A 288,358-nucleotide genomic window follows, 5' to 3' on the forward strand; every position below is an offset into this window, starting at 1 on the left:
TGGGTACACGACATTATGCATTTGTCAAAACCCAAAGAATGGAAAACACGAGAGTGAACCCTAATGCAAATTACGGGCTTTAGTTGGAAAAAAAAAATTTACTTCAACTGCCCTCAGTTCACAGATGAAGACTCTGAGGCCCAGAAAGATCGACAGACTTGCCCAAAGTTACACAGAAAATTAAGGGCCCCAGCTATAGTCTCTTATTATCAATAAAGGTCAAAGAGAAGGCTGTTTGTTTATTTAATTCAGCCCTGTTAATACTTGAGTTGGGCTACCATTAAAGACCTTTGAGGCTTTCTGACCATGTGAGATATTAAACAAAATAAGGGTACAAAGAATTAAGAATTCAGCTTAAGTTTTGATACTTCCATTTTAAATACAAGTATGAGTAAAAGGCTAAGAAACTAGAGCTGCGGGCATGGCACCTTAAGAAGGCAGAAAGCATGGGTGAGCCTGGTGGTGGGGATTGAGGAGGGCACGTACTGCACCGAGCACTGGCTGTGGTGCATAAACAATGAATCTTGGAACACTGAAAAAAATAAAATTTAAAAAAAAAAGAAGAAGAAGAAGAAGGCAGAAGGCCCTTCTTTGGGAAGGCAGAAGAATGAACACTTGAGCTCTAACTTGGTATTTATGCTCTATTGTTTGTTACCTGCCCCCCCACCCCAAAAATCTGTCATGAGAAAAAAGCTACTGCTTTTTTTTCTGAATACCCGTCTTTTGGGGGGGAAGGCATAGAGCACTGTAAAGAAGAACATGAGTTTTGTCAGGAGGCAGACAGGCAAGGTTTCCACTTCCAGCTCTGCCATTTACTAGTTTAGGTGTTTTGAGGCAAGTTATTTAAATTCTCTGGGCCTCTGCTTGCTTATCTGTGAAAATGGGGATAATAACATCTACTTCATAGAGTTACTGGAAAGAAAATCCATATAAATCACCTGGCATAATACAGGCACAGAGTAAACACACTGAATATTAACTACCGATAACAGCAACTATAACTATTAGATTTTACATACATGTGAATGTGTATTAAGCATGTCTTAAAAAAAAGTTTTTAGGATAAGATAGGACACAGGAAAACAAATATACAAACAGAAGAAATGGTGCCGCACACTTAAATGCATTACATACATTATTTTATGCAGTCTTCTTAACAAGTCTATGAAGTAGAGAGTCAGCCAGTGGGTCAAGGATTTGAAGAGCATCTACCATGTGTGAATCACTGTTTGAGACACTGAGAGTATAGCAGTAAACAAGACAGGGTCCTTCACAGAGAAGAATACAAAATAAAACAGATAAATATGTTCAAGTGGATAACTGAATTGCTGTGATGAAGATTAAAAAGGGTATTAGGTGGTCTGCTTTAGCTAGAATGGTCAGGGAAAACATCTCTGAAGATACGGATTTTGAGATAAGTCTAAACCAGTGAGGAAGAGAGTCATTTAAAAATCTTAGGTAAGAGCATTCTGAGTAGAGAAAACAGCATATGCAAGGATCTCAAATTTGGTATATTCAAAGATCAGAAATGGATAACAACGTGTTCTGTCTTTTATAGATAAAGAAAATGGGTCTTTAGAAAGATTAGCAATGTGTATAAGGTAAATGGCAGAGGCAAGAATTTAAATGTCTAGCTTCAAGCCAATGGTCTCATGGAATTGTTATGCTGCTTCTCCCCAAAGTTAGCAAAACATCTCAATCTGTTCTCAGCTACGGAAAAATTCTGCTTCCCAATCTTCTGAACGTATTTATGAAAATTTACCAACGGAAAGCAGTTCTTCTAAATTCAATAACATGTTTACTTTATTTGTTGTATCAAAAATAAGGCAGACAATGGGGCACCTGGATGGCTCAGTTGTTGAGCATCTGCCTTTGGCTCAGGTCATGATCCCAGGGTCCTGGGATCGAGCCCCACATCGGGCTCCCTGCTCTGTGGGAAGCCTGCTTCTTCCTCTCCCACTCCCTCTGCTTGTGTTACCTCTCTCACTGTGTCTCTCTCTGTCAAATAAATAAATAAATAAATAAATAAATAAAATCTTAAAAAAAAAAGCAGACAATATGAAACTAAGACTCTAAACAGTGTAAAACTGTATCATATTAAAGAAAATTTTATGTGAGTATTAATTATATTTCCCTGAACTATACATTCTTTAAATGTTTCATGTCATATAGATATATTCAACATATCTATATGATATGAAACATATCTATATGATATGAAACATGGTATTTTCAGTAATTTTTATAATAAAGCTGGACATGGAGGTCTTGCTAAGAAATAGAATCTTTTATGCTGCTATTTTATGAAAAAAAATCGCTGTATTTTTACTTTTTATAACTTTTCCCAATTAAGAAGCTTAAAACACAAAATATTATTAAAAATAAATTTTAAATTTGAAAAAAATGAAATATAATGCAAGGATCTCGTTATAAAATTTTAGAGAATGCTGGCAATAGTAAGATTATACAAAATAACACTCTTCAGTTCAACTACAAAGCACTTTTATAAACATTTCATTAATCTCAATCGAACTGAATGACAAATATTACTTTACATAAAGATGCTTATTTATTTGAGAGAGAGAGCAAGCATGGTGGATGGTGGGGGACAGATGGGGCAGAGGGACAGGCAAAGAGAGAATCTTAAGCAGGCTCCATACCCAGTGTGGAGTCCGATGCAGGGCTCGATCTCATGACCCTGAGATCATAACTTGAGCTGAAATCAAGAGTTGTATGCTCAACTGACCGAACCACCCAGGCGCCCCCAAAGATGACTATTTTAAAAGATACAATTTCTTGAGTACCAATATATGCCAGATGCAAATCTAAACACTTTATATACATTATCTCATTAAATCTACACAATAGTCATTGGGAAGTAGGTAATTATCCTCCTTGTACACATAAGAAAGCTAAGGCTATCTCATGTCTGACATCCAAGATTAGGGAGGTTAAATAAAATTGGCCAAATTCATACACCTAGCAAAACGCAGACTTGGGATTCAAATCCAAGACTGTGGGGTTCTGAGGTCCACGTTCTTCTATTTGAATATATAGCTATACTTCTCAACAAGTTAAGATTTCATGTGCAAAAGTTGTTCCAAAGCAGTACTAGGTACTGTTCACTTGCATGACTTGTAAGTCCTTCAAACAAGATATTAACATGTGCAAACCTGGACTCAGTATCTTCCCATCCCAAGGCTGGTATTTCTAGTATATTCCCTACTCTGATTAATGGAAGGAGTTAGTCTTCACCATCTGGAGAGTAGTCAACCCAGGACTTTTTTTTTTAACTCCCATATGCAAACAGTCATTAAATTCTATTGATTCTACGTCCTAAACACCATCCTTTCTTCATTATCTCTCATATAAACCTTCAGCTACTACTCTATCTCTATGGCTCACTGTTCAGCCAAGCTTCTTCAAAGAGTGGGCTATATTCTACATAGACTTTATGCTTCTTTTTTATTTATTTTAAATATTTTATTTATTTATTTGACTGACAGAGATCACAAGTAGGCAGAGAGGCAGGCAGAGAGGGGGAAGCAGGCTCCCCGCTGAGCAGAGAGCCCGATGTGGGGCTCAATATCAGAACCCTGACATCATGACCTGAGCTGAAGGCAGAGGCTTAGCCCACTGAGCCACCCAGGTGCCCCTAGACTTTATGCTTCTTAAGGGCAATTCTGAACAGGAGTTTTTTAAGTATGCTGCTATATACTGATCGCCAATCAGAGTTGTCTGTAGTAGGTTTTCAATAAATGCTGAATAAATGAATGCAAATGTCTGGCTTCCATCCCTCCATCCCCCTGTGAGTGCACTGAAAAAGGTCACTGATGAATTTCTGATAGGAAAACTGCACTGTCTTCTTTGGAAAATAAAACCCAGATCTTCTGAGGTTGACAATGAAAGAAAAATCTCCACATGCATAAGGGAAACTTACTGAGTTCTTACTGTCCTCCATATTTGAGTTCCCCTTGGAGATCTTATTAGCACTGTCCCTCCCCACCCTTTCACTGGGAGAGTGTTGTTCCCTCTACAGTGCTCTTTCCTAGTTAGATCTATGATCATATGACTTCTTTCTGTATTTTGATATAGTAAATAAAAAGTTATAAAATTTAAATACGACTTTACTAAAAGCTAGAGAATTAAAAAAAAAAAAAAAGAGCACAGATAATAAAAGGAAACCAGGTAGCAAATCTTCTTCAAGTTTTCTCTCTGGGGCTTTGAGGCCTCATTCTATCCTAGTTACTGATCTATTTTTCAACTGGTTAGCACTATTTTAGCACCCACCACTTAAGAATCCACGCCTATCATATCCCCTCCTTAAAGACTAAATCTAGGAAAGCCCAGAGAGATCCAGAGTTACCCATGCCCACTTACTTAAATTCTTTTAACTGAGTTTTAGTTTCCTGAGCTGGAACGTACATTTGGTACAAGCCAAACAAGAGAAATGCCAGCCCTTTAGGAGAGACCCTCCTATCCTCAGGGAGCAGCATGGTTTTACCCTAGAGGCCATCCCAAGTCAATCAATCTTTATCTCAACACAGCATAGTAATTCAATATTAATATGGTAATATATACCAGATGGATATATTATACTGTAACGGGGCTACTAGTTGTCAACCCACCTAGAAACTTCATCTTTCTAGACTTGTCGGTAGCACTGTGCATACTGACGAATATTCCTTCTGAAATTTTCAAATCTCTTAGTTACCCATCTCCTGGTTTCCTGGTTATTTTCTTCTTTTCTAGTTAGTTTCAGACTAGCCTGGCTGATTTCTTATTCTGCATTCTCTCCACAGCCAAGTATGTTCACTTGCATGGTTATAGTATAATGCTAACACAGTGGTTAAGTTTTGGGTCAATTCTATGATTTTTGTAGCTATGTAAGCATAAAATAATTTGTATGCAAAGTGTAAACAGAGTGCCTGAAACACAGTAAGCACTTAGATATGATAGCTTAAAAGCAAAATAAAACAAAATATTCCAAAAGACTTATAGTTTCCAAATGTATATCTCTAGCTCAGATGTTGTTGCTGAGCTAAGACCAATGTACCTCCATATGAGATGTGGGGCCCAGGAAAACTTGGGAATAAGATTACTCTCTGAGGGCTGAACTATAAATCAGTATATATTGGACCAAAGCAGATATATGAAAGTTAGCTTATAGAGTCAGAGACTAGGCTACAATGCAAATGTTTTAACAGGGATGCCTGAGTGGCTCAGTCCGTTGAGCGTCTGCCTTCAGCTCAGGTCATGATTCCAGGGTCCTAGAACTGAGTCCTGCACTGGGCTCCTTGCTCAGCAGGGAGCCTGCTTCTCCCTCTGCCTGCCACTCCCCCTGCTCGTGTTTGCTCGCTCTCTCTGACAAAATAAAATCTTAAAAAAATAAATGTTTTAACATATGTAACAATGTTTCTATTAAAAAGAAGAGTCTGGAATGGAAAAAGAGAAAAGGCAACTCAGAGAAGAAAAAAATGGAGGTAATTAAAGCTCTACGATGGAGGTTCTCATAGCTAAATGCTATTAAGTGACCATAACACATATCTAACTTCCTTTGTTCTGATTCCAAGTTCTAAGCAATCTGATGATTTTTCATGTAATTTTCTTACAGAGAAAACTCCTTGGTCAGAGAATCTATATGCATTCTACTTGGCAAATATATCAAAGTATACTAATAAACTGGTATCCTGATAAATCCGTCAGTCACACACACACCCTGTCACACATACACAATCTCCATATCAGGTTCCGCGATGGGGAGTCTGCCCCTCCCCCAGGACCTGTGCACATACGCACTCTCTCTCTCAAATATATAAACAAAATCTTTTTTAAAAAAGAGGCAAATTTTCTAAAGTGTTTTCACTATAATAAAGTACCTGCTACCAATTGTCTTGTTTTTGTTAACTATATGTAAATATACAATACCTTTGAAAGTTCTGTGACATTGTATTTTTCTTCCATTTACCCATCAAATATGTACTAAGTTCATACTAGATGCCAAGCACTGCACTCAGAGCTGCAGAGGATGAGCAAAAATCAGCACAGCTGCTGCTCTTCTTGCTTAAAGTTTAGAAGCAAACACACACTGGGGTACGTGGATGGCTCAGTCTGTCAAGCATCTGACTCTTGATTTTGGTGCAGTCATGATCTCATCAGGATCATGAGATCAAGCCCCATGCTGGGCTCCACACTGGGTATGGAGTCCGCTTGGGATTCATTCTCTCTCTCTCTCCCCTCTACCCACCTTTGCCCTTCCCCTACACCCCTGCACGCTCTCTCTCCCAAGTAATAAATTTTTAAAAAGAAGCAGGCACACTTTCATAACATTATCACAGACTATTATAAAACTACATTTGTAGCTCATTAGCAAGTAGAGACATGGTAAAATAAGAGTATATTTTTAATAGTGACATTTAATCAGATCAGGGAAACTAAGAAAGTGGTATTTGAGCTAAGATCTATAGGAAGGAGAGTCAAAGACAGGCTAAAAAAGTCTGGACAAAGAAAACAATACAAAGGTACTACATCTGTACTCACTGTCTCCAGTTTTTCTCCCATTCTCTCTTAAATAAAATGACCATCTGACTTTTATACCAAAAAAGTATACCAAGTATACCAAAACTGCTCTCAAGATCCTCAATGACCTCCATATTACTAAATACAGTGGTCAGTTATCAATTCTTACCTCACTTGGTCCAGAGCAGCACTTCATGTACTGAGAACTCCTTCCTCTTTAACCACTTTCACTTGGTTTTTAGGATACCACACTCTGTGGGTTTTCCTCTACGTTCACCGGCTGCTCCTGAATAGTCCCCTTCGCAGATGACCCCAGATCAACCAAACTCTAAGGAGTGCCTCTTTTTATGATACCAATTATTCTCAGGCTTTAACTGCTATTAAAGCACTACTATGAAATCCAATTATTCTATCCACAGCCAGGTCTTTCAGCTCATCTCTATACACACTTACCCAACTTGCCAATTCCACACTTCTACTTGAATATCTTAGAGACATCTCAAACTTTACATGGCCAAACAAAACTCTTGATTTCCACCTCCTTACCTCCATACACAAATCTGGAGACTTTCCCACAACATTAAATTCCTTACTTCCTGTTGTTCAGTCTAAAAACTTTGGAGTTATCTTTGACTCCTATACTCTTTTTTTTTTTTTAATTGTTTAAAAAAGATTTTATTTATTTATTTGAGAGAGAATGAGTGAGAGAGAGCATGAGAGAGGAGAAGGCCAGAGGGAGAAGCAGACTCCCCAAGGAGCTAGGAGCCCGGTGCGGGACTCGATCCTGGAACTCAGGGATCATGACCTGAGCCAAAGGCAGTCGCTCAACCAACTGAGCCACCCAGGCACCCTGACTCCTATACTCTTATACCTCATACCCAATCTATCAGTAAAACTTGTTGGCTAAACTATCCTAATAGATCCAGACTGTGGACCTCTTCCCGCTGCCTCCACTGTTAGCAGCCTGGTCCAAGCTACCACTATCATCTCTAACCTGGAGTATTACTTTAGCTTCCTTACTAGTGTCTCTGCTCCTACACTTGCTTCCCCCTGGTCTATGCTCAACACAATTTCAAAGAAGTAATCATTTTAAAAAGCACAAATGCAACTGATCTGCTCAAAGCCCTCCAATGGCTTCCTCCTTCAATGAAAAGGTCAAAGTCCTTTCAATTACCTATGTGACGACCTTTCTCTGTCCTCATGTTATTCTCCTCCCTTGCACTCATTGTGCTTGAGCCACATTGCTATTTCTTTGCTCCTGCCCACTGGCCTTCGTATGAACTGTTCTCTTCACAGCAATGTTCCTCCTCCAAGTATCTGCACAGCTTATTCCTCCTCCTACTTCAGATCCCTTCAAATGTCCCCTTCTCGGACCACCTTATTTAAGAGTGAACCTTGCCCCCCCAATCTGGCACTTCCTAGTACCCTTCCTGGTTGGCTCTTTTTTTCTCTCCACCACATTTGCCTTCATTTACCACATATATTACATACTTATTGTTGATCTCCCCTTAATAGATGCAAGCTCTTATGAGAGTAGAGACTTTTGAACAGTTGACCTTTGAACACTGTGGGGGTTAGGAATGCCAACTCCCCATCAGGAAGTAAAAAAGTCCCACAACTTTTAATCCAAGTAACTTTTGATGCCTCCGCTAAACTTAACTACTAAAAGCCTACTGTTGACCAGAAGCTTTATGGATAATATACATGATTGATTAACACATATTCTGTATTTGTACTATATACTGTATACTTAAAATAAGGTAAGCTACAGAAAATGCTATTATGAATGCCATAAGAAAAATAGATTTACACTACTGTACTGTATTTATAAAAAAAAAAAAAAAGAACATGTAAGTGGACCTCTGCTGTTCAAACCCATGTTGTTCAAGTGTCAATGTATATTGTGCTCAATGATGTGTGATTTTCCCATTACATAGCAGATACTTAAAAAATGTTTGTTGAGTGTATAAATGGATGAAGGGAATATGAGAACCAGTGACTGAAGAAAGATCTGTATGGCTGAAGCAGAGATAGATGAAGAGTAAGTAGTAGGTATAATATTAGGTGAGGCTGGAGAGGTGGAAAGGGACAAAATGATACTATGCTTTACAAAGAAGTTTTGCCTAAGAATAGTGAGATAGCAATCAATGATTTTAAGTGAAAAGTCTAGTCAAATTTGCATTTCAAAAAGATCATTGTGACTCCAGTGTGGAGAACCAATGGAGAAAGGCCAGAGTGAACTATCCCTATTGCAACGATCTAGGCAACACATTATGGCAGTTTGGAAAAGACTGTGCTTGTGCAGACGGTGGGAAAAGGATGGATTTGGAGGATATTTGGGAGATGAGATTGAAAGGACTTGGTAATAATTGGCTATAGAGGCATGAAGGACAGGAAGAAATTAATAATGTGTAGTTTTCAAATTTTCACAAGTGGATGGTAGGATCATTAACTGAAATAGGAAACACTGAAAAAGAATCAGACTCATTAAAGATAACCATCCATTTGGTTTTAGGCATGTTGAACTTGAAGGCTTCTGAGGTATCAAACAAGAAATATCAAGGAAATGGGTATATGAAAACTGGAAATGTAAAGGAGGATAGAGCTATACATTTAAAAGTCATAGGTGGTAGTGAAACCATGGATATGGAAGGGATCATATTCAATTATGTGATAAGGGGACCGAGATTTGAGAAACTACCCTACTCTTTGTGCACTGGCCAAAGGAGGACGAGCCCAAAAAAAGACAAAAAAAAAAAAAAAAAAAAAGAATGCCGTTTTGATTTTTTGAAGTCATATTCATAAGAAGTTCACATTTAAAAAAAAATTCTGATTTAAATCAGTAGCAGAATTTAAACCAGTAGCATAGAATATAAATCATACCCAAGGCTTTCCAAATTACATCAATTCATCGAAACTTATCTGTTCAAGGACAGGTCACTTTCAGAAACTACCTGGAAAATTCACAGTACTTGTCTCCTCACAGCTACAGAATACATCAGTAGATAAAAAGTCATCCCTCCCCAAATATGGGTGATTTGGCTTATTTTGGTTTCCTGAAAGTTTCATATCTCTCTCAATTCTAGGCTTCACCCTATGCTGTCCCTTTAGCCCTCACCCTATGCTGTCGCTTTAGCCCTCTTTCCCCAGGATGAAGATTTCCCTGGCTTTCCAGGATTAACCTAGTGATCTTTCTAGCCATTCCAGATAGCCAAATATCATATTGTACTAAAACTGTGCATTTAACCATTAGATTATGTAACTAGATAGGGACTGTCTTTTCCACTGTTGTATACTCAGTACCTCACAGGGCTAAATTTTTATCTTTTTCATTTTTTAATTTATTTTTTAAAAGTTTTTATTTAAGTAATTTCTATATCCAGCATGGGGCTGGAACTCACCCCCCGGGGATCAAAAGTTGCATGCTCTTTGGACTGAGCCACCCAAGCGCCCCAGGGCTCAATTTTTAGAAATACATCTATTCCGCAATGTGAAGAATTAAAATCTAATTTGGTTCTCAGTCCACTGACTACCTTGACTTTTCTCAAGAGGAATGACTTTTCAAAACCAAACAGTAGTTTTTAAACAAATGAACCTTCTAAATGTACTAAGTTTTGGAAATTTGTATAGGTCTTTTTTCATGCAGTATCCCTGCAAACATTCATTATCTAGGAATACTGGGGGTTCTCTTCCCCGTAGTCTCATACAAAATGGATTTGAAACCTCGCTTTCAAAGCCCTGCCTGGGATTTCATTCTACTGAGCGCATAAAACACAGAACACCCCTATGAAATGGCTAACAAAAGCGCAATGCACAGGGATACCTAATCGATTCCTCGAGAGCGACTCCACCTCAAAGGGCTAAGCGGAAGCCGCAGCAAGACGCACCGGTTTCTACAGCATCCCTCTTGCCCGGCCTTTTGCTGCTCTCTAAGCGGCTTGGGGTCGCGATCATTCCTCGCGCCTTCATATGCCCTCGGCCTTGGGCACCCGGACTACTCCTTCCCAGGCAGATTACTGGACACTACCCCTGGACTAAGGAGGACAGCTCTAGATAGCTTGGTCTCCAAAATACCTGAGGAAATGGGAGAAGGAAAAAATCCTGTCAAAGAAAAATTGGCAGCCAACCTACAGTGCTCACCAAATCGACGCTCTCAACCTCCTTCCGCGCTAACCGTTGGCTCGAAGGCCACTACAAGCGACGTCGCAGTGGCTCCTGGGGACTGTAGTTTCTATCGCCGACAGAACGCGTCGGTACATAAAAACTACATTTCCCAGAAGTCAATGCGAGGACGCCCTGCCTTCTTAAATCTCGGATTTGGCGTAATAATGAGACTGTCACTATTTTCAGGCTAATTTTAAATTTCGATTCATTTCTTCCAGATGTGTGTTTACGCCCTCTTTCTTTGCCGTGCTTGTCTTGTCTATAATGGTTTCAGTGTACTTCAACTCCTTACTTTTCTCTCCCCTTCTCCCGCCGGGAGAATCCCAACGTCAGAGGACGAAAAACGCCACCGACGCAAAAATGCCCCTTAGGCGCATGCTCCCTGCTCGCATCACGCATGCGCAGCAGCCGGCAGCAGTTGGCGGTCGCTTGCGGACTTGGGGTCTGGAGGTAGCCGGCTGGAGGGCGGGGCTTTTTCCAATGGCTTTGCCTCCGCGGGTAGTGTCTGCTTGGCCGGGGAAGAGGGCGCTGGGGCAGGGGCGGCTCCTGGGTTATGCCGGGCGGAGAAAGGGGAGGGGCTGGGGGTGAGGACCCCACCTCCCCTCCCTGCTCCCGCCCTCTGGGCCGAGCCCCACCGATGGGGCTGGGCGAAGGGGCGGGCTCTGCGCCTCCCGCCTGGCTTCTCGGCCAGCTTCGCGGCCCGGCCCCGCTTTTGGGGATTGCGGCCCAGCCCTGTGACCATCAGGTTTAGTGGGCGGTGGGCGAGGACCCAGGTATAGGAAAAGAAAAGGCGTCTGCTCGGGGATCCGGAATCTTGGGGCAGGAGACACTTTCCTCCAACGCTGCAGCCGGGACAGCGGCTGCCAGAGGCGGTCGCCACCAACGAGCGACTGGGTCTCCGGCCGCGGCAGCCAGTGAGCAAGGGTTTGGCGAGATTTCCCCACCAGCTCCCGGCGGCAGCTGAGGGGTAGGGAGGAGCTGCAGGGGGCGGGGACTGGTGCCGGAGGAGGGGCGGGGTGGGAATGCTCCTGAGAACCCGGTGGCTGCCCAGACAAAAAATCCCGAATGGCTGGAGCGCCTTCAACTGTTACCAGCCTTTTTGGGCAGAGCACGGATTTGACAGCTCCACAACGTGAGGATATCCGCTGACCCCGCGAGACGGAGGAGAGCACTTCCCCGGGACTGCCTGTCCAGCAGAGCCAGCGCTGTAGGGTTTCAACTTTCCAACTTTTTTTAGTCTCTGACAAGAAGACTGCCCCTTCATGTAGGAGAGGGTGAGTTCTGTCTCGCAGATTGGTTGAAAGCAATATAAAAGACACTTCTGGTTCCAGATGTCTCCCAGACATTTGTGTTTTCATGACGATTCGATTTCTCTGATTTTATTCTTACATTTCTCGTTTTAAAAATACAAAGTGCTTTTGGGGACATGCTGAAGGGTAACTGAAGACGGCAAAGAAAAAAATCTCCAGTTGTCATGGCTGAAGGGGAGAATGAAGTGAGATGGGATGGACTGTGCAGTAGAGATTCAACTACTAGAGAGACAGCACTGGAAAACATTAAGCAAACCATTTTGAGAAAAACCGAGTATCTTCGTTCGGTGAAAGAGACACCTCTTCGTCCATCAGACGGGCTTTCAAATGCTGTTTCTTTGGATGGGTTGAATAAACTTCTTGCTCATCTGCTGATGCTTTCTAAGAGATGTCCCTTTAAAGATGTAAGAGAGAAAACTGAATTTATTTTGAAGAGCGTCCAGGTAAGAAAACATTGTAATTACAACCGTCAATCTCCATGTAGTACAGTGCAGTTTTACCTGCAGTTATTCACGTTGTATTTGCTGCTAGGTGGTTTTGTGAACCCATTACAAATTCATTCTACAGCTTAAATTTAGAGTGGCTTGGAAGACGTTGAATCTGGAGCCAAAACTGTACAAGTGGAACTAAAATAAAAGCAGTTTTCAAATATAAGTAAACAAGAATTGTCCTTCTAGAGAGTTTGAGCAGAAACTGTATTTCTCCCAGAAAAATACGAGAAAGTTACAGTTAATTGCAAGTAAAGACTTGCTTTTCCTTATATTCATTTTTATATATTGTTAGGAAGTATAGCCAGTATACTTTTCACATTGTTACAAACAATATTCTGTGTGGAAAGTTTCTTCATTTAAAAGCCTCTCAAATGATAAAGGATATTAAATGTTTCTTCACTTGTTCAAGATAATTGGTGAACAATTTTCTCATGTTCTTTGAAGCAAAACAAAAAATCAGGGTCTGTTCTCCAAAAACCTTTTTAAAAAAAAAATGAATTACATAAAATAATAAAAGCCTCTATTATAAAGAAGCTAACATCTTCAGATTAAAAAGTTGAATCCAGGTTGAGTGAATGGTAGAAACATTCATGGTAAATTATTCAATTAGTTTTCTCTGTGTTTGCCTCAATTGTTTGATTTTTTCTTTTTCACATACGTACCTACTTAAGTTTCAGTGTAACAGATGAAAAATATTAGTTTTCCTCCTGTTTTGTATGTGATCAATTTCTCCTGTTTTATTGGAAGATTTATTAGAAGGGTTTTGTTTGGACTTGTTTGTTTAGAGAAAGGTTGTTTTTAGATCCTAAGAATGGTCAGTAACACTATGCTGGTCAGTCTAAATTACTCAATCCATGTGTTGTTCAAAGTCATTTATGAGAAGTTCTTAAAACTTATAGTTTACTTGGATACACACACACGAATATGTAAGCTAAGATTAATAGTTTTTCTATTTTGGTTAGTTTAAAGCAACAGAAAAATAATCATGTCCATAAAATGAAGACTCTTTTCAAGATCTTGGGATAGTTCTTCTCACAAACAGTTTGGGAACAGTTGTTACAATTCATTTATCCAGAGTTATCAGAGAGGAATTTTCTAGATACCTGAAGTTTACCCTTTAAAGCCTTGAAAGTTATTTCTCTCTTTCTTAGACTGTAGTGTCTAGAACAACCATTTTTTTCCACAATGGGATCATCATTATGCGCATCAAGTACTATTGTTTAGCTGAGGGTGGAATGTATGGGACTACATGGTCCATATTTTTGGAATTTTTGTGTTCAGTTTTTAATAGTTTTTCTGTTTCTCCTCTTACTGTCAGTATACTTCACTTTGTTCTCTTCCTGAATCTTTAATTTTGCTGCTTATTTATATTCAAATGGGAAAGCAGATAACCAATTTAGTTAATAATTGTACTGAAAACAGAAGTAATTAGGCTCTGGGGAGCGCAGGGTCAAAGGACTGTGATATATTGGTAAGTAAATGGATACTGGAGTCAGACCTGGGCTCAAATTCTCCTCCTTTATTAACATACCTCATAACCTTGGACAAGTTAAGTTACTTGATCTCTCTGAGTTTGGATTCCGACATCTATGAAATGGGAATAATAACATAGAGCTGTTGTGAGAATTAAAGATATAAAGTGCCCCAGTATAAAATGAATGCTTCTCTCCTTTTTCATAAGTGAAAGACCTGGACTTTGTGATATATATTTTAAGATTCATTCATCCTGGAAAAAAATTAAAGAGTCTCCTCCACTCTGCAGGTTTTCCATAGATTTATACTCTTCTTGCATCTCTGCATCTACTGCACTTAATTCTTGCTACTGTTGTAACAGGCACTCTACTTATATTGTGCTGTCTTCACATGTTTATGTCTGTCCCCTTCAGGAGGGCCGTTAAGTTCTCAAGAGTATTGGCTGGGACCTGGAAGCTATTAAATATCCAATGGATGAACAAATTTATATTTGGCTTCTTTTTATTTCTTATCAGCCTGAATAAAGTCACCAGATTAGGGAGTTTCCATCCCCAATCATTCATGCATGCCTTCATACAACAAATGTTTATTGAACCCCTGGTGAATGCCATTCTAAGAACTAAGAACCAGTGGTGAACAGTTTTGATATTTTACTGGAGAGACAGACCATAAAGAAATAAACAAACAATGTAATTTCAGATAGTAAGGGATGACTTCGAGAAGAGATGAAACTTAAGCAGAGATTTGACAGATGAATAGATATAATCCAGGCAAAAATGATATTTGTGAGGGGGACATTCCACACATAGGGAACAGTTGTGTGAAGACCGACCTCATGGCAAGAGAGAGCAGATGAGTTCTAGGAATGGAAAGTAACACAATGTGTTTGGAGCATGTTTTTGAAGGGAGAATGAAAACGTAAGCACATTCTCTGTCGGATCTGGCTCCAATACTTTATTAGCTCTGCAATGTTGAATAAGTTGCATAATTTGTCCTTGACTCAGTTTCCTCATCTGCAAAATTAAGATGATGCTCACAATGAGAATAAAATGAAACAGTGCTTCCAAAACATAGCACAGTGCCATAGCACATAAGAAATGCTCAGTAATATTAGGAATTCTTAATATCTTTAGGCAGGAGTTGGATAAACACAATCTTGTAGGGCAAGTTTAGAGTGGTAGACTTTATCCTAGTAACAATTGGAATCCACTAAGGGGCTTTGAGCAAGATGGGGACATGATCCACGGTGTATTCCAAGGATTACTTTTGGAGCAATATAGAGAATAAATTTCGGGGGTCAGGAGTGGATGTGCAACATCAGTTAGGAGTTATTCCACTAGTCCAAAGCAAAAATTATGATGAAGTAGGACATAGTGGGAACAAGTGGGAAACAGTGAATGGGTCTGGGAGATTCCTGAGAATTAGAAGCCACAGGATATAGTATTGAAATGGATACAGGAGATGGGGAATATAACAAAATCAAGGATGCTCTCCAGTTTCTGGCTTGAACTACTTGGTGAATAGTTCAGCCATTTCCTGAGACAAAAGAGTGGTAAAGGATCAGTTTAGGAGGGGTGGTGAGTTCTGTTTTAGACATGTTGAGATTAAGTTGCCTATGATACATCTGATTAGAAAAAGTTCCTGAAGGGATTTCTGCCTCTGCTACTATGGTTGTAGTTCTGCCATTGTTAATCTGTCACTTCTCCAGACTTAGTCCATCCTCCAAGTTGATGTATCATAACTTCAGAGTCATTTATCTGAAATGAAATCTGATCATGTTACTCTCCTATCTAAAATCCTTGAGGATAGAATTTAAACTTCTTAAGATGTCACATAAGGTCCCCTGTCATCTGGCTTCCATATACTGCTCCAACCTCACATGAGAAACCAAATAATAAAATACAGTGCTCCATAATGCTTTCTGTTATTCATTGGTAAAGCAGCAGAAGCTGAACTGAATTTGCAATTCCTGTAGCTGCTCCTGCTCTTAATTGCTATAAATCAGTTCAGACGACCATAGTCAGGAAGAGAGTTGGTGGGGAAGGGATAGGATGGATTCAACTCAAAATGGCTAAACCTGTAAAAAATTGGCACCTTGGGAGAGAGCATTCTCTGTATTCCTGTTCTCAATTTATTGATTTCACATCAACATATTCAAATCTGTAGAACACATTTTTGAGAACCGTTCTGTGAGAGGCGCTGGTCTGGGAGATCAATAAGACTTGTTCCCTGCTTTTGAGGAAGGTCTTCTATTCTCATAGTAGGCTTTATTTATGCTGCGTTTGTTGTTGTTCTTAACCCCATAATACCTTTTCAATGTGTGATTTTCTAAACTAAGGAACAGGTGTAATAACACTGGCCGGATACATTAGTATAGTCTACTGGTGAACTGTAGTCTTTGATGCACATAATAAAGGGAGGAATGTAAGTGTGTAAATATTCATCAAAAGATTATGAGTGTTCAAAACAGCCAAGTAGTTTTCTAAGAATGGTCATTTGATCATTTTCATTTCTGTACTATGAAAAAGGAAAAGTGTTCAATTTTCTTGTAAACATGCCAGCAAGTAACACTATCTGAAAGTAATTTGACTTTAGAAAATTTAGAACAAGTAACAAAGATATATACTTTGTTACTTGAGGTGGAGGAGGCTTTCATTTAGTGAAGCAATTGTTACCCCCCAAGGAGATAATGACACTTTAGCTCTTGGGTAAGATGCACATTTCGGTTGTTAAGGGTTGCAGTTGAGGAGTATCCATTTGATATCAAATTTGGGTAATATATAGTTTGTACATTTAACAATAAGAAATTTATTACTTAGTATAATAAATCTTGAGGTTGGGTAATTCCAAGCATCGTTGATTGATTCATTATCAAACTACATTACCTGTTTGCCTTCTATCTTTCTGCTTTCCTTCTCTCAGCATAGGAAGTGTTGTCTCTACTTGTGGCAAGGTTACCTCAGCAGTTCCAAGCTCCATATGCAGTCGTGACCGATCTACAGTTAAGAGTTTCTTCTCTTGTGTCTATCAGGGAAGAAAAGCTTTTCTAGCCTCCATCAGACTTCCCGTCAGTTTTTATTAACTAGGGTTGGGTCACATGCCCTTTTCTAAGCTAGTCATTGGCAAGGAAATTGCGCGTTTCTGGTTTTGGTTTGGGCTAATCTGCATTCATCCCCTAACAGCCAGGACACCCCCATCACTTGAACAAAAAAATTTCTGGGGGCGCCTGGGTGGCTCAGTGGGTTAAGCCTCTGCCTTTGGCTCGGGTCATGATCTCAGGGTCCTGGGATCAAGCCCCGGGTGGGGCGCTCTGCTCGGCGGGGGGCCTGCTTCTCCCTTCTCTCTGCCTGCCTCTCTGTCTACTTGTGATGTCTCTCTCTGTCAAATAAATAAATAAAAATTAAAAAAAAAATTTCTGTTGGTGAGGAAGAAGGGGGATGCAAGGTAGTCAAGTTTAGTCAGAGGCCTTATTAGAACTGATCTAATATCTCACTAGATAAAGTATTGCTTTGGTCTAGTTTTATTTTACTTTTATTTTATTTTATTTATTTATTTGACAGACAGAGATCACAAGCAGGCAGAGAGAGGAAGGGAAGCAGGCTCCCTGCTGAGCAGAGAGCCTGATGTAGAGCCCGATGTAGGGCTCCATCCCAGGACCTGAGCTGAAGGTAGAGGCTTTAACCCACTGAGCCAGCCAGGCACCCCTGGTCTAGTTATAATTTAGATTCTATTAGATTAGAAGCATAACGATATAAAATGTAACATGAGATTAGGAACATTCTAGAAGCAGATTTGGGCTTTTAAACTGATTGTTTTGTTTTGATTTCCTTTTTACTGCTATGTCTAGTCAAAGCCAAAAATTTAAGGTGGTGCATCTCAAATAATTCACTGCTACTTTCAGCCACAGCAATATGAGTCTTCTTTCAGTTTTACACTAAGTTTCTCTCTTCCATATCTACTATTTTCTGGCCTTTCTTATTTTATTAATATACTGAGAACTCAGTCCCTTTCCTTCAGAAAGCTTCCTGGCTTACTTCTCTATGCAGTTCTCCTCTCATTCCTACCTTTGACCACTTTCTTTAGCAGCTTTTGATCTCAGTGGGGAATGCTATTTACCCTCAGGTTGTCTGTGTTTCTTTGAATGGAGAATGTGAAGAAACTGAAGGCAGCTATTAACTTTTTTTCTAAATGGTTTGCAGACAAAGAGCTTATCTTTTTTTTTTTTTTTTTGCCCATGGGTTTACAGGATGAATCCTATCTGCGCTATCTACCCTCAGTGTCCTCTTTATAATATATAAATACATCCTCTCCTCTTCCCTTTGTTCTGACTTTTGAGAAAAGACTGAAACTAGCAAGGAAACAAGGATGCCCCCCCCTTTTTTTTAAGTTTTCAGATTTCAAATATTCCTGTTACAGTGCCCCAGATGGTCTCTAGCATGGAAAAAAAAGAAAGAAAGAAAGAAACAAACAAACAAACAAAAACCTGGATGATTAATTTAAAAATGGTTTTTTTTTTTTTATAAGCATGTTATTTAACTTATAAATGGGATGTAGTGTTTTGCAGAAAAATGGGATGTTAAACACTTGCTTATTAGATTTCAGTTTAAGGTCATGGGTTGCTCATTCCATCATGAAGGACCCTCTGAAACAATGGTTTAGCATAATTAGAATTATTTTCTCATCTTTAACACTTTGTGCCCTTAAAGTGCTCTACAGATCATTCATGGAGTAAAAGAACGAGAAAATAGGTGTGGGGGTGCTGTTCTCTTTTGGAGTTATGTTCATTTTCTTTTTAGTGACCTCTAGAAATTTGCAGAATATCTTTTAACCATTTGAATAGAAAATAAATTAATAACTCAAGCAGCCAATTTAAGGATTTGTTTCAGCTGACCTGACCAGAAAGTAGACATGGAATCTTGCATATAATAAAGAGTTATCAGTCACTTAAAACTTTGATATAGAAGGGCCTGTTTGGTATTTTGTCTTAATCATAAAGGATTTTCATATTTGAGAAGAGGCAGTGTTTATGTGGAAGCAAATTAACATGGACTGGAGGAGCCATAGAAATGGGGAAATCTTTAGAACTTGGGGAAGGACAAGGGAGATGCTGGGGGAGGAGAGCAGTACCTAAAATACATAGTAGGATGGAAGTACAACAAGCAAGGTTTGCCACCAGTTTTAATCTCTTCTTTGTCACAGTTTCTCAAATCAGTCTATTTTTGTCATACCATATGGTAAAATACTTGCTTTTTTTAATGGAAGTCAATGGAAAATAGGTCTTACTTTGACACAACTTTTCTAGACTACATTTATTACATTGAGACCTTTGATGACCTTGATAAAATTACCAAGTACTTTAATTATGTAGGCACAGTGTACTCAGGGGCGTCTGAGAGTCCCTCAGAATATTTGATGATGGTATTGTGTGGGGGCATTGGGCAGACTGGAAATTGAAATATGAAAAACTCAGCTAAATAGGCATACTATAGAAACATCCCATGCTTTGCTTTTTTTTTCCTTTTGGTTACTACTCCACATTAAACTAGTGCTGATAAAGATACATTTTTCATAATGTTTGTGTGTTTTTTTTTTTAAGATTTTTATTTATTTATTATTTGACACAGAGAGATATCACAAGTAGGCAGAGAAGCAGGCAGAGAGAGCGTGGGAAGCAGGCTCTCCACTGAGCAGAGAGCCCAATGTGGGACTCCATCCCAAGGACCCTGAGATCATGACCCGAGCCAAAGGCAGAGGCCCAACCCACTGAGCCACGCAGGCTTCTTGTTTGTGTATTTTTTTTTAAGATTTTATTTATTTATTTGACAGAGACCACAGTAGGCAGAGAGGCAGGCAGAGAGAGAGAGGAGGAAGCAGGCTCCCTACGAGCAGAGAACCCGACGTGGGGCTCCATCCCAGGACCCCGAGATCATGACCCGAGCGGAAGGCAGAGGCTTTAACCCACTGAGCCACCTATGCGACCCTTGTTTGTATATTTTAAAAATCTTTTAAAAGATGTTTGTTTTTTGGGACACCTGGGTGGCTCAGTGGGTTAAGCATCTGCCTTCAGCTCAGAAATCAACTTTCATATATAAATATTCATTAAATAAGAATATTCATTTAATAGTATAAATAGTATTCATTTAGTGTTTTAACTTTAAAATTGTTTAAATTCTATGTGTAATATTCAGTAGAGTCTAGTTAGAATCTTAGTTTACCCCACTAAAAGTGAGCATTTACTGTTTTGATACTTAAGCGTTTGACAAGCATTGCACACTCATCTTAAATTTTACATGATTTCATTTTCTAGCAAGTTGGCAGGTGTTAGCTTTCTATAATTATAACTGAGTATTTTTTCAAATGCTATTCATAGCCTAAACACAGCAAGATATTCTTCCAATCATGTGATAAAGGCCAAGCCTTGCAAAATAGTGGTAGAGTGATATGTTCAATGGTACTGAAGGACATATTTAAGAGCAGACTTTCAAAAGTAAAAAGTGATTTAAAAGATAAGGGAGACAGGTTTTCTCACAAAACAAGGTCTCTCAAAGTTGTGTAGTGATTACACCTCACCAAATTAAGGGGTGTCTGCTGTTTCATCTAACAAGTAATGTGTGCACTGGAAAACTTAAATTATAAAATATAAACTGTATTGATTCAGTTTTGTTGATGACAGAAGTTCTGAGTAGGAGAAATAATTGAATTTTTTTTTTTGAGACAGTGTAGATTTTTACCATTGAACCTAGTGAATTATTTCTTCTCATTTCATTTATTAGGTATTTGTTGTGTACTTTCTATATGCCCAACACTGTGCTTATCTATCTTTTGACGTGGCAGAGGAGAGGCTGTTTCACTTAGTTTTAATAATGATTCTGATTTTAAAAATTTCTTAATTTATTTTGTTTTCTAACTATTCGAGGTATACAGTCTCACATTGACTAGAGGTATTACTTCAGAGTAATTTAAAGATCTTACTGGGAAAAAAATAAAGATCTTACTGGATTTTCTTTACCAGCCATTTGCTCGTGAGTAAATTAACCTCAGTAGTCTCCATTTCCTCTCTGTGAATTTACATTATTGTCTACCTTGTGATTTGATTATAAAAGAGATCATATTGGCAAAGCATTTTGTAACTTTCAGTATTCTGCAACCTAAAATTTATTTATGAGTAAACTCTTTGAGACTACTTGCCTATAAAATGAGGGTAACAATAATACCAAACTCAGGGTAGAACATGTAAAGCAATTAGAAATACATAGTATTCAATAAATATTAGCGATGATGTTGATGATGATAAGCTTGATCTTAGGTGGTTTAATGAGTCGAACTCCAAACTGGCATTACTTCAGGATTTTTTTGGACATCTTACACTTTGCATTGTATCCACATATATTAACACTCCTAGTTGTCTTCTGTACATTGAATTTTCATATATAAGCTGATTAGTGCTGATGTCCAACTTCAGCAGAGGGTGCTTTAAACCAGCTACTGCCCCCAGGTAGGTGTTTGGCTCCCCCAGAGGTTTGCTGTAGTGGTGATGGCAAATTTGTAGCATCCATCCCCTCCTGGGAGTCTAACACCATTCTGCTATGTTAGGATGGCACCAGCCGGAACGAGTTGCAGGCAGGCCGCTGCATGTGTCATCCAGGTGGCCATGTGGAGGTCCATGGCCAAGGCCTTTGCTTTAGTATTTGGATAGGATTAGAGTATAATTGTCAAGATCATGGGCTTTGGAGTTAGTCAGACCTGGCTTTAATTCTTACTCTGCCAAACTCTGTGACCTTGGGCAAATTACATAACCTCCTTAAACCTCAGTTCCCTCACAGAGTTGAAAGGATTAAATGAGGTAACATGTGCAACGCTTACTGGAATCCAGTAAGCACTCAGTGAGTGTTAACTATTAATATTCTGTTCCGCCCCCACGGTGTGATAGAAAAAAGATGGGAAATTGAGCCACTGGCACAATATGCTTTTTAGGGTACCCCAGGTTCCTGAGCAGCTGGGAAAATTTTCACCCATTTCCCAGGTTCCCTGGCCTAGAGGATAGCACCCTAGAGTTAAAAAACACCTCTTGGAAGTAAATTAAGGATTTTATATATACTGTTTTAGCTTTCTGGGAACTCGATTCCTCCCTTGATATCATGTTAGTCTATTATTCCACTTGTGAGCATTTGACTTTCAAATACATCTCCAGGGACACATAATGTAGGAAAAGCAAATCATGGCTTGTATGTCAGTGTTGTCAGGAAGCAACTGAATCTTCAGGCAAGTTACCTGCTGCAGAGAGTGTTAGCCTTGCAGGTCTGCTGAGGAGATTGGAGCTGCACTATCAGTGTTCCTGCTCAGCTACCCACAGTGGGATCCTGACATATTCAGCTGAAAGTCCCCAAAACAGTCCTTTCATTCTTGCCAGGTAACTGACCCAGCTTAGACAGTTTGATATGATTAAAACAAAGTAACTAATCAAAGATTCTTGGCCGAAAAGATACCCCAAGAAAGGTAACAGGGCTTGAAGAGATTTTGTACCATGTTAGATTTCTTGAATTTGCTTGGTTGTGTGTGGCATGTGTTCTGCCATGCCTGTCCCCCTTAAAATCTGTTGTGGCATTGGAACCAAGTTACCTTAAGTCATCTGCAGCAATCTTTTAATCTTTCTAGTTTGGCAGAATGTAAACTTTTCGATGTAGTAAGATTAGGCATTCTTTATGGGAAGCCTAGTTCTTAGCCCTCTACATACAAACGTTCATACACACACATATATATATATTTTTTTTTCATTCAGTTTTCACAACAAAATTTTAAGAGTAGGTATTTTGTCCCTATTTTATCATGAGGAAAAATCAGGGCCCAGATAGGTTAAATAACTTGTCCAAGGTATCGTAGCTAGTAAGAGAGCCAGGTTTCATACCCAGCCATTGAGACTCCTCAGAGACCACCCTTTTCACCATTATACTGCTCTTTTTGAATAAAAATTTAATATAAGTCTCCTAGCAGTGAAAATATTTATTACTTTTTGTTCCAAATTAATTTTCCTTCAGGATGAAATGTATAACTTCGGTGTTTCTAGGAAAAACACTGAAGTAAATTGCATATCCAAATTCTTATTTAAACCCTGGCCCATCTTGAAAATTGCATTTGGAACCTGATTAATTTCACATTTCATTGTACATAATTTTTATTATGTCATCGTTATAAATTTCAGCTGATTACAGGCAGACTCTGGACTGTGATCTTGGAAATACAGGGTATGAAAGGTTTATTTTTACATTAAGAGATTACCAAGTAAGATGATTTCTTTAGTGAACTGTCTAAAAGAAAATTTGGTATATTTCCATGAGTAATAGACTCAAGGTTAGCTTTGAATGTTAAAAGAGCATTCTCCTAGCTAGTCCATTGTTGCCATGACAGTGCTGGCAGTGTGAGTGTTGTAGTAACTCCTTGCAATGATCTTATTTTAGACCCTAACGTTTGCAGTGTCGAACATCCCCTTCCCTGCCCCATAAGTAACTCTAGTGGAAAAGTACTGGTTTTTTAACTGGCTTCTGGCTTTGTAGCTGAAAGACTGCACTATTGTGGGCTTAAAAAAAAATAGTGTAGGAGTGTTGAGTATTTTTCCTGTGGATTGTGAATGTTTGAAATTTCCCAAAATATGGTATTGCATTACATGTCATAACAGCAAGTTGTTTACAGCTAAAAAGAAAGGGGCCTCAATTGTCTTTTTAGAAATCAAGCCCAGATTGTATCACTACTTTGAGCTCATATAGAAATCATTTTTCTGTTTGTATGTCTCCCATGCATACTTTAAAGTTCTTGGGTTCTTTTATTCCGTTATTGTGGAAAATTGTTACTAGAACCATGAAGGATTGTGTTTAAATAATGTAGAAAAGTACTTTTTCCTTATCCTTTCCACAGTTCAACATTTATCTGATCAAAATGGAACATCTTAATCTTGATTGTTTAAATTGTGAAATAAATTATATGATTTTAAGAAATTACTCAATTTGAACTGTGTACTTAAATTAACATAATTGTTGAGATGTTTTTAACTTTGTTGTCTATATGTTGCAGGTTAAATTAAAAAAATTTTTTTTTTAAATTTTGGTTTATCTGAAGTTTTTTTTTTAAGATTTTATTTATTTATTTTAGAGAGAGAGAGAGAGAGAGCATGCACAAGACAAGCAGGGAGAGCTACAGGCAAAGGGAGAGGGAGAATCAGGGTACCTGCTGAGCAGGAAGCCAGATGTGGGGTTCAATCCTAGGACCCTGGGATCATGACTTGAGTGGAAGGCAGACTCTTAACCAACTGAGCCACAATTACAATTGAGCCAGTTGCAAATTTCATCATAACTATATGGCTAAGCACACAATATTTTCAAATTCATAATAGTGCCTGCCATTTTGCATAATTTTGTATACCACTTGTTAGGTCAGAGTTTTGATACCTGTGGCATGTGCCTTAAAAAATCTAGTATAGCATGATGAATCAAAATGATTTTGACAATGAATCTTGTCAAAGAAGATGGAAAATCTTAATACTATACTTCCTTTATTAGTAACAGCTACTAACAAATAATTCCATTTGCTTTTTCTTAAATGCTCCATTAAAAGTTTAGTTCATCTTCTTTACACGCTGAAGATTTAAACAAACCTTGCATAGTTGGGCCTGTACTGAGTACTGGAAAATGGATACAAGGCAAACTCTTTTTTTCCTTTCTTCAGTTTAACATATAAAAGTAATGTTCTAAAGAAAAGTTTGACCCCAAACTAGAGTTGTGTTTGGCTTTTGCAATACATAGTATTTTAATCTTGATTTTATTTTTTTATTATTTCCTTTTGCACATTAGATTATTATCTCTTTAGTGGTAATTATTAAGATTAGGGGTGTCTAATTCCAATCTATACTAGTTTTTAATGGATGCTTCTTTGAATTTGGGAGTTGATGTGTTATAAAATGTGAAGAGTCAAACCTTGAAATAAATATTTTGTTATTTTAGTACATGTTTATCAAATGCTTTTCATTGGTTGGAATGAAACTAAATTATAGTTGGTGGCTTTTCCTTTGTTAAAATACTTAATGACAGGGTTACTGTTTTTTCTCCTGAACCCCACAGCACCTCTAGCTGGCCTCCCTCTCCACCTAAGGCTGAAATGAGTCTATTTTTTAAAGTAAGAATTCATTTTGAATTTTTCTTTGTGTTTGACACTGTTCTGGCACTGTGGGGGATATAAAAAGCAGTAGAAGACACCCACTGCCCTTGAGAATTTTGCGATGATGCAGAGAAAAAAAAATAAGAGCAAATCAAGACTGACTAAAAATTTTAAATTTTATGATAGCATGCTGACAAAAGTGCAATTGTTGTTAAAGGAATCTGTACATAATGGCTCCACATCTAGGAAATCATTTGAAAAATTTATGTATGATGATAATCACTGCAATGCTGTTTAATAAGTAAATGTATTACCTATATGTATTTTTATGTAAGTGGGTGATAATTTGAATGCCCAATAATTAAATAATAAATTATAATACATATTTATAAAGGGCTGTATACAGTTATTGAAAATTCTTTTAAAACATATTAGAAAAGACAAGACTATGTATTTAAGTGAAAAATAAATTTTTTAAATAGTGCCAAATATATATTTTTGATAGAAAGGGGAGATACGTATGTACCACATGCATTAGAAGCACCAAATGCATTACGTGCACCAAAATATTAACTGTTGTTCTCTTTTAGAGCGGGATTATTGGAAATTTTAGTTTTCCTTTTATAGTAATTATTAATAAATGGTTGATTTTATTGAGTGCTTATTAATGTGCCAAGCATTGTTATAAGCATTTTATATACAATATGTGCAAAATTTCAGGTGGATTATAGGTTTTGAGGAGGACATCTTCCCCAAACAAATATACAAATATATAAATACAAATGCACCCACTCGTTATAAGATTAGAATAGGTTTCTGATTTATTTAGCCAAGGAAACAGGAACTTCTCAAAATCTAGGCTTTCTCGTTAAGAAGAAGCACTTTCAGTCTTCCTGGATACTACTTTCCTTGGCCCCCAGGCCTAAGGGGTACAACCGCTAAAGACATTCTCTGGGTCACACAAGATTTACAAAATTCAATTTTTGCTATACTGTTGCCTTTTTATATTTGAGGTTTATATCCACATTCCGGAAGAATTGATACAAACTGTGCACTTTCTTTAAAGGCCCATCTCCCTTCATTACCTAATTTTATACCTACAATGCTCTGAGGTGAACCTTATATAACTCAAGTGGTGAAAACTGGGAGGGTAGGAGGCATGTCTGATTCCTAAGAATCTATGTTCTTAAACATTCATCTGTTTTCGTACATCTGGTTTTTTTTTTTTTTTGGTTTTGTTTTGTTTTGTTTTTTGCAATGAGCATGTATTACTTTTATATTGAAAAATGACTTAAAATAAGGGCAGAAAAATTAGATGATACATAGAGTGTTGCATTAACCCAGAGTGAGGAAAGACCAGGATGGGTTAGGATAACAAAGAAAGCTTAATGGAGCATATAAATTTTACTGTAATAATTAACTTTTCTCCTCAACTCATCTGTTTACACAAGTATACAATCCTATCTCCAGCATGCCCAAACCAAACCTCTGATGACTGGCTGGAAATAATTAATGCTCTGTTGTACTTTCCTGCAGACTAAGTTTTGGCCTCATTTTTTGCTTCCTTTTGTGGCCCCCTTTTATTTTCTTTCTGCCATCCGTCAGTGCCTGTATGAACATGTAACTATGACTTTTGTCAAAGCTCCTTTTCACTACAGTATTTGGCGTTAAAATAGTTCCAGCTCTGCAGTTTCCACATGGTAATACCATCAGAATTTAAAGAGTGAAATGTCCAAAAGAAGTTTTAAAAAATTACATTAATTATTTTAAAAAACTAACTGAAGGGAAGTAGAATTAGGATCTTGAATCTTGTCTGAGGAATTAACCTGATGGCATAAACCAGGGCTGACAGTTACCCAGGATGCCTTGGCACCGTAATATTTGTTCAATACTGACGTATTTTCATACCAGTTGGTAAATGGTGAATAGAAATTAATAATATCTTATATTTTATCTTAGAATCCACACAGGCACTCAGATTCCAGGATGGTCTGGTCACTGAAGCTAGGAAGTTTCCTCATATGTCCTATTATTCATGCTGCCGAAGGTACAGAAGCCCTTGGGTGGGAGAGAGACCAGGCAGGTGAACTAAGGAGAACCTAATCTGTAAATCCACAAAAGGAGCACCTAGTTGTGCCAAGAAGAAAAGCAGGGTCCAGGCCTTGATGGTAACTGGGGAGACTGCCGCAAGCATGGGGGCAAAACTCAGGGTATGGTTCACAAGGGTGGGCTTGAGCAGCTTTTTTGGTTTAACAATTGAATTAGTTATCCATTGCTTCCTAACAAATTTGGTGGCTTAAAAACAGTACACATTTATTATCTCACAATTTGTGTGAGTTGAGAATCTGGCTTAGCTAGGACCTCTGCTTCACAATCTCCCATGAGGCTGTTATTAAGGTGTTAGCCAGAGCCATGGTCTCAGCTGAAGGCTTAAATGCACAAGGATGTACTTCCAAACTCATTAAGTCAGCTGACCGATTCAATTCTTGGAGGGCTTTTAGACTGAGAGCTTCAGTTTCTTACAGCCAGTTGATGGGAGACTGCTTTCAGTTCCGTGCCATGTGGATTTCTCCATTTGCTTCTTCATGAAAAGCATCTGAGAAGTGCCAGAGAGAAAGAGAGCCTCACACCACAAGCCTGGACATGGCTGTCCTTCCCCAGGTCTTGCTCCTTCCCCAGCTGGGGCCCGCCCACCTCCTCTAGCAGCTTCTTGATTTTCTTCTTTCATCCCCCCTGACCCCCATGACTTTTCTGCCCCCACCCCCATTATTCCTGCTCAACCTTAGGAAATTCCCTACTTCCCATTCTGTACTAAAAGTAAAACAGCATTGGGTCTTAAAGGTGGGAAGTGGCAAACATCTTTCTTTTCATCATTCAGTGACTATCTAATGAGCTGTGAATCACATCTCAGCTGTGTCTATGATTTGAGAGGAAAAGGAATTAGAAATAAACCCCAATTCGCTAATGAATAATGAATGAGATTAAACATAATTGCAAACCCAAATTTTTATTCAAATCTCCCAAACTCAAATTGGTATACTTTACTGTCAATTTAATGGTATCTGAGAGGGAACAGATAAAATAATTTCTTTTTTCATTTTATAAGCTTCAACTCCTTAAGGAGTTTGGCTATTGCAGAACCAGAACAAAATGATTACATAATTGATAGCCGTTTAAAAAAATCTTTACTGGAGCGCCTGGGTGGCTCAGTGGGTTAAAGCCTCTGCCTTCAGCTCAGGTCATGATCCCAGAGTCCTGGGATTGAGCCCCACATTGGGCTCTCTGCTTAGCAGGGAGCCTGCTTCCCAATCTCTCTCTCTCTGCCTGCCTCTCTGCCTACTTGTGATCTCTGTCTGTTAAATAAATAAAAAAAATCTTAAAAAAAAAAATTTTTTTTACTCCACTGAATACAATGTTTATTTGAGGCTACGGCTTTTCAATTGTACAGAAAGCTCTTTGTTTTAGTTTTTAAAAATCATTTCTCATTTTCTCATATTTGTTTTTAATTTCTTGGCCAAATATTTGATTAAAATTAAAATATTTTCCTATATGTATTTAAAATCTAGGAGATAGGAGTGCCTGGGTGGCTCAGTGGGTTAAAGCCTCTGCCTTCGGCTCAGGTCATGATCCCAGGGCCCTGGGATCGAGCCCCGCATTGGGCTCTCCGTTCAGTGGGGAGCCTGCTTCCCTTCCTCTCTGCCTGCCTCTCTTCCTAATTGTGATCTGTCAAATAAATAAATAAAATCTTTTTAAAAAAAATCTAGGAGATGTGTGTGTGTGTGTGTGTGTGTGTGTGTGCATCCTATATGTACTTATATATATATAAAATCTACAGATGGTAACTGGTTATCTTTAGGCCTTGGTTTATGCTTTAATACATTTTTCCAAAATTTTATAATGGGTACTTCTGTTTCTTCTAATAAAAACCAAAAACGCATCTCATTAAAGAGAAAGTAAGTTCAACAACACCACTTTCTATTCATAGGAGAATAACCTTCATGGTGGTAAGTAGAGCTTCAGTACACTCTGAGTAGTTTCTTCTAATGTGGCATATACTAACTTTAAAAGTTACAATTCTTTAATTGCCTTTAGAATTACCTTTCTTTCAAAGACTTTGTCTGTTAATAAAGCAGACTTCTTTTTTCTTAATGGATTTTGCATTTATGGGTTTTTTTCCTCTGCCTGTATCAAGCTGGATGAAAATTTACTCCAGATTTTCAGTTTATATATTATAGTTTTTATGAACACTAGATGGCACTCTTGCTCAACTGAAAACTAGTTTATTACTCTTATTTTGGTGCTATGGGCTTTAGGCGAAGAATTGGGTGTGCAGCTTAAGCAAGCTTATATTTCCATTTTGTTTTAAAGGAGGGAGTTTGGAGAGAAAGAGGAAGTTTCCAAGTTTAAATAGCTGAGCTTAACTGGTTTAGTTTTTCCATCACTGCAGAAATCACCATATTAATAATTATAATCTCAGTCATTCCACAAATATTTATTGAACACCTACTATCATTAAGCACTCTTCTGGGCTCTATGTACACTAGTGAGAAAAAAAGCTAAGAATTTACCTTCATAGAGCTTACATTCTAGTGCTCGGATTTCTTTCTCCCATACTTGCATTCACTCATTACTACAGTCATTTAATGAGAGGAATGCTGAAGCACAGAGTGGTTATCTAAATTTGTCACTGTTCCTTTGGCTTGTCTACACGGTGGAGGTGGGATTCAAACTTGGGCGTTTGGTCTCCAGGGTTTGGTCTGTTACTCTCCAGACTATACTGCCTTTCAAAACTAGAGAATATTTTATTACTGATTTTGTTAAGTGCAAATAATATAAATTTGCCTTTTTAATTATAATTGTTTCTAGATCTATTCAAATGTTATTACCATTTTTTATTGAAAAAATACTGACTAAATAAGATGCTGTTTTTTAAATTGAAGTATAATTAACAGTGTTACTAGTTTTGGATGTAAAATACCTATTTTTTTTTTAAGATTTTATTTATTTATTTGACAGACAGAGATCACAAGCAGGCAGAGAGAGAGGAGAAAGCAGGCTCCCCGCAGAGCAGAGAGCCCGATGTGGGGCTCGATCCCAGGACCCTGGGATCATGACCCGAGCCAAAGGCAGAGGTTTTAACCCACTGAGCCACCCAGGCGCCCCGTAAAATACCTATTTTTTAATGATTCTGTAGTCAACTATCAAAGTCTTAGCTCTCTTACAAGGTAATGTAGATCAAGTCACAAACACAGGTGGCCTTGTTTAAGTATATATTTAAGCATCCTTATAGTCCTGTTTACTTTAAGCTCCTTGTATTAGCCATGTAATAATTTAGCTATGTGTTATTAATGAGAGCTCTACCAGATTGTAATTTAATTACGTTGGGGTAATATGTATCAAAAATTACTCTTGGGGTGCCTGGGTGGCACAGTCAGTTAAGCTTCCAGCTCTTGATTTGGACTCAGGTCATCTCAGGGTCCTGAGACGGAGCCTTCTGCCGGTCTCCATGCTTAGTGCAGAAGTGTGCTTGAGCGCCTGTTCTCTCCCTCCCTCTCTCAAATAAATAAATCTTAAAAAAAAAAAAAGAAGTTACTATTTTACTTGCCTGCTTGCTCCACCATGTTGTTTTATTTTTAAAAATTTGTTTTGTTTTGTATTTTAGTAGTATTTTTTTTAAAGTAATACGCTATGAAATTTAAAAATGATACAGAACTTTAAATAATTTCTTAGTAGTCTAGGGATGCATTTCATGATTTTGGGGAGGAAAGGATAAATGTACCTTCTCTTAAAAAAGAAAAAGCTTTACGTGGCTTAGGATAACTTACAATTATACTTGTATTTCTCAGGGGCCAGAGTTGTATCAAACAACATTCTTGTTGTAAGCCACTGAGTATAGAAGAAAATCAGCCACCATAGAATAAAAATATTGGTGACTAATTTATACACAGGTAATCCATAAATAAAACTTGCCTTTAGAGAAGCTGAAATAAGTAGTTCTTAATAGCTAGCTAGGCCCTTATTCTTTTTTGCTATAGAACTGTTTTAGATAACAAAACTATGTGTTTGATATGCTAATAATTAAACTGTCTTTTAATTAAATGAAATAATTAGTTTTAAAAAAATCATTCTTGTTCACCAGGGAGTAGAAGGAAGCTTTCAGAGCAGAGATTTATTTTGGAAGATGCAACAATTTAAGGTTTCTCAAATTGGAAGATTGGGCTTTTTCTAGGAGCCTGTGTGTCCCTTAATTGAATGCAGAATTGTATAGTGTAATGAACATTTTTCTCAGGACAGATCCCAAGTTTTATCAGATTATCAAAGAGATTGTAACTCCAAAAGATTAAGAACTACTAAACTAGAGTGACCGACTGCATATTAAACTCACCTTCTTTAAACTTTAGAGAAAAGTTTAAGTGATCAAAATTCAGGGGTTTTAAACCAGCAGAGGGAAAATCTTACCGATTCAATATTGGCTTATCCCTCTTGGTCTGCTGATCCTCTTGTGGATGTGTCTGGTGGTATTGGTACTTGAATTATTTGTGAGGTTTGTCATAAACTGGCAGCCTAGAGCTTAAAAGTTTGAGTCTTAGCATAATACTCTCTAGTACCATTCACATCATTGAAGATGGTAAGATTTCATTTTTGACAGCTGAGTAATATTCATATATATGTATACGTAACTATTGTATGATTTCACTCATATGTGGAATAAGAAACAAAGCAGAGGATCATAGGGGAAGGGAGGGAAAAATAAAATAAGACAAAATCAGAGAGGGAGACAAACCATAAGAGACTCTTAACTCTAGGAAATGGGTAGGATGGGGTAACTGGATGACATTAAGGAGGGCGCTTGATGTAATGAGCACTGGGTGTATATGCAGCTGATGAATCACTAAACTCCACCTCTGAAATTAAAAGAAAAAAAAAAAAAGTTCAAGTCTTGCTTCAAGAATTGTAGAACACAAGGAGCCCAGCTGAGCATGGTAGAGCCAGGCCTCATGTAACACAGTGAGAAATACATATGCAAGCCACAGATTTGTAGGTTGTGTTTTTCCTCAGCAGAAGCTAATTAATACAGAAATTAATACAGTAATAGCCAGACTGCCAGGGTCCATATCCTGGTTCTGCCCAGCTGTCTAACCTTGGACAAGTTACTTAGCGTCTCTAAGCTTCAGTTTTATCATCTGCAAAATAAGATACTAGCAGTTCCTATCACTGAGATAACAATGCCTTGATCTCTTTAAGGTGCTTAACACAGTTGCCTGCCTTAGTACTTAATGCAGCAAAACAAAAAAATCTAAATCTGTCCTTGTGTATGCCTCTGTTGTTTAAAATAACACCTCTTCTTTCTAGCTCCTCATCTTGATGTATTTTTCCTTCTTAGTCTCAAACACTACCTGACATTTATTTTCTTGTTGATTCTGTCTACCCTAGTAGGTTGTAAGCTCCACGAAGATGGACATGTTTTCTTGTTCACTACTGGGCTCTTTAGACCAACGGTAGCACATACAAACAGGTGTCCAGTAATTATTTGTTGAATGAATGAATAAAGGTTAGTTATTATCATGACTTGGTGATTTCTATCTATCTACCTTCCCTCCCATTTGCCTGGACCAACTGCAGTTTCTTTTTAAGTGATGTGGGTAGTCCAGAAAGAACGGTCTCCTTCCCTAACTGGGTTAGTTGAAATCACAACTTAAAAGGAATGTTAATCTCCTATAGGCTCTCTCCACTCAAGGTAGGGCCTATAGACCAGCAGCATCTGTATCACCTAGGAGGTTGTTAGAAATGCAAAATCTCGGGCCTCACCCCAGTCCTAAATCTGACTTGAATCCCCCAGGTGACTATAACGAACATTATAGTTTGAGAAGCACCATATTGACCATCTTAAGGATTTTGGATTTTATCCTAACAGTAATGGAAAACCACTAAAATATCTTTTTTTTTTAATTTTATTTTTTATAAACATATAATATATTTTTATCCCCAGGGATACAGGTCTGTGAATCGCCAGGTTTACACACTTCACAGCACTCACCATAGCACATACCCTCCCCAATGTCCATAACCCCCCCCCCCCCCAACCCCCCTCCCCCCATCAACCCTCAGCAAAGAAGACATCCAGATGGCCAACAGACACATGAAAAAGTGCTCCATATCACTCGGCATCAGGGAAATACAAATCAAAACCACAATGAAATATCACCTCACACCAGTCAGAATGGCTAAAATTAACAAGTCAGGAAATGACAGATGCTGGCGAGGATGCGGAGAAAGGGGAACCCTCCTACACTGTTGGTGGGAATGCAAGCTGGTGCAACCACTCTGGAAAACAGCATGGAGGTTCCTCAAAATGTTGAAAATAGAATTACCCTATGACCCAGCAATCGCACTGCTGGGTATTTACCCTAAAGATACAAACGTAGTGATCCGAAGGGGCACGTGCACCCGAATGTTTATAGCAGCAATGTCTACAATAGCCAAACTATGGAAAGAACCTAGATGTCCATCAACAGACGAATGGATAAAGAAGATGTGGTATATATACACAATGGAATACTATGCAGCCATCAAAAGAAATGAAATCTTGCCATTTGCGACGACGTGGATGGAACTAGAGGGTATCATGCTTAGCGAAATAAGTCAATCGGAGAAAGACAACTATCATATGATCTCCCTGATATGAGGGAGAGGAGATGCAACATGGGGGGTTAAGGGGGTAGGAGAAGAGTAAATGAAACAAGATGGGATTGGGAGGGAGACAAACCATAAGTGACTCTTAATCTCAGGAAAACCACTAAAATATCTTAGGTTGGAGATTACATTATCAGATTTTGTGATTTTAAATGATTACTCTTGAGTCAGAAACAGTGGTTGTTTCTGGGAAAGGAAGCCTTTTGGGTGGGGACGGGAATGGGACTGAGGCTTTTTGCCGTGTACGTTCTCCCAGGCCCACCCTGACATGGTGGGCCCTGGCCAGTGTATGTATGGCCTCTCCACCCGGTCCTCCCAGCCCAGCCCCACTCCCAGACCTATACCATGAAGGATGGACACCCTGGCCTCACATCAGAACTGTGCACTTCCCACATACAGCTACCACTTGCCCACTCCCTAGGTGTTAGGGGTATGCCGATGGGACCTTTGTTAGGCTATAGGGAGGACAACCCATGTACAGGCCCTGAGAGTGGGTTTAGCCTGTTTGAGCAGAGACTCCCAAGGTTCAAGTGGACTTTCTCCAACTGGAGGGGTGCAGGTGGAAGAGGCCTATGGTGAGCTCTCTAAAGTGCTTGGACCCCATGGTCTGGATCTTAGCAATGTAATCCCTTCTCGTACCTTCTGTTTTCAAATCACATGAATATATTTTGTTCAGTGTGAATGTATTACCTACATAAAAAATAAATGGAACATTAGATTATAATAAAAAAATCACATTGGCACCTCGTGGGAATGGATAGGGGAGGTACAACAATGGAAGCATAAAGACCAATTAAAAGGATATTGCACTGTTTCAGCAATAATTGATATGATGCTTGGTCTAGCATAAAAATGTAGTTTCAACTAGTTTTTCATTTAAGTATTTCACTGCTATGTTGTTTAGATTACATAAGCTATTATTCTTTTATCTTAAAAGAGTGTGTGAGGATTAAGCTTTCTGGCCTTATATATTTCAAAGTGTTTTTACTTTGCCCTCACATTTCATTATAGTTCAGTAGAATTCTAGGCTAGAATCATTTTCTCTCAGAACTGTGAAGACCTTGTTTCACTATTTTTTTTGCATCCAGTGTTTATACTGAGAAATCTTATACCAGTCTGGGTCTCATTCTTTTTTTATGAAACCTATTTTTGTTTGTTTGTTTTACCTCTCTGGAAGCCTTGTTTTTCTTTTCTCTCTCTCTTTTTTAAAAATATATTGAACAGCTTAAAGAATAATACAGCTAAATACCACATACCTTTCACCTAGATTCACATACTAACATTTTGCCATAATAGCTTTCTCTAATTTTCTTCTCTTCTTTTGCTGAACCTCTTGAAAGTTACAAACATATCACCCCCTAAATATTTTATCATGTATCTCCTAGGAGTAAGGACATTCTTGGAGCTTAAGATGTTTTTATTTATCCTTGGAATTTTGAAATTTTATTGTGAATTTTAGAGTATGTGTCTCTCCCCACGTACCTTTTATTATTAATCCTGTGCACTTGGACACTTTCAGTACAAAGATATGAATCTCAAATTATTCTTTTATTTCTTTTCTTCCACTGTCTCTGTTATATCTGTCCTTTTTGATCTCTTGTTAATGTTAGACTTCCATCTAACCTTTTGTCTTTTCATTCTAAACCTTGGAGAGTTCCCTGAATTTATCTTCCAGATTGTAAATTTGCTCTTCAGCCTGGCTCTTTTATTCAGTACATCTATTAACAGGTTTATTCAACAGTCATGCTTCTAATTTTCAAAAACTGTTTCTTCTCTTACTGTTCCTTTCTCAGAATAACCAGTTCTTATTTAATGAGTATTTTATTCTCTGTAATCTCTCTGAAGATGGCAATATAATTTTTAATTAGTTTCTTTTCCTCCCTGCTTAGTCAGCCAGGATCCTGGCAGGAAATGGTTGGCACATTCAAATGGGATGCCTGAGGTGTGGGTAGAGTTAAGGGAACCAGAATGGGATCATAAGCATTTTGGACTAGTAACAGCTGCAAACCTCAAGGGACAAGGGTTGGGAGTAGTTACTGGAACCCTGTGAGTTACAGCCAAAGAAGAAAGCTGCCTGCCCAACCGGATCTATGGCCTTCAGTAGAGGAGCATACCCATTGGTAGCCCTCAGCCTGGCAGGGAGGAAAGTAGGATAATGAGTATCTTGACCTTCTTTCCCCGCCCTTCAATTTGTTAGTGTCTCCCATTGGAATAACCTAATTATAAGCCAGATGGCAAGGGAACCCCAACAATACAATCCCTGGAGGTGAGCATTCTGAAGCATGCAATGAGGTATAGTAGGTCAGAGAGATGATCGATAGAAACAAATATAAAATATCTAGCATACCTGTATTTAGAATACATCTTAATGGGTGGATGGGGGTTGTGAAAAGAGTATCACTTGGGGCCGATTAGAATGCAGCTGCAAAAATAAATTGCTCTGGTGAATAGTCAAGATTAGAGCAGTTGTTGGGGGGGCAGGATTTTTCATGACTTAAGTACTGAGGAACAAGGGAAGGAGAAGTCTGGAGAGAGGGAGGAGAAGATAGGGATATAGCCATTGGAATGACGGTCTGCCAATGAAATGGATCCCTTTGAAGTATTTACATTCATTCTTGTTTTTGTTTTTGTTTTGGAGGAGAATCATATTTATAACATCCAGCTTTAGAGGATTATTCTATATATATTGTAATTCCTTTACTTCCAAAGTGCCCATAAAGGACTTCTCCGCTCCACGGCTACATAGTAGTGGTGCTTTGGGGAATGATGGTGGAGTGGTCATTGTGCAGGGAGAGTGCCATGAGAGCTTAGGGAAATGGGTTACAGTGGGAGACCCTGCAGTAAAGGTAAAACAATCCTTTGTGCCTAGATAGGCTGAATCTCTGTGGATGGGAGGGGGAGGATATGATGAGTGGGGAGACATTGTTGTTCAAGTTACTTTGTTGAATCATAAGGGCTGCAGGACAGTGGAACATCCAGACTGTAGGTTCTTGGGTTTATATTATCTTTCATTCATCAGAAAAGGAACTAAATTAAGTGGTGTTAGAATGAAGGGTTAAAAAGAGTGTATTTTTTAAAAACTGTCTAAGGAAACATAGATTTTGTTAATATTGCAATAGAAATCAATAAGTATACTAGATATTCTCTATTTGTTTCTCCAAATGTCTAAGGAGGTAATGAGATGATGAAAGATCTTTACATTTTTTTCCCCACATCTGAATATTTCTTTTGTGTTCGGGCATCTTTTTGCTACTTCAGGTGTGTTTTATGTTTGCTATACTGGAGCATCTTCCTTGACACTTACCAAGCAAATCAGTTTTTGTCCACACAGATTCTCTAAAACATTTAACACTGTACTTCTCTATTGTAATGCATCCCTTTTGGGAGCAGTATTATTTCTTTACCTTTTGAAAATAGTGTTCATTTATATCTGTTGATTATTGAAGTAGTTTAGTTGTTTCCACCATTTTAGGTGTCTTTGTGGACCCCTTGCAGCATTCCTTCCTCTTTCTGGTTTTAATACTTGTTCATTAGAATTAAGTTAACCAATTTAGGGTTGTATGATGTCCTTAACTTTGTCTTGTTAGGTTTTTGGTTTTTCATTGATTCTGTTAGTTCAGTTATTCTGTGGTAGATTTCCTAAGAATAATCATTTATCTCATACTTTATATCATCAACTTCCTAGAAATCCCATTAACTTTTTTTTTCTAAAATTAAATAACTATTTGTTAAATTTATTGGATTTCCACTCTGCTACTAGGTTATGTAATCTGTTTGCTATCATGTAGTCTTCAGAGTCTCCTCCAAGATGAGTTCCTTTTCTTCGTTTCATATTACACATTACTGAAAATAGAAGACTATCTACTTGACTTCTTTGGCTTCATCTTATTTTTATTAAGGTCAAATGCCATCAGATAATCTTAGTGCTATGATACATGTCCAGTGCTCAGTTGCTCAAATTGATCAAATTTTCCTAAGGGAAATAGAGTAGGCCCACGTGTGATACCTACCTTCTTTCTTTTTCATCCTATCCTAAAGGGATTCACATGCCTCCCTTACCCTCACTACAGTGGAAAAAGAGAAATAGTAGACCTCCCAACCATCCCCCCACCCCACCCCCTGCCAAAAAAGAAAACCCCTTAGTGACTTTAATCTGTGCTTCCTAAGCATCTTGGGCTATAGCATGTTTCTTGGGAGAAAGAGATATTGATAGAAAGTGTTGCACTATGTATTTTTGTTACTAGTTTATGGATATATTATTAAACCAAAAATCAAGATACAAATCAAACAAAGGATTCTTACTACCTGTCAATATGATTATTAGTTGGAGAGAATTTAAATGCAAAACCAGGATTTAGAGTATTATATTAGTTTTATAGTTTTATATTCCACTAAATGTATAGTAGTAATCCTTCTATCCATCCTAAATATGCCTCTTTCAGAATTTTAGGGCGATATCATTTTTAGCTACTTCCGGCTCTTCTTATCGTAATTAGACTAAGTTAATCTTTTAAAATTTAGACTAAATTTAATCTTTGTAAAAAAAAAACCATTCAATATATTGGTTTTAGACTATAATTATAGATAGTAATTTGTATTATAGATAAAAGGCATTACTATATTTTAAAGAAAATTTATTCTTGTGTTTTGTATTTTTCTATCTTTAATAAATGGGTGGTATTTTGTGACACCAAAAATATTGCTGTATTAATATCACTCTGTCCACAAATGTCTGAAAGACAAATGTGTGATCCAGAGCCTTTTCAACACCTGAGTACACATGTATTTTATTTTTTTGGCTTGCAGTCTTGTCCCTGTTAAGCCCAATAATCTTGGGGGTTATTTTTTGTCATTTTTTAGTCTTCTGGTCATCTCATTCTACCTTTGAAGCTATTTCAGAAAGAATGACTCTGCTTCAGAGTTTCCTCCTCATGTCTCCACGATCAAATGGAAAGGAGTGTGTGAGAGGGAAATTAAAAAGATTTTTAAAAACTAAATGAGTTTATATTTGTTATTTAGAACACAGTAGATTATTATTTCTTCTAAAATTGAATAATAAAAAGAAATAGATCCGTTAACTGACTGAGCCACCCAGGCTCCCCTAAAAAAGAAACTGATCCCTGAAAATTGAATGAGTACCTGGAGATAGGAAAAGGAGAAACTAAATAACATTCTTAAAAGCTGAAAAGGGTCATAATAAATAATAACTGCATTAAGAGAAAATAGTGTTTTTTTATAAAGCTGTAAGAACACAGCAATGATAATGATTCCTAAATATCCCTATACTTAAAATAGAAGCTTATGAAAGTTAAGGTAATAGATGTGAAAATAAACAATGGAAAAGGGAATAAAAAGAGTTAAGGAGCTATTAAATTTGGTGACTGAAAGAGAGATACTGAAAATAAGTGTAAAATGGTAAGCTTGAAGATTAGAAGATTAGTCCAATAGCCAGAGAAGTAGTTGGGGTTATAGGGTAAAAAACTACCCTAGTTATTTCAGATGTCTTATTCTGATAGCACAATTTCTTATGTGGAATAAATTGTATGTCGCACTTGATGAAAAAAGTTAGGGCACCCAGATGTATGATTGGTAACTATTTCCTTATTTTTAAACTATCATCATCTATTTGGTAATCTGAAGATTTACATGCTGATAGATGGGTGTAGAAAGTGTAAAAAAGAGGGCTGTTTGTTGGATTTTTTGTGGGTTGTTTTTTTTTTTGCCTCTGTTACATATGTAGAGATTGCTCACATGTTACCACGTTATCACCACACAGACTTTGCCAAAGTGTATTGTCAATGAAGTAGACTTGTTTACACTTCATACGCTCTCTCTGGGTTTTTTCTTTTTTTCTTTCTAACATTTGATATTCTCTAAACTGGTTTAAAAAAACCAATCTGAGGGGCGCCTGGGTGGCTCAGTTGGTTGGGCAACTGCCTTCGGCTCGGGTCATGATTCTGGAGTCCCGGGATCGAGTCCCACATCGGGCTCCCTGCTCAGCAGGGAGTCTGCTTCTCCCACTGACCTCTCTCCTCTCATCCTCTCTCTCATGCTCTCTCTCATGTTCTCTCTCTCTCAAATAATTAAATAAAATCTTTAAAAAAAAAACCAACTGATTTTTTTTAATTTTATATTTAACTTTAATTTAATTAACATATACTGTGTTATTAGTTTCAGAGGTAGAATTCATCAGTTGCATACAGCACTCAGTGCTCATTACTTGAAGTGCTCCCCATAATGCCCATCACCCAGTCACCTCATCCCTCCATTTACCTCCCCTCCAGCAACCCTCAGTTTGTTCTTTGCAGTTAAGTCTCTCTTATGGTTTGTCTTCCTGTTTTCCTCTTATTTTATCTTTCCTTTCCATTCCCTGTGTTCACCTATTTTGTTTCTTGTATTCCATATGAGTGAAATCATATGGTATTTCTCTTTCTCTGACTGATTTATTTCACTTAGCATAAGACCCTCTAGTTCCACATGCATCATTGCAAATGGCAAGATTTCAATTCTTTTTGATGGTTGAGTAATATTCCATTGTATATATTTATAAAAAACTGATTATGATCCATGTTTTGATTTGGTAATTGATTATGCCTTGTGGCTTTCAGATCTTGCCTTTTGTTTTTAACTACATATTATCCTTAAATTATTTTATATTTTGCTGTCAGTACATCATGGGGCAGAGTATTATCTATGTAGATGAACCTGTGATGCTTGGGGGGTCAAGTATACTACCTCTCATTACAGCCTGATAGGTGGCCTGAGTCACCTTCAGGTTTATTGACTCTGATCTAATTCTGCGGTCATCTATAAGCCATATTATGTCATCTTGGCATATAATTCAAGAACATAAAGGTATAGCTGTTTGAGGATTTGGAATGATCATAGCCTATACGAAAAATGGTTTGGGGGTTGGTGCAAACCTTAAAGTTGGCAGGTATAAAGGCAGTTTAGTGACAAAGCTAAATAATAGTTCACCAAGATTCTAAGATTTTTTTTATCATGATTTTCCCATTTGTTGTTAATTTCCATGTGATTTCAGTTACTTCTTATACATGACTCAATTGTCTTCTGTTTATTTTAGCTGTGATATGAGTAAAGTAAAAGGCTGAAAGTTGGGATGAAACAGAGGAAAACCTAAATTTTTTAGATTTTCAAAGGTTTTTTTCCTCTTTAAAAGTGTCACTCTTTATATATATATATATGTATATATATGTATATATATAAATATTCTGTTCTCATTTATTTTTAGATACCAAATGACTTGTGAAAGGCTTTTTTCCCCCTCCTTTATTAACTTCACAATATAAGATGGAAATATTTTATGCAAATGGTAAAGCTTCCCTGTTGAGGATTTAATAAACTGGGTGGAAAGATAATCAGATTAGATAATGTAACAGAAGGGGTGCCTGGCTGGCTCAGTCAGAAGAGGGTTCGGGGGTCTCTGGGTGGCTCAGTGAGTTAAAGCCTCTGCCTTCGGCTCAGGTAATGATCCCAGGGTTCTGGACTCGAGCCCCGCATCGGCATCGGGCTCTCTGCTCAGCAGGAGCCTGCTTCCCTTCTTCTCTCTCTGCCTGCCTGTCTGCCTACTTGTGATCTCTGTCTGTCAAAAAATAAATAAAATCTTTAAAAAAAAAAAAAGAAGAAGAAGAAGAGGATTCGACTCTTGGTCCTTGGGGTCATGAGTTGAAGCCCCATACTGGGTGTAGAGCTTACTTAAATAAAACTTAAAAAGAAGAAGAAGGTGATGATGATGATGTAACAGAAGACCCACCTGATACAGAGTAAATCAGCAAAGGTACACCAGAAAAATGCAAAGAAAAAGCAGTAGTGGTCATTGTGTTAATCTCAGAAAAAAACCTCAGGATTCAAGAATTTGGCAAATGTCATGATAGTGAGTTTCCGCTAAAGTTGTGCAATTCCTTGCCAGTAGTCCCCCAAACTTTCTCTTGATTGCTCTCATCTTCTTCATGAACATTTCTGTATCAGCTTCATCCTCTCCCATTACATCATTGTCATTGAACTACATACTAGGTACGGCCCATGGGGAATTCAGGGCACATTGTTGGTCTGTTACTTCAGGTAGCCTTCTGGCCTTCTGCTACCCTTTGCTTTCTCTCTTTTCTGCATTCTCTGCCCTTCCTTTCCCCTACCCAGACTCCACCGCCCGCCCACCCCCACCAACCCCTGTAACTTGTTTCTTTTTAAACAGTAACTCTTGAGAGTATCCTAGCAGTCATCTTCTCTATCTCATATAAATGTGTATGACCTTGCCACTGCAGCTGACAGACACATTCCTGTCCCCCATCTTCAGGCCAGAAGCCCACTCAGCCCCTAAGGGCAGTGGGGAACTGGGACAGTGACCGAGCGCCCAAGGGCAGTTTCTGTTTGCAGAAAGGTTTTATTGCCCATTCACTGGGCACAATTTCAGATGTCTTTTTTCCCCCCGACACCAACTGCGAAGTACATTTCAGAGTTTACAGATGGGGGACATCTCTAGCAATTGTATATTTTATGTTTAAATTAATGTTGCAATATGGCTGTTCTTCTGTGTCTCTGTCTCACACACACAACTTTAATATCTTTTATCATTTCCAATGGTGTTTTAGGCAAGGACAAAATTCTATACATGATTTCACATAATTTGTCATTCAGACTGGGACATTTGTTATGAGAAGACAGATTGCCAGCCAGGTCAGCAGGAGTAAGCCAGGATGAATAGTCTCCCTTCCCATAAGGCCCTGCATGGTCTGGTTCCTACTGACCTCTGGGCCTCATCTTGCAATGTACTCTTCCTTGCACCGTATGGCCCAAGGTCATGGGCTGACTACGGTTTGTTTTTCCAGTGTACTGTGCTTCTGAGTGCTTACTGTCACTAGAAAGCCTCTATACGTGCTTTTTCCTCTCCCTGGAAAGAGCTTCTCCTCTCTCTGTTTCACCTGATAAACTCCTCCTACTCATCTTTCACCATGTCCCTCACTGGTAACTTCCTCAGATAAGCAGCCTCAGACCTTCCTGACTAGCTCCATTCTCTCTTACTCCTCAGAGCACCATACTTATATTGCTTTTGGTTAGTTCTTGGATTAACATCTGTCTTCCACTTGGGTAAAATTTCCCATAGGTAGAGACCACGTCAGATTTCCTCATCATTTATTTCTACATCCCTCAGTAGGCACCTAGTAGAAGCTAAATAAATAAAATACCTGTTAGATTGATTACTTTAAAAGAAGAAGATGAAGATCAAGTTTACTGCATAACCCAGAATATTTAGGTGAAATCAATTCGGATGTGTTCCATTTAATTGTATTGTTTAAATAATACATTTATATTTATAATTGAAAGTTCAAAATTTTAAATTTTTCTACTTTTATGTTATAAATAAGTTCAAAGCTCACTAAATTTGTTGAAAAAAATTTTTTGTTTTCAATTATTTAGGTTCAATCTGTGGAATCAGATGTTCACAAGTATCTATATTAGTTCATTGTTCTTCTTTCTTAAACTTTAGAAGAGACTTGTTGCTTTAAGATTATGCACATTTAAAAATCAGATATACATCTGAGTTATAAGTAGTACATGTAAATTATTTCTAAGCATTGAATGCATTTTTATTTTTTTATTTTTATTTTTTAAAAATTTTTATTTATTTATTTGACAGGCAAAGATCACAAGTAGGCAGAGAGGCAGGCAGAGAGAGAGGTGGAAGCAGGCTCCCTGCTGAGCAGAGAGCCCAATGTGGGGCTTGATCCCAGGACCCTGGGATCATGACCTGAGCCGAAGGCAGAGGCTTTAACCCACTGAGCCACCCAGGTGCCCTTAATCACAAATTAAATCAAGACTCGTACACATTTATTGAATTAACCATTTGTAGTATTTGACTTGAAGTCATTCTATTCTGATGAAAAGATTAGGAGGGAAAGTTAGAGTATAGTATATACTTGCCTTCTTGAGACATTGAAAAAGAAAAGTAAAAACCTGTGATTATTCCTGATTCTCTTGGTTACTTGTCTTAGGGGAAAAATTGCTACCTTCTAATACTAAATTTTTCAGAAGCTTACTAGTGGCTCAATGACATAATCAATACTGATTGATTAAATGATCTCATTTAATTATAATTTAAATATCAAATTATTCTGTATAGTTAAAGTAGAATGGAACATTCTACAGATGCTGTACTCATTTTAATCATTAATGGCCTACTTTTTCTGACCCAAAAAGGTAAAGAAGGGAGGGAATTGTCTCTGCCTTTAAGGAATTTTCCCTTTAAAAGAGATTAGTTCACTGTCATTGCTATTTATTTTCGCATGATGCTTTTCTAATATCTTTATAAAACTCCACAGTACTGAACTAATCCATAAAAAAGGCAGATTATATCTTTTCCCATTGGAAAGATGATTTGGCAATTAGAAATTGTAAAGTTTTATAAACAGACTCCTTAAAAGATGGGCTCTCTGAATCAGAAATACATACACAAAGCATTAGTTTAAAATGCTGTTAAGGGGCGCCTGGGTGGCTCAGTGGGTTAAGCCGCTGCCTTCGGCTCAGGTCATGATCTCAGGGTCCTGGGATCGAGCCCCGCATCGGGCTCTCTGCTCAGCAGGGAGCCTGCTTCCTCCTCTCTCTCTACCTGCCTCTCTGCCTGCTTGTGATCTCTCTCTGTCAAATAAATAAATAAAATCTTTAAAAAAAAAAAAAATGCTGTTAAAACTTTTTTTTTAAGATTTTATTTATTTGAGAGGGAGAGAGAGAGAGAATGAGAGGAGAGAGGTCAGCAGGAGAAGCAGACTGCTTGCTGAGCAGGGAACCCCATGTGGGACTCCATCCCAGGACTCCAGGATCATGACCTGAGCCATCCAGGCACCCCCCCCTTTTTTTTTCCAAGATTTTGTGTTACAACATTTCTTATGATACTTCTCTTAAAAGTCCCCTGTTAAGTAAGTGTTTTAGAATTTATTTTGGGAAAACAATAACAAATTATCATTTGTTAATGTTTCATTTAATGGTGTGGCTTTCTCCACAGATGAGCTGCTTATTCCTTAATATAAATGTATATGCGTGTTCTTGTTATTGTTTATGAATGTACAGTGCTCAGCAGAGGCCTAGATTTGGTGCTTTCTGGCTGAGAACTGAGGGAGTGATTTGTAGAAAGGCAAAGTAGGTCAAAGAGTACCATGGTGTAGCAAAGGGGAAGTCCCTGCGCTGACTCACATTGTCCTGCCTCTGGTGGAGTTCACTTTCATTGTTATGGTCTCGGCCTGTCTTCCTGTGAATGGAAGACATACTCAAATTACAGAAAAATCTCAGGAATATTATCACAAGTCATTTTTTAGAACAATATGTTATTGTCAGTTATTGGGAGGGTTGGTGGGGCAGCGAAAGGAAGATAAAAATTAGAACTGAAGTTAGTTCTAAATTCCGCAGATCAAAAGCAAAAACAATACATAAATATGACAGCTTCTCTAAGTATAAGGAGTGCTGTGTGGGTCTCTGCGAGACGGGATCTAGTATTTTAAATTTTGCCTGCCTGTTCTGCTTTTTTATATGTAGCTGTTGTGCAGGTGACCATGTTTTAGAATCAAGGACGTGTTCCAGGTTTATCAGTCCATGTCGTATTCGTTCTGAATATATGCAATTGAATAAACTTTAAAAGCCAATCTCCCGATCATTGGAATATCAACTCTCACATTTCTGCAAAATGCCATTTGTGCCTGCTTGATTATGACTAAGCTACCATTAGAATCTAGGAGTATGCTCCAGCTGCCTTCAAAGATCCTAGAATGTTTTTTACATCTCAAAGCATTTTTGCAGTTTTACTAAAATTAAATTTTAAGAAATGAGTTCCTTGGGTTGGTTACATGCTAAGGTGTTATTATCTACTAGTTTTATATATTTGAAGTTACATAATTCTGGAAAACTCTATCTTAATGTTTTTCAAATATAGTATGTGTGGTATCTCGGTTCATACTATCTCTTAGAGCAGAAGGTTTACTTTTTGGCTAAACTTCCTCTTGTAGGTCCTCCCCGTCCTTACCTTTTTCTAAGGGCAAGAGACCCATGAGAAAACTAAACCTTTGAGAGCTCAGAGTTGCTGAAGTTACTTTCTGTTCTTACATTTGCCAAGAGTTGCTGACAACTTAAAAGCTATCATATGAGTGAATACCAGTTACCCAGATTGTTTGATGATTTTGGACAAGCGTAGATCAGGATTTCCTGTAATTTTTCTTCCTCTTCTGGGGCTGTGTTGCCTCTATCTCTGAGCAATGTACACTTGGAATGAAAAAACAAAGCAAGGTCACTGGATCTAAATTACTTTTACTTCTTTGCCAAATGAAACTTTCCTTCTGTTATATGTTACAGTTCTGGCATCTTTTGGCATCTAGAGAGAGGTTTGCAGTTAAGAGGAGGGGGGGATTGTAGGAGACATTTTTTTTGGAACTGAAGCTCACTTTTTCTGTATTTCATTCAGGGTAGAGACAACCAGTTCCTGCTCTTTGACTGAAACATGATCCAAGAATCCATATGATAAAGTAGAGTGTCATCAAGATACCCATTTCCCTATAGATTATATAAACCAGTTCACAATCCATTCCTGAATTCTCTGTGTTTTGTAGTATAGCCAAATGCATTTTTTCAAAGGACACTCAAAGGGAAACATCTTTTAAGAAGTAGGTTTTCTACCAAAAGAATTGTAATTGTTTCCTGAGTGCAAGGGATAATCTGAGCCCTCGCCTTTCAATACTGGAAATGCCTGCAGGACAGCCTGGGTATTTTTTCTGCATCAGGAAATGAACAACTGGGTTCTAGAAGATAGGAGAAGTATGAACTTCAGAGCAGCGGCAGATCTTTGAGTAAAAGGAACCTTCCTTTGGAAACTGAAATTGGGTTTTGGGAATTGAGTATGTCAGTTAGGAATCTGTTTGGCTGCAAATACCAGAAAACTTCGCTATGGGACTTAAACAGAAAGAAGTTTCCCTTGACAAGAAATCTTAATGTTAGGAGTAAAGAATTGGTGCTCGGCTCTATCAGTAACAACCTCTTCCATCCTTAGAATGTGGTTCTCATCCTGGGGGTGGTTACCAGATGGCTGTTGTACCTTAAGACATCACTGTATTTGTTATCTGTTGCTGCATAACAAATTATCCCAAAACATATTAGCTTAAAATGACAAACATTTATGATCTCACATAGTTTCTGAGGGTTGAGAATTGAGACTCACATGACTGTTTGGCAGGAGTCCAACTGAGGACCACCACATCTCACCACATGGATATCTTTTCAGGACTGCTCATGACCTTGGCAGTGTGCCTTTCCCAGGGCAGATGTCAGGGGATGGGGAGCTGTTAGTCTTTTATAACCTAGTCTTGGAGGTACGATATCCTCACTTTTGCCATGTTCTGTTGGTCACACAAACTGATACAGTTTGGGAGAGAACTACACAAAGGTGTGACTAATAGTAGGCAGGGATCCTAGAGCCATCTTGGAGGTTGCTTACTACACATCACAAATATGTTCTGTTGGTAAGAAGGAAAGAAAAGAGGCAGTGCTAACAGACTTCTCTTTGTGTCTCATTGGCCAGAGCTGTGTTAATACGATCTCTCAATTGAGAGGGAGGCAGGGAAATGAAGTGTTTAGTTTCTAGAGCCTCTGTTGTGGAGACAGGCAGGGAGAAGAAGGTGGGAAATGGACTTTGGGCAGGACTGATAAGGTCCATTGTATGCCACTACCAGGGCATTTGATGACTGTAACTACTTTTAGTTTGCCTGTTTTTCCTATTCTTAGAGTTAAGAGTACCTTTCTAGGAGAAGATTTTTTTTTTTTTTTTAAGATTTTATTTATTTGTCAGAGAGAGAGCGAGGCAGACAGAGTGGCAGGCAAAGACAGAGAGAGAAGCAGGCTCCCTGCCGAGCAAGGAGCCCAATGTGGGACTCCATCCGAGGACGCTGGGATCATGACCTGAGCTGAAGGCAACCGCTTAACCAACTGAGCCACCCAGGCATCCCTCTAGGAGAAAATTTAATCAATAAAAGTATGTATAAGAGGAGCCCTGAAAAAATTTTTTAAAGTTTATGGTATAGTGATTCCTCTAGTTGTTACAGGATAAAGCTCTTACTGGTGACTACCTACCAGAAAATATCTGAAGTTTACTTATTTATGAATCATAATGTAGTTTATTATGAGGACATTTTAGGTTATTTTGCCCCTCTGTATTCTGTTATATTTGTTTGCACAAAATATTCTGACAGTAAAAATTCAGAAACTTGAAACTATGCCCAATGTCTATATTTTCAGACCTAAAAAGATAAATTTTTCTCTACAACCAACATTTATTGTCTACTATATATCCTGTGCAGCTAATTAGTAACTTAAAAAATTTTGGGAAAATTTGAAAAAATCTTTTCCAGGCACAGTCTCACTTGGTGATCGTTCCTTTTCTGATGATTACTAAATTTTTGAGAATTGTATTATTATTTGGAATGACCATATTTGTTCCCATATATTTTTTCAGTAGGTATTACACTTAAAATTTTTTTTTATTTTTTAAAATATATTTACTTTTTATTGAAGTATAATTAACACAGTGGCACACTATCTTCAGGTATATAACACAATGATTCAACAATTCCATATTGCTCAGTATTCATCATGATAAGTGTATTCTTAATCCCCTTTATTTCACCCATTCCCCCCCCCACTTCCTCTTTGGTGATTACCCATTTGTTCTCTGTGTTTATTAGTCTGATTTTTTTGGTCTCTTTTTTCCTTTGTTCATTTATCTTGTTTCTTAAATTGTACATATGCATGAAATCATATAGTATTTGTCTCTGATTTATTTCACTTAGCATTATACCCTTTAGTTCTATCCATGTTGTTGCAAATGGCAAGATTTCATTCTTTTTTGTGGCTGAGTAATATTCTAGTGTGTGCGTGTGTGTGTGTGTGTGTGTGTGTGTGTGTCCCACATCTTTATCCATTTATCTATGGATAGACACTTGGGTTGCTTCCATTATTATTGTAAATAATGCTACAATAAACAGAAGGGTGCATATATCTTTTTGAATTGTGTTTTCATTTTCTTTGGTTAAATACCCACTAGTGGAATTACTGGATCATGTGGTACTTCTATTTTTAATTTTTTGAGGAACATTCATACTGTTTTCCATAGTTGCTGTACCAGTTTGCATCCCCCCCACCAGTAGTACCCAAGTGTTCCTTTTTCTCCACATCCTCACCAACATTTGTTATGTCTTGTCTTTTGATTTCAGCTATTCTGACAGGTGTGAGATGGTATCTTATTGCGGTTTTGATTTGCATTTCCCTGATGATGAGTGATGTTGAGCATCTTTCCCCATGTCTCTTGGCCTTTTGTATGTCTTCTTTGAAAAAAATGTCTATCAAGTCCTCTGCTCATTTTTTTTTTTTAAAGGGAATTTGTTCCATAAATGTGCTGGAACAGCTCTTATACTTCTTGGGGAAAATAAAAAAGTTACCTCACCCTAACAGATATAACGGCCAACATGCCCAGTGTGGAGCCCATGCGGGGCTTGAACTCATGATCCTGAGATTGAGACCTGAGCTGAGATAAAGTGTAGGACACTCAACTGATTGAGCCATCAAGGTGCCCCTCTTCTGTTTATTTTTTTAATTAACTATTTATTTATTTACTTGGAGGGAGAGTGAGGGGAAGAGCAGAGGGAGAGAGAGAGATTTTTTAAAATTTAATTTCGTTTTTTCAGTGTTCCAAGATTCATTGTTTATGCACCACACCCATTGCTCCACGCAATACATGCCCTCCTTAATACCCACCACCAGGCTCACCCATACCTCCACCACCCTCCCCTCCAAAACCCTCAGTTTCTTTCTCAGAATTCACAGTCTTTCATGAGGTCATCCTTCGTATTCCCCTCCGATTTCCCCCAATTCACTTTTCCTTTCCTTCTCCTAATGTCTCCATGTTATTCCTTATGCTCCACAAGTAAGTGAAACCATATGATAATTGACTCTCTCTGCTTGACTTACTTCACTCAGCAGAATCTCCTCTAGTCCCATCCATGTTGATACAAAAGTTGGGTAGTCATCCTTTCCAATGGAGGCATAATATTCCATTGTATATATGGACCATACCTTCTTTATCCATTCCTCTGTTGAAGGGCATCTTGGCTCTTTCCCCAGTTTGGTGATTGTGGCCATTGCTACTATGCACATTGGGGTGCATATGGCCCTTCTTTTCACTACATCTGTATCTTTGGGGTAAATACCGAATAGTGCAATTGCAGGGTCATAGGGTAGCTGCATTTTTAATTTCTTAAGGAATCTCACACTGTTTTCTAAAGTGGCCGGACCAACTTGCATTACCACCAAGAGTGTAAGAGCATTCACGCATGAGAGAGAATCTTAAGCAGGCTCCACACCCAGCACAGAGCCCAAAGCATGGCTGTTTCACAACCCTGAGATCATGACCTGAGCTGAAATCAAGAGTTGGACACAACCTACTGACTGCCCAGGCACCCCTCCTCTGTTCATTTTTTATTGGATTATTTGGGGGTTTTGGTGTCGAATTATACAAGTTTTATACATGTTTTGGATACTAATGCCTTGTTGGATATATCATTTGCAAATCTTCTCCCATTCAGTACATTGCCTTGTTTTGTTGGTGGTTTCCTTTGCTGTGCAAAAGCTTTTTATTTTGGTGCAGTCCAAGTTGTTTAATTTTGCTTTTGTTTCCATTGCCTAAGGAGACCTGTCTAGAAAAATGTTGCTACATCTGATGTCAAAGAAATTATTGCTCATGTTTTCGTCTAGGAGTTGTATGGCTTCAGGCCTCAAATTTAGGTCTTTGAACCATTTTGAGTTTATTTTTGTCAGTGATGTAAGAAAGTGGTCTAGTTTCATTCTTTCGTTTCTTATTGTCCAATTTTCCCCATACTATTTGTTGCAGAAACTGTCTTTTCTCTATTTTATATTCTTGCCTTCTTTCTTATAGATTAATTGACCATTAGTGACTATGACCATTAATTGACCAATAAACCACTGGACTTATTTCTGCGTTCTCTATTCTCTTCCATGGCTCTATGTGTCTTTGTGCCAGTACCATACTTTTTAAATTACTGTAGCTTTGTAGCATACCTTCAGATCTGGAATTTGATACCTCTAGCTTTGTTCTTCTTTCTCAAGATTGCTTTGGCTACTCAGGGTCTTTTGTGGTTCCATACAAACTTTAGTATTATTTGTTCTAATTCTGTCGAAAATGTTGTTGGTATTTTGATAGGAATTGCATTAAATCTGTAGAGTGTTTTGGGTAATATGGGTATTTTAACAATATTGATGCCTCCAATATTAATATATAATTAATACATTTTTAAAGTAAGATTTACGCCCAACGTGGGTCTTGAACTCATGACCCAAAGATCAAGAGTCATATGCTCTACTGACTCAGCCAGCCAGGCACTCCCATAGTCCATACATTTTAATGTAAGTTAAGTACATTTTTGAAAAATACCATATAACTTAAAAACATGAATCTGAAGGTTTGGAGAGGACGGGAGAAGGACTTGGATGCACAGAGTAAATTAAAGGGAAATTATTATCCCTCTCTTTCCCCAGAGATCAGGTAGGAAGGGGGTTTCTCTCTGCAGAAAAGGAAGAGGAAGGGGCACCAGATAGCCAATGGCAAGTAGGAGTGAGGATTGGTACCCAAAGCATCAAAAACATTCCGTTGGGAAAGGGGGTTTGTTCTGTAAATGTGCTGGAACAGCTATTCTAGTTCTTGGGGAAAATAAAGAAGTTTAAACTTACCTCACACTGACAAATGTAACTGCTATTTAATTTGACCTCCAGTTAGGGAGGGTCCTTTAAAGCATAAAGAGAAGGGGAAGAAACTTTTACTAGAAAAGATAGTTTTAATTGTGTAAAAATTAAATAATCAAAAATACTATAAAATTAAAATACAAATTGGAAACAAAAGTTGAATCGTATGAAAAAAGTTAATATTCTTAATGTATTAAAAGCTCTTAAAATCAATAAGAAAAATCAAAAGACAAAAATAAATAGGTTATAAGTAAACAAAGTTGCCACCAAATCTGCGAGAAGGTCAAATTCATAATAGTAGAAGAAAATTTTAAAAGTTATTTTTTTCTTGTTACATTGGGAATTTTTTAAGAGTGATAATCTCCATGTAGGTCAGGATATACTGCATGTAAATTGATGTAAAATTATTATTCTTTCAAATCATTTTATTCAGTAATTCCACTTAGAACAAAAATAGCACTTCTTTATAATAGAGCTTTAACAGAGTGCTTTAATTGTATTTTTAAAGGATTACAAAAATCAGATATAAAAAATCTTTTAAAACTTGTGTATGTTTGAACTTTGTTCTCTATTAAATTGAGAAAATTAATAAACTTATTCCTTCCTACCTCTCAATTTCTGTTTTTTAGTCAAATTATTGTTTTATATTCTTAATACTTACAACATTTAAATTCTATTCCAGGAACAAAATTCCCAGAGTTAGTCTTAGTTCTGTATTTAGGTGAATTTGTGGTTCATCATTGGTATAAATAATTAACAAAAATTAAATTGAGAATAACTTAGAACTATGTTGAGAGAGTTTTAATCAGGACACCGCTGCCCCCCAAAAAACCCTAAGACAAAAGAATAGGGACATCTTGCTGATCACATTAAAAATAGAAAAACCGACAAGGGAAAATTGGGGCAAGAGATAATCCCAAAATAAAGATGAAAATTACTAAAACTGTACAAAGTAATTTTGCCAATAAAAGAAAAGCAAAGGAAATTTTCTCATCACATTTGAGAAAATTAGACATGGTAAAAATAATGGCCAGAAAGACAATTCACAGTGGCAGAGTCTAAAATTGATCACATTTGATATGGAGGATAAAATTTGATAGAGATAAAACATGAGAGATGACTTAAGTTTTCATTGTAAGATTTATGGACAAAGAATTTATTTCAGTGAAAGTAACAAGAAAACCAAAAATTGAAAATAAAATTAGTAGTTATTACTCTACTATATAATTGATCATAGAATTCAGTTGCTTCAGAAAATACATTCTAGATGAAATTCATTATTATTGCCATAATCAATAATAACTCAGAAATATGGAAGTCAAACATTCTGAATCTGTAGGACTCAAAGGATTGCATAAATGCATATGGCAACTGATCTGCATGTTAACAGAGATTATTGAAGATTTATTATCCAAGGGTCAAATCCATTGTAAAGAACAGTTTCGGGGTGCCTGGGTGGTTTGTCTGTTTAAGCTTTCCAACTTTTGATTTCAGCTCAGGTCATGATCTCAGGGTCATGGGATCAAGTCCCACGTTGGGCTCTATGTTCAGTGGGGAGTCTGCCTGAGATTCTGTCTCTCTCTCTCCCCTCCTCCCACTTGCACTGGCTCTCTCAAATAAATAAATAAGTAACAATGTCTATGGGACATACAATCTTGTTATATTAAGATGGTTGGCATATAGGAAGGATATTTTAAGATGCTATCTCAGAAATATCTTTTACCATAAACTTCCCCTCCCCTCCCCTCTCACTTCCTGATTAATAGCTGATTAATAGCCCAGGTTTTTCCAGCTTATCCTTTTTTTTTGTTTTGTTTTTTAAATTTATTTGATAGAGATTACAAGTAGGCAGAGGGGCAGGTAGAGAGAGAAAGAGGAGGAAGCAGGCTCCCTGCCGAGCAGAGAGCCCGATGCGGAACTCGATCCCAGGACCCTGAGATCATGACCTGAGCCGAAGGCAGAGGCTTAACCCACTGAGCCACCCAGGCATCCCCCAGCTTCTTCTTAATAGTACTTGTACTGTTTCCATTTTCATAACTCTGTGATATCATTCATGTACTACTACCACATTCATGTACATTCATGTACTACTACTATATCTGAAATTGATGTCAACTTTTCCTGCTTCTAGCTCATCCTTGGGGCCAGCCATCACATTCCTCTGTATTAAATATCAGCTGATGAAATATCAGTCACACCTGTTACAACCTGGCCCAAAGCCATTTTCTAGTACTCTCCCTTTATAGGATCCTCTTCTCTTTTCAATTTATTTGTTGAGTTTATTTTATTTTGAGTTTATTTTAAAATGTATTTAAAAGCCACCATTTTTGTTTTTGAAGTATTGCAACAGGTTCCAGAAAATATTTTCAAACTGAGCAAATATTCATCCTTCTGTACCTTCATTCCAACCTTTGAATTTTCTTCCCCTTAAATTTTTGAATTTCAAATAAAAGCAGTAAAAGAAACTTGTGCCTTTTCATTACATTTAGGATTGAAGTCAACATCCTTAACCTTAATGTGGTCCATGAGGGCTTTTACTGCCTGGGTCCTGCCTATTTTTCTAGTCTCATCTCTGTATTTCCCCTTAACTCTGTGTTCCTGCTTAGTTCACTGGCTTTGTTACTGTTTTTGTTCCCTCTTCGATTCACCACAGTGTCCTCCTCTATCTCAGAGCTTTTCTCATGCCTCTCCTTCTGCAAGGAATGTTCTCTCCCCTTTCCTCCCTTCCCGATGCTATATTAACATTAACTAATCCCTTATATCTCAGTATAAATGTTAATTATGCTAGGAAGTGGGATGTGCCACATATAATATGACTTCATACCCTGCTGCCTTGTCTACGTTATCCTCCCAGGTCATTATTTATTGGCAATATAATCTTAAATAATTTTACTTCCTTCTGAGCCTCTATTTCTTTATCTGTAAAATGGGGAAAAATCATTAGATTTTCATAAGATAACTGTGATCATTAAATGAGAAAGTGAAGTAAGCTGTATAAAGTACCCAACACAATGCCTGACTCTCATTTGGATTAAGTACTCAATAAACGTCAGACAAAATTACTTCCAAGCCACCTCCTACCCCCAATTCCCTAATAGACACACACACACATAGTCTAGATGAACTTCTTTTATTATATAGAGACATATAACCATACACTTTTACTCCTAACATTTTCAACTTACCACAGTTGTGATTTTAAGTTAATTTGTTGATTGGTCAGTTAATGTCTGTCTCCCTTCATTAGATTGTAAACCAATAACAAATATTTGATGAGTGGATGAACAAATGAATAAATTAGAAACATACCCTGTCTCTCTTCAAAACAGCATACATGATGTTAATGTTTCCTATAGAATAGTCTTTCCTTAAGACTATCCTAAAGCTTTTTAATCACAGGCTTCTAAATGTTTAAGCCTCCAAATCACAAATTCAATACCAATGACTAGGGGATAACTTAATACCAATACCTTTATATAAAACTGATTTGTGAACTAAAAATTGTTTTCAGTGTTCCAGAGTGTTTGAATATAACATGTTAAAAGTATTAAATAAAGAAGATCCTTGCTTTCGATAACATTGGAAAAGGCTTACACTAAAAATGTAAGTGTACAGTGAAGGCTAGATAGACTATTATAAGTATTTTTTTATCTCAACTGTGTAAAAATATGCATGAGAAAAAACTAGAAGTACATCATTAACAGTAGCTTTCTCTGAGTGGTAGAATTATGATCAATTAAAATTGATATGTTTATAAAGATATAGGAATAGATAATTTTGTTTTCTCACAGCAAAACTTAGTTTTCTATTAACAAAAATTATCTTTAAAACTTCCTTACATGCTTCTGAAACTTACAGGGGATACTTTTCATTCATTGATTTATTCAGCAAGTATTTACTGAGCCATTGCTAAGTCCCAAGCACTATTCTGGGCCAAGGGAGTGAAGCAAAAATCCCTGTCTTTGCAGAATTTCCATTCTGAGATACCACGGCTATCTGTGTGACTTTGGTTTGAAACTCCTCTTCTACATCTTTCCTCAAAACTATTGATGTCACTTTAGTTATTCATTTTTACCTTCTATTCAATTACAGAAAAAAAGAAAACCAGATTACCAGGCTCTGCAATTTTACAATTCTTTTAATGTTTTTCATACCTAGAATCCTATCTTTAACATAATAGTCCCATGTAAAGGTGATAAGCGGGATCCAATTTAAACTTTCTATAAAGGGTTACATTTTTTTCTTTCAAAGAATCAATTCACATAGTATTACTCAGTACACAATGTTGCAGCTTATCCAAACTCCCTTAATGTTAAAAAATATATATATCAGCTGATTTGTTACATTATCACTACAGTTGGCACCATTATAGTCTGACTCAGTTCAAATGTTCAGGAAATAAACAAAGAACTTTTAAGTCTTTCTAATTCTCTTTGGAACTTTATGGAATCCTGCTATTTTGTAAAACCAACTTTAAAGCTACTGATACAAAAGAATTTTTAAGCTGTGAAACTAATTTCTGAAATGAGTTCTTTTGTGTCTGAATAGGTTTCCTATTTATTCCAGAAGTTAGTTTATAAATCAGTTATTTAGGACTCAACTTTTATTTTTATGAATAAGCAGTATTAATACTTGGTGATTAGCTTTCAGGATCAGCTCCCCCCCAAAAAAATATTCAGCCCATTCTTACTAGAAGTTACACTACTTGCACAATTTTTACCATAAGAAACTACTGCTTGTAGTAATATTCCTATAGAAATGTGTATTTTAAATATCTCATATCCCAATAGAAGCTTGGTGTTTTTTCTTTTTGCCTTCTCATTCTAGACTGGGATTCAGAGACTGGAAAGAAGGTATGGAAAGGAAGGGATGCTAGTAATGAGTAATTATTTGTTGGCACTAGTATTTTATTAATTCTGTGTGCTTACTAAGAGAAGGTGGCTTTCTTGGAAAGTTGCACTTCTGTGGTCAAACTGGAAAACAGAACATTTGCCCTCAGGCTTTGAAAAGTTGGTTAATATGGATGGTGGGAGGGAACTTACGCTGCTTGCCCGTTTGTACAGATAGGTTATTTGAAAGTTGGAGACTGCTGTGTTGTTTCTCTTAGGAAGTTAATTTCATCCATTTTCTAGACTATTCCAAGTAATTTTATTCCTTTTGCAATACTTTTTATATATTCAAGGTCTACTTTTAATATTTGTCTTTTTCCTTCGCCACATGGTAAATCAGTAACTCACTATAAATTGAAATATGGGTTTTTTTTTTTTTTTTTTCCAGTTACTAAAAAAAGTTCCATATGTCTTTTCTAGGCTTGGAATGGGTTTACTGCTACATAATTGGTGCTATTGCAGACAGACACCACCTCAGCTGATAGCACAGTTGGGTCAATCCTTAAGGAGCTCCCTGTTGGGCTGATTATTGCTCTGTTTGGGGACACATTTAGATTTGAAGTTACTCCCTTCCACAGGCTGTCTCTATCATGGGATTAGAGCACAGCTGTTACAGACCACAAAACCTATTGAAAATTGGAAGAGTGGTTAAGTCAGATACATGATCACCAGTTTGGCTTTTCACTAAATTGGCCAATATTTTTGCTTCAAATACAGTTTTAAAAATCAGTTGTGCCTGTATTTACCACCTTTCTTTTATTCATGTTTTTGTTTGCTGTATTTTCTAATGTTTCTAATGTTTTCTAATGTATTTCTAACATTTCTAATGTATTTAACATTTTCTAATGTTTCTAATGTATTTTCTAATCTAATTGTTTTATTTATGAATCTTCATTTTAAAATTTCTCTTAAAGCTATTACCTAGGTTTCAAATCAAAGTCAGATATGTAGTTTTATTTACTTCCTCTTCTCGGGGTATTTATGTTTGTTTTGACATTTGATTCATATGATGCAATTTTCTTTTTGAAAAAAATTTTTAAAGTTCTATATAAGTTAACTTCCTTTCAGTTCTATGGTATTAAAATATGTTAATATAATATATAATTTACTTCACTATGATTGTGTGATATATCAACATATACTGTTACATAATATATTAACATAAATAATATCTGCTCTCTTCCTTTTTTAATACCACCTTTTCCTACTCTGATGGCCAAGATGTTTTCCAAGTCTTGCAGACATTATGTTTATCATTCATTCACATATATACATCTAGATGTATATATATATGAACGACCTCATTCATATATACAGATGCATCTGTATATATGAATGAGGTCGTTCATATATATATACATCTAGATGTATATATATGAATACATATATATGAACATATACACACATTTCACAAATGTTTGTTGACAGCCAGCTTTGTGCAAAGAAATGTGCTAAGCAAAAGGGATACAGATACAAATAGCTTTATTTCCTTGATAGTCACTGCATTTTAACAGGAGGCCTTGAGAAGTAGTTCTACCACTTTGGTGACTAAACCCAGTGGAACAATACTGATGGTACCAATCTCAAGTTAAATAGGCAAAGTCATGGAGGAAGGTTTCAGGAAGGTGGATCCTCAGCTCATTCCTCTGTGGTAAACTGCCTACACTACCTATAAGCAGAGCCATTTGGGGGTGGTTCATTTATGAAGAACATTTTTCTTGCCACTGTTTCAGTGAATGTTAATCAAAGCCAAAATATTACACTAGATTTTTAAAATCTTTTTAATGTTAACACTTTCTACCTCTTGTGTTCTAGTGTGTGAATTATTGAATGTTTAGACATTGATCTTTCTTTTAGAACAAAAGATGGGATACATTTTTTTCAATCCATACAGATTCAAACGTAAATTCTTATTTTCATTGAGTTCTTCCATATCATGCCTCATGTTGTTTATTTAAGAGACAGTTCTTTTTTTTTATTTAATTTTTTTTCAGTGTTCCAAGATTCATTGTTTATGCACCACACCCAGTGCTCCATGCAGTATGTGCCCTCCTTAATACCCACCACCAGGCTCATCCAACCCCCGCTCCAAAAACCCTCAGTTTGTTTCTTACAGTCCACAGTCTCTCATGGTTTATCTCCCCCTCTGATTCCCCCCAACTCACGTCTCCTCTCCTTCTCCCAGTGTCCTCCATGTTATTCCTTATGCTCCATAAGTAAGTGAAACCATATGATTATTCACTCTCTCAGCTTGACTTACTTCACTCAGCATAATCTCCTCTAGTTCCAACCATGTTGATACAAAAGTTGGGTATTCATCCTTTCCAATGGAGGCATAATATTCCATTATATATATGGACGATATCTTCTTTATCCATTCGTCTCTTGAAGGGCATCTTGGCTCTTTCCACAGTTTGGTGACTATGGCCATTGCTGCTATGAACATTGGGGTACAGATGGCCCTTCTTTTCACTACGTCTGTATCTTTGGGGTAAATACCCAGTAGTGCAATTGCAGGGTCATAGGGTAGCTCTATTTTTTTTTAATTTTTTATTTTTCAGCGTAACAGTATTCATTATTTTTGCACCACACCCAGTGCTCCATGCAATCCGTGCCCTCTCCAATACCCACCACCTGGATCCCCCAACCTCCCACCCCCCGTCCCTTCAAAACCCTCAGATTGTTTTTCAGAGTCCATAGTCTCTCATGGTTCACCTCCCCTTCCAATTTCCCTCAACTCCCTTCTCCTCTCCATCTCCCCTTGTCCTCCATGCTATTTGTTATGCTCCACAAATAAGTGAAACCATATGATAATTGACTTTCTCTGCTTGACTTATTTCACTCGCATAATCTCTTCCAGTCCTGTCCGTGTTGCTACAAAAGTTGGGTATTCATCCTTTCTGATGGAGGCATAATACTCCATAGTGTATATGAAAATACAGAAAGGGAAATTAGAGAATCGATTCCATTTCTATAGCACCAAGAACCATAAGATACCTGGGAATAAACCTAACCAAAGAGGTAAAGGAACTGTACTCAAGGAACTACAGAACACTCATGAAAGAAATTGAAGAAGACACAAAAAGATGGAAGACCATTCCATGCTCTTGGATCGGAAGAATAAACATTGTTAAAATATCTATACTGCCTAGGGTAGCTCTATTTTTAATTTCTTAAGGAACCTCACCCTGTTTTCCAAAGTGGCTGCACCAACTTGCATTCCCACCAACAGTGTAAGAGGGTTCCCCTTTCTCCACATCCTCTCCAACACTTGTTGTTTACTATCTTGTTCATTTTAGCCATTCTAACTGGTGTAAGGTGGTATCTCAGTGTGGTTTTGATCTGAATCTCTGTTTTCTTTGGAGAAGTGTCTGTTCATGTCTTCTGACCATTGTTTGACATGATTATCTGTTTTTTGTGTGTTGAGTTTGAGGAGTTCTTTATAGATCTTGGATATCAGCCCTTTGTCTGTAGTGTCATTTGCGAATATCTTCTCCCATTTCGTGGGTTGCCTCTTTGTTTTGTGGACTGTTTCCTTTGCTGTGCAGAAGCTTTTGATCTTGAAGACGTCCCAAAAGTTCATTTCTTATTTACACCATGTACTGGGGAAAGAGATAAGACAAGGGTCTCACTCTCCAGGAGCTCATAGGCAGAGAGGGAGAGAGAGGTAAACAGACCTTTGTAATGTCTGGCAATAAGTCCTCTGAAGGAAGGTTCTGCTGAGGACTTTGAATGGTTGGAAATAAGGCAACACAGGAAGTGAATGATCAAGAAATACTGTAGAAGAATAAAAGCCTCAAATGGCTCCTGAAGCCTAACTGGGAAGTAGCCAGTTAAAGAGGTGGAAGACAAGGTGCTCTAGTCAGAGAGATTAGCATGTATGATAGCACAAAATCATGAGAGTTACCATGTTTGAGAAACTGTAAGTTAAACACACTATGATTTGGAGAGGTAGTCAGAGACCAGATCCAGCTGGGAATTGTATGCCATGTAAAGAATCTGGATTTTATTTTGAAAGTTGAGGGATGTCTGTGAACGATTGGAATATCATAGATCTGCAATTAAGAAAGATTGCTCCAGGGTGAAGGTGGCATGGACAAGGAGACAGAAAAGAGGCTGCTCTTACAGCAGAGACATAGGAGAGACATAGACAAGGATCCCTCTGATGGGGTTGGGGTTGAGGGTAAGGAACTAGAGTTCACAGTTTTTAGGTTGTGGAATATTCAGAACTTGGCAAGAGATTAGTAAAGGAGACATTGAAGCCTAGATAAGGACTTGCAGGTTTCTGCAACTGGATAATTGGATGTATGATGAGACCTACATGGAGAGAATATAAGAAGTACTGTATAGGCATGAAGGCAGAAAGCTGATGAGTTTGGCTTTTATGTGTTAGATTTGAGATGGCTGTGAGATAACAAGGTGAAATATATTGGGTAGCTGGATAAATGGGTCTCAAATTCTGGAGAAAAGCCTGAAATGTAATTATAGCCTTGATCAGCATTCATTATTGAAGTTATGTAAGAATGAGATCACAAGGGAGAAGATATTACAATAAGAAGAAGGCTGAGGATAGATAAAACACTGGAGAATATCTATTTATAAGAAAACTGCAGAGGAAGAAGAAGAATAAAGGAGAGTGATACTGAGTGGCCAGAAATAGTGGATGAAACCTGAAAGAGGATATTATCCCAGATACTGACAGAAGAGAGACTTCAGAAAAGAATTGGTCAGCATTGTCAATTGTGGAAGAAATGAAGTAATGTAAGACCTTTATGGTATAAGTTCCTGGGATGGAAGTAAAAAGAAGAAAGCAACGGGGCAGTGTCTGATAGACTTAAGAAGAGGAAAACCCCAAAAGAACCAACAGATACTCATTGGAAAATACAGCAGGCCAGTTGGCAAACACTAGCTGAAACTGGAAAGAATTTTGTGCATCCCAAAGATAGGTAAGCACAAAAGGTTCACCATAAGAGGAACCGAATAAGCTGGAGTGGTATAGCTTTTATGAACTCTTAAAACTGACCTTTGTGAGACATCTTTCTAGGACATGGTCCTCTGGTGCTGGGAGTGGAAATAAGCAGAATAGGGGCACCAGAGATGAAAGAAAAAGAAAGTCTGTGGCAGAGAAGAATGCAGCCCCCTAAAATTGCAGAAAGCAAACTGCTATAGTTTTGAATACTGCACAAAAACAACAGAAAATGCAATTCTGTGAAGTTAAAAAAATCTCTGCTGTCCCTATCTCATTCAAACAGTTCAAGAAAGCTAATTTCACATAAAAATGAACAATACACAGTTATAATAAGAAACAAGAGGAAAGGAGTTGAGTAATATCTACAGAAAATGAAAACATGCTTATAAGTCAAATACTGTAACTTACTATTTCAAAACAAGTTAAAAAGACATTAAGAAATGATATCACAAGTGAAAGAACAACAAAAACCAGAATCAGAGAAATTCAGATGTGAGATAACATAACTCAGCAAGGGATTGGAAGTAAAAGAAAAAGCCCTTCAACAGATGAATGGATAGAGAAGCCGTGGTCCATGTACACACTAGAATATTACTCAACCACCTGGAAGGATGAATATCCAACTTTTACATCAATATGGATGGAACTGGAGGAGATTATGCTAAGTGAAGTAAGTCAAGCAGAGAAAGTCAATTATCATGTGGTTTCACTTATTTATGGAACGTAAGGAATAGCATGGGCGACATTCAGAGAAGAAAGGGAAAAATGAAGGGGAGGGGGGAATCGGAGGGGGAGATGAATCATGAGAGACTGTGAACTCCAGGAAACAAACTGAAGGTTTCGGGGCGGGTGAAGGGGATCGGTGACCCCAGTGATGGGTATTAAGGAGGGCACAGATTGCATGGAGTACTAGGTGTCACACGCAACCAATGAATCATGGAACGCTACATCAAAAACTAATGATGTACTACTATATGGTGACTAGCATAACATAATAAAAGAAAGAAAAAATCATTACAAAAAATGGATTAAACTAGAAGGAACACGAGTCCAGATAATACCATAAGAGAAATTGAAGGTGGAAAAGAAGAAAACTTTAAAAATTGAAGTAAATGGCAAAAAATTTTTAAACAATTTGTGAGAAGTGACATATTAAGGATAGGCAGAGAAGATCCAACATTCAGATAATAGAATAGAAGTCAATGAAGAAAAAAATAGAGCAAGTAAACAGAATGTTTACTAAGAACTACAACTCAAGAAAACTTCTCGGCAATTAAAAGAAAAACTACGTTGAAAGAATATAATGTGTGCCTAAGAATATAGACTCAGAACAGCCATTACCGAGACACAGTAATACTAACAAGGGAAAATTAGATTTGCATTAGACTTTTTGATAACAATACCAGAAGAAAATAGAGCTATATATTTAAGATACTCCCAAGAAAGTGTGAACCAAGAATTTTCTAACTTTCAAGTATAAACAATGAACTTACTCATATGTATGAGGTCAGAGAATTTATTTCCTAAGAATACATCCTATAGAATCTACTTAAGAATGAGTTTTTGACTACCAAAATGACTAGAGAAACATCAACTAGTGTGTTTTTTGCTACTAGGGTGTCATTTATTGATCTTGGGACCTTTTAGAAGACAAAGCAAGAAAATATATGTTATACTATATACATATATAGTATATATACTATATATATGTATATGTATATATACACATAAGGAAACATATGTATATACTAACCAATGTATATGCACGTACTTATAAATATATGTAACCATCTCTCTCTTTGTTAAGCTAAGCATGACTGTAATGATGTCTCTAACTCTCATCCATTACGACATGGATCATTCTAGATCCCCACCCTGAGTTATCTGTAAAATTACCACTCAAGAGTGAGAACAGTGGATGGCTCATACCATACGCAACCGTTTACTTAATTATTTAATTTTAGCATAAATGTACAGCAGTTTGGGATTGTTAACCCATACTCCTGTGAGAAACAACTTTATCAATAAGAGCACAGTTCTTTTTTTTTTTTTTGAGATTCTATTTATTTATTTGACGGAGCACAAGGAAGGGGAGCAGCAGGTAGAGGGACAGGGAGAAGCAGGCTCCCCATGGAGCAAGGAGCCCAATGTGGGACTTGATCCCAGGACTCTGGGATCATAACCCAAGCTGAAGGCAGACGCCTAACCAACTGAGTTACCAGGGTGTCCTGAAAGCACAGTTTTTTGTTTTTTTAGTGTTCAATTAGCTGACATATATCATTAGTTTTTGATGTAGTGTTCAATAATTATTAGTTGCATTTGAGGGCACAGTTCTTAATATGTTCTTAATATATATATATTATATATATCTTAATATATATATATAACTAATATATATATTAGTTATATATATATATTAGTTCTAATATAAGATATATAAGATATATATATAAAATCTTATATTAGTTCTAATCTTATATTAGATATATAATATTTATCAAAGATATTCTATATCTTATATTACTTCTAATATATATATTAGTTGCATTTGAGGGCACAGTTCTTTTTTTTTTTTTAAAGATTTTATTTATTTTTTTGACAGATCACAAGTAGGCAGAGAGGCAGGCACAGAGAGAGGAAGGGAAGCAGGCTCCCCGCTGAGGAGAGAGCCCGATGCGGGGCTCGATCCCAGGACCCTGGGATCATGACCTGAGCCGAAGGCAGGGGCTTTAACCCACTGAGCCACCCAGGCGGAGGGCACAGTTCTTAATATGCAGTTCCTTTTGCTTTCATCTTGTAGATTTTACTTGTCTTTGTTTTTGTTTCTTTTAAGATTTTATTTATTTATTTGAGAGAGCACAAGCTGGGGGGTAGGGTGTGAAGGGCAGTAGGAGATGGAGAAGCAGACTCTCTGCTGACCAGGAAGCCTGTTGTGGGGCTCTATCCCAGGACTGTGGGATCATGACTTGAGCTGAAGGCAGGCGCTTAACCAGCTGAGCCACCAGGTGCCCCAGACTCATTTTCGAAGTTACTTAGGTCAGCACATTTTTTCCTCCATCCCATCAGTAAAGTTATTTCATACATTTGTGATTCAGTTGAATTCTCTTTTCACAGTCTGCATTGCTTCTTGGGATCCCCCTGTCTTCTAAATGATTTTTTTTTTTTAACTTGTGTTCCGTTTTATTTTTGTGCTCTAAAATTCTTTTGGTTTTCACAAATGTGTAATATCATCTATCTATTGTTTCAGTATTGTACAGGATAATTTCACTGCCTAATAAATTCTCTGTACTTAACCTAATCAATCTTCCCTTCTTTCTCCAAATGTCTGGCAATCATGGATCTTTTTACTGTCTCTATAGTTTTGCTTTTTCTAGAATGTCATATAATTAGAATCATATAGTAGGTAGCCATTTCATACAGGTTCTTTTCATTTGGCATTTCACATTTAAGTTTTATCCATGCCCTTCTTTGGGTTGATAGCTTCTTTTTATCACTTAATATTCCATTGATGGTTGTATCACAACTTGTTTATTCCTTCATCTATTGAAGGACATTTTGGTTGCTTCTGGTGCTTGGCAGTTAAGGATAAAGCTGCCATAAACAATCATGTGCATGTTTTCAAATCAGTTGTGTAAAAGCATATGAACATGATTACTGGATTGTATGGTAAGATTTGGTAAAAATTTAGCTGTGTAAGTTTTTAGGAATCTGTCTTCCAAAGTAGTTGTACCATTTGCGTTCCCACCAGCAATAAATGAGAGTTCCTGTTTCTACATCCTCACCAGCATTTATTTGGTATTGTCAATTTTTAAAATTTTTAAAATTTTAAAGTTTTAGTCATTCTAATAGTTGTATGATGGTGCTTTATTTTTATTTTAATTTGTAATTCCCTAATGACAGTATTTTTTCACATGCTTTTTGCCATGTCTCTATTTTCCTGAGCAAGGTATATGTTTAAGTATTTTGTCCACTTTTTAATTGGGTTGTTGTTTCCTTATTGTTGAATGTTAAAAGTTTTTTTTTTTAATTTAGATACAGCTCTTTTATCAAATATGTGATTTGCAAATATGTTCTCCCATTCTGTGGCTTGTCTTTTCATTTCTTAAGTTTCTGCCACAAAACAGAAGGGGTTCTAATTTTAATAAAGACCAGCTTACCAGGTTTTTGTAATGCATTATGCTTTTGGTGTTGTATCTAAAAAGTCACCAAATCAGAAGTCAATCTAGATCTTCTCTGTTTTGTTACAAAATTTTTTTATGGCTTTGTGTGTTATATTTAGGTTTGTGATCCTAAGTAAAAATTATTTTGAGTTAATTTTTGTGAGAGGTGTAAGGTCTATGTCTAAGTTCTTTTTTTTTTCTTTTTTCTTTTCTTTTTGTATATTCATTTCCAGTTGTTCCAGCATCATTTGTTGAAAAGATTATCCTTTCCTCATTTAATTACCTTTGATCCTTTGTCAGTCAGTAATCACTGGACTATATTTGTATGAGTCTGTTTCGGGGCTCTCTGCTCTGTTCCATTGAGATACATGTCTATTCTTTTACTAATACCATGCTGTCTTATTTACTGTAGCTTTACAGTAAGTCTTGAAATTGGTAGTGTGTCTGTTCTTCACCATTCATGTGGCTATTCTAGGTCTTTTGCCTTTTTATATAAACTTTAGAATCTATTGATATCTACAAAATAGATATCTTATTGGCATTACATTGAACCTGTACATCAAGATGAAAAGAATTGACATGTTAGTGGTATTGAATCTTCTAATCCATGAGCATGGAGTAGTTCTACATTTATTTAGATCTTCCTTGTTTTTTCATCAGTTTAGTATTTTAGTATTTTAGGCGTATAGATCCTGTACGTATTTTGTTAGAGTTATATCTAAGTATTTTCTATTTTTTTCTGTACTGGTGTAATTTTTTTTAATTTCAAATTTCAGTAGGTTATTGCTGGCATATAGAAGAGCAGTTGACTTTTGTATGTTAACCTTATGTCCTACAACCTTGCTGAACTCCCTTATTTAGTTCTAAAAGGACTTTTCTTTTGTGGATTTTTTTTCTAGATTCCTTATGATTTTCTGTATAGACAATTGTGACATCTACAAATAAGGATGGTTTTATTTTTTTCCTTTCTGATCTTTATGCCTTTTATTTCTTTTTCTTATATTATTACATTGACTAGAACTTCCAGTGCTATGCTGCGTCAGAGTGATGAGAGTAGACATCCTTGCCTTGTTCACAGTCTAAGGGAAAAACATTCAGTTTTTCACCGCTAAGTATAAAATCAGCTATAGGTTTCTTATAGATGTTCTTTTTTAAATTGAGGAAATTCCCCTGTGTTGCAACTTTTCTGATAATTTTTTTTATTATAAATTAGGGTGGAATTTACTCAAATGCTTTTTCTACATTAACTGATAATATGATCATGTGATTTTTCTTCTTTAGTCTGTTAAATATGATGGACTCGTTGATATTATTTCAGACATTGAACCACCTTTACATTTCTGGAGTAAGTACCACTAAGTCATGGTGTATAATGCTATTAAAATATTGCTGAATTTTGGGAAGGGGGCCAAGATGGCGGAGGAGTAGGGGACCCTATTTCAACTGGTTTCCTGAATTGAGCTGGATATCTACCAGACTACCCTGAACACCCACGAAATCAGCCTGAGATGTAAGAAGATATATCAGGATCTATACCAACAGGATATCTCCAGCAGCTGGTTTTGAGGTTTGAAGCGGGGAGTCGCCATAAGCGCTGGCACCAGATAGGTGGAATAACACAGGAGCACAAAGGCATCTTGCCCTGGGGACCAGGCAAGACTCGCAGACCGGTAGCAACCGGTAGCCACAGGGCAGCCCAGGAGCTGCAGGGGCATGTGTGCAAACTGGGGGCAGTTGGCAATTTTAGAAGCACAAAGGGCAGAGATGTGCCTGGACCTGGAAGCGAGGGCTGGGAGTGCTGCTGTGAGGTGCACAACTCAGGACGCTGGGGTTTTTAGCAGCACAGACAAAAATGGAATCAGTGTGGCCTGGGGGACTTTCTGGAGAATAGACTGCAATCTCGTGTTCTGAAACAGAGGATTGGATACAGTCAGTTTTGCTCTGACTCTCGGAAAAGACATAGAAAGCCGCCAGGGAAAACCGCCAGGGAACAGAAGCCCCCCAAAACCGGTTTTCACTGAGCCCATCCCCCCCTACAGGGGGGTAGGACAACTCTACCCAAATAGGTTTGCCTGAGCAACAGTGCGACAGGCCCCTCCCCCAGAAGACAGGCTGAAAGAACAAGAGACTGACAACACTAAGGTCTGTATAAAACAGGTGCATCTTGCTTGGGGTTTGGTCAATAGTTTAGACTCTGTTTCTTCAACCACCTCTCGCCAGAATGACTAGGAGGAGGAACCCCCAACCAAGAAAGAATTAAGAGACTGTGACCTCTACCACAGAACTAATGGATATGGATATAAGCAAGATGTTGAAAATAGACTTCAGGGTAACAGTTATGCAAACAATACCTAGGTTGGAGAAAATCATTAATTCCAAGATAGATTCTCTAAGGGCAGAAGTGAGAGCTGATCTGGTAGAACTTAAAAATGCTATCAATGAGATCCAAGCTAATATTGATACTCTATCAGCTAGGGTAAATGCAGAACGAATTAGTGATCTGGGAGACAAACTGATAGAAAAGAAGGATCAGGAGGAGGCCTGGAACAAACAGCTTAGAATCCATGAAAACAGAATTAGAGAACTAAATGACACCATGAAACGTTCCAATGTCAGAATTATTGAGATCCCTGAAGGGGGAGAGAGAGAGAGAGAGAGAGAGAGAGAGAGAGAGAGAGGACTAGAAGATATATTTAAGCAAATCCTAGCTGAGAACTTCCCTAATCTGGGGAATGAACAAGTATTCATGTCCCAGAGGCAGAGAGGACACCCCCCAAGATCAAGGAGAGCAGACTGACTGCCAGGCATGTAAGAGTGAAACTTGTGAGTCTTAAAACTAGGAAAAACCTCTTAAGGGCAGCTGAGGGAAGAGATTCCTTACATACAGAGGGAGGAACATCAGCATAATGTCAGACCTGTCCACAGAAATCTGGCAAGCCAGAAGGGGCTGGCAAGACATATTCAGGGTACTAAATGAGAAAAACATGCAGCCAAGAATACTTCATCCAACAAGGCTGTCATTTTGAATGGATTAAGGGATTAAGAGCTTCCAGGACCAGCAGAGACTAAAAGAATATGTGATGACTAAGCTGGCCCTGCAAGAAATATTAAGGGGGGCTTCTATAAAAGGAGAAATTCCCAAGAGTGATATAGAACTGAAATATACAGAGACAGTCTATAGAAACAAGGGCCTCACAGGCAACATGATGACAGTAAAATTATATCTTTCAATAATCATTCTCAATGTGAATGGCCTAATGCTCCCATAAAAAGGCACAGGGTTAAAATGTCTATGCTGCCCAGAGCAATCTATACTTTCAATGCCATTCTGATCAAAATGCCATCAGCATTTTCCAAAGTGCTGGAGCAAACAATCCTAAAATCTGTATGGAACCAGAAAAAACCCTAAATCGCCTAGAAAATGTTGAAAAAGAAAAACAAAACTGGGGGCATCACGTTGCCTGCTTTCAAGCTGTATTATAAAGCTGTGATCACCAAGACAGCATGGTACTGGTATTAAAACAGACACATAGACCAATGGAACAGAGTAGAGATCCCAGATATGGAACCTCAACTTTATGGTCAAATAATCTTTGACAAAGCAGGAAAAAAAATCCAATGGAAAAAAAAAGACAGTCTCTTCAATAAATGGTGCTGGGGAAATTGGACAGCTATATACAGAAGAATGAAACTTGACCATTCTCTTACACCATACACAAAGATAAAGTCAAAATGGATGAAAGACCTCAGTATGAGACAGGAATCCATCCTAGAGGTGAACATCAGACACAGCAACTTCTTTCAAGACACGTCTCCAAACGCAAAGGAAACAAAAGTGAAAATGAACTTTTGGGACTTCTTCAAGATCCAGAGCTTCTGCACAGCAAAGGAAACAGTCCACAAAACAATGAGGCAACCCACAAAATGGGAGAAGATATTCGCAAATGACACTACAGACAAAGGGCTGATATCCAAGATCTATAAAGAACTTCTCAAATTCAACATCCAAAAAACAATTCAAAAAACGGGCAGAAGGCATGAACGCTTTTCCAAAGAAGACATACAAATGGCTAACAGACACATGAAAAAATGTTCATAATTTTTACTCAACTCTTTGTTGAGTAAAACAAAGGGAGATTCAAATCAAAACCACGTTGAGATACCACCTTACACCAGTTAGAATAGCCAAAATTAACAAGACAGTAAACAACAAGTGTTGGAAAGGATGTGGAGAAAGGGGAACCCTCTTACACTATTGGTGGGAATGAAAGTTGGTACAGCAACTTTGAAAAACAGTGTAGAGTTTCCTCGAAAAATTAAAAATAGAGCTACCCTATAACCTGGCAATTGCACTACTGGGTATTTACCCCAAAGACACAGATGTAGTGAAAAGAAGGGCCATATGCACCCCAGTGTTCATGCAGAAATGTCCACAAGAGCCAAACTGTGAAAAGAGCAGAGCTGCTTTTCAACAGACAAATGGTTAAAGAAGATGTGGTCCACATACACAATGGAATATTACTTAGCCATCAGAAATGATGAATACCCAACTTTTACACCAACATGGATGGGACTGGAGATTATGCTAAGTGAAATAAGTCAAGCAAAGAAAGTCAATAATCATATGGTTTCACTTACTTGTGGAACATAAGGAATAGCATGGAGGACATTAGGAGAAAGGAGGGAAAAAATAAGGAAAAATGAAGGTGGAGATGAACCATGAGAGACTATGGACCCTGAGAAACAAACTGAGCAATTTAGAGGGGAGAGGTTGAATAGGTTGGGTTGGCCCAATAATGGGTATTAAGGAGGAAATGTATTGCATGGAGCACTGGGTGTTATACACAACAATGAATCTTGGAACACTACATCAAAAACTAATGACATATTGTATGGTGGCTAACATAACATAACATAAATAAGAATTATGTTGCATCCAGAGGGAAACAAAAACCAACAAAAAAGAAAAAATAAAATTTTCAAGTTTATTTTTGTAAATAAATAAGTGAAATATTACTGAATTTTATTTGCATATTTTCTTAAGGATTTTTGCATTCATATTCATGAGGGTTGTACTTTTTTTTTTTTTTTGTATTGTCTTTGTATGGTTTTGGTTTTTAATACTAGCTTTATAAGATGAATTGGGGCTCAGTCTCAGAACCCTGAGATCATAATCTGAGCTAAAATCAAGAGTTGGACACTTAACCAACTGACCTACCCAGGTGCCCCCATCCTCTTTTCTTTTCTGGAAGAGGCTGTGTAAAATTGGCATTCTTTTTGTTGTTAAGGTGGTTCTTACTAAGATGATTTTTTCCAGCTTTATTGATGGTTTATTTATAGTTGACATATAACATTGTATAAATTCAAGGCATAGAGTGATGATTAGATACCTAGATAGTGAAGTGTTTACCACAACAAGTTAACACATCTTTAACCTCACATAATTATCATTTTTTGTTGTTTTGATTAGACTGTTTAAAATCTATTGTCATAGGCACTTTTGCATACAGCACAATATTGCTAACTGTAGTCACCATGGTATACATTACATATCCAGAACTTACTTAAAACTAGAATTTAGTACCCTTTGACCAGTATCTCTCTATTTCCCCTGCCCCTTTCCCCTGGCAAATACCATTCTATGAATTTGGCTTTCTTTAGATTCCACATATAAGTGATATCACACAGTATTTGTTTCTCTGTCTGACTTCTCTCTTTTTCTTTCTGTATTTAAAGTATGAAAACACAATGTTATATTACTTTCAGGTGTACAACATAGTGATTTATATACTCTATACTCCCAAGTGTAACTACCACTGGTGTTAATTTTTTAAATGTTTAATAGAGTTCCAGTAACTTGGATAATTAGCACTTGGAAATTTGCTTTTTAGACGTTTTTAAAAATCATAAGTTCAATTTCCTTAATGGTTATGGGCCTGTTTACATGATCTATTTCATAGTAGGTTCGTTGTGGTAAATAAACTTGATCCATTTCATCTAAATTGTCAAACTTGTAAGTGTTCAGAGTACTCCCTTATTATTTGGTCTCTACAGGTTCTTTAATGATAATCTCCTATTTCATTCCTGATATGGTAATTTGTGTCTTCTCTCATTTGCTCACTCACTCACTCACTTGCTCGTCTGTCAGTCTTGCTAGAGATTTTTCAGTTTTTTTTTTCTTTTCAAAGGACCAGCACTTTGTGTCATTCACTTTTCTCTATTGTTTTTCTGTTTATAGTTTCATTTAATTTTGTTTTTGTCTTTATTCCCTTCTTCCCTTCCTTCTGCTTGCTTCTCAGTTTATATTGCTCTTCTTTCTGTAGGTTCTTGAGGCAGGAACTGAAACTATTTACTTGAAAATTTCTTCTTTCCTAATGTATACATATTGTGTTATAAATGCCTCTCTCACCATTGTTTTAGCTATGGCCCAAAATTTTGATATGTTGTATTTTCTTTTTTTTTCAGTTCAATGCATTTTAAAATTTTCCCTTGATACTTTTTCTTTTACCATGAATTATGTATGTGTGCTATTTAGTTTCCAAGTTTCCATTTTTCTGTTATCTTTATATTATTTATTTCTAGTTTGATTTTATTGTGATCAGAGGACACAGTTTGTATTATTTCAGTTCTTTTAGATTTGTTGGATTTTGCTTTATAGCCGTGATGTGATCAATTTTGGTTTATATCCCTTGGCATGTGAAAAGAATGTGTATTCTGTTGGTGGAGTGTCTGTTAAGTGTTGATTAGATCCTGTTGGTTGGTGGCATTGTTAAGTTTGTTATCTACATCTTTCCTAATTTCTGTCCAGTTCTATCAGTTGTTGAGAGAAGGATTTTGGTTTCCAACTATAATTATAGATTTGGATTTGTCTGTTTTTCCTTTCAGTTCTATCAAGTTTTGCTTCATATATTTCTCATCTCTCTTTGGTAAATGCTCATTTAAGGTTACTATATCTTTTCAGTGGACTGATCTTTTTTATTGTGACATAATGTTCATCTCTCTTTCTCTCTCTCTCTCTTGTAAATTTTTTTGCTCTGACATCTATGCTATCTGCTGTTAATATAGCCATTTCTCTCTTTACAAAAAATACACATAAAATTGGCCATCTTGAACATTTTTAACTGTATAGTTTGGTGGCATTAAGTACGTTAACATTGTTGGGCTACCATCACCACCATCCATCTTCAGAACTTCTTGATTTATTTTGGTTAATGCTTGCATGATATATATTTTTCTGTCCTCTACTTTCAACCTGCTTATATGATATTTGAAGTGTCTTGTAGGCAGCATATGCCTATATATTTCAAAATCCTCTATTTTCTAATTGCTATAATGGACCATTTATATTTAATATAATTATTGGTATGTTAGGGCTTGCCTTTGCCATTTTATTTTTTTTTTTTGTTTCCTCTTTGTTCTCTTTATCCATTTTTATTTCCTTTTTACTGTCTCTCTTTCTTTTTTTAAAGATTTATATATTTTAGAGAGAGCACATGGCAGAGGAGGGGCAGAGGAAGAGAGTCTTAAACAGACTCCATGCTTGGAGTCCCGTGCAGGGTTCATTCTCACAACCCTGAGATCATGACCTGAGCCAAACCCACGAGTCAGTTACCTAACCCAATGTGGCACCAGGTGCCCCCCTTTTTACTGCCTTTCTGTCGGTTATTTGAATTATTGTAGGATTCCATTTTTATTTCTTTATAGGGTTTTTTTAAAGTATCTCTTTGCAAAAATCTCTTAGTGTTTGTTCTATGTACTATATTATATATCCGTAACTTACCACAGTCTACTGACTAGCTTGAAGTGTAAAAACTATCTCCCTGTATGTTTCTCTGCTCTCACCTATTTATTATTGCCTTCAGTATTCCCTCAGTGTCCATTTAGTGCCACATTGGACAGTGGTATAATTTTTGCATCAAGTGATCCAACATAATTTAGAAAACTTCAGAAGAAAGAAAGCCTGCTGATACAACCATATTTTTTCTGACTGTGTTCTTTCTTCTCCCCTGATAGTCCAGGGGTCTTTATTATTATTTTTGTTTAAGAACTTCCTTTATTCTTCCATTGTTAACAGATTCTTTTTGTTTTTCTTTATCTGAGAATGCCTTGGTTTTCCCTTTCATTCTTTAAATATTTTTTTTAAAGATTTTATTTATTCACTTGACAGAGAGAGAGATCACAAGTAGGCGGAGAGGCAGGCAGAGAGAGAGAGGGGAAAGCAGGACCCCCTGCTGATCAGAGAGCCCAATGCAGGGCCCGATCCCAGGACCCCAAGACCATGACCCAAGCGGAAAGCCGAGGCCCAACCCACTGAGCCACCCAGGCACCCTTCCCCCTTCATTTTTGATGGATTATCTCACTGGATATAGAATTCTAGGTTGATAGTTCTTTTCTTTCAGCACTTGAGAATTGTACAGCTTCTTTCTGGTTTCAGATGAGAAATCTGTACTTCAGATTTTCTCTGTAAGTAAAGTGTCATTTCTTTTACTTCAAGAGTTTTTTCAAGAGTTTTTTTCTTTGTTTTTATTTTTTGGAAGTGACTATGATTTGTCTTCGTGTTGGATTTAATCCGGTTTGGAGTTCACTTGGCTTCTTTAATTTCTAGGTTTACATCTTTTGCCAAACTTAGTAAGTTTTCAGCCATTATTTCTTCAAACACTTTTTCATTCCTACCATCTTAGCTCTTTTGAGATTCCAGTGATACAAATGTTAGATTCTTGTTATGGACCCACAGGTTTTTGAGGCTCTGTTTTTTGTCAGTCTGTTTTCTTTGTTGTTTAGATTGGATAATTTCTGTCATTCTGTCTTCTGGTTCATGGATTCTTTTCTTTACTACATTTTGCTGTTCAGTTCATCCATTGAGTTTGCATTTCAATTATTATATTTTTTAGTCCTAAAATTTCCCTTTAGTTTTTCTTTATAACTTTTATTTCTTTGCTGCAACTCTATATTTTATCACTTGTTTCAAGTGTTTTGTAATTGCTTAAGAATTTTTATGATGACTGCTTTAAAACTATTCTAACATCTCTGTCATCTGAATGTTGGCGTCTGTTAATTGCCTTTTTTTCCCACTCAGTTTAATATCTTCATGGTTCTTGGTATGAAAAATAATTTTCTACTAAAATCTGTATACTTGGGGTATTATGTTAATGACACTCTGAACTTAAATACTGTTTTAGGTTTTTTTTGTTTTTTTTTTTTAAAGATTTTACTTATCTATTTATTTGACAGAGAGAAACACAGCACAAGAGGGAACACAAGCAGGGTCAGTGGGAGAGGGAGAAGCAGGCCTCCAGCTGAGCAGGGAGCCTGATTCGGGGCTTAATCCCAGGACCTGGGGATCATGACCTGAGCCAAAGGCAAATGCTTAATGACTGAGCCACCGAGGTGTCCCTGTTTTAGTTTGTTTTATCTAACATTTCTCCAGTAGGGGAAAGAGCGGGCACTGCTTCCTTTGCATGGTATAGATAGAAATCCAGGGTCTCTGCTTCTCCATCAATACCCAAGCAGAGGGATAAGGGAAACTCCTTGTTAACTTCTGGGAAGAGGTGCAAGTTCCAGCTCTCCACCAGGCCTCCAACAATGCCTTTCTGGCTGGAAAGAGTAGGAATGCCTTGTTACCACTCCTGTGGCATAATAAGGTAGAGGTAACCTCATTACCACTGAGCTATGTTAAGAGTCCTCACGTTCCTCCAGACCTCCTCTGACCCTATCCTAGAAAAGAAGAAGGACTTGTCATTTCTTGTGGTGTGAGTGGGTGTATTTACCTATCTGAGCATTCATATATTCATCATCAGTATTTTAAATGGTTTGCATAAGCTCTTGAGCATAAGGATATTAAATGCATGGAAAATTACCTGCTGAATTATATTAATTTGATTTATACCCTAGATCTGTTGCCTTTTTCTTACTGCTATTATTTAAAAATCATTTTTATATGCTGTGTTGGAATATTTTGCTATGGAACTTTAAAACATTTCAAGAAGTATGACATGGTTTGAGATCCTGGGTTTCTTAGCTACACAATTCTAAACTGATCATTAATACATTATTAAAATATATTGTTCACATTTTGACTATGGGTCCTATCATTTTCCTATGACATGAGGAATTTTTGTAACTGCACTTTGATTCTATGTTCTGGAAACTTCTAGCACTTATTTATTGCCCTCAAAAATCCCTCCTTTGGCTCAGTGGTTACATGTTAGTGGCACAAGTGTTTATACAGGTGATCTCTGAGTTGTTTTTGGAAAGAAGAAATGGTAAAATGTCATCTATTTTTATGTTCCAACTTAAAATGATGTACACTCCACAAACTGAAGATATATTATTTAAAAATTATGCTAGTTTGTCATATCGGTGGTTAATATTTCATTTGTTTTTAAGAAGTTAAAATCAAGGAAGTGATACCAAGGACTCCTGTTTTAATTTAATCATTATAACAAAACAACTGATGTAATTTGCTGGAGTTTCCCCAAGAGTCCTTGGACAAATGTTTACACAAAGAACAAGGTGGCATGACTAAATTGATAAATTCATAATAACTTTTGTTTATTTAACAACTAAGCTGACAGAGAAATCAAAAGCCTAAACGTTGAATGCAACCCTTTCATCCTTTTTCAATCCCCATCACTGCCTTAAAAACCTTCAGTCTGATACTCTAGTGCTTAATTAATTAAAGAAGTATATTTAAATATAACGAAAAGGGATATCCTATAAACGAGAGGAGACCGGCCAAACTGAATTATTTCTTCTGTGGAAAAAAAAGGGGGAAGTTGTTTTGTTGTTATTGTTGCTTAAATAACTTTCATTAGTGCTATAGTTGAGGACTAGCAATTCGAATAGTAATCTCTAATCCCATGACTGAAGGTTTCATGCTAAAGATAATACTTGGTATCAATAGGCCACATGTTTCCAGGTAGTTGTTTTCCCAGTCATGGTTCCTGAGCGAGTTCAGCCATCCACATTCTCTCATAGTCCTCCATTTGCACTGATGGTACATACACACATTTGTGAAAGCCCAGCCACAGCTGTGCTGCAGTGTGTGGCCATGAAATAATACCCCTCAACTGTATTTCCTCCTCTCCCATCCCTGCTTCCTTTTCACACTGGAACCCGCAAGAATTCACTTGACGGACGTATTTTCTGCATGAACAAGACTATAGTTAGGGAAAAAAATACATCAAGGAGATTTTGGAAAAACTGAACGTGTAGCCAAAACATCTCTTAATAGAAACTTAGTTTGGAAATGTATGAACATACTTGTTCCCATTAGTAGCCACTTTATTTTGCTCTAATGGGTCAAACCAGTTTAGAATCTGTAAGTATAAATTGTCTTTATATAATTTGGTGTCTGAGGATTTTTAATACTGAACCTAGGACTACTATGCCCCTTCCACTCGAGGTGCTTCAGCAGTGCTTATCAAGAGAAACAGAGCTAGTACTCGCTGACAGTACTGAATAAGAAGAGTTATAAGAGGGATCTGTGATTTGCAATTTGACGTTCTTGCCTCCAAGTTACTATAAATTGGACCTCCTCTTGAACTGAAATAAAATGTAAGGATGACGCTTTGACACTAATAGTTACTATTTGCAAAAGTGAAGGGAAATTACAGTAAACTCTGTTACCTGTCATGTTTGAGAAGATAGGAGGTTATGATTAATAAGCTATTGTGACTTAAAGGTTTTATGCAGCATATGCATATCTATACTCTAAACAAATTTCTAAATTTTATCTTTGTATTTTTAAATTTGTAAATGTTAATCTTTGGCCATTGTTTTTCCCCACTCCCACTATGGAATCCTTCCTTGCTCTCAGAGAATATTCCTTTTCCTTTTGCCCTAAGATGCCATCAAAACCTACTTTTTAATAAAGTTTTTATTTTAATCACCCAGTGCTCATTGCAGATGTACTCAATCACCCATCACCTATTTCACCCATTCCCCCATCCACCGCCCATCTGGTAACCATCAGTTTGTTCTTTATAGTCAAGAATCTGTTTCTTGATTTGTCTCCCTTTTTTTCCTCTTTGCTTGTTTGTTTTGTTTCTTAAATTTCACTTATGAGTGAAATCATATGGTATTCATCTTTCTCTGACTGACTACTTATTTCACTTAGTGTAATACTCTCTAGCTCCAGCCTTGTCATTGCAAATGGCAAGATTTCATTCTGTTTTATGGCTGAATAATACTCCATTGTGTGTGTATATATACATGTAACATAGGTACACACACACACATATATATACACATATAAAGAAGATGTGTATATATATCCATTTTATTCATTCATCAATTGATGGACACTGGGCTGCTTCCATAGTTCATCTATTATCCATTATAGATAAAGTTGCTGTAAACATAGGGGTGCATGTATCCCTTTGAATTAGTGTTTTCATATTCTTTGAGTAAATAGCCAGTACAATGATTCCTGGATTGTAGGGTAGTTCTATTTTAACTTCCTGAGGAGCCTCCATAGTTTTCCAGAGTGGCTGCACCATTTGCATTCCCAGCAACAGTGAGAGAGGGTTCCCCTTTCTCTACTTCCTCACTAGCAGCTGGTGTTTCTTGTGTTGTTGGTTTTAGCCATTCTGATGGGTATGAGGTGATACCTCACTGTAGTTTTGATTTACATTTCCCTGATGATAAGTGATAATGAGCATCTTTTCATGTCTTTTGGCCATCTGGATGTCTTTGGAGAAATGTCTGTTCATCTTTTCTGCCTGTTTTTAAATTGGATTATTTGGTTTTGGGGTTTTGAGTTTTATAAAAGTTCTTTATTTTGGATATAACCTCTGTTGGATATGTCACTTGCAAATATCCTCTTCCATTCAGTAGGTTGCCTTTTAGTTTTGTTGATTGTTTCCTTTGCTGTACAGAAGTTTTATTTTGATGAAGTCCCAGTAGATTATTTTTGCTTTTGTTCAATTTCCTTCATCAATGTTTTATTGTTTTCAGAGTATAGGTCTTTCACCTCTTTGATTAGGTTTATTCCTAGGTATTTTATTATTTTTGGTGTAATTATAAATGGGATTATTTTCTTAGTTTCTCTTTCTGCTGCTTCATTATTGGTATGTAGAAATGCAATAGATTTCTGTGGATTGATTTTATATCCTGCAACTTTACTGAATTTATGTATCAGTTCTAGCAGGGTTTTTTTTTTTTTTGATGAAATCTTGTGGGTTTCCTATACATAGTATAATGTCATCTGCAAATAGTGAAAGTTTTAGTTCTTTCTTACCAATTTGGATGCCTTTTATTTCCCTCTATTGTCTAATTGCTGTGGCTAGGTCTTCTAGTACTCTTGTTGAATAAAAGTGATAGAGTAGACATCTTTTTCTTGTTCCTGACCTTAGGGGAAAGGGCTCTCAATTTTTCCCCATTGAGGATGATGTTAACTGTAGGCTTTTCATAGATGGCCTTTATTATGTTGACTCTGTTCCCTGTAAACATACTTTGTTAAGGGTTTTTATCATGAGTGGATGTTGTACTTTGTCAAATGCTTTTTCTGCATCTATTGAAATAATCATATGGTTGTTATCCTTTTTCATTGATATGATATACCACATTGATTTGCAAACATTGAACCATACTTGCAGCCCAGGAATAAATCCCACTTGATCATGGTGAATGACTTTTTAAATGTAATGTTGGATTGGGTTTGCTAGTATTTTATTGAGGATTTTTGGATCTATGTTCATTAGAGATATTGGCATGTAGTTCTCTTCTTTTGTGATGTCTTTACCTGGTTTTGGTATCAAGGTGATACTGGCCTCATAGAATGAATTTGGGGATTTTCCTTCCTTTTGTGTTTTCTGAAATAGTTTGAGAAGAATGGGTATTAACTCTTCTTTAAATGTTTGGTAGAATTTCCCTCTGAAGTCATTTGGCCATGGACTTTTGTTTGTTGGGAATTTTTTGAATACTTGTTCAATTTATTTGCTGGTAATCAGTCTGTTCAAATTTTCTCTTTCTTCCTGTTTAAGTTTCGAAAGATTATATATATTTCTAGGAATTAATCCATTTCCTCTAGATTGTCCAATTTGTTGACATAGTTTTTCATAATAATTTAGAGAACTAAATGACACCATGAAACGTTCCAATGTCAGAATTATTGAGATCCCTGAAGGGGGAGAGAGAGAGAGAGAGAGAGAGAGAGAGAGAGAGAGAGAGAGAGAGGACTAGAAGATATATTTAAGCAAATCCTAGCTGAGAACTTCCCTAATCTGGGGAATGAACAAGTATTCATGTCCCAGAGGCAGAGAGGACACCCCCCAAGATCAAGGAGAGCAGACTGACTGCCAGGCATGTAAGAGTGAAACTTGTGAGTCTTAAAACTAGGAAAAACCTCTTAAGGGCAGCTGAGGGAAGAGATTCCTTACATACAGAGGGAGGAACATCAGCATAATGTCAGACCTGTCCACAGAAATCTGGCAAGCCAGAAGGGGCTGGCAAGACATATTCAGGGTACTAAATGAGAAAAACATGCAGCCAAGAATACTTCATCCAACAAGGCTGTCATTTTGAATGGATTAAGGGATTAAGAGCTTCCAGGACCAGCAGAGACTAAAAGAATATGTGATGACTAAGCTGGCCCTGCAAGAAATATTAAGGGGGGCTTCTATAAAAGGAGAAATTCCCAAGAGTGATATAGAACTGAAATATACAGAGACAGTCTATAGAAACAAGGGCCTCACAGGCAACATGATGACAGTAAAATTATATCTTTCAATAATCATTCTCAATGTGAATGGCCTAATGCTCCCATAAAAAGGCACAGGGTTAAAATGTCTATGCTGCCCAGAGCAATCTATACTTTCAATGCCATTCTGATCAAAATGCCATCAGCATTTTCCAAAGTGCTGGAGCAAACAATCCTAAAATCTGTATGGAACCAGAAAAAACCCTAAATCGCCTAGAAAATGTTGAAAAAGAAAAACAAAACTGGGGGCATCACGTTGCCTGCTTTCAAGCTGTATTATAAAGCTGTGATCACCAAGACAGCATGGTACTGGTATTAAAACAGACACATAGACCAATGGAACAGAGTAGAGATCCCAGATATGGAACCTCAACTTTATGGTCAAATAATCTTTGACAAAGCAGGAAAAAAAATCCAATGGAAAAAAAAAGACAGTCTCTTCAATAAATGGTGCTGGGGAAATTGGACAGCTATATACAGAAGAATGAAACTTGACCATTCTCTTACACCATACACAAAGATAAAGTCAAAATGGATGAAAGACCTCAGTATGAGACAGGAATCCATCCTAGAGGTGAACATCAGACACAGCAACTTCTTTCAAGACACGTCTCCAAACGCAAAGGAAACAAAAGTGAAAATGAACTTTTGGGACTTCTTCAAGATCCAGAGCTTCTGCACAGCAAAGGAAACAGTCCACAAAACAATGAGGCAACCCACAAAATGGGAGAAGATATTCGCAAATGACACTACAGACAAAGGGCTGATATCCAAGATCTATAAAGAACTTCTCAAATTCAACATCCAAAAAACAATTCAAAAAACGGGCAGAAGGCATGAACGCTTTTCCAAAGAAGACATACAAATGGCTAACAGACACATGAAAAAATGTTCATAATTTTTACTCAACTCTTTGTTGAGTAAAACAAAGGGAGATTCAAATCAAAACCACGTTGAGATACCACCTTACACCAGTTAGAATAGCCAAAATTAACAAGACAGTAAACAACAAGTGTTGGAAAGGATGTGGAGAAAGGGGAACCCTCTTACACTATTGGTGGGAATGAAAGTTGGTACAGCAACTTTGAAAAACAGTGTAGAGTTTCCTCGAAAAATTAAAAATAGAGCTACCCTATAACCTGGCAATTGCACTACTGGGTATTTACCCCAAAGACACAGATGTAGTGAAAAGAAGGGCCATATGCACCCCAGTGTTCATGCAGAAATGTCCACAAGAGCCAAACTGTGAAAAGAGCAGAGCTGCTTTTCAACAGACAAATGGTTAAAGAAGATGTGGTCCACATACACAATGGAATATTACTTAGCCATCAGAAATGATGAATACCCAACTTTTACACCAACATGGATGGGACTGGAGATTATGCTAAGTGAAATAAGTCAAGCAAAGAAAGTCAATAATCATATGGTTTCACTTACTTGTGGAACATAAGGAATAGCATGGAGGACATTAGGAGAAAGGAGGGAAAAAATAAGGAAAAATGAAGGTGGAGATGAACCATGAGAGACTATGGACCCTGAGAAACAAACTGAGCAATTTAGAGGGGAGAGGTTGAATAGGTTGGGTTGGCCCAATAATGGGTATTAAGGAGGAAATGTATTGCATGGAGCACTGGGTGTTATACACAACAATGAATCTTGGAACACTACATCAAAAACTAATGACATATTGTATGGTGGCTAACATAACATAACATAAATAAGAATTATGTTGCATCCAGAGGGAAACAAAAACCAACAAAAAAGAAAAAATAAAATTTTCAAGTTTATTTTTGTAAATAAATAAGTGAAATATTACTGAATTTTATTTGCATATTTTCTTAAGGATTTTTGCATTCATATTCATGAGGGTTGTACTTTTTTTTTTTTTTTGTATTGTCTTTGTATGGTTTTGGTTTTTAATACTAGCTTTATAAGATGAATTGGGGCTCAGTCTCAGAACCCTGAGATCATAATCTGAGCTAAAATCAAGAGTTGGACACTTAACCAACTGACCTACCCAGGTGCCCCCATCCTCTTTTCTTTTCTGGAAGAGGCTGTGTAAAATTGGCATTCTTTTTGTTGTTAAGGTGGTTCTTACTAAGATGATTTTTTCCAGCTTTATTGATGGTTTATTTATAGTTGACATATAACATTGTATAAATTCAAGGCATAGAGTGATGATTAGATACCTAGATAGTGAAGTGTTTACCACAACAAGTTAACACATCTTTAACCTCACATAATTATCATTTTTTGTTGTTTTGATTAGACTGTTTAAAATCTATTGTCATAGGCACTTTTGCATACAGCACAATATTGCTAACTGTAGTCACCATGGTATACATTACATATCCAGAACTTACTTAAAACTAGAATTTAGTACCCTTTGACCAGTATCTCTCTATTTCCCCTGCCCCTTTCCCCTGGCAAATACCATTCTATGAATTTGGCTTTCTTTAGATTCCACATATAAGTGATATCACACAGTATTTGTTTCTCTGTCTGACTTCTCTCTTTTTCTTTCTGTATTTAAAGTATGAAAACACAATGTTATATTACTTTCAGGTGTACAACATAGTGATTTATATACTCTATACTCCCAAGTGTAACTACCACTGGTGTTAATTTTTTAAATGTTTAATAGAGTTCCAGTAACTTGGATAATTAGCACTTGGAAATTTGCTTTTTAGACGTTTTTAAAAATCATAAGTTCAATTTCCTTAATGGTTATGGGCCTGTTTACATGATCTATTTCATAGTAGGTTCGTTGTGGTAAATAAACTTGATCCATTTCATCTAAATTGTCAAACTTGTAAGTGTTCAGAGTACTCCCTTATTATTTGGTCTCTACAGGTTCTTTAATGATAATCTCCTATTTCATTCCTGATATGGTAATTTGTGTCTTCTCTCATTTGCTCACTCACTCACTCACTTGCTCGTCTGTCAGTCTTGCTAGAGATTTTTCAGTTTTTTTTTTCTTTTCAAAGGACCAGCACTTTGTGTCATTCACTTTTCTCTATTGTTTTTCTGTTTATAGTTTCATTTAATTTTGTTTTTGTCTTTATTCCCTTCTTCCCTTCCTTCTGCTTGCTTCTCAGTTTATATTGCTCTTCTTTCTGTAGGTTCTTGAGGCAGGAACTGAAACTATTTACTTGAAAATTTCTTCTTTCCTAATGTATACATATTGTGTTATAAATGCCTCTCTCACCATTGTTTTAGCTATGGCCCAAAATTTTGATATGTTGTATTTTCTTTTTTTTTCAGTTCAATGCATTTTAAAATTTTCCCTTGATACTTTTTCTTTTACCATGAATTATGTATGTGTGCTATTTAGTTTCCAAGTTTCCATTTTTCTGTTATCTTTATATTATTTATTTCTAGTTTGATTTTATTGTGATCAGAGGACACAGTTTGTATTATTTCAGTTCTTTTAGATTTGTTGGATTTTGCTTTATAGCCGTGATGTGATCAATTTTGGTTTATATCCCTTGGCATGTGAAAAGAATGTGTATTCTGTTGGTGGAGTGTCTGTTAAGTGTTGATTAGATCCTGTTGGTTGGTGGCATTGTTAAGTTTGTTATCTACATCTTTCCTAATTTCTGTCCAGTTCTATCAGTTGTTGAGAGAAGGATTTTGGTTTCCAACTATAATTATAGATTTGGATTTGTCTGTTTTTCCTTTCAGTTCTATCAAGTTTTGCTTCATATATTTCTCATCTCTCTTTGGTAAATGCTCATTTAAGGTTACTATATCTTTTCAGTGGACTGATCTTTTTTATTGTGACATAATGTTCATCTCTCTTTCTCTCTCTCTCTCTTGTAAATTTTTTTGCTCTGACATCTATGCTATCTGCTGTTAATATAGCCATTTCTCTCTTTACAAAAAATACACATAAAATTGGCCATCTTGAACATTTTTAACTGTATAGTTTGGTGGCATTAAGTACGTTAACATTGTTGGGCTACCATCACCACCATCCATCTTCAGAACTTCTTGATTTATTTTGGTTAATGCTTGCATGATATATATTTTTCTGTCCTCTACTTTCAACCTGCTTATATGATATTTGAAGTGTCTTGTAGGCAGCATATGCCTATATATTTCAAAATCCTCTATTTTCTAATTGCTATAATGGACCATTTATATTTAATATAATTATTGGTATGTTAGGGCTTGCCTTTGCCATTTTATTTTTTTTTTTTGTTTCCTCTTTGTTCTCTTTATCCATTTTTATTTCCTTTTTACTGTCTCTCTTTCTTTTTTTAAAGATTTATATATTTTAGAGAGAGCACATGGCAGAGGAGGGGCAGAGGAAGAGAGTCTTAAACAGACTCCATGCTTGGAGTCCCGTGCAGGGTTCATTCTCACAACCCTGAGATCATGACCTGAGCCAAACCCACGAGTCAGTTACCTAACCCAATGTGGCACCAGGTGCCCCCCTTTTTACTGCCTTTCTGTCGGTTATTTGAATTATTGTAGGATTCCATTTTTATTTCTTTATAGGGTTTTTTTAAAGTATCTCTTTGCAAAAATCTCTTAGTGTTTGTTCTATGTACTATATTATATATCCGTAACTTACCACAGTCTACTGACTAGCTTGAAGTGTAAAAACTATCTCCCTGTATGTTTCTCTGCTCTCACCTATTTATTATTGCCTTCAGTATTCCCTCAGTGTCCATTTAGTGCCACATTGGACAGTGGTATAATTTTTGCATCAAGTGATCCAACATAATTTAGAAAACTTCAGAAGAAAGAAAGCCTGCTGATACAACCATATTTTTTCTGACTGTGTTCTTTCTTCTCCCCTGATAGTCCAGGGGTCTTTATTATTATTTTTGTTTAAGAACTTCCTTTATTCTTCCATTGTTAACAGATTCTTTTTGTTTTTCTTTATCTGAGAATGCCTTGGTTTTCCCTTTCATTCTTTAAATATTTTTTTTAAAGATTTTATTTATTCACTTGACAGAGAGAGAGATCACAAGTAGGCGGAGAGGCAGGCAGAGAGAGAGAGGGGAAAGCAGGACCCCCTGCTGATCAGAGAGCCCAATGCAGGGCCCGATCCCAGGACCCCAAGACCATGACCCAAGCGGAAAGCCGAGGCCCAACCCACTGAGCCACCCAGGCACCCTTCCCCCTTCATTTTTGATGGATTATCTCACTGGATATAGAATTCTAGGTTGATAGTTCTTTTCTTTCAGCACTTGAGAATTGTACAGCTTCTTTCTGGTTTCAGATGAGAAATCTGTACTTCAGATTTTCTCTGTAAGTAAAGTGTCATTTCTTTTACTTCAAGAGTTTTTTCAAGAGTTTTTTTCTTTGTTTTTATTTTTTGGAAGTGACTATGATTTGTCTTCGTGTTGGATTTAATCCGGTTTGGAGTTCACTTGGCTTCTTTAATTTCTAGGTTTACATCTTTTGCCAAACTTAGTAAGTTTTCAGCCATTATTTCTTCAAACACTTTTTCATTCCTACCATCTTAGCTCTTTTGAGATTCCAGTGATACAAATGTTAGATTCTTGTTATGGACCCACAGGTTTTTGAGGCTCTGTTTTTTGTCAGTCTGTTTTCTTTGTTGTTTAGATTGGATAATTTCTGTCATTCTGTCTTCTGGTTCATGGATTCTTTTCTTTACTACATTTTGCTGTTCAGTTCATCCATTGAGTTTGCATTTCAATTATTATATTTTTTAGTCCTAAAATTTCCCTTTAGTTTTTCTTTATAACTTTTATTTCTTTGCTGCAACTCTATATTTTATCACTTGTTTCAAGTGTTTTGTAATTGCTTAAGAATTTTTATGATGACTGCTTTAAAACTATTCTAACATCTCTGTCATCTGAATGTTGGCGTCTGTTAATTGCCTTTTTTTCCCACTCAGTTTAATATCTTCATGGTTCTTGGTATGAAAAATAATTTTCTACTAAAATCTGTATACTTGGGGTATTATGTTAATGACACTCTGAACTTAAATACTGTTTTAGGTTTTTTTTGTTTTTTTTTTTTAAAGATTTTACTTATCTATTTATTTGACAGAGAGAAACACAGCACAAGAGGGAACACAAGCAGGGTCAGTGGGAGAGGGAGAAGCAGGCCTCCAGCTGAGCAGGGAGCCTGATTCGGGGCTTAATCCCAGGACCTGGGGATCATGACCTGAGCCAAAGGCAAATGCTTAATGACTGAGCCACCGAGGTGTCCCTGTTTTAGTTTGTTTTATCTAACATTTCTCCAGTAGGGGAAAGAGCGGGCACTGCTTCCTTTGCATGGTATAGATAGAAATCCAGGGTCTCTGCTTCTCCATCAATACCCAAGCAGAGGGATAAGGGAAACTCCTTGTTAACTTCTGGGAAGAGGTGCAAGTTCCAGCTCTCCACCAGGCCTCCAACAATGCCTTTCTGGCTGGAAAGAGTAGGAATGCCTTGTTACCACTCCTGTGGCATAATAAGGTAGAGGTAACCTCATTACCACTGAGCTATGTTAAGAGTCCTCACGTTCCTCCAGACCTCCTCTGACCCTATCCTAGAAAAGAAGAAGGACTTGTCATTTCTTGTGGTGTGAGTGGGTGTATTTACCTATCTGAGCATTCATATATTCATCATCAGTATTTTAAATGGTTTGCATAAGCTCTTGAGCATAAGGATATTAAATGCATGGAAAATTACCTGCTGAATTATATTAATTTGATTTATACCCTAGATCTGTTGCCTTTTTCTTACTGCTATTATTTAAAAATCATTTTTATATGCTGTGTTGGAATATTTTGCTATGGAACTTTAAAACATTTCAAGAAGTATGACATGGTTTGAGATCCTGGGTTTCTTAGCTACACAATTCTAAACTGATCATTAATACATTATTAAAATATATTGTTCACATTTTGACTATGGGTCCTATCATTTTCCTATGACATGAGGAATTTTTGTAACTGCACTTTGATTCTATGTTCTGGAAACTTCTAGCACTTATTTATTGCCCTCAAAAATCCCTCCTTTGGCTCAGTGGTTACATGTTAGTGGCACAAGTGTTTATACAGGTGATCTCTGAGTTGTTTTTGGAAAGAAGAAATGGTAAAATGTCATCTATTTTTATGTTCCAACTTAAAATGATGTACACTCCACAAACTGAAGATATATTATTTAAAAATTATGCTAGTTTGTCATATCGGTGGTTAATATTTCATTTGTTTTTAAGAAGTTAAAATCAAGGAAGTGATACCAAGGACTCCTGTTTTAATTTAATCATTATAACAAAACAACTGATGTAATTTGCTGGAGTTTCCCCAAGAGTCCTTGGACAAATGTTTACACAAAGAACAAGGTGGCATGACTAAATTGATAAATTCATAATAACTTTTGTTTATTTAACAACTAAGCTGACAGAGAAATCAAAAGCCTAAACGTTGAATGCAACCCTTTCATCCTTTTTCAATCCCCATCACTGCCTTAAAAACCTTCAGTCTGATACTCTAGTGCTTAATTAATTAAAGAAGTATATTTAAATATAACGAAAAGGGATATCCTATAAACGAGAGGAGACCGGCCAAACTGAATTATTTCTTCTGTGGAAAAAAAAGGGGGAAGTTGTTTTGTTGTTATTGTTGCTTAAATAACTTTCATTAGTGCTATAGTTGAGGACTAGCAATTCGAATAGTAATCTCTAATCCCATGACTGAAGGTTTCATGCTAAAGATAATACTTGGTATCAATAGGCCACATGTTTCCAGGTAGTTGTTTTCCCAGTCATGGTTCCTGAGCGAGTTCAGCCATCCACATTCTCTCATAGTCCTCCATTTGCACTGATGGTACATACACACATTTGTGAAAGCCCAGCCACAGCTGTGCTGCAGTGTGTGGCCATGAAATAATACCCCTCAACTGTATTTCCTCCTCTCCCATCCCTGCTTCCTTTTCACACTGGAACCCGCAAGAATTCACTTGACGGACGTATTTTCTGCATGAACAAGACTATAGTTAGGGAAAAAAATACATCAAGGAGATTTTGGAAAAACTGAACGTGTAGCCAAAACATCTCTTAATAGAAACTTAGTTTGGAAATGTATGAACATACTTGTTCCCATTAGTAGCCACTTTATTTTGCTCTAATGGGTCAAACCAGTTTAGAATCTGTAAGTATAAATTGTCTTTATATAATTTGGTGTCTGAGGATTTTTAATACTGAACCTAGGACTACTATGCCCCTTCCACTCGAGGTGCTTCAGCAGTGCTTATCAAGAGAAACAGAGCTAGTACTCGCTGACAGTACTGAATAAGAAGAGTTATAAGAGGGATCTGTGATTTGCAATTTGACGTTCTTGCCTCCAAGTTACTATAAATTGGACCTCCTCTTGAACTGAAATAAAATGTAAGGATGACGCTTTGACACTAATAGTTACTATTTGCAAAAGTGAAGGGAAATTACAGTAAACTCTGTTACCTGTCATGTTTGAGAAGATAGGAGGTTATGATTAATAAGCTATTGTGACTTAAAGGTTTTATGCAGCATATGCATATCTATACTCTAAACAAATTTCTAAATTTTATCTTTGTATTTTTAAATTTGTAAATGTTAATCTTTGGCCATTGTTTTTCCCCACTCCCACTATGGAATCCTTCCTTGCTCTCAGAGAATATTCCTTTTCCTTTTGCCCTAAGATGCCATCAAAACCTACTTTTTAATAAAGTTTTTATTTTAATCACCCAGTGCTCATTGCAGATGTACTCAATCACCCATCACCTATTTCACCCATTCCCCCATCCACCGCCCATCTGGTAACCATCAGTTTGTTCTTTATAGTCAAGAATCTGTTTCTTGATTTGTCTCCCTTTTTTTCCTCTTTGCTTGTTTGTTTTGTTTCTTAAATTTCACTTATGAGTGAAATCATATGGTATTCATCTTTCTCTGACTGACTACTTATTTCACTTAGTGTAATACTCTCTAGCTCCAGCCTTGTCATTGCAAATGGCAAGATTTCATTCTGTTTTATGGCTGAATAATACTCCATTGTGTGTGTATATATACATGTAACATAGGTACACACACACACATATATATACACATATAAAGAAGATGTGTATATATATCCATTTTATTCATTCATCAATTGATGGACACTGGGCTGCTTCCATAGTTCATCTATTATCCATTATAGATAAAGTTGCTGTAAACATAGGGGTGCATGTATCCCTTTGAATTAGTGTTTTCATATTCTTTGAGTAAATAGCCAGTACAATGATTCCTGGATTGTAGGGTAGTTCTATTTTAACTTCCTGAGGAGCCTCCATAGTTTTCCAGAGTGGCTGCACCATTTGCATTCCCAGCAACAGTGAGAGAGGGTTCCCCTTTCTCTACTTCCTCACTAGCAGCTGGTGTTTCTTGTGTTGTTGGTTTTAGCCATTCTGATGGGTATGAGGTGATACCTCACTGTAGTTTTGATTTACATTTCCCTGATGATAAGTGATAATGAGCATCTTTTCATGTCTTTTGGCCATCTGGATGTCTTTGGAGAAATGTCTGTTCATCTTTTCTGCCTGTTTTTAAATTGGATTATTTGGTTTTGGGGTTTTGAGTTTTATAAAAGTTCTTTATTTTGGATATAACCTCTGTTGGATATGTCACTTGCAAATATCCTCTTCCATTCAGTAGGTTGCCTTTTAGTTTTGTTGATTGTTTCCTTTGCTGTACAGAAGTTTTATTTTGATGAAGTCCCAGTAGATTATTTTTGCTTTTGTTCAATTTCCTTCATCAATGTTTTATTGTTTTCAGAGTATAGGTCTTTCACCTCTTTGATTAGGTTTATTCCTAGGTATTTTATTATTTTTGGTGTAATTATAAATGGGATTATTTTCTTAGTTTCTCTTTCTGCTGCTTCATTATTGGTATGTAGAAATGCAATAGATTTCTGTGGATTGATTTTATATCCTGCAACTTTACTGAATTTATGTATCAGTTCTAGCAGGGTTTTTTTTTTTTTTGATGAAATCTTGTGGGTTTCCTATACATAGTATAATGTCATCTGCAAATAGTGAAAGTTTTAGTTCTTTCTTACCAATTTGGATGCCTTTTATTTCCCTCTATTGTCTAATTGCTGTGGCTAGGTCTTCTAGTACTCTTGTTGAATAAAAGTGATAGAGTAGACATCTTTTTCTTGTTCCTGACCTTAGGGGAAAGGGCTCTCAATTTTTCCCCATTGAGGATGATGTTAACTGTAGGCTTTTCATAGATGGCCTTTATTATGTTGACTCTGTTCCCTGTAAACATACTTTGTTAAGGGTTTTTATCATGAGTGGATGTTGTACTTTGTCAAATGCTTTTTCTGCATCTATTGAAATAATCATATGGTTGTTATCCTTTTTCATTGATATGATATACCACATTGATTTGCAAACATTGAACCATACTTGCAGCCCAGGAATAAATCCCACTTGATCATGGTGAATGACTTTTTAAATGTAATGTTGGATTGGGTTTGCTAGTATTTTATTGAGGATTTTTGGATCTATGTTCATTAGAGATATTGGCATGTAGTTCTCTTCTTTTGTGATGTCTTTACCTGGTTTTGGTATCAAGGTGATACTGGCCTCATAGAATGAATTTGGGGATTTTCCTTCCTTTTGTGTTTTCTGAAATAGTTTGAGAAGAATGGGTATTAACTCTTCTTTAAATGTTTGGTAGAATTTCCCTCTGAAGTCATTTGGCCATGGACTTTTGTTTGTTGGGAATTTTTTGAATACTTGTTCAATTTATTTGCTGGTAATCAGTCTGTTCAAATTTTCTCTTTCTTCCTGTTTAAGTTTCGAAAGATTATATATATTTCTAGGAATTAATCCATTTCCTCTAGATTGTCCAATTTGTTGACATAGTTTTTCATAATAATTCTGTTATAAATGTTTGCATTTCTGTGGTATTTGTTGTTAGTCTCCCCCAGCACCACCCGCCCCCCCCGTGATTTTATTTATTTGGGTCCTCTCTCTTTTTTTTTTCTTGATAAAAGGAAATTAATCATTTCCTCTAGATTGTCCAGTTTGTTGACATAGTTTTTCATAATCTGTTATAAATGTTTGCATTTCTGTGGTATTTGTTGTTAGTCTCCCCCCCGCCCCCGCTTGTGATTTATTTATTTGGGTCCTCTCTCTTTTTTTTTCTTGATAATCCTCTAGTCTGACCAGAGGTTTATTAATGTTATTATTATTATTTTTTTAATCTTCAAAGAACCAGCTCCCGGTTTCATTGACATGTTGTGGTTTTTTTTAGTTTCTATTTCATTTATTTCTATTCTGATCTTTATTATTTCCTTCTTTATGCTGGTTTTAGGTTTTGTTTGTTGTTCTTTTCCTAGTTTCTATAAGTGCAAGGTTAGGTTGTGCGAGGTTTTTCTTCTTGATTATAGACCTGTATTCCTATAAACTTCCTTCTTAGAACTACTTTTGCTATGTCCCAAAGGTTTTGAACCATTGTGTTTTCATTTTCATTTATTTCCATGTACTTTTAAATGTCTTCTTTTATTTTCTGGCTAACCCATGCATTTTTTAGTAGCAGGTTATTTAACCTTCATGTATTTGTCTTTCTAGATATATTCTTGTGGTTGACCCTTAGTTTCATAGCATTGTGGTCAGAAAAGATGCACATCAAAACCTGCTTTTGGGGCACCAGGGTGGCTCAGTCGTTAAGCATCTGCCTTCAGCTCAGGTCATAATCCCAGGGTCCTGAGATCCAGCCCCCCACATTGGGCTCCCTGCTCAGTGGGAAGCCTGCTTCTCCCTCTCCCACTCCCCCTGTTTGTGCTCCCTTTCTTGCTGTCTCTCTCTGTCAAATAAATAAATAAAATCTTAAAACAAAACCCACTTTTGAGACACCTGGTGGCTTAAGCATCTGCTTCTGCTCAGGTCATAATGTTGGGGTCCTAAAATTGAGCCCCACATCCCTTGGGCCTCCCTACTCAGTGAGGAGTCTCCCCCAGCATTCCCTCTGCCTCTCCCTCTGCCCACTCCCCACCCCAGTCTCTCTCCCAAATAAGTCAATAAAATCTTATACAAAAAACAAACTACTTTTAAGGAAGGAAGTGACCCTTACAGTAAAGATTAACATCATTCATAGATTTAACTTATGCGAATGCAATTATTCTTGCTCATCAAAAATTTTTATATGTGAGACAAAATATTTTAATGTAAATATCATGGGCAATTCTGCCTGACATCCTACTCAATGAATATATACCCCAAGTGAGTGTGAAATGAGAAACAGAAAGCTGTAGTGTTCTCCATTGATCTGAGTTCCTTTTAGCTTCTCATAGATTGAGCATCTCACCATTCTGAGGGTATTTTAGATGTTAAAGACATGTACTTTTTTATATAAGGCTCCTAAATACAACCCAATGAATCCCAGCTTGTGCTGAACTAAATGAACAGTCATTTGTTCTAATAGTGGAGGACAAAATGTCTGCTTTGGACTTATTAAAAAGTGGCTTATCAGTCTTTAATCTGGTACCTTCCAAAGAGATTTCAAGGAGAATTTTATCTATATGATTTTAACCTTAATGCCTGTGTAAGGTTTGAATATTATATATTATTCAGTGAGTTTTCTCTTTTGCAGTGTATTTACATCTTAACAGGAAATAATGGAATTAATATGCTTTTGGAATTATAGACATTATTTAAACCTCAACTAAATATAAAGAAGAAAGACAACTATGTATCATTTTACCATTTTCATCTCTGCGGAAGAACTTGGATGTTTTTATGTTTTTTTTGTAAGCACTTCTAAAGTTACATCAAATAAGCAGCCACTTACTCTACCAAATCCTAAGGTCAGGCCTGATTTTACACACAGATGTCCACGTTTCTTAAAACTTTACCATGATAATACATTAACATTAAAACCCTATGTTTTGCCTTCAGTTCTTATTTCATCTATAGAATAAGAACATTGCCACTTAGACACTCTCCAAATTCCCATTCTAGCTTTACTCAGTTTATTTTATAATTATTTTAGCTCTGAAATTCTGTGGTTATTATGTCAGCTGTGGACCAGATGATGACTATAATCGCACTGTTTATTCTGAGGATTGTTAACACCTTGTGGTACTTCAAAGTCATCCCCATGAATTAAAATTGCCATAACTATTGCTAGGAAAAGATACTAATTGGTAAAGAATTGTAGTTTTTAGGGCCTAGTGATATTTACTATGTGAAATAAAAACATACTTTTTGTATGCCCTAAATCCAATTAGAAAGATAAGACCCCCCCCCAAAAAAAACAACAACCAAAAAAGCCAACTGTTTTGTTTTTTTTTTTTAGGGTTTTGTTGTACAACATTTGAGCTAAGATTTCAATTGAAAGAATACATTTTTATAGAAAATAGTAACTGAATATTGTTACATCACAGAATCTTAAAATAACGTGGTTCATAAATAAAGCACCTAACATGGGGCTTAAATTCATGACCCAAAATCAAGAATTGCATGCTCTACCATTGAGCCAGCCAGGTGCTCCTTACTATGATTGTTTTTAGGAGCATTTTTTAAGAGAAGAAGAAGGGAGAAGAGTGGGGAAGGGGCCGAGGGAGAGAGACACAATCTTAAGCAGGCTCCATACCCAGCACAGAGCCTGATGTGGGGGTTGATCTTAGGACCCTGAGATCAGGACCTGAGCTGAAATCAAGCTGGACACTAAACTGACTAAGCCACCCAGGTGCCCCAAGAGCGTTTTTATTTGGTTAGAAAAAGAACTATAAACAAACATGATACTTTCCTAATGCAGAGAAGTTGAGACTAATACTGCCCATCTAGCGACAAGAAAGCTAAGATTGTGGTAGCACTTCCTCCAGGTATTTAGCTCAAGATTAAGCAGAGTTGTCTGAAAGTTAACAGGAAAAGAAACTACTTGTGATGTGTTAAAACCACAACCTAAGAAAAAAATTCATAATGTCGTATTATAGAGTATTAAGAACTAAAGGTCAAACTGCTTTAGTATTATTTAATAAATACACTTTCCCTCACGTAAGATAAAAATGACAATGACAAAGAAAAAGTACCAAATCCCAACGTAAGTAGCTGAGTCGCTGGGTTTTTTATTTTTGTTTTCATTTTTCTGGGGCCATGTGTCTAACAATAGGGGTACCATTTTCATATTTTAGGCAAAGAATGGTCTTCAGGTTTTCTGTATCTCACAAAGGGGCTACAGTCCAAAGTTTAGATTCATGTTAATTATTTGAAACTGATGTATTTCCTTCCTCTGGCAAATCCTAAAGACAATCCAGTAAAGCCAATTTTCTCTGCATGAGGTTGCTGGACTGTAGATTTGGTAGCATAAATGATGTTTGCATTCTATTAAAGCAACAGTTTTATGAGATAATTAACCCCATTTTTTTTTAAGATTTTATTTATTTGACAGAGAGATCACAAGTAGAGAGAGAGAGAGAGAGAGAGAGGAGGAGGCAGGCTCCTCGCCCAGCAGAGAGCCCGATGTGGGACTTGATCCCAGAACCCTGAGATGAGGACCTGAGCTGCAGGCAGAGGCTTAACCCACTGAGCCACCCAGGCAGCCCTAATTAACCCAAATTTTAACTGGGGATTTCAACTATACCCTCCTCATTCTCCAGAATCACCTCTTCCCTCAGGAGACACTGGTAGAAGTAAAGTTACAATGAGAGGTATAGGAAGGGGTTAGAAGTTCTGAATGGGGGCCAAAATTGGGAAATAATTGTAAGGAGTCTTTTGAGGGTTTCTGAAGGTCTTTGCTTTTAACAGTGCAAAAGGCAGATATAATAATAATGAGGTTAGGGGCACCTGGGTGGCTCAGTCGGTTAAGCCTCTGACTTGGGCTCAGGATCTCTGGGTCCTGGGATCAAGCCCCGTGTCTGGCTCCTGCTCAGCAGAGAGTCTGCTTATCCTTCTCCCTCTACTGCCTCCCAACCCCCACTTGTGTTCTCTTTCTTTCTCTCTCTCTTAAGTAAATAAATCTTAAAATAATAATAATAAGGGTAGTTGCTATGCTGTAGAAGTTCCAGAAGTCTAACAATAAGCTTGTCCCTATTAATCATTAATACATGAAAGAGGTTGTGAAGGTATATGAAGCCCAGTAAAATTCAATGAATGTGTTTCTTTTCTTTCTCCCTCCTTCTTCCTTGGCTATAGTTATGTCTTTGCCTTTTCTCTGAGAGTCTTCCTCGACACCTTCTGATTTCCTGCTCCCTCTCCATATATCCTGCTTTATTCCAATCTTTTACATTTGTTTGTCTTTCATTGTGATCCTATAGGAAAATTTGGGCCCACAGAGGTGTAGTATACAAATAATAGAACATAATTCAATCTTGATTTTAAAATATTGCCTAATGTAACTCTCTGAAGTCAGGATCTTTTCTAATTATCATCTAACAAAATGCCTAGCATGCAATCAGTGCTCACAAATATGTTGAGGGAGTAATGAACAAATGAATGCTATTTTTGATGACAGTTCTCTTAGGGAGTTGAACTTCTAGGATGAAGAATAAAATGGGCCCTAGGGGGGTAGACTAAACGAATATGACATGAACTATGTCAGTGGTAGAGCAACTGAATGAACTCACCTTTTCTCTCTCCCTCCTTTAGCGCTCTGGAAACAAATCAAAGGTAATATCTACAAGAATCCAGAAGTCCACAGAGGGGATAGGAGGAAAGGACATAAAAAGACTAGACCTATATAAGTCAAGAACAAACTTATGAAGAAAGCAAATGAACTTAAAATTTGGCTTTCATTTTGTCTTTACTTTTTAGGACTGAATTAGATTAAGTTGTCAGTGACAGAAAACCCAATATAAGATTTCTTATACAGGACAATTTCTTTCTCTGTCATATCAAAGGAAGGCAGTCTGGGACTGATTTAGAAGCTCCATGTAATCACCTGGTACCCAAAGTCCTTCTATATTTTTTAAACAGCCTCAAGATGAGGCCTTAGTCTCTTAAGACTAATGTCCAAGATGGCTGTCCCAGCTCTGGAGTCATGTCCACATTTTAGACAGAGAAGGAATTTACCAGGAGAATGAGGTGTATGCTTCCTCATTTTAGTGACATTTACTGTGCACACTCCATTCCCTTTTATAATTGCACTGGCCAAAGCTTACTAGCTTGGTCACACCTAGCTACAAGGAAAACTGGATATGTCTTTATTCTACGTGGCAGTGTGCCCAGCTACAGATTTAGGTTTTTATTAACTATGGGAGAAGCAGAGGACAGACTCTAGGGAGAATTAGCCTTCCCTACCACATTGACCAATGGGTTTTCTTGGAAAAATATCAATAATAAAAGATAGCCAAAGAATTGTTAGAGAAGATTTTCAATGTTATATTATTTTTAAAATACATATTCTATTTATAAAATCATTGAGGCTAGGTTGTTCTTTACATTAAAATTATTTGCAGATACATAATAAATATTATAATTAGAATTATCACATACAAATACTAAATTTTAAAAATTACATTGATACCTAATAATTTTTATCCTAAATGCACATTGTTCAAACCTAAAACACCAAAAGGAGGAGTAAAATTGGAGTATTTTGCAAATGCTATGCTAAATAGTTGTTTGATTTATATTCCAAATATGATACAGCTCCTGGTTCAATGTATTGTAGCTCTCACTATGTAACTCCCACAGCTAATATTTAGTGATCATTTACTGTTTACTGATCACTTATGGGCACTGTGTTTGATTTCATGTAATCCTGTGGCCCTCTAAGGTTGCTGCTATATTATCATTCCCATTGAACAGATGAGGACATTAAGGCTAACAGAGATTTCATTTATCCTTGGATCCCAGAGTGTTGGACTCTAATGACAATGACTTTAGTCGTTATGCTTTACTACTTTTTCCTTTATAAATGTTTAATAGTATAGTCTGTCTGAGTGCCATCTTGTATCTTCATGAGAACATAGCTAGAATCAATTGTGAGAGACCATGCTTACTAAATGCCTATTTATTAGGAGTCTTTCTCCTGTCCAGACAGCAACCTGATAGTATGAAGGTGTCAAAATATTGGCACTGTCACTATTGTAAATATTTCTAGCAGTTTTCATATATTTTTTAGAGATTTTATTTATTTATTTATTTATTTGAGAGAAGAGCGTGTGTACGTGCGAGTGGGGGTTGTGGGGAGAAGAGGGAGAGGGATAAGCAGACTCCATGTTGAGCATAGAGCCCAGTATGGGGCTTGATCCCATGACCCTGGGATCATGATGTGAGCCCAAATCAAGAGTTGGGACGCTTAACCTACTGAGCCATCCAGGCGCCCCAACTAGCAGTTTTCGTATTCTCATACTTTGTTCTTACAGCAAACCCATGAAGTAAGTATCTCCCATTTTACAAATGAAAATTCTAAGGCATGAAGAGATAAAATAATGTACAAGGGTCAGAATCTAGATTTTCCATTTTAAGCTTAGATTCTTTTAATTATGCTGCTTTGAGCTCAGGAGGTAATTGCAGAGGGACATTTTGAAATAAAAAAAATGGAGGCCTCTGTCTACAAGTGAACAGTTACAAATAAAAGTAACTTCAGTATTGTGTCCATAAGCATCTCCATCAAAACCATCTTTGAGGGGTACTTGGGTGGTGTAGTCAGTTGAGTGTCCGACTCTTGGTTTCAGCTCAGGGTGTATCTCAGGATCCTGAGATCGAGCTCTGGGTGGGGCTACGTGCTCAGTGCAGAATCTGCTTGAGTTTCTCTCTCCCTCTCACTCTCCTCTTTCCCCCCATATGATCTAGCTCACTCGTGCTCTCTCTCTCTCTCTCAAATAAGTCTTTAAAAAAAAAAAAAAAAAACCTTTGGTACTTGTTTAGGTATTAAGTAGAAAAAAAGCAAAGGATTCTTGAGAATCTGCCTTCTTAAATTTACTGATTATGTCTATTGCATTCCATTTCTACCTTTATCACTCTGGTTTGTACCCCAGTTACCTCTTAACTGGACCATTGTACTATCTTAAACATAGTCTACCTGCCTTTAGCTTCTCCTCACAACTCAGACCATCTTGGCAATTTCTCCTAATCTTCTCAAATCAAAGCTCGGTAACCTCATTTCCCTGCTTGGAACATTTTTTTTATGATCCCTTGACTTCTTCCTTTCTGAATTCATAGCCCTACTTATACCTGTAACATAACTCCACTGTGTGTATTTATTGGATTGTAAGGTCCCTTAGGGCTGGAATTGTGTTTCTTTCATCTTTGAATGCTTTGAAATATTTTGTGTGGATTCTTGCAAAGCACTGTGCTCCTTATAGATAGTTGTTAAATGGAAATTATTAAATTCTTTGATCTCTTTAAGGCCAAAATGTGGTTTTCAAAAAAATTACAGGCTGTTATCCTCAAGCAATGTTTATAAAAAGTTTATCTTCTTCCTACCTCTGCTGTGACCCTAATCCAACTCCCCCTTCATTAAAGGGCTTGGGTAGATAGAAGAAAAGGCTGAAAATATCTCTTTGACTGAGATTGAGGCCATCTTCCAATTTACATTCTTCCTTATTTTAGCATGCCTAAATATGTATCCGTCTTCTCACCTATTCATATGATTTTAGGAAAAGTAACCCCTAAATCTGCTTCCTGATCTTATACCCCTCCTTAAGTCCTCTGATTTATCCAAAGGGATTCAGTGCTGGAAAAGATAGGCCATTTCTTACCCCTGGAGTTTTTGGTTTAGTGAAGGAGACTGGCCGGCCTATTAAGACTTGCAGTGCAGTGCAGAGAGATAAGTGCTATAACAGGGGAAATATACAAGGAGGTATCTAACCCACAGAGAGTGGTCAGCACAGGCTTCTCCAAGGCAGTGACATCTAACTTCAGAATGAAGGTGAGACGTGGGCCGGGAGCCGAGGGAAAAGGGAAGAGCATGTACACAAGTCCAAGAATGATCTCTTTGGGTGACTGTGAAGTTAGGTAAACTCATGAGGCTGAAGAGGAAGGAGAGCGGTTAGTCTCACTACCTCTTTCCTAGATGTACAGTGTCCTCTGCCTGCATTGATCTTGTGCACTTGTGAAAGTCATTGCTTTCACCACCTTATGCCACCACTCAGAAATCTTCTAGGGCTCCATTACTGCTTGGTCCAGTCTCCTCTGTCACTGGCTTTCTATGCTCCCTGCAAATGACCCTAACCTATTTCCCACTGTTGACTAACTCACATACACCTGCCAGAGCCCAGTTTCCTTACAGTCTCTGGAGGTCACCCAGCTTGTTTTCTCCCCCATTCCACTCCCCTCTACCTGTTTCTAAAGCCTTTGCTGATAGTTAATGCTCCTGGATATTTGCAGTTTGTGGCATGTAATTTAATGCATAATTACATATTGTCCAGTATTGCCTTCTGTTTGGGTGCCTTTTATTATCAACTGGATTCTAAGTTCCCTGAGGGCTGGCTCTGAAGCTGCATTTCATTTGGTTTTATTTTTTAATAACATTACTCAAATAGTCATCCATAGAATATCAAATGTGAAAATACACTATGCTGAAATCAGTAGCATCTTCATAAAGAAAGATTAGAGAATTGCATTCAAATTAGAGGTATGGGATAGATGGAGCAAAGTGGATTAAATTTTAGGGCTCTCCTGACAATTTAAGACTCCCCTGTAAACTCCTGACAGTTTGTAAAACAGCATGATTACCAAATGTTTTGTTCTCATTTTACAACCAATGCAGGCAAATTTGAAAGTATGCTAGGGGCCCCTGGGTGGTTTATTCAGTTAAGCCTCTGACTCTTGATTTCCATTCAGGTCATGATCTCAGGGTCGTGAGATCAAGCCCTGTGTTGGATCCATGTTCAGCACAGAGTCTGCTTGTCCCACTCCCTCTCCCCCCCAATCCCTGCTCTCTCTCTCTCTCACACAAATACATAAATAAAATCTTTAAAATAAAAGTAGGCTAGGTGAAGGTAAAACTTTAACAATACATATGTACATACTTTCTGAATTTGAAAATCAAAGAAGTTTTAAAAAATAGTAAATTAAGAAAATTACTGGCTTTGGTAAACATTAAATATTTAAACTACATCTACTCTTCAGTTTTCAGTGTATTTTCCATTACATCACTGTCATGGGAAAATAATCATTAAGAATTTTTGAAAGCATACATACGGGAGCATCTGTCTTCCAAGGTCAGACACAAAGCTATGCCCACGGCCACTCAGCTGGAAATTTCCAGAACTGTATGTCTGTTTCCCCTCTATAAATCTTCATCAGGCCTCCTCTACAGAAACAATCTATTTTTTTTTTAATGTCTGGGAGAAACCTCATCAGAGCCCCTTTCTCAGTCAGGACTGTGGACAAGAAAACTTTTCCTCCTGATGGTCTCAGCCCCAAGTTGTCCCAAGGTTCCAACAGTGCTTCCTGGGTGCTGAGCAACAAAACTCATGTCCTTCCTGTGGGCAATGCACTGAAGTCCTGAAGCTGCATTTGTACCTGTTGAGAGATGGAAAGGAAAGGGCACTGGACCTGAAGTCACACAGACTTGCTTTTGACTCATAGCTCTGCCACTTTGCAGTTGCATGACAAGTTTCTTCTTGGGTAATACAGGAATAATGAGATGTAGCTCACAGGGTTGTTGTGAGAAGTTGCACAAGTCACTCTGAAGTTCGTGGACTGTAAAACTCCATATATATTATTTACTTTTTGTCCCACAGTTCCTATGTAGAGAGAGTCATACTCGTCACATAACATGGTATTTTATGGTTCTTTCCAAGACCTTAGGATCTTGAGAATTTCAGACATATATTTTTCCTCTGTGACTTCTTTTTAATCCAGGTCCTGGTTATCTTTGTTCTTTCTTTGTTTCACCCATTCCTAATCTACCCTATCCTCAGACTCATGGATGAAATCATTTTAGGCGGCTAAGAAAATAATATTTTAAGACATGAACAAAAGTTCATTTGCCTCATCTATTGATACACTAAATCTCCCACTGTCTCCTTCTACCTTGTACTCTGCATGCATAAGAAAGCATTAGTAGCAGTCTATCTTTTTAAAAAAATGTTATTTATTTATTTGTCAGAGAGAGAACACACAAGCAGAGGCGTAGCGGACTGAGGGAGAAGGGAGCCTGATATGGGACTTGACCCCAGGAGTCTGGGATCATGACCTGAGCGGAAGGCAGATGCTTAACTGACTGAGCCACCCAGGCATCCCATAGCAGTCTATATCTTTACATTAATTGACACAGAGCACTGTTCATGCCTCTGTGGACATTCGTAGTCCTCTAAGTTGTTTTCTGATATCATTGCTTCTCCAGAACCCATTCTTCTTGATTTTTATACTTCTCATTAGACCACATTCTCAGATCAAGGGGGCCATTGCAGTGACTTCTTGTCAGATACTACAGCGTAGATTCTGAGGGTTCCAGAGCTAGGGATCTTGCTCATGTTAACACAGGACCAAAGAATGGAGAATCAGAGGAAGCAGACATGTGAGTCTAATTCCCAAGTGTTAGGAAAAGCTATGGCCAAGTTAAAAGGTTGTTTTATTAATGTTTACCTGCCACTTGTACTGGGGCAAGGTGAGAGGGAAGGAGGGAGTCCAACATTCTGGGGTGATTACCTTAATATCTAAGAGTTTGTGTTATCTGTCAATCTCTGTATCTAAGAACCTTACTGAGGGGGTAAAGAAACTCAGCAAAATAGACTAATTGAAACAAACTTATATAGGAAAATAATGAACATTTCCTTTCTTAACTAAGAAAAGTACAGAGAATAGATAGATCTGCTTGTTTATTGGGGAAAGGTTGGATCGGAGGGAAAGGAGGTAGTAGAAAGGTGGCAACATTTTAAAGTCCGCATTCGTGGCATCTCTGGCAATAATTTGTACTCAAGAAAAAGATTTAATAAAGCAAAATTATCCCTGCCACTCATAAGAATGGTTCTGAATAGTAAAACTGCTATGAACTAAGTGTCTTTAGCCTGGAGATCACCTCTTTAGTACAATTACTTTATTTTAAGCCAGGGGTTCCATTGTTTCTAATAGCATCTTTAGTTATCACTGACTAAGAAAAAGTCTTTCCAGGACACAGAGCTCTAAAATCCTTAGAAATAGTAACTCTCTGAAATTCCTTATAGAATTTCGGATCTTTTTGGCTACTTCAGTTCCCCCATTTACTGCTTACATTATTGCAAATGTTCTATAGTAAACAATTTTCTTAAGTGGAGAGGGTGGAAAAGTATCTTGAAATCATCATCTTTATACACTGTCTGTTTCAGAGTAGCTATGAAACTGTGATAATTTTAGACTATTGTAAGTGAACGGTTTAGAATCTGAATCTATATGAGATAGTTAATGTACATTTTTCAAGGTAATCTTCAAACCCAGTTCAAAGATACCTTTTCTAATGTCACCAATACGTACCATTGCTCAATTCCATTAACAGTTTTCACTTCTTCAGCTGCAGATTTTTTGGAAAGAAAGACCCTTGACCCTTTACTTTTTGCTATACAGTGTTAATGTAGAAAATGCTAATATTTTGTATCTGGCAGTGTATGAGCAGACTTTAGGATCAGGTCTTGTCCCTAGAACAAGAAGGCAAAATTAGCCCTGTTAGAGCTGTACTCCTACCCATTCTCATCCCTGCCCCTCACAGAAAGTTATCTGCATGTAGAATTTTTAATCATTATAGCAAAAGGATAAATATAATAGATATGAAAGAAAATAAATATCACTCACCCGTAATCCCATTCCCTGGAGAGAAATACTTTATCAGTTTGATTTTCAGATGTAATAAAATTTATATAGTCTATGACATGTTAAATCTAAAGCTATAAAACTTCTAGAAGAAAACAGGAAAAAAATCTTTGCGGCCTTGGGGCAGGCAAAGGCTTCTTACAGTATAACAAGCATAAAACATTAGAGGAAAAAAATTATAAATTGGATCACATCAAAATTTTAAAAATTAAAATTTTAAGTTTTAAGATCTTCAAAAGACACCATTAGGAAAATGAAATCACAAGCCATAGACTGGAAGAAAATAATTCACAACCACATATATCAAACAACTTGCATTCAAAATGTATGAAGAATTACAACTCAGTAACAAGAAAACCAATACAATTTTTGTTTTAAAGATTCTATTTATTTGTCAGAAAGAGAGAGAGAAAGCACACAAGCAGGCAGAGAGGCAGGCAGAGGTGGAGAGAGAGGCAGGCTCCCCACCGAGCAAAGAGCCCGATGCAGGACTCGATCCCAGGACCCCGGGATCATGACCTGAGCCGAAGGCAGCGGCCTAACCCACTGAGCCACCCAGGCGTCCCCCAATACAATTTTTTAAAATGGACAAATGATTTGAACTGACACTTCCCAAAGAGCACATAAATGACCAATAAGCACACTGAAATGTGATTAGTATCCATATTTATTCAAGATATACAAGTTAAATCCACAATGAGAAATTACTACACAAGGGCTTCTTAATCTTGGCACTTAACATTTTGGGCCAGATAATTCTCTATTATGAGGGGCTACGCTACATGTTGTAGGATACTTGGGAACATCCCTGGCTTCTACCAGCTACAGGTCAGTGGCAACCCACCTACCCGCCAGTTGTGAAAATCAAAAATGTATCCTGACGTCAGATGTTTCCTAGGGGGCAAAATCATGCCCAGGTAAGAACCAGTGCACTACTACACTGTCAGATCGATTAAAATAATACTGGCCATGCTAAGTGTCGACGTAGGTTTATAGCTACTGGAACTCTCATACATTGCTGGTAGTAATGTAAAAATGGTACAACCACTGTGGAAAGTGGTTTGGCAGTTACTTGAAAAGCTAACCTATAACTATTTAGGAACCAGCCATTTCTCTCCAAGCCAATAGAAGTAAAAGTGTACGTTCACACAAAGCTATTCAAAATCCTTAAAGAACGTACTATTTTGCATCGGTAAGAATTTTACCCATGGAATGAACATCTCAAATGCAAAGAACATTTTCTTTGTTGGCTAATGGTATTTTTCATACTTCCTTCTGGGATCATTTTGCTTTTTCCTGAAACGAAGTTCCTTCAGTGAAGATCTGTCGGTGGCAAACTTACTTTTTATATCTTAAAATGTGTTTCTTGAATTCACTTTCTTGAAAGACGGTTTCATATGTTAATGTAATTTAAGAGTGGCCATTTTCTTTCTCAGTGCTTTGAAGATACTATTCCGTGGTCCTCTGACTTCCGTTATTAAAAAATAGACTGTCAGGTGTGTCTGAGTGGCTGTCAGGTAAGCGGCCTACTCTTGATTTCAGCTCAGGTCATGCTCTCAGGGTCCTGGGGTAGGCCTTGTTGGCCTCCAATGCTCAGCAGGGAGTCTGCCTGAGGATTCTCTCTCCCTCGCCCCCTTCTCTCTCCCTCTCTAAAATAAATAGATAACTCTTTTTTAAAAATTGCACTATCAGTTTAGTTTTTCCTTTGTAGGTAATCTGGCTTTTCTCTTGGATAACCTTTAAGATCTTCCCTTTTCCTTGGAATTTTTCACTTTTACTGTATGCCAAGACATGAATTTCCTTTCAGTTATTCTGCATGGGATTCATTGTGCTTCCTGGGAAAAAATGGTGATAGGGATCTTAAATCCTCCACCAAGAACAAAAGTTGAAAGAGGCAAATTTTCTATCTCCTTTTGTAGATAGACTGGTTTTCCTAGTTTATGTGTCCATTGATAGTATTGCCCCTTGGGGTTTGGCTTTATGACTAGGTCTTGGTTTATCCCCCTATTTCCCAAGTCCTAGGCTTTGTCTTCTCTTCCCCATTCTGTTGCTCTAGGTTACTGGGGATCCATAACTACCAACCTCAGTAATTATTACTTCTTTGGATTCCTCCCATTAGTCATTTTTTACTTCTGAGGATTTCTGCTACTTTGCCAGTTCAACCATAAATTTTACAACCAACTAATTTAGGTGGTTTGTCCAACATGAGTAAGAATCATTATTATGGAGGTTAGTTACTACCCTGATCTGTCAGAGAGTGGTGCTATCAGGGTTCCTTATGGCCCAGGACTAAGTATCCTTATAGTAAATGGCCTCCTACTGTTGTGCTGTTCAAGTTCTTATTTCTGCTTTTTAGAATTTTTCTGACTCCTCCCTTGTCGTTAAATGGCTGACCATCACACTTTCTCTGCTATCTTTTTAAACAGTAGTCCCTATTCCCTTCTAAATCAATGTGAACTTAAAAAAAAAAAATCACTGTGAACTTATAAACTAGATGAATAAGCTTGTTATATTTTTGCACAAAGTAAAAGTGAATTGTCTGTAAGAGAGGTGGGCCAAAAGTTTTCCTTTGAGTATGGTACATATTCTTTGGTATATAAACTCTGTTGCATCTATTTTATGTCCTTTTTTTTTTTCTTATTCTAGATTCTGTTCTTAAGATTCACCCCAAAAGAATCAATTCGGTTGTAATGAGGTATTACTATAACAATAGTCTATAATAGTCAGCTATTTTGGCCAAATTTTCAAATGTGGGAGGAAATATCTCAAGGTATATGAGAGACAGAGAGAAAAAGAGTGTGTGTGTGTGTGTGTGTGTGTGTGTGTGTGTGTGTGTGTGTGAGAGAGAGAGAGAGAGAGAGAAAGCATTGGATTTAATCCTACCAAATAAATCACTCTGAATTCTTTAATTTTTTTGAGTAAGCAATACCATATTTAGCCATTAAGAAAAAAACTGAGATATTTTCTAATTTTTTAAGTCTATTAAGTGACTTTATTTCTTTTTTTACTTAAAAAGGTTTAAGTTTTTATTTAAATTCCAGTTAATTAATAAAATGACTGTGTGCCAATTTGTCTTCATTTATGTCTTCATTTTTTCTTTTTACATAAAATGTTACATTTTGTTTATGCTAAAAGACAGTTTTACTCATTTAAATATTTTGATGATGTTTTAGTTAGACTCAAGCCTATTGCTTTCTGTTTGGTGTCCTGTGTACAAACCCTATAATAAAATGAAAATGTATTTTTAAATACTTGTACCATGTGCTAGTACTTATAAAGCAAGATTAACACAATTCCATTCCCCAAATCCTTGCATCAAAAATAGAATGTACTCTCAACACAGCCCAAAAGGGACATATAAATACTCTGTGGTTGTACTTTAAAACTGTGAACGTAACATAAGTAAATTCACAAATAGTAATTCTTAACTGAATCCAAAATGCATGGTATTTTTGAGATTAAAAGACAATATTAGTGTGGTGAACTGTAAAAGTAGTGGGTCTTCCTCATTTCAGCATGACAAAATTTCTAAAATTTTTTGCAGAAGATGAAATTTTAGAAGACCTTTGAAGTGAGTTATAATAATATGTTGTTAGCAAAACTGTGAGGGAAGAATGTTTTCGAGTGTCAGGGAGAAATGAGTAAAGGTTCAGAGAGGGACCAAAAGTAGGGAAGTGGAATAAAGGAAACAGGGATCAGATTTAAATTTATAAGAAAGCCAGTAGCCAGGGAGAAGGGATATTGAGAGATAGTATGGATACCAAAATATGTTCTATTTTGGCAGTAGGCTCAGTGGGGAGCCATTTCAGGTTTCCTGGAGAGGAATGAGGTTCTAATGATTTTGGGAAGGGGGTGGGACAAGGATGGGATGAACAGTCAGTCTTTGAGAAGAGACTGCATGGAAAATAGTGCAAAGTATGATAGGCAGGGATGAAGAGAAGAGTTTATGGTCCCTTGGCCTCTTTCCTAATGGATGCACAATCACTGGAATATTAACAGTGGAGAGAGAACTAAAACATTATCAGGCAGCATCATGGTATAGTAAAAGGACATGCCTTTGGAGTCAGACATGCTTGAGTTCTAACCTTAAGCTGCTTGCTTGCCATGGCATCTTGGGTTAGATACTTGACCTGTCCCTCAGTTTCCCATTCCCTTTTTTTTTCTTTTTAAGATTTATTTATTTATTTATTTATTTGGCACAGAGAGAGAGAGCACAAGCAGGGGGAGCAATAGGGAGAGGGAGAAGCAGACTCCCTGCAGAGCAGCGGGGACCCCGATGTGGGACTCGATCCCAGGACCCCGGGATCATGACCTGGGCCAAAGGCAGTCGCTTAATCAACTGCGCCACCCAGGCGCCCCATTTCCCATTTCTTAAGTAAAAAGAGCATCTATCTAAAGGTTTATTAGGAGGGTTAAATGAGTTAAAATGAGTTCAATATTAAATATGAGTTAAAGTACATGTAAAATGTGCTAGAAGAGGACCTGATACAGACTAGCAACAGTATGTCTATTTTATTAATATTATCAAATCTGAAGCCATGGAGTATAGTGTGTGTCTACTTCCAAAGTCAAGTCTGAGACTAAAAATTGGAGTTGCTGGTTTTAAAGCTCCTCACCAATTGGCACAAAATTACCTAACTGCTGTAATAAGTATCAGATGCTCACCGTAGCTCAGAATCCTGCTTTCCAAGCCCTTTGTACCACTTTGCGTCTACAGTTTGAGGCATTCTTCAGTCCAGGAGCCCCTTTATGAGCAAAAAGACTATAGTGGGTGGATCACTATAGGAAATCATAAAAAAAGAGAGGGAGGAAATAGGAAGAAGACATGGATATTGTTCTCAAAGACAGACCGAGGCGGGGGGAAATCTTGTCTCATAGTAGATGCATAATTACTATTGGTTGAATAAATGTTGAATAAATATAGAGGTTCATGAATTTAACAGAAACATATATAACTAGTCCCTGGTGTATACATTTATGAGTGTTAAGTAATTGATAAAACCTTCAGTAATATTTGAGTGGATCCATGGATACTGTTGAAAGATTTTAAGATTTAAGATATAAGTTTGATGTGAAGTGTGTCTTTCCCAAATGATGTATTGAAATTACCTTTTTCTTTAATTCAACACAGCTTAGTTATCTGGGACAGTTGAGGATAGAGGAAAGGGATAAAGTGAGGGTATCACCAATAAATAAAGTCTAGAGCTAGTCTCCAAATACTGTTTAATTTTCCCCCACCTTCCTTGGGGTGTATAGAATATAATGAACTATTAAGGGGAAATACACATATGTTTTGGACAGCATCCTTCAGTATTAGTAGAAAACCAGCTATGTTTTATAGTACAGGAAATAATTGATATGATAAGTCAAGCTGATCTACTTAAAATAATTAATTTTTAGGGAACTAAAACCAGCAAGTGGTTTAAGTAGTACTTGAAGAAAAAACAAAAGGTGCTTCTTGAAGATTTTTTGAGAAAATATTGGTAACTGCTCTAGAATACTTTGTAAATTTGGCAAGCCAAAGGCAAAATGAAGAAAACTATGGAGTATTGCTTCAGTGTTTGTACGTTTCTATTGCAAGTAGCACTCTGTCACTTTGAACAAATACTGAGGTTTGCACTAAACACTACAATGATGAAATCTGTAGCTCTTGAAAATCCTTCCTAAATCCTCAGAAATTTTTCTTCTCAAAGATAAGTATTGAGTCATAAAGAAGAAAAAATTGCATAGAAGAGCACTGTGCAGTCTGTCTAATTTCCTTGGTTGCTTTGAAGGTTGTATTTGGATGTGACTGTTTGTACTCATACTTTTGGATTTGGATTGTAACATTTCATTTTTGCCCCCATGAATATTGGAAATTGAGTATCAGGGAATTTAAAAAGAGAAGAATCTTTTCTTACATATCTCCCTACCCTTATCCTCTAACCACAAACAAGAAATAAAATTCTATATTTTATTACAATTACACATTATTTTAAAGGTGACTTTAATGTACAGTGTCTGGCACAATGAGGGTGGAAACAAAATTACCACGATATTATTAAAATCTGATATTTTTTTTTAAGGATGGGTGAAGAGATTTTTATCTTTGTTCCTTTTAACTCAGGACAGTATATCCTGTTTTATAATGTGCTCTGCTCTGACTCTATAATTTTTTTAAAAAAACACTGAAGGTTGGACCTCACTGGTGTCTGGATTGGTTGAGTCCTTACCTGTTTGCTTTGTGGTTGGCTGAAAGCTGTTGCTAGGCTTGTTTTTTGGTTCTTAGAAAAAGTTAAAAGTTGAGTGTGACCTACTTGAACTGCATCCTGCTTTTGACTCTGCTTTGCTCTTTTTCCTGATCCACATACTTTTTTATGATATCTTTTGAAGTTTAGATATTTTTCAAGCCCCCAATTTGTAAATTTAATGTGTGATATTTTCGGGTTTTATAGTTTTAATTGTATACTTGTAATATGCAAATTAAAGTACTGTGGTTTAATTTTTTTTTTTAAGATTTTATTTATTTGACAGAGAGAGAGATCACAAGTAGGCAGAGAGGCAGGCAGAGAGAGAGAGAGAGAGGGAAGCAGGCTCCCTGCTGAGCAGAGAGCCCAATGTGGGGCTCGATCCCAGGACCCTGAGATCATGACCTGAGCTGAAGGCAGAGGCTTTAACCCACTGAGCCACCCAGGCACCCCCTGTGGTTTAATTTTTAAATCTCATTGGATACTTGAAAGTTGAAGCTTCTTACAGCGCTAATTGTAGAGAACAAATGTATTCTTTGAGAATCTACCTATTTTAAACACAAAAGATTATTTGGATATCAGTAATAGCTTCATTGGTAATAAAAAACAATCTCAAAGTACTATGTTGTAACTTTACTAAGAAATTCAGGTCAAATTTTTGTGATTTACGATAAAAGCTGTTATTGATCATGTTGGCATGTGTGTCACTGAAGGATAAGATTGGCTTTATTCATGTTTTCTGGAGAAGGGCTAAAAGGATTGATAATTCTTCCAGTTCTAGACCAGATCCAGAACAGGCTAAATGAAAGTTCTATTGGAAAGCAAGTTTGGTTTGTAATTCAGTAGACTGTCATAAACCACTGTGACTCCAAGTCTAAGAACATTTTCTCTTTAAGGCTCTATTTAACACAGATGGGAATGAGACTTTAAACTTAAGCACAAACCCCCCTCCCCGCCCCAGCCATTGCATTCTGCTGGAACCCGGAGAAATCCTTGAATCTTTCTTTGAACCTTAAACCTGGACCCAAGCCTTGGGTGGATAATGTAGGGAACTGTAGACAAGCGTGGATCCTCCAAACCCACTATGAGTTCCAGATTACATACTAGGAAATGCGGGATATATATAAGGCAGTGATATTCAAATGTGTTACTAATTTTTTTGTCAGCACAGCCTTTAGTCAAACAGTATTACCAGAACTCTGATTTATACAATATCTAAAGCCATCATTTTATTAATGATGTCTTTAAGTTTAAATAAATCATTTATCAAGTCAATGTGAACAAAGACGCTGTGTTGTTGTTTTTTTTATTTTATTTTTTCAGTGTTCCAAGATTCATTGTCTATGCACCATACCCAGTGCTCAATGCAATATATGCCTTCCTTAATACCCACCACCAGGCTCATCCAACCCCCCACCCCCTTGCCCTCCAAAACCCTCAGTTTGTTTCCCACAGTCCACGGTCTCTCATAGTTCATCTCCCCCTCCAATTTCCCCCAACTCAGCTTCTCCTCTCCTTCTCCCAATGTCCTCCATGTTATTCCTTATGCTCCACAAGTAAGTGAAACTATATGGTTATTCACTCTCTCTGCTTGACTTATTTCATTCAGCATAATCTCCTCCAGTCCCGTCCATGTTGATACAAAAGTTGGGTATTCATCCTTTCTGATGAAGGCATAATATTCCATTGTATATATGACCATATCTTCTTTATCCATTCATCAGTTGAAGGGCATCTTGGCTCTTTCCACTGTTTGGCGACTATGGCCATTGCTGCTATGAACATTGGGGTACAGATGGCCCTTTTTTCACTACATCTGCATCTTTGGGCTAAATACCTGGTAGTGCATTTGAGAGGAAGTAGTGCAATTGGGAAGCTCTATTTTTAATTTCTTAAGGAACCTCCACACTGTTTTCTGAAGTGGCTGCACCAACTTGCATTCCCATCAACAGTGTAAGAGGGTTCCTCTTTCTCCACTTCCTCTCCAACACTTGTTGTTTACTGTCTTGTTCATTTTGGCCATTCTAACAGGTGTAAGGTGGTATCTCAATGTGGTTTTGATTTCAGTCTCCCTGATGGCTAATGATGGGTGAACATTTTTTCATGTGTCTGTTAGCCATTTGTATGTCTTCTTTGGAGAAGTGTCTGTTCATGTCTTCTGACCATTTTTTGACATAATTATCTGTTTTTTGAGTGTTGAGTTTGAGGAGTTCTTTATAGATCTTAGATATCAGCCCTTTGTCTGTACTGTCATTTTCAAATATCTTCTCCCATTTCATGGGTTGCCTCTTTGTTTTGTTGACTGTTTCCTTTGCTGTGCAGAAGCTTTGGATCTTGATGAAGTCCCAAAAGTTCATTTTTGCTTTTGTTTCCTTTGCCTTTGGAGACATGTCCTGAAAGAAGTTGCTGTGGCCGATGTCGAAGAGGTTACTGCCTATGTTCTCCTCTAGGATTTTGACAGATTCCTGCCTCACGTTGAGGTCTTTTATCCATTTCGAGTTTATCTTTATGTATGGTGTAAGAGAATGGTCAAGTTTCATTTTTCTATACATAACTGTCCAATTTTCCCAGCACCATTTATTGAAGAGACTGTCTTTTTTCCACTGTTTATTTTTTCCTGCTTTGTCAAAGATTATTTGACCATAGAGTCACGGGTCCATATCTGGGCTCTCCACTCTGTTCCACTTCCGTCTATGTGAATGACGCTATGTTATGTTTTAAACAAATTTGAAATTAAGAGGTTATGAATTCTGGCTGCAGTATTACTTCTGTATTTTCTGGTATGCATAATACACAGGAAATCTAGATTCAGACAGCAAAGTACCCACATGCTGTAGCAGTCCAATCACTGCTATAGTTTTACTCCAGCAGATGTAGAGAGCCATGAATTTTTTTAAAGGCTAGAACACACTAACTATATCTTTCCTAATCATTGACAAATTCACAAAAATGTTCAAACATTTGCTCACAGAGATATAAAAGCTTTATTTAGTCCAGGAATTGAATTACTAGTGGCAACAGATTATTATTATGGTAGTTTCTAATGCATTTAATGTTGATATACATTAGTAGTTTGCTTTGAAAAAGTAAGCTTAAATCTAATATTTCATAATAACTCTAGGGGCGCCTGGGTGGCTCGGTCGTTAAATGTCTGCCTTCAACTCAGGTCATGATCCCAGGGTACTGGGATCAAGCCCTGCATCTGGCTGCTTGCTCAGCAGAGAGTCTGCTTCTCCTTCTCCCACTCCCCCAGCTTGTGCTCCCTCTCTCGCTTTCTCTCTGTCAAATAAATAAATAAAATATTTTTAAAAAAATAACTATAAAGTGCTTGTAAGGAATGGAGCCTAAGAAATATAGTTTGAAAACCACTGGTAATGGAACAAGCCTGGTGCAGGAGGAGGTTAGATTCTAGTTAGTCTTAACTCTTGATAAAATCAGGAAATTATATTAACAGACAGAACTTTAGAGCTGAAATAAAGTTCGAGAGAATAAGGCTTTCACCAGCCCTTCATTTTAAATTTGAGGGGGCTAGGTGCAGTTGTCAAGCTTCTGCCTTTGGCTCAGGTCATGATCCTGGCACCCTGGGATGGAGCCCTGCTCCCTGCTCAGCAGGGAGCCTGCTTCTCCCTCTCCGGTCCCCGGCCCCAGTTCTCTCTCTGTCAAATAAACAAATAAAATCTTTAAAAAAAAATTTGAAGGGGGTAAAACTGGAAGGGCTGTTAAGGGATTTACAGGCTGAGTTTCTGCTTTTTGTTTTTCTGTTTGTTTCAGAATTGGGCAGTAAATGTTTAGATGACTCCCCATTTAATGTTCCCTAACAGAGTCCCAAGCTATCTGCCAATCTGTGTGGCTTATATGAGAGGTATAAATCTAAATAACATAGACACCAGACTCAGAGTAAGATATTTCTGCTTGTTCATTGGATTTAAGAAATTAAATGCATGTAATTTGGCATTCAGTAAATACCTATAAATAATAATTGAATGCTAAGTGTTTACATAATATTAAGATTTCTGTTAATTGATAAAATAGCATTGACATCTGTACAAAAACCTATGCCAAAATGTATTTTTAAAATTTGAGTTGTAACAAGAAAGAATACTACCTTCTCCAATTTGTAATATCTGAATAAAATCCTATTTTAGAATTTCTCAATCAGTTGCCAGAAATTAGGAAAACCAGATTTTCTGTTACTACAAATGAAATGATCTTGAATTCTATTCAAATTTAAGCTCCTGTAAAAAATATAATTTTAAGTGGCCTTATCTCTTTTTTTGAGTATTTTTAGCTAACCAGAAAGATAGTAGTGATAAGTAAAAATAAACATTTCTGTTGAACTACAATGCCCTAAATGTATATGTACTCTATGGACAAAGGGGGAAATGGCCCACAGAGTTACAGTGAAGATTTTGGAGGGCAGAACAGATGGGGAAGTTCAGTGAATGGCATTTTATTTCTAAGAAGCTTAATAACATGCAAGTCGTCCCTGGATGTGGCCTTGTACTTTGTGACCAGGTTAGGCTCTTAATACCCTCTTGGAAAACTAGAGATCTCAGAAGGAGGTAAAGAAAGAAGGTAATTTAAAGGATTAAAGGACCTACAGCTAAAGATTATCACAGAGGAATTGAGTGGGGATTCTTTGAATTGTGCAAGAAAAACATTGTAAATCTCTATTCACTACATAATAGTAATAATCATAGGGTGGGGTGGGCATGGATAGGGAGGTCAGGATAGTTATAAATAAAAAAAAAACTTGATTAAAAGATCTAAGGGGTGCCCGGCTGGCTCAGTTGGTAGAACATCCGACTCTTGATCTCAGGATCATGAGGTCAAGCCCCATATTAAGTGTAGAGATTACTAAAAATAAATAAATAAGTAAAAGAACTTAAAAAAATTATAGGTTACATATTAAAATCCGCTCTTTCCTTGTGCTCACAAACCAGAAGTACTTTGAGAATTTAAAAAATATTTATTTTCATATATGGTTTTAGATAGAGTTGCAATCCAGCTCCTCAAAAAGTATTTTAAAAATTGTACAGTACAGTAGTATATGTGCATAGTCTGAGAAATATTTTCTCAGATATATGTGTCATATATTTAGTATCTTTGGTTACCCTTTTTTTTGATTTTGTATCACTTCCTTTTCCTCCTTCTTTAAAACTTTCAGTAGCTCCTAAGTACATATGTGATAAAGTTCTCTCAGTTTCCCCCAACACTCACCTTTTACCTGAATCTCAGCCTATTCCAAATTAAACCGATTATTATTTAACTTAACAATAACGCTGGAAAATAGTTCACCTATAAAACTTGTAGCATTTTTGAATGAGTTCTCCCATTTAATTTTGAGATCTCAATAGACAGTTTATTTCCTGTCATTTCACCTTAGGCCTAAAGATGTTGAAAGCCAAACTTGGTTACAGAATGTTCATGAATCTTGTCAAACAATGATATGTATACAGGCAGTGTCTGACTTGTAAGTACCTGCCTGACTTAACAAGTGAGCCATATATATCATTGCCTGAACCTTTAAAGCTATCTTTGTAGTGCAAGGAGAGCAAGCAAAGAAAAATCAAAGAAGCTTGGGACTATTTGTGGGTTCCCAAGGAGAAAATGGGGAGAGACTAGGAAAAATAGAAGTTGCTTTAGCAGAGCTGAGCCCAAGGACAGGCTGATTCCCAAGCAAAGCCTGCCTGCTTATATAGTAGACCCAAAACATCCAAAAATCTTTGTCTAGATGGCCCAAATCTTTCATAAACTGAATATTGAACTTGAAGTTCAATGTTAAGCTTTCACTTGAGTTCAACTTTTTTTTTTTTAATAGAAATAATCTCTGTGGAGTTCATTCAATACATACTTATTGAGGGTCTACTATGTGTGAGGCACTTGGGCATTGGAAATACAGCTGTGAAAAATAAAAAAATTCTGATTTTGTGGAGCTTATATTCTATTGACTCAGACTAAATAAATAAATTAGTATGAGGTATCAGTACTTCATACAATAAATAGTGTGAACTGTTTCAAGAAGCCTTTCTTCCCAGCACATCAACCAGTTATTCTAAGAGGAATAGGGGTAGGTAGTATGAGTACCTTTTAGTAGACTTGTCTTAGGGCAGATTCAGGTGAGTTCTGTAGTGGAGCTTTAAGCAGCATGAGGTTAGCAAAGGCCTGGGAAAAGACACTAAGGAGAGTGACAAGGATAGAAAAGTAGAGGAGGGAAGTTCTCAAAAACCGAGATGACTCATTTCATCATTTCTTTCTTAAAAACCAAATACACACACACACACACACACACACACACACACATACACACACCCACCCCAGATCTCATCCTGAATGTAAGAAAGGGAGATAGATTTTTTTTTCCTTTCCTTTTGTCCTCAGAATCAAGAACTAAGACTAATACATAGTTATCAAAATTTATAAAATACCCATTAAAAGAAGCAACCCACCTTCTGCTGCTCAGGATTCAGACAGACCTGCATTCTAATCCCTGATTGCAATTTAATACTTTTATTATCTTGGGCAAGTTAGCCATATTTTAGAAGTTTCTGCTTTATAAATTTGGAAATAGAAGTAAATATCTGCCTTGTATATGTCAGTTGTTTTAGTGTGTGACAAGTAGAAGTTGGTAAGTCACTAGTCTTATTAAGCTGGAAAACCTGACCACAATTTAACATGCTTATTCTTTGGGGGGAATTGTTTTTCTAATTTAAAACCACGACATTGTGGGGCACCTGGGTGGCTCAGTGGGTTAAGCCTCTGCCTTCAGCTCAGGTCATGATCCCAGGGTCCTGGGATCGAGCCCCGCATCGGGCTCTCTGCTCGGCGGGGAGCCTGCTTCCCCCTCTCGCTCTCTCTGCCTGCCTCTCTGCCTGCTTGTGATTGTCTCTCTCTCTGTCAAATAAATAAATTAAATCTTTAAAAAAAAAAAAAAACAACCACGACATTGTTTGGAATATTGTTAGTTACAAATATGGGTGATGGCCTATGAGTTTCTAAAACCCTATGCAGAGATTCAAAACTGCATTTCTAAAAGAAGAAACCCCAAAGGAGAGAATGAGAGCAAAAATCAGTCAACAGTCTTGCTCCTTTGTAAGTGATAAATTCTAAAAATTAAATTGAAGAAGTGAGAAAAGTAGAGGACAAATAAGAGAACAACGTAAAATTAAAGTTCAGTGCTAAAAAGATCTCACTGTACTCAAAACATGATGTTGAAAGGAAAAAAAGTGCTTAGCAGACAAGCTATATATATAAAAACAGGAAGATATGAGCTGGAGGAAAAAAAAATTTTTTTTAATTAACACATAATGTATTATTTGTTTCAGGGGTACAGGTCTGTGAATCATCAGTCTTACACAATTCACAGCACTTACCATAGCACATACCCTCCCCAATGTCCATCACCCCACCACCCCATCCCCTACCCCCCTCCACTACAGCAACCCTCAGTTTGTTTCCTGGGGTTAAGCATCTCTTATGGTTTGTCTCCCTCTCTGGTTTCATCTTGTTTCATTTTTTCCTCCCTTCCCCTATGATCCTCTGTCTTGTTTCTCAGATTCCTATCAGTGCGATCATATGATAATTGTTTTTTCTCTGATTGGCTTATTTTGCTTACCGTACTACCCTCTAGTTCCATCCACATCATTGCAAATGGCAAGATTTGAGGGGGGGGGGGTGGGTGGGTGCATAATATTCCAGTGTGTGTGTGTGTGTGTGTGTGTGTGTGTGTGTGTGTGTGTGTAGCCACATCTTCTTTATCCATTCTTCTGTTGATGGACATCTAGGCTCTTCCCATAGTTTAGTTATTGTGGACACTGCTGCTATAAACAGTGGGGTGCATTCACCCCTTCAGATCACGACATTTGTATCTTTGGGGTAAATACCCAGTAGTGCAATTGTTGGGTTGTGAGTAGCTCTATTTTCAACCTTTTGAGGAACTTCCATACTGTTTTCCAGAGTGGCTGTACCAGCTTGCATTCCCACCAACAGTGTAGGAGGGTTCCCCTTTTGGAGGAAAAAATCTTGACAACATTAGTAAGCAGAAGTTATCTTATAAACCAGCATTCTAAATAAAATGTTTTAAATGACAATAGGGCATTTTTAAAGAATGCTTTAAAGCTCACTCTTAAAGGCATTCTTTGGTTTAATGAATGAAACCACTGCTATATGTGTTTTCTAACCAATTATTAAATATAATTCCTATTCTAATGAATAGATCTACAAATCTGTAGTAGTTTAATATAATTCCTATGGTAAAAGGGAAAATTCAAGATTTAATATATGGTTTATGAAAGTGTTATTAGGCCTGTTGGACTGATAAGTGTTCGTTCTACTAAAATACATCTGTTCTTTTCCATGAATTAACTAGTTTTAAAAATCTAATGGATGTAGGAAAGCCAGTTGGTCAGGAGAGCAGCTAATTTGAGATTTATTTCCTCAATTTCAAACGAGAGTATGAGGCATGATTTCCTTTCTCAAGAAACGTATTATGTTAGACAGAATCCACCTTCATCCCTACACTTTGCTTCATTCCTTTTGTTCTTCAGATCCACGATATTGCCTTGCCAAAATTGCCTCAGCAGCCTTGCTAACTTACCTCCCTGCCGCCAATTGTTGCCCCTTGCAATATATTTTTCTAAACTGTAGTGAAATGCAAATCTGATGTTTTTCTACTGTTTAAAACTTTCAGTTAGTCCACAGTAGTCTTAAGAATGAAATTTACATTCTTTAATGAAGCTTGAACAAGGTCCCTCCCTACTGTTGATCTTTTACTTGAACTCTATTCACTGTCTGTACCCACCAGCCCCCCTTCCAGACCAAATAAATTTCCTTTATTCAGCTTCTCTGTTTGGGCCACTCTCTCTCTCTCCTGCCTCTGGGCCTTTGCACATGCTGGTTCCTTTGCTTAAAACTTTTATCTCTCAAGCCTTCCCTCCTTCCATCCCCCCAAAATTTCTTGCCAAGGCTTCTCCATTAATCCTCTGAGCCCCAGCTCAGATGTTCTTCCTTCAGGAAGCCTGTCTTACACCACAGCTTCAAGTCTAAACTCTCTAATACATCATAGTTCTCAGTTCAGATAAAGTCATTTGACACCACCCTGCTTTTACATAGGTATGTCAGCTCCTTTTTGAGAATATTAAGAGTTGAGACCATTACTAATAATTACATGTAAAAACCTTTGATACTGCTGAGTAAGTCTACCAAAACATTTTTAGGGGAAAGGAAATATCTCAGAATTACTGTTACTTCTTGGATTAATCAGGATTCTTCCTAGAAGAAATAAAATGTTGAAATACTTAAGTACTAGCAAACTTTATAAAGTAACTGCTGACCTCTAATGATAACCTGTGATAAATATCAAAAGCCTAGTGCTTTCCAATTATTGTTCTGTGATCAGGATTTCATTTTTTTAGCAGATGTTTATTGCATGCCAAGACATGCCTAGCACTGCGGGTTTGTTAGGAGAAGCACCTTCAGGACATCTAGCCTACTCAAGAAGTGAACTCTATTCCAAACTTTTTACTGAAAGATTTGAAACAAAACATTTCCAGAAGTGAAATCTACACAGCGATATTTGCAGGTTAATATATTGCTAGGAATTCTTAGTTACTGTAGATTTATTTGGAGGCAACCCTTTATGTTGGAGAATAAAGTAACTAATTCACCATACTCCATATTGTAAAGGGCAGAAATTAGTACTCTTTGAAGAACTTAAGTCAGTCTTTATAGAGACCATAAAGCAATCTTGACATTTAATAACTTAAAGGTCCTCAGTAAATCACTGAGTTAGGAGTTAAAATTATTTTTCTTTTTATGTAAGGCAGCATCAAAATAAATAATTAAACTGAAAAATCCTGGGGGGAAAAGTAATCCTAATTGCAGTTTCCTATACAATTTTACTGTATGCTTCTTCAGTAAATATTTATCAAGCTCTAAGGATCAAACCCTACTATATATATATAGCTTGCAGTTTTGATTTGCATTTAACTATTTTAAACCATTTTTGGATTAGCTAAATGCATGCATTTCCCTTGCCTCTCATTAAAAAATAGAAAGTTAAGCATTTTCCATTTTGCACATGTATCATTTTAATGTCACCAACAAGGTTATGCCCTAGTAGACAACTGACCTCACTGTTTTATCCCCTTCCAGAAAATAAAAATCACAGCTCAACTCTTACAGCAGAGTCATTTTCATATACTTTTCTCATTATCTAGCAGTATGGCTCCCAACCTCATATATCAAGTCCATTTATGTTTCCAAGGAATTCCTCTACAACCAGTTTATCTTGGAGGGTATTGCTGCAAATTGAGTGTTTTACTGAGTTAATTTTTGCTGCTTGTTTGTTTGTGACTGAGTGGGCATCTGATTATATTGTTTGCTTTTGTGGTTGTGCTCAGAGGAAGAGAGCTTGGAAGCCTCTGTAGCCTTTTCTTTTGTGTTAATATTAACCCCAAATTGCTTTTCTTGATCAGTAAAAAAATTTTTTTGCATGATTTTGCAATTTGTAAAAGCAGTGTATGAGAACACACAGCATTTACCTTATCTGGAGAAGATAAAAAAATAACCATTTTAACCTGCTTTTAAAATATGACACTTTAAGAGCCGTAAGAGTAACTTCTCTTCTCTGAGACATTGTAACCTCACTTCTAAGACTGAAACTTACTTGCATTTAGGAGTCCTGATTCTGTGTCTGTCAGTTTTATTGATTTAAACTCTGCTTGTTTCCTTCTGTCAGAATGTTCCAGCTTTTTTTTTTTCTCTTAACCCGAACATGTAAACTTTTGAAAACACAAGAGCAGACATGCAAAAAGAGATTTTATTTAGAAGTTGATTTTTAAAAGAAGTTAATGAAGCCGTGTAAGGAAATAGTGTTAACACGGGTCTTGAGAGATTTCGTGTTCCAAGGCCAGCAATGTCAGTTATTTATGCTCCTTTAAAACCTGTATTTTCTCGAGTTCCTCATCAGATTTCAAAGTGAGAAATTCTTTCTTTAGAACCCAGGGCACTTATGAGAACATTAGGAATTTTAAAGCCTTCGAATATACTCGCAAAGAGAAAGGAAATTCAGAGATTGGCACCAAGGCTTATTATCCGTGTAGGAGAATGATTTTATAGTTTGTACATAGCTTACCAAAACTAATTTTATATTGAATAGAGGCCATAGGCCCGTACTTGTTCCAACATTCTGTGCCCATTCAGCGATGTTTGGGCATTATGGGAAAGGACGAAGGGGACTGCAATAGTTCATAAAATATAAAGCGAACTTGGTTCCTCCTGGGGGTGCCAGGGTCAGCACAGAGAGGCTGGTCGCCGTTTCGCTCAAGGTAAATGAATCCGAGAGGGTGGAAGGAGGTCAGGCTCTCGACTGCTGATGCTAGGGCAGGAGCACATTTGCCTTTCACTGACGCCTAAGGGCCCGCGCTGCACCTTCAGCCATAGCGCCCCCACGGCCGAACCCGCTCCTGGCGTGAGAATTAGCTTCTGCGGGGAGCTCGGACGCTCGAGGTTGTTTTTCCGCCGGGCCGTCGCAGACCGCCCGTCACCCTCCGCTACTCCGCGCTAAGGGGGCGGCACTCCGCGGCCCCGGGGGCCGGCATCGGCGCATGCGGCCGCTGTGCGGGCGGACTGACGGCGGGGGCGGGGCTGCGCGGCTTGTTTGTCGGGGCCGCAGTGCTGCCGCGGTCCGCGCTGACTGAGGCGCTGCAGCCCGGAGCCCGGCGGTCAGGTCAGCGCTCGCCTTCTCGGCACCGCCGCCGTTCTCCTGCACGTCGGCAGCGCTCCCCGCGCCGACATGCGCCTGGCCACCACAGCGAACGAGGCGTACACGGCCTCGCTGGCCGTCTCGGAGCTGCTGGGCTGCAAGCAGTGCGGCGGGGGCCGCGGCCAGGACGAGGTACCCGGGCGAGGGGCCGGGAGGGCGGGTACCGGGCAGAGCTGCCCGGGCTGCCCCGAGATCGCGACGCCTCCCCCGCCTCCCTACCGAACAGCTGCGGAGAACGCTTCTCAGGGAGGGCGCCCCTGGAGCAACCGCCCGGCCGGCCGCGCAGCCCGGCGGGGGCGTCTCGGGCTGGCCGGCGCCCCTCAGGGGAAGGGGCGGCCTGTGGTGGGTGGAGAGACGGTTTCCATCGTGAGTCGGGCCCGGGCAGAAAATGCTGAGGCTGGCAGCGACAGCCGCCTCGGTCCTTTAAATGGAAGTCTCCAAAACGTAAATAACGTTGTCTTCTGTACAAGTCTCCACAAGTCAGAACCGAACAAAGCTCTAGTCTTACGGTAGAACAGCCTGTGGATTTTTTTTTCCCCCTTCAGCGTCCTGTCAAAACAGATTATCAGTGACCCCCTCCCCCTTTGCCTCCTACTTAAAAAAAGAAAAAAATACATTGGAGTCAGTTGAAAGATAATGTTGCCTGGAACACGTCTGTTCTGCCAGCTCTATGACGTTATGCAGTGCTCACCCTTGTTTATTAACCATCCCTTTTGTGTCTGAAATGGCCTTCAGAAAGCTGTTTGTCACATTTTGTTTTTTTTCCTAAGTGGTTGTAAATAGGGCCCTATTTGAAAGTTGGGAATAAACCTAATTAAAAATCGAACCTTTAAAAGGCTCTTGATTCAAAAGGTGACAAGGAGAAAGTAGAGAAATAGTTATTAACATTTGAAATGAAATCAGAATGCTGTGTTGTCTTAGTTCAAGAAGTCCAAATAGGAAGTAATTTGTCTGCAGCATTGATTGCCCACTTAAATGACTGTTTTCGTATTTATATTTTTTGTAGATGGAGTCTGCATTGTGAGTATACCACATATAGTCATTTAACTTTAAATGAAGACACCCCTCTCATGAGGTTTTTAGAACAAACTTTTCTAGATTTTAAAATTCATAGGCACATAATACACTCCTGATTGTTTACAGATAATACAACCTTAAAAAACTTGTTATAACTGTTTGTTTGGAAACTCTATCAAAGAGAGAAAACTGTATGAAAGTGTTGAAATAGCATTTATGGTTTCTGTTTGCAGGCCATAAGAGATCTTTTCTCATTTTGAATAGAAGTGATCCCCAGTCATTGGGCTTGAATAGATCTGTTATTTCTGGTGGTATTTGTGTGCAGAACCCTGGTTCTGGCCCAGATCTACAATCTCTAAATATAGCCATGTAAACTGGAAGATAAAGAGATACATTTTAGCTTGCACATTGATTACAGTGCTTATGGGATTGTATTTAGGAAGTGGCTGTAGAGTTCTATTTTATTTTTAACACACCCAGCATGTGGGAAAATAAGTTAGGAAGTAGTGCTTTATAGGAAAACTTTACAAAAGAATTAAGAACATGACTCTCAAATGGCAAACTTACATAGTGCTTTAAAATGAGACACTTTTCAGGGATGAAACTCCTGATCAAAGTATAAAATACACATATGGCTAAGTCAGACTTACAAATCTAGTATTTTGAAGTCTGTGAGTTATTTTTTTAGAATGCATTTAATAGAAGACTGGATACTGGGAAAACGAGATAACTTTGAATATTTCTAAGTTCCCAAGTAGAGTTAATGACAGTTTTAAAAGAAGCACCAGTACATTTGTTATAGCAGGATTTTTTTTTAAGATTTTATTTATTTATTTGACAGAAATCACAAGTAGGCAGAGAGGCAGGCAGAGAGAGAGAGGAGGAAGCAGGCTCCCTGCCAAGCAGAGAGCCCGATGCAGGACTCAATCCCAGGACCCTGAGATCATAACCTGAGCCGAAGGCAGAGGCTCAACCCACTGAGCCACCCAGGCGCCCAGGATTTTTTTTTTTTTTATAACACTTCTACATCTCTTCATTTTTAAAATTTTTGAATATCAGAAGGCTAGCACCCATCTGTAAGTGATTCTTCTGAAGTGATTCCCCTGCAGAAGGGAGAATGAGTGGGAGCTTTCACATTTTACACAATTTACTGTTTTGTTGAAGTGTGTTTCAAAAAGCACATACTGCTTTTGTAAATTTTTTAATTTTTTTTTAAGATTTTATTTATTTGACAGAGAGAGAGAGATCACAAGTAGGTGGAGAGGCAGGCAGAGAGAGAGAGAGAGAGGAGGAAGCAGGCTCCCCACTGAGCAGAGAGCCCGACACGGGGCTCGATCCCAGGACCCTGGGATCACGACCTGAGCTGAAGGCAGAGGCTTTAACCCACTGAGCCACCCAGGTGCCCCTGTAAATTTTTTAAATCAAAATTAAACCAGTACTGTGGTTATTGGTATAAAATGTCTAGATAGTTTTTTAAAAGTGCCCCAAGTGCAGTGAGAAAAATTATTCAAATAACCTAATTATATTTACTTTTCAACTAGTTTTGCAAGTGGGTAAATACCAAAAGCCAAGAAATGCTTTTATTTTGCATTTGTGGCAAATCATTCATTCTTTCACTTAAGGATATTGCTATAGATTCATAAATGTATCTTTAATACATTTGGAAATTATGATTAGAACATACTTCTAGTGTACAAACACTGATTCATATAGTGATATATATAGTCTTTCTGTGATACTGTCAAGTCAGCATTTTAAGAATTTTTATATAGTGAAAATTAGTTTGTTAATATTATACACTAATGAAGAAGTAGATCTTATGTCAGAGTTTTGCTGCAGTGTTGTCATGGCAGAGGCTGTTGCTCTCTCTTTCAAAATGCTGATTAGGAGGATTGTTGAGAGGAAAGAACTGTTAGTTCCCATGTTAGTTTTTCCAGCCACACCTTCAGGGAGAGCCTGTGAGGTTTGTGCTGTGATTAGCATCTACATCTGCTTTTTAAACAAGACTACTTGCTGTTGGCAGTTCTGCCTCTTAGAATCTGGATTGGCCAAAATTTGCTCCAAGTCTGTAATTCATTTTCTTTAACAGCTACAGATAAGGCACAATCGAAGTAACCTTCAGGAAATTATGAAATGTGGTTCATTTAGTTTATGATCACCCTATTGAAGAACTGCAGTACCTTTTTAAAATCAGTACCTGCTAGAAAATAGCGTAACTAATTTTGTCATGTTGCCTAGGAAAAGAAGTGTTTCAAAAGTGAATTTTCCAGAAAGTTGAAACTTTTAACCTTTTAGAAACAAAGGATACTATTGTATGACAATAGTGGTATCCAAAAGGACCTTTAAGGTATCAAAAACTCTTAAAGAGGCTCAAAAGAGTAATAATTAAAGATACCAACTGGATTTCTGGATTTCCTGGATTCAGCCTCTATCTCTACCACTCATAATACTGAGGCAGGTACTTGATTTTAAATTGTGTACATATATTTATAAAACATTATATATAATTATAATTATGTTATAGAAATTATATATATACATATATGTGTGCATATATATATAATGTGATATATATAAAAATATAAATAATTTGTAAAATGATCTCCTGACTGCCTGAATCTGGACTGGGATAAATTGGAATGGAGTCTTAGAGTTCATCATATTCTTGTATCCTTCTCATGTACCTAGTCTATTAAGAAAGAGAACAAAGAACGTCTTTTTGAGTCTAGCCTTCAAATGTAGGAGAATAAATTGATGTGGGTCTAGAACAGTGCTATTTCCCATTATATCAGTCTTGACCAACTCTTTTTGTGAAAGACTTGATTTTTTTAAGTATGTGGGTATCCATCCCCCTTCTCCCCTTTCCCCAGTCTTTTCTTTCACTTCCTCTCCATTTCTTTCCTACCATTTCCCTTTCTGCTTTTTCATGGCACAAACCTCTCACAACCTCTTCAGCCAAGTAGGAAATTGACCCTGGTAGTCTACGTGTGAGCTGCGTAAAATTCTATTTTACCTGGAACTACCCTTAAGTAAAATAATGAAATTGAAAATCTCAAATGTCAGAGACTTTTTCCATTCCTTTCCTTTCATAGTTTTTCTACTTTCTGTCTCCAGCTTTCTTGCCAGACTGGTACTTCATCAAAGAATGAATGTGACCTTAGAACCAAGAGGTTATTAGCATAATGGGTCTATAATCCATTCCCATGTTTGCTTTTGACTAACATCCTGCTTTGAAACACATAGTTTTCATTCTAAAAGAATATATTTCTAAAGGAACCAAGAAGGAAGGAAGGTTTTGCCCATTGAAGGCAAGGAATAGGGAGACAGTAATATCAACATAACCACCAAATTTGGCTGTAGGAGTGGACTTTCACAGTTTTGAGAATTACATGGGACCATAGGAAAGATCCTTGCCATACCTATAGGAAAATACTCCATTCCTGAAACTTTGATAGCCAGTTTCTTGGAATTCTAAAGCTATTCTTTATGATAGTTGAATATATTTTTGGTATAGAAACAAAACCAAGTAATATAATTCAACCTCTTTAAGGCACATGTGCTATCAGTCTTGGTATTAAAAATATGTATATGCCACCCACATGTTGCTGTAGTTGTAAAATAAAGTCCTAGAAATGGAATTTTAAATGTTTTCCCCTGTCTTTACAGATAGTAACATAATACATACGTATTATGCACTTTGCTCCCCAACTATACTATATATATACACACACACACATATACACTACATATATATACATATATATATACACTACATATATATATATACACTGTATATGTATATGTATATGTATATGTATATGTATATGTATATATCTATCTCCTGGAGATCTTTTAAAGCCAACTCATGTAGAATTGCTTCATTCTTTGTAAGGACTACATGTTATTCTAGTCTGTGGTCATACTACATTGAAAAAGTCTTGTTGAGTACTTAGGTTGTTTTATATCTTGTACTATTATAAACAATGTTGGAGTGATTGTCTTTTTACATGTGACATTTCTGTGAGTACAGGTTAACATATAAGACAAAATTGTTGACTCAGAGGATTTCTGACTTCTTAATTTCAGTCATTATTACAAACTGCACTCTATAGGTTGTAGTAGTTTATACTTCTTACGTATTTCTTGATCTCATTTCCACACACTTCAGAACACTCCCATCAGAAATGTGTAAGTAATGAATGGTTGTTTATCCATTTCCTCTTCAACACAGCCTATTATTAAACTTTTGATCTAAAGCAATCTTTTAGGTGAAAAATAGTATCTCAGTGTAGTTAACTTGAAGTTTGATTGTGAGGTTGATCATTCTTCAGCCATTTGTATTTCCTTTTCTTGGAACTGTCCATGTCCTCTGTTAATTTTTCTGTCAGGTTTTTGGGGGTTTTCTGATTTGTAGGAATCTTCATGTATTCAAGAAATTTAGCCCTTTTGATATAGGAGTTGCAAATCTATTTTGCAGTTTTCTGTTTGCTTTTGACTTTTTATATGTTTATTTTTCCCATGTGAAAGTCTTTTATATCATCAGACTTATCAGTCTTCTATTTTATAACATCTGGGTTTTATGGCATTCTTAGGCCTAACTTCATTCTATGAGTGTTTTCCTCTAACACTAATGTTTTCTTGTTTTTGTTTTTACACTTACCTCTGAAGTATTGAGTCAAGTATGATTTATGGTTCCAACTTCACTTTTTTCTGAGTGGCTATCTAGTTGTATCGATATTATTTGTTGAATAATCTGTTTCTCCTCCATTTGAAATGCTACCTTTTTATATACTAAGGCCTTAAGAGAAATAGTGTCTCTTAGGTATAAAATGAATAATAAACCCTTGAAATGGGTGTATTCCTAAAATGCATCTTATTTAAATAAGATAGTGAAGAAATTAGAAGGAATAAATATTGATTTTAATCTTAATGTTTTGCCCAATATATTTTGTTTGAAATCTACGTAATTGGATCAGAAATTCAGTAGTTAGAAAGGCTAATAGAGTCATTGTTTTTATATAAATGGCTGCATTTGTGCCAAGATGATGTATTGAATAGCAGGGATGTGGGCTTTTTTCTTGCATTTTTTATAGGCTACTAAAATCAAGACATGCACATGGCCAGACCAGTGAATTGAGTGCCTCCTCTAATGAAGGCTTCAGTTAGAGCACTGCTGTGTTGAGTCTCAGTGTGGAATAACCGGAGTAAGGCATCACTGGCTTCCAGCACATGGCTATTTGAATTATATTTCATAGATTTAGTTGGCAGTTATAGCCCACTTTGAATCCAAGTCTTAAGTACTCCCAATAAGGATTTACTTCAGTTTTGTCCTGCCTGCCTAATTTTAAAAAGTCCATTCTGCTCAAAAGGTTTTCATTCACTTGGACCAGATTTTTTGAATTGGTGCCACGTATCCATCTCTGTTTGCTCCCCCCCTCTTTTTTTCTTTCTTTGAAAGGAACATCCTGAAGGACTTTTGGAAGCAGTAGAGAGTTGAAATAATATTCGTATGTAATTATATAAGCAAGGGTTGATAATTAGATGTGTAAACTCTAGAAATTATTTTTGTTTGTTTTCTTTGAAACCAGATTGGTTGATAAGACATGAACCTTAAAAAAAAAAAAAGTTGTATTATTTTAGTTTCTGTAGCACTCTGTATTGGGGGAAAAGATGGACCCCTACTGCTTGATTATCAGTTTTTGTTAACCATATTATACTGTCACATAAAATATAGGATTCTAGTAGACTCCAGATACAGGATTCTAAATTCACTATGTCAAAGGGCAGAAAACCTTTATTTCTTATATCTTAATTAGTTGAGCTTCTCAAAAATATAAGGAGGGGTGCCTGGGTAGCTCAGGTCATGATCCCAGGGTCCTGGGATTGAGCCCCACCTCAGGCTCCCTGCTTGGTGGGAAGCCTGCTTCTCCCTCTCTCACTCTCCCTGCTTGTGTTCCTTCTCTTACTATGTCTCTCTCTGTCAAATAATAAATAAAATCTTTTATATATATGTATATATATATAATATATATAAACAAAGATGATAACATTATATTGTATAAAAAACTTAAAGCAAACTCACAAAATTAGTTTCTCTAAGATTGTTTTACTCTGCCACAGAGAAAACATGCCCTGCAGTAATTTCTCTTTTGTGGATTTAAGTCACTGCTTTCTATATTTCATAGTATTTCTTCTCTTATTGTGAAGTGTTATTATAGCTGTAATGATAATTACACTCCTTTTAGTTTAAGACATCTAGGTAGAAGTTAGGACTTTCTCATTTCCTGACAAGATACACAGGGATTAGTGTTTTGGTGGGTCGAGTTTTGGATATACAAACACATTGGTCTTATTTTGTATCACTGACAGTCCACAGGGTTGATTGCTGTGTGCTGAACTTTCTGTTCTAGACTTTCTGCCAAGTACTTTATGCAAAACTCTGTTTTTAGTGAAGCAGGTTTTATTGTCTTTAGTCATATTATAAGCTCTTGTCAGCTATGCGATGCAAACAGAGGAGTTGGTATGTATATATAGCAATGAAAACAAACCACCAAAACAAGCCTGTCTCTGTTCAGCTGGTTGTTTTTCCCTCCCATTCCTGTAGCCTCAGTTCATGTTGTTTACTGCTGGAGGCTTGAGATGGTGTAATTTTCTTTTCTAGGAACTTGGAATTAGAATTCCTCGACCACTAGGACACGGACCAAGCAGATTCATCCCAGAAAAGGAGGTATGTTGTTTGTGAAAGTACATAGTGAACTGTATGCTTTTAAGGAAAAGCTTTCATGACCCACATCTTGGCATCTGAAACTGTTGAACAACATGTTTACTCAGTGTTGATCACAGTTAATAATCATGCTTTGGCAGTGAATCTGTGGTATTAGAAAGCTGTTACAGTCAGGTTGATTTCTAGTATTTCATGATGCTTTTCTAACACCCACATTTAATCAAGGAAAGGTAAGACTTGTTTTTGACCAGTGATTCTCCATCTCCTCATATTTGGATGTTTAGGTGTCTGCCCATAGGCTGAGTTACTGGGTCAACCATCTCCACAGACTGGTATCAATGCAAGATTGCATCTTTAATTCTAAATATGTAGACGTTTCTGTGCTTTGTTTTCAAAAATTGATGTTAATTTTGGTTCTCCTTAAATGAGTGAGAGTAGGCGTTATAAGGAAAGGGGAAAAGCTTTAGTGTCTGTTTGCAAGCTCTGCAAATTTGATAATCTAAATCTGCTACTTTATCTGGATTCCGGCCAAGTCTGCAAGCAACCTTTCTAGATGGCCTTTAATGTTCAACCTTTGTTGTTTATCTCCTTCTACATAATATGTGACTGTTTATTCTTCTATTTTGCTACCGGTTGAGTTAAATTTTCAGAGTTATAACATCTCTCTCCAGTCAGATTTAACCTGCTTCTAGATGACACTTAAAGAAAATAGGTATACACTGCATTCTAACACCAATTTACAATTTATGTAACCATGGTTTTCCTCTCTTTCATACAGATTCTCCAAGTGGGGAGTGAAGACGCACAGATGCATACTTTATTTGCAGATTCTTTTGCTGCTTTGGGTCGTTTGGATAACATTACATTAGTGATGGTTTTTCACCCACAATATCTAGAAAGTTTCCTAAAAACTCAACACTATCTACTGCAAATGGATGGGCCATTACCCCTACATTATCGGCACTACATTGGAATAATGGTTTGTATACATAAAGTGAAAAATCCTGCCTCCTTTATTAATCTTTTTAAGAGATGGCTAATGCTTTAAATACAGGATAAATACTTATATTCTGACTTCTAATTGGATTCCTGTTAGGTATTATGTGGTTTTCCTCTTTCTAAGTAAGTATACTCTCAAGTGTAACAGTAAAAAGAAATATGTATTTATATACTCTTGAGAACCATTTTCCATTAAATGAGAATAAAGAAGAACAAAGGATTTAGTCCACTATTACAGATAGCTCACATTGACATAAGTGGTGCTACTCCTGTTCAGTTTTTAAATTATACTCCATTATTTTTTAAATTATACTCCATTATTTAATGGTTGGCACCTTTATTGAAGTTTGTTAATCTGAGGATCTGAAAGTTGTTATATAAATACAGTTTCTAAGGTTCAAATACTTTTATCATATATTTTGTTTGTTCTTGGGGTATTTTGGAGGTGCTTTCTATGGTATGTGTGATCTTTTTTAATGTTTATATGAAACTTTCTGTAGTTTATGGAAAATTTGCAAACATACTAATCAGAAACTTTTAATATTTATAGCTGGATTGATCTTTTTGTTTTCTCTTAAGGCTGCAGCAAGACACCAGTGTTCCTACTTAGTGAACCTCCATGTAAATGATTTCCTTCATGTTGGTGGGGACCCCAAGTGGCTTAATGGTTTAGAGAATGCTCCTCAAAAACTACAGAATTTAGGAGAACTTAACAAAGTGTTAGCGCATAGACCTTGGCTTATTACCAAAGAACATATTGAGGTAAGTAGAAGTAATATATCTAGGGTGTCCCTTAGAGATTTTTTTTAAATAGACTTTTATTTTTTAGAGCAATTTTAGGTTTACAGAAAGTGCAGAGTTCCTGTATTCCACTGCCTTGAACCTCCCCCCAAGTCTTTCCTATTAACATCTAGCATTAGTATGGTATATGTGCTGTAATCAAAGAATCAGTATTGATATATTACTCTTAACTAAAGTCTGTAGTTTACATTAGGGTCCACTCTTTGTGTTCTACAGGTCTATAGGTTTTGACAAATGCATGTCATCTGTCCACCATTATATTATCATATAAAATAGTTTCACTGCTCTAAGAATCCTCTGTGCTCCACTTAATTTATCTCTCTCCCCTGATCATTTTACTATCATTTTGCCCTTTCAGAATGTTAGAGTTGGAATCATACAATATATTGCCTTTTCAGATTAGCTTCTTTTACTTATCAATATGCATTTAAGATTCCTCTGTGCATTTTGTGGGCTTGATGGCTCATTTCTTTATTACTGAATAATACAATGTAGGGAGGTACCACAGTTTATTTGAAAGCCATCCTGGTTATTTACCGTTTTGAGCATTTGGGGGGGGTGGTGGATGTAAGTTTTCAATTCAGGTAAATAACTAGGAATATGGTTGTTGGATTGCATGCCAAACCTATATTTAGCTTTGTAAGAAACTGAAACAGTCTTCTTAAGTGGCTACAGCAGTTTGCATTCCCACCAGCAGTGGATGAGCATTCCTTTTTCTCCACATCCTTACCAGCATTTGATGTATCAGTGTTTTGGATTTTAGCCATTCTGATAGGTGTGAAGTGGCATCTTATGTATCTTTTTCAAATGCAATTTGAAGTAGTTCTTTCTGGTTCTGTTTATTAATAGAATAAAGGTAGATTGACATTCCCTAAAAGTAACTACCATGCAGTAGAAATTCTTAAAAATACAACATATTTTGGGGCTTATCTTTCTATTTCATAGAACATTTTAGATATTATTACATAATTGAAGCATCTGATTAAGATATAAAATTTGAATATGATTAACGTAGTGTCTGTTGTATCATCTGGTAATGGAAAGTTATACAAGATTATAAAACATAATGAAGCAGAAGGGATACAAATTTGTAAGACTTTGAAAAATCGTAGCCTTTACCTTGAGCGTAGTTTTTAAAATAAATATAATTATAATTTGGTGATGTAGGAATATTCAGAGTCAAGTTGTTCAAACGACTGTCTTTAAGATTTCTTGAGAAAGCTTGATGATAGAGAAAAACACAGGCATATTTTATACAGTAGCTGTCACTTGAAATACATCTGGATTGAGACTTTGAACTAACAGCAGTTAATGCATTTATAATCCACCATCTGAAATATGGCAACTGCATTTAAGCAAAGTGCATTCTATTACATTTAAATCAGGATTTCAGAAAATCAAAATAATAATGAAAGTGTCATTAGCAGGTTATGTTAAGCTCTATTTGAAAATAAGTAATTATTTTAGCAAATTCTGGGTTCTGCATGTCTCAAATTATAATTTTACTCTAGGTTTTATGTAGTGACTAATCCTGTTTTAATGAGATTAAATACCAAGATGAACTATTCACTTTTACCAATACCGTAACCCAGTGTATAAATATGTTCTCATTTTTTTTTTCCTTAAGGGACTTTTAAAAGCTGAAGAGCACAGCTGGTCCCTTGCAGAACTGGTACATGCAGTAGTTCTCCTCACACACTATCATTCTCTTGCCTCATTCACATTTGGCTGTGGAATCAGTCCAGAAATTCATTGTGATGGTGGCCACACATTCAGACCTCCTTCGGTTAGTAACTACTGCATCTGTGACATTACAAATGGCAATCACAGTGTGGATGAGATGCAGGTCAACTCAGCAGGAAATGTTTCGGTAAGTATTATCTGTTACAGGATTATCATCCTAAGACTAATCACAGTAACTGCTGTTTTATTATTTTTTTCATGTGACTTAGAAAACCCACCCTTGAAGTCCATAGAGATATTAGGCCCCTCTATCTGTTCATTCCTCTAAATGCCCAGCACTCATTTAGTGCTAAGGGATATGTAAAATTTTAAGACCCTCGAGTAATTTTAGGATCAGGAGCCATCAGCATGTGCCCCATCAGAGCCAGCTAGTATTGGATGGGTGTTGCAATGAGATGAGGGGAGGCTGAGATCATGCAACTTGGTGGTCCAAGACTTCCTGATGCTGATCACATTCTTTTCCTTCCTTTTGCATAAAAGAAACAGGCTGGTTTCATAATTATCTTTCAGAAGATTGAATCAGTCTTTACCTGGAAATTTCTCCTTTTAAAATTCTTTCTCATGTTTAACTTGGCACAAATATATATAAAAGTGAATGTAAATTTATTAAAACGTTTTCACTTCTATTACTCCTTTTGTCTGGCTTTTATATTTTCTCAATTTTGTTATTCCTTTGAAACAGATTAGAACAAGTTGAATTTTCTATAAGCAGGTTTTAATTTCCTGAATATGAGGAGCCAAAATTCCTTTTTCATTCCTTTGCTGTAGTGAAAGTTTACTTATGTTTCCAAAGAGAAATCACAGAAACAGCATCACAGTCTTCTGAATACTTTGCATAGATTTTCTGAGTTATATTATTCCTTTGGAGCAGATTTAAACAGTTTGAATTGCCTTTGGTGTATATATTTGACAGTGGGCAAGTTACCTAACCTCCCTGAGCCTCTGTTCTTTCATTCATAAATAAAGGTCAAACACAAGGTTGAGGTTTAAATGAAATGTCTCTAAAGAAGTAAAAGGCCTAATACAGCTGGCATGTATCAGGTGCTAAATAAGAAGTAGCATTTATATACTGTGAGATTAGCACATGAAGGGAAATATTTTTCCCAGAGTTGATCACTGCTGTGCTGACAAGGTTCAAGACCATGAGCTTCACCCTCTGTTGAGCTACCTGGATTCATGTTATAGCCCCACCTTCGGCCACTAATTATTAAAACATAAGGGTTATGAGATGGTCTAAGGCAGAGTATATATCAGTTGCTAGGATGCTTGGAGTTGGATTGTTGTCCTTCCCCACGTTCGATTTAGAACAAGGCTAAAGAAGATAATGGGGTGGGGGGAGTCTCACAGCACCTTTGGAAGGGCCAGAACTTGCCTTAAATCTTCCTCAACTAATAAGTATTTTGTCTATCAGTGCTTAAGAGAATTAGAATGTAGGGGGCACCTGGGTGGTCAGTGGGTCAAAGCCTCTGCCTTCGGCTCAGGTCATGATCCCAGGGTCCTGGGATCGAGCCCCGGGTTGGGCTCTCTGCTCCGCAGGGAGCCTGCTTCCTCCCCTGCTTCTCTCTGCCTGCCTCTCTATCTACTTGTGATCTCTGTCTGTCAAATAAATAAAATCTTCTAATTCTCTCTGGAGAGGCCACCTCTTAATGCTGAAATGGTATGTATTAAGTGAAAAACTGTTTCATTATAGAAAATTCCAAAACTTGTACTTTTTGTGTATGTATTTGTGCAGAAAGGCAGGAATGCTTTCCTGGACAGCAGACAAATGAGCAGTAGCTTTAGTTTGTAGGTAGGTACAGTTAGCACTATGTATATATGTACTCCGGACTACTTAGAAGTAGGATTTTGAATATAACAAGTCAACTTGAGTTGTAGTGTATTTTGGGGGAATCAGTTCACTACAAATTGTGACTGCCAGACCCATTTGCAGAGGTCAGGTAGAGAATTCCAGCCCTGAAAGGACAGGTTTCATTCTTAATTGGCAAATTAGAGCTGATTACTATAATTTGAAGACATCATCATCATGAGATGACAAGACACCCAGTGTGCATAGTTGATGCAAAACCACTTATACTTTGTATCTTATTTAAGTGAGCAGTTTCTGTTTATATTGACAATTAGTTTTAAATTTTAATTCTTAAAACTTAGCATTAACAGTAAGATATTATTACTGATTTTGTAAGGTAAAAATGTGTTCTTAAAATAATTTTTTTAAATCTGCATATCTATATATGTAACAGGCCAAAATAATTCTATTTTTTAATCATTCTTGTACTTTAAAAATCTACAGTCTATTTTTCCTATATTCTGTTCTGTTTCATAAGAATTTGTATCCTAATAAGAAAATTTTAAAAATTTCAACCTTTATCTTACATATGTAACATTAGTTTTATTTTCTCTTTAGGTAAGTGATTCCTTCTTTGAGGTCGAAGCCCTCATGGAAAAGATGAGGCAGTTACAAGAATGTCGAGATGAAGAAGAGGCGAGTCAGGAAGAGATGGCTTCACGTTTTGAAATAGAAAAAAGAGAGAGCATGTTTGTCTTCTCTTCAGGTAAAAGCAATCATTACATTGTCAACAAAATTTCTGTTGCTTACCAAAAAAGAGCCCCACTTTATTTAAAGAATTTAAATAAAAGTTTCAAAACATCAAATGTTTTTCCTTTTAGAGAGGCTATTATTACATAGGTATTCCTACTTATAAATAAAGCAGCAACCGAGAAAAGGAAGTTACAGTATAAATAGCACTAGACTAAAAGAGGATATTTGAGTTTTAGTACTAAAATTCACTGCCAATAAGCTTTGTGAATGTAAGTCACTTAACATATGAATGCTCTTTTTCCTCTTCTTTAATATTAGGAAATTGAGTTCATAAAGCCCTAAGGTTGCTTTTCAGCTTTAGAATTCAATGATTTATGCAAAGAAGCTATTTATTAGACAGCTAACAACAAACTTAAATCCTTTATGTTTGGCCTTTATATACAGGCTATAGGATTTAATATTTAAACCAGGTAATTTAAAGGAAAAAAGTTAAAGTATCTCAAAATGTCTTTTGATAACAGAGTGGGATAAAGAGTGTATGTGTTAAAAGCCCCAAGTTTCCTAATAGCAAAAAAAAAAATCAAATTTGTATAAATGAAGGTTGGATGTTCTCTTGTTTCTCCTTGAAGAAAAGTTTTTGTTTCTATTTTCTTCAGATAAACGTGAAAATAATCCCAAAAGTTCAGGAAACATTATAAAAAATGATTCACCATTCCAGAATTGTTTCTAGGACCTTTGAGGTGTTAGAGAGATCATAGCATATATTATAGAACATTGATATTCAACCAGAAATAGTCTTTAAGTGTTAAACTATAGAGCATAGATGATTTATCACCATAAAGATTATCCAAAAGTATGTTCAAATTCTGTGTGCATACTTTTAAAGTAGCACTTGATATCTAAATTAGAGTGGGGATGCCAGAGGGTATATGAAAGAGAGGAATGCAAAGCATAGTAAATTCAACCATGAATATTTGTTACAACAGAGAATCTTATTACATTCCATTCACTGGTAAGTAAGCTATTTCTCTCTGTGGTTTTAAGACTTTAGTTAACTACTCAGTGTCAGAGAAAGGGTTATCTTATTTTTACTTGTTGTAGGTAAAATTAATTTCTAGCATCCTGTTTTTGAAAAGCTTTCAGTGACTTTTTTTGTTTAATTATTTCAGATGATGAAGAAGTCACACCAGCAAGAGATGTGTCTCGTCACTTTGAGGATACTAGTTACGGCTATAAGGATTTCTCTAGACATGGGATGCATGTGCCAACATTTCGAGTTCAGGTAAAATTGCGACTTACTGTTATGCACATGACAGGTTAGAAGTATGTCAATCTGACTTAAAATAAGAAAAAGTCCCCTGGATTTGAGAATTACAAAATGTTGCAGAAAGAAATAACTTTTCTATGTCAGGCAGTTCCCTTAAATTTATTTATTTTATTGTTAAAGTTCATAAACCAGTGAATCAGAAATCAAAACACATTCATCCATAAAACTAAATCGCAATAGTGGGTTAGGTTCCCAGATATCTGGTGCGCTAAAACTCAAGTCCCTGATATATCTGAGCCATGAATAACAGTAGCATGCACAGCACTGGCTTTTCTCCCCTCTTCCTGTTGAGCGCCAGTGCTACAACGAGGCTCTGATATGCACCAGGCCTCAGTACAAGAGAAATGTCCCCAGCAACTCAAGCATTATATGTATGTCAGTGGAAGGAAAGAAGATGAAAAAAAAAAAAAAATCAGAAGTGAAAGATATGCTTTATTCTTTTTAGAGAGAGTAAGTTTTTGTTTTCTTTTTGTTTTGTTTTTAATTTGGGCGAGTTTTTACAGATACAATAGAAAATTAATCAGGACAATTACAGTATCCTAATTCCCTTCAACATAATGTGTACTGAGTGTTATTGGAAGCAATGAGGATTCACATAAATGTTATTCCAAAAGTACTTAGCACTTATCTCTTAGAGTGAATACAATTAAGTGATGTAGGGAATAGAATTATTGTCGGTAGACCCAGTTCCTTTAGCTCCCCAATCACTAACTTTGAAATACACAGTAAAACTCCCTCAGTACAGTTGTGTATATATTGAGTTCATGAAACTTAGGGACCTAGTCATCCTCTAGGATACCAGGCTCCTTTGTTTTTGCTTAGCAGGAGGCACGATGCTAAAAGTGCTTTGCAAACATCTCTCAGTAGCTATGTTCTCTGGTTCCACAATAAAAGTTGAAAATCATCAATTAGCAAATATTTATTCCATGCTCTAAGCTTTGTAAGACTGCTTCCAATCCAGTTGATTAGTAGAAACATACTGCAGCCTAGGTGTATTTTTTAATAGTCTATTGCATAAATATTTAGATAGGTAAGTAAAGTATTTAATTCAGATTAGTTGATACTCCAGCTTCCTTAATTATTGTGAAGGGCTAATGTTAATAACTTTTATCAGAAATGTGAATATTTGAGACCTATAGGATTTTGTTTCTTTGCTCAAGTGATGAAGATGGTGTTTATAGGGGCAAAAATTTGGCACAAGGAAGAGTTATAGAATATTTCTACTTGATAGTATAATTGTGTCATGAAATAAAATTGAAGAGATCATGTAGACCGGAAATTTTATGGAGTAAGTTAGGATTTGAAAGATTTAAATGATCCAGAAGCATGGGCTTGGGAAAGCAGAGGAGACTATAGGCAATAATTGAGCTTCAGTTGAGAGACAGAGTGAGGGAAGGGATCATAAAGAAGTTGGCTGGGCTGCTAAGTGTTTGAAGCAAAGGATCCCTACTTCTGATTAGTGGGAAGCTAGTTTAAAATTGGTCAGGTTTGTAGGTTTGGGGATCAGAGTGATAATATACCAAAGAGGTGTTCCAGGAAAATTAATATGAGAGCAACCTAGTAGCGTAGGGGCTTATTTTGCTTGAGATAGAAAGAAAGGAAGCAGGAAGATTTAATGTAGGAAAACGAATTAGGGAACTCAGCACTAAGAGAAAGCAGGGAGGAGGAAAAGGAATGAGTGGTAGTTCTGAATTAAAAATGTACAAAATTTGAGGACTGTTGGAATAGCTGCAGTGAGGGAAAAGGAGAGAGGACTCCCAAGATAGGTTGCCTCTGGATGCTGAATGAGGACAGAGTGAGAGGAAGCTGAAAATGGGTAGTCTATGTGTAAGAAAGAATCCCATTGGTTTTTTACACTCACTGAGTTACAAAAGCTTTGTGTGCTGCAGTATAGAAATTGAAAACATCAGATTATACTGCAGGTCCAGCTGGGAACTAGGATGCACTAGAAAGGCAGGGGATCCCATCTGCCAGTAATCTCACCATCGACAGAACAGTAGACATAGAACTATACTTGGCCACATTTTAATTATTCGCATTTGTTCTGTTTTCTGTATTTAGGACTATTGCTGGGAAGACCACGGTTATTCTTTGGTAAATCGCCTTTATCCAGATGTGGGACAGTTGATTGATGAAAAATTTCACATTGCTTACAATCTTACTTATAATACAATGGCAATGCACAAAGATGTCGATACCTCAATGCTTAGACGAGCTATTTGGAACTATATTCACTGCATGTTTGGAATAAGGTTAGTCTGTTTTCTTATGTTTATAAAGAAATATTTTCCTCAGGACTCAATTATTCAGGTGCTTGGAACACACATGCAAGACACACATATACAAATGTTCCCATCACAATACCTTATTTTTATGCTGCTTATGAACGACTCTTTCCTAGCTAGGCAGAAGGGAGTTAGGGACATTGACAAGAGTTAAATGACAGATGCCTCCGGGGAAGACGAGGGCAAGCAAGCTGGTCCTAGAGCATAAAGGAAAAGTGTGTCCTCAAACATCTTTGATACCATCTCCTTCTTGGAAATTGGTACCCTTACAGTGCCCTCCTAGCTCTTCTCAAGCTCCTTCTGAGGACTACCTAATCCCATGATACATCATCAAAATGCAAAATTTTCATGTACCGACTGTTAGGTATTCAGCCATATTATGTTATATAGGAAATGCAACCATTACATATATACCACCTTCTAACATATACACATGAACTCCACACTGTAAGACTTTGATTATTTTAGCTGTAAAATCTTGCTGTTAATTTTATCAGTGACCAGACTATTGACTCACCGCCTCCAGAATAGTAGTAAAGCCAGCTTTGGAAGAGTTTTTTTTTTTTTTCCTTTTCTACTGAATATCAAATAAGAGACTTCAGTCTCTGGCTATTCTAGAAACCATCACCCACTGGGACAGAGCAGACACTGCTGCATACAACCATCTCAACTTAAAGAATAGCCTTTCCTAAGTGTAGACGCTATGAGGCCATCTATAGATCATCCTTCCCTTTGGAATAATCTTCTGCCAACCCCCACACCATTTTTTTCCTCATCTGATCCCAGAAACTCCTGGAAACATGAGAGAAAAAAGGGATAATTGTAATTGTTTTCATTTATGTAAGTGGATTACCATCTATATATCATTGCAAGAGTAACCAATAATAAATATTGTTTGATTTGTGGAATTCTTAACTTCAGCAGTTCTCAAGCTTTTCCCACAATTTCCTCAGTGTGTTTGCTTCTTTATGATTTTAAATATATACACCTGCCTGGGCACTGGCAGATTTTGTTCCTCTCCCTAACTTCTGTTTCTCATCCCTTTCTGTTCACTTATCCACCCCCAATTAAACATTGTAAAGCAGTTATTTGGGGGGACAGAGAGGGAAGAAGAATTTACTATGAATGTCCATAATTTCATAAGAAAACAGAGTATATATTGAAAATATAATTCTCATTTTGTCTTTTAACAGATATGATGACTATGACTATGGTGAGATTAACCAGCTATTGGACCGTAGCTTTAAAGTTTATATCAAAACTGTTGTTTGCACTCCCGAAAAAGTTACCAGAAGAATGTATGATAGCTTCTGGAGGCAGTTTAAGCACTCTGAGAAGGTACGTACCTGTTGTGGTTTGTTCAACAGTGATTCTCATTCTCCTTCAGCTAATCTAATGGCCCTCAAATCCTTTCCATCACCTCTTCCAACCCAGAGGAGAACATTCCTGCACATCTATCCCTGGTATCTCTTGGAAGGAACCTCATTATAGTGTTAGAGTAAAAGAATAAAAACAGGTAGCTGCTCTCACTTCAGAAGTGCTGGCCTGGCTGGCACTGCTTGGGAGAAAGAAGACCATTTTGCAAGAGCTCTTTTTTACTTGTTTATAGATACAAATGTCTTGTCTTTGAGCCATCTTTTTAAAATTAAATTATTAAATGATTTGGCAGGGGACGTTGGTATTCTAATAAAGCAATGTCTAGATTTTCTGAAATGTAACAAACTTCCAAGAAGGGATGCGATCAGATATAAATATAAGCCAGTGTCTAGCCAAGAAGAACATTAGATGGCTTTCATTTTAGACAGTCAAGACTTCTGAGTTATTCAGTAGCACACAGAAAATGTAGTTTAGGGGGTTTTAGCTGCACTGAGAAACTAATTGGGAATGCTTATAACCCTACCTTAAATTATGTTGTGTTTTATATTCAGGTTCATGTTAATCTGCTTCTTATAGAAGCTAGGATGCAAGCCGAACTCCTCTACGCTCTGAGAGCCATTACCCGCTATATGACCTGATGCCTTTCCTCCATTAAAGATAATGGAATGATCAGCAGATATAGTCTACAGGGGATGGTACTAAGCCCCAGGACCAATGGTAGATAAAAGAATTCAGAAATCCATTGTGCCATGATTCCTTTAGTTTTCGCTATGTTACTGTGGAAACACCACTGCCGGCACGAGCAGTGAATGCTTGGCAGCTTCAAGTGTAGAGCTGTGAAGAAGGGCTGCCGTTCACAGTATTTTGCTTTTTGACAGTACAAGATGCTGTATAACTGTTTTAATACAGCAAATAGTAACTCTCCAAATCCTGTTGCTTTTATGTTAAATAAGATAACAAGAATTGGAGCATGCAAAGAATGGGACTTGGATAATGACATAAGCTTTTTATACATAAAGAATTTTAGATCTTGGTGCTGCTATTTCTGCTGGTGGAATGAATAGAGTGGCTGTTCCAGTTAAGCTATTAGTAATAAAAGTGAACACTGCTACTATCTGAGCCTACATACCTAATTTGTGTGGTTTCAAATTAAACTTGCATATGTGTTAATTTTTTTTGCATTTAAAAAAGCATAGAATTATTAAGCTCGGCAAAGGCCATTTTGATGGTAACAGTTCATTTCTTTCATTGGATGAATTAAATTGCAGTGGCATTCTTAAAGATTTTGTTCAAAAAGCAATCTTAAATGAAAGAGTATAAATTGTAAGAAAAGCTAGCTATCTTTTGATATGCTGTTTCCCAAGATTCTCTGACACTGGAGGGCAGCTGTCTTGTGCAGTATTTTGTTTCCAGCACTGAAGTTGTGGGAAATGTTGCTGTAGACAGCTGCGCAGTCCCAGGTGCATTCTGTCCCTCTGCTCCTGCCTGCCTCATGGTCCCCACTTTAAAGATTGTGGAGCTGTTTAAATAATAAAGCTGGAAAATATTTTTAGTCGGGTTATCAAATTTGATTTACAAAAATGCTAACTTTGTTTGAAATGCAAAAAGATTTGAAAAAATGTATTAAGTACACTTTGTATTCTGGAAGCGTGAATTGCTTTTGAAGTCTGTCAGTATTATTGGTATTTTTCAATAAAGAATCATTTTTTTCTCCAATTTTATGTACTATCTCAAGCTCTTAAGTTATGACTACACAATCAGTTACCATTCTGAGTTTGTTTACTTTTATCAGCCAAGTAGATTCACACTTAAATAATGCTGTAATCAGATGAGAGACTATTAAATAGCAAACTTTTAATGTCCTTTTAAAAGTTACAAAGAAGAGTGCACCTTCATGATCTTAGATAAGACTATTTTATGGCCTCATGCTTTGTCCCTTTTGAACTGAGATGTTTCAGATTTCAAATAAGGATTATCAGAAACAAGGGACACTGGGCTGGCTCAGCCCCACATAATAATTGATCTATAGACATGTTGAACCTTACCATGTGGGACAGTTCACACAGGTTAATACTGAATGTAAGCTAGAATGAGAATTGGTGGGAGTGCCTGGGTGTCTCAGGTGGTAAGCACCTGACTTACTCAGGGTTCTGGGATCGAGCCCCACATCAGGCTCCCAGCTTGGCAAGGAGTCTGCTTGTTCCTCTCCCTCTGCCCTACCCCCTGCTCATGCGCTCTCTCAAAATCTTTTTTAAAACAAGAATTAGAATTTTGGCTATAATTTTTAGAAAAGGAGGCATGGGTGTTATTCTATTACTGTAAAATTTTCTTAACCAAAATTTGGTGTATTTCACTGGTCACCTGACATTTCATTTAGATTTCTGAAGTGTCTACAGTATGTTGTCTTTTAATTTGGTGAATGTATTAAACTTCTCTCCCACCCCCTTAAAAGTTGGTTGAGCATGTGACTCCTGATCTTGGAGTTGTAAGTTCAAGCCCCACATTGGGTATAGAGATTACTTAAAAGCTTAAAAAGAATTATTAGAAACAAAGTCTAATTTGACAACAGAACAAAAAGATACTGTCAAATTTAAATCATTAAATCATTGAGCTCTAAATATAACCAAAGCTGTTGTAATAACTGTTACTTATCAAAACATTTGAGCTCAATCCAGTGCGTACAAATTTATCATGTATGGATGAGAGTAGGGAGGCAGAATTTTAAATAGAATTGGCTCCTGCCTTCAAAGTTACATACCCTGGTGAGAAGACTGTTGTTATCAATATATTTTATATTTAAAGGGGTGCCTGGGTGGTGCAGTCATTAAGCGTCTGCCTTCGGCTCAGGTCATAATCCCAGAGTCCTGGGATCGAGCCCTGCATTGGGCTCCCTGCTCAGCGGGAAGCCTGCTTCTCCCTCTCCCACTCCCCCTGCTTGTGTTCCCTCTATCACTGTCTCTCTGTCAAATAAATAAAATCTTTAAAAAAAAAAAAAAACCTAAATCGGTCCTACCCATTGAATTTGCATCATGCCTTTGCCATTTTCTGACTGCTGCTGAGTTATAACAATACAGGTGAACCCAATATGTAAGGTTACACTGGATATAGTTGAAGTTTTACTTATTCTGCTCTTGGTTCTTTACACTTTCTCTTAAAATTTCTGCTAGAGGGGTGCCTGGGTGGCTCAGTGGGTTAAAGCCTCTGCCTTCGGCTCTGGTCATGATCCCGGGTTCCTGGGATGGAGCCCCGCATCAGGCTCTCTGATCAGCAGGGAGCCTGCTTCCTCCTCTCTCTGCCTGCTTAAATCTTTAAAAAAAAAAAAAAAAAATTTCTGCTAGAAGTTCTAATCAGTAACAGGATGATCACCAAACAAGATGAGCCAAATGCATTATCTTAGTCCACTGAAGTTTATAGAATCACCTAGAAATCACAAGTTGAAATGAAAACTTTAACAAGTAAAAAAGTATGCCTATACCTAAAGTAATAAAGGCATGCCTGTGATACAAAGTTGATGTTTCAGTACCTTATTGAACAGGTGTTTCCTGTTACTCAGAATGTTTTCTCAAAATTAAACGCACAGGATTTGTAATGTTACTATAATCTTTTAAACTAAGAGTTGACAAAATAATTGAGGAGGTAAAATAGAATATTGGATAACAAAAACCTCCCCAAGAGCAAAATTACTTAAATCGTGAAAAGATTTCTGGTTGAGGTTTCCAGGATTCATTTTTTTTTTTTTTTAATCAGAGGTTTTGTGGTAAAAATTAGGGAAATTTTTTTATCAGGCCAAATTTAATTCAATATCTCTTATAATAAGAATTAAGTTCCAAACACATCTGTATTTACTGTAATTTTTAAGTTTAACTTCATATAAATGGTGATGATAATTTCAAATTCATTTAAAAGCTGAGAGAATTTTATTTTTCTAATGGTTTAGGCATTTCAAATTAGTTTTAAAGAAAAGTTGTTGGATAAGCATATTTTCCAACATGGAAATACTGTGAAAGCTTATTGGCATATCTGTGACTAGTGAGTATCAATCAAGGGATAGCAAAAGCCAAGTGAATAGGAAGTGACACCAAACGAGGACACCAGGTCCTCGTTTCCCATGGAGACACTGAGTTATCAACAACACAGAACCAAAATACCTTTGTGAAGACTCTAGAACCCAGTTGCAAAGCTACAGTACCAGGCAGAATTAAAACCAGGAGGAAGCTATACCAAAACATGTAGGGAAGTTAATGGAAATACACTTATCCTTGCCCCTCTCTCTACTATAGGCACAGCATGGCACAAATAAGTGCCAATTCTTGGCTCCTCCCTCAGGCAGGAAGAAAAAAGTAGAACTTGTGTATTTGTGTCCAGCATTCTGGCTTGTCTTGGTGCTGCTTGAGACCTGACTTGGAGCACTAGTGGGAGTGGTGGCATGGTTTGGATTGGCTGATTACAAGCCACTGAAAGCAGAAGTGAGCACAATGGTTTCTTAGAACAGCAGGGAGTTTACAGTTTGGACTGCCGAGGTTGCAACAGAGTACAAACAGATACAATAAAAACTGAAATAGAAAAGTCCTGAGAAGAAACAGGGGCAAGCCTCTTAGGAAAATTCAAACAGTTAAAAGCAGATGTATATCCTGGGTGCCTGGGTGGCTCAGTGGGTTAAGTCGCTGCCTTCGGCTCGGGTCATGATCTCAGGGTCCTGGGATCAAGTCCCACATCGGGCTCTCTGGTTGGTGGGGAGCCTGCTTCCCCTTCTCTCTCTCTGCCTGCTTGTGATCTCTCTCTCCCTGTCAAATAAATAAAATATTTAAAAAAAAAAAAAAAGAGCAGATGTATATCCTGAAATGAAACTACACACACAAACTCAAGAGGGGATACATCCCCAAAAAAGGTTTGAGAGGTTCCAGAACTTCTAGCTAGGCTGATGAGCAAAGCCAGCCTGTAAAAACTGGAAGAGGTGACTGTTTTTCAAATGCCCAAATCCCAATAAAGTTCACAAAACATATAAACAAGGAAACATGGCCTACTCTACAACACAAAAATCTCCAGAAACTGACCCTAAAGAAATGAAGATCTCTGAATTTACTGATGAGAATTTAAAACGATTGCCTTAAAGACACTCAATGAACTAAAACATAATTGACAAAGAAGGAAAACATGAAAACAAGATGAGATTGTTGTCAAAGAGAGAAGCTATGAAAAAGAACAAATTGAATTGAACAATTCAAAAAGAACAAACTGTTCAATTCAAACTGAACAATTCAAAAAGAACAAACTGAAGAGAACAATTGAATTGAAAAATTCACTAGAGGAGCTCAACAGGAGACTTGATCAGACAGAAGAATGAACCAGCAACCCTGGAGACAGGTATTTGGACATTATCAAGGCAGAGGGACAAAAAGAAAAATGAAGTGCAGAAAGCCTAAGGGACTTACAGGGCATTATCAAGCAGGCCAACATACATGTTATTGGTATTGGAGAAGAGAGAGCAAAAGGAGCAGTGAACTTATTTAGTGGAATAATGAATGAAAATTTACCAAATTTGAGGAAAGAAATGGGCATACTAATTCAAGAAGCTCAACAAATTCCAAGATAAATCCAAAGAAACCCACAGGAGGACACATTATTACCAAACTGATGAAAGTCAAAGAAAACAAATCCTGGAAGTTGTCTTGTTCAATGGAGCATCTATAAGATTTCAAAAGGTTTCTCAGCATAAACCTTCAGGCCAGAGGGGCACCTGGCTGGTTCAGTGGGTGGAGCACGTAACTTGATCTCAGGCTCGTGAGCTCAAGCCCATCCATGTTGAGCATAGAGATTACTTAAAAAAAAAAAAAATGATGAAACTGTACAGGCCAGAGAGCAGTAGAATGATCTACTCTAAGTGCTGAGAGGGAAAAAACTACCAGCTAAGAATACCGTATGGGCAAAACTATTCTTTAAAAATAGGGGACAAGTTAGGGCTTTCACAGAATTTATCTGAAGGAATTTATCATCACTAGACCCGCACTACAAGTAAGTCCTTTAGGTTGAAACAGAAGGATGCTACAGAACAATGCAAGACCATATGAAAATATAAAATCATCTGACAACAGTAAATATGTGACAAATATGAAACCTTTATTATTGTAATTTGGGCACATAAATCCACTTTTAGTTCTTGTATAGAATTCAAAAACAAAAGCATAAAAAATATAAATCCATGTTAATGGTTACAAAATATATAATTTGTGACATCACTAACAAAGTGGGGGTGGCCAGAAATGTGAAGGAGTGGAGTTTTTGTATGTAATTCAAGATCTCTATTTAAAATAGATTTTTGTAACTAAGATTTTTTTATATGATCCCCATGGTAATCACAAAATACGTCTAGAATTTATACAAAAAGAAGTGAGAAAGCCATCAAAGCATGTCACTACAAAAAAATTAATGAAACACAAAAGAAAAGGGGGAAATAGGGGACAAAATGCTATAAAATATACAGAAAACAGTTAATAAAATGTCAATAGTAATTCCCTCCATATCAGTAATTATATTAAATGTAAATGCATTAAATTCCCCAAAAGACAAAGATTGGCTCAATGGATAACATAAAAGAGGATCTAACTATATGCTATCTACAAAAGACCAACTTTAGATTTAAGGACACATACAGGCTGAAAGTGAAATAATGGGAAAAAATATTCTATGCAAATGATAACCAAAAGAGAACAGAGGTGGTTATACTAATATCAGACAAAGCAGTCAATTCACCATGAAGCTATAACAATTATATATAGGCAACAAATCCTATAGCACCTAAATATATGAAGCAAACAAAAAAAATTGAAGAGAGACATAGATAGCAACACAATAATAGTAGGAGATTCAATAACTCACTTTTAATAACAGGTAGAACAACCAGAAGATGACTAAGGAAACAAGATTTCAACAACAACTATAGACTAGTTGGACTTACCAGAAATATACAGAACACTCTCCAAGCATCAGCAATAGACTGCTGGAATATTCTCTAGGACTGAACACATGTTAGGTCACAGAACAAGTCTTAAGAAAAATTTTAAAAATTTAAACCAGATTTACTTTTGATCATAATGGAATAAAACTAGAAATCAGTAGTAAAAAGAAAAACTGGAAAGTCCACAAGTATGTAAATACTAAACACGTTTTCAAACCAGTGCTTCAGAGAAGAAATCACAAAAGCAATTAGAAAATACCTCAAGACAAATTAGAATGAAAATACAATATACCAAAATTTATGGGATACAGTGCTAAGAAGTTTATAATTATAAAACCTTACACTAAAGAAAAAAGATCTCAGATCAACAATCTAACTTCACACTTCAAGGAACCAGATAAAAAAAATCTAAGCCAAAGCTTGCTGAAGGAAGAAAATAAAACTTAGAGCAGAAATAAATGAAACAGACCATGGGGTGGGGGAAGTCAATAAAAACTAAGAGTTGTTCGAAAAGATCAACAGAATTGACAGACTTTAAATAGATTAATAAAGAAGACTCAAGTAAAATTAGAAATGAAAAAGGGGATATTACAAACAATGTAACAAAAAAGTATTACAAAAATATACTATGAACAACTCTATGCAATAAAATTGGATAATTTAGAAACACACAACCTACCAAGACTGAATCATGAAGAAACAGAAAATCTAAACAGACCTATATCTACTAAGGAGACTGAATCAGTAATCAGAAACGTCCCAACAAAGCCCAAGATTAGAGTTTCACTGGAGAATTCTATCATTTAAAGAATTAACACTAATTCTTAAACTCTTCCCAAAAACTGAAGAAGTGGGAGCACTTCCAAACTCATTTGGAGGCCAGCAGTATCCTGATACCAAAGCCAGACAAAGACATTACAAGAGAGGAGCTTGGGAAGATGGCAGAGTAGGAGGACCCTGAGCTCACTCAGTCCCACATTTTCAAACAGATATCATCCACATCCAAGTCAATAAACCAGAGAATGATCTGAAGACTGACAAAACAAATTCCACAACTAAATACAGAGAAGAAGCTGCATCTGAAAGGTTAGGAGGGCCAGAAAGGTGGAAGGAGGCTGCCCACAGGAGGGAGGAAGCTGTGTGTGCAAAGAAAACAGAGAGACAGGCCCTCATACCAGAGAGCTTGCATGAGGAAGACTAATCCCCCATAACATTTGGCTTTAAAAACCAGAGGGGCTGGGCACCTGGCTGGCTCAATCAGTAGAACGGGGGACGCTTGATCTTGGGCTCGTGAGTTTGAGTCCTACATTTGGAATAGCGCCTACTTAAAAAATAAATGACAGCCCAGAGAAGCTGAGTACTATGAGTTTGCAAAACCATTGGGACTTGGAAGTGTTTTATCCGATAAAGAACTAAAAAAGATCTTCTCAAACTCAACACCCAAAGAACAAATAATTCAATCAAGAAATGGGCAGAAGACATGAACAGACATTTCTCCAAAGAAGACATACAAATGGCCAGCAGAAACATGAAAAAATGCTCAACATCAGTTGGCAGCAGGGAAACACAATCAAAACCATGGTGAAATACCACCTTGCACCAGTCAGAATGGCTAAAATTAACAAGGCAGGAAACAATAGATGTTGGTGAGGATGCAGAGAAAGGGAAACCTTCCTACACTGTTGGGAATGCAAGCTGGTGCAGACAATCTGGAAAACAGTATGGAGGTTCCTCAAAAAGCTGAAAATAGAGCTACCCTAGGACCCAGCAATCACACTACTGGGTATTTACCCTAAAGATACAAACATAGTGATCCAAAGGGGCATGTGCACCCGAATGTTTATAGTAGCAATGTCCACAATAGCCAAACTGTAGAAAGAACCTAGATATCTGTCAACAGATAAATGGATAAAGATGTATATATACACAATGGAATACTATGCAGCCATCAAAAGAAATGAAATCTTGCCATTTCCAATGATGTGGATGAAACTAGAGGGTATTATGCTGAGTGAAATAAGTCAATCAGATAAAGACAATTATCATATGATCTCCCTGATATGAGGAATTTGAGAGGCAGAGTGGGGGGCTTGGGGGGTAGGGAAGGAAAAAATGAAACAAAATGGGATCAGGAGGCAAACAAACCGTAAGAGACTCTTAATCTCACAAACTGAGGGTTGCTGGGGGTTGGGGGATAGGGATAGGGTGGTTGGGTTATGGATATTGGGGAAGTATGTGATATGATGAGTGCTGGGAAGTTTGTAAGCCTGACGATTCACAGTCCTGTACCCCTGGAGCAAATAATACATTATATGTTAATAAAAATAACAACAAAAAAAAAAGTTTAAAATAGAGCTACTCTATGATCCAGTGATTGCATTACTAGGTATTTATACAAAGATACAAATGTAGTGATCCAAAGGGGCACCCGCACCCCATTGGTTATACCAGCAAAGTCCACAATAGCCAAACTATGGAAAGAGCCCAGATGTCCATTGACAGATAAATGAATAAAATGTATATGTATACTGTATATATGTACATATGCACACATGTTTATGTATATTTCTGTATATAACAGAAAAATGTATGCATACACACACACACACATACATACACACATACACACACACTGGAATAATACTCAGCCATCAAAAAGAATGAAATCTTCCATTTGCAATGATGTGGATAGAACTAGAGGGTATTATGCTAAGCAAAATAAATTAGAAAAGACAACTACCATATGATTTCACTCATATGTGGAATTTAAGAAAAAAAAAAACAGATGAACATAGGGGAAGGGAAGGAAAAATGAAGTAAGATAAAATAGAAGGAGGTCAACCATAAGAGATGCTGAACCAAAGGAAACAAACTAAGGGCTGCTGGAGGAGGTGGTGAAGGGAAAGGGAGGTAGGGGAGATGGGGTAACTGGGTGTGGGCACTGCGGAGGACACGTGATGTGATGAGTACTGTTATAAGCAGTGATGAATCACTAAATTCTACCCCTGAAACTACTAATACACTATATGTTAGCTAAACTGAATTTAAATAAAGAATTTTTTAAAAAGACACTGCTGAATTGTACACTTTAAAAGGGTGAATTTTATGGTATGTGAATTACATCTCAATAAAGCTCTTATTAAAAAAAAAAAAAAGTAGGACTTGAAATGTGGAGTTTAAGTCAGCTGACTCAGCGCTGGGTAAGCCAGAATGGCAAGTGATAGCTGGGTCACCACCCTTAAAGAGACAGCAACCTATGTGGAGAGACAACATAAAACCAGCAGTTTACAAATTGCTGGGGGCAAACAGGAGACAGATCAGTTCATACTGCTTTTGGAGCATGTTGGGGTACTTCTTTAAAAACAAGGGAGCTGGTGAGCACTATTTTCCTCCCCTGCCCCCAGCATAAACATAGAACCACCTGCAGGGCTGGGACTACACAAACACTTTCTATCTAACTGCTAGCAATGTATGACACCCATGGGTTTTCCTTAAGGACTCACCTGCTCCAAGCCTGCTAGTCCCAGCCCTGGGCCCAGGGCAAACTTTGTTGAGCTGCACAGGTGTCCTACCCAGCCACCAGGTGCACAGCTGCCCCTCCACATTGCGCCCAACTGCCACACTCTGCCCAGGGGGGCATCCCCAAACATGCTATTGTGCTGGATGACCATGCCCAGCCTCACACCCCCACCAGGGCGCACAGCCCTCAGCCACCACAGCACTTCAGGGTCTTCAGCTTAGGACTAGTGGCCCAGCACAAATTTTGCTAACACCGCCACCCTGCTCCCAATTACCCCAGCAGGCACACTCCCTCTGAGCTGGTCTGCCTGGGTCCAACTGACACCAGAGAGAGCAAGCACAGCCCACAACAGGCAGAGAGTCAGTGCAGACAATTGCACTGAAAGGAAGAGTGACTTAAGCACAACAGCAGGGCTTAAGCACCACAAAGAGGACACTCTCCTGAAATGCCAGTGATGAACATTGGTGAACAGGGTACACTGCACTGCAGGGCATTCCAGGACCTCTTTGTAAAATCACAACTTGCAAGAGCAGAAGACACAACTGACTTTCTTAACCCACAGAAACAGAAAGGCAGACAAAATGAGGAGAAAAATTTATCCCATCTGATGAAAGAATAAGCCAGGCCACAGCCAGAGATCTAAGTGAAACAGATATAAATAACATTCCTGATAGGAATTTAAAGTAATGAGCATAAGGATACTCATGAACCTAGGAGTAAAAGACATGAATGAGTTCCTTAACACAGAGGTAAGGAATAATATAGCAGAGATAAAGGGCACAATAAAAATGAGAAACATGCTTGATGGAATGAACAGAAGGATGGAAGAAGCAGAGGAACAAATTTATGACCTAGAAGACAATGTGATGGGAAGTAGTCAAGCTGAACAAAAGAGAGAAAAAAGTATTATGCAAAATGAGAACAGACTTAGGAAACTCAGTGACTAGGTCAAATGTAACAATACTCACATTATAGAAGTCCCAGAAAGAAAGAAAAGGGGTAAGAAAATTTATTTGAAGAAATAATAGCTGAAAACGTCCCTAACCTGGGGAAGGAAACAGATATCCAGATCCAGAAGGCACAGAGAACCCACAACAAAAATCAACAAAAGATGACCCACACCAGACATACTGTAATTAAGCTGGTAAAATATAGAGTTAAAGGGAAAAAAATTAAAAGCAGCAAGACAAAAGAAATCATTAACTTACAAGGGAAAACCCATAAGACTACCAGGGGAGTTTTCAACAGAAATTTTGTAAGCCAGAAGGGAGAGGCATGGTATATTCAAAGGACTGAATGAGGGAAATCTGCAGCCAAGAATGCTCTATACAACAAGGCTATCATTCAGAATAGAAGAAGACATAAAGAGTTTCCCAAACAAACAAAAACTAAAGAACTTTATGACCATTAATCAGATCTACAAGAAATATTAAAAGGGACTCTGAGTGGAGAGACCAAAAGTGACAATATAGAGGTAGGAAACACAAAAAGCTATAAAAATGAATATTTCTGTAAAAAAAAAAAATCAGCCAAGGAACTCACCAAAAAAGTTTTAAATATAATAACATATATCTAAAACATGGGAAGGAGAGGAGAGGAGTTCAAATTCAAACAACCATCAACTTCAAAGAGATGGCTATATGGAGGAGGGGTTATATACAAACCTAATGGTAACTATATATATCGAAAAACACTAATATACAAAGAATAAAGAGAAAGAAAGCCAAACATATCACTAAAGAAAATGACCAAAACATGAAAGACAAGAAAGGCTCAGAGAAAATCTTCAGAAACAACCAGAAAACAAGTAATAAAGTGGCAATAAGTACATATCCAGCAATAATTACTTTGAATGTAAATGGACGAAACACTCTAATCAAAAGACATAGGGTGGGGCACCTGCTTGGCTCAGTGGGTTAAAGACTCTGCCTTCGGCTCAGGTCATGGTCTCACGGTCCTGAGCCCAGCATCAGGCTCTCTGCTCAGCAGGGAGCCTGCTTCCCCTTCCCTCTCTGCCTGCCTCTCTGCCTACTTATGATCTCTGTCTGATAAATAAAATCTTAAAAAAAAAAAAGACATAGGGTAACAGAACGGATTAAAAAAAAAATAAGACCCATCTATATGTTACTAACAAGAAACCCATTTTAGACCTAAAGACACCTGCAACTTGAAAGTTGCAAGTGAAAGGATGGAGAAATATCTATCACGTCAATGGATATCAAAAGGAAGCCAGAGTAGCGATTTTTATATCCGACAAAAGAGACTTTAAAACAAAGAGAGTAACAAAAGAGAAGGACACTATACACTAATAGATGGGACAATCCAACAAGAAGATACAATACTTATAAATATTTACTCACCCAACATAGAAGCACCCAATACATAAAATGGTCAAAAAACATAAGGGAACTAATCGATAGTAATACAATAGTAGGGGATTTTAACACCCCCTGTACAGAAATGGACAGATCATCCAAACAGAAAGTCAATAAAAAAACAATGGCTTTAAATGACACACTGAAACAGATGGATTTAACAGATATATTCAGAACAGTCCATCATTAAATAGCAGAATACACAATCTTTTCAAGTGTACATGGAACGTTCTCCAGAATAGATCACATATTAGCCCAGAAAACAAACCTGAACAAGTTCAAAAAGATCGAAATCACACCATGGATATTTTCTGACCACAATGCTATGAAACTAGAAGTCAACCATAAGAAAAAATCTGGACAGACCACAAATAGAGGAAGGTTAAATAACCTGCTACTAAACAATGAAGGGTAAATCATGAATAAAAGAAGAAATTAAAAAGTACTTGCAAACAAATGAAAATGAAAACCCAATGGTCCAAAACTTTTGAGATGTAGCAAAGGCAGTTTTAAGAGGGAAGTTTATACCAATACAGGCCTACCTCAAGAAGCAAGAAAAATCTGGGGCACCTGGGTGGCTCAGTGGGTTAAGCCGCTGCCTTCGGCTCAGGTCATGATCTCAGGGTCCTGGGATCGAGCCCCGCATCGGGCTCTCTGCTTGGTGGGGAGCCTGCTTCCTCCTCTCTCTCTGCCTGCCTCTCTGCCTGCTTGTGATCTCTCCCTGTCAAATAAATAAATAAAATCTAAAAAAATATATATATATTTAAAAAGAAGCAAGAAAAATCTCAAATAAAAAAATACAACCTTGCACCGAAAGGAGCTAAAAAGAGTACAACAAACAAAACCTAGAACTAGTAGAAGGAAGGAAATAATGAAGATTAGAGCAGAAATAAATTACATGGAAACTAAAAAACATAGAATGATCAATGAAACCAGGAGTTAGTTCTTTGAGGGGTTAAAAAAAAAAAAAACAATAAAATTGATGAAGTTCTAGGCAGACTTATCAAGAAAAAAAGAAAACGACCCAAATAAAATCACAAATTAGAAAAGAAAAATAACACTATAAAAATACCAAAAATCATAAGAGAATATTATGAAAAACTATATGCCAACAAACTGAACAACCTAGAAGAAATTCCTAGAAACATATAAACTACCAAAAGTGAAACAGGAAGAGAGAATTTGAATAGACTGATAACCAACAAAGACATTGAATCAGTAATCAAAAAACTCCTAAGAAACCGAAGTCCGTGACCAGATGGCTTCACAGGTAAATTCTACCAAACATTTTAAGAAGTATTTATACCTATTCTTCACAAACTACTACAAAATCTTAGAAAAGGAAAGAAAACTTCAAAATTCATTCTATGAGGCCGCATTAGACCAGATAAAGACATCACAAAAAAAGAGAACTATAGGCCAGTATCTCTGATGAACATAGACGTAAAAATCCTCATCAAAATACTAACAAACTGGGGCACCTGGGTGGCTCAAAGGGTTAAGCCTCTGCCTTTAGCTTAGGTTGTGATCTCAGAGTCCTGGGATCAAGCCCCACATCAGGCTCTCTGCTCAGCAGGGAGCCTGCTTCCCCCTCTCTCTCTGCCTACTTGTGATCTCTCTCTCTCTCTCTCCTTCTGTGTCAAAAAAATAAATAAAATCTTAAAAAAAAAAACTAACAAACCAAATTCAACATAGGTTAAAATTTTAAAAGTCATTCACCATGATCAAGTGGTATTTATTCCTGGCTTGCAAAGATGACTCAGTATTCATAAATCAATCAATCTGATACATCACATCAATAAAAGAAAGAATAAGAACCATACAATCTTTTCAATAGATGCAGAAAAAGCATTTGACAAAGTACAACATCCACTCATGATTAAAATCCTCAACAAAGTAGAGTTACAAGGAACAAACTCAATAAAGGGTATCTATGAAAAACCCACAGTTAACACCATCCTCAATGGAGAAGAACCGAGAGCCTTTACCCTAAGCTCAGGAACAAGACACAGATGTCCACTTGCACCACTTTCATTCAACAGAGTACTGGAAGTCCTATCACAGCAATCAGACAACAAAAGAAATAAGACATCCAAACTGGTAAGGAGAAGTAGAACTTTCACTATTTGCAGATAACATGATACTATATATAGAAAACTCAAAGACACCACCAAAAGACTGCTAGAATTGATAAATTCAGTAAAGTTCAGGACTAAAATCAATCTACAGATATCTGTTGCATTTCTAAACAACAATAATGAAGGAGCAGAAAGGGAAATTAAGAAAACAATTCGGTTTACAATTGCATCAAAAATAATAAGATACCAAGGAATAAACCTAACCAAAGATGTGAAAGACCTGTACTCTGAAAACCATAAAACATTGATTAAAAAAACTGAAGTAGACAGGATGCCAGGTGGCTCAATCGGTTAAGCTGCTGCCTTTGGCTCAGGTCATGATCCCGGGGTCCTGGGATCAAGTCCCGCATCAGGCTCCTTGCTCGGTGGGGAGCCTGCTTCTCTCTCTGCCTCTGCCTGCCTCTCCGCCTGCCTGTGCTCTCTCTCTGTCTCCTTCTCTCTCTCAATCTCTGACAAATAAATAAATAAATAAAATATTTTCTAAAAAATTAAAAATTTTAAAATTCTAAAGAATTTAAAAATTGAAGTAGATACAAAGAAATGGAAAGACATACCAGGTTCATGGATTGGAAGAATATTTTTAAATGTCTATACTACCCGGGGCACCTGGGTGGTGCAGTCACTTGAGCATCTGACTCCTGGTTTTGGCTTAGATCATGATCTCAGTGTCATGGAACTGAGCCCAATGCCGGGCTCTGTGGTCAGTGCAAGTCTGCTTGGATTCTCTCTCCCCCTGCTCCTCCCCTCCTTGCATGTTCATGTGCATGCTCTCACTCTCTCTGAAACTAATTAATCTTCTTTTAAAAAAAGTCTATACTACCCAATGCAATCTGCAGATTTAATGAAATCCCTATCAAAAGACTAATAGCATTTTTCACAGAAGTAGAACAAACAATCCTAAAATTTGTATTGAACCACAGAAGACCCCAAATAGGCAAAGCAATCTTGAAAAAGAAAAACAAAGCTGGAGGCATCACAATTCTGGACTTCAAGTTATATTACAAAGCTGTAGTAATCAAAAGAATACAGTACTGGCACAAAAATAGACACACATATCAATGGAACAGAATAGAAAATCCAGAAATATACTCACAATTGTATGGTCAATTAATTAATCTCCAACAAAGCAAGAAAGAATATGCAATGGGAAAAAGACAATCTCTTCAACAAACGGTGTTTGGAAAACTGGATAGCAATATGCAAAAGAATGAAACTGGACCACTTTCTTACACCATATACAAAAATAAATTCAAAATGGATTAAAGACCTAAATGTGAGACAAGAAGCCATTAAAATCCTAGAGGAGAACACAGACATTAACTTCTTTGACATCAGATGTAACAATTTCTTTTAGTAGGTCTTCTGAGGCACAGGAAACAAAAGAAAAATAAAATATCTTCTCACAACAAAGGAAACAACAAAACTAGGCAATCCATAGAATGGGAGAAGAGATTTGCAAATGACATATGCAATAAAGGGTTAGGATCCAAATTTATAAAGAACTCATAGAATTCAACACCCAAAAAACAAATAATCCAATTAAGAAATGGGCAGAAGACATGAACAGACATTTTTCCAAAGAGATCCAGATGGCCAAGAGACACATGAAAATGTATTGATCCTCACTTATGATCAGGGAAATGCAAATCAAAACTGCACACTTGTCAGAATGGCTAAAATCAACAACATAAGATACAATAGGTGTTGGTGAAGATGTAGAGAAAGGGGAACACTCTTGCACTGTTGGTAGAAATGCAACTGGTGCAGCCACTCTGGAAAACATTATGGAGTTTCCTCAAGAATTTAAAAATAGAACTATTCTACAATCCAGCAATCAAACTACTGGGTATTTACACCCCCAAAAATGCAAAAACACTAATTCAAAGAGATACATGCACCCCTATGTTTATAGCAGCATTATCCACAATAGCCAAATTATGGAAAGAGCCCAAGTGTCCATCAACTAATGAATGGATAAAGAAGAGGTGGCATACATGTATACACACACACACACACACACACACACACACACACACACACAGAGTAATATTAGTTGGCCATAAAAACAAATGAAATCTTGCCATTTACAACAACATGGATTGAGCTAGAGAATATAATGTTAAGGGAAATAGGTCAGTCAGAGAAAGACAAATACCATATGATTTTAGTCATGTGGAATTTAAGAAATGAAACAAACAAGCAAAGGGAAAAAATAAGGGAGAGAGTGAGAAAGACAAATCAAGAAACAGACTCTTAATTACAGAGAACAAACAGATGGTTACTAGAAAGGGGTGGGTGAGGGGAGATGGGTTAAATAGGTGATGAGGATGATGAGCACTGGGTGATGTATTGAAATGCTGAATTACTGTATTGTACACCTGAAACTAATATAACACTGTACATTAATTGGAATTAAAATAAAAACTTAAAATTTTAAAAAAAGACATAACAAGAAAACTACAGACCAATATCCCTGATGAATATTGATGCAAAAATCCTGATCAAAATACTAGCAAAGAAAATTCAACAGCACATTAGAAGTATGACATGGGATTTATTCCTGGAATGCAAGGATGGTTCAACATACTACAAATGATCAACACAATTCACCACATTAACAGAATGAAGGAAGGGCCAAAAAAACAAAAAAACAAACAAAAAACAAAAAAACATGATTATCTCAATTGATGCAGAAAAAGCATTTGACAAAATTCAACACCCTTTCATGATTAAAAACACTCAACAAAATAGAATTAGGAGGAAACTATCTGAATGTAATAAAGCCCAAATATGAAAAGCCTATAATTAACATCATATTCAATGAATGACTGAAAGCTTCTCTTATAAGATCAGGAACAATACAAGGATGACTACTTTCACCACTTCTATTCAATATTGTTCTGGAAGTCCTGGCCAGAACAAATAGGCAAGAAAGGGGCGCCTGGGTAGCTCAGTGGGTTAAAGCCTTTGCCATCGTCTCAGATCATGATCCCGGGATCCTGGGATTGAGCCCTGCATTGGGCTCTCTGCTCAGCAGGGAGCCTGCTTCCCCCTCTCTCTCTGCCTGCCTCTCTGCATACTTTTATCTCTGTCTCTCAAATAAATAAAAAATCTTAAAAAAAAATAGGCAAGAAAAAGAAAAGGTTTCAAATTGGAAAGGAAGAGTCAAATTATCTGTTTGCAGGTGACATGATCTTATACACAGAAAACCCTAAAGATTACACACACACACACACACCTATTAGGACTAATAAATTCAGCAAAGTTACAGGATACAAAATCAACACACAAAAATAAGTTGCATTTCTATACACTAAAAATGAACAATCTGAAAAGAAACTTAAGAAAACAATTCCATTTATAATAGCATCATAAAGAATAAACACTTAGGAATAAGTTTAACCAAGAAGATGTAAGACTTATACCCTGAAAACTACAATACATTGCTGTGAGAAATTAAAGAAGACACAAATAAATGGAAAGACATTCATGGTTATGGATTGAAGGACTTCAGGATATTGTTAAGATGTCACTATATCTATAGTAATCTACAGATTCAATGTAAACTCTGAAAATGCCATTTTTTGCAAGAATAGGAAAATCCATCCTAAAATTCATATGGAATCTCAAAGGATCCCAAAGAACAAGGTTGGCTTATTCCAAGAAGATGGCAGAGTGAGAGGATCCTGAGTTTATCCCCTCCCATGGACACACCAATGCAATTCACCCTGAAAATGACCTGAAGAATGGTAGAACCCATCTTTGACAGTTAAAGACAAAGAAGAATCCACACTGAGAAAGGTAGGAGGAGAATAGACATGGTCAGGAATGAAACCTCCAAGATAGCCACTCACAGCAGGAGGGATATCAGAGGTGTAAATGTTATCCATGTGGAGCAAAGACACTAAGCCCCACATTAGGCATCTCAACCCTGAAGACCTGCACTGGGAAAACAAGCCCCCATGCTGCCTGGTTTTGAAAATCAGTGAGGCTTAACTCCAGGAGAGCTGGAGAGCTATAGGAAACTAAGACTTTGCTCTTAAAGAGGTAGTGGTTTATGACTCTGTCCAAGACCCAGTACAGAAATAGCAGTTTGAAAAGTGCTTGGATTATACATGAAAGGGATTCATTAATTAATTTTATTGTATGTACCAGAGAGGCAGAGATCTTTAGGAGCTTTCTCCAGGAACAGAAATGCAAATAGGCACCAATTTTTCTTACCTTCCTTCAGCCTAGCTGGCCTGATGCTGGCAAGAGCCAGTTCTATTGTTTTCCATCTACCTTGCTAGTAATGCTCATGCTATTCTGGTATTTCTTTGAGGGCCTACCCAGCAGACATAGCCTCCAAAATTGGCTCCTGCCCCACCATACTTGGCAGGTAGTCTCATTTGGGACCAGCATCCCCTCAAAGTCACTAGTGCTCCACTACACCATGAGCAGCCCTAGCAGTACTGGCACCACTCCAAAGCAAATCTTTTCCTGGGAAAGGGATGAGCCAGCCTCACCCACCAGCATCCTTGCAATAGGCATGCCAGTCATTGCAGCCAGCCACACCAGAGGACAGCTCTGCCTACCAGTTTTCCTGCAATAGAAGCACTGGTCATTGCAACCAGCCACGGCAGGAGGCCAGATCTGCCCACTAGTGCACCTGCAATAATCATGTCATTCATTGCAACCAGCCATACTGGGAGCCAACCCTGCCCACCAGTGTGCACACAGCAGTTGTGTCATAACAGGAGAGGACATGCAACTCACACAGGGGTCACTGCAAGGGCACTTGGTTCTAGTGATGAGGGAGAATGGGAGCCCACAAGATGCTGTCTATATAAGCCCACTCCTTTCAAGACTAGTACATATAGTTAACTTACCTAATACATAGAAAAAGACACAGAGTCAAACAAAATGATGACACAGAAGAATATGTTCTAAATGAAAGAATAAGACAAAAACCTCAGGGGAAAAAAAAAAAAAAGCAAAATAGAGATAAGAAATCTATCTGATAAAGAATTAAAAGTAACAGTCATAAAGATACTTACCAGACTTGAGAAAAGAGTAGACAAACTCAGTGAGAACTTCAACAAGGAGATAAAAAATATTAAAGGGGTGCCTGGGTGGCTCAGATTGTTAGGCATCTGTCTTCAGCTCAGGTCATGATCTCTAGGTCCTGGGATCAAGCCCCATGTCAGGCTCCCAGCTCAGTGGGGAGTCTGCTTCTCCCTCTTCCTCTGCCTCTCCCCCTGCTTGTGCTCTCTCTCTCCATCTCTGTCTCTGTATCTCTCTCAAATGATTAAATAAAAATCTTTTAAAAAATATTAAGAAGGACCAATCAGAGCTGCAGAATATAATAACTGAAATAAAAAATACCCTAGAGGAAGTCAACAGCAAATTAAAGGGTAAAGAAGAATGGATCAGTGATCTAGAAGACAGAGTAATGGGAAGTACTCAAGCTGAACAGCAAAAAGAAAAAAGAATTTTTTAAAATGAGGATAGGTTAAGAGACCCCTGCAACAACATCAAGAATAATGACTTCACATTATAGAAGTCCCAAAAGGAAATTTCTCAAAAGGAAAAGAAAACTTGTTTGAAGAAATAATAGCTGAAAAACTCCTTATCCCAGCGCAGGAAGCAGACATTCAGGCCTAGGAATCACAGAGAGTCCCAAACAAGTTGAACCCAAAGAGGTCCTTACCAAGGCACATAACAATTTAAAATGTTGAAAGTTAAAGGTAAGGAGAGAATCTTAAAAGCAGCAAGAGAAAAGCAAATAGTTATAAATAAGGGAAATCCCATTAGGTGATCATCTGTTCTTTCAGCAGACACTTTGCAGGCCAGGAAAGAAAGAGTGGCATGACATACTTAGTGCTGAAATGAAAAAATCTGTGGCCAAGAATACTCTACCTGGCAAGGTTATCATTCAAAACTGAAGGAGATTAAGAGTTTCCCAGACAAAAGTTAAAGGAGTTCATCCCACTAATCATTAGAAGAAATCTTTAAAGGATGCTTTTAAATGGAAAAGAAAAGGCCATAACTAGAAGTTAGAAAATTATGGGAGGAAAAAATTCACTGGTAAAAAGCAAACATAAAAAAACATAGATGAATTGCTTATTAAACTAGTATGGAGGTGAAAAGACAAAAAGTAGTAGTAAAATCAACTCTATTTATAAAAATTAGTTAAGGGATACACAAAACAAAAGTATGTAAAATAGGACATCATACACATAAAACACACGGAGTAAAAAGGCAGTGCTTTTAAGATGTGTTTGAACTTCAGCAACCATCAGCTTAACATAGACTGCTATATACAGAGGAAGTTATATATGAGCAACCACAAACCCAAAGTCTATAAGAGATACACAAATAATAAAGAGAAAGGAATCCAACCACAAGACTAAAGAAAGTTTTCAAATCACAAGAGACGAAAAAAGGAACAGAGAAGAACTACAAAAACAATCAGAAAATAATTAATATGGCAATAGGTACATACTTATCAATAATTAACTGTAATTGAGCTAAATATTCCAATCAAAAGAACAAATGGATTAAAAAAACAAGATCCATTCATATGCTGCCCACAAGAGACTCATGTCAGATCCAAGGACACATAAAAACTGAAAGTAACCAGCTAGAGAAAGATATTCCATGCAAATGGAAGTGGAAAACAAAAGCAGGGATAGCAACACTTACATCAAAATAGACTTTAACACACAGACTACAACAAAAGACAAAGAAGGGCATTACAGTATGATGAAGGGATCAATCTAATAGGAAGATATAACAATTTAAATATCTATGCAATTGTAACATATCTAAACAACTGTAAATATCTAAAGCACATAAATATATAAAGCAGATATTAACAGATATAAAGAAAGAAACTGACAACAATACAACAATAACAGTAGGGGACTTTCGTGCTCTATTTACATCAATAGATAGATGATCCAGACAGAAAAGTCAGTAAGGAAACCGTGGCTTTGAATGACACAGACCAGAACAATGTAACAGATACATACACAACATTCCATCCAAATTCAGAATATACATTCTGTTCAAGCCCACATGGAACATTCTCCAAGACAGATCACATATTAGGCCACAAAACAAGTCTCAGTAAATTTAACATTAAAATGCTATCGAGTGGGGCACCTGGGTGGCTCAGTGGGTTAAGCCTCTGCCTTCGGCTCAGGTCATGATCTCGGGGTCCTGGGATCAAGCCCCACATCGGACTCTCTGCTCAGCGGGAAGACTGCTTCCCCCTCTCTCTCTGCCTGCCTCTCTGCCTACTTGTGATCTCTCTCTGTCAAATAAATAAATGAAATCTTTTAAATAAATAAATTAATTAATTAAATAAAATGCTATCGAGCATCTTTTCTGACCATAACATTATGAAACTAGAAATCAGTTACAAGGAAAGAAAAAAAAAAAAACTGGAAAACACAGATATAAGGTGAGGATAAACGGGCTACTAACCAACCAGTGTGTCAATGAAGAAATCAAAAGGAAACTAAAAAAATACCTGGAGACAAATAAAAATGGGAAACAATGGGTCAAAATCTTTGGGATGCACCAAGAGCATTTCTAAGAGAGAAGTGTATAGCAATTCAGGCCTACCTCAAGAAACAAGAAAAACTTCAAATAAGCCATCTAACCACACACCTAAAGGAATTAGAAAAAGAACAGAGCTCAAAGTTAATAGAAGGAAGGAAATAATAAAGATCAGAGTGGAAATAGGTAGAGACTTTAAAATATAGAAAATATCAATTAAACTAAGAGCTGATTCTTTGAAAAGATAAACAAAATTGATAAACCTTTAGCCAGACTCATCAGTTAAAAATGAGAGGACTTTGGGCACCTGGGTGGCTCAGTGGGTTAAGCCTCTGCCTTTGGCTCAGGTCATGATCTCAGAGTCCTGGGATCGACCCCCACATCAGGCTCCCTGCTCAGTAGGGAGCCTGCTTCCCCCCTCTCTCTCTCTCTGCCTGCCTCTCTGCCTACTTGTGATCTCTGTCTGTCAAATAAATAAGTGAAATCTTTAAAAAAAAAAATGAGAGGACTCAAAACTAAAATCAGAAAAAAAGAGAATTTACAACTGACACCACAGAAATACAAAGGATAATTAGAGACTATTATGAAAAACTATAGGCCAAGAGACTGCACAAACTAGTAGACATGGATAAATTCCTGGAAATGCAATATTCCAAGACAGAATCAAGGAGAAATAGATAATTTGATCAAACTGATTACTAGTTACTAGTCAGTAATAAATAACCCCCAACAAAAAGAAGTCCAGAACCAAATGGCTTCACAGCTGAATTCTACCAAACATTTAAAGGTGGCTAATACCTATCCTCAAACTATTCCAAAAAATAAAAGAAAGAATGCTTCAGATTCATTCTATAAGGCCAGCATTACTCTGATACCAAAACCAGACAATTACACCACAAAAAAAGAAAATTACAGACCAATTATCTCTGATGAACATAGATGCAAAAATCTTCAGCAAAATCTTAGTGAACTGAATTCAAAAATACATTTAAAGGGTTACTTATCACCATCAAGTGGAATTTATCTCAGGGATGCAAGGTTATTCAATATCTATCAGCAAATCAACATGATACATCACATTAAGAAAACAAAGGATAAAAAACATTTGACAAAACTGTTCATGATCAAAAACTCTCAACAAAGAGGGTGTAGAGGGAACATACCTCAAGATAATGAAGGCCATATATGAGACCCACAGCTAAGTTACTCAAAGATGAAAAATGGAAATCTTTTCCTCTCAGATCAGGAACAAGGATTTTCAATTTCACCACTTTCAATCAATATACTACTGGAAGTCATAGCCACAGCAGTCAGACAACAAATAAAAGGCACCCCCATTGTAAGGTAAGATTGGTAAAACTATCACTATTTGCAGATGACGGGATACCATATATAGAAAATCCTAAAGACAACACCAAAAACCTTTTAGAACTAATAAATAAGTTCAGTAAAATTTCAAGATACAAAATTAATATGCAAAAATCTATTGCATTTCTATACACTAATAACTAGCAGAAAGAAAAATTAAGAAAATAATCCTATTTACAATTGCATCAAAAAGAATAAAATACCTAGGCAAAAGATATGTACTTTGAAAACTGTAAGACATAGATGAAAAAAATTGAAGGCAATACAAATAAATGGAAAAATATACCATGCTCATGAATAGGAAAATATTATTAAAAGACCCATGCTACCCAAAGTAATCTACATATTCAGTGCAATTTCTATCAAAATACCATTAGTATTTTCACACACCTAGAAGAAATAATCTGAAAACTGTATGGAACCACAAAAGATCCCAAATAGCCAAATCAATCTTGTGAAGAACAAAGCTAAAAATACCACAACCTCAGATTCAAACTACACTACAAAGTAATCAGAACAGTATGTTTCTGGCACAAAAACAGACACATAGATCAACAGAGAAGAAGAGAGAACCCAGAAATCAGCTCACACTTAAATGGTCAATTCATCTATGACAAAGGAGGCAAGAATATACAATGGGGAAAGAACAGTCTCTTCAATAAATGGTGTTGGGAAAACTGGACAGCAACATGCAAAAGAATGAAACTGGATCATTTTCTTATACCATACAGAAAAAATAAGATGGATTAAAGACCTAAATGTAAGATCTGGGACCATAAAACTCCTAAAAGAAAATATAGGCAGCGAACTCATGGACATCAGTCTTAGAAACATTTTTTGGATCAGTCTCTTCAGGCAAGAGAAACAAAAGCAAAAATAAACTTTTGGACTATGTCAAACTGAAAATCTTTTGCACAGTGAAGGCAACAGTGCACAAAATGAAAAGTCGACCTACTGACTGGGGAAGCTACTTGCAAATGATATGTCCAATATGGAGTTAAAGAACTCACTCAACTCAACACCAAAAAACCCCAAAGAATCTAATTTAAAAATGGGCAGAAGACCTGAATAGACATCTTCCCAAAGAATGGACATACAGAGACATGAAAAGATTCTCAACATTACTAATCAGGGAAATGCAAATCAAAACCACAATGAGAGATCACCTCACACCACTCAGAACTGCTACTATCAAAAGGACAAGAACTAACAAGTGTTGGCAAAGATGGGGAGAAAAGGAAACCCTCCTGCACTGTTGGTGTGTAATCACTGTTGGTGAAGCCACTATGGAAAGCAGTATGCAGGTTCCTTAAAAATTTTAAAATAGAAATGCTATATAATCAAGTAATTCCACTACTGGAATTTACTCAAAGAAATGGAAAACCCTAATTTGAAAAGAGATATGCACCCTTATGCTCATTGTAGCATTTTTCACAATAGCCAAGTTATGGAAGCAACGTAAGCATCCACTGAGAGATGAATGGATGAAGAATTTGTGGTATACATGCACATAATGGAATATTATGCAGCAATAAAAAATGAAATCTTGCCATTTGCAACAACATGGATGGACCTACAGGGTAGTATGCTAAGTGAAATAAATCAGAGAAAGACAAATACTGCATGATTTCACTTATACATGGAATCTTAAAAACAAATAAATAAACAAATAAAAAAAAACAGAAGGAGACTAAAAAATACAGAGAATAATCTGGTACTTGCCAGAGTTGAGGGCATGGGGGTGGGGATGAGCAAGACAGATGAAAGGGATTAAGAGGGGGGTGTCTAGGTAGCTTGGTTGGTTAAGTGTACCAACTCTTGGTTTCGGTTCAGGTCATGATCTCAGGATTGTGGGATCAAGCCCCGTGTCAGGCTCCATGCTCAGCACAGTCTTAAAATTCTCTTCCTCTCCCTCTCCTTCTCTGCCCCTCCCCACTCACATACACGTGCTCTCTCTCTAATAAACACATCTTTTAAAAAGGGGGATTAAGAGGTACAAACTTGTTCTAAAGAAGTCATGGGAATGAAAAGTACAGCATTAGGAAATATAGTCAATAGTGTTATAACTTTGTATGGTGACAGATGATAACTTCCTTTGGTGAGCATCTCATAATGCAGATTGCTGAATCATTATGTTGTACACCTGAAACTAACATAATATTGTAGGTCAACTATACTTCCATTAAAAAAAAAATGATGGAGGTCTCACATGGCCTGATTTCAAAACATATTACAATGCTACAGTAATTGAAACAGTGTGGTACTGACATAAAGACATACATATAGAAAAAAAAAAAAAAAAAGACAGACATATGGAGCACTGGAATAGAACAGAAAGCCCAGAAATGAACCTTCATGCAAATAGCCAAATGATGGACAAGGGTGCCAGGAATGTTCAATGAGGAAGTAATTGCACTTCAACAAATGATGCTGGGAAAACTAGATATCCACATGCAAAAGAATGAAGTTAGACTCTTGCCTTATATCATATACAAAAATAAACTAAAATGGATTAAGGACCTAAATGTAGGAACTGAAACTATAAAATTCCTAGGAGGAAACACAGGAAAAGCCTCAAGACATTGGATTTGTCAATGCTTTATTGGATATAGCACCAAAAGCAAAGGTTAAAAAAAAAAAATAGACAGACAGAATGACATCAAACTCCAAAACTTCTGTGCATCCGTGGGGGGCTGGCTAGCTCAGTCGGTAGAACATGCAACTCTTGATTTCTGGGTGGTGAGTTCGAGCCCCATGTTGGGCATAGAGATTACTTAAAAAAAAAAAAAAAGCCTTCTGTGCATGGAAGGACGCAATCAACAGAATGAAAAGGCAACCTATGGAATGGGAGGAAATATTTGCAAATTACATACCTACCTGATAAGGGGTTAATTCCCTGAATATATAAAGAACTCCTTCAACTCAACAATAAAAAACTCAGACCAAACTGAGAAATGGGCAAAGGACTTGAGTGGACATTAATCCAGGGATGACACACAAACAGTCAACAAACATATGAAAAGATATTCAGCATCACTAATTGTTAGAGAAATGTAAATCAAAACCTCAATGAAATACCACTTTACGCCTCTTATGATGAGTACTATAAAAAACATAAATAACAGGTGTTGGCAAAGATGTGAAAAAATTCAAATCTTTGTGCACTGCTGGTGGTAATTAAGACAGTGCAGTCTCCATGGGAAACAGTATAGATATTCCCCCCCCCAAATTAAAAATAGAACCACTATATGATCCACTAGTTCCACTTCCGGATGTATACCCAAAAGAATTCAAAGCAGGATCTCAAAGAATTTTACATGCCATGTTCAAGGCAGCATGATTCACAATAACCATGAGGCAGAAGCAACCCAAACACCCATTGATCGATGAATAGATAAACAAAATATGAGATGTACATACAAGGAAATATTATTCAGCTTTAAAAAGGAAGAACATCCGGTCTCATGCTTCAACACGGACAGACTTGGAGGACACTACACTAAGTGAAATAAGCTAGTACAGAGAGACAAATTCCACTTACAGGAGGTATCTGAACTAATCAAATTCATAGAATTAAAGTAGAATGGTGGTTGCTAGGAGCTCGGGTGGGGGGAGAGGATATGGGGATTTTTTTTTTTTTAAACAGATATAGAGTTTTAGTTTTGCAAGATGAAAAAATTCTAGAGTTCTATTGCAGAGCAATGTGACTATACCTAACACAGCTGAACTGTACACTTGAAAATAGTATGGTCAATTTTATGTTATGTGTTCTTTAACCCTTTTTTAAAAAGGCAGGGGTGCCTGGTTGGCTCAGTCAGTATAACATACAACTCCTGATCCTGGGGTTGTGAGTTCAAGCCGCATGTTCAATGTAGAGATCACTTAAAAAATAAAATCTTTAAAGGTGGGGGAGGCAGATAGCTGACTCCAAGAGGTCCAGCTTGCATATGAGTCTGAAGGTGAGGAGTTTATATGTTGAGTTATATAGTGGTATTCCACCATGAGTTATTAGATTAGTTATAAATACTGAGGGGGCCATGTTAGCAAGGGAAATAGTTTAATCTTTTTCATTGAAAGTAGAATATATAATCTGATATAGATAAAAAATTTAAAAAAAAATTTTAAAGACTTAGATCCTTAAATGGTTTTGAGAGATGAGCCCATCACACTCTACAATAAGGCATGGCCCCATGGGATTGTGCTGAGCCCTTGTCAGAGACAAGCCCCAGATTAGAAGGGCCCTAGGAAAGTTTATTTCTTCCTGGAAATTTAGGTATTTTCTAATGGCCTTTGAAAGCCATTCCGGGCTTCGATCTGGGGTATCTGCTTTCTTCCCATTAGTTTTGGCATTTTGTAAGGTGAGGAGCCATTAATAATAGCTTTTCTCCAAGCAGAGTAGTACATCTCCTTTTATTTCCAAATCCTCACTTGGCTAATATAGGATAATGGCCATCTCAGTTTCTTTGGCTTTTGTCATTCATTCAAAGGCCAAACTTACCCTGCAAAGAATGGCAGACTAATAAACTAATTACCATCCTAATGTTATCATTTATTGGGTACCTCTAACCACATCAGACACTGTACTAGGCAATTTGCCCATTTAATGTTTTTTTTCCAAACTGAACTATAATCAAGTATTCTTATTTTACAGTTGAAGCTAAAGAAATTAAGCTGCTTGTCCAAGGCCAAAGCAGGAGATAGCTAGGATTCAAACTGAGCTCTGCCATATGCCTGAGCCTAGTCCCTTTTATAGGACATTACATCACCTCTTAGTCCCAGAAATTTACAATTAGGACTGTCTGGTCTAGTCATTTTATTTCAAGTGAGAAGAAAGAGCTAAAATACTCCCTTTTCCATCTATTTTACTTATTTACTTATTTATTTATTGCCCAAAGAAGTCTTTTCTAAATGTTCTGGCTTACTCTTGCTCTTAATTGGAGAACCAGAAAAATACTAGTCATAACCAGAAAGTTATTCTTAGAGGATACAAGAATTAGTACGGATGTTTATGTAGGAATGTGTTCCTCATAGCATTGACCACCATTCCTCCTATATACAAAAATCTAATTTCATCACACAGCTCACTTAACTACAGAACAGATAAACACTTCAAGAATTGTTCAGTCGGGATTTTAAGATTAGAACTGAAGTACTGACTAGAGAACAGAAGAAAAAGTCATTTACTTAGAAAACCCATGGATATATTTTCATCTTACATTTCTCATAGCAGAAAGTACATTTATATTCATTTTTCCATAATACCTAATGAGAAAAAAAATTGCTTCTTTCTTCTAAAAACCTTAGACTACTCCCTAATCAGTATCTGAAAAACTTTCAGTATTTGTCAATACCAAGAAACAAATGTTTGTGCTTGTTACCACTGCTTAAGAATGAAGGAGACCTGACTTCCTGTTTCTGTGAAGCTGCGTCATGTTAGAAAGAAGGAATAGACAGGGGTTCCAGGAAGGTGTGATGACTCTGAATTCGGTTTAGAAGCTGCTGTGCCACAGGTTTGAATTCTGTTTCCCACTGGAGTTTGTGATAGTTTTTTAGGTCTTGGTCAAAACTGCCGTCCAGTGCTAGTTCTTCATCTGTATCAGAAAAATTAAAATTACGGCGATTATTTGAAAGTGTCACCCTACTGGGGAAAGTTTAATTTTTGTTGGCCTATGTTAAACTCATCCTGGGTCATCTCTGATTCCAAGACGACACAGATATGATTTGGGGGGTTAAAATGGTTTTGTTTTGTTTTAAAGATTTTATTTATTCATTTGACACAGAGAGAGAGAGAGAGAGAGAGAGAGTACAAGCAGGGAGAGCAGCAGGCAGAAGGAGAGGGAGAGGCGGGCTCTTTGGTGAGCCAGGAGCTGGATGCGGGACTCGATCCCAGAATCCTGGGATCATAACTTGAGCAGAAGGCAGCCACTTAACAAACTGAGCCACCCGGGCGTCCCTCCCGCCCCCAAAAATTTTTTTTAAAAGAAGGAGTTCTTTACTCTCTTTGGCACTTTGAACTATACTTATTTTAAAATATTCGTAATCTCTTAATAAAAAGGACAATAATCCTCTCAAAAGAAAAAAAGCCTAGATTGAATTGAGCTCTTATTTTGACTAATCCCTAAGTGTTTTGATGTAAGGGCATATCCAAAAGTCAGATCACAATTTCTCAGAAGAGGCAAAATATTAATAGTTCCTTCTTTATCCGGGCATTAGAAAAGTTAATTACTTTAGCGATCCACAGATATAAAAGGAGTCAGGAAATCTTTTGGGAAAGTAGCACAGTTGAATTTGATGCTGTAAACTTGACTTGAAAATCAAGGTTGCGGCTTCGAAGTAGCCCCAGTGTGTTGTACTGAAAGGGAATCCCCCATGCCCTTGCCAGTAACGGCGAAGAGTAGGAGACTTTGAGAATCCCAGGGAGTATTAGAATCCCAAGTCACTCTATGTATAATGCAAAAAGCATTAGTTAAAAAAAAAAAAAAAGCAAAATTACAACCTTAATTTGCTTCTTAGTCCAAGGGCACCCTGAGTTCTGCCAACGCCGTAAGTATATCCAACCCAAATAGGAAGATAAGTGGCCACAAAGGTTTCCGTGCCAACTGGCCACAACATGTTTACTTGTTTTTATTCGGCTTCACACCCCAAGGGAAGGATTTTAGGAAAATGCCCGGGCCTGCAGGTCAGAAGATTGGTGCTTCTACTTCCGAGGTCTGTGGCCGCAGCCGACTTTGCGAGTGAGAACCACTAAGCCTGAAAGTGACCACAATCAGTGCTTCTTACATAACCAGCAGACTTTTTTCCCACGGGGCCAATGAAAATCCATTATAAAATGCTTCATTACTGTTGACATCAAATTTCTGCACTGGATGTTTTCCTTGACCCCGTGTACTGTGGCGTGGTTGGTGTTAGCATCGGCCCTCAGAGTAAGATAAGGGGACCTGAATCCCCATTTGTCCCCTCCCCTCCTGTCCTCTGAACAAGAGGCCAGCTCTGCAGCACTGAGATAAGTTCTGCACAGACATAAACAGTCCCACAAGGTGCTCCACAGAGGCCCGGATCTCCCCAGCCACACGCCAACCAGGGCCCGGAGAAGAGAAAGAAACCGGAGTTTGATGCCTTCGAAGCCCTTCCCACCGGGCTCCTTCCAGCCAAGAGGAGCCTGAGAGACATGGCAGTTTTGGACTTCTAGAACATCTCCTGGCTCGCTCTTTTCCAGGCTTTCTGAGCAGACTGCTATTAGACCATGAAATCTCTTATTCAAGAGGCTCAGGGCCAGCGGCTGCCCAAGCACCGGGCAGTTCCCTTCTCTGCTGGGGCTTTGGTTAGGGTTAGTAGGTTTAGTAAACCTCGATTTGGGTGTTTTGGGGCTTTTTTCCATCTTAGGTCAAGACTGTTATTTTTCTTGAGGTTTGGCCTCGGATTAGTTAATCCACATTCAAACCCTATTAATTTGTAAAATGAGTTAAAACAAGATAACAAAAGGGGCCAAAGAGCTACGGGTAAGAGGAAGGCAGTCTGCAGTTTGAAAGGAAATACAGCAAATACCTAAAAAAAAGTGCCCTATGACAGAACGCCTGGGTGGCTCAGTTGATGAGGCAGCTATCTTTGGCTCAGGTCATGGTCCTGGAGTCCCGAGATCGAGTCCCGCATCGGGCTCCCTGCTCAGCAGGGAGTCTGCTTCTCCCTCTGACCTTCCCCCTCTCATGCTCTCACTCTCGAATAAATAAATAAATCTTTTTAAAAAAACCCCAAAAAACAAAAACAAAACAAAACAAAAAAACAGTGCCCTATGATGCTTGCTATTAAATTTTGGAACTTTACCCCCAAGAATGGCAGAGATGAATTCAAGAACAGTTGAGATCTGTGATTCTCAAACTCTGGCCTGGGACCTAAAAAGTACACAGGTCATGACTGTACGTGGTGACTTACCAACTTATGTACAAATAACAACAGTTTCACCGTAAAATACTTTGCTTTGCTACATGGGATAGATTCTGGTATTTTCTTTCTTTGCGACTTCATTTTTTAAAGATGCTGGACACAATGTGAAGAGCACGGGTTTAGATAACCAATCATTCTTAAGCTTTCTTCGTGTACCGCATACTTCTAATACTAGGATTTGAGTCAAGGTGTTTGAAAGGTTTACAAAGGGGTAAGGAAGTCAAAACAATAAGTTTCTCAGTGATCGTTATAGCACAGTCCCAATTATCGCTTACGTATCCTGCACCACCAATAAAAGCTTCTCCTACTCACTGCACGATCTTCCAGCTGGGGCTCAGCACAAGGTAGCTACTGAGGGTTAATTATTGCCCTATTATAAGGCATAGCCCTCATGGTGCATGCTGTTTGGCGTGGGCTTGTTAATGTGATCCTTTTTTTCTTTTTTCTTGTATTTTTAGAAATTTATTTTTTTAAGTATTCTCTATACCCAGTGTGGGGCTCAAACTCACAACCACAAGATCAAGAGTTGGATGCTCCACTCGACTGAGCCAGCCAGGAGCCCCTTTAAGGTGATCCTTCAACTTGAACACTGGGCCCCACTCTACCTCTTGTCCTGTAATCCAGGTGCTAAGTGGTATATACCTCATAATGAACAAAATGCAACCTGTGTCCTTTACATTCACAATAAACCGCACCCCCCCACACACACACACATGACCAGCTCCGAGGAAAACAACCCGGGGTAGACCAGCACGCCAGGGTACGTCACTTAAGAACTTCAAGATAAAGACACTACTGATGAGTTCGTAAGAAGTGGCCGCAATCCATCAGAAAGTTTTAGACAACATACTTTTTAAGCCACTTTCCAAAAACAACATCAACATCCCCGTGCCCCAACCGTGCTGAGGACCATCAGTTTCTCCTTTTTCCCCCCTCAGTCACCCATCAAGAAAAAGCTGATGACTTACATTTCTATATTGATTATCTTGTCATCATTTCTAAAAACAGTGCTCACACTTTGGCATGGGGCTCAGTGATGTAACGGTTTGTCCTGTTTTCAAAATGGCCGGCTTTTCAGCCATCTTTGGGAAGGAACTGAAACTCAAGCCTACTCTCACCCCCCATCTGCAGGACTTGCTGCTGCCCAGCTGGTCAGACACAGCTACAGCCTTGTCGGAAGTGAGGGTCTGTTGGGGGAGAAAGCAGGAAGGAGCCCAGTCCTTAGGCTTTATAAGGAGGGCCTGGCGATCTGGTGAGGATTCTATGACACGTGGTGCCGGTTACTCCGATCCCTGATCAACTGGCTTTATTTCTGTTATCCAGCCACAGTCCCCTCCCAGGGGCTGGCAGGAGGGGGGGGTGGCTGGCAGTAGGGGATTTAGAAAGTTAGCTAGTCCACAGACATCTATCAAGGACCTCTTTCGTAGGAGGTAATATCCTTTCCCCAAAGTTGCTCAAATGGATCGGGGAAACAAGATAAAAGTTACAAAATAATAATACAGGAGAAGTTACACGGTTCATATTGCTATTGAAGAAGTACAGATTTCCTAGGACCAGGCCATGGGCTTGAAAAGGGATTCGGGAAGGGTCAGTCTGGACAGACAGCACATGGTTAAGCAGGTAAGGGTTACGGCACCCGCAAAGGCTCAGAGGCTGGGGAAGCACAAGGAGAGGCCCAACCCGGTTCTAAGGGAAGGTTGAGGGAGGGGGGAGCAGACACTAGGCCTACTAGAAAGAAGCGCCTGCCAGGTTCTGTACCTGCTGAGGAGCTGGTCATGCCCATACCTCTTCAAAGGGGCCTTTGTGTCCCATGGCCTAGCGATTTTGCTATTTATAGTCAACAGCCCCGACCTAAGTGCCAAACCAAGCCAGAGATAGTCTCTGATAGAGGCGGCTAAACCCGGAAGGGCCTAAACCCAAGGGAATGATGCACAGAACCAATCACACCTCTTCCCAGAAATGGGAGACAAAGAGTGAGCCAAGAGCAGAGGAGACTCACGCTGACGGTAGCAAGCAGCAGCCTTGACCTAGTTGAAGCCAGGACCAAGTGGGAGCCTACAGGAACTTTTGCATAACAGCAGAAACAGAGCAGAGTGGCATCTCCAGCTTGGTGGAGAAATGTTGGCCTGCTACTGAAGGGGTCAGTCAGGGACTCTGGCTTCATCCAGAACATCCTTCCAGTGCCTCTCCAGCAGGCTTTGGGCAAGGTGCACCCTTCCCTGAAAGTCCTTCATTAACCAGGGTAAGGGTTCTCAAGCTTGGCCTCGGAGCAAATTCACCTGTGGAACTTTGCAAAAAATGCAGATAACAAGCCTCACCCCAGAGTTCCTAAGTCAGAATTTCTGGGGATGGGGTCAGGACAAGTGTGTGTTTTTTAAATTCCACATTTGATTCCAATGTTCTACCACACTTGAGAACCGAATTAAGGCAAGTTGAGCACAGCCCTCTGCTCCTGGCAACCTGGGAAAGCCCCACGTTCACAGAGCACCCTGTGAACCTCAATCATTTAAAGCCATGCTCATTTTTTTCTTACTCCTACACATGCAAGATTATTTTTACCGCAAAAAAGCAAATTTCACATCAGCTCAGCCGTCCCCAGTCTTTCAGGTAACCTCTGGTTCTGAGTTCCTGTTTAGTAACTTTGTTACAACACTTGGAATTTATAAACCCTTGAGTCCAACTGTACCAGGCTCTCTGCACACGTCTCCTCTCACCATTCTAATAACTCTGCAAAGTGTCCATCAATTGTCCCTAGCTTAGCGATGAGAAAAGATACATGTAGGGAGGTTAAGCCCAACACCAACAACTTAGAAGGGCCAAAAGCAAGGTTTTAAACTCAGAACTGTCCAGCTGTGGTCGTCTGGTCTTTTCATGATGCGCACAGAGGCCTAATTGAGGCTCGCTATTGGCTGGAGGGCGGCAGGGATTACTGTGTCCCCATAGTTGAGATGAAAAGACAGGTCCTGAAATTCTCTTGTCAAATCACACCATAAGAGAGCACGAGGATTTGAATCCATGACTGCTAAGTCACACTGAGCCTTTCCACGTGGCCTTGCTGATCCCACACAGTGGCTGGGCAGTGGTGGGGACATTGCCTCCGTTTGGGGGAAACGATTATTGAAAATGCTCATTTACTTACTCAAATCATTGTTTTTAGACATAACCCAGGATGAAAAAAAATCTCCTAAAGAACTTTTTTTTTTTTTAAGTTAAGAAACTATCCTCTTTCGTTTAGTTTGTATCAGGGATTTCTTGCCTTTCAGTGGTCTGAACCCCACTGCAATGTCAAAATAGTTTCACAGATGCTCCTCCACATTATAATTAATATAGTTGCTAATTAAAATATATGGATCCTGAGGCACCTGAGTGGTTCAGTCGATTAAGCTTCAGACTCTTGGTTTCAGCTCAGGTCATGATCTCAGGGTCTTGAGATCAAGCCCTTTTTGAGGGCTCCCTGCTTAGCGGGGAGTCTACTTAAGATTCTCTTTCTCCCTCTCCCTCTGTCCCTCCTGACCCCCAGTGCTCACTCTCTCACACACTCTCTCTCAAAATAAATAAATAAGTGTTTAAAAATAAATAAAATGCATAGGTACATTAAAATCATGACAATTCAGAGTAGCTTTTAGCCTTATTTTCTCAATTAAAACATCTATATATTTTTAAGCAACAGCAATACTTTAGGCTGAAATCTTGGATTTAGGCAGTCTATAAAAAATACGCAGTCTATAAAAAATGCAAAAAAAAAAAAAAAAAGGGAAAATGCTGCAGAAATCATGACAGTGTCCAAGGAGTTAAAAGTCCTTGTGTCCCCACTGTAAATAACACTCAGCCTCTTCCAGATATCTCCAAATTTACACAGCTACTCAAACACATACCAATCTTTATTCATACAGGTCACAGAAAAAAAAAATTCTTACTCTGATAAAACTCACAGACTCACAGTCTTACCTAAAAATGATGGCAGCAGGACTAAGAGCGTGTTGGTGTCCTCATCTCCAAAACACGATGAAGCATTGGTGATATTTTCACTGAAGTTCCATAAAGTTTTGCAAACCAAGCAGGCCAGCTGCCAATCGGTGGGACCAAAATGTCTTAAACAATTCACCAACCTGAGTTTAAGAAAAGTCAAATTGAGAAGTCATTAGGTCAGAATCTCTTTTATATTTTCAGCATAACGACGATACTCATTCTGTATTATTTAATATGTATATGTAATTCAGTGATTAGTTTTAAAAATTCCACATCTACAAATTTAAGCAGCTACAAAGTAGCAACAACCAACTTCTGAATTATTTTAAGGGTCCAGGGGAACCTAAATTCCCTCTTAGGTAGTAGCTTGGCAGTTCCAAACGTTGAAAGACCTCCACGCCAAGAGAAGCACAAGAGGGGCCCAAGCTCCCTGGGGAAACTGTGAGAGAGTCAGGACTCCATGCCTTGAAACTTACTTTTTAATGCCACCTCCTTCTTTTAGGATGGCACGCTTTTCTTTATCCACAGTGAGATTTAGGAGAACGCCACAGGCAGAAAAGCAAATATCCTGATGCTTGGCATCCAGCAGGGCAATCATGAACTTGTGAACTGGGAGGGCAGAGAACAAATGCGGACCAATAAAGTTTAGGGTTCCCAGCGGTGCCTTATTTTGGAAAGAGGAAAAGGGGAAGATGGGGAGTGGCTCACAAAACTGGAAACTCTGCTAGGGGATTTAATCCATTCTTCCTAAAGCTTTCTCGCCATGCCCAGCTGCAGGTTCACCAACACCCACTGCATCTAGAACTTGTTCCCCAACCCCCAAGTCCTTGGTGCCCACGTAGTTCTGTCTCTGACCTAGACAGCAGCTCCCTCTCCAGGGCAGTGATACTGTCCCTTCTGGTAGAAAAGGGGGAAAAAAAAATCTTGGGTCCAACCACACAGGTGACATTCATCTCTAACACCTGATTCTTCTCAAGAGCACTTTTGAATGGTCACCAGCAATTTTCTTGAAGTACACAACCTCAGGGGAGGAGGGGGGGGCGCTCCCGTTGAGATCCTCTCTAAAGTCTTCCAGGGTTTGTAAGAGAACATTTGGTCGGGGGCTGGAAACCAGCCTGTAGCAAAGCAGGACTGCCAGGGTGGGGGGCCGCTCAGATCAAGACAGGCCCCCTAACTTCGGGAACCACTTTCCTTTACTTCCAGGAAATGGAACTCCTCATCCTGTTGTCTTAACAGCCCCCGCAGGGGTCGGGCAAAGGGTTGGGCAAGGTTGGATAAAGTGTGTGTTCTGCTGCCTCCTGTTTGCCCCCACACCTGACAGGTGGCCATCCTGCTCTGACTTTGGTCCCAGGGATCGTCAGACACATCTATGCCTGTGTTTAAGAGTCTGAAGAATGGGGGCGCCTGGGTGGCTCAGCTGGTGAAGCGTCTGCCTTCGGCTCAGGTCATAATCCTCAGAGTCCCAGCCTTTGGCTCAGGTCATGATTGGGGGGTGGGGGTGTCCAGGAACCAAGCCCCTCTTAGACCTCCCTGCTCAGTGGGGAGTTCTGCTTCTCTCTATCCCTCTGTCCCTCCCCCAACTCGAGCACATGCGAGCTCTTGCCTCTCTCTCTCTCTTGCTCTCTCTCAAATAAATAATCTTTAAAAAAAAAGTCTAAATAATGTACATCAAAACATTAACAGTTTATACTCTCTGGGGGAGTGAGATGATGGGTGACAGTTTACTGCTGCTGCTTTTTCTCCCCCCTAATATCTGTGTTATCTAAATTTGCTATAGTGGATAATTGGGAATTTTTAGTTATTATTCATACATGAAATATTTGAGACATACAGAGGATGGTTATCTTGGATACCTGCCACTCAGTTTAAGAAACAGAATTTTATAGATCCAATTGATATCTTTGGGCATCCCTTCCCCTTCAAAGGTGACTTCTGTCTTACCATTTTCAAATGCCATTTGTACCTTATACCATTACTAAGTACATTACATAAACAATACTCATGATTGTTATGTATGTTCTAGAACATATTTAGTGGTATTATTCTTTATATACCCTCTTATCACCGGCTTTTTCACTCCTGTATTACATGTTTGAGGCTAATTTGTGTTGAGTGAATCTCTAGTTCATTTATTTTGATTGATGTAGTACTTTCTTTCGTTCTTATTTTAAGTAGACTCCCCTGCCCAGGGTAAAGCTCAACACAGGGCTTGAACTCACGTCCCTGAGGTCAAGACCTGAGCTGAGATCAAGATTTGGATGCTTAACCGACTGAGCTACTCAGGTACCCCGATATAGAACTTTTTGTTGTGTGACTATCATAATGTATTTACATTTAAGTTCTTTCCTTTTTTTGCAATTACAAGCTGTACTGTTAGGGATGTTCTAGTACATGAAGGAGAATGTCTCTTGAGTCCATTCTCAGGGACAATAATGATGTCTATGGATGACCTGTTTCCCTTAAACACACACACGTCCACACACCATCTCAGAGCACTCACAAGGGAGAGAGGAACAGGGAGAAACACTGCCCAGATCTATCTTGGCACACTGAGCTGAAGGCCATCAGCACGGATGGAACAGAATGTAAAGCACTACTTGTCCCAGAGCAGAGACAAGTATCACATTGTCATGACCCAAGCTCGAACACTGCTTAGCTGTTTATTGGCAAGAAGAACATGTTTATGAACCTGAAGTATCATTAACTCACCATTTTTCTGCACAATGAAATCGCAGACGTCATGGTCCTGGGAGAGGTTTCCAAAAACACGCACAGCCTCTAAGATTCCATCCATGTTATTACTCACAAGAAGCTTTATGAGCACTGGGTTTGGGAACCAGAGACATAAATCACTGAATTTAACTTTTCATTTAAAGGCTATTAGCCATCAGCATCATACTAAATACCGATAACTCAAAATCTTCAAGTGACAATAAAATACAAACTATAAGGGACTTTAGCGAGAACCAAGACCCTAACATTCCCCCACATTCTGAATTCTTAGAAACAGATCAGTTTCTTTGATATTTGTACAAGAAATCAGAAAATAGGAAGGGCACCAGTTCTGTGTTTCATTAAAAAAGTCAAAATCTTAAAAACAACCATGCATCTGCCCGAACCCAATTCTGAACCTTACATTCAGCAATATATAGCTTTTTGTCCTGAATTACAGAATTCTTCACTTGGTAGTAAGATAAGTTGTTGATTGTGGCTGTAGTATTGATCACCAGCTCCTCACAATCCTCAATTGACTTGTATTCTGGAAGAAAGTTAGGAAAAGGGTATGAAAGATTCACTGTAGGGGCAGAAACATGACCTCCTAGCTGCCCCAGCATGCCAGGGTCAAGTTGTTGTCCCAGATGGGGTCTGTGCAGGGGCTTTGCTTACTGCTTTACTTCCCAGGACTCTTCTTGCAGGGAAATGCACCAAACACAGGGGACCACTCCTGACCAGGTTCTAGAACACTCTAAGCTCAATCCCTCCAGTCAGGGCATCTGGAAAAATTAGGCTGACCTAGGCTCTGTGGTTATAGTCAAATGAACGTGCCAACACATGGACAAGCTGAGCTGTGTCTCACCCCCACTGATCTGTGTCTTATCCCCATTGACTTGCACTGTTCTGAGCTTTCCTGGGGGCTCTACCCTGCGAGTCTGTTCCTCACACCTCCACCTCTCAGCAGAATGACCCTTAGGGCATAATCTGTTCATAACTCCTAATCGTCCTGTCCTCCAAACACACAGAATCTGATCGCTTCTCGCCTCCTCTGCTACCACCTAGCCCATCCTTCACCTCTTACCTGGCTTCTCCTCTCCCACTTTCCTGCCTGAGTCTATCCTTATCACGATCCTTTAATAGTCAGCTAACACCACTTGTCCTACCTGAGCCTCAGACCCTACCTGGGCAGCCCCAGTTCCTTTTTTTGTGGGAGGCGCAGCACAGAGGGAGAGGAAGAGAAAGGATCTGGAGCAGGCTCCACGCCCAGAGCGGAGCCCCACGTGGGGCTTGATCTCATGATCCCGAGATCATGACCTGAGCTGAAATCAAGAGTTGGATGCTTAACAGACTGAGCCACCCAGGCGCCCCTAGGCAGCCCTAGTTCTGACATTGGACGCCTCATTTGCTATTCCAACCCTCACCACACTGGTCTTCTTGCCCACCCCCCTCCCTTTTTTAAAAAGATTTTATTTATTTATTTGACATAGATCACAAGTAGGCAGAGAGGCAGGCAGAGAGAGAGGAGGAAGCAGACTCCCTGCTGAGAGCCCGATACGGGGCTCGATCTCAGGACCCTGGGATCATGACATGAGCCGAAGGCAGAGGTTTTAACCCACTGAGCCACCCAGGTGCCCCCTTCTTTTTTTTAAACCTATCAGCATGATCCTGCCTGAACCTATGCACCTCTATTCCTTCTGTCTAGAATATACTGTGTTTCCAGTGCCCACTTGGTTCACTCCCCTCATCCTTCAGGTTGTTGTTTAGATGTCGTCTTATTGAACACAGTTTCCTTAACCTCCCTCTATAAAATGGCATCCATTCATCTTTTTCCCTTACCCTCCTTTTATCTGTTCCATTGCACACATAATCATCTGACCTGTTATGTGTTTAATATTTGTCTTCTAGTCCTAAGATGGAAGCTATGTGAGACCAGGGATTTGTCTGTTTTCTTCATTGTTGCCTTCCCAGCAGCGAGAGCAGACTCTGGCACACAGGAGTGCTCAATAAATAGTCGCTGAATGCAACAACAAGTGAAGGACTGAACCCTTACTCCGCACAGGAGACCCTTGGTCATTCCGTCCCTGCCTTCCACTCAGGCTCCACACTCATCTCCCGGCAGAGGTAGAAATGCCATCGAGGAGTCCTTGTTCCCTCCACCCCCAGACTGATGGCACTAGACCTTGGGCGGTGTTCGGGAATCTGATTTTTTTCTCTTGCCTTGGAAGAATTCATTAGCTTGTCCAAGAAAAGAAAGGGTAGCTCTTCTGTGTTACTGCCTTCTGTATAGGGTCTGGCATCTAGGCAAGAGGGACTTGCTACAAGGTATCCATCACAACAGCACCAAGGGCTGTACGTGCACATAGCACCACAAAAATAATGCTTTACATGCACTTGTAAGCATTTGAGCCCATAATAATTCATACTCCAAAGGTGCATCTGTCTCAGCTCAGCCACCATAACAAAATACCACTGATTTGAAGCTTAATTAACAGAAATTTCTTTTTCTCAGAGTCCTGGAGGTTGGAAGGACACCAATGTGGTTGCCAATGTGGTTGGGTTCCGGTGAGAGCCCTTCCTGGCTTGCAGATGGCCACCGTCTTGCCATACCCTCACGTGGTAGAGAGAAAGCCAGAGCAAGCTCTCTGGCGTCTCTTCTTAGAAGGCTGCTAATCCCACCACAAGCACCCTGGCTTCATGACCTTGTCTACACCTGATTATCTCCCAAAGGTTCCATCTCCAAATACCATCACACTGAGGATTAGGGCTTCAATATTTGGAGCTGGGGAGTGGTGGGTGCAATTCATTCCATATCAACCTCCTAATATGTCCATTTTACATATGAGACCACTGAGGCTGAGAGGTGTTACATACCTTGCTTCACAGAACCCACATCTGAATCTGGGTATGCCTGACTCAATCATGTGTTTTTCCCATTGCCTCTCTTCCTGAGTGCCCAGTAGAGCTGCCTGGGGCCAGCATTTGCTGCCAGAGGGCTTGAGAGAGCCCTGTGTAGCTGGCTCTCGGATGTAGCAAAGTCTAGAATTTGGAGCTGGCCACTAAGGCAGCAAATCTCTAAATATGGGAGCTTGCTGAAAGGGCTGGTCCTTATTAGAAACATTTTTTGTTTTGTTTTGTTTTGATTTTCAAAGACTTCTGCGAAGAGACTGGTGTCTAGAGACAAGTGCTGGGGCTCCAAGTCCTCGACATATCCTGTGTCGGCTTGGAGGCCAGTGCTTGTCATCAGCTTCCTGTCCGCATGCCTGCCATGTCTCCACTGTAGACCCAGAGCTCCTGGAGAGCAGACACTATGTGTTTTTAAGCCTTGCTATGCCCTGAAGTTGGTATTCCTCTCCAAGTACATATGGAGGAGCCCCAGTGTGAAGTCACCCCCAAGGTGGTTGAATCTGGGGCGAGGGCCCGCGAGGAGGTGATGAAGGGTTAAATGAGTCATCAGAATGGGGCCCTCGTCCAATAGGGCTGCTTCCCTTAGAAGAGGAGGAAAGGAGCATCTACAAGCCAGAAAGAGCATCCTTGCCAGATGCCAACCCTGCTGGCACCTTGACCTTGGGCTTCCAGCCTCCAGAACTGTGATGTGAGAAAACATGTCTGTGGTTTAAGCCACCCTGTCTGTGGTGGTCTGTTACACGGGAGCCTGAGCAGACTAAGATAAACCTCCTTTAGCATAGGACTCATTAGGCACTAAGCACTCAATAATGGATCTTAATGAAGAGCAGGGGGCCAAGTCCAAAGGTTACCCCAAAACATCATTTTCATCAGGTATTAATGTTTCTTCTGCAGTGAAAAAAATCCATCAGAGCCTGGTAAGTAGTAGCTAAGTTGATCCCTCTGTGTGGTAGTTAATTTCCCTGCACACCGGTGTGCAGGTGTGACTGTGGGAAACGACAAGGCCTAAAAAGTGGAAGGGTGCTATAGACTGAATTATGTCCTCCCAGTTCTTATGGTGAAGCCCTAACGTAACTGTATTTGGAAATACAAGATTAAATGAAGATTAATGAAGATTAAATGAAGTCATAAGGGTGGAATCCTTATCCAATAAGCCTAGTGGCTTTTATAAGAGGAGGAAGAGGGACATCTGCATGGCTCAGTCGCTTAAGCATCTGCCTTCAGCTTAGATCATGATCTAAGGGTCCTGGGATCAAGCCCAGCATCAGGCTCCCTGCTCAGTGAGGAGCTTGCTTCTCCCTCTGCCTGCCGCTCCCCCTCACCACCGCATGTGCTCTCTGACAAATAAATAAAATAAAAATAAAAATAAAAATAAAAATAAAGGGGTGCCTAGGTGGCTTAGTGGGTTAAAGCCTCTGCCTTCGGCTCAGGTCATGATCCCAGGGTCCTGGGATCGAGCCCCACATCCGGCTCTCTGCTCAGCAGGGAGCCTGCTTCCCTTCCTCTCTCTCTGCCTACCTCTCTGCCTACTTGTGATCTCTGTCAAATAAATAAATAAAATCTTTAAAAAAATAAAATAAAATAAAATAAAAAAGGAAGAGGAAGAGAGAGAGAGAGCACATGTTCTCCGAGGGCACATGCCAGCAGAGGCTGTGTGAGGCCACAGACAGAAGGCAGCCATCCTCAAGCCAGGAAGACAGACTGCACCAGAACCCAGCCATGATGCCCAACCAATCTCAGACTTCCGGTCTCCAGAGTGTGAGGAAATAAATCTGTTGTTGAAGTCACCCAGTCTACACTCTTTTGTTACGGCCATCGTAGCAGACTGGGATGGGGGTTGGTACCACGAAGTGGGCTGCTGCTGTACCAAGTACCTAAAAGCGTGGCAGTGGCTTTGGAGCTGGGGGATAATGGGAGGCTGGAGGAGTCTGAGGTGCATGGTAGAAATGAGAAATGTTAGAGGCAATTCGGGTGAGGGCTCAGAAAGAAAAGAGGAGAGTGGGGGAGAGAGCTTCCGTCTTCTTAGGGACCACAACAGTAATCATGAACAGAATGTTGGTAGACATATGGATATATAAGGTCGTTCTGAGGAAAGGAGGAACAGGTTCCTGGAAACTGTGGGAAAGGTGATGGTTGCTGTAAGGTGGCGAAAAACTGGCTGAACTATGTTTTCGTTCTAGTGTTTTGTGAAAGGTAGAACTTGCAAGCAACGATACTGGATACTGAGCTGAGATCTCAAAGCAAAAGTATTTGAGGAGCAGCTTGGCTTCTCCTGACATTACAGTAAAATGTGAGGAGAGAGAGAGATGAAGAAAGAATTGTTAAGCAAAAAGAAGTAGAACCTGAAGATCTGGAAGATTTTCAGTCTATCCCTATGGCAAAAAGTGTAAAAGCATGTGCTAGAGGGAAACAAATGTGCGTTTGGAATATCAATCAGTACAGAGCTTCTGGGGTTCTGTGGGCAGAAACACTGCCAGTTGGAACAGAAAGGCTCTGAGATAGGAAGGCTATCTTTGCAGGGGACAGGACAGGACGAAGGAGCTATTGGGCTGTGAGTGGGTACTATTCTTCTGGAAGAGTGGAAATGACCCCAAAGGTGAGAGATCACAACCAGGGCCCTTGCCTCGGGTTCAACAGGCCAGACACCCTCACCCTGAAGCCTTGAGAACGAGACCAGCCTGCAGAGCCCCGGTACCTGGACAGACAGATGTGGAAGTCAGACCCCCGCCCCAGGGGTTCTGGAAGGCAGAGCACTGAACCAAAGAGGATGGCTTTCAGGTCTTAAACTACGATGGCATTCACCTGGCTAGTTTGCAGACTTGCCTGGGAACTGCAATCTTTTCCTTTTTCCCTGTTTCTCCCTTTGGAATGGGAATGTTTATCCTAGGCCTGCCCAACCCTGTATTTCGGAAGCATGTAACATGTCTGGTTTCACAGGTTCACAGGAGAGGAATTCTTCCTCAGGATGTACCGTATCTTGAGTCTCACAATATCTGATTTAGATGATATTTAAATGAGATGTTGATCCTTAGATTTTAGAGTTGATGCTGGAATGAATTAAAACTTTTGAAGTTATTGAAATGGAATAAATGTGTCTTGTGTGTGAAAAGGACATGAATTCAGGGGGGGCAGGAGCAGAATATTATTGACTGAATTGTGTCCCCTCCCCCAAATTCATATGTGGAAGCCCTAATCTCCAATGCCATTGCAACTGGGGACAGGGGTTTTAGGAGGTAAAGTGTCTTAATGGTGGAGTCCTTATCTGATGGACCGGATTTGAGGTCTTAGAAGAAGAGAAAGAGAGAGAGATCATCCACTCTCTCCCTGGGGCCACGCTCCGAGGAACCACACGTGATGACCTGGTGAGAAGTCAGCTGTCTACCCAGCTCTCAACCCAGACCCCACCGGCGGGCCCCTCCACCTTGGGTTTCCAGGCTCCAGAATCACAAGAAACAAATTTCTCTGGGTCAAGATACCCAGCCTGTGGTAGTTTGTTATGGAAGAGTGCGGTGGCAAATAATGGGGAGAAATGGGACCAGAGTGACTGGGGGCCATAATTACAGGTACTGTAAAAATCTAAGAAAAAGATACACTCTCATCCCGTGGAGTAACCTAGGAAAAATGAAGGATTTTAAACTATTTGTGCTTAGTTTAGCCAATTTTTGGCAATTTGATTGGTACCTTCTTTTTTAAAATTGTGACAAAATTCACATACCATAAAATAAACCCTTTTCAAGGTGTACACTTCAGTGGATTTTAGTGACATTTTTTTCTTTTCTTTTCGGATATATATATGCATGATAAAATATATTTTTATGTATTTTTAATGTGGAATTTAAATTTTAAATATATATATTTAGAACATATTTAATACATATATATACATACACATACATATATACATATGTGTGTGTGTATGTGTGTGTATATTTATATATATATTTTATATATATTTTATATATGTGTGTGTATATATTATATATATATATTAACCTGGGTTACTTTGGAGGCAGTTCTGAGCAGAAGAGGAATTTTCCCACCTGCAGCTAAGAAGGCTCATTCAAGCGAGCCGGTCGCGCCGCTGAAACCGTCGCCGCGCCCGGGGGTGGGTGGGGGCACGTGACTGCGTCCCCTGCAGGCAGCGGCCAGCGTAGCGGGCCTTACCCAGCGTGGTGAGCAGCAGGCCCACGGCGTGCGGGTTGGCGGCCAGCGCAGGGCCGATGCCAGGGTGGATGGCTAAGTTGGCGAGCACCCGGGTCAGCTTGATGAGCACGTCCTCCGCCTGGGCCCGCGGCCTGGGCGTCTGGGGCTGCTCGGCTCCCGCCATCGGCTTCTCCGCACACAGGTCCAGTTTGTAGAATGCATGGAACAACGCCAGCAGGGTCGGGATGCTCCCCCTCTCTTTGGAAAACTGTTCGCGAGCCTGGTTATTTTTCGCCGTCAGGTTGCCGAGAATAAAGACAATGCGGACGACCAAATCCTGCAGTAGAGAGAAGCCGGTTACAAAGGGCAGGACCGGGGCGCCTGGGTGGCTCAGTCGGTTGGGCAGCTGCCTTCGGCTCAGGTCATGATCTCAGGGTCCTGGAATCGAGCCCCGCATCGGGCTCTCTGCTCGGCGGGGAGCCACTTCCCCTCCCCCTCTGACTGCCTCTCTGCCTGCCTGTGCTCGCTCTCTCTTTCTCTCTTTCAAATAAATAAATTAAAAAAACAAAAACCAAGGGTAGGACCAGTCGTTGGAAAGAGTACAGTATTTAATTTATTCCCGAGTTAATTAATAGTAGGATGGAACACATCTGGCTTCTCCTAACGTGTCTAGTATTTGATTCCCAAGATTGGTGCATATCGACAGGGGAGATTAAAAGCATTTGGCCACAGTGAGAGACTACAAACTGAGGGACGTACTTAGCAGGGGCTATTAACTTCAGATCCTTCATCTGAAATTCTGGCTGGCTTTTTTTTTTTTTTTTTTTTTTTAAATCCCCGAGAGAACAGTTAGTTGAGTGGGATGGGATCACTGATAACACGTTAGGTATAAGTATCGACACTAACAGCTTTCTTGAGCACCTACATCTTTCACTAAGAGGTCACCTCCTAGGGAAGCACTGTGTTTCCAGAAACCAGATGTTTTGCACAGCGGTTCATCAGATTGTGTTGCATCAGGCTTCCCCAACCCAGGCTCCGCAGACTTCGGGGGGCAGGAGAATCTTTGCTGTGGGGGCTGTGTTTAGCAGCCGGCATCCCCGGCCCCTACTAGAGATGCCAGTAGTGCCTCCATTGACATCACAACCAAGAAGGGTTAACCATTGCTTTAAGTAGGCTTCACGCCCAATGCGGGGCTTGAACTCACGACACCAAGATCAAGAACTGCACGCTCTACGAACTGTGCCAGCCAGGCGCCCCCACAACCAAAAAGGTTTAAACGTCCGCTGGGGACAAAGTGACCCTCAGCTGAGAATCACTGTGTCATAAATGTTCCACTTTAAAGCAGTACTTCTCGTCTTTGACCAGGGTAGTGGCGACATGGGTGACGCCTTTATCACAATTTGCTAAATGGTACATGTGTGTTTCATGCACTTTTCTGCAAGTCAGCTATATTTCACAATAAATGTTTCTAAAAATCCCAAGCTGAGAGCAATTTACAACTGAACAGGATACAAAAACAATTATGTTCTTAATTCTACAACAACAGACAGATGACGGAATATAGTTGGCCTTCCCGCTACCCGTGGATGGTGAGGGAATTCCTCTGGGAGGAAGAGATTTTATTTTTTTTGTAAGATTATATTTATTTACTTGAGAGAGAGAGAGAGAGAGTGCACGAGCTAGGGGGAGGGAGAGGATGAGGGAGAAGCAGAAGCCCTACTGAGCAGGGAGCCTGATGTGGGGCTCAGGGCTCGATCCCAGGACCCTGGGATCATAACCTGAACTGAAGGCAGATGCTTAACCAACAGAGCCATGCAGGGACCCCAGGAAGGGACTTTGAAGAGACACTCATGGAGGGGCTCTCACCAATTTGGATGCTATCAGGGTGCCAGGCGCTGTGTAATCTGACAGAAACTGGGGTTTGTAGAAGCTGCCTAGTCACACAGCTAGTGAGGAGTGAGTTAGGATTTGAACCCAGGATTCCCCTGACCTGGAGTCCTTTCTACAGCCAAGCCCTGACTCCCACAGGGCCTATCCTGTAAGGACCTCCTTTGCCTAGTCTTTTGCAGAGCAGTTAAGAAATTATCTCCTTATAAAATGCAAATGTGGGGCGCCTGGGTGGCTCAGTCGTTAAGCCTCTGCCTTCGGCTCAGGTCATGGTCCCAGGGTCCTGGGATTGAGCCCCACATCGAGCCCCACGTCTGGCTCCCCACTCAGTGGGAAGCCTGCTTCTCCTTCTCCCACTCCCCCTGCTTGTGTTCCCTCTCTCACTGTGTCTCAAATACACAAAAAAATCTTAAAAAAAAAAAAAAGCAAATATGTGGGGTGCCTGGGTAGCTTAGCCCCTTAAGATTCCTCTTGCTTTTGGCTTAGGTCATGACCTCAGGGTTGTGAGTTCTAGCCCCAAGCTGGGCTCTGCACTCAGCTTGGAGTCAGCTTGTCCCTCTCCCTCTGCTCCTTCCCCGCTTGTGTGTGCTCTCTGTCTCTCAAATAAGTAAATACAAGTTTTTAAAAAAGTAAAATAAAAATAAAATGCAAATACGTCACCAGGAGAGATTCCCAGTAAACCCAGCTTTGTTTATCAGATCTGTAGTAATTAGCCGCCCAACCACGAGGGACAAAGTGCAGAGGCCTAGACCTGTTTTAATCAGGGAGCCAGGTCTAGGTGGGACCTGAGGGTTGGGGGGTGGGCAGCGCAGGGACCACGTGTGGCAGAGAGCGGAGGGTCACAGACAAAGGACAAGACTTCTGGAATTGCCTGGGGTGACTTGGCCAACACCAACTTGTTCCTGCTTGTTCTTGAAAGAAAGGTTTTCCCTGGCACTGGCCAAGGAGAGGCGAGGCCGCGGCTTGTGCAGCTGGGAACCATTTGTCAACATGAGGAAAGTCGAAGGCTAACACGCCAGCAAGAACTGGAGCTGGTCCAGGAGACTTCACACTGGGAAAAACCTCTGCTCGGCAGGCAACCTACAGCAGCCAGTGATCCGGTGGGGAGAACCTGCTTCTGGGCCACCAGGACCCAAATGCCAGTCCCTAGATACCGCTCCATGCTGAGGGCCTGGGAGGATACACTCCCAGGAAAAAAATGGGACAAGGGGCTCTGAAGAGGTTCTAATCCATTTGCGAGGATGAGGCTAACAACTATGGGTAAGGTTGAATTCAGATCCGTTGGAGGTAATTTCAAAATACGGCTCTCTGGAGGGGAGGCTGGGGCAGTTTGGCCAGTGGAAAGGAGCGGGTCTTGAGAAAGGACCTGGGACAGTCCCCTCCCTGGGAACTGGGGTCCCTTTGTCGGTCTCTGATCACCAGATGGTTCCCTGAAAAATCTGAAGTCTGTGGGTCCTACATCTCACACAAGCACACACAGTTCCGTTGCAACATCCGTCTCCGCACATACAACCAGTGGCTACTGCACATCGTTCCTAGGAGCAGAGGCTCCTCCCTGGGTTCTGGAAGGAAAGCGCCCCTGCGCCCTGGCCACACCCAGTGGAAAAGCAGGACATTTTCCCAACAGGACAGAGGGTATTTCTGAGAATTAGGTTCCTCCAGGCTATTCCGTTTTATGCTTCCTAAGCTGAGGAAGAGGAGCTTTTCGCATCAACTTTGAGGTACGGTTTCTGAGTGAAGACCCGCCATGTGAGTTCTGCCTCCGAAAACTTAACAGTAGTCAGCTGTCATGGTGGTAACAGCGGCAGTAGTGAACCCAGGGCGTGTGTGATGGGCCGGGCACTGTTCCAAGCATTCAGATATACAAATTAGTTCATTAACAGTGATAGCTTGTAGCCCTTTCCTCTGAACAGTGCTGTTCCCACGCTCCGCAGTCCAGGTAGTCCCTCCTGCACACACCCCAGGACAGCCCTGTTGACGTTTCCGGACCTCACGCTGGGTCCCAGGTTGCAGCCCTCTCCCATCTCCTCAGAAGCATGGTAAGCAAAACAGGAAAGGCCTTCTATGTGATTTTCAATGACTTCTTAAAAAAAAATGGAAAAAGGAGTGGTATTCTTTCTGCTAAGTCACATCAGGCTACTCAGTTTAGCCTGTTAAATGTCACAGCTGCCTTTGGAAGGATGCCGGATTATTTCTTCTCTCCCCGCCCCACCCCCTTCCCAGGACTTGCTTCTTCACCTTTGCCTTCCTGTGTGTGTTTTCCTCCTTCGTAGACCGTAGCAGGTGTCTCTGGCCTGTGCCATCTCTACCCGTCCTTGCTGACTTGTCAGGAGTGTTTGGCCCAGATCATCCCAGGCCGGAGAAAAAGGCAGCTTTCCTTAGAGATCACTGTCCTTCCAAATTCAGGTGACCTCCAGCCCCTGCCGCGTGCGGTCCAATCTGGAGGCAACAAAGTGCTGCTTTTCTTCTTCGGAAAAATTCCCTCGGCCCCTTTGACTTCTAAAATTCTTCGATTCTAATATCTGTGTGGATCCTAACATGGCACAGATTACCAACCTCCCAACCCCCCACTTGGGGCAGGGGGGCTGGGGAAGGAGAAACTCTAGACTTCGGGGCAGGAAGAGTTAACTCTGCCACAATGCCTCTTTCCCTGCCTTCGGATGGAGAAAGGAGGGGGTGGTTCCTGGCAGCCATGGTGCCAACTGAAGGATGGCATGCGAGATCAACAAACGGGGATGGCAGATTGCGCGGCTTGCGGCACCAAGCTTCCAGCAACTGCTATGCTCACTGGGTCTGTCCTCTTCCTCGGGGTTGGCTCAGGCAGCTTTTCAGTCCCCCTCCACCACCTTTCTCGACTCTATTCTCTACAGATCTAGGGAACATGGACGAGTCCGAAATAGAAGCCGTCTCCCAGGAGGCTGGCAGAGGTGGTGCTTGTCTTGACTCATCTGGAATCCCTGAGAGGCCCCAGGGGGCCGAGGCCAGCCCTGGGTGGTCGGCCCTGTGCAGAGGACTGCCTTGGACTGCAGCACAGAGAGGTTGTTTATTGTCCCACAGCCCAATCCTTCTTGACTCCACTGAGTACCCTTTGATTAAATATTCTATAAAGATTTGAAGAATTAGACAAAGGCCCAAAGTATCCATGTGTGGAGACCACGGCTTGAATCCACAGCAGAAAATCGTTTCAGCAGTAGACAGGTCTCCTTCGAGGTACAGATTTGCTCCTTTATTCTCAGACGGTCTCGGAGAGCCCCCTACAAATCAACCCTGAACTTCTGGAACATTTTTAATAAATTTAATACCAGGTTGCAGATTTATACCCCCAGCCATGAATTTTGAAACAGCAAAGAGATAAAATTTTGCTCAAAGAAAGCAGTCTAGTATCACCAGTTCATACGGACTTTCTCATTGTGCATAAAAATGGACTCGGCCCAGCCACAGCGGGGGCCAACCAGAGCTCGGACAAACAGGTCCGCCTCTCTCAAGAGCCCTGACCTCCAACGTGCCTTCTAGTCATAGCATGTGGGATATTCTCCCTAGTTTTGAAAATCCTTCCTCACGAGCAAGCACAGTACTCAGTCTCAGTGGGCCCGTGCTGCTATAAATGAAATTGCTTTAACTGCAAAAAGCAAGGGGCAGGCGCGTTGATGTTGATTTCCACATTGGAGAGACTGGCTTCAAGTCAGTGAAGGAGGCTTTCCTTCTCAGAGACATGGACACTCAGGCTTCCTGGCACTCACCAAGCCCCAAGTCCAAGCCCAGTGAGAAGGGGCAGGACTCGGAGCACCTGTCCTTACAGACAGATTCCCAAACTCCTTCAGCCCTTCTTGTCCTTCCCCATCACCCTCACCTATCCAGTCCCCCAGACTTGGCCCCACGGACATCTGTGATTCCTCACTCCCCTCATCAACCAGTCGCCGAGGTCCCTTTGCTCTGCCATCTCAGAATTTCCTGGCCCCTCCTTCCTATGCCTGCCCCCCCAGGGGGTCCCTGCCTATAGACACCTGCCACAGACCCTTGATGGGGTCCTTCCTTTGGGATCAACATTAACACGACTTCCTAAGGCTCTTACATCATCCCCTTGCTCAAAAACATGCACTGTCTAGTAAATGTCGAAGCTAGCATCTGATGCACCATCTGGCCCCGTGCGACCAGTTCCACAATGACCTCACGTTATTAGCCCTGGCCACGGGCAGCCAAAGCGAACATATTCCTCCTTGAGGCCCACACCCTTCCTACCCAGCCTTAAAATAACTGGTGTGCATCACGCCAACCCCAGGGAAGGAACCATATCAAACTATCCCAGAACAAATAAATCATGGTCAGCAGATGCCACTTACTTAGGAGAGAACCACATCTAGCGAGTAAAGAAAAACATTTTACAAAGATCTTCATGGTGCCCCCATTTAAAATTGGGTTAGGAGTTTCTCATGCAACGTGGATCTGAGAGCTAAATTTGCAATTTGCCACATTTACCCAAATTCCCAGCCTCAAACGAAAGGTCAACATGAATCGTCCATGTGAATCAAACTTACAGGTGGCTTGAAGAACAGATCAGTTTTACCCACGTGGCAGGCAGACTGCGTTCCTGCAAAAATGCTAATTAACCCTGGGGTCCTGAAGGTGGGTCAGCGGTTTGTAGAAGTGCCGACCTGTACAAGACGGAAGAATCCAAGATGCTGGAGACTCGAAACCCAGGGTCTAAGTGGACGATCAAACCAGAAGACACCACACTTGATGCCTCATCTATTCACCCCATCGGCAGTCATTTATCAAGCCCCGGCTACGTGCTCCTGGATCACTCCAAAGCACCAGGCAGGGCTAGAATTTCACTGGGCTCTGTTCTTTTTAAAGTCCGCAGACATAAATCAGGCGTCCGGGTTCTGTGCTGCATGGGGGAAGAGCCAGTTCCACAAGGGCAAAGCAGCAGGAGCTGGAAAGAATGAACACGCTGAGGGCTTATTGTGCTGCGTGCCTGGTCAGGAGTGCAGACCAAGGCCAAGGCTGATAAAAGGAGCGAGCGTAGCCAAATGCTCGCAGTACCCACTGGGAATGTGCCTGCAGAGGGGCTGGGAAGAGAGCCACGGGCCCGCTCCTGCCAGGCGGGAGGCCGAGGGCGAGCTGGGAGCCAAGTTGCCATATAAAGGCTCCAGGGGAAGGGGTGGAGGTGCCTTCCTGGCCCATCCTCACCAGCCCCGCACAAGACGGAGCGGAGAGAGAGGGCACATTATCTCTGGATGGCTGCACCCCTGTGGTTGCGTTAAGGAGGAAACAGCTAGAAAGACGGCAGACGGTGGTGAGGTCAGCCCACACTCTGTAGACATTCCAGGCCGCGGTCAACACGGCCATTTCCAAGCATTCCAGATCAGACGGTGCTCACTGTGCGTGTGAGGCTGAACATGACCGCTTCGCTGGAAAGAAGACCAAATGGAATGAGGGAGGCCTGACTTTGAAAGCGGCACAAGCAAGGACACGTCGGGCGATTCCCAGACAGTGTTTGTGAGTACTCTGATGACTGGCCTGCCTCTGGAAGTTCCGGTTTAAAAAAAAAACAACAAACAAGAAACTGACCCCATCTAAAAATGGAGAGGGTTAGACAGGCAGCTGCTCGCTCGATGGGTGCAAGTGATGGGAATGCAGATAAAGGTTATTGTTTCTGGACCATGACCTCTGTGAAATATTGCCCATCTTACAAAGCTTCTTGGAGGCATTTTATCGGATCTCCTGCCCAAAAGATATTTCCAGAAGAAGTGGGGAAAATCCCTTCATGTTCTTCCAGAAAACAAACCCAAGCGTACTTGTGGAGAAGCTAACTGCGGCGACGCTGACGTCAGAGGCACCTTTAGAAGTAGGCCCCGGTTTGCAAGGATGTTGCCGACGCTGCTCGTTCCTGCGTTACGAGAACCATCTGTTGGTACCTTTGGTTTCTACCAAATGCAGTTTACACCATAAAGCATACAATATGTGCACATTTCTGAAATGAGACGTGTCATTTAATCGAGTTTGGGTTAGCATTTGTAATAGCTGCTCTACCTCGTGCTACAGATTAGCTTTCGGGCGGCATCAAGCTGCCTGAAATGTTGTGCTTTGGTCTCCATGTGTGTGTGTGGGAACCGGAGTTATGAGTCGTACCGTGGATCTTGGACCAGTTAACCTCCTCAGACAGGAGCCAAAGACGTTTCCCTTGTTCTCCCTGAGGAAGTCCTTTGTAAGAGCTGGGAGGAGTGGATTCCTTTTCTCTGAGACTGTTGAAAAACCAGAAACCTTGGCTGGTACCACAATCGTCTGCCACAGACAGGCCCACCTCACTGGAGGGCTGTGTGCAAAGAGGGCTGGAGCCAACTCGGCCATGTTTTGTACACGCACGAGTCTTCCTCAGATGTATCTGCTGCAAACTTACGAAGTTTAGATATGGGTCTACACTGAACTTTCTCAGAGCAGGACATCAGCAGGAACATTTGGTGATTCCTTTATCAATAAAATCTGGGGGTGACTTCGCTCAGTGCAAATCCGCAACTCAGAGTTTGTCTAGTTACCTGAGGTTGAGGCCATTCCGAGGGTCCTGCAGGAGAAAAACTGAACTTGCCTCTCTTGAGTGGTTCATCCCAACCCACGCCTGAAAACTCACCAAGGCGATGCCGTGCTGTTAAGCACTGTCAGTCTTACCCCTGGGAGTGGTCCCAGGATTCCTTTTTTGTTTGTTTTCTTTTATCCAGGACTAGACGTTTTGACACAAGTCCAGCGAGGTGGGGGGAATTCATGGAAGCGTCTAATAAACCATCTCATTTTCTCTAGCTAAGAAAGCCTTCAGCTCTTGGTGCAAAAAGCGAAAGGGCCGGTTATGCCCGCTTGCTGGGGAAACCTTTCCCAATCAGCACCTGCTTTGTCTTGCTAGTCTGGCTCCTACTTTGCAAGGGAGATGCACTGTCGGCGCAGGCCCCTCAGAGAAAGACTGACCCTGTGTGGCTGATCTGATTCATCACGTTAAAATCTCTTGAGATTTTATAGAAACTCTCCGCTGTCGATGTTGGAGAAATTGTTTTAATAAGTTATACCACAGGGTTCCCAAAGCTGCTATGCATTTCAATCACTTGACGACCTCTAAAAATAGGCCTTGGGGCCCCATTCCAGCCCAGAACCAGAATCTCCACAGGTGGGGCCCTGAGAATGTGTATTTTTAAAGCTCCCCGGGTGATTCTGATGATCATTTAGGAGCTATTATCAAGAAAGAATTAGAAATCTCTCCATCTTAAGACCTACTCTCTGTTTTTATAATATCACTTTAAAAAATAAAATCCATGTTCCTTGTAACAGATTTTCACAACACAGAGGTGTAGAATATAAAAGTGAAAATGCCCCTCAACCCTTCATTATCACTGACCTGATAAACATAGATCAGGTGCATTTTAAAAAGACCCGGTCTTATATGCAGAAGTCAGACTTTACCTTGATAAGAGATGAATATGAATAATGTTTGAAAAAAAAAGAGGGAATTCTTGTTTTTTTTTTAACCTTTGTCATTTTCTCATGCAAAATTTGTTCCTTCCTTCCTTCCTTTCTTTTTTTTTTTTTTCCTTCAGTGGGAAAATCAGCAGATATGGGGAGGAAATATTCTTCTTCTCCCAGCAGCCATCAGCTCTGGCACTACCTGAGTCAAAACAGAATTTCCCCCTTGCTGGACCATGGAAGTGGCTGACACAGTTTCCTACAGAGCTCCTCACCAGCTTGATAAAATCACTTAAGGAGGTATGCAGAGGGCTCTTTCTTTTTCCTTCCTTTTTTTTTATTTTTTTAATTTTTATTCTGTATTCTTGGAAAAAAATGCTTAGACATGAACACTCTTTGCTTTAAAAATTAATCTCAGAAAAATGAAATCTCTGCTGATTCCTAGTGTAGCCCTCAGACTTTTAAGATAAAGTTAATACTGACCCCTCAGAAGAAAGATAAGGTATATAGACTCCTCCTGCTTCTTTAATCGCTTGGTGATAGCTATGTCTATTAAGAGACTACCAGCCTTCCAAAGTATACATCTACAGCCCAACTTAATCTAGGATTTTTGTAAACATAAACAATGAATTCTGGAACACTGAAAATAAATAAAATAAAATAAAATAAAATAAAATAAAATAAAAATTATAGGAACTAACAATTCTGTAAGTTGCTGGAGGCCTGGTGGGTTTTCCAAAGATTAGTTCAAAGCCTCAACATCCAAATAAATCTCAGGTGTAGCAGTTTTTAGCCACTGCAGATTAATACATTCCCAGCAGAACATGCCTGGTGTGGGTTTTCTGGATTTACTTTTATTTCTAAAAGAAAGGAAATACAAATCATATTCACCTGGCCATTTGGGAACATGAACCTAAGACGCTATCCTGGTCTGAAGTAATTTAAAATCCCTTACTTCTGTTTTAGTTCTCTGTAATGCAGTTCACCAATGTGAAAAATGTGGGGAAAAAATTATTATTATTTCTTCCTCCAAAGCAGGAAAAGGAAAGTAAATATTTAAGGAAGAAGTACTAGAATACTAGAAGAAATATTTTATCATGCTTTATGGATTCCAAAGCATTTCAAATACTCAAAATTCATTCTTTCAGCATTTTGTCATGCGTCTAGTACACCAAGCATCATCTCAGGTTTATCAAAACAAGGCCTGTGTCCTTCAGGAATTTTCCCAGTAGTGGGCGAGGCAGCTACACAAAAAACAACTATTTGGAGAATCACAAAAGAAATATTTATAAAGACCTATGGAGTATGGAGCTTTTGGTTAATGATTTTAGGAAGTAGTTGGGACACAAAACTACTTCCTTATGGCCTGAACAATTACCCTGCTCTTCTAAATATAATATAAATTATGTGTCTGTTTTTCTTACTAAAAAAAAAAAAATCAGAGATCAAAACTGTAAACATTTCATTCTTTAGGATAAGTAAAACACGGCACAGAGTCAATGTAGAATTTTTGAAGAGTTAACAACATGACTCTCATACAGATATAAAATTAACACATTAAAAAAATTACTTATCTCATTAATGAGGGAGCCAATACAATGGTTAAGTTGGCTCCAAGAACAATTAAAGAATTGGGTGCTTACAAGCATTAAAAAGAATCTTCGATTACTAGGTTAGATACGCACCTGGCTAATAGCCCCCAGGGTCATACAATCATAACTTTTGAGGTTATCTTGTCTACCAGAGAAAAATCTACAAATTAATGTGTACTTTACAGGGCCTGGGTTCTAATCAAATAGTAAATAGCAAGTTTAAACACAGATACATTCTCCTGGAGAATTAAACAGTTCCCCAGCATGACTTTGTCAGGACATGTAGCCTCCCAGCCCAGCATCTTATTTCTAAGTTTTGAATAATTTTTCTTAATTACCGTGAAGTGGTTAAGACTAGGGACATTCTGCTTGGGACATCCTTAGCTCTGGGTGTGCTAGCTGGGTGTACTGGCTATGTTTGAATCTTTAAAATGATGCACAGATGTGGGAGGAGCTGAGGGTCTTCAAAAGCTTCATAAGGGAGGGGACATGAGAGCTACATCTTGTACTACTAATTGGCCCTTGAAGATGAGAAATGACAAGGGCTATTTCATCTAAGAGTCCCCTCAGGTCCCCTCATTAAGAGCCCGTTCATATTCAATTGTATTTAAGGCTTCTTTAAGTGATACTTTTAACAAGTTTTACTGTGAGTTTCCTCTCCTAACTGCAAGGAAATAATCACAAAATGTAAGTGAAGATTACCAAAGGCAGAGTTAACAATCAGTAGAAAGGGAAGAGAGAGAGATCTACAAAAAGAAGGCACAGACATTTAAAGAATCTCATCAACAGACTCATGCTCCCAGGATGGGAGAGATAGCCTCTAGAGCAGTGAGTAATACTTATAATATTGACCTTGGGCATCAAGAAGAGGTTAAATTAGGGGCGCCTGGGTGGCTCAGTGGGTTAAGCCTCTGCCTTCGGCTCGGGTCATGATCTCAGGGTCCTGGGATCGAGCCCCGCATCAGCCTCTCTGCTCAGCAGGGAGCCTGCTTCCCCCTCTCTCTCTCTCTGCCTGCCTCTCTGCCCACTTGTGATCTCTGTCTGTCAAATAAATAAATAAATATCTTTAAAAAAAAAAAAAAAGAAGAGGTTAAATTAGGTAGGGATAGGGTGGCTGGGTTTGGACATTGGGGAGGGTATGGGCTATGGTCAGTGCTGTGAAATGTGTAAGCCTGATGATTCACAGACTTATACCCCTGGGGCAAATAATACATTATGTGTTAATAAAAATAATTAAAAAAAAAAGAGGTTAAATTATTTTTAGTACCTTTAAGAAGATAAGGAAATATACAATATATCTGAATATGATTTTTTTAAAGTTTTTATTTATTTATATGAGTGAGAAAGAGTGAGAGAAAGTGAGAGAGAGAGAGAGAACATGAGCAGGGAGAGAGGCAGAAGGAGAAGCAGACTCCCCGTTGAGCAGGGAGCCCGATGTGGGACTCCATCCCAGGACCCCAGGATCATGACCCGAGCCAAAGGCAGACGCTTAACTGACTAAGCCACCCAGGCACCCCTGAATATTATTTTTACTACAATGATAAAAATAATTTAATAAGTTATGCATTTCTTTGATGGTTCTGGAAACAATATGTACTGCACATAGTTTGCAAGGAGTTCTTCATTCTTCTGAACAAAATAATTTTAACAGGAACACAAAATTATCATATAGATCAACAGAGGAAAAATATGGCTCTGAAACACCAATTTTGCTTTACAGATAACTATTGGTCCAAAGTGAAAAATAGTTCACTAAGAGGCGTGGTAAAAATTTTTGCCAATTAAAGTTTAAGATGGTTCATCCCTTGAACCAGAAAAAGCATACTCCTAACTATGTTGACATCAAAAGTGTCTCATATTGGCAAGATACCAGGGGATCTGTCTACTAAACATGGCCATCATCCAAGCTAGTCAGAAAAACAAACAGCTATTACTAGTAATGCTACAAAACAACAGGGCTATTTGTTAGCACTGAACTGATAGGTTTTCTTCCTTTTTAAAGAATTACAGGTTCTGACATAACTTGAAATCAAACTGTTAAACAGAAATGTTTTCTTTCACCGACTTTTGAAAATTCTAGTGCAAGCAAAGGTGTCTTCTCCAGTTCTAGTTATCTAAATCACCCATGATCAAAACACCAAAGCAAAAGAGAATAATGATGACAAAATAAAATTACAAAGAAAGTCCACAAAATAACACTTCAAAATAAAATCTATAACTTAACTTTTTAGGTACAGGTTCTAAAAGAATTCTTTTAATGCTATAGTAAAGTATCTTTTCTACCATTTTATTTTTTTCCTTAAAAAAGACAACCAAGAATATGAGTGCCTAAGTTTTCTGCTGGAGTAAGTCACTTGTCCAAAGATTACAGTTCAGATAATATATTGTACCAAATTCTAGATTAATAAATGTTTAATGGACACTTCAGATTGAGAATACTTTCAGGTAGATTAATCAAATCGATTCTTCCACTGACATAGCAAATTCTTATACCCTGAAATCCTTCAAAGTGTATAATTTAGAGAAAACACAAAATATGTAGGGAAAAGCATTTGCAGCCCAAATACTCAGAATCAAAAACTCAAGTGCATATTTGTAAATCACTGCTTAAAATCTAAATGAAAACTTAACACTTTAAGCAAGGTTTTATCATCTTCAAGCTGTAGTCATGGTATAATATGAGAATAGAAACTTCTCTGACATCTGTATAACCAAAAAGAGACTAGTAACCTTTTAATAAATCAGCTAATAATAGCATCAAATCTGACAAATTTAGTCATTCTCAGCAGAAGTACTGGGCTGGGTAAAAATAAGTTACATGCTATTTGTGGCAAACAGGGATTATATTCTGAGGTGGTTTTGAGATGTCCAATATAAATAAACACAAAGCTTTATATTAAAATAGTCCTAGTATACACATAAATTACTTGGTTTTAAATGTAGTGATTCTGAAATTTTACCATATTTGAAATGAATATATATTGTGTTCATGTATAAAACGTCTCACTAAAGAGCTGATGTCACCTTAAGCATTTATAAAGCTGAATAAAAATAAACTGCATTTAATGAATATTCAAGAACTTATAATAAAACTTAATGTTTGTACTATTATGATTTTATGGAGTCATTTGTGACTTCTTCCTTCTTTTAAACAACTATATATACACTTTTACCTGATCCATTAACCCCAAATTATTTTCTTTCTGATACTTACCTTACTTTGGAAGAATTTCATCTTCTAAATATTAAAGTGTCAAAGAATTAAAGAATTTCAGGGCTAGAAGAATCTGTAGAGTCTACCCATTGTCGGGGTTCCCAAACTGTACTTTGCATCAGAGGTTCCAGTGGTCCTCATTGAAGTGCAGATGGCCAGGCCTCTCCCCACCCATCTGACTGAGCAGGCTGAGGATGGGTCCTGAAAATGACCCCATCCCACCCCAAGAGGATTCTCAAGTAAGGGTCTATAAATCACTGGGAGGAACGACACTGTGCACCAACCCTCTTCCCTAAACCAGGAATCCTACCACATCAACCATCCTGTTGTAGCCCTTTCTGCCTCAAACTACTCCCTCTTCAACTCCTACAAGTAATAGTCTTCTTGGTCCACCCATGAACACAACAGATGGAAGCTTCTCAAAGAAACTGGTACCTTCAAAACATAAGACTACCCAACATGAGCTCATAAGAACACACCAATGCAAAGACATTCTGAAGAATTATATGCATGAAGAACTGACCTGTTTCTTCTGGTATTTGTTTATCAGTTTCAAAAACAAGGCGTAACATCTGGAGTAGTTGGCCAAGGCTACACAGCAGTCATGGTAAGAAGTAAGTTTGCTGCAGAAATGCCAAATGGGAAAATAAAAATAAACTTTTTTTTTCTCATTAAGTTCAAATATACATACAGTTACTCCAAATGCAGATGTTCAAAGGGTTGCCCGTGCCTGAAAAAGAGGCTAGAAATACTCCGCACGCCATTCCAGAGAAGACACAAGGAGGCTTGCTGTCTGCTCTAGACTCTGGGGGCATGGAGGTGAGGGCCAGAGGGGATCCTTCGAAAAAGAGAAACCTGAAGTCTCTGATACATGTATTCAGTGTGAATCTACACCATACACGTGGTTCGGAAAACACAAGCTAAGAAATTTACACAAATTCTGTTTAGATACCAACCACTGAATCCCCTGGGACCCCATCAGAAACAAATGTTGAACTGTTTAATAGTGATACAGTGATAAGAGGCAAAATGTCCTGAAAGTTAAAAACCTTGAAAACAGATTCAAAATTTTGAAGGCATGCAAACAAGCAACCAACCAAAACCCACAAGGCAGTACTGACAAACCTATATCAACTTGGGAGATGTTCCTAAATCTCTCATTAAGTGATAGATTAATAGGTAAAACATCATCAGTATTGTAAAAACGTGACCTTGTACGAAGCCATTAACAAGTCTCAGTAAATTTTCAGAGAAGTGTCTTCCAGCTTATATTCTCTGGTCAAAGAACAATTAAGTTAGGAAATCAACGTAAGAATACATATCTTATGAATGGATAAAGAAGATGTGGTACATATATACAATGGAATACTATGCAGCCATCAAAAGAAATGAAATCTTGCCATTTGCAACAACGTGGATGGAACTAAAGGGTATTACGTTGAGCAAAATAAGTCAGTCAGAGAAAGACAATTATCACATGATCTCTCTGATATGAGGAATTTGAGAGACAGGGTGGGGGGTTTGGGGGGGGCAGGGAAGGAAAAAATGAAACAAGATGGCATTGGGAGGGAGACAAACCATAAGAGAGTCTTAATCTCACAAAACAAACTGAGGGTTGCTGGGGGGAGGGGGAGTTATGGAGAGGGTGGTTGGGTTATGGACATTGGGGAGGGTATGTGCTATGGTGAATGCTGTGAAGTGTGTAAGCCTGACGATTTACAGACCTGTACCCCTGGGGCTAATAATACATTATATGTTAATAAAAATAATTAAAAAAAAAAGAATACATATCTTAGAACACTTACTTTTGAAAACTTAAGAACATAACTTATGGGACAAAGAAACCTGAAGATTTAAAAATAAAACACGGAGACCCGAGTAACTAAAAAAAACAAAAACAAAAAACCCCACAAATCAAAATTTGTGAGATACACCATTTAAAGCATTTAAAGGAAATGCTTTTTGGCACCATTTAAAAGAAAATTTCTAGTCTTCAGAAGGATTTTTAAAAAGGAATGAAATTTCTAACTAAAACAGAAGAAAAATATAATATATCCAAAGGTAGTAGAAGAAAAGGGTTGATACAGATGAGGACAGAAGGAATATAATAGAAAACAAACATACAATGGATTGGATCAAGAAATCTGCTGATACTTTACCAAAATTATTAACATTAGCAAATCTTTGGCAAGACTGACCCAGAAAAAAAGGAGAAACATCATATGCAATCAAAAGGAGTGAAAATCAGTATAAACAATGCAGAGTCAGTGTGACCTAGTGCTTAAATATATGGCTTCCAGAGCCAGACAGATGGCCTGGTTTGATTTCCAACTGTGTGATACTGAGAACAGTACTAAGCCTCTGCATGACTCAGTTTCCTTATATATGAAATGAAGACAATAAGGATAGTACCCACCTTTAAAGTTGTTATAAGGAATAAATAATTTCATATTTGGAAAGTGCTCAGAACACTGCCCAGCATTTGATAGTCGTTATCTAAGTATTTCTTAAATAATATTAGTAGTAGGGGCGCCTATGTGGCTCAGTGGGTTAAGCGTCTGCCTTCAGCTCAGGTCACGATCTCAGGGTCCTGGGATCGAGCCCCACATTGGGCTCGCTGCTCGGCAGGGAGCCTGCTTCCTCCTGCTCTGTCTGCCTGCCTCTCTGCCTACTTGTGCTCTCCCTCTCTGTCAAATAAACAAATAAAATCTTAAAAAAAAATAGTAGTAGTAAATATTATTAGTTAAAGAATAAAAGGGGACATGATTCAAAATGCAACAGAAATTATAAGGATAATAAGATAATATTTGGAATGACTTTATATTGTTTGAAAACTTAGATAAAATGGGCAGATTCCTATAAAAATATAACTTTCTGAAACTAACCCCAGTACAATAGAGAATACAACAAATATATAACCATTAAAGAAAGTGAATCAGTAGTCAGTGACAATCACACATGAATGTGTGCAGACACACCCACCAGGACAAAATAGATTTTCAAAAAAGTTCTACAAATTTTTCAAAAAACAGGTAAGTTTCATTTTCACAAATTCTTTTAGGAAAGAGAAAAAGTGGGACTATTTCACAATTCATTTTATGAGGCTGGAATAAACTTGATACTAAAACCAGACAAGGACAATATGAAAAAGGAAAAGTACAGGTTAATCTAACTCACAGATGAAAAGTCTTGAATAAAATATTAGCCAATTAAACCTAGCAGGTATATAGTGGCTTAACATGAGAAAATCTATTAATCTGTGATCTACTATATTAATGAACTAAAAAAAGAAAATCCACATAGTCAAATAGATTCAGGGCAAGCATTCAAGAAAATTTAACATCCATTAGTGTGAGAAAATTCTTCCCTAGCCTTCTGAAGGGTACACACAAAAACCTACAATAAATATTACTTTTAATTGGTAAAACCACAAAAATATTTTCTTTGAAGTCAGGAGCAAGGCAGCAGGTCCAACACTCTTACAGCTTTCAATGGGACATCCTGAGCAAGGTGGTAAGGAAGAGGTGGGACAGCACGAAAGAGTTGTAATAATTGGGGGAAAAAATAACAAATTATTTTTATTTGCAGACAAATTGCCTAGAAAATCCAAGAGAATCTACAGACTAGCTCTTGGCCCTAAATTTCAAGATTCCTTGGTAAAGATTAATAAGCAAACATCAATACTACTTATATAAACCAGCAACAACCTATTAGGAAGTATTTTATACACATATTATATAGTCGGCATGTGCTACTGTGTTAATTTCAGGTATATGACATAGTCATTCAACATTCTATACATTATGACACGTTGACCATGATAAGTGTAGTCGTCACCTGTCACCATACAAAGTTATTATGAAATTATTGACTATATTCCCTATGCTGTACTTTTCTTCCTTGTGAGTTATTTATTTTATAAATAGAAATTTGTACTTCTTAATCCCCTTTAAAAATATGTTTAAAAGACTGTATTCATAGTTGCAGCAAAAGCCATGAAGGGATAAATCTAATAAAAGATGTACAAAATCTTTTTGGAGAAAATTATAAAATTTTATGGGAAGATATAAAAGAAAATATCATAAATGTTTATCGGTAGAAGACTCGGTATCATAAATATGTCCGTTCTCTTCACTTGCATCACAGTTGCTCTACATACCCAGTGTTATTCCAAGAAAAACCCTAAAGTTCCTACCACAAACCTTAGCTGATTCTCCAACTCTTGAGAAAGAGGGAAGAATTTGGATCTTAAAGGAGAAAAGGGGTGAGGGATTCATCTTATCTTTTTTTTTTTTAAGATTTTATTTATTTATTTGACAGACTGAGATCACAGAGAAGCAGGCAGAGAGAGAAGAGGAAGCAGGCTCCTTGCTGAGCAGAGAGCCCGATGCGGGGCTTGATCCCAGAACCCTGGGATCATGACCTGAGCCGAAGGCAGAGGCTTTAACCCACTGAGCCACCCAGGGGCCCCAGGATTTATCTTATCTTATAGCAAGACTTCGATCTATAACAGTAAAGACAGTGCGGTACTGATCTGAGGATGGGCCAGAATGCCCAGAAACAGACCTACAAGTATATGGAATCTCATGTTTGAATAACTAAGTTCTTAGAATCACCGGTGGGGCGGGGGAGGAGTTGGGGAGAATGGTATATCTGATAAAAGGTGCTGGGACAACTGACTAGCCATATGGGAAAAAAATTAAATTGAATCCCTGCACGCCACCAGATACAAAACCAAAATGTATGATTTTATAGCATTTCAAAATGGGAGTGCTAAGTACCCAGAAGGGAAAGCACAGGGCTAAAAAAGTCAAATCTGGACTCCCATCCTCATCCCAGGGTCAGTTACCGATGGGTCTTCAGAGAATGTTCTATTTTACTAAACAACTACAGTGAAGTTTAAAAAGGCCCAGGTCTCTTGAGAATGATAATTATGTAAAAACATGGGCAAGGAGCAGTGAGAGAGGAAATATAAATGCATAATTTAAAGACAGTTCTGGGGGCGCCTGGGTGGCTCAGTGGGTTAAAGCCTCTGCCTTTGGCTCAGGTCATGATCCCAGGGTCCTGGGATCAAGCCCCACATCGGGCTCTCTGCTCAGCGGGGAGCCTGCTTCCTCCTCTCTCTCTGCCTGCCTCTCCGCCTACTTGTGATCTCTGTCAAATAAATAAATAAATAAATAAATAAAATCTTTTAAAAAAATAAATAAATAAATAAAGACAGTTCTGAAATTTAACATCTTGCTTTGAAGCGACCTGGATACCGACAGTCCTCACTTCTGGCTTGAAGTGTAAACATGACAAGTGAGTATATGAGCCCAAATTCAGTCGCACAAGCGAACTCAAATAATCAGGTCAGATCAGACTTTCTAAGCAATGCTGCCCTTTTTGAATTATAATCCTTAAGTACTGTTTCCAAGTATACTAGAAAGTTCATCGTGTTTTGTGATACAGCTCTTTAGCTCCAATAAGCTAAGAGGAATTTTTGTTTATCCTGTGAAAACCCCAGGATAACTCACAACTCACCAAAGAACTAAGGTGACTTACAATGGATGAGTTTAGAATCACATTAGGAATACACGGGAAATGGGGTCATTAGTTTTACATCATTTATTTTGAACGTGGGCCACTAGATTTTTTTTTTGGTCTGGGGAAAGTAAGAAGCAAAAATGGGATTCCTTGCAAGCTGCACACACACGAATATTAAAGATAACTCCAAATTTAAGCCTTAGTACTTGTTTAAGGTTACTTCATTTTCCTAGTCCACCTACCTGAATATTCTGGCAATATTGGTGCAGACATCCTTGTCAGCCATGTATTGTCCCATCACCGTGCAGAGCTGGGGAAGGGCACTGATGCTCAGCAACTTACTTCTTGCTAGTGGTGAATCAACCAAGTTTCTGAGTGTAGCCGTCATCTAGGACGAAAGTGTGTTTGTGCCATTTTGGTTTTTTAATTGGAAAATACAGTAACATGAATCCATACCACAAAATTCATCCTACAAACTTCATTAAATCAGTAGTAAAACCAAGCAAGCCCCTGTTAGGCATCTCCTACCAGACAACATGGGCCTGAGGACAAATGGCATGAATTAAAAAAAAAAAAAAAAGAAAAAGAAAAAGAAATGAATGCAAAGAAAGCCTACTTTGGTTCAAAGGCAAAGAATGAGAAGTTCATATTAATAAGCAATTGGTATACCAAAACCCTAGGGTTAAGTAATCATCATCTGGGTTTGTTAGCTGTCTCTCGTAAGACTTTCACTTTACCCTGAGACATGACATATCAGTTCCACAGATTAGAAACTTCTCATTCTATAGGCTTAAGAGTAGTATCAAATAATGTTCTGGCCAAAGGATATTTTTTAAAAGATTTTATTTATTTTATTTGTCAGAGAGAGAGAGAGAGAGAGAGCATGCGCAAAAACAGGGGGAGCAGCAGGCAGAAGGAGAAGCAGGATCCCCACCTAGCAGGGAGCCCGATGTGGGACTCTATCCTAGAGGACCCTGGGGTCATGACCTGATCTGGAGGCAGATGCTTAACGGACTGAGCCACCCAGGTATCCCTGGCCAAAGGATATTTAAGACTGTTAGTTTCATACTCTTCCAAGAGACAAGTATTGATTTCTTGAAAATTTGTCTTTTTTTTAAAAAAAATTATTTATTTATTTGAGAGAGAGAGAATGAACAGGGAGGGGGTCAGAGGGAAAAGGAGAAGCAGAAGCAGACTCCCCACTGGGCCAGGAGCCCGACTTGGGGTAGATTCCAGGACCCCAGGATTATGACCTGAGCCAAAGGCAGATGATTAACAAACTGAACTACCCAGGCACCCCCAAATTTGTCTTATTTTGTAAAAAATGCTCAGGAAAGCTATCTTTGTCTGAAAGTGGAGAAGAGAATGTGCGCCTGGGAGGTTCAGTCAGTTAAGCATCTGCCTCTTGGTTTTGTCTCAGGTAATGACCTCAGAGTCATGAGATCAAGCCCCATGTGGGGCTCCACACTCAGCTCAGTGGGGAGCCTGCACGAGATTTTCTCTCTCTGCCCATCCCCTTGCTTTCTCCCTCTCTCTCTGAAATAAGTAAACAGGTTGCCTGGGTGGCTGAGTCCTTAAGCATCTGTCTTTGGCTCAGGTCATGACCCCAGGGTTCTGGGATTAAGCCCTGCATTGGGTTCCCTATTTCTCCCTCTCTCTCTGCCTGTCTCTCCCCCTGCTTGTGTGATCTCTTTCTCTCTCTCTCTCTCTCTCTCTCTGTCAAATAAATAAATAAACACATCTTTGAAAATAAATAAATAAAATAAGTAAACAAATCTGTAAAAAAAAAAAAAAAAGTAGAGAACAATTCCATAAATCCAATTTACTAAAGGTAAAGGTCAGAAAAACCAATGCTTCAGTTCTCTAACACTTTCGACACTCAGTGTGATCTTTCCTCATGGAACAGGATGAGGCAGGCTCTTAGTGAAAAAGAGTCCACTCAGGGGCGCCGGGGTGGCTCAGTGGGTTAAAGCCTCTGCCTTCGGCTCGGGTCATGATCCCAGGGTCTTGGGATTGAGCCCTGCATGGGGCTCTCTGCTCAGCAGGGAGCTTACTTCCTCCTCTCTCTCTCTCTCTGCCTGCCTCTCTGCCTACTTGTGATCTCTGTCTGTTAAGCAAATAAAAAAAAAAAAAAAAATCAAAAAAAAAAAAAAAAGAGCTCGGGAGCTGGACACCTGGTCAAACCCCAGCCCCACCACCTACTAGCCTCAATTAGCAAGTGAACCTCCCAGGGAGCCATTTTCTCCTCAGAAAAGTGGGCACGGTGACAGCTCCCTGGAGTTGTGAGGATTCGATGAGACAAGACATGGGAAGGGCATTGCCAATCCCCATCACCTAACAGGAGTCAAACATCATCAAGGCTCCCCTCTCGGTGTTACGCGACTTCACACCCAAAATGCAGAAGAGGGATCACCGGCCTTCGAGTCAGATGATGGACATTCAAGTCTTAAATCTCTCTCTAGTTACGTGACTGAGGCCCCCACTCATTGCTCCTCTTCTCCCACTTTCTCACCTGTGAAAAGCAGCTACAGTCTCTGCTCCCCTCCTGGGGTGGTTGTGAGTATCCAATGGAAACATGTAACAATGTCTCAAGCCTTATGTAAATATAAAGCTTCATTATGGCCATCGTTAATCAACTTTAAAAACAATTATTAAGATACATATGTTTGATTACTTTTCCTTTGTTACCACAGCAAGATAAATATAACTGACTCCCTTAAAAGAGAAAATAAAAATAATGCTTCAAGTAAACGTGTTCAGGTCTTTTGAAGTCAATTCCATTATATAGCAATTCAGTAAATTACTCCCTGAAAGCTTCAGCATCCAAAATATCGCAGTGGAAAACAAACTTCTCGAGCATTCCACTTAACTATGGGTCTACAGCACTGTCTCCCAGCTAAGGAATGGTCTTCTGGGAAGGCTAATACGTCATTTTAGGCTTTTTAGGCCATCACCATCATAACGTGGAAAATTCTCATCATCTGACCCTGGCTCTACCTGTTCTTCTCTAGAAAAAGCCCGGGCGGTCAAGTGCAACTGGATTACATCAGTCCCAGGAATGACTCACAAGTGTCCGCACCAGCAGTCCAAAGAGCCCAGATGCCCGTGTGAATCCTGACCTGAAGTCAGGCAGCCGGAGGCCGTGCAATACCCATTCGAACCATCGCACACAGAAACCCATCCTCTTCCCTGGTTCCCACAGCTTCACGGATTGGGGACCTCAATCTACAACCATCCTTTAGCTCCCCACATCCAACGTCTGGCAAGGCACCATCTCAGCAAAAGGGATGGTAGTGTTCTCAGGAGGTTTTATTTTCTTGTTTCGACCTCAGTTTTTTCCTCTCTCTACTATTTTTCTCATCTCATTACAAAAAGTTAAAACAGGGCGCCTGGGTGGCTCAGTTGGTTAAGCACCTGCCTTTGGCTCAGGTCATGATCCCAGGGTCCTGGGATCAAGTCCTGCTTCCGGCTCCCTGCTCTGTGGGGAGTTTCCTTCTCCCTCTCCAACTGCCCTTCCCCGCTTATGTTCTCTCTGTCAAATAAATAAATAAAATCTTAAAAAAAAAAAAAAAAACAAAGAAGAAGAAGAAAAAGAGGAGGAAAAGGAGAGGAAGGGACAAAGGAGCAGAGAAGGAGGACTTTCTCCTTTAAGAAGCCTCTGGCAAGAAAGTGCGGGCGTGGGGGGGTGGGGGGGGTGTTGGTTAGAAGAGGCCTGAGCTTAAAGCCCTGAGGGCTGGGGATCAGGAGGAGGTCACCAGGCTGAGGCAGCATAGCAGGCTCCCCATTTTGAGAGGCTGGCTGAGAGCCAGGAATCTCACTGCGGGGGTGGAGGCAGGGGGCGTTCTGACTGCCAAGCACAGACAAGGGGCTGTTTCTGGGAAAAATGTATAAAGATCGGTGGGAGGAGAGTCTCGTTAAATACTGTGGTAACAGTAAAGACAAATTTCTAGTCAACCCACTTAACTTTCAACCTTGCTCCCACTTTTAACAGAGATATATTTGCGGAAATCACTAATGAGTTTTCCTGCCCTCCCCGCTGCCCAGGAAAGCCCACCCACTGGGCCTTCCCCCAAAGCAGGAGTTCACCAAAGTCCAAGCTTTAAGCTTGCAGAAGTGGACAGGGCTCTTAACTTTCCATTCAAATTTATATGGTTTCTAACTCTGCTTAGTTATGTACTTTTCTGTTTTATTGTCTATAAACTTTTAAATCATCTCAAATCCTTTAGGACAGAAGAAGAAATGTGAGTTAGATGATTTTATCAATGTCTGTTGAGCTTCCAAAGGGCTCACTGGAGCAGTTTTCATGTATCATCCCACCAAGAAAGAACAAACAGAAAAGCATATTTCTGGGGTGCCTGGGTGGCTCAGTGGGTTAAAGCCTCTGCCTTCGGCTCGGGTCATGATCCCAGGGTTCTGGGAGTCGAGCCCCACATTGGGCTCTCTGCTCAGCGGGGAGCCTGCTTCCTCCTCTCTCTCTCTCTGCCTGCCTCTCTGCCTGCTTGTGATCTCTGTCTGTCAAATAAATAAATAAAAATCTTAAAAAAAAAAAAAAAGAAAAAGCATGTTTCTTTTTCTTCCCATCTCCTAATGCGTGACTGCATGGGGCAGCGAGGCGAGCAGGGGGAAGAAGAGAAAGGAGAATACCGAATTGATCATCTACAAAGACAGCTGATGGGAATTTAGGTGTCCTTGCTTCTTAGCAGCTGTTAGATGATGTCTGAGGCGTCACCCTTCATTTTCGGTATAAGCCAAGAAAGAAGCATTCTGGTGGGATTCTGGTTATTAATCTGCTCCTGAAAACAGACCGAGCTACACTCTAGAACTTTATGGAGCTCATCTTTTTGCTGAGTCAGCTTCTTCTTTCTGGGTCCCCAAGTTCCTTGGTCACAAGAGGTACTGGGCCCCACCTTCAATCAGAATTTCTAAGCAAAAATGTCTGAAGAGTTTGACAAAAACCCTAGCGTTGAAAGTTCTTACTGCATCCTCAACACTGGGAGCTGCATTATAAAGGGAAGAATTATACTGAGAAGTGATTAGATAATTCATAAAGGCTTTTATAATTTATAAATATCATTTTAGTATAGCAAAATTAGAATTAAAAAGCTTCTGGGCTTTTTTTTTTTCAGATTGATTATAGGCACTTAGTTATCGATCTCTGATTGTGTTTTCAACTATTAATCAAAAAACCTGGGGTGTCTGGGTGGCTCAGTCATTAAGCGTCTGCCTTCGGCTCGGGTCATGATCCCAGGGTCCTGGGATCCAGCCCTGTGTCTGGCTCCCTGCTCCGTGGGAAGCCTGTTTCTCCCTTTCCTACTCGCCCTGCTTGTGTTCCCTCTCTCGCTGTCTCTCTCTACCAAATAAGTAAATAAATCTTTTAAAAAAAAAGAAAAGAAAAGAAAAGAAAAACCTTAGCAGATGTAAGAAAGCGTTGTCTTAAAATATGAGACCCTCCTGACTGATATCATGAGATTTAAGAATGACAAAACAAGCCCGGCAGCTGAGGCCCCATTCCTGCATTTTCTACTGCAGTGGGATGGGTGCACGGCAGGATGGGCGCACGGCAGGATGGGCGCAAAGTGGTTGATTTGAGCCTCTGCGCACTGCTCATTTCCAGAGTGGCTGGCCCTCTCTCTTCCCTTTGCATTTTTCCTCTGTCAGAATCCTCAGTCCCCAGGGAGCCCCCCAGCTTCTGCCCTAGAGGGCATTCAGCCACCAGAGCTGCCCCAGAGCACTAAGGGCTTGGAGCTCACAGCTCACCTTAGAACTCCTAGTTCAGCGCATTACAAGTTAAGCAGTCTTTTTTGGCTAGCCTAAGAACTTCACCATCAATCATGATATTGTTCCTTGGAGAAACATTTTCCCAATTTCAGAAAACCAGCTTTCAAAGAAACCTCTGGAACATAGAGCAATTAAAAACCGCACCATCAATAGTCTGCAAGTTATTATGTTTTCCTTTCCCAAAATCAGCATGAGGATTCAGTTTTATTTACTTTTATACATTGAATGTGATTATGGAAAGAATTTGAGCAGCTTTATGGTTTATAGAGCTACCCTGTAAACTTGATCTCATTTGTTCCCTAAACCAGGCCCATGAGGCAGACAAGAAAGGTATTATGAGCCCCACTCTTCAGATGAGGAAACTGAGTCTCAGAAAGTCCACCAGCCACCAGGTAGGTAGGCATTCTAAGCTCCAACTCCTTGTCTGTTATCTCCCCCGCTCCACTTGGCTGTCTCTAAAAGAATTCACTTTATTTCTCAATCATCTGGAACATCCTTAACCAAAATCCCTCGAGCTTTATCTCAACCTCACTGCCAACTGCAAAATGGTTCACTTCCCACTGATGATGTGAAAGAATGAATACAGCCACCAGAGACCACAAACAGTGTCAAATGATTTAAGAACCAAAGCCACACCATTTTCCAACCTCAGCAAAACCATCTCCCTCTATTAATAAAAGCGCATTCATTTTCTGGATCCATGCCCAAGTACGACCACATATATGCCCAAACCAGAGCCTCTGTGGTAACCGGAGGAGTTTCGTATTGTCTCATGGACGGTTCATACAGTTCTGGCTGAGATGAGAGGCATCAACGACAAGATGCCACCATACCCGGGAAATTCCTAAGCTAGCACCCCAAATTCCTAAGCAATTTATTGGAATTAAGATCTATGCATATGAAAGTAATATTAACTCAGAATCCTTGACAATGCTTGGTGCCTGGCTGTGGAGCCCATTTGGCACCTTCCTACTATGGGGTCCTACTTCAGCAGGAAATGGTTCTGTCCTCCTCAAACCCACGGAGCCCTATTCTGGGACTCTCTTCCACACTTGCCTCTGTTCATTACTCTCCAGCTCCTGCTGGAGGGAAATGAGTCTGAGAAAGATAATGTAATACCAAGAACTACCAAGTACTAACACCGATTTTCCCCGATTCCATGTTAAAGTCACTGACATTTCTTTATTGCTACGACTAATTTGTCTACCATGAAGAGACGAGGTTGAGCAGTCATGACAGCAATTAAGAAGCAAATATCTCTCCCTGGAAACAATAGGCATAGGAATATTTACTTCCCAATGCTTGAGGCTCCTTGTGAAGAGATATTCTTAATCATGATACTCCTGGCCACCATCGTTCCTCACTTCCTGACTGTGGAGTATGAGGTTCTCTCCCTTGCTCCGCCTGGGGCAGAAGCATCTTGTGATGAGGGGGGGCATGTCTAATCCAGGGGTTCAGGATGAGAATGCCAGCCTGCCTCCGCTATAAATTACAGCTTTCAATATGGTGATAATCTTCTCCCCCACCCATCTGCCTTTGTTTCTCTCTTATTTCCAAGTTCAAAACCCAAGGCTTTACATTACTTGTCTGGGGTCTCTGAGTCTCCCCAGATCTTTAGATATGCCATCCCTGGAAAGTTCGAGGGGAACATGAGTTACCTGTTCACAGGCCCTTCCCAGGAAGGGGAGGAGAAGTGGAGAGGAAGGGCCAGAGCTCTGATTGCCTACTCTCTCATGCTGGCTGGGTGAGGAAGTTCTTAGCTATAGAACTATACTGCTATTCCTTCCAGAAAAGAAGCTTCCTACGTAGCAAATAACGGTCCCCTGCCCACTAACAAATGTATCATTACAAAATTAGCAAGCCTAAGAACCAATACCAAAGATTGGGACCAAGAAAGTTGTATTCCATCTCAAAAACAATATACTATAAGCAAAATGAGCCAGAAATAGTACTCTAGTTAGCAACATTGTACAATTTGCTGGTTTTAATAATGTGCTGTAGTTATGTAAGATGTCACCATTGGGAGAAACTGGATGATGGGGACACAGGACCTTTATGTACTATTTTTGCAACATCTTGTGAACCTATACTTAGTTCAAAATAAAAGTTACCAAAAAAAAAAAAAAAAAAGCCAGACACAAAAAAGCACACACTGTATGTTCCATTTATTTTAAATTCCAGAACAGGTAGCGCTTATCTATGGTAAAAGGGATTAAAAAAAAAAATGGTTCCCTTTGTGGGGTAGAAGAGTGGGAATTAATTGGAAAGAGGAGGAAGGAAATTTCTGGAGTGATAGAACTCTTCTGCATTTTGATAGGGGTGTGGATTACATAGCTGTATGTTTTTGTCAAAACTCATCAAACATATAAGATCTGGGCATTTCACTGTATTAGAAAGTATATACAATTAAGACAACAAGAAAATAAATGACCTCATTTCCTATTCAAACAAAACCTTCCAAAAAGATGCTTTAAAAATACTTTTTTGTTTATTTTTTAAAGATTTTTTTTTTTTTTTTTTTTTGAGAGAGAAGAGAAAAAAAACAAGCAGGGGGAGGGGAGGACGGAGAAGCAGGCTCTCTGCTGATGCTCAATTCTGGGACCCTGGGATCATGACCTGAGCTGAAGGCAGATGCTTAACCAACTGAGCCACCCAGGTACCCCTAATTTTTTTTCTGCTTAATCATCAAATCTCCAATAAAATTATAAGAATTTAAGAAATATTTTTTAAAAAGAATTTAAGAAATATAACCATGGGAATATTTGCTCTCATAGGTATGCAATTTATTTCCTCCAACAGCCAGAGAAAGGTTCCATCAGGTGGAAGTTATTGCCTTGGTTCTGATTTTATGGTCTGAGATGTAGGCTTCCCATAGGCAAGGGTAAGCCAGAGAAAGGGAGTTAACATACTTTCCTACTTAAGTCTGCACACTCATAATAATTAACTACCTAAATACACATTAATCTCTACATTTTAAAACTATAAAATGTAACTAAAGCAAGATTTAAAGGACCCCTACCACCTACGTATAGTGGTTAATTACTAACATAATGTGAATCACTGCTTCATTGAATCTCCAGACTTTAGTCAAAGGCATCTCTTAAATTTCCCAGAATCTTGGGGCGCCTGGGTGGCTCAGTGGGTTAAAGCCTCTGCCTTCAGCTTGGGTCATGATCTCAGGGTCCTGGGATCGAGCCCCGCATCGGGCTCTCTGCTCAGCGGGAAGCCTGCTTCCCTCTCTCTCTCTCTGCCTGCCTCTCTGTGTGCTTGTGATCTCTGTCTGTCAAATAAATAAGTAAAATCTTTAAAAAAAATATTTCCCAGAATCTTGAAGCGGAAACAGTTGGCTCTGAGACTTGGGCTCCATTAAGTACCCAGAATCCCACGTTGCTGATACAACATCCCCTTCCAATTTTAGTTTCTATTCAGCATGGTTCTCCACATACCTTCTCAAAGACAGAAAAATGAAAAAGATCCTACATTTGAGATTCACCTCTAACTCTGTCACCTTAATTTCTTGTGCTTAACTTTTTTTTTCTCCTCAGAAGAAATGGCTCTTTGAAGCTTCAGGTTTTGGTAACTCTGATCTTACTTTGTTTAATAAAAATTTCTGCTGAATGCCAACTTGTACCAGCTGTGGGCCATGTCCTATTCTGTAGTGCTTTCATAGGTCAGTTCATTTAATTTTCCCAACTACTCATGAAGATGGTCCTTTATTGGGCACCTGGGTGACTCAGTAAAGTCAGCTCAGGTCATGATCCCAGGATCCTGGGATCAAGTCTACCTCTGCCCCTGCTCCCTGTGTGTGCTCTTTTTCTGTTAAATAAATAAATAAAATCTTAAAAAAAAAAAATAAGATGGTCCTTTTTTTTTTTTTTAAGAGATTTTATTTATTTATTTACTTACTTGAGGGATATATATAGAGAGAGAATACCTGAGCACAAGCTGGGGGAGGGGCACAGGGAGAGGGAGAGAATCTCAAGCAGACTCCAAACTGAGCCCAGAACCCAGCTTGGGGCTTGATCTCATGACCTTGAGATCATGACCTGAGCCAAAACCAACCAGATGCTCAACCAACTGAGCCACCCAGGCACCCCTCAGCTGGTCGTTGAAAGATGAAGAAAGGAAGGCTCAGAGACTGAGAAGCACTGCCGGGGGCAGAGCTGAAAGGACAGCTCAGGTCTTTCCCCTCTAGCCCTGTCTCAACAGCAGGTAAGAAGCCAAATGGACCATCAGGCTCTTGAAGATGCGGTAGAGGAAGAGTGGGACACAGAATACAGCAGCAAATTCAGATCAGTCAAAGCAGGGAGTTTACACTAGGCTTGGGAATGCTTTTAAAAAATCAACTGAACACCTTTTAATTTAAAGATGCAGAGATAAAAACTCAGGCAAGCTTCAAAGAGAGCATGGACCACTAGCAGCATGACTCCATCCTGCCCGCCTGCTCAAACTTCTCCACACAAAGGAGCAGAAGTCCTCTTCCCATGGGTACCATCCACAGCATTAGCCAAAGTTGACCGATCCAATCCGTGCTTTTAAGATCTTTGCTTTCTTGTACATTGTCCTTTCTTCGTTTTCTGGCTACTTGTTTTTTTCACATTCCACAAATTTGGCCATTTCATAGAATCTGTTCTCAGCCCTCCTCTATAATCTTTCTATATTCTCCCCTTGAGTACCTGCATTGTCTTTCTTGACTTCAACTATTGCCTCCATGCAGATGACCCTACATCTGTTTTCTTAGCATTACTGTCTCTGCTAAGCACTAGTCTCTAATTCTAGTCACTTACTGGACCGCCTCACTTGGCTCTTCTGCCGGCATCTTCAAGTTTTCAATGAATACCAGTTATGTAATTTCCTCCTCTCACCAAATCAGTTCCTTGCATAACTCTCTAATTTCTCATGGTAATAATATCATTTTCTGAACCATCTAGGCTCATAATGTCTGACTCATCTCTCTTTGTTTAATTCACTTTCCTTTTCCCCAGACTCAAGCCAAGGTGAAGGAATGGAGCAGGGAGTGATGAGGGCCAGGGTGACCGACATCACTGAGAAATGTCCTCTTAGATAAAGGAAGATGACATGGGAGATGTACTGAGCAAAGGAGGGGGAAAGATTAGGATCGGAAGGACCCTCTGGGAGACAGTTGCAGACCTCAAGAAGTGAGCCCGGCCGGAGAGGTGGGGAGGGAAACAAAACCATGGTATCTGGGTGTTGCAAAACAGTCTAACTTCAAAAGCGTATCTGAAGCAGGGTAAGAATATACTTCTCTACGGATTGAACTCAAAATCAAATGAGGCAGGCTGTAAAGAAGAAAGGTTGGGAATACAAAGGAATAAAAACAGAAATGAACTATCAAGACCATCTGGGTCTTACCAGTTACATTATATATCTACAAATGACCTAACTGCAAATGTGATACCTTGAGATCTTCTTCAATAACAGTAAAGCAGCTTCCTGCACGGTGTTCTCGAAACACCAGAGGACAAACGAGACACCAGGAGAATCAGGGGTTGGTTGTGATAATGACTTATACAGAAGGGTCTTCTCCATTCCCCAGGAACAGGGCATGAAGGAGACCACAACAGACTTTCTGATGGAGGCGACTCTGGCAGTTTTCCTTGTTAAGTCTTCCCAATGTTAGCCTTAGAAGTCAGAGATGAACCCTGACACCTCTGGATAATCCATTCCAGAAGGACACTGACAAATCCCTGCTTCTGTCTGTCCCCTCCTGGGGTGATGCAATCCGTTACTGACCTGTAGGGGGCCTTGACTTTTACCTGGTCTTTCTTTTTTTCCCAGTTTTGGGGAGCTCTCCTGAAATTCTAGTATTCCAGAATTCAGTGAATGTGCACGGTTTAACTTTCTTTACTCTTGCAATTTTACAGACAAAGTCGTATCTCCAGACTGGGAGTATTAATACTTGCACTTGGTGTGCAGGTGGTGGCCCTCAGACCCTCCGAGCAGCAACACTCATCCTCTTAAAATGCTATTACGCATCTGATTGGCAGAACTTAAGGCAGCAATGCACCTGTGGAAATGCCATGCTTTTGTAGAAGAACAAGGCATCAGAATACTATAATCTGGACACAAGAATCTCCAAAGAGTAGGCCTCTACTGGCAGCTGTCTTGTCCTCCACTATCTTCCTCACCACCCAGAATATGCCTGGCACAGAGGAGCCCCTCTCCCATCACCCGTGAAATGAATGTCTCTTGATTTCGGCCATACAGTGATAAACATAAACACACACACACACACACACACACACACGTGTGTGTGTGTGTGTGTGTGTGATATAAAGAGAGCCTTTAACATAGAAACAACATAAAGAAAGTAGAAATCTCAACACTTCAGTATTTTTTCCTGTAGGTTGTGTTAGCTCAGGTGCTGTGGAAGAGCTTTTCTTCCGCACCCATTCCTGGACCTCATTCCTTTAGCTCTATGATAATCTGCCTCAAATCTAATAACTTAGCAACACTTCTTAACTGGGGCTACTGTGTGTGAGATCTTAGCCTTCCGATCTGTTCCTACCCCTGATACATTCTCCTCCCATCACTTTTCAGCATTTTGGTCGTGATCAGTTTCCCGTCTCATGCAAAGTTATCCTTCTGCCGCTCTGATCTCACCTCCTCCTCCCCCCACACCCACTTCCAACGACTCCTCCAAGTCCACACTGTACGGCTCGGTGTTTGAGACTCTGGGCTGTGGCCTATGAATCTCGCGGATTCTCAAAAAACCCCTCTGTTCTGGACCGACCTACCTCCTCAGTATGCCCCAAACACACCTTATCTCTTTCCCTTTGTGCCAGTTTCCCAAACCCTATACAACTTTCAGCCTCCAGCTTCCAGACGTCCAAAAGGGCAGCTTCAGGGAAACACAGTGACTCTAGCATTTGCCCCAGATGCTGGAGTGTACAGTTTTGTAAGAGGAGGTCCCCGGAAAGTACGCTAAAGTTACTGAGGTTCTCCAGGTTGAAAGTCATGAAAGAGAGGCACTCACAACTGGCCGGTGTTGCCTGACTTTGTCTTTTTGGCCCTGCCCCGTGCTCTCCGGCTCATAGACATTTTACCGGTATAGCCACAGTAATTAACTGATTTTTTCTACTGAACAAAGTTGCTTTAAAAAAATGTCTCACGAGCTAGAGTTACTGAGTTCCACCAACTGGTGTGAACAAACAATTCCGCACGTGGCCAGACCTGTCTGGTCGCACGTGCGCACGAGCGGGCTAGTGACGAGCCAGTCAGCCTCACACATTCACAGGAGCAGATTTTCACCTGCTCTTCTCGTGAAGCCACATGGCTTACATCTCATCCATCATGTGACACGAAACAACTTTTCTTTAATTTCATGAAAGAGAGGGAACGTCCAAGTCAGGGGGCCCTCCAACGATATTTCCTCCAGGTCCGTAAACACACACACACACCACACACACATACCCCACACGGAGTGACACTGTACAGCTGATGCAAATGGGGCTTGGTGACCATGGTGGGAGCCCTTTCTCAGGCAGTGGCCCTTCCTCCTGCTGGACTGTGCCCCAGGGAGAAGCCTCAGGCATGTAAAGGCTGCCCAAGCCAGATCCTCGGCAGCTTCAGAGCAAGCCTGGAGACCAGGACAGTGCCTGGTGAGTGGTGGCAGGCCGGGAGGAAGAAGTTACTGCAGTGTCCCTTGTCACACCCCCTAGAGGAGTACATGGACGTCAGGAAAGGAAAGGGGCATTTAACCCAGTGAGTCAGTTTGCACTTAAGGATGTTGAATGGGGGAAAAAGGGAGGAAAGAGAGGAACACGGGGAATAGGACTGTACTTACGGCTATACCAGAGGCCCTAGCTCTGGACCGGATGTATTTTAGGTCACAATAATACTCAATGTTCCTTTATACCAAATGACCTTACTTCTACATATGATATGTTTTATTATAAATATATAAATAAATGTAAATATAAAAATAAATAAAATACATATATAAAAATAAAGTTATATTTATTTTATTTTTATATGTATTTTATTATATATTATAATGTAAATTATAATATATATTTACATATATATTTTTATATATGTATATAAATGGGTTGGAAAGAGCTCTTTTAAGATTTTATTTATTTTTCAGAGAGAGAGAGAGAGAGCACAAGCAGGGGGAGCAGCAGCAGAGGGAGAAGCAGGCTTCCCGCTGAGCCAGGATCCTGATGCGGGACTCAATCCCAGGGCCCTGCGACCATGACCTGAGCCGAAGACAGCTGCTTAACCAACTGAGCCTACCAGGCATCCCTGGAAAGAGTTTTTTTAATCAGACAAGAATTTTAAAAGCTGCTGCATAAAAATGAAAAAGAATGAACACCCCAATGGGAGAACAGTTCAGAATCTGAGATATAATCTTGTCGTAGAATATTATGCAGTCACTAAAAAATGTAAAATGAATCTACAAGGGGTTCTTAGTGTGTATTGTTACATGAGAACACAGAAGTGCATAGAATATCCCATTTTTGAAAACCTATGATTGCACTAAAAGGTGCTGAGCACATCAGCGCAAACAATGTGGGCTAACTGGTTAGAACAGAAGAAATGAGGAAGGAAGAGAATAATGGAAAATAAGCAAAACAACTATTAAAAATAAGACGGTCCATAATAAAAATCAAGAATTATATAAAATTATGCATATGTTAGTATATATTTGCATGAAAATGCAATGGAAGAATGGTTATAAAAATGTTGGAGGTGTGCTATCTCAGGGTAAAAATATTTCAGTGGATTTTACATTCTTCCTTGTACTTTTTTGCATTTTAGTAAGTAAATATAATAATTATATAACCAAAATAACAATTTTCATTGAGGAACAATTTTGAGTAACTCACTACCACTGGCAGCATGAAAATGAGGTTTCTAAGTTTTCATAGACACAAGATGGCATATCCAGTAGAATTTTGAATCATTCACAACTAAAAGGGGTTTTCCCAATCTTTTTTTCAAAATGGAGACAGACCACAAAGCCCAAAATTAATGATCATCATAAAGACTTTAAGCATCTTTAAGGCAGGTCTTAAATCTAATTTTTAACACACTCTCCCAAAGGCTCCAAGCACTCTGAGTGCTCAATCAATCCTCATTAATTGACAAGCACATTTCAAATCTCATGAATTATTACATCAAAGATGATATTATCTGACATACAAATGCTATTAAAAAGTAAAATCTCATCTAAAAATGAATATGAGAGCTGAGGCAGCTCCAGTGAAAACAGTTTAACTATGAAATTTAATCTGCCACAAAAGAAGTAATAAAAGTAACACAGAACACATTTTGTTCATCTTGCCCCTGGTCATATTAAATGTATCTAGTTTTGCTACCTTCATTACTGTAGTCTCAGTCCTGAAGGTCATCTACACAGCCCCCAATGACCGTCCACTCAATATCATTAACTTCTACTTTTTATGGCAGATACAAGATTCATGACATTAGCTACCCATCCTCATGAACGATATCCAGTCTTTGAAACTCTAAAGATTAAAACTCTGCCTGTTAAAATTCTGATGATAGCATGAAATCTTTTTGCAGAGAGATGCTCTCCTTTTATTCTCCTAGGCCTGTTTCCCCTGCAGAGTAGCAGAAATGGATGTCGAAGCTGTGCAGAGAGATGCTTGGTGAACAGCCATGGAATAACCTTTCCAGGGGAAACACACATGGGGTGTGGGGGGGGCAGCGGCTGCTTCTCTTGATCCCTAATGCCAGGTACCCCCCACCTGGCTGTAGGTAACAGCCCACCTAGCCCACCTGTTCCCTGTTATAGCCACCTGGCAGATAACGGGTACGAGGGAACATGAAAACCCATTTTACACATACAACATTTTCAATTAAAATACTTACTTGGACTAGTAAGTGGCCTGAGTTAGGCAAGCAGGTGCCACATTTCTTGGTGTCGTCGTTTATCTGCTTGATCAAATTCATCAATATTTCCACAGCACCTTTGCTGATCATTTCATTGAGAAATCGTGGATTTCCAGAAATGAACTTGATAGCCCCCATACAGTATAGGAAAGCTTCCATGTTCGTCTGTAGCTCCTCACTTCTCAGGACCTCCAATAATGATTCTGCCAAAAAGATGAATTATTACAAATGTGTAACAACTGGAGAGAGATTATTTTAAAGCACTTGTGTTTGACCGTCAAACAGAATTTGTAAAATGTTGGTCAATATTACATTCAAATGCTTGTTAAGTGTTATTCTTGTGGGATGAAGAGGTAAGCTTATCTGCAGCAGAGACAAATCTCTGTAATCATAATGACAGCAAAAGGATAGGAATATTAATATATAAATAAGAACACGTTCTGTTAATCAAAATGCCATTTCTTGCCTCTTACTAATATTTACCAACCTTTATTTTTAGTTACAAAAAAGTTATTATAGAATAATTGATAGTTGAGACAATTTAGGAGTGAAATTTCTTTTTTTTTCCTTTTTTTTTTTTTAAAGATTTTATTTATTTATTTGAGAGAGGGAGCAAGCAAGAGCAAGAACGAGCAGGGTGAAAGGCAGTGGGAGAAGCAATTTCCCTGCTGAGCAGGAAGCCCAACATGGGACTTGATCCCGGGACCCTGGGATCATGACCTGAGCCAAAGGCAGACGCTTAACCGACTGAGCCACCCGGGTGCCCAAGAGTTAAATTCCAACAAACTTTTGAGGACATACTGGTTGCCGTATGAATGGGAAATTAATCAAGACAGGGTCTTTTAAGAAATCTCAATCACCACAGAAAGGGATACTTCGAAGATAACATCCACCTGGTTCCGGAGACAACTTAAGAACATCCATCCAAATAGCTACAATTACTAGATTTTTTTTTAAATTTTATTTATTTATTTGACAGACAGAAGTCACAAGTAGGCAGAGAGGCAGGCACAGAGAGAGGAGAGGCAGGCTCCCTGGCGAGCAGAGAGCCGGATGCGGGACTCAATCCCAGGACCCTGGGATCATGACCTGAGCTGAAGGCAGAGGCTTTAACCCACTGAGCCACCCAGGCGCCCCTACAATTACTAGATTTTAGGAGGAACCCAGGCAATTCTGATAAGGTTAATCATGTCTCTTTTCCATTTAATTTTATTAATGTCAGTGTGATCATTTGTCAGAATCTTTCTTTGTCCCTGTCTGCTGGGGTGAAAAAAAAAGATCATTCATCCTAGCTCACAAAAAAAAAAAAAAAAAGAACTTAGGGCATTTTCCTTGTTGCTGCCTTGCCTTAAATCAGCAATGCAAATTCATAAAAGATTTCTATTGAGGTAACTATTTAAGCATCTTAATTATTTAAGGGTGTACCAAGACTTAAACAGTATTAGTTAGGAAGGCAGCATGTAATCAAATTTCTCTATATATCTGAAATACATTTGAGACACTCTGATGTCAAACGTCTACAACAGCCATCTTCCAGTTTGTCTTCCAGTTTGTATTCCAAGTTTGAGTCATTCCTACGCCATCAAAAGCCCCCAAATTTCAATTATGTCAAATACCATTATATGTATTTTGTTTGATAATCGATCTGAGACCAGGAAATGGATTTTTAAGTAGGGAACACTTGCTAAAGTCACATAATGTTACTACAGGCATTTAAAACAAACAGCCAGGGGCGCCTGGGTGGCTCAGTGGATTAAAGCCTCTTCCTTCAGCTCAGGTCATGATCCCAGGGTCCTGGGATCAAGTCCCGAATCCGGCTCTCTGCTCAGTCCTGGGATCAAGTCCCGAATCCGGCTCTCTGCTCAGCAGGGAGCCTGCTTCCCCTCCCCCCTGCCTGCTTCTCTGCCTACTTGTGATCTCTGTCAAATCAATAAATAAAATCTTTTAAAAAAAATAAAAGATAAAAAAGTAAAACAAACAGCCAACAATCCTTCTTGGCTCCAAAGAAACACATTGAACAGAATGTGGAAAACACAGAGAAGGACAGAGCAAAACTAGGCATCACATAACTTCTGAATATTAGGAGAAAATTAAATATTCTAGCCACCATTAATGACAAGTTCACTCCCAAAACTTCTCACTCATACTCAAGGGCCACATGCGCTGAATGATACTCACCTAGAATATTGTCATTCTCAATCAGAAAGTCATTCTTCTCACTCCTGCTAATTTTAAATATAAGTTTGCAGACATTAAGAAGATTCTTTCTACTCACTTTAAGCTGCAGAGAAAGAAAACACGTTTTTATTGCAGAGGGAAATAAAGATGTGCCATCATTTTTTATCACAAATACCTATTTTAAAAGTGCTCCAGGGTATTTTTTAAAACATAAAGAAGGGGCGCCTGGGTGGCTCAGTGGGTTAAAGCCTCTGCCTTCGGCTCGGGTCATGATCCCGGGGTCTTGGGAATTGGGCTCTCTGCTCGGCGGGGAGCCTGCTTCCTCCTCTCTCTCTGCCTGCCTCTCTGCCTACTTGTGATCTCTGTCTGTCAAATAAATAAATAAAATCTTAAAAAAAAAAAAACCATAAAGAACAAATCTAAGGTTAGGCTGAGCATTTGCCATCTATAGTATTTCATTAAATCATGGTAAATACAGTATAAATGATCTTTGGGGTATGCACACTTCACTGATAAGCATTTATTTCTTACTTCATAAGGTCTTATCCTTATACATGAGGTTATTAGTTAGTTTCTAAAGAGTATATGAGGATAAAAGGGGGGAGGATGTTGACAAGTTTAATTAAGCAGTGTAATTGCTCTAACACACAAGAGTAAAGGAAGACAGATACCAAAATTTTAGATTTAGTAGATTTAGGTAGATTAGATTTAGTAGGGCTGAAGGAAAGAAAGAAAAGGGGGAAGGTATGATTCTCTTTATTATTTGTATAAAAAGAACCCCAAAAAGTAATTTTTTATTAGATAATACATATATATTTATTTTTCAGACTATATCTGGAATGCTTTGAGATAATGGCAAATAGTGTTCAAAATTTAAAATTACCTTCTAAATCAGACAAAAATAGTCAAGTACATTAAACACAGGGACAATACGGAAGCATACTTTAAAAAAAAGACACTGTAGAGGGGGACTAACTACATCAAAGAGTCTCAATTCGCTGTATTATTTATCTAAAGTAGTAAAAATTAAAAATTAAAAATATCCTCAGTGTTCATTATTAGGGAATAATTTAATAAATTGTGGAACACTACTATTTGTATCAAGCAGTCCCAGAAAGTGTAACTATGAATACCATGTTTTAAAAAAAGACATTTATAACTCATTGTAAGATGGAAATATTATATGCCCTCATTGCAAGAATGTAAAATATGTTTATAGGAATGAGGTCATCCGAACAAATAAGTATATCTTATGGGTCATTATTTTATCATTAAAAAGCATCTTCAAAATTACCTTCAATATTATTTATTAATGACTTTCCAGTTAGTTTTTTTTTAAAAAAAAGAGTGGAATTTGTTCTTAAAGATTCATTGTGGGGGCGTCCCAGGGAGCTCAGTTTGTTAAGGCCTCTGCCTTTGGCTCAGGTCATGATCCCAGGGTCCTGGGATCGAGCCCCGAGTCGGGCTCTCTGCTCAGCAGGGAGCCTGCTTCCTCCTCTCTCTCTGCCTGCCTCTCTGCCTACTTGTGATGTTTGTCTGTCTAATAAATAAATAAAATCTTTAAAAAAAAAAAGATTCATTGTGCGTTTGATCCACAAATATTACCGCACTCCTGCTGTGGACCAGGCACAGGGCTGTTCGCCGTAGATATGAGGATGAGCGCCGTCAGCCTGGTGCCAAGGGGGCAGAGGGAGGGAAGCTTTACCCACACAGTAGTGTTCATCTGCCTCCCTGTTTTGGGCCCTGGACAGGTTATCTCAGAGCAACCTTGCAAACTAGGAGTTCTTTCCGTTTTGCACCTGGGGAGTCTCTCTTAGTATTAGAAATGCAGACTCTCGGGCCCAGATAGCTCTGCTGGATCAGAGTCTGCATTTTAGCAAACTCCCTGGAGATCAGGGCTTGTGCAAGTCTGGGACTCTCTGTTGGGGAAGCATCGGAAACTGTTACATGTAGCAGGATGGCCACTCCTTCTGTTCTCAGGAGGGAAAAGGAAATGGGAATTAGGAAAAAAAAATGGAATGCTTAAGGGTTTCAAAAAATTATTTAAAAACCCAAAGATGGGGCACCTGGGTGGCTCATTCCTTAAGCGTCTGCCTTCAGCTCAGGTCATGATTCCAGAGTCCTGGGATTGAGCTCTGCAGAGCATCGTTTCCCTGCACAGTGGGGAGTCTCCTTCTCCCTCTCCCACTCCCCCTGCTTCTCCCTCTCTCGCTGTGTCTCTCTCTGTCAAATAAATAAAATCTTAAAAATAAAATAAAATAAAAACCCAGAAGATGAGCCGACTAAAGAGAGTGGAAATAAATTCCATATCAATGGAAATAGATGTTGTTCTTAATACTTGAGAATATATTTAATCAGTTAACCATCTTCTGCTATACTGTGAGCCAGTGTGTGTGTGTGTGTGTGTGTGTGTGTGTGTGTCTGTGAAATGTAGCACGTGTTCTGTGCTTAATAAAACGTGTTGAAGAAATGAATGACGACAACTAACCTCAACCTCCACCCAAGTCTTCTATTTTTAGTAAAAAGTGACAAAGGGAAAATGACAACAACTCACGTCCGGGTTTTCATTAAAGATCAAACAAACAACCCGACGATTTCCAAGCCTGCTATAAGGTCAGTTTACATCCAAAGCACATTCCTACACCTTCTCTTTTGGTAACTATAAAATTATGACTCTGAGACATGAAAATATAATAAGATATTAAGTCACATGCAAGGAACATGGACAACCTTACATAGAAGAGCCCTTCCTCGCACCCACACCATTCCCTGCCCTGTGCTTCACGTTCTGCTCTTAGCAACGTGCTGGCCCCAGCTCGCCACCCCCCATCCCTCCCCACCCCACCCCTACCCCCGCCATTTCTCTGCATTTTCACAGCCTCTCCTGCTACATACAGCATCAGGAGGGAAGACAGGGAATTTTATTCACTTGTATTCCCAGCATCAAGAGTCCCTGGCACAGAGAATGTTCTTGTACTGGGGTAGTTTACTTCTTACATTAAAAATAGCAGTCTTTTCTATTCCAAGAAAATTTGGAAAATTAAAGAGAAGTTTAAGAACACTTACACTACTACTACTATATATAATCACTCTTGACAGACTGGTGGGGTTTCTTTTCTGTTTTCTTTTTACCCCCTACCTAGAGTACTAGATTTTTTCCCCCTCCTGAATATATAGTTGCATTCATTGCATATATGTTTGTACTTAAAAAATTATTAATACAGACTGATACATTTTTGTAAGATCCTTCGACACAAAGTTTAAAATTATATGGCTGTCTGGCAAAACCTCCACCTAACTTAACCAAAAAAATGCAAGAAAGCTGAAGAACTGATATTATACTCCCTGAATGTTTTTAACTATAAAAATTTTTTTTAAAAATTTAATCTATTTATTTGACAGAGACAGAGAGAGAGAGAGAGAGAGCACAAGCAGGGGGAGCTACAGAGGGAGAGGGAGAAGCAGACTCCCCGCTGAGCAGAGAGCCCGATGTGAGGCTCGATCCCAGGATTCCAGGATGGTTACCTGACCTGAAGGTCAACTGACTGGGCCACCCAAGTGCCCCTAACTATAAATAATTTTAAATGTCTGAACTTTAATACTAAACTGGTAGTATTGGCAGAAACTAGAGAAGATATTAAAAACATCTTAGTTCCATATATATTTTTTGTTAGTTAGCTTTTCTTTTTTTTTTTAACTTTTTATGATATGGTCTTTCTAAAACTTACATAGAATTCCATCACCAAGGCCTATGCAAAACAATGTCTTGTTTGGAACATTAAGGGGAGATTCAGGTAGCAGGTGGGAAGTTGGGCTGGACGGCCTTGAAGATCCTTCCTAACCTGATTCTGTAGCTAATCAGAAGGGACAGCCTGCCCATGTCTGCACTCTGGAGTGTAGCCCGCTCAGAATCGCCCCTGATTCTGCAAGGCAGTCAACGCCACACAGAGAGCTTTATCTAATCAAACTGAGTTCAGGATGGGATCACTGCCTGGGAGATCACCTAGCCTTTTACCCTAAAATAGTTAAATCGTATCATATATCTAATTAATTTATCACATATCTAATTAACCTTTAATAGCCAAAATTATATTTTCTCCGGAAAGCATTGATGAATTCATGACATTTTCCTTCTCTGTCTCATTTATCTACTTTTTGGCTTGGTAGGGAGCAAAATGTCTGGGATCCAGATGAAAAACCAAAAACAATGGATTGCTCAACAGCTAACAGCTTCGGTCTCTCCAGCGCAGCTATGCTGGTAGAAACTTCCAGCCTCTCACAGGGGCTCTCCTGGGCCTAGGGGGCACCCCAAATCCAGGGCCAGAGAGGAAATGGGGCAAGCACGCTGATACCTTTTCACCTTTACCCGGCACCTTTTTTATTCTTTTTCAAGTTTTATTTAAATTCCAGTTAGTTAACGTAAGTCTACCTACAGCTTTTAACTTCAATGATCTCTGTGGCTTCTGCTCTTTTTTGTTTCATTAAAGCTGACCGATCAGTTACCCCCAGTGAGGGGATCAAAATACATCTCAAATCACCATTTCAAAGAAGTATTGCTTTCTGAGTCATATATCATATCACAGTGTTTTAGAAGAGGGTGAATAGTTTGTGATGACAGCTAAGTAAAGGTGTAGCTTCTCCCCCAAAATTACATGGAGTATGTAGTCAGGATATTTTGCTTTCATGAAAGACATCAAAATAAGGAACGCTGGGCATTCTTACTGAGCTCTTAGTAAGTATGCCAACACTTACCTTCCCTGTGTACTTTCAGATTTTAAATTATATGAATTATGGGTGTTAACAAAATAGCTTTTACTTTTATGAAACCAGGTAAACAAAGCTTCATTCATTTGTTTTAGCGGCTCTTTTAGAAGGTTCTCTAATAACTCTGTCTTATCTTTTGTTTCCAACCGCTTATGGCTGTGACAACAAAGTGTTCCCCTCAAACAATGGTATCATTTTGTCCGAGACAGAGCTTATCCAGACTTTTATTTGGTGTCTGGCTTTTTCTTCTAACACGTCCCGGGAGCCTTCTGTTCCCGCCTTCCCATGACCACAAGCAGCTGCTTCTCTGTTTCACACTGGTTCATAAGGCACCTGGCCAGTGTGCCCACAGCCCAGGGTATCCTCGGTTATTTATTAAATCATGGAGCAGAATCAAGGACCCGGCAGAAACCGTAGGGCAGAAACCACAAGCTCGGGTTCCCTGATACCGATCTCCAGTCAAGTTACTTGAGAAACTGTTTTGAATGTGTTTGCCTATTGTCACCTTTTTTTTTTTTTAAACTACCCACAGTCCAAATATGAGAGCTTATTTGAACATTTTCCACGACCTCAGCCTCAGACAGCGTTCCTAGTCAAATTCGGAGATGGCAATTTATTACCCTGATTTTTTTTTTCAAGATTCTAAAGGAACACACTGCATTTCTGATCTCTGTAAGACTTACAAATAAAGCATTAGATAGAACTTTTATGTGCTACAGTCTACTAGACCAGAGGAAAGAAAGACTTACTGCTAGAATAATTTTTGCAAGTTTAAGGCTGAGCAAGTCTGAACCAATATCAACTAGTTTATACAGGGTCTTCAGGAGAACACTTCTTCTCTTAAATTTATTTCCAAGCATGTTTCCTTCCTCTAAAGCGTGATGAAGTTGTGTGCAAGCAGCACAAATCGTTTCAATGTTTTCTTCTGTCAGAGCAAAGAGAGTAAAGCGGCACTTACTAATTAAGGTCAAGTCTTCAAGTGTGTCAAACACAGTGTAAGTAAAACCCCCTAATTCTTTCCCTAAACATCTTCAAATTCCTGAACTATGTTTTTTCCCTTCTCTTGCAGTTTCCATCTACCTGTTTTTTATTTCATCTACCTCCTACATGTTGATTTATTTACTCATCAGTCAGCTTATCTAGACACACAGTCTTTCAAAGAGTGTATTAAAGAATAGAACCGTACCGATCCCAGGTGGCCTGCTTTACTCCCCAAACACCCACTACCTCATGGTGCTCCCTTCAGTCTCTGGGGAAGCACCACAGTGTCTCCACTCCAGCCCTCTGGGGCGTAGTTCCACCGGCCCAGAATGTTCTCCTCTCCTTCATTCCTACTGATTTGGGTCCATGAAGGCTTTGTTTACATTCTGGCTCCTCCAGAAAAGATGTACCATTCCACATTCCAAGAACATTACTTTGTATTGTGTTATTCCTTACATATCTATGGATGCCGAGTTCCATGTCCTGTGCCCTTGCCCAGATGTCATGCTAAGTGAGGAGGAATCATGTCTTTGTATCTTTGTATCACCAGAACATGGTTCAATGAGAATACTGTACTGACAACCTATAACATAGTTTAATAAATACTTGTTTTCTAATGTATCTGGTGACAAAAACAATGATCCATATTTTTCTGTGAGAACAATGCTCATTATCTGGGAAAAGAGGGCTCCAAGGGAACAGAAATCTCACCAGTGTCACCTCAGCCACTATTACTTGCAGGTGGTTTTTACAAGAGAGGAGGATAAGAAGACTGTAGTTGGGAAATGGGAGAACCCTAGAACATTTTATTTTATGGTGAGAATTCTGAGGACAGCCGTCTTTGAACGTGGTATCCATCCCAGTAGGCATATGAAGAAGAAAACAAGCACACAAAGCGGAACCTGAGGGGAAATCTAAGAATCCAAGTCTGAGATATTCAGTTGAAAAATATTATCTGATAGATCCCATCACAAAACTTAAAATTAGGAAACCAATCTTAAATAAATACCATAATGTGCTCTTAAAAGCCCACATAGAGGAAGTGTGCGCCTGAAGAAGGAAATGACTCAGGCCATTTTTAGCTCTTTTCAACAATAACATCTAAGAAAAAATGTTAAACCTCAATAGCTTGGTAACCTTCAATGGCTTTCGGTTATGCACTTAAATAAATGAATTTTTGGGAAATGACTTAGACTCACTTTAAATAAAAGGAAAAACCTGAGCTCTATTGTAAGAACACTTTTGTTTTGTTGTTTTATTCTTCTGTTCCTGGCAGTTTCTTCACAAACCCCAAGTTCAGGCCGTGGGCCACTCTCTGGCCATGGGGAGATCTCAAGGCATTTTTCTAACACTTCCCTCTGCAAACTCTTCAGCCTGGTGGGTTCAATGAGGAGTAGCTGCCTTAGTTTAAAAGAAACTAAAAAAGGAAGTTTCATGGGTCAGATTTTAAACTCTTGATCAAATTAACTCTTTATGCCAGTCAGCTTGTTGTAAAGGCTATAGCGCCTTGAAAGACAACTTGAACTTAAGAACTTTCAAGATTCTCAGGGGGCTAAAGCTAGTGGGTAAAAGTTGGAGAAGTCATAGAAAGCAATGTAGCCTCAAAGTCGTGGCTCCCCATAAGATACTTATTAATTACAAAGAGGAAAATAGTAACTTTAGAGTGGAAAAACCTGGACACCACCTTCCCCAAGTGATCAAAATTCACACCCCCAGTAAGAGACCAGAAGAGCATCATGAGCCTACTGCTAGGACGCACTGAGAAGGACACAGCACCACGCCTGCGGTGTACCCGCCCCAAATGCCTCATCCCAGTCTAAGTGTGAGAAAACACCAGGCCAAACTCCTTTGTGGGGGCAGTCTATAAAAGAACTGGCCTGTATTCCTCAACTGTGTCAAGATCATGAAAAGAGGACAAATAATTTGAACTTGTGATCCAGGATTTTCTTTTTCTATAAAAGGAATTATTAGGATAACTGGCAAAACTCAATAAGGTTTGTGTAGTATGGTATGGTAGTATCCAGATATGTGACAGAATGTCCTTGCATCTTGAAATGTATGTTAAGAGTACTAGGAATATGGGACATCACTTGGCAATTTGTTCTTAAATGGTTCAAAAGAGGAAAAAAAACGTTTATATATGGGGTGTGTGTGTGTGTGTGTGTGTGTGTGTGTGTGTTGGGGACTACAGAGAAAATGAGAGCAAGAGGAAGAGAGAGAGGGAATAATGAAACAAACGTGGTAAAAGATTAATATTTGGAGAATCTGAGGGAAGGGCATACAGGGTTTCTTTGTACTACCCTTGACACTTTCCTCTAAGTCTGAAATTATGTCAAAATAAAAAGGAAAACAAGAAAGAAAGACCCTCAAAAGCTCAAGTAAACCCAGTCCTGCCACCATTCACTGTTCTTAAGTTGATGGGAGAGATGCCATACTTCAGGGCCCCCAATCCTCTGAGAAGGGAGATTAATCCACATTCCAGATCCCAAACTCCAGTTCCCTTTTCTCTGCTGGTGTCCTCAGAGCTCTCTTAAAGTCCTTCAGACTGAAGACTTCCTCTGGCCCAGGCCTTCATGTTGCAGGCCTTCCTCCACTAGCATATTCTCCTTTTGAACCTTTGTTCAGACTGTCTGCTCTCCTCACTAGTTTTTGCACATGTCTCCTAAAATAAAGGGCCCCAAGTGAAGCTAAGGGTGGAAATTAGGAACTCTAGAAGGAGAAAAGTTATCCACTGGGGTCTTGAGCTGTGGTAACCTTAGGAGAGTAGGACGCATGCATTTGGATCTAGAAAACCATGGGCACGCCGCCCAAGCATGCCAGTCCATGAGACTTAGTCAAAGTTTCAGGGGCCTGAAATCTGTTTTAATCTTTCACTTTCATATATTAACTGCCACCCCCAGATAGCTCAAACCAACATTTTCTTGGGCAGACAGAAGGTGATAGTTAATATGTATGTATTCCATGGGGAGTTTCAGAAGCAGGCTCTCCTCGTGAATTTAAAGTATAATTTTTACTCACTAAAAATTTGGTTTACCTGTATTTCTTATGTACATTAGTGGGTGAATATAGAGATAACTTCATTTGTTTCTGAACACGTTTGCAGAAATGGTAGTCAAAGTATACTAAAAATATCAGGGCAATGGGGAACATAGAAATAAGTACAGATATTCTCAATTTAAAACAAAAACTTTCTGTGTTACCCTTTTCTAATTGGTGCAAAATTGGTACGATCCTTGTATTCCAAAAGACTTCGTCTACTTCTATTTCTGTCTCCTTTTCTTGCACGTCAGCTTTTGAGGCTGCAAAAGAAGTCCAGATCAGGAGAAAGCAGTGAATAAGGAGGCACACCGGGAGTACCACCTCAAGTCTTTGTTATTCATCACCAAAATTAATCAGCTCTGGAATTAAATTATACCTTGCCCCCTAAGCCCAACTAATTCTAATTAGAACCACTGTCTTTTAATCAAATCACCCCACATCAAAATCAGGTAAGGTCATGTAAAGAAATCAGAACTTTAAACTCTCGTTAGGACACTACATGATGTCTTAAGCTTTGTAAGTGTTGGAATTTTTGTCATAAGGCAAATGATTGTTTTTGTTTTTTTAAGTAGGCTCTACGCCCAATGCGGGCCATGAACCCACGACCCCAAGATCAAGGTCTCATGCTCCACTGACTGAGCCAGCCAGGTGCCCCCATAAGGCAAAGAGTTGGAGTTATTTTTTATTTAAGCTTACTACTCGGTAACGTGGAATAAATAGAAAACTATAGATATGTAAAGAATAAGGATTCTGAAAACATTCAATGAAAACTTTTCTAAAAGGAAGGCCTGCAGAGAGGCTTTCTTTCCTATAGGAAATGAAACGGACACATGATTTCAAGGCCATTGTCGGCAGCGCCAAGTGAATTTGTGAATCTCAGTCCAAATCGCAGTGTCGGATTAGATGCCTTGGTTGCCCTGGGGTCTGGCTTCTTACCCTTTCTGAGCCTCATCAGTGAAACAGAGATGAAAATCTTTGCCTGTGGGGCTCTGAGAATTAAAAGACATGATATAGGTAAAGCTCAGTTCCCAGTGTCTGGCTTCTTGTAACACTCAATAAATGTGAATTTCATTTTCCTGATTAAAAAACAACAGGCCACCGCCATCTGACGTTCATCCGGCTGCACAATACCACTGAATCAATGAGATTAGCTGCTGCCCCGGAACGTCATAGGTCCTAGAAGAGGAATGGTTGCCACTGGCTGGGCGCCGTAAGAGGCCATGTGCTTCTACTTAACTTTTACAGCATAATGAGGAGGTCCTCAAATTGTCTCTATTTTCCAGATGAAGAAAGTGGGGTTCAGGGGCATTAAGCTACCTGCCCAAGGTCGTACAGAGCCATAGCCCTTGCTCTTGACCTCTATGCTATTCCACCCCACAGCAAAATCAGTAAATTGAGAGGTGACTTTGGAAAGCAGTGTGAATCGTATTAGAAACTGCAAATCATGATTACATTTCACACAGGAAATACCCCACTATCTAAAGCACAGACTGTGTAGCCAGAGAGTACCCCCTCCCCCCACCCCAGTGCGGACTCTCAAGAGAAATGCTAAAGACACATTCCTCAGTTTCCCTTCTCCCATCCGCTCCCTCCCTCCCTCCCCATAAGGCCCTCTCATGGCACCCAGTCTATACTGGTTCAAAGTCTGTACCTGCTCAGAGTGGACCTGGTACCAATCAATCAAATGCCCACCGTGGGTGCCTAGATCCCAAAATGTCCCCCAAAGAGTTAGAAATAATAGGGACAATCAGGGTTTCATAGAAAGAGGGGAAGAGAGTGAGAACAATGAAAAGGCATATGGCCTACATATTTTTAGGTTATTTTAACTCGGGGCGGGGGCCAGAGTGGAAACCAGCTGACTAGGAAGGCCCATTAAGAGTTCTAGAGTCCTGGGGCACCTGGATGGCTAAGTGGGTTGAGCCTCTGACTTTGGCTTGGGTCGTGATCTCAGGGTCCTGGGATCGAGTCCCGCATCGGGCTCTCTGCTTGGCGGGGAGCCTGCTTTCTCCTCTCTCTCTCTCTGCCTGCCTATCTACCTACTTGTGATCTCTCTCTGTCAAATAAATAAATAAAATCTTTAGAAAAAAAGAGTTCTAGAGTCCTAAGTTCTAAGGATCTAGAGTCACTGTGTGGGTTTGAATCCTAGCTCTGCTGGTTGACTGTGGGCAAGTTGCATCACTTTCCCTCTATAAAATGGGGTAACGATGGTCATCTATTAATTTCTTTTATGCGCTCCATATTTTCCAAAACCTCTCATTCATGTGTGCTACTCTTGAGAAGGAAAAAAAACATACAATACATATTAAACTTCCCAAGCATACAGTGATGATATCACCCAGGAGAAGCAGGAAAGCTATGCGATTTATCCATCCCCTCCAGTGCATGGGCCACCCTCTAACCCTCCACACTAGAAATACCCACTCCAGACCCAGGGGGCAGTGAGTCCAGGTTTGCCTTTTCTCAAACCTCCCTGGCACCAAAAGGGGTCCAGGCACACTAGGTGTGAGGAGCCCTTGAGCAGAAAAAGTAGACAGAGAGGGTATCGACAAAGCTGTAATTCAGTAGTATAGGTGTGCTGTCTGTAGTTTTAATAACAAAGTTTCCCATCATTTGTCTAACCTATAAGGAAGAACTCACGAAATGCATGGGTGCATTGTCTTTAGGACAACGTCAGTCCGTATCAGAACTGGTTCACAATCCCTTAGCCAAAGCCTTCGGACCAGATGTGGTTAGGGAATCCAAAAATTTTGGATTTTAATGAGGCAATAGGGTGCGCATGCTGTGTAACACACAGCACCCCAAGGAGGGTCTTCTGGGGCGGCACCCTGCGGCAGGGTATGTGCAAATTCACATGAACGAAACAAAGACGACTCTTGGCCTCCTATCAGCTGGGCTCGGGCATTGCCACTACATGAGTCTGAAAAACACTTCAGCTTTCCAAGGCTTCCCAAGCTTCAGTTTGGGGATTTCAGAACCGCAGATAATGGATGGGAGAACATCATCTCAATCTTTTGGGTCATTACTTTTATGAGTCTACCCTAACTTTGATAAATTATAGGTATGGACTCCAAAAGTAAACCTGAATATTCAAGCAACCCTAACCCATAGCTAGTCATAGTCCCAGGTACATGACCAAGTCCAGAACATGTGAATATAGTCAGCATATATCAAGGCAAGTGAAAAGCCAGAAGATAGTAAGTCAGATAAATAACTTAATCACTAAATATTTACAGCACACTTAAAATTTACTAGAAATACAGACTCCAAGTCCAATAAGTTCAAATCAGCATTTTTACCTTCTAAGCAGTATGCACTTTAATAGAACAGCTCTATGAGGAACAATGATTATCAATCTGTTTCTTAGGGCAAACAAAATCAATAATGCGCTCACCCCGGGAAAAGTGAAATTACAGGGGTGAGCCAGAAATCATAGAGCACTTATTTAACCTTGGCAAAGGAAAGGCCCTTACAGGCCCTTCTGAATGGTTCTAAGATTGTTCCTTCTCAGAGCAGAAGTCAGCCAGACACTGTGGCGTAAGGGTTCCCTTTCAACCCTCCCCCAAGAACTGCATGGCAAGTGGCTGTGTCCAGCCATGACCTTTCCATGTCTCCACCCACTCAGGTACCCCCTCCAATGCTGCTTTCTGCAGAAATCCCATTTTATATAACTAAACCACTCTCCACTCCAGCAACTGGATCATGGAATCCTGTGATCACTCCTGAAAATCTACAAAAACTAAATAAAGTTTGCCTCAGTCTTGGGCAACAACCTAATATTTTAGAAAGCACTTTCATCTAGGTTCACAGTTTGCTAAATATAAAAATTATGATTCAACAGGAAATTGGGTAAGTCAAGCAGAAATTTCAGCATGTTTTTGACGATTTTGCTGTCTCAGTGGTTATAGTTTTTAACCACAGCTTTGAGTTCTGGACACAAAAACTTGACACAATGTTTATTGGCTGATGTTTTTAGCAAGTGCATGTAAAATCCTTAGCAACAATGCTGATGCGGAAATCAGTCTAAGATTTTCCTGAGTGTTACAGAAACTCCTATTGGCCACAGAAGTCATTTTAGTGATAAGAAATTAGTTTTGAAAGTAATAAAACATTTTTTCAATCTGATTTTAGTCTGGTTTTATAGAATGTCATGTGTGTAAAAAAAAAAAAAGTGTGAAAAAGTAACAAACACCTGTGTGTCCACAAATAGTTTGGTCAAATACTAATGGTATTTTTATCCTCCCCTTTATTTCGAAAAAATAAACATTACAGATATAGTTGCCTCCCCCTATCCATTTCCCCTCCTCCCTCTCCCTCCAAGGATTACCACCATTCTAAATCAGGTGGTTATTTTTATCATGTTGGATTTTACATGTCACCACATATATCTGTATCCATAAACAACATATGTCACTGTTTTTGCAACTTAACATTTTCACGTAATATTGTTTGTACTCATTTCAGTCGATATTATAAGCGTGACTGCTATATTTTATTGCATGAATACACGTTGCCTCATTTCTAGCCTGTGATTAATATTGTTATATTTTTTTTTCTCAAACATATTAAAGACCCCCAAGGGCTGTCTTCACACAATTAATATAGCTTCACTTAAGTGAGCAGTGATTTTGAACTTCCAGTTAACTCAAGAATTACGTTAATGTCAACTTTTGCAACTTTCTGAATGCTTTTACAAAATAGTTTCTTTCACGCTCACTAAGACCATGATCTATAAATGTCTGAGGCCCCAAAGCTGGATAATGGTAAGAATTTTAAGACTGTTGTGAAAACAATAAAAATTTCTAAAAATAAATGTTGATGCGTGGCCAAGTTGGAAGAAGTGACTGGAGTTTTCAAACAGTGAGCCAACATGAGACATCTTGGGTGCAAATGTTTTTCTTACAAGTGGAGATGCTGAAGGTGAAGTTCTGGGGCCTCGCAGCGTATGTGCACCTCACCTGCTCTGGTTTCCAGTCGGCTCAGGTCTGAGCTGTTGAAACAAGATGAGGCTCTTGAACGCCTCTTCCCCTGGTCCCTAGGAGGAAGAGGAATACAACAATGTTCAGCATAAAAACCAGAGCATTTCTCTTTCTGTGAGTAGAATCAGCTATTGGCAGATTGGGAAGAAAGCACAGAGGATTGCTTAAAAGATGGAGTTTCACAGTTTCTGCAGTCTTTTAATCAACATCTGATTTCCAGCTTAGATTTATCTATCAAAAAACAAGACAGAGGGGTGCCTGGGTGGCTCAGTGGGTTAAGCCTCTGCCTTCGGCTTAGGTCCTGATCTCAGGGTCCTGGGATCGAGCCCCGCATCAGGCTCTCTGCTCAGCGGGGAGCTTGCTTCCTCCTCTCTCTCTCTCTGCCTGCCTCTCTGCCTACTTGTGATTTCTGTCTGTCAAATAAATAAAATCTTAAAAAAAAAAAAAAAAGACAGAGTGGCTTCATAGTATTAAATACAGTTACTAGAAACAACAACAATGAACAAATCCCAAAATTACTTTGTAAATCAAAAAAAAACAAAACAAAACAAACAAACAAAACCCCAAAAAAACAAACAAACTGATGAAGGATATATACCACAAGAGGTCACTGTTACAATAAGAAAGAACTCAGGTCTGCCGGCCCCACGAAAGACTAGCATTTAAGAGCTGGAAGGGACCTTTTTTCTCGGTCTCCCTGTGCACAAGGAAGTCGTTCCCAAAGTGGTCGGATGTGCACCAGGTCACAAACCAGCGTCAGATCTGGAGCCATGATCTCACAATTTCCAATTCACAGCTCTTTCTACTTTGTCACAGAGTGCCCTGTTTCCACTTTAAAAAATGCATTCAGTTAATATTCTTTGAAAAATGCCTTATTTTTCCAAATAATTTAAATGTGAAAAAATCGAGGGTAAATTCAGGCAGCCTCCAGATGACAAATATTTTGTGTTCCAAATAAAAGAGTAGCGGTTGGCCAATAGTAGGATTATATTGCCAGGTTGGTTTGGATTTTTGTTTTGTTTTGTTTTTAAGGTTTTATTTAATGTAGACTGTCCAGGAAGGATACAATTTTCCTTTAACTACAGCTGACACTTAAAAGTACTTACATTTAAATACCTATACACAATTCCAAAGTAAAAAACACTGAGTGCAAGTTTTACAACATATTTTTGTCATCAAATAAAAGATTTGCTACAACAAAATCATAAAGAATGTATATACATGGGGCCAGGGTCACTCACAAACACCCACATGTGTGGCTTCCACACTTGCGCCAATGCAGTAAGAGCCTGGGGAAAGGCTCAGTGCTGTGTCTTGGCCCTTGGCTTGTACTGCTGCCCAAGGATTAGCTTCTCCAAACACCATTTTTTCCCATAAACACGCCCCCCTTTTAAACACTTGATTTAACACTTCATATCATTTAGTAGAGAAAAGATCAAGCTAATCTTTCCCAAAATGTGTAATTATTTCATACTATGAAACAATTGCCTTATTTTTACACAATGTAAAAAACATAGATCTGGTACCAAGGGGTCCCTGGCCAATCAAAGAAAAAGTATGTGGATGGGATCTACTGCATCAACGCTCTCAGAGTTGAGATTCAAAAGGAACAGATCTAATCTACCCTATGAGAAGGTAAAATACCAAGTTTGACAGGGTGTGAAGCCAAGGAAGTTCTCGCACTTCTCACTCCTAGATATAATAAGAAAGTCAGAACAATAGAGGCAAGGCCTTCTTTTCATTATTGTCCTAAATAACTATTAAAACCCAGCAAGCTAGTTTTCAATTCATGGCTTTCTAAAGTCACTGGGCCACTCTCTCGGAGTCACGGATGTTGATGAGGTTGCCTCCCTATTTAACACATTTGTGTATCCCAATTATGGGAAGGGGAAAAAAAAAAAAAGGAAGAAAGGAAGAAAGACGAAGGGTCCTTCTTAGTATATACCAAAGCTCAGCAGTGCTGGGTCCTGCTGGTTCTCAAGAAGAGTGCAGGATTGGGATCATACAAAGCTATGATCTTTGTACAGTTGTTGAACTTGTAAGCTCTGAACCTAAACTACCGGGTCCTGGGCCAACATTTATCAGCTGTGTCAATTTGGGCAACTTACTTAAGCCTTTGACCTTGGTCTTCTTATGCTGACATAAGGGCAATGCCTCTCCTTAGTAGAGTGACTGGTACCTTTGAAAAAGTTCATAGTCAATATTGGTTTTTTCTTTTGTTCTGAATCAACAAGCACCTGTCTGAATAGTCCAGGGCTGGATGCTGTTGTGATAAAGAATGTACAAAGTGTTGCCCTGAAGGAGTCTAAAAGCTACTTTGAGGAGCTCAGCAACTTTTTAAAATGGAAAGTTCCAAGGAAGTCTCTAATCAAGGGCTAGATTGTGAAAGCCAGCAGGTTACAGGAACTAGAGGGATGCTGAGAAGGAAGTAATGAGTGAGAGGGAGAAACAGGCCATAGAGTAGGTCTTAAAAGAGTAAAAAGCGTGGTCCCGCAAGTGACAGCACAACCCTCAGGAGGGGAGGATCACGAGTGAAGGCAAAGAGGAATGTGAGCAGCCTGAGACTCGGGGCAGGGGATAACTGCACGGGGCCAGCAAGGTAGGAATAGGAGATTTCTGCTGGGACATGTGGGAACCGTTGCCCGCAACTCAGGGGAGGCAATGGCCCCATCAGATGGGCAATGAGGAGCTGTCATAGGTTCTAAAACAGGAGGTAATGGGCTCTGGAGTTGTGACAAGAGCATTTAGGAGACTTGGAAGCACGTAACAAGAACTAATTCTTGGGGGGTGCCAATAGGACTAGAGATAAAGGAAAAATTGAAGAGATCTTGCAAATGAACAGTTGACAGGATGAGTGGTTGATTTCAGGCAGAAGAAAGAGCAGAAGGTAGACCTGGAGGAACAGGAGAGCAGGGTTGCCATCAACAGAAATGGGAAGGTTAGGGAGTAGAACAGTTTGAGGAGTGAAGCACGGGCAATGTCTGCCATATTGAGTTTCAGATGAAAAATGGAGGATTGGCAAAGGAGATGTGGAAATCAGGGAAAGAGCGCTGTTAGAGACCCAAGTGGTACACAGGGACTGGAGTCATCAGGTTTGTGGCTGAAAAGACCAGAATCTCTGGCCCAAGCCTTGTTAGATGTTCATGTAAAGGATAAAAAAGGGGGAAAGAAGTCCAAAGGAAGAGGAGAAATAAAATATATTCTCACAGAGCCCAAGCATGCTGAGAAGGCAAGCATGATTAACAGGTCAAAGACTGTTAAGAACACTGAGGAAGAACTATCTGCCTGACCAGAGTAAGCCCCACAAGGGTGTTTGGGAAGCAGGACAGCTGAAGTCACACAACCAGAGTGAGGTGGGGAGAGAGGCATCAAGAAAAGAAAATCCCCTCTCTGCCAAAGAAGAGAACAGATGCACTTAACAGTTAATGGAAATCTGTTCTCCCGTACTTCTACCCCCAAGAACCTTCTCAGTTCTCTGTACTAATTGAAGCCACAGGAAACAAAGATTTATCCTCCTTCTTCTCAGTAATTCTCCACATACTTAAAAATGTGGTGTTCACCACTTAACGTCCTCTCCTAGGGTTTAAATCCCATGGTTTTATTAGCTACGTTATCAGCTAATTATGATCGCAGTTATTAGCTGTGTGACTTCATGCCTGTTTTTCACCTAAGCTTTGGTTTCCTCACTTACATCTGAGGGGGTGGTAAATTCTAGTAACCCGCTCTATACGGCTGTTGTGAGGATCAAACGATAAAATGTGGAATTGCTAGCAGAATTCCAGGTGCCTAGTAAGTACTCAGTAAGGGTTTATTATCATTGCCGATGTCATCACTGATGTCACCGACAAACTTCTCCTGTCCCTTCTACTCCTCCTCCTAGGATGTGGTTTCAGATCTCTTTGTCAGCCTGTTCAGTCACTCTGAGCGAGTGTCACTCTGTCTGGATCCCTTTTAAAGTCTGGAACCCAACACCGAGCTAAAGGTATGGCTGAGGAACAGTGAAGAGAGATTCTGAATAAATGCAGCCCAAGACTACGTTAGTGGTTTTGGTGGTCACATCACAACATTAGTCAATTCTTGTTTTTTCTTTCATACGCAGCTAAGGCAGATTTCCCCCAACCATAATGGACTCATTAAATTTCACAGTGTTATATTTGGCAAAGGGTTCCTGTCTATCAGACATGTCTAGATCTGGATTCAGTTATCCAATATAATTCTTCTTCCCAGCTTCCTGTTCCAAATTGTCAGAGACCATAATTAATTTTTGTGCCATGATTTTTGATGTCCAACGATAAAATAATTCCAGAAATTATTCTTTAAAGCTCTTTTCTGAACTTCTTCTTAGAGGCAGAAGAACACCATTTAATTAGTTAGGGTATCTTCATCTACAAATAACAACCAAAAAAATTCTAACAGACTTAACCAGTAAATGAAATGTATTGGCTCATATAACCTAAAAGTCGAACACTAGGGTGGATTTTAGGTATAGTGTGATCAGGGAGTTGGCTCCATCTTTCTGCAGTTCTCTCAGTTCTGCCCTTCTTTCAGTTCAGGTGGGATCACTGAAGATGGCAAGGTGGCTATGGCATTCCCAGGTCCCTGATCTATTGCCAACATGTTTCAGAGCAAAAGCAACGTCTTCTCTTCCCAATTACTTACAGGAGTCCTACATTTCACTGAATAACCAGAACCAAGCTCTCTAGCCAAGGCAATGCCATACACAGACTGAGTCACTAGTGCTCATCCACCACTCAGTCCTATAGGCAACGTCTAATTCTGGACCATATATACACCGAAGACATAAAGTATATTTCTTTTAAAACATTCAAAACTCAGATTTTGCTATTTAGACAGTTTTTCCAATTATAATGATTAAGTCAGAGGTCAGCAAACTTTTTCTTAAAAAGCCAGACAATATATGTTTTATACTTCTCAGGCCGAATGGCAAAATGGAGGCTACCATGTAGGTACTTCTGTAACCATTTAAATGTAATGACTTGGGGCACCTGGGTGGCTCAGTCGTTAAGTGTCTACCTTCAGTTCGGGTCATGATCCCAGGGTCCTGGGATTGAGCCCCGCATGGAGCTCCCTGCTCAGTAGGAAGCCTTCTTGTCCCTCTCCCACTGCCCCTGCTTGTGTTCCCTCTCCCACTGTGTCTCTCTCTGTCAAATAAATAAATAAAATCTTTAAAAAGAAATAAATGTGATGACTTAAAAACGTATAAACCGTTCTTGGCACAAGGGCTATAAAATGAAACAAGGCAGGTGGCTGGCCAGATGTGGCTCGCCGGCCTGACTTTGTTGACTCCTGCTTTAAAGCAGTAACTATAAAGACATTAAGAAGTATTTGGAATTAAGGGGGAAAAAAAGCAATAAATTTATTTCCATTTGGAAAAAAATTACATGTATGAAAATGGGAAAGGAAATCTTAAAGGTATATTTTAAATTTTAAAGCACATTTAAATTTTAAATGGGTTCATTATCGTAAGCATATGATAAAAAGAAAAATTTAGCAAATTTGAGCCAAACTTTCCCTTTCTCTAAGAAAAAGACACTTCATTTTTAGAATTAGACTCAAGTTGAATAGATTCAAGTCAGGAAGTAAATATTGAGGGCTTTGCAGCCGTACAGTCTCTAGAGCAATTCAACTCCACTGGTAGGGTGCACATAGCCACAGACGAGAGCTGAATGAACATGTCTGTGTTCCAATAAAACTTTATTCACAAAAACACGTACTAGGCTGGATTTGGCCTGTGGGTTTTAGGCTGCTTACCCCTCCCCCGCCTTCATCGTCTCTTAAGATCCTTTGCCTGCGATTAGAGAAGGCCACACCAAGGAATGGTGCTGGGGTGGGGGGAAGGGGAGGTCCCTTCATGGTGTCTTTGTGGCCTAAAGCACCAGATACATAGTTTCTAGACATATTAGCATTAAGAACATCGGCATTCTGTCTTAATAACAAGTGTTAAAAAATAGAATTCTACTTAAACAGTTGCATATAAGCCCAGTGAAATGAAAGAATATGACTTCAAAATAAGGTTCATAACATCAAAATTTTAAGTCCTCCAAGGTATCTATAGCATTGGGTTGCGGCCCATGATTTAAAAATAACATAGTTAAAAATTACACCTATAACCTTAGTATCTTTTTCAGTCGTCGCGAGGTGGTTATTCTTCAACTCTACTTGTAGAGACCTGATTCGACATGGCTTTGTAGCTAACCATGTTAGCTTCACTTAGTTAAGCTCCAGTTCCCTTGACTTCCAGTACAAGCCCACGGGTTCATGCTTCCCTTAACCTTCACAGCCCCACAGCCTCAAGGCACTTGGTGTGAAAAGCCCCGGAACTTCCCACTGCGGCAGCCTTCCTCATGGGGAGAGGGGCTGAGACTGCCCTCTTCCCCAACGCGTTAGTGTGAACACGGGCCCCGCACCTCTGCTTTCCTCCCTATGGTCCCGATGGGGCGCTGACACACACACCATCTTCCACCAGAACAGCGGCAAACTCTGCTTTCCAACCTGCTCCTCTAGCCTGGGCTCTCCCCTCCCCCGGCCCTTCACTCGGCTACCAGACTCAGTCTCCCCCTGGAAACTTCCCAGTGGCTCCCTGCAGCCTCCAGCCTCAGGACCCAGGCTCTGGCCTCAGCAGCCCATCTGCCTTTCTGCCAAACTGCCGCCACCAAGTCAGATCAGACCCCCCTCGACCTCTGCAGCTCCTTCAGCAAGGAACACCCTGTCCCACCCCTGCTGAAAATCGCCTCTGGAGACATCGCAAACCCACAGACCTCAGGAAACCTCCCCTGATCTTCAGGTCAGAATGAGGTGCTCTCCCACCAAAACTCATTCGCCAGCTTCAGAGTTAATCACGGAACAATGCTTTCCAAACTTTCCTGTGCATTCAAATCACCTGGCTGTCTTATAAAAATGCAGATTCGGATCTCCTAGGTCCGGGATGGGGCCTGAGATTCTGCATTTGTAGCAAGCTCCCAGGTGATGGGTGTCGCAGCAGTTCTAGAGGCCACCACGCCTAAGCAGCAAGCCGGCTGGGAGGCGGCTGCGGTGGAAGCGCCTCCTGGGCGGGATCCATTTCTCTGTCTCCCACTCCCTGAGCCCTCGTAAGGCTCTGCATGCTTCCCAAGAAATGCTTGTTAAATGGAAACGGTCGAACAAGGTGGGATTCTGCAAAACCATTCCGGCCGGTGCTTCTCTTTTCTGAACGGAAAACGGTTTCTCAGCCACATTACCCTTAATTGCTTCAAATAATAATGACTTCATTATTTTTGAAAAAATGATGTATTTATTAATTTTTAAGGCCAGACAATATAAGAAAGTACAAAGAAGATATTAAAAAAAAAAATCCAGGATCCCATCACCCAGAAATAAATACTAGTATATGGTAAACATCATTCCAGACATATTTTGCACACATTCAGATGAAAAGAGAAAAGACAGAACAGAAGAGTGATTTGGAGGGAGGGCAGGTAAAGGATACATATAAACAGAATCATACCATACATGTCACTGTAATTTTAAAGTATTAAGTATAAATTTTACTTGAATTTGACAGAGAAACAGAAATTGAGATGAAACTGAAGGAATTGCAGAACTTCAGATGAATGGGTCTTCCCAAGAGATATTAGTTTCTAAAAGATCTCTCTGAAGTTAAGAAAAAAAAATAATGAAAAACATTAGAATGCTGAAATATTCTTTTTCAAATTTATATTTCAATTTCAGACTGTAGCTACCGACAAATCTATTCCCTCTTATCAAGTGAACTAATTGCACTGCCTCCCAAGTACCAGTCCAGGTTATTTATATTACTATTACATCATTAAGGTTTCTGTTCCATAACCATCATTTTCCGAGTTTTAGTTTACTATGAAAATAAGGTCGATACTCACCATGAATGCCTTCTCATTTCTGAATTTTGACACATCATTTTGATGGCAAAGAGTTTTCTAGGGTCACCTGGATGGTGGTACAGTCAGTTAAGCATCTGACTCTTGGTTTTGGCTCAGGTCATGGTCTCAGGGTCAAGAGATGAGCTTCTGGTGGGCTCTACTCTCAGCACAGAGTCTCCCTCTCTGCTCCTCCCCCTCCTCTCTTTCTCTTTCTCTCAAATACATACATACATACATACAATCTTTTTTTTTTTTAATTTTTTCTAGAAAGTGCATGTATGATATAGCTCCCAAGTTCATTCACATTTGGAAACGTCTATCTGTTGACTTTTTACTGAGGAACACCTTGGCTGGCAATACAATTTTGGGTTACTCTTCTTATACTTAGGACTTCATAGACCTTACTCCACTGTCTTCTGGCACCGAGAAGTGCTCTAATAAAGCCAGAGGCAGCCTGCCTTTTTCTCCTTTTATGTGACTTGCTTATTCAGCCTGGTTGGCCATAGGATACCTTCTTCCATGAATCCACTCAATCAACAGTTACTAATTGAGGGTGTACCGTCCTGGGTAGTGTTCTCGTGCTGAATATGGTTGTGAGTACTTGGTGTGGAGTACTCCGTGTAAAATTTTGTTGATGTGTCCCCTGAGCTTCAGATTCAAACTGCTATATCAGAAACTTGTCTCTTCCATTGTCAGTTTGTTCTTGTGAATATCAAATGAGTTAACACATGTAAATCGCTTGGAAGAGTGCGTGGCAGGTAGTTGTTGAAAGTAAGCTAGTACTAGGAAGGGCTGGAGGGAGAGGAGGAAGACTACAAGACTACAAGTGCCACAATGCCTCCTGTATCTATCCCAGTTGCTTTAATCATGTTCACATCTCCGCATTCATTTCTTTTTTGTAGGATTGCTTCCAGCCTGTACACCATGTCTCACTGCATTTTCAACTGTTTTTATTCTCACTTTATTTCTAATATGACTTTCCTCTCCATGTTTATACATTTTTCTTTCACTTCTTGAGAATTGCAAACATATTTTTCATCTCTTTAGGGGGCTTAGAATCTCGAATTTGAATTCTTATAACCCAAAGAAGAGCTCCTTTTTCTTTTCTTAAAAAAATTTTTTGACACTATGGAAAATTGTTTTAATTCTTGTTTTAGAGGGCAATTCCTTTTGTGATCCATTTTCTTCATCTATCTTTTGTTATGTGTTTTATATATCTGTGCTTGAGTTCTATGTTAACTCTTGTCCTATTTATTTATCTTTAAAACCGAGCCATTTATTTGCTGAAGAATAAATAGGAGCCACAAAGGGGGAGAATCAGGTGTTCTATAGCTTCAACTTGAGTCAGCTTCCTTGAACATCCATTCACCAAGTCTGTCATTTTTCTTGACCTGAAGCATGTGGCCGCTGGGTCTGTGTGTGGCGTATTACTGTGACTCACAGGAAAACCCTGTTCCGTGATAGGATCCTAGAGTTCTAACCTAGCAAACTCCCTCCCCTGCCAACACACGCACGCAGGCACACACACGGGCACCAGCTGGCCTCCAGGAAATGGGGAGATCATCACTCTCGGCTCCATCCCCCTGCCCTTTCACCATCTGGATCCTGAATGAGGTCTTTACAGGGGCATCTCCACATTTCCCATGGCTGACCCACACCCTCAAGTCTCTTTTCTTGAATTAAAGACTACCGGCTATCCACCTGTCTGAACTGAGAGACTCACTCTTAGTGAAATCTGTCTCTTGCTCTAGATCTAGTCCTCTAGATCTGAGGAGGTCAGTGTCTGCTCTCAAATGACCCCTTGTTTTCATCTATACTTTGTAGAGTCCGGCAGGTTAACAAGACACCTGCCTGCACTATTTCAAGTGACAAAAACCTAATCTGAAATACTACATGCTGTACCTGTCAAAATAAGGAAAGGAAGGAAAGAAGAGGGAGAAAGAAAGAAAAAAAGAACAAGGAACATACTGGTTCACAAAACAGAGCAGTCTGTGATGTGGATATAGTGGCCTCAGGTACGGCTGGATCTAGGAGTATCTATGGATCATCCTTGAACTTGGTCACTATCTTCATTTCTTTAGCTCTGCTTATACAGCACGTTCCCCCTTCAAAGTCACCCTCCAAAGGCAATGAAATGGCCACTGTTGGCTCTAAGACCACATCATCTTTACAGCTTATGAACTTGAAAGAGCACTTTCCTCAAAGGCTTTGGCAAAAGGCCCAGAGAGGAATTCAGCTGGCCTGTTTTAGATCATGTGCCCACCTCTGAACCAACTGCTGTGGTTGGTGGATTGGAGAACTCGGAAGGCCAGTCTGGGGCCACATAATTACCCCGGGCCCCCAGGGAAGGTGGGCAGGGAAGATAAGATCAGCCCTTCTCTAAACCTGGAGTGAGCATGATGCAAGACAGCTTGCTCTCCAAAGGCAAGAATGCCAGGTAGACAAAAAAAAATCAAGCCCACACTGCAGTATAAAGTTTGCTCCATGTTTTGTCATTTTGGGATGGAACAAGTTTTCTGCTTCATTGATGGCATTTATTTTTGTGTTTTTCATTCTTTGCTGCTTGTGTTCATTTTCTGCAGAATGCCTTTGCTTTATCACCTTTAATCAGAAGCCCTCTTTCCTCCTTTTTGATTCCAAAAATACTGTTGGCCCTTGACAGTTTACGGATAAAGCTTTCAGGCCTTATTAATCATCCCACAACCCTTGGTAAAGGCTGGGGGGAGATGGGAGTGAAGGCGCCCAGTTATTTCCATTTTACAGATTTGAAAACTGAGCCCCTGAAAGTGGTAAGAGACTTGCCAAAGAGCATACAGATAAGTCAAGTGGCTGAGAGTGAACCAAGCCTAAATCCAAGGATCGTGGTTTCCAGCAAAGAGTTCTTGGACTATCACTTCTCGGCCTTTTGGCTAAGATCAAGTGAAGAGTTCTTGGGCTTTTCTCCTGAAGATCACATTTCCAAACCACAATAGTTCGAACCATTTTTACATTGAAAGCCTTAGAAGGTTTTTAAGCAGGAATACCAAGGTGTTCATCAGATTGAACCACTGGATGGATGAATGGCTAGGTGGATAGACATATATACACATTCATATTCTAATGGAAGCTTTATTATTTTCAGTCCACATGGCAACACAAAGTAAGAGAAAATGGAGTGTCCCTAAGGGGCAAACCTGCCAAAGCTTAGATGGGCCCTTAACCGGATGCAGAGAGAGTGTTGGAGTTGCAAGACTGTTTGAAGATGACAGCTGGGTAAGTTCTTCAGAGTATATTCTCCTTGGGAAAGTTACATAGTCCTCCAAGATCTCTTTTATGATGCTAGCTTGCTTAGCAAATCCTTTTTCCATCACGACCAGCATAAAGTGAAACTCCAGTCCATCCCAGGTCTGAGCTATCCATACTCTAAATTAAGGGGGTACAAATCAAAGCTATTTCGCCCTAATAGACCGCTCCCTTCTCTATCCAGCCCTGAAGCAGGCAGCGTGAAGGTGGTCACTTCCTCCACATTAAGCAAGTGGGTAAGGACCCTGCACGAGGGGGGCGGGGCGCTCGTCCCACTTCCTCTTTCCCCTTTCCAAGACCCGCTTGTGCTCCTCCTCCAGCCACTGTCCTCTCAAGCCTCCTCCTTTTCTAGTTCTTGCATTCCCTCCCTCGCCCCCCCTCCCTCTGCCAGCGGGGCTCACTGACAAGAGTCGTCATTTACCACATTAGGGCTTAAAGACGGAAAAATGTTAATTGAGTAAGGCTTTGGCATCAAAACTGGGACTACTCCATTGCATAGCAAAGATCATTTCTTGGAATTCTTCACTTAAATGTTTACGAGAAACAATTATCAAGTGTCCCAGATTGATTCACAAATGTAATTAATGACAGAATTGCTAATAGTTTCCATTTTCTGGTTTGTTTTAATCCTACTGTATAAACCGTTTTTTTGGCACCCCGTCAACCAAACCCCATCCGTGATTCAAGGAGGTAAAGATTCATAAAGCAGACATATAATTGGAAGTTAAACTCGCCAGGGTGCATTGCAAACTCGACTCAGACACAGTCATTACACGACACAAAAGCCATCCTCACCGAACAGAAGGAAAACAATTAGGGCCGCGGATGCCTCATAATTTTGGACAGTCAGGAAGAAGGGCTTCCAGTCCCTAATTGATTTCTCCTTTGCTGTTGGTGGGATAAAATATGCAACTGAAAATGCCCTCCCCAATCCCAACAGAGGAAGACAGAATGAACTCTTGCTTGCCAGATTATTCTGCAACATCTGAAGGTTTGCAAGAAAAAAATAAAATAAAACAAAATAAAACGGCTCTTGTCTGGTTTTTCCTAGTCAACTTTAATTACTGTAAGGATGGGTGCAGCAAGATAAATGTTTCCTTTTCCCTTCAGTGCTGAAGAAACACAAGCTCTCCCGTGGTCTTTTATGCTTAAGCTCTGAGGCCTGCAGCCCATTCTCAGTCACCAACTGGAAAAGATCGGTTGCAATGGCCAGTCTGATGTTTTGTGCTCAGCTCCCAAAGTCCCAATTTGAAGTCATTCTCTTCCACTTAAGGAGTTATTTCATTTTTCCTTTAATTTAAAAAATGTTCTGAATGTAAAGCAACATGACCAGGACAACTAGGTTGCCTGATATGAATTCCATGTGTGTGACACTCTTCAGGCTGCGCCTGCAGCAAGCTCAGTTCAGCCAAGCAGCCGGTTCCGGGAAAAGTTTTAAGCACGCGGCGTGTGTACGAGCCAAAGTCAGACCCAAAATCTAAAGTGAGGGCAACAAGTCCTCGGTCTTAAAATGGCTCATGGAATTTAATCTTGTTAAGCAAAGCTGAACCGGGCAGTTGTCCACAATGACCCAATGGAAAGTCCTAGAAAAATAACTTTAACTGAATGACCCGGGCCAGTCCAAGACCTTCTGCATATCTTAGCATCGTTATTGGCCTGGGGCTAGAGAACAGAGGCTGCTCTCTCCACTCCCATCCTCCACCCCAGTTCCCCTTCATTCGAGAGACTTCTTTAGGAAAACACCAGGGATGTGGGAGGGGGGACGGGAGAATTCATACAGTTCGTACAGTGAACATTTCTCCACATATCTTACTATGGTAAGAAAATTGTTCCTCGATTTTCTAAGGGAAACCCCAGAAAGCCCTGTCTAGGAACATAGTATGAAATAAAGTAATTCCCAATAATTAATTTTATGAGGGATTAGGAGAGGGATATCACAGACAAGAGAAATGTACGGGATTCTCCTGTTTTAACTATTTACCTGTTTGCAAAATAAGTATTTGAATCCAAGTTTCTACATGGGAATAAGAAAAGTGTCTACTCTTTGGTGGAATTAACAACATGAACTAATCCAAGGGAGGGAACGTGAGATTCCAGGCCAGCCAGGAATCCCAAATAACCCACAAACAGAACAATCACTCATCACTCGAGGGCTGGCCGAACAGCCTAACTAAAGCAAAGAATTCTGACAGGCCTATCAACGCAGCGTTTGGCAGGTATGAATAAATGTTTTCCTGAGGAATAAATAGGGAATGATGTAAAACCAACTCCATTTAGCCATGAGAAAAAAAATCTTTCCTATTCGTGCGTCATTAACTTAAAAATGTGTTTGTATAAGAGGGAAAATGCAAATCAATCATCTACATAAGATTAGGAAACAAACTAGTATATGACACAGTTTATCCTAAACAGAAAACTAAATCAAAAGAATACTGACCCTCCACTTCTGAGATGGGATGGCAAGGTGGTTGTCCCTTTGAACATTTCTTGCTTCTCGATTTCACTGAAGCCTCCGTCATAAGTTAGCTGAAGTGGGTGACTCTGTAAGCAGCCAACAGCTCTTGATTCTGTTAAATAAATCCCATTTATTTTCACCATAGGGTCCCCCATCACAACTGTTTCCTCGGGTGCCACCGTCGTCTTTGCTGTAAAATCAAGGAGATGTTTGGTCTAAGTATTTCTGATTTTCGGAATCATTCTTTCAATATTTTTTTCAATCTAAGAGTTTATATAATTTAAAATTTTTTCTATTACTTATAATCTAGTCTGGAATTGTGTTGCCAAAATCTACAAGACCTTCCCACTACTTCAGGCTTGGAAGCGTCGATTCATTAAAATGAATGGGATCTTCTCTCTGCTCTCTCAGAGTCTACCAGAGGACACGAACTTGAATGGAGGTTTATGACTAACCCAGTCCACAGAAATACTTCTGCTTCCCAGAACAATGACTCCTTTTCCTGAATTTGATCATGTTAACAACGTTTCATTCGAAAAATACTGAGTGCTACGGCATCTGGTGACTCAGTCGGTTAAGTGTCTGACGCTTGCTTTTGGCTCAGGTCATGGGTCATGGGCTCAAGCCCCGCATCGGGGGTTCCATGCTGGGTGTAGAGCCTGCTTGGGATTATCTCTCTCTCCCTCCGTCCATCTCTCTAAAATAAATAAATAAAATCTTTTAAAAAAAAAAAACTGAGTAACTAGACACTGGTCTAGACACTTGGGAGGTATCAGTGATGAAACAAAGATCCCTGACTTTGTAGGCTTACATCCTAATAGGCATAAACAGATAGTAAATAATATACCATAATAAATGAGGTCCAAGATATAATATAATAAGTACTATGGAAATAAAGCAAAAGTAGAAAAATGGAGAAAATTAAAGAGGGTTGGGGATGGGGGTAGACAGCAGTTTTGAAGAGGGTGGACATGGTAAGCAATGGAGGCGAGGCATCTAGCCACTGGTGGACAAGGGACAGAATTCCCTGCAGAGGGTAGGGCACTCTTAAGGCAGGGGTGCGCTTGGCATGCTCAAGACACAACAGGAGCAGAGTATGTGAGGGAGAAGAGGAAGAGAGCTGATCAGAGGGACAGCACCCAGATCGGGGAGGACCTAGACACCACTGCCAGGTGGTAGGAAGAGGAAGGCATTGGCTTCTAAGGCTTTCTAAAGAGGGTTAAGATGATAAGAGTTGCAAACAGAAGTCCAGTCTCTAAACTAAACATCTATTGTGTGTATGACTGCAGATTCTTAGACCTATGATACAACACTCTTTCTTTATCAGCCAGTGGCCATTAGGAATAGCTCATTTGTGATGCTGCTAGCACACTTGAGTTTCTGATAAAATGTTTTTTTCAGGGGCGCCCAGGTGGCACAGTCAGTTATGCATCTGCCTTCAGCTCAGGTCATGATCCTGGGGTCCTGGGATGGAGACCCACACCGGGCTCCCCGCTCAGCAGAGCGCCTGCTTCTCTTTCTGCCTGTCCCTCCCTCTGCTTGTTCTCTCTCTTTCTCTCAAATGAATAAATAAAATCTTTTTAAAAAAATTTTTTTTCAAAGGGGAATGTAGGGATGAGGTTCATATAGAAAATACTGCTTTGCAAGCTTCTCCAGAGCAACTCAAAGTTTCCTTTTTTGCACTTGAACAAACCAATAAAAATCAAAACCACTTAGTCCACTCCGACTAAGCTCCCTGCTTTCAAAACAATGAGTTTTAAAGCTGAAAGGAACCTTTGAGATCGGCTAGTCTAAACTTAATTTTTCAGATGAGAAAACTGAAAACCTGAGTGTTATGTGACCAGTCTAAGCTCACAGAGCAAGTTCAGGGCGGGCCGGGACTGTACAGCTTGAAGAGCGTGGGCTTTGCTTTCCATCAGATTTAGGGCCAAGTTCTGGCTGAGTGTAGCAGGCAGGTCCCTCAACTTTTCTCTCACCTTCCTCAGTGGTTCCCACCTCTTAGGGATGTGCTAAGAATGAAATGATATGGCCTAGTAAAGTGATTTATTACAAACATAGAAGCTATTGTCAGTATTACTAAGGAAACCCAAGAATCCCAACTTCTGGTCCAGGACTCCCTCCGTGGCACCACGCTGCCTTAAATACCTTCACTATTGAATTACAAAGCCCAGATTTTGTCTTAAGTAATGCGGTTTTAGTCTATTCCTACATTTTAGCATTGGTTTCCTTTATTCATTTACTCCATGAGTAGTTATTAGGTACTCGCTGCCCTGTGTTGGGTGCTGTTCTGGGGGCTAGAGGTCTAACGGTCGGGGGAGAAGCAGGGAGTCCCAGCCATGCAGAGATGCTGCTGTAGGGGATAAGTGTACCCATACTCAGGGGTGGAGTTGCTGCAGCCCCTCTGACTTCACAGTCTACTGGAGGGAGCTTGTCCGTTATTACCGCAGTGAGGAGCTGCCCTGGGCTCCCTCTGACTCCCCCGACGGAGGTCCACAATAAAACTGAGCATGAGTAACAATGCCCTTTGTGATCCTGGTAAACGTCTGTAGCACGCTGTACTAATTTTGTAATGGATCATGGGTTAAACTTCAAAAGTCTACAACAAGCAGTGTTACCACTCGGAAACAGTTCCATTTCACAGATACTGCTTTGGCACCGACCATATACCAGTCCCCGTTTTAGGTTCTCAGGCTACCAATAAAAGAAATCCTCTTTTCCTATTGAAGTTGCTGAGTCTAATAGGGGAGACAGAGGCAGATGTGTTAAAGAGAGAAATGTCGTACAGTGTGGCCCAGGGCCAGGTAAGGGCAGTAGAGAGAACAAGAGAGTCCCGAAGGGTTGGGAACTGGTCAGGAAAGGATTCATAGAGGAGGCAGAGCCTGAGAAGTATTCTGAAGGATTAACAGGAGGCCAAAATGAGTTCTGAGAAAAAGGAACAAAAGTCTGGAGTCAGAGCTAGCTTTGTGTGTATACAAGCTGTACAGTCAAGCTGGGTCCCTTACTTAGAAGGGCCCTGCATTTGGTTGAATGCTTTGCTGTCGCCATCTTGGAATTCTCAATAATTTTGAACAAAGGGCTCCGCATTCTCATTTTGCACTGGGTCCAGCAAATGATAGAGCAGATTTTGCAAGAGGCTTGAAGTAGCAGGATAGGTATGGGGAAATGCAAGGAGGTCCATACTGCTGGTGCACAGGCTGTGGGCGGGAGGCAAAAGAGAGTCAAGAGAAGGGCCTGGAATGTTAGTCTGGGGCCAGATCGTCAGAGAGCTGTGCATGCTGAGGAGTAGGGACTTCATCTCCTCCGCCAGGAGTCAGCAAACCATCCACCGAATCTAACCTGTCCCTTGTTTTTGTATAGCCTGCGAGCTAAGAATGGTTTTTATATATTTCAATGTTTGGGAAGAACTCAAAGGAGAACACTATTCTAAAACATGTGAAACTGAGAAGAACTTCAAGTTTTGGGGCCTATCAATCGGTCTATCTTGCTTTCCCACTACAACAGAGTTGTAGGACAGTTGAATAGGTTGAACAAAGACTATATGGCCCATTTGGTCTAAAATATTTACTCTCTGGCTCTTTACAGAAAAAGTTTGCCAGCTCTTCTGCTAGGTCAGTATTTCCCAAACTGCATTCTTCAAAACACAGATTCCCCAGTCAAGTACATTTGTAAAATGCTAGGTTTGAAGGGTATCATGGCTCTTTCCACAGTTTGGTGACTATGGCCATTGCTGCTATGAACATTGGGGTACAGATGGCCCTTCTTTTCACTCCATCTGTATCTTGGGGGTAAATACCCAGTAGTGCAATTGCAGAGTCATAGGGAAGCTCTATTTTTAACTTTTTGAGGAATCTCCCACTGTTTTCCAAAGTGGCTGCACCAACTTGCATTCCCACCAACAGTGTAAGAGGGTTCCCCTTTCTCCACATCCTCTCCAACACTTGTTGTTTACTGTCTTGTTCATTTGGCCATTCTAACAGGTGTAAGGTGGTATCTCAATGTGGTTTTGATTTGAATCTCCCTGATGGCTAATGATGGTGAACATTTTTTCATGTGTCTGTTAGCCATTTGTATGTCTTATTTGGAGAAGTGTCTTTTCATGTCTTCTGCCCATTTTTTGATGTGATTATCTATTTTTTGTGTGTTGAGTTTGAGGAGTTCTTTATAGATCTTGGGATATCAGCCTTTTGTCTGTAGTGTCATTTGCGAATATCTTCTCCCATTCCATGGGTTGCCTCTTTGTTTTGTTGACTATTTCTTTTGCTGTGCAGAAGCTTTTGATCTTCATGAAGTCCCAAAAGTTCATTTTTGCTTTTGTTTCCATTGCCTTTGGAGACATGTCTTGAAAGAAGTTGCTGTGGCCGATGTCGAAGAGGTTACTGCTTATGTTCTCCTCTAGGATTTTGACAGATTCCTCCCTCACGTTGAGGTCTTTTATCCATTTCCAGTTTCTCTTTGTGTATGGTGTAAGAGAATGGTCGAGTTTCATTCTTCTATACATAGCTGTCCAATTTTTCCAGCAACGTTTCTTAAAAAGACTGTCTTTTTTCCTGGATGAAGAAGATATGGTCCATATATACAATGGAATGGTATGCCTCCATCAGAAAGGATGAATACCAACTTTTGTATCAAGATGGACAGGACTGGAGGAGATTATGCGGAGTGAAATAAATCAAGCAGAGAGAGTCAATTATCATATGGTTTCACTTACTTGTGGAGCATAAGGAATAACACAGAGGACAATGGGGGAAGGAAAGGAAAAGTGAATTGGAGGAAATCGGAGGGGGAGACGAACCAAGAGAGACTGTGGACTCTAAGAAACAAATGAGGGTTTTCAAGGGGAGGGGAGTGGGGGGTTGGGTGAGCCTGGTGGCAGGTATTAAGGAGGGCACATATTGCGTGGAGCACTGGGTATGCTGCATAAACAATGAATCTTGGAACACTGAAAAAATAAAATTAAATTAAAAAAAATACTGACCACATTGCCCACCATTGCATACCCTTAGCCACTGCATAGTAAATATTTACATGGAAATAAGTAAATGAATAAATGAATAACTAAAATGCTGGGTTGAATTAAGATGAAATGGGCATCTTTACTGACCCTCAGCTAGGCCCATGTGCACTGGGGCTCTCCACGAGACGGAGGAAGCAGGCAGACCCATCTGAGCACTGGACCCCTCGTCCAAGGGAAAGCTGGGACTCAGTTCAGCAAACACTCCTTCAGACACAGGGAGCCCTCCAAAGGGTTTTCAGCAAGAGGATGATGCAATCTGATTTTTTATTTTCCTCCTGCCCCCTTGGCCCATATGGCGCACAATAATCGTTTTTCACGGTCCACTGGGATGAAGGGATGCGGTTGCTGCTCACAGCCATGTGCGGTTGGCAGCTTGGTTTCTCCAGGCTCTTCTGGCTGCTCCAAGGGAGCACGGTCCTCAGTGAGGGAGGGCGGAGCCAGACAGGGACGCCAGGAGACCAGGCATGGCGAGGGGGGCTGACAGCAGTGCGGCAATGGTGGCAAAGGAACGTGCAGAGCCAGGAGACGCTTCGGAAGCCCATTTAGGGAGCCTGTCGAGGGCTTGGCGAAGGCCAAGAGGACAGGGATGGTGAGACGGCGGAGACTGCCCTGTGGCCTCTGTCCAGCTCGAGCAACTGGGCGGTGTAAGTCACACTGCCACCTCCAGCCAACAGGCCCATCGGAACACACAGCCATTGCACTGCAGGTCCTACGAAGACGGCCACACATGTCCCTTCCCCTTTCATTTTCTTCAGTCAGAAATTCCCAACCTGCCACCACACCCCTCGCCCTGCCTGTGCCAGAGTCAGCTACAAATGACTTCATGCCAAAGGCAGGCACACACCCTCCGTCTCCCCGCTCAGCTGCCTTGAGAGCCTCAGTCCCCCACCGAAAGGCACCTTTGCTAGACAACAGAGACTCCGATACCAAGTCCAGGAGGCTCCTGCACGAATGACAATGGTGCCGAGGCTGGAGTCTTAGAGTATATATATATATATTTTTTTTTTTTTAAGATTTTATTTATTTATTTGACAGACAGAGATTACAAGTAGGCAGAGAGGCAGGCAGAGAGAGAGGGGGAAGCAGGCTCCCCGCTGAGCAGAGAGCCCGAGGCAGGGCTCGATCCCAGGACCCTGAGATCATGACCTAAGCCGAAGGCAGAAGCTTAACCCACTGAGCCACCCAGGCGCCCCGAGTATATTGTTTTAATGGGGCAATGTGTGCTTTTAAAATGATGATGACTTTTTACTCTCATTGTCACGTGAGTGCTGACCCTGACTTCGACCTGGACCTCGGGGATGAGGAGCCCTGGGCACCTGGGAACAGGGCAACAAGAATGGCAACAAAGACATGTTTCTGGCCCTTCGGGGAGCACGAGGACGGTCTCAGTGCTGGGAAATGGCAGCCACAGTGGGTGTGCAGACAACAGCCAGGGAGCGGGGGCACAGAAGGGAAGGCGCAAAGCCCCGAGGGAAGCAGAGACAGTGAGGATGGTGGGGGGAAGCCTCAATCCCTCAGTCACCCGCACAGACACCCGAACAGCTCCCTGAGCTGCAGGGCGCTCACCTGAGAGCTACCAAGAGTTAAATGCACACAACACCTAGGCGGCATCCAGGCTCAGAAGCAAAACATCTAGTGAGCGACACTACCCTCACACCAGCTCTGCCACCCCCCGTTTCTAAGGAGTTCCTAGCGAGGTCTGACCTCACCCCCAACCCCGGGCTCCAGATCCTGTGCCCCTCATAATGGCAAGGACTTTGGTCCTGCAATCCCCACTCCTCTCTGATGTCATTGGTCTGACGGGGTCCCCAGGGAAGGCCCATTTGAAAAGCTCCTCAGGGGATTCTAAGTGCAGCTAGAGCTGAGAAACTGAAGTCAGAGGAGGTCTGTCCCTTCCTTAAACCCTGTGCTGGCTTTTCAGGGCAAGCAGCATAGAGTGTGGGCCATTTGCCCCTGTCTGGCTCTTTGGGGCGGTGGATCCCTCCATGTCCCCAGGGTAAACCATCTCCCAGCCACAATGGCCTTCAGGTCCTCCACCACCTGAGTGACCCTCCTCCTGTCTCCAAGCCTCCAGGTCCCCCCAGCGTGGGCTCCTTGTCCTCAGTTTTCACCATGGCCGCCTTCTTCTCATTGGTCACATTTCAACTCAGGGCCACCTCCTCAAGGACACATTCTAGTGCCACCTGATCTCACACAAAGTACTCCTGCTGTGGACATTCTCCAGCCCATTATCTCACTTCACATTACTTATCAGGACCCAAATTATCTTATTTCCTTGTTTTCCTTCTTACTGTTTACAAACCTCACAAGCTGTTTGAGGGCAGGACCCTGTGGGCCGAGGGTGCTGTCTGGCACTTAGAAGGGGCTCAGTTAATATCTGATTGACTGAAAGAAAAGAAACACACTGGACACCCAGGGTAAAGCAAGTTGCCTGATCACACATCCTGCCACAGCACCGTAGATGACGTGATCTGCACACCCTGTCTTGCCTTTTTTGTCTCTTCCATCCTTCTTGATTCTACCTCCTCGGCGATGTCAGGGTTCACGAGGGATTGGAGGGGTCAGGAAATGAGGAAAGCGGGCTGGGGAGACAAGGAGAGCCGCGGCTTGTACCCTGGGCTAATGGGGGTGGGTGCTCCCCAGAACGGGGGCCCAGTGTTGCCAGATCTTCCAGTTTCCCAGAAGAGGTCATAAATCTGGATTCTTCCATGAGGTCTTCTACATTTAAACATTAGTGACTAATTAAAGGAAAACGCTTTTATGTCAAGCAAGTAGGATCCTCGGGCAGTGACTTGGAACTTTTGGGATCCCTCTTCAGATAATCTCCTCTCCGTGTCTGTAAACCTAGCCTTCTTCCTCAAGCCTTACTGACTGCAGGAGGGCCGGTGTGGTCAGCCCCTGGTAAAGCGGTTTTCCAACTTTATGACTACATAGAATAATAATAAATTCACAATATAGTTGAATATAAATATGTAATAAATTCGTAATGCGACCCTGAGTACACATGTACACGACTACAGTAGGTCTCCTTGAAGCAATACTTACCTTATTGTCTGCGATTTGCCCTGATGTTCTCCATTCTATTCTACTTCATTTTTTTTAAAATGCTGGTGATCTACTAAATTGAGTGCCATCTCACTAATGGGTCATTTCCTGCAGAATTTGAAAAACTCTTAGTATACTGTGGCAGGGGTGATTCCAAAGGTTGGGGCACACCTTAGAACTTGAGGTTTGTAGCTTCTCTGTTTCCAGGTTTAGAAATCCACTAGCCATTCTGTGGAAAAGAACTGGGAAAGCCCCATCCAACTTTAGCTTTCATCGTCACATGGGATTGGAAAGGTATTTTCAAAGACCTCAGCTCAGTGCACATCGTATGAATCTTAAATGTGCCTAATGAAATTAACAACTGTTTGAACTCTGATTTAAAAATCATTTATTTCCAACTCAGGTGAACCTCCTCGTTATTAAACACTTACCCTAATATTCTTTTCCTACCAAGTAACTTTTTAAAACAAAACAAAACTGGCTATTTAGGTATTCTTCTTAAATGCCCAGAAAAATATATGAACCCTGTTTCTTAACCAGGTTTGCACAATATTCACTAAGGGTTCGTTAATGTAAAAGTCCTGTAGGGTTTGAAAAAAAAAAATCATGTAAAAATAGCTTTTGTGTGCCCATTCAAAAAAGCATGCCCGCCCCCCAGATTTCAAAGGAGGTGACCCAGCCTTACACTCAGCAGGAGGCAGGGTCCTGTCGGGCAGCAGGGCCCCCTGGGAGGCCGCCCTGAATAAGCGAGCCCGGGCACTGCTTAGTCTTCTGATCTTCGCTGGGTCCACTGGGGGCTTGGGAAAGGCAAGGCAAGGATCCTCCTCCACGGTGGGAGATGCCGGAGCTTTCGGTTTCTGGAAAGAGATTTTTCAAATGATTGGCAAGCATTTCCGTGTCTCAGAGAAGACTCACCCCCCGGCGCTGGTGTTGACACTCCTGGATGAGCACAGGGCTCACTGCTTCGCTTGGCCTCATTCTGGCCACCCAATTCTAACAATTCTCCCTGGCCCATTTGAGTTAATGTGACATGTGGTATATATATATATATGTATATATATATATATATGTATACATATATATATATACACGCACACACATATATATCACATTATGTATATGTCATATATTATATATAGTTTTTGTCATATTCGTATTTAATATAATATATATAGTTTTTGTCAAATATAAAAACATTATTTTAAATACTCTATTTTAAATACTCTATTACCATGCTTAGCATGTTTGAAAAAACAACTTACCCATGCTCAGAAATAGATATCTGTATGAGACTGTAACATTTGATACAATATGATCAAAATGCTTTGTAAATTTTTGTGTTCTTGCCAGCTCAGAAAGCAGTTACTGAGCACCTATGTACACCAAGAACTATGTGGAACGTAAGTACTATCATTACATATTTTGGACTCCACAAAATTACTTTTTCAAGAATATAAAAATTCTTGAATAATTTAGATTATAAAGTCTAAAACACAAGAACAAGAAGCTGTCTTGGACTTAGAATACAAAAATGTTTTATTTTCAGGGTGCCTGGGTGGCTCAGTTGGTTATTAAGCATCTGTTCAGCTCAGGTCTTGATCCCGGGGTCCTGGGATCAAGCCCCGTGTGGAGCCCTGTGTGAGGCCCTATGTTGTAATCTGTGCCCAGTCTGCCTGTCTCTCTCCCACTCTCTCTGCCACTTCCCCCACTCATGTGCACGTGTTCTCTCTCACTCTCTCAAATGAATAAATAAAATCTTTAAAAATGTTTTGGGGAGCCTGGGTGGCTTAGTTGTTTGAGTGTCTGCCTTCAGCTCAGGTCATGATCCCAGAGTCCTGGGATCAAGTCCCACGTCAGGCTCCCTCCTCCGCGGGGAATCTGCTTCTCCCTCTCCCTCTCCCTGTGCCCCTCAACCCTGTTTGTGCTCTCTTTCTCTCTCTCAAATAAATAAAACCTTTTTAAAAACGTTTTATTTTCCACATCTCAAGAATTCCACGCTGATACCCTTAGAAAAGGAACATTACTGGCAAATATTCCAATTCCTTAAAGACTTTAAAAAATACCAGCACCAAAACACTGGGCACTTTGCCACCAGAGCACCCTGTAGTCTCATTTCCAGACGGCGGTAGCCTCTAACCCAGGGCCAGAACCTCGCAGGGACCTGAACTCCCACTTTTGGGGTTGCTTAGTGATCCACCCTTCTTCCCTCCAACTTTAACATGATTATCTGTTTATGAAAGAGTAATGTTATGGCAGCAGGTGCTTTTAGCTCTCTAGCCCAAAACAATCGACTTGAAGTTCCTAAAGTCACTTATGTAATATATGAACGGAGTGACTCTCGTTCTAATAGGTGAATCAGTGCACTTTTTAGAAATCTAATTGAAACTGAAGCCAGATGCTCTGGAAAAATGGGTGAGGTTATGTATTGTATAGGACACTCAATTTCAAACACTCATTTCCTCATATACATTAATAGAACATAGAACATATTAGAGTTCTCCTTCCAAGAAGTTGTTTACTTCAATAATGATAATAGTTTTCAAAATATTTTTTGTATCCTCTTGTTCATTTACATCCAGAATCAATCCATCAACCAGGCAGGAAAAAAATTAGCTTCATGACTTTAGAGACACATTTTTTCCTAAACACAGAAAAAGGGAAAATAAAATAATCAGTCTAATACAGGGAAAGAGTAAATCACCCTGAGATCAAACCACACTGGACTGTAATCCATTTCCTAGTTATGTGAATGTGGCCCTGCTCTCAAAAAATGGAGATCGGCACCGTCTAGCAGGGACATTGACATACGTACAACTTCAGTTACGGAGGCTCGAGAAAGGCTAGCTCCCCTCAACACTATATTTACCAGATTTTCTTCCAAGCTTCAAAAGCCAAGCCTCTTAAAGGCGCCTGGGTGGCTCAGTCAGTTGAACCTCTGCCTTCAGCTCAGGTTATGTTCCCAGGGCTCTGGGACAGAGTCCTGCATCTGGCTCCTTGCTCAGCAGGGAGCCTGCTTCCTGCTCTCCCTCTACCCCTTGGCCCCCACACCCCCGCCCCCGCACCGCTCGTGCTTCCTCTCTCTCAAATAAATAAATAAAATCTCAAAAAAGGGAAGAAAAAATAAAAAGCCAAGACCCTAGCCTCTGACACAACCTTGCTGTGGAAAAGATTTTGAATTCAGAGGGGTCCCTTCTAAGGGAGACAACACTCACTTGTCTGCATAAATTATGCTATATTTATTTAATAGTCCCTTTACTTTTAGTCTCCCTAACTTGTTGCAAAATATTCAAAAGAATGTGATTTGGGCCATGAAGCTAATAGTAAAAAAAAGTTAAGAGTATAAACAGGAAAATAAGTGCTTTAGTTATAGTTATGAAAGATGAAATATATATGGATAATGTCAGTATTAAATGTAGATGTGAGATTTTCTTATCTCAGAAAGCCTGTACTCTGCAGGTACCTTGAATCTTGAAACAAAGATTGAAAAGTCTGCCAAATAATAATAATGTGAATAAAGTAAATGGCTTCTTTTACAGATGCCCTGTTATAAATGTTTTGGGTACAAAGTAAAAGGTCTTATAAAAAGGGAACATGTGCAAAGCTAATTTTTACCCAAAAGAAAATAACTCCATTATCTCTGGATGGCAAGATAAAACCCCTTAACTGCTTCTTGATAAAATACATTATTTTCCTAGTGCAAAATCCATCACTGTTTGTAGAATGAAAAATTAGTCCCATGTGACTCCAGTCCTCAAGGAAAATTATTTATTCCATTTAAACGTGTATCTCACTTGACTACGTAAAGTATAAAGTAATACATGTAAGCATTTTTAGTTCTTTGTGGGAAAACTACTAAACAGGCCATCAATTTCCATCCTGCCAGCTTCTACAACACATCCTTCCCCTTTGTGGAGTAAATTGGCTTTTATGGAGCAAAACAGTAAAAACTGTTTCATTAGAAGATTCACTTCATTTTCGAACTCAGAGAACTTTGAAAGGAAGTTGAAATTTCCCCTTGAGGACCTCACCTCCCTGGTTTTGTGTACCATGACACTCCAGTGACTCGAGTATAATCAAGGACACTGGGAAACTCAGATGGTAGGATTTGCTCCTGTTGATAAAATGTCTGTTGAAGAATGAGACTGTTCTCATAGAACAACCCAATCAAATGAGACAAAATTCCTAGAACATTTAAAGAATCTGCCTGGCCTTGACTCTCGCTCGCCCCAGCACAGTGGGCCTTGACCAGTTTTGGACATGGCCCCTCTGGATCACCAGACGGAAAGGCAGGGTCCTCCCTACTCTATAGGAAGGGGGGTCTGCCACATCCCACCTCAGAAAGTTGCTAGGATTTGATTTGTTGAGCAACAGAACACACACACACACACACACACACACACACACACTCACACACACACTAAAAGACCTCTTGGAAGTTAGAAAGCAAATATTAAAAACTCTTGCAAGTGAGGAAGGGTATTTTTGTCCTCTCTGCTTCAGCCGGAACATCCATCTTTTCCCTTTGGACACCGGTGCTTCCGGCTCTCGAGCCTTCACATTCAGATGGGGACTCACACCACCGGCCACCGGCTACCTTGTCCCCCACAGCTTTTCAGGCCTTCAGGCCTGGACTGGAATGACACCACTGGCTTGCCTGGGCCTCCAGCTTGCAGCCAGCAGACTGAGGGACTTCTCAACCCCCCCAACCATGTGAGGCAATCCTTCAAAACAAATCTCTATGTATCTGTATATTTGCATGTATGTATGCATCTATCTATCTGACTACTGGTTCTTATTTTCTGGAAACCCTGAGTCATACAATTGTGTATCAATTACACCTTAGTAAAGCTGTTAAAAAAAATTTTCCTACCAGCACATAACCTTTGGATGTGGCAATTGTATGTGCGTCTCTATCAATATGATTTTGTCCACAGGTGTGCTGGGCTCCTCTGTCACTCTCAGCATGTGACTCACTGCTGTAATGTTCCCATTCAGAAATAGTGACGGAGAAAAAGATTGCTTTGACATTCGCATTCTGCTTTCTCTTAACCTGGATTTCCCCTATCCCCAAGGTACATAGGGAATTTCAAATCCCTTTCTTTTAAAAATATATTATATTATTTAACTTGTTAAATACTTGGAACTTGGTTCCTGTAAAACGTGGGGAAAAAAAGGGCTTAAACTAATCTATGCTTGGAGCGCCTGGGTGGCTCAGTTGGTTAAGCCTCTGACTCTTAATTTCACCTCAGGTCAGGATCTCAGGGTCCTGGGATCAAATGCCCTGTCAGGCTCTGAACTCAGCATGGAGTCTGCTTGTCCCTCTCCCTCTGGAGGCTCCTCCCCCTGCTCACTCACAAACTCTAAAATAAATAAATACAATTTAAAAAACTCCTAATCTATGCTGTGAGGAATCAAGACAGTAGTCGTCCTGGGGAGGCAGTTTCTGGGGTGCTGGTAATGACCTATTTTTTTTCTTTTTGAACGCTGATCACAGAGTGAGGTGAGTCTGTGCTAATTTACGAAGCTGCACTCTTACGATCTGTATCTTTTCTGCATGTCAATAAAAAGTTTAATAAAAATATATGGGGCTTAAACCAACTAGACTTTGTAGGCTTAGGAAACACACGAAGAATTGTTTTGACAAAAATAATGATGAAAAAACCTGGCAATTCACAGACCTGTACCCCTGGGGCTAGTAATACAGTATATGTTAATTAAAAAATAAGAAATTTAAAAAAAAGAATCTCACAGAGCCAATAAATCTGTTTCTTCAAAAAAAAAAAAAAAACGATGAAAGACAAAAATCTCCTATTCATTCACAGGGTCACATCTCTTTTCCTACAGCGGTTCCTGTGTATATAAATCTGAACACCAGTTAACCAGGGTAGCAGAATGAAAACAGAAATAACTACTACCGCCCAACAGCTCCACGCCTCAGAGCTGTCATGGGAAGGTGGGGAGCTGCTACAGAAGAAAACAGAGGTACCGGCCATACTGATACAGCAAGGAGGTATACATGTTTCCCTCCTGTCTGATATGATTACAGATCCTAATGGGAACCTTGCCCAGTCAGTCAGGCCAGGCAGCCAAGGCCCGAGTAGTCAGGGGCCAGGGCACCCCTGAGTAGAGGCAGCCCACCACTTGCTAGAGGGTGTGGGGGTTGGGAAGGAGCACAGGCCAGACTCCGGGGTGGGGTGGTGGCAGGAGTCAAAACAGGGAGAGGGGAAAACATACAAGCTCAAAGAGGTGAGCTGATTTGTTAAATGTAGCAGCTGGAATAGGGTGCTTTCTTGGTCCCTCTTCCTTGATTGACTGCTAGCTGAGGAATTATTAAAAGGCAAATTAGCCTAAGAAAGTCACCTAGAGCCAGAAAGGGCTAAAGTTCGGTCATTCAGGTCTTCGCAAATTCTTTCAGCTAGTGGGCCCGGTAACTAGGAGACAGCCCTGTCCCAGCCTCCCCAGCTGTCTCCTTGTTCCCGCTCCCTCCTCCCGCACTCCTCTTTCCCCTCTTCTCCCTCCTTTGGCAGGACAGAAGTTCTCGGAGTCACATAGTTCTCTCAAAGGGGAAAGGAAAAGGAAAGAAGGTGGAATGGCAGGTTAGTATAAGTTCACTTTCAGAATTTTTTGACTGGGGGCTCCAAACTTTCCCCATGTTGAGTAAAACAACTCCTTTAGTTTGAACTCCTTTTGTTATAGTAGATTATGTAACGGTCTTAAGTATATATTTCATATATTTCATTAAGACCGTTACATAATCTACTATAACAAAAGGATTTCAAACTAAAGGAGTTGTTTTACTCAACATGGGGATTTCTGAGTCTATTGTTACTTTGCACATAGCACCTAACCATTCTGCAGTAAAGAAATATAATTATAATGACCCTAAACAGAAGCAAAGGCCAATATTATCTTTGCCTACTATCTAATCCTGCAGTCCAAAGGCTGTACCAGTTTGACAAGGGCTGGCTTTGACTAGGTTAACTCTAGAACTAGAGATTCTTAGGATAGAATAGGCCCAAACTGAGTAAGTCTCCAAAAACTATAGAATACTAAAAACAATTCATGGGAGTCAAATGACAGAATCAGAACACAGAGAACCACCCTCAACAAGGTAAACACATTGGGCTCCCAAACCAGGGGGCCTCTTGTGGCTGGCTTAAAATCCAAGAGGTTTCCAAGACTGTAAGTGTAAGAAACTACATGTCAACAATGGCTAACACAGTGTTTATTGCACATTGGTTCATGCTTACTATATTAGAACCTTATTTTTGCCATCTACAGTATAAGAACAAGCATAATCTTCCTCGTGGAAGCATTTTGATGAGTAGTTCAAGAATATGAGATACATTTGGAGACGATTGGGGTTATTTGAACATGGACTGTACATTAGATGATGTTACTGAATAATGTTAATTTTCGGAGCTCTGATGATAATATTGTAGTAATGTAGGAGACTGTCTTTGTTCATATGAGATGCATACTTAAATTTTTATGGATGAAGTCCTAAAAGATCTGCAACTTACTTTCAAATAGTTCATCAAAAACAAACACATATACACACACAAATAAGCACACATATATGCGGTAATAAAAATCAAGAAGCAGGGGCGCCTGCGTGGCTCAGTGGGTTAAAGCCTCTGCCTTCGGCTCAGGTCATGATCCCAGGGTCCTGGGATCGAGGCCCCACATCGGGCTCTCTGCTCAGCATGGAGCCTGCTTTTCCCCCTCCCCTCTCTCTGCCTGCCTTTCTGCCTACTTGTGATCTCTGTCTATGTCAAATAAACAAATAAAATCTTTAAAAGAAAAAAATCAAGAAGCAGCTTGTACACCACCCCGATTCCATGACATCACTAGGTACTTATGGCAGTAGAGATACAAGGGGAAGAGACCTAAATAAGGAGGATTGGCTGAAAGTCTGTGTAACTCCTTCCCTCCCAGCTCCATGTAGCTATGCTACATGGTAAGGAGATTTGCTCCATAGAGAGGGTAAAATCAGGCTAACTATGCAGAGTTAAGTGTCAGGGTACTTATTATAAACATAGAAATTAACTGAATATTTACTTACTGAATGCTAGGTACTCCTACCTTCTTCCTCCAGCTGGTTCTTGGAAGATAGCAACCAGCCTTTATCCTTTAGGCAAGAGCTTACAAGATACTTCTACAGAGAATTAACTTGCCACAAGGAAATCCCTAAAGATACTGCTAATCCTTGAAGATACTGCTGCTGGGGGTTTCATAAACAACACAGCCCAGCCAGTCCTCCCTGATGGGGTTAGGTATCACCTATGGGTCGACCTGTCTATTCCACAGGCTTCTACTTTCAAATAAGAGCAGCCAAACAAGCAGCATGAGCTATCAGAGGAGAGCCTCTGACATGAAAAAGAGAAACCAAAGCAAACATTAAAATGCAACAGACACAGAGGGAAGACCGTGTAAAGACACAGGGAGAAGATGGCAATCTACAAGCCAAGGAGAAAGGCCTCAATAGAAACAAACCTTATTGCCCTCTTGATCTTCGATTTCTACTTCAGAACTATGAGAAAATAAATTTCTGTTGTTTAAGCCACACACACACACACACACACACACAGAGCACAACAGAGATTTTAAAGGAAAAAGGAAATAATTCAAAAATCAAAATTTTCATTAATATACTCAGACAAGATGTTACAACCATGAAACACAAGAATACTATCCATAAGAAAAGATAACTTAGAGCAGGGAAATAGCTTTTAGGAAATTAAAAATAATTAAAAAATTTAAAAATATGACGGCAGAGGAGCACCTGGGTGGCTCAGTGGGTTAGGCCTCTGCCTCTGGCTCAGGTCATGATCTCAGGGTCCTGGGATTGAGCCCTGCCACGGGCTCTCTGCTCAGCAGGGAGCCTGCCTCCCCCCTCTCTCTCTGCCTGCCTCCCTGCCTACTTGTGATCTCTCTCTGTGTCAAATAAATAAATAAAATCTTCTAAAAAAAAAAAAAAGATGACAGAAATGAACTCAATAAAAGGATTAGAAGATAAAGTCTATTCCAAAAAAATATGGGAAATAAAAATTAAAAAAAGGAAAGAAAACTGAAGTACCAGTCCAGGGACTCCTACATATTGGGATAATAAATTCCAGAAAGAGCAAACAGAACAAAAAAGAGGGGAAGATACACCAAAATAATTCAAGGACATTTCCCAGAGTTGAAGGGCATGAGATTCCATTGAAAGTGCCCAGCACAACGGATGAAAATAAATTAACACAAAGGTCCGTTATCATGAAATTTTAGAACACTGGAAACAAAAAGAAAAATCCTACAAACTTCTAGAGAGAAAAAACAGCAATCAAGGTCTCAAATAATGTACTTCTCATAAACCCTTTCTCTAGAAGCTACCAGAGGAAGTACTCCAAAAGTAAATCCTGGGATACAGGAGACAGGTAAGCCATCACAAGAGGGAGAAGCAAGCTGTGTGCCAGGTACCAAGGGTAAATGGTCTGGGAGAAAGTGGGGAAAGTTCTCCAAAAAGATGAATCAATAGAATACTGCATGTGCCTGAATATGTGAAGTAGATTTAGAACCCTGGAGAAGAGTTTGGGGTTGAAATGGTAGTAATACAAAACAAAAAAGCAAGGCAACAAATAACACCAGGGAAAACAAAAAGTGGTGTGGGGAAGGAAAAGTAATCATCATTAGTTCAAGACTCAGTTGTAAACAGGATTTATATAATCATAGTCAGAGAAAAGGGATCTAAGCAAAATGATGATATATCTATACTGGGAATAGCAGTGGGGCCAAAAAGGATGACTGTGTTGTGAGGATGTGTGGGAGGACAGACAAGAGTTAAATTTTCATCTTCCTTAGTGAGAAGTCATTAGATAATTCTTCAAACTCATAAGTCAGAGAGGAACAAGACACTGTTATTTAAAATTTTGGATGTAAATACCAAAAGAACATGCCAAAAGAGTTTAAAGTGAGAGTCACTGGTTAAGAGTAGAATGAAGAATAAGGGGACAGGGGCTCCTGGAGTGTTTTGGGTAACAAACCTTTGACCCTTTATGTACACATATTTATAATTTGTTTGTATATGTTTCTATTAAAAATAAAATAAATATGTATAACTTTAAGAAAAAAACAAAACAAATTGTGAAAAACAAAAAATGTTGTAAAACACTCTGTTTGCCAGGTTACTGTCTATTTCTGATGTTCTTATTATTAAATTATAGGAAAACAGGGGCTCCTGGGTGGCTCAGATGTTAAGCGTCTGCCTTCGGCTCAGGTCATGGTCCCAAGGTCCTGGGATCCAGCCCCATGTTGGGCTCCCTGCTCAGCAGGAAGCCTGCTTCTCCCTCTGCCCCTCCCCCTGCTTATGTTCTCTCTCTCATTGTCCCTCCCTGTCAAATAAATAAATAAAATATATTTAAAAAATAAAATAAAAATAAAAATAAATAAATTATAGGAAAATAACAGAAGTGTATCATCAAGATTCGAAACATTTGAAAAAATATAAATGAAATTGTTTTCATATTAAATTATCAGTATACTTAAGTCTATGTGGTCCTTTTCTTAGCATATACAAGTACTGATTCCAAGTATTTTGGGCCAATTCCATTTCACAGCACTGATGGTAATATAAGGTACTCACAAAATCTAGTGGACTGAGACGAGCACCAGAGATGGGCCTGGACTCAGATGACTCAAAACTGGATGCATGGAGGCTAGCACAGGAGATGGAACAGAAATATTAGTTTGTGAAGAATCATTTATTTCTAGTGTATGTTAGTTAACTCTAGTCCCAAAACAAGTAAAAGCATTTAATGCATAAGCTTTGAGGAAGAAGCAATTTTTAAAAAATCAATAGTTCTTAGAACATTTTATTACTAAGGTTGTTCATTGCTTGTAGGGGAATTAAAAAAATACTGAATAATGAAAAGAAGAAATGCATATGGTGATTTTTTTTAAAAAAGTTTTGTTCATTATCACTTTATAGAGTTGGTATGACAACCACCATTCACCATTTCAAACCAAAGCAACTTGTTGGACCCAAGGTCTGGACTTACCTTTAGGAATCTCTGAATAGATACAAGAGGTATAATTAGCAGACATCAAACTTAAAAAGGAACTATTCATATCTAGAATTAAGGGAAAACGTTTCTGGTGGCTTACAGAGCTGAGTGTATAAGCAAGAGAAACGTCATTACCTGAAGGAAGAAGGAGGTCTGTTTTCCGGTGTTCTGGAAGATGCAGGACCAAAGAGTTTTCTTTGGTCTTCCCGTGGTGTAAATGGTCTTTGCGTCCCAACTGTTCTTAATGCATTTCGTGCTTCACTTATGATTTCTGCGCTGGTCTTCTGCTTGGACATAGAAGGTCGATAAAATGGATCCAGCTTTTCTAACTTTTTATCATTTGGAGATAGCATCTTTTCCTTTTAAAGTAAAATGTTCTTCAGGTAGACACCACAGGCTGCAAAGACATGATACAATATATGAACTGTTTTCATCCAGGTGTTTAGAAAAGAGTGCTTAAACCCATATGTTTAAACCATTCCTCTACATTAAACTAGAAAAAGTCACAAACAAGTTTTTAAGAAGATTTTTAATTTATTATTTGACAGAGAAAGAGCCTGTGGTGGGGGAGGGTAGGCGGGAGGGGCAGAGGGAAAGGAAAAGAGAGAGAATCCCAAGCAAACCCTGCACTGAGTGTGGGACCCAATGTGGGGCTTGACCTCACAACACTGAGCTCATGACCTGAGCCAAAATCAAAAGCCTATCGCTTAACTGACTGAGCCACCCCGGTACGCCATCACAAAAAATTTTTAATTAAAAAGCTACCAGGCAGTTACAGTTAGAAGATCAGGGTGGAAGAAAAGCTTTCAAAAATATAGGTTGATGTGCATAGTTATGCCTATGGGAATATATGCACTCCGGGGAAATGGTGTGCAGGGAAGAGAGCCAGAATAAAAGCTAAACCTGGAGACAAAGAGGAGAAATCGTGAAAGAGGACAGACGAGGAAGAAAAAATTATCTCGTATTCTCCGATCTATAAAAAAAACAACACTGGGGGGTTCTGTTAAAATTTTAACTAAATTTTCCTTTTTTCCCTCTGCTGTCCTCCACGCAAACTGCAAGTATAAGGTTAGATTTAGACAGATGGGGCCTATTTCCAAGCTCTATTTGCTTTTATAAACGTAGTTTGTAAATTCAGGGAAAGGTTCAGCCCCACATTTACCATGATGTATTTGAATGAATGAATACAAATCACCTTCCATGTGAGATAGTGTCCTAGAGGAATAAATATCAAATTATCAACATCAAATATTATTTCCCAAGCTAGATTTCTCAGTTAAAGTCATGCACAAGGGCCATGAGAATGTAGATCCTTCTTAAATGTTGGCATGTCCCCAGGGAGGCCTGGTTAACTTGGCAGGACACCTCTGTAGCTCTAAACTTGGAAACAGCCGAGATTTAAAAAACATAATTCTAATTACTATTTAGTATTAGGTTTTCATTAAAACAACAACAACAACAACCCAGATCCCTGAAAATCTCTAAGGAGAAAGAGGCCTGGAAATTTTTCCTATATTTCAGTGCCCAATTTTAGAATAACTTTTGCAAAAAAGAAACATTTTTTGGTGACATATGCCCAAGGAAACTAAAAAGACTTCATTTCCGTAAGTGGAATCAACAGATGATTCCTTAGACAAGTAAAGAGGATTTACTATATTGTGATTCTATACATTGAGTTGTTATGTAACAACAGACAACAAGAACATTTGTTTAGTTCTATCCAGACCATACCCTAAGAGTTTTTGAGGTAAAGAGCATGATGAAAACTACAAACAATATGCTATTCCTTTCTTTTCTTTTTTATTTTTATTTTATTTTTTTTTTTAAGATTTTTATTTGTTTATTTGACAGATCACAAGTAGGCAGAGAGGCAGGCAAAGAGAGAGAGAGAGAGGAGGAGGCAGGCTCCCTGCTGAGCAGAGAGCCCGATGCGGGGCTCGATCCCAGGACCCTGGGATCATGACCTGAGCTGAAGGCAGAGGCTTTAACCACTGAGCCACCCAGGCGCCCTTCCTTTCTTTTCTTTTTTAAATATTAAATGTACTTTATTACTTTTGAAAACTGGTCACATACATGATTATTTTTAGTCAGCCATAATACCTGATTGGCCAGCACAAATAAATATTTACAGAGAAACACTAACACTTTAAAAAACTAGCCTTTGGAGGACATTTTTAATTTTTTAATTCAAAAATTTTTCAGTGTTAAAACCAAAAAGACTTGCAGATTTTTATGCTATTCCTTTTCATATGGAAAGGCCAGGTGAGGTAAAACAGTAAAAAAAGAAATCCTAGATAAGCCGTCCTATTCTAGGTGTTTTCTTTCTAGGAATTTCTGTTATAGGATTTGGAATTTAAGCAAGGTCTCCAAAAATCATGCACATTAATACAACAAACAAAAAACTATGACAGGCCAAATACATTTTACTTCTAATTCTTCTGATGTGATTGGCTGTTTATTTTTAAAATATTCAAGGCTGATTATTAAAAATATGTATAGTATTTTTTGTATAGCCATATATACATGTTTCCCCTGCCATCTAAAAGAGCACATTCGCATGAAAACTCTGATAAGCCAAAACGGTGTGAAGAGTACGGTGCCCCCGCTTTCTGCCACTTTGCTTTTACAAAATACCTGCATTAACATCTGTTCTCACTCACCAGAAGAAATCTGAAGAGGACATTCACTTTTATAAGACTGCGTTATTATAGATCTTGCATAAAAGCAAAGTGACATAGCACGAAAGCAGGGGATACCTGTATTATTTTTGGATGCATGGTAATGTAAATTCAGTCCCATTACATCTAACTCAAGCGGCCATACTAGTTTCCTTTGTTTGTTTGTTTTTAAAAGGCCCATGGGGGCACCTGGGTGGCTCAGTGGGTTAAGCCTCTGCCTTTGGCTCGGGTCATGATCCCAGGGTTTTAGGATCGAGCCCCATATAGGGATCTCTGCTCAGCGGGGAGCCTGCTTTCCCCCTGTCTGTCAAATAAATAAATAAAATCTTTAAAAAAATAAAATAAAATAATAAAAAATAAAAGGCCCAGTGCAGTAGGAAAGTACACCACTTAGAGAGAGGACGTTCCTGTGCAATGAACAGGTTTCTCCCTGAGCCCAAATCAGGTTTGTGATTCCTTTGGCCCCGCATAGCTCTAATAAGTCTAGCGATGTTGAAGGTGATCTGGCAACCTACTAAATACTGGAGGAAGTGCTCTGGATGAACACTATGGCGTAGCGCTCCTGACCGAGATCCTGTATTTCAGTTTGTGGAAAACTACACTCTTCCATGAAGTCATGAAGCAGGGACATTCACTCAGGATGAGTGCTAACAGTCCTGTACTTTATTTGGGCACACAGGAATTTAGTTTGATCAAATATTGGTGGAAATAATGTAGAACAGTAGGCTTAAAAATCATTTTGCTCAGAAATTTTTTTACCACAAATTCTAAAACAACTTTCTCTCTCCCTCTTCCTTTCTCTTTCTCCCAAAACTTAATGGTTACATTGTGAGAAGCAGTTTCAATAATGTAAGATCTGCACAGTTAATCTACTTATTATTTGTGTTAATATATCATGAACTAAATCAAATATGGACATACGTCGTAGCTTCTGTGCTTTGTCTAAAACCTCATCCTTCACAAAACTGTTGTAGGGATTCATTGAGATGATGTCCTCGAGACTGAATTTTCAGGGACACCAAGTGAACTGAGTTAGAAGCATGTTTTTAGGGGAGAGGGAAGTATTTTTTTCTTTGTTAGATTACAAATTCTTATTATAGAGGATTTTTGCCAACTTAAACAATCACTCAGTTTGAAAGCTTGTCTGTTTATAGTAAAGGACACCTGAACCATAACACAATAGTATCACAGAAATTTTAACTCTACAAAAATTCTCTTGGCAACTGGAACAAATCCATTCAGCTAGTATGGATTAACTGTTTCCTATGTACAAAGCCCTCTGCTCGGATCCCTGGGAACACAGGAATGAATACTGTCTCAACTCTCAGCCAAGAAGACCACTAATGCTAGTTAAACATTTGCCTTACTACCAAGCATTGTGCTAATCAGTCTCGAGGACATCATCTCAATGAATCCCTACAACAGTTTTGTGAAGGATGAGGTTTTAGACAAAGCACAGAAGCTATGACATATTTCCAGAGATGATACTGAAACTATACTCATGAGATGGGGTGGAAAGAGGCAGGGCCACCAGAGGCCTTGGCTGCGGCTATGTCTGTACCAATATAGAGACAGGCTAATATTTCCAGAACTGGAGCGGCTTTCTTGGAGTGTACCAGCTCAATGTCAACTCTGCTTGTACCCAAATGATTTTAATACAAGGTGGAAACTTGTAGGGGCAATGAAAAAAACTGAAATAACTCCCATGTGATTGCAAAAAAAAAAAAAAAAAAAAAAGGATTTCTGATTGGGAGGAAGTGTCAGGGAGGCTTCCCGGAGGAGGTGATGCTTGAGCTCCGTTCTGGAAAATGGGCTGAATTTGAAGCATGTGGCAATGGCAGACATTAGATCTGGAGGAAAGAAGGAATTTCCAGCAAAGTCAATGAGTGAGCCAAGGCAGAGTGCCAAGAACATATGGGATGTGTGCTGGAGAAGAATGAGCTCTGGAAATATAGATTGGAGTTGGACCAGAGAGAGAACTGAATAGCAGGTCAAGAAATTTAAAAAAAAAAAAAAGCTGGTGAGTAAATTAATAGATTTGGAGGCATGATGTGATCTGGCAGGAGAGGGCATGATGGGAAGGAGGTAGTTCTGATGTAATGAGCCAACTAATTCCTAGAGGTCTCCAAGGAAGCATCCCTGGATATGGCTTTCCCTGTCCTCCAGCCTGTTAGGTGTTTCTCCTCCATACTCTACAAGATCAGCAGCTGGCCTCTGTCAGTACACCTTCCCACTGTGTCCCTGTGCTGTCTCACCAGACTCTGAGCCACAGTTCCTTTTGTGAGGCATGGTTGAAGGTCAACATTTGTTGAATCGCTGAACTCCATTTTCTCTTCTCTCTTTTTAAGACTTACTTATTTTTAGAGCAAGAGAGAGCACCCATGAGCAGGGGAAAGGGGCAGAGGGAGAGGGAGAAAGAGAATCTCAAGCAGACTCCCTGCTGAGCTCAGAGACTGACTTGGAGCTCCATCTCACAGCCCTGAGATCATGACCTAAGCTGAAATCAAGAGTCACCCAGGCGCCCCTGAACTCCATTTTCCAATACAGATCTGAGTCAAGCAATATCAAGCTGAAGGCAATATGGCTACTTTCATTGGAGACATCCGTTACAGTGGATTAGGAAGGCATATGGGACTTGATTTCAATGGCATCTGACATCTGATTCTTTTTTTTTTTTTTTTTAAGTAGGCTCCATGCCCAGAGTGGGGCTTGAACTCATGACTCTGAGATCAAGCGTCTCATGCTCTACTGACTGAGCCAGCAAATGGTATTTGATTCTTGATGCCAAGTGGTAATATGAGATCAAATTCAGCACCCTTTTCCTTTCTTGCCTTTACTGCAAGTTGCCTGGCAGGGAGTAAGACCTGATAAACAGTGTGATCCATGAATGAGGTACTGAAAGCCTGAGATGAAGGAGAAAAGGTGAAACAGAGGTAAGAAGAGAGATGAGAACAAGTGAGGGACAACAGCAGAAGAACCAACAGGATTTAGCAGCTGAGAGGACAGGAAGAAGCCAAACGTGACACTTTATGCAAACCTGGAGGGGTGCCGAGGTCAGAGGACCAAGAGACCTTTTAAAAGAAAACAAGAGTAGACTTTGAAGGGAAAGAAGGAAAAGGCTATGAGCTGCCTTGCATCACTGTCCTGAGTTGATGATGTCCGCAGGACCTCTAGAGGATGACCACAGCCAGCGGTAGGAAATCTAAAACTGGGATCTTCATTTTTAACAAAATATTTCTTACTCATTGGAAGAAAATTTCAGAGTCCTCATTTGTAAAAATTCGTACCTAATTATCAAGACCCATCTTTCTCTTTGCCACTAATAGTTACCTAAACCAGTCTCCTTGCTAAATGCAGCATTACTCTATCAAGATATTCTGCAACAAGAGAAAGGCTGATCCCCTCCACTCTCTGTCCCTGCAAATCAAACACAGATCTTCAATTTGTGATAGGGTTACACCCTGAAAAACCCATCCTAAACTGAAAATATTAAGTCGAAAATGGATTCAATACACCCAACCTACTGAACATCATAGTATAACACAGCCTAACTTAAACATGCCCAGAATACTTACATTAGCCCACAGTTGGGCAAAATCAGCTAATACAAAGCCTATGTTACAATGAGTATTGAGTAGCTCACGTCATTTATGGAATACTGTGCCTAAAATAAAAACCAGAATGGCTTGCCTGGGGGCTGGTGGGGGTGGGGGGTCCTGGGTGGCTCAGTTGGTTAAGTGGCTGCTTTCTGTTGTCCTGATCCTGGGGTCCTGGGATAGAGCCCCCTCACCCTGGGGAAATCTCTGCTCAGCAGGGAGTCGGCTTCCCCCTCTGCCCTTCCCCCACTTAGCACCTGCTCGCAGGGTCTCAAATAAATGAATAAAATCTTTAAATTAAAAAGAAATTTTAAAAAACCAGATGGCTATATAGATACAGAATGGTTGTGAGTGTGTAACAGTGAGTGGCTGCGACTACCCAGCATCCCCAGAGAGTACGACAGAGCCCATCCCTAGCGCCGGAAAAGATAAAAATTCAAAGTATGGTTTCTATTGCATTAAAAATTGCTGCCACACCAACAGTAAAGTTGAAAATTTTCAGCTGAACCATGGTGAGTAGAAGGCCATCTGCACTCAAGACCCTTTCCATGATTCTGAAATACCTTTCTGTTAACATGAACACCCAAAGAGGCAGTGGTTAAGTGCATTGCTGGATAAGGGGTTCAAATATTCTCTTGGCAATTCACAGCTATGTGACATTGGCAAAGACTTTAATGCCTCTAAGCTTCAGTTTCCTCATCCGTAAAACAGGGATGGCCATAATTGCCTTATAGGATTGTTCTGATAATTAAATAACCTAATTCTTGTGCAGTGCTTTAGTGTGGTACCTAGCCCTTAAGAAAAAGTTAACTACGACCCAGGCGGATACAATAAAAATTCTCCCATGAATAAAAAACTGCATTTAATGAAAGAAATTGCAAATGAAAGGGAATAAGGTTTGTTAAGTGTTTCCATAAATTTTTGTAAATTAAAATTTAAATGCAGGGTTTCATTGTGAAAAAGAATTTTTATCAAGTATTTTATTGAATATCAGGTATGCCAAATCAATAACTAATTAGAATTTTATAGGCTCACAAAATAGGATGCAAATCGAGTGCTTCTTGCTTTTTTACCAGTTTAAAATAATTCTAAATTAGAGTGAGATGGAAGAGCCGCTGTGACAGTCGTGGGAACGGACGATCAAAGGCATTATATGTACATATGACGTATTTTAATGTATACTGTTACATTTTTTTATTGGGCCCCTCCCTATCTGTTGCCTAAAAGAGCTCAGGTACAATTTGTGTGACCGTGGAGAGGTCGCTGTCTACCTAGACAAAACCCCTTGGTTTACCACTTTCATTCAGTAAATATCTCCAAGCTTCTGTTAAGCTCCACACAGTGGACTACACAGTCGGCCTACAGAAATAAGGACAGCCGTGAACCGACGCCGAGAGCATACACCCTTCTGGGGGCAGAAAGGCAGGCGACAGCAGGAAAGGTCCCGGGTGACTAGGCGGGAGACCGTACGGACAGAGGCTTCCCCGCTCCCGGCAATGTCCCCTCCTCCACAGGTTCAGGCCAGGACACAGCACAGCAGCGCGGTCACTCTGCCTGCCAGCCCACCCTCCTGCCAGCCCCCTAGCTCGCCAGCTCTGCCAGGCCGGCCGGCGTCTCCATGGTAACCGTACACAAACTACCTACCCCGGGCGCCTGGGCCGCCTGCCTGCAGAGCCAGGTCACTGCTCGACGCGCGGAGCCGGACAGGAAATGAGCTGGGACCAGGCGCAGGGAAAGGGGCTTCCGGCCAAACCCAAAGCCCCAGTGATTAGCGCTGGTAACAGTAACAGCTGCGGAGTTTCAGCTCATCCTTTAGGTTCCCAGAGGCAGCCAGCAGCCACGAAGGAGCAGCAGAGCGGGGCGGGGCGGAGTGGGGCGGGGCGGAGTGGGGCGGGGCCGGGAGAGAAGAGACTGGGAGGTTTCCCGGCGCCGCCTGGCCACTGGGCCTGCGCGGGTACCCCAGCGCATGCGTAGGAACGCTGAGGCCCCGAGCGGGCGGGGGAGCTGGAGGAGCGAAGGGAGGATCTTGGGCGAGGGCTGGAGAGGGGGAGTGCGAGGGAACCGCTTAGAAGACAGGTGTGGGGAGGAGTTCCCTTATAAATTAACAGCTTACCGAACCAAATTTGTTGAGACCCTTTGAGATCTCAGCACTTTTAACAACAAAAAGCAGGACGACAGCTTAGTGCTTAGGGTGAAAAGTCAGGATTTACTGGATTGAAGTTACAGCCCCGTATAGCCTCGAACTAGTTGGCTTACTCTCTGTTTCCTCATTTGTAAAATGGAGAGAATTCGTAGTACCTAGCTAGGTCTTGTGGTTGTGTTGAAGACTGAATGAAAAAATAGATATAAAGCGCTATGCACATGGCAATGAATGAAAGTTAAACGTTTGGTTGTTTTTAAGCAATTGCACGGGGGAAGCACTTTAGAGTTTGCAAAGGATATTTTATTGTGTATTTTCTTTTTAAGTGTCCCTACCACTCTGAGGTAGCAAGCACGCCTGGCATCCCCATTCACAGGGGACAAAACGGCAGTCCGAAGTGTAATGAATGACAGTGGAAGATTCAAGTCTAGCCTCCCTGTGGGCAAACATTTTTTCTGTACTTACTGCACCATCGCAGTTGATTGGCAAAAAGAATCCCATTTATATGTTTCCGGTTTAAATTCCGTTCTCTCCTATTAGACCATTCAGCAACACTTTACAGTGTGAAATACAAGTGAGACCATAATCACACTCCATTCAAGTTGACACCACGTTTTATAAATATGGGGATTTTTCAGCTGAAGTGTTGTTGTCAACTTAAAAAATGCCACATGCCTTGGTGCTAAGTATCTTGTAAAGAATAATTAAATTGAAAATATTTTTGAGCACATATTATGTGTAAGCCATCATGCTAGGTGGGAAATGATACTAGCCTAAACTAAAGGAATGTAAGTATTCTTCAAAGGATCCAAGAGGAAAATTTATTCGTGGGTTGGGTAATTTTAAGGCCTGAAACAAAGTATTTGTGTTCTTCCAGGTTTTAATTTTTCCAAGTGAGTCAACATGTCATCACATCATCAAGTCCCACTGGCCACTGGACTCCATTATACCAAGGGAACTTTGCCATTTAATATAAAAACATAACTAATATTTTGAATTCACAACTTGGGAGATGTGACTAAAATGCAACTTTCTGGGGCGCCTGGGTGGCTCAGTGGATTAAGCCTCTGCCTTCAGCTCAGGTCATGATTTCAGGGTCCTGGGATGGAGCCCCACATCAAGCTCTCTGCTTGGCGGGGAGCCTGCTTCCTCCTCTCTCTCTGCCCGCCTCTCTGCCTACTTGTGATCTCTGTCAAATAAATAAATAAAATCTTTAAAAAAAAAAAAAGTCTTTTAAAATGCAACTTTCTTTTTATCTCTCACAGCTGTTTTAAGATACATTCAGTGTTGGTTTTCTTCCCCTGCCCCTAGATGGAAAGTGGGTAATGCCCATGTATTTTTTGCTCATTTTGAGATAACCCATGGTCCGACTGTAACTAAATCTCAATCACAGCTTCATTCCAAAATTATAATGTTGGATACAAGATATAAACAAATGCATCAAACTTTACTTGAAAATAAGACTTCATCCCCCTCTCCTGTCTCAGGTCTCCAGATGCCTTTCCCAGCAGAGATGCAGTGGGCTTAGGCTCAGCACTCCCCCATTCATTAGAGGCCACTTTAGGACCCAACCTGGGTGGAGGTGGGCAGGAAGTGGGGGGAAAAGAAGCCAGGAGATGGAGCACTTCCCCCCACCCCCATTTGAATAGCTTGGAGGTTGCTGTGCCTGGGCTAGAGTTAAAGCACCCCTTGTGGGGCCCTCCTGGGTTCATCAGCATTTCTATTAATGAAGATGTCTTTCCAGGGAACTCTTCAGGTGGATGCTGAGCTGTCCCACAGCTTGTTTACAACCCATTCTCTGACCCTAGAAATCCAGAGTTTACCCAACCCCTTTAGATGGGTCCCAAGACGGTGCCATACCTAGTCCAAAAAAAAAACAAAAAAACACCAAAAAACAAAACAAAACAAAAACCAACCACATACATCTCTTTCCTTCATAACTCTGAGAATGCAGGCCCATCCCAGTGCAGTACTCCCCACCTGCCATCCCCCTTCCCGCTCCCCACTCCCCCATGCTATCACAGGATGAAGCTTTAGCTTTCCCAGAGTGAGTCAGACTCCAGTCCTCTGATCTACCTAACTTCAGTCCCTGGCAGGCTCCTCTGGGAAGGCTTCTCACTGGGTTTGAGATGAAGGGGGCACCCCCCCACTCCTCTCCAAAGAAACTACCTCACCCATCCTGCCCCTATATTCTCTGATTTCTCATTTCTAGCCTCAGCCCAGACCCTTTGGTCCAGTCTATATATTTCTTTATAACTTGCCCTAAGGAGACTTTGCCTCGCCTGCACTTTGGAACTGGTGATTATTCACTTATCATCTCAGCCGAAACCACAGTTTAAAAAGCTGTTGTGTAGCCAATTACCAACTATCGTCTTGCACCTAGGGTCTTGTTCTAAAATTGACAAGTAAGCTCACTACTGGAACCAGAAGCTAGCCAACTCAGTTGGTCAGAAAATGCCTGCCAGGCAAATTAGAACAAGTAGAGAAGAGTGACAAGGGCAGAATTATAGGACGCAATTATTTAAAGAAATAAAGCTGCCCAGCTTACCTCAATGAATGACACAACACAAGAAAACATTGAGGCTATCATAGCAATGGCCTGTTATACTGACCTGGCTATTCCTCCACGCTTACCTGACGGCTATTTAACAGAATTTGATATAATGAAATTTGTAAGTGAAATTATTTTAGAAACAAAATTGCTATCTTTTTATACCTTAGAAAGATTAAGGAGGAAAACAAAATATTAATTGTAAGCATCTGACATTTATAAAGCACTTTATAATTTCCAATTTGCTTCCATATGGAGCATTTCATTTTCATTGTTTTATTTGGAGTTTACAGCTAGCCTGAGAGGTGACTAGTTCAGGGATTATTATCCCAATTTGAAAGTGGACAAAATTGAGGTTCACAGAGGGTAAGTGATCTGCCACACAGTCACAGAGCTGGTAAAGCGATGTGAGACCTGGTGTTTTCAATGCTCAAGTCCCAAGTGCCACTTGCCATTGTACATGGGTAAATACAATTTTTTAGGCTGAAGCCTCTCGTTCGCAGCATTGAGAGGTACTTCCTAGACTGCTGAAACTGTTACAATATGCCCTGCATTTTCTCTTTTCACTTATCTCAGAGTACATCCTGTGTGGGGCTACAGGGACCAGGGGGAACTTGGGAATCTTTACATTCAACTTGAAAGTGCCTGCTGGACTTTTGGGTTTTGAATTAAGATGAGAATTACACACTCTAAGATGGAAAAATGCAATAAAATGTTGAACTCCTAGATAATTTTATTCACCTACTACCAGTGGATTTTATAGTTTATATTACAGTGCACATCACATACATCTCATGTTTAATATCTATAAGCTTATCTGGGTTTATATATTAGATATATTTTTGAAAAGATGCATGTTGAATAAATAATGCTCCAATTCCCTCAATGATTTTTACAACTGTAACAGAGATGGACTCACAGAGGGGAAAAAAAAAAATTGCTTCTGGCATGGAATAAAAATCACCAATTTAGAATTCTAACATTCGCTTCAAGACACTTTCTGCTTTTGTCAATATGGAATCTCGGTGCTTTAATTATATTTATCACATAATGTCTGTGAGGAGTTCATCAAATTGATAGCCTATGCAGTCTCTGCATACAAATTTCAAGGTACAAATACATTAAAATGCAACGTGGTGGAAATTTACAATGCAGTGAAAATTAACTAACTTCATGGAACTGCATAGGTACAAGACTGTAGAATAGTCCTAAAACTTATCAGCTGAAAAATATTACATGAAGATTCTCTATTTAATGGGGCTCAGGCTTTACCTGTGCATCTGAAGTATTACTTTGCCTTTAAGCACATTATCCCCACCACAGAAGTTCCAGGACCCCAGGGCACACTGTCAGGAGCAGTCAAGTCAAACTGTTGCTAGGGATGCTAATGAATGAGGGTTCATTTAATTATCAGTTTATTACAGAGTCTCTACTTGGTATTTTATCAGAGGGGAGAGGGTTCTAGTTTTCAGGGATTGAGTCAATAGCAGTCTTAACTCTGAATTGCTTCATTTCAACAACTACGAAGTCCCTCTTCTATGTTGGAAGAGACCTGCTAAGACGATCAGAAACTGGCTTTTTTTTTTTTCTTTTTTTGTCAGCCTCACCTGTGACACCTTGCTAAGAGAGCTTGTCTGGGAGCTTGGGGCTGCAAATGACAGAACGCCCCATCGACAGTAGCTTCAATACCAAGGACATTTATTATTTTAACAAGCAACCTCAAAGCGGGCTGCTTCAGGGTTGGTCCTGCAACTCAGGGCTGGCGTTAGGAAGCGTCAGTGATGGTCACAAGACGTTTGCGGGGGCACATGACGGCGTCTCAAAGCAGGGAAGAGAGAGGAGGGGCCAGACCCTCTCCATGTACACCTCTTTATGGGGAAAAGGGGGAAATTTCCCAGAAGCCACACATTACTGTTCAGAACTGCTGTCATGTACCCACATGCCAGCCCCAGCCAGAGACGAATGGATTACTACTATTACTCTGATCAACTTATATCAATCAGGGCTCATCCCCTGGGGCTTGGGCAGAGGATTTCATCTCACACAGGGAGCCATCTCTGCCCAGCGCCCAGGTGTTCTGATTCCCTTGCAGGGGAGAAGAGAGCAGGGGAATGGGTTTCGTGGTTTCTAGAGCTGTGGGGGGCGCTGTCCTGGGCAGCAGCCAGTATGTAGAACAGCCCTAGTGAAGGCCAGGGCTCTCCTGCCAGAGGGCCTCAGCCAGGACCCAACAGGAAGCAGAGCAGTAAAAAGAATCCTTGGCTTTCAGAGCAGAAGGAATAGAACTCTGCATGACCCAGAGATGGAAAAACGGGTCTCATGGACTCTCTTGCTGTCCTTGATATGCCTCCCTAGTGTTCTCATGCCATCTTGGGGACTTTTTATATCTACTCTCCAGCTGGCCCCTCAGATCCCACTCCATTCTCCCCTGCTCCGAGGCCACGCTACACTCCACAACCAAAGAACTGTCCTAGACCACATTCCCAGACGTGCCTGTCTCTGCTCATGATGTCTGCCTGTTGACCAAATTAAATCCTAGAACCTTCGCTGTCCTGCCTGTACTGCTCCCTCATTATAATAACCAGGATTTATTCGAGGGTTCTAACAGACCCCGGGGTTAAGTGTTTTGATGACTTTAAATCAGTAAATCTTTCAACACTAAAAGCGCAACTATTATCCTCCCTTTACATGCAAGGAAATTGAGGCTTCGGATCCTCAAGTCACACAGGTGGTAAAAATGGCCGATCTAGGAGGCAAGCCCAGCTAGTCTGACTGCGGAGGCCATAGACCTGCACGCACCATGTGCTCAGCCAAACCGACTACTGCCATTGCCAGGACTCTCCTTGCATCTCCCCACCTCTGTGCCTTCCCTTTGGTTGGTGCCTCTCCCTAAGAAAGCCTGGGCACTCGGCAACGATGTTTCTGGAACCCTGGAAGAATTGCAAGGAGGCACTTGCCTTGGTGTCGTCCACAGGAGAGACAAAGAAGATGGAATATATCTGCCTGTTCCCTCTTGCCTCCTGTTTTCCACTGGTCAAGTTCATGGTGGATCTAGTTGGGATGCTTCTATGGCTTTCTATACAGTGCCCCACAGCCCAGGAAGAAGAGCAGTGCCTAGGACTGGCGAGAGCCGGGAGAGCACAGTCGGAAGGAGTAGGCTGCAGGCCTGGGCTACATGGGGAAGTAGAGGGAGAGGAGAGAGTGCTGGTGTGGGAGGCCTGGGAGAGAAAGGAGGTCACACCCTCCCAGAGCAGATGAGGTGGGTTGATCAGAGAGGGGCTGAGAGAGATTTTAGGGGTGACTCAGTTGTGACAGCCAGATAATGGGGTCCAAGGTGTGGCCTGGCAGGCTGCTGTCCTGGAGAAGGTCAGAGTGATGGGGGGTACCGACAGAGCGGGAACAGACAGAAGAATCCCACCTGTCAGTAGTTTGTTCCTCAAGACCCTTATACCGTGGTAATGACACCTGTTGACTAGTTCAACCCTCCCCCCTAGAACCTGCAGCCCCAGAAAAAGCTACTAGTCCCCAGGGCCTGAGGCTCTAGGAGAGCTAGGCCTCCTGCTTCTCATGGGTGGTGACAGCAGGGAGTTTCCCTGCTGTCAGGGCAACTGTCAGTTAGAGAAGGAACCCCCTAACTAGTTAGAGACCGTGTGGGCTTAGAGATGGTCACCCAGGATACTAACTTGACCACTTCTTGGGGTTCTCAAATTCAGCTTATATTTTTTTAAAAAATATACTTATGTACTATTGAATTATCAGCCCCAAAATATGTTATCTTGGCAATATAACAAGAAGGAAATGTAAATAGAGAAAAGTGTCATTTAACTGTTGGAATTCAGATGATCCAGGAAATAGTGTCTAGCTTCAGTTTTAAATATTCAGACAGAAGGAATCCTAGCAGGTCCCAAATCTAACTGAATGTATTTGGGCTTCTAATAGCAATATCTTTAAGAGCTAAAGATGTTAAACACATCTCACTGGGATGAAAATGGTCATAGAATTCTTTATGCTATTCAGACAAAAGGTATTACATAAAGAGGGTATACACCATATTATCTACCAACGATGCAAAAGTAATAACCACACAAAAAATTAAAGCCTCATGATAATCACTTGTGCACTCGCAAAGCACTTTCCTTCATCAGAGCTCAAAACATGTTTCACAGAACTAAACACACACCAACACACCCATGCACATGCACATGTGAAACAGAGGAAATCCAAATATAGCAAGGGACTATCAATGTCATTATCACGGCTGTGGTATCGTGTTCTAATTCTGCACGATGTCACCATTGGGGGAGCAGGGCAAAGGGTGCGTGGGACTTCTCAGAACCTTTCTATATTATTTCTTTTTTTTTATTTTTAAGATTTTATTTATTTACTTATTTGACAGTGAGAAAGAGAGAGAGAGAGATTGAGAGCACAAGAAGTAGGAGGAGTAGGCAGAGGGAGGAACAGGCTCCCACTGAGCAGGGAGTCTGACTCAGGGCTCAATCCCAGGACCCCGGGATTGTGACCTGAGCCAAAGGCAGCCGCTTAACCAACTGAACCACCCAGGGGCCCCACATTCTCTATATTATTTCTTACAACTGCATATGAATCTACAGTGATCTCAAAATAAAAAGTTTAAAATAAACCACTTCACTCTCTCATTTCCTATTTCATTTCTGCACAGCTCCTCAATGCAAACATAGAAGAAGTATGAGTCGAGAAATAAACAGGATGATTATTTCACGTTGCACTCTGGAGAAAACAATTTCTGTTTAGACCTGGAAACCAGTGGACCAGCCTTAACTGACCAAAAAAAGTGGATTTCAGCCCTGAAAGTCTCAGTGAAATCATTCTTTCCTGGCGTTTTCTAAATTCACAGCCAGAAACTGTTAAAATGAACAATGTGTCAATCACAGTTTTCTTAACATTTTATTCTTTAAAATTTCAGCTTCCTTGAGGTATAAATGACTTATAATTTTTTTAAACATTTCAGTGCCACAGTTTTTATTGAAACTTTCCAATTTTTTAAAGGATTTTCCTTATTTATTAGAGAGAGGGAGAGAGAGAGCACGCACAAGCAGGGGAAGGGGCAGAGGGAGAAGCAGACTGAGCAGGGAGCCGGATGCAGGACTTGATCCTGGGACTCCAGATCAGGACTTGAGTCAAAGGCAGATGCTTAAACAATTGAGCCACCCAGGCACCCTGAAACTTTTCCATTTTTAAACTATGTTTGATGATGAGAGTTCAAACTCAAATTAAGAGGAGGAATTTTTGGCATAGACAGCGGTGTTCAAAGCAGCTCATTTTCCATCAGGAGTGGAGACCCCCTGACTCCCTCCCGCCCCCTCCCCCACCTCCTGCTGCTGCTGCAGGCTGCACACTGTTTGTCTCCCGCACCCTTTAAGCTGCAGGGACCAAGCCCCCAGCCAACTGTGACTGACCACACCACGCTCCACCTCCTATTTCTGCCTGGCTCCCACATTAAGGCTCTGCCAGGCTTTGCACTAAGTGGCTTAAGGCCTTAAGAAGCCACGTGACCGCATCCTGTACCGGCTGGTCTCCCAGAACAGCTCCCGACAGAGCGCCCAGCAGGTCCCCAGCCAGGACCCACCCTGAGGTGCTGAGAAGTTTCAAGGAAAGCTCATCCCAAAGGGAAGAGCATCATTTCATGTCCCCAAGCGCTTGGTACAGGAGTTCTACACCAACACGCAGTCCTTACTTTCAAGGACTTTACTGAGAAAGATTATCGCTCTATGGGAAGATCTAGAAGATGCTCCAAAGCGTCTCCTTTTTTGATTTTTCTTTTTTCCTAAAGATTTTATTTATTTATTTGACAGACAGAGATCACAAGTAGGCAGAGAGGCAGGCAGAGAGAGGAGGAAGCAGGCTCCCTGCTGAGCAGAGAGCCCAATGTGGGGCTCGATCCCAGGACCCCAAGATCGTGACCTGAGCCGAAGGCAGAGGCTTAACCCACTGAGCCACCCAGGCGCCCTGATTGTTTTTTTTTTCACCATGTATTATACTTTTTGTTTATTTGGGTCACAGAGAGGAGAACCCTGAGAAGAGGAGAATGGGGATGCTCAGCTAAATGGAATGGTAAACCCCTGAGAACAGAGCTCTTGTCCCTCTTGCTCACCTTTGGGTGTCTTCAATACCAGCACGGTAGCTGGAACATAGAGATATTCAAGAAGTATTTGTTGAATAAGTAAACAGAGGAATGTGGGCTTGAGCACGTGATACTTGAGGTCCCGAGATCACAATATGGAACGCTTATGATCCAGGAGGCCTTTCCATAGACACTCAGCCCCAGCCTCCTGCCCGTTATTTCTGGGTGTGCCCCCGGCTCTGCCATCCCCCTGTGCTTAGGACGGAGCCCTCTCATGCTCCCCCACTCCCACCGTCTCAAAAGACCCTTGCTGTCCCAGCTGCGGGAATCCTTCCTTCGGGAGAGTATGGTTTTGCCATCCTCCCCACCCTCTGGGGTGCCACTCTGGGGTGAGGCGGCTCCCCTGATTCTGTGACACCCATCTCAGTGCCCTGAGGCTCAAAACCTGTCACATGGCCTGGCTAAGGGTCAGTCTCCTCCATCTCCCTCACTTCCCTGTCACTCTATATTTCTCCCTCTCCACGCTAACAAATGCCTTCCTTTCCCATCAGCCAGAGCCAAAGGTGCTCCTGCAAATCACCTTCCGCAAATGGGTACCTGTGGGGGTCACCAGCCTCCCAGATCTCACAGTCCTATCCAGGAAACAGCCCTGGGCTCAGGGCCTGGGGTCCAAGGTCAAGCCTCACACCTTTCTCTCAACCGCTTTGTAATGTGAGCGAAATCACGGGAGCTCCATGGCCTCCGTTTCTGGGTCTGCAAAATAAAATAGGTTTTAGCAGTCTATGGTGCCATGAGATTTATGAGAGAGAAGGGTCTTGAACAAGAAGCACAGGAAGGAAACCTAGTTGTGGGAAATGAGCCGCTCGTTAGCCAGGAAAGGCATGGGAGGGAGTGTTCCTCTGGGCAGGCATAGGGAAGAAAACAGCCCACCCAGAAGCTACAGGGGCCACTCATGCAGCAAGTGAAGAGGTAATAGACGCCTCATAGGGTAGTTCACCCCTCAGGTTCCAGGAGCTTCGGCAGGTGGGAGAGCAGATGTGGCTCTTTTGTGCAGTCATACAGGATGGCTGGCCACACTGCAGATTTTTTTCCTTTTATTGCTTATGCTTTGGGTTGTCGTATCTAAGAATCCATTGCCAAATCCAAGGTCATGACGATATTCTCCTGTTTTCTTTTAGGAGTTTTATAGTTTTAGCTCTTACTCTTGAAGTTTTAGCTTCAAGCCGTTTGGAGTTAATTCTTACACAGAGTGCCGGTAATGGGAACATGTCCTTCTTTCCTTCTTCTGTCTGCAGTTCTCCTGTCATCCCAGCTGTTGAGGAGGGGGAGAGACCTTGAGGCAACAATACATTGTGTCACTTCAATGTCCTTTGATCCACGGCTGGGAGAACCAGAGTAGAGTGTTTCAGGATAAGATCCTCAGGGTGTGAGCTTATCAGATAGTGCCCCCAGGGTGCCTGCCATAATGCACTGAGGAAACAAAGCCTGCTCTTCACTCAACCAGAACAGCTGGGCGGACACCTGCAGCTGAGGGTAGCCACAGAGAACAGGTGGCTTTAGGGCAGCAACAAGGTCAAAGGCATGGAAGCTTGAGCAGGGGGGCAGCGGGGCAGGGGCGGGGTGGGGGGGACACTCGGAGCCCAGGAGGGTAGCACAGGGTAGCCCGTGAAAGAGCCTCCGCTCTGTGCAGGTTTTATCCAGAGGGGCCTCGGTGAGAAGAAAGGATTTTGAGGACAGGAGTTTCAACATTTCCATTGGTGGGCCCTTGGAGCCAAAAACTATTTTTGTTACTTTTTGCCCGTCCTCCCCCAGGATGGCACAGCTTGGAAAAGCAAGAGTTACAATTAATCTCCCTTTTCAAAATGTGGTTCAAAAAAGAACATTCTGTTTCCAGGACCCCGGCTTTCTGTGAGAAATTCTATACCAGCATTCAA

At 39.6% G+C, this 288,358-nt stretch overlaps 2 protein-coding genes across 3 annotated transcripts; one reads left to right on the forward strand and one right to left on the reverse strand.

The window, feature by feature from the left end:
• Positions 1 to 11,608: 11,608 nt before the first annotated feature.
• LOC111158303 (sestrin 1) lies at positions 11,609 to 141,506 on the forward strand. Of its 2 annotated transcripts, none has more exons than XM_022520255.1 (10): positions 11,609 to 12,436; positions 128,657 to 128,722; positions 129,498 to 129,698; positions 130,298 to 130,480; positions 132,147 to 132,389; positions 134,667 to 134,814; positions 135,971 to 136,083; positions 138,190 to 138,380; positions 139,607 to 139,751; positions 140,342 to 141,506. In XM_022520255.1, exons 1-10 carry the CDS (start codon positions 12,158 to 12,160, stop codon positions 140,426 to 140,428), a joined length of 1,656 nt encoding a protein of 551 aa, XP_022375963.1. In that variant the 5' UTR covers positions 11,609 to 12,157; the 3' UTR covers positions 140,429 to 141,506. The 2 variants fall into 2 exon arrangements, with proteins under 2 accessions (XP_022375963.1, XP_022375964.1); XM_022520256.1 differs by lacking the exon at positions 11,609 to 12,436 and adding an exon at positions 120,897 to 121,110.
• A 27,510-nt stretch (positions 141,507 to 169,016) lies between these two features.
• LOC111158300 (armadillo repeat containing 2) lies at positions 169,017 to 277,473 on the reverse strand. The gene is made up of 18 exons (XM_022520247.1): positions 277,281 to 277,473; positions 269,498 to 269,759; positions 268,942 to 269,014; positions 259,003 to 259,174; positions 250,241 to 250,448; positions 236,606 to 236,682; positions 231,812 to 231,910; positions 228,380 to 228,555; positions 222,867 to 222,969; positions 220,668 to 220,891; positions 205,271 to 205,416; positions 200,026 to 200,125; positions 185,385 to 185,700; positions 178,738 to 178,860; positions 178,311 to 178,424; positions 176,078 to 176,210; positions 175,581 to 175,741; positions 169,017 to 169,282 (listed from the first exon to the last, which is right to left on the reverse strand). Exons 2-18 carry the CDS (start codon positions 269,713 to 269,715, stop codon positions 169,125 to 169,127), a joined length of 2,601 nt encoding a protein of 866 aa, XP_022375955.1. The 5' UTR covers positions 269,716 to 269,759; positions 277,281 to 277,473; the 3' UTR covers positions 169,017 to 169,124.
• Positions 277,474 to 288,358: the final 10,885 nt, after the last annotated feature.

The sequence above is a fragment of the Enhydra lutris genome, unplaced genomic scaffold (assembly GCF_002288905.1).
Source record: "Enhydra lutris kenyoni isolate GAN:26980312 unplaced genomic scaffold, ASM228890v2 scaffoldscaffold58, whole genome shotgun sequence".
In the NCBI taxonomy this organism is placed as follows: Eukaryota; Metazoa; Chordata; class Mammalia; order Carnivora; family Mustelidae; genus Enhydra; species Enhydra lutris.

Bases quoted from the DNA above. Each gene is read 5' to 3' on its own strand.
- LOC111158300 (XM_022520247.1), bottom strand. From the start codon at position 269,715: ATGCTATCTCCAAATGATAAAAAGTTAGAAAAGCTGGATCCATTTTAT. The intron at 228,556-231,811 runs GTAACACAGAAA...TTGCTCTGACAG, and splicing joins TTTGCACCAATTAGAAAAGG to AAGAAAACATTGAAACGATT. The intron at 176,211-178,310 runs GTGAGTTAATGA...CTGCCCTCCCAG, and splicing joins TTTCATTGTGCAGAAAAATG to TTCACAAGTTCATGATTGCC.
- LOC111158303 (XM_022520255.1), top strand. From the start codon at position 12,158: ATGGCTGAAGGGGAGAATGAAGTGAGATGGGATGGACTGTGCAGTAGA. The intron at 132,390-134,666 runs GTAAGTATTATC...TTTTCTCTTTAG, and splicing joins ACTCAGCAGGAAATGTTTCG to GTAAGTGATTCCTTCTTTGA. The intron at 134,815-135,970 runs GTAAAAGCAATC...TAATTATTTCAG, and splicing joins CATGTTTGTCTTCTCTTCAG to ATGATGAAGAAGTCACACCA.